This window comes from Lissotriton helveticus, chromosome 7, assembly GCF_964261635.1.
Source record: "Lissotriton helveticus chromosome 7, aLisHel1.1, whole genome shotgun sequence".
NCBI classification, from domain to species: domain Eukaryota; kingdom Metazoa; phylum Chordata; class Amphibia; order Caudata; family Salamandridae; genus Lissotriton; species Lissotriton helveticus.
The window spans coordinates 983,215,761-983,504,118 of NC_136068.1; the positions used below are offsets into that span (position 1 = coordinate 983,215,761).

The following is a 288,358-nucleotide window of genomic DNA, read 5'->3' on the forward strand; positions in this document are numbered from 1 at the left end:
ATTACGAAAATCGAGACAAAGACGAGAAAGATAGAGCAGAAAAGAAAACTAAGGAGCTGAAAACTAAGGTTTTGTTACAGCAAGCATATCCGCCACGTGGTGGTGGTGGTCAGAATAATGGTGGTCAGAATAACTATCAGAGTAATTATCAGCAGCCTCAACAGTATCAGAGGAACTCGCAAAGAGTCGAGTATACTCAACCACGTGTCCCTGTAGGCCCCAATCAGTGTTCATATTGTAAGGAAGAGGGTCATTTCAAGTATAGTTGTCCTATTTTATTACAGCGTGCAAATGGTGTTTCTGGTGTAAGAGGTCGAGGTGTTCAGCAAGCGTCTAGAGGTAGAGGATGTGGAAATTTCCCCCAGAACACACAGTCTCTTCCACCTCAAAATTCTATGAATAGGTTCGATCAGCAGAATAACGCATCTGGTAGGACAGCTCAGTACTATAATGATGATTACTATACAGAAGATGAGCATTGGGAAGGTAATGATTGCTAGGACAGCCATAGACAAAGAGAGGGAGTTGTTTCAGTTCCAGTAGATCAGAGTGGACCTTACGTTGAGGTGATTACATCAGGTGTGTCAGAGCCTTTTCTGTTGGATACTGGTGCTACAAAGAGTTCTATTATGCACTCCAAACTCCCTGGCGCACCTTTGTCTGGTGAAACGAATGTATCAGTAGGTTTTTCTGGCGCCCCAGTTAGAAATCAGATTTCTGACCCTTTGTCCCTTTCTGTTGGACCTTGTGAATTCGAAGCACCCCTTATTCTGACAACAGGTTGTGGTGAAAACTTGCTAGGATTAGATTTGCTAAAAAGATTGTATGCGACTTTGTACTGTTCTCCTTCTGGAGTACAACTTACACTGGGTAAGAAAGTGGTTTCTCCAATGTATTTGTCGAGGGACACATTTCCAACAGTATTGTCATCTCTCCCTAATATTCTTTGGGCTACTGGTCCTAATGATGTGGGTCTTTTGGAAATACCACCATATGTTGTAACATTGAAAGCCAATGTTAAAATACCACGAATTCCCCAATATAGAATTTCTAGTGAAGGTGAAATAGCTTTGCTAGTGATCGTTTACGATCTAATTGAAAAAGATGTAATTGAAGAGACAAGAGGCAACGTTTGCAATAGCCCTGTTCTGCCTGTTTTAAAACAAACTGATCCTTCCCAGCCACCTGTTTACAGATTTGTGATTGATCTTAGAGAGGTCAATAAAATAGTTGTGCCACAATTTCCAGTTGTTCCTGACATTACTGCCCTATTGACTATGATTCCAGCTTCTGCAACATGGTTTTCGGTGATTGACTTGAAGAATGCTTTCTTCAGCATCCCGATTGCTGAGGAGAGTAGGGATATTTTTGGCTTCAGTTTAGTAGGTCGCAGCTTCCGCTTTAAACGAGCTCCACAGGGCTACTGTGAAAGTCCATCAATATATAGTCAAGCTTTAAAAACACAGCTTGATACAATTGTTTTACCTGAAGGTGCTACCCTTATTCAGTATGTGGATGATTTGCTTGTTGCTACAGATACTGAGGAAATCTGTAAAGAAGCCACATTGTCATTGTTGCGTCATTTGTGTGATTTGCACCACAAAGTGTCTCTCTCAAAATTGCAATATTGTCGACAAGAAGTGACCTACTTGGGTCATCTCTTATCGAAGGAGGGAAGGAAACTGACCCCAGAAAGAATTCAGGCAATAGCGAAATTGAGTGCGCCAAGAACACAGAGAGAAGTGCGTGCTTTCTTGGGTATTACATCATATTGCAGACAGTGGATACCAAATTTTTCGTTATTAGCCAAACCTTTGGTGGCATTAACGTGTAAAGATACACCCAATCCCATTTCTTGGTCTGAAGAGTGTCAGGAAAGTTTTTCTGAATTACGCACAGCATTATGTTCGGCTCCTGTGTTAGGTACCCCCAACTACAGTAAGCCCTTTACATTGTATGTCCATGAGAAACAAGGTTGTGCATTGTCAGTTTTGACTCCGTTGTTTGGAGACAAGCAGCGTCCATGTGCATATTTTTCGTCGACTTTGGATCCGGTAGCTAAAGCATTGCCGAGTTGTTTAAGAGCAACAGCAGCAGCAGCTGTTTCTATTCGTCAGTCTGCTGGTCTAGTGATGAATAATATGTTAGTCGTGATGGTTCCACATGCAGTGGACACGTTGTTGAACAGAACCAAGACACAGCACTTAACTAGTGCTCGATTGTCAGGTTACGAATTGACATTGTTAGCGAGTCATGTGCATATAAAAAGATGCAACACTCTAAACCCAGCTACGTTGTTGCCAATTGTAGAGGAACTAGATGTTTCTGAACAGCATGAATTATCTTAGAACAGAAGAAGAAACGAAAGGGAGAATAGATCTCCTAGACACTCCTCTTGCTGAATGTGATGGTACATTGTGGGTGGATGGTCCATGCTTCAAGCTTCCGAATGGAGACACGACTGCAGCATATGCTGTTACGACTTTGCATACAATTATTGAAGCTGCACGTATTCCACATAATTCAGCTCAAGCAGCAGAATTGATTGCACTTACAAGAGCATGTGTATTGTCAAAAGGAATGAAAGTGACTGTCTACACCGACAGCCAGTATGCATTTGGTGTGGCTCACAGTTTTGGATGATTGTGGAAAGAACGTGGTTCCTGACTTCGCATGGAGCTAAGATTCAGCATGGTCAGTTGGTGAATGAGCTTCTTCAATCACTGACCATGCCTCTGGCGATTGTGAAATGTAGTGCTCACAAGAAGGTGACTGATGATGTTGGTCGTGGAAATGCATTTGCTGACGAAATCGCGAAAGAAACTGCAAGGAATGTGATGAGCCGAATGTATGTTGCAGGCCCTGCAAGATGGGTTGTTGATGTTGGAATGTGTGAAGACACAATAGAGAGTGTGAAGTCTATTCAAGCTGAGGCTACAGAGAAAGAGTTGAACATGTGGAGAGAAAGTACGGGTAGAATGGATGCAAATGGTTGTTGGATTGAATTGTCAGAGCATCAGAGATGGTTGTTACCCGATGCATATGTGCTTGCAGTGGTTACAATGGCTCATGGAATGGCTCATATCAGCGTGAAAGGGATTTGCAAGTTGTTGGCTCCAGTATGGCAAAATTCAGGAATTCCCAAGTGTGCAGAGAATGTCGTCAAGAATTGCATGGTGTGTCTGAAACACAATCCTGGTAGGGGAACCCCAACTCCAGCTGGTCATTTTGCACCTCCTACGTATCCGTTCGAGGTTTTGCAGCTAGATTTCATCCACATGGAGAGGTGCAACAATTTAAAATACGTACTCGTTGTTGTTTGTGCCTTTTCAAGATGGGTGGAAGCCTATCCCCTAAAAGACAACACTGCCTTATCTACAGCTAAAGCCCTTGTGAAAGAGTACTTCCCCAGATTCGGAATGCCCAGAATGGTCTGGAGTGACAATGGGAGTGAATTCGTGGGTCGTGTGATGAAGAGAGTATGTGAAGGGCTAGGCATTCAGCAAAAGTTCCACGCTGCAAATCACCCCCAATCAGCTGGATTAGTAGAATGTTACAATGGCACGCTTAAGTTAAAACTGGCCAAAATTCAAGCGAGCACAGGTCTTAAATGGCCTGATGCTCTACCCTTAGCACTCCTATCCACCAGAATGACTGCATTCGCGAGTGAAACTTAGTCCCTATGAAATAATCTTTGGTCGCCCGGCCAACATATAGGGCGTGCCAAGACCCACCAAGTTCAGTGAAATTGAACACCCTGTTTTACTTGATTATCTGTACGAATTGACGGCTAAATTGCTGTTTTACACCAACAGGTGCATGATCACTGCCTCAAGTCTCTGAAGCTCCAGGACACCAGATTGACCCTGGATCCTGGGTGCTCGTCAAGAACTTCTAGAGAACCAAGAACGACCAGCCCAGGTGGACCGGACCGCACCTCGTTCTTCTTTCCACAAGATCAGCTGTTCGAGTGGAGGGGAAGAAATCCTGGATCTACGGGATCCATTGCAAACGGATCCCTCTGCCTCTGCCATATGACCAGTGGGTCCAGGAGGGTGTCGCCGACTCAGAGACTGAAGCTGTGCCACGTTTTCTGCCTTTCAGTGATGCACGTGTAAAAGGAACACTCACTGAACAGGAGAGCGACGATATTTTGCAACCAACTGTATCACCGTCAGTCCGATTGGACACTACAGAACCTGAACTCCTTTTCAAAGACCAAACAGTACCTGGGAAAAAGCGCTATAATTTGAGGCCGAGACCTATGGACAAATAAATAAAATTCTTTTATCCTGCTATTTTTTTGAAAGTGCAGCTCTCCCATCTGAGAAACTTGCTTATTTTTGTTTTTTGAGCCGCCATCCGGGTTCCGCTGCTAGGGCCGCGATTGCCCAAAGTCTTTTGGGGTGCAGCTGACGACGTTAGGTCGGCAGTTCTGGTTGGTCCAAGGGAGTTGCCCTAGACTGACAGAAGCATTCCTTAGCAGAAACAACCTCCCATCGCGGGCAGCACTTTAGAGAGGATGGAGTTTCTCGAGATGGAGAGACCTGCCAAGGAAATGAACTTTAAACACAAGATTTGAAATATAATGACAAAGAAAAGCTTTTTGATATTGTGCATTTTCATGTTATTCAGTGTGATGATATTTTTAATAAGTTATGTGTTATTCTCTTTTCGAGTAACATTTGCACCCACTAGATCGCCTATACCTCCTCCTTCTACTGTTTCCCCACACTCTTTTCAACCCCTTCCTGAACACGAATCAGCTAGGAGACTAGAGTTTATTAATAACTCCTTTGTTCAGTTCTTGCACCAACACCAACTTGTAATGAACACAACTAACTGTTGGGTGTGTGGTCTTATGCCTCACACAACGGATAAAGGTATCCCTTATCTAGTCCTGCCTTTCAGCCACAATGGTTCTGTGTGGGCATACAGAACAATGTTCATATATGCACATGAAGTCTACCCCCTACGTTCTGTAACAGAAAATCCTAAGAATAGTGCTCTAGTTAAGGGTATAGTAGACATGATTAAGGAAGGTATTTCTTATGAGACTATCCCGAGAGATGAGACACTAGTATACATAGGATGGAACGTAACCGGATATGGAGCTACTCTGAGTGAGAAACAGCAAGCTAAGAGATCTTCCCCGATTTGGATTGTACCTCATCAGGGTCATCTGTGTCTGCAAGGTAATGGCACGAATCCCAGAGCTCAGTTAGGGAAGAGTATCTGCACTAAAAACGTATGGTTTTTCAGCCCAGACTTCCCCTTCGTTTTTAGCAGCTAAGGGTACCAATTTCATCTGCCATGATAGAGCCTATACATGGTTGCCCCCTGACTTTTCGGGCTCATGTTTTGTTTCGTTCCTGTTGCCTCCCACCTACACAGCAGCGGCAGATTACCACAAGACAAGGTTAGTTAGAGGTGCCTTGAGTCAAGAAGACACTGCAGGACAGGAATTTGGGGACTTCGTAAAGGGTTTTCTGCCGTTCTGGGGACCGATGGCTAACAGCAGGAACATAAGGCAATTGACAAGGGTGGTTGAATCCACCGTGATTGAAACTGCTGGTGCCCTTAGTAACTTGACTGCTGAGCTCCAGTCGGATCGACTTATGACCCTTCAGAACAGGGTCGCATTAGATGTCATACTTGCAGACCGAGGTGGGGTATGTAGATTGATCCAATCGAGTTGCTGTGTTTTCATTCCAGATAACGCTCCAACAGTGTACCAGGCCATCTCTAAACTGCATAAGATTTCCGAATCTATTCATGTGGATAAAGGAGATTGGTCTTTAATGGGATGGTTCTGGGAACTGATATCCGCCTTGGGATGGAAAATTCTGATGGTCATTGGGATGGTCCTAGCCATTCTTTTCCTGTTCTGTGCGTGCGTGCAGTGTGCTCCTGCAATATGTGGCCTCTGTGCTGCATCATGTGTAAGGAAACCTGTATCAAGAGACGAGCTAAGTACTAGAATGATGTTACAGCAACATCTCGATGACTTTAGGAATATAGACCTGGACTCAGATTAGCATGAGATTAGGTTAACTTGCCTATGTAAGGGCAAAAGGAGGGTTTGTGGTTCTGAAAATTCTGGACTTGAGAATAAAACCTCGTCGTAACATGACGAATTTAGTATCAAAAGACCGAAAATGACGAGTACACTATGTACAAGCATTTTCGTCATATTCCAGTGACGATTTCACCTCGAAATCGCCATTCTCGTTCTGAACCCTTGGCTTCCATTTTGTATACGGCAGCCATTTTGTGAGTTGCCCTTTACATAGGCTTATAATACAGCTAAATTCGATTCCAAAGGACACGTACACCTTAATTGACTTTTCTCTGACCTGGGCAGGTTGAAACCATTGCCCCAGGCCGAGCCTGTTTGGTCAGTTCCTCTCCCAGTGGCCGAATGAGATAGCATCAAGACACAACAGGCCATAAACCCATTTCATCGCACACACCCTGCCGAATATTGCTCACACCTGTCCCTGCTCTTTTCTCTCTCACTTGCTTTATGATGGGGAGGCGCCCATTTTTATTGGGGGTCCACCGATATCTGATGAAATGTTGGGCCTTGCCGGGTGATTTGTTGTGGGCTGGACGAAGTGAAATATGGACATGTCATCATGACTCTGCTTTTCCTTTGTAACGAAAACATGTGAATAGTATACTGTAAATTCGAAGAATGTTTGCCTAAAGCACAATATTTTGTATAAAAAGAGAAGCCTGACTTTGTAGGATTGAGCAGTCTCCTGAGAATATACATCCCGTGTGTTGTATTTCTAGGACGCTTGTTTCTTGGTTGCAGCCAATAAAATCGATCCTTGACTTCACCTAGAAGACTCTGAGTTTCTGTGGTCTGAATCAGGAAAGTACCCGAGGTCTTTGGGTGTACCCTGGCACCGCTGGGTTACCGGTTCAGTACCGGTTCTGAAAAACCCAGTACCTCAAATCGGGGGGGGGGGATCGACTGACATGCTGAGTAGCTCGGGATACCAGTATCTTCGTGCCCAGTCCGGAGCCACAAGGATAACCTGGGCCCGGTTGCGCCTGGTCTTCAGCACTCTGGGCAGAAGTGGTATAGGCGGAAAGGCGTACAATAGACCGCAACTCCACTCGCGACGAAAAGCGTCTCCGAGCGAGTGCCGCCTTGGAAATTCCAACGCGCAGAACTGATGACATTGCGCGTTCTCTTCTGTGGCGAATAAATCTAACCAAGGCTCTCCCCACTGCTGAAAGAGACCTTGCGCCACGTCCGAGTTCAGACGCCATTCGTGATCCATCATGCACCGACGGCTGAGTTCGTCCGCCCTGGCGTTCAGAGAACCTGCCAGGTGTTGCACCACCAGGGTCACGCCCTGATGTTCCAGCCACTGCCAGAGGCGCAGAGCCTCCTGGCATAGGGTCCATGACCCCACCCGCCCTGTTTGTTGCAGTACCACATGGCGGTGGTGTTGTCCGTGAACACCTGAACTACAATCCCCCGGACAGAGGGGAGGAATGCCTTCAGTGCAATTCGGATCGCCCGCAGCTCCAGAAGGTTGATGTGGAGCTGGGACTCCGCCGGAGACCAGAGGCCTCTGATCTCCGCCTCTACCATGTGGCCCCCCCAGCCCAGGAGGGACGCGTCCGTCACAACCACGTGCTCCGGGTGGGGTAGGGAGAGGGATCTGCCACTGACCCAATCGCGGTCCGTGAGCCACCACTGCAACTGACTTGCAGTGCCCTCCGAGATCAAGACATGGTCAGACAAGTTGCCCTGATGCTGGGCCCACTGAAACTTCAGGTCCCACTGCAGAGCCCGCATCCGCCACCGGGCGTGATGCACCAGAAGGATGCAGGAGGCCCACAGCCCCAGAAGCCGCAGCGTCAACCTGATCGAGACTTGGGATAAAGGCTGAAAGATCGGAATCAGAGCCTGAATATCCCGAACCCGCTGTTCGGGAGGATAAACCCGAAACTGCGCAGAGTCCAGAACCGCTCCGATGAAGAGGAGCTTCTGAGAGGGACACAGGTGTGACTTTGGCACGTTGATGGAGAACCCCAGCAGGAGATCGGCAGTAGTCTGGAGGTGGCTGACGACAGTCTGGGGCGAGCCCGCCTTCAACAACCAGTCGTCGAGGTAGGGGAAGACTGACACCACTAACCTGCGCAGATGAGCTGCGACCACCGCCATCACTTTCGTTAACACCCGTGGGGTGCTGGTAAGGCCGAAGGGGAGCACGGTAAACTGAAGGTGCTCGTGGCCTACTGTGAACCGCAGGTAACGCCGGTGGGCCGGCAGGACGGGGATGTGAAAATAAGCGTCCTGCAAGTCCAACGCTACCATCCAGTCTCCAGGGTCCAGGGCAGCTAAGACCTGGAGCCAGAGTCCGCATCTTGAACTTCTCCTTTCGGAGGAAGCCGTTGACGTTCCGTAGGTCCAAGATAGGGCGTAGGCCCCCTTTGCCCTTCTTGGGTACCAGAAAGTAGCGCGAGTAACAACCACACCCTACTTCCGGCCCAGGAACGCAACCGATGGCCCCCTTGGCCAAGAGGGTCATGACTTCCTCTTGCAGAAGTTGCAAGGGATCCCCCGACACGCGGTGGAATTGTGGTGGCATGGCTGGAGGGGTTGCCTCGAAGGGGAGTAGCCCCTTCGGGCGATTTGCAGCACCCACCTGTCCGACGTGACAGTGCGCCAGTGGAAGAGGTGATGGCGAACCCTGCCCCCCAATGGCGTCACATGGGCCTGAAAGCACGGACTAGGAGGGTTTTTAGGCAGGTGCTGCGGGGGAAGGTGTGGACTGGCCTCGCCGTTGTCCCCGACCGCCGCTACGGCGGTTTCCACAGCCGCCACCGCGCTATTGAACATTCTGCGGCGCGTGGCTGGCAGCACGTGTGGGGGTGCCCCTTCCGTAGCCACGAAAGGAGCGAAAGGCACCCGTTTGCTGGCGTGGAGCCAAGAGGCCCAAGGACTTGGCCGTAGCCCTGGAGTCCTTAAAAAGCTAAAGCGCATGGTCTGCCTTGTCGCCAAAGAGGCGACGGCCATCGAACGGCATGTCCAGAAGAGTGGCCTGGACATCGGCTGAAAAGTTGGCGAACCTCAACCAGGCGTGGCGTCGAACCGCCACCGTCGTTGCCATCGCCCTGCCCAGTGAGTCCGTGGTATCCAGCCTACACCGGATGGAATATAGCGCTGCATCTCGACCCTCCGCAAAGGCTTGGGCGAGTTTTGCCCGGGCCTCCTCCGGACATTGTGGCAGCACGTCCGCGACCGTGTCCCACAGGGTTTGGGTGTTGCGGCCCAAGAGGCATGCGGTATTGACTGACCGCAGTCCCAAACTCAGGGACGAGAACACCTTCTTCCCGAATTGTTCATACCTCTTGGATTCCCGATCGGGCGGAGCCACCGGGAATGCGGTCTGGGAAGTAGAGGCCTGGATGACCAGGCTCTCGGGGGTGGGATGGGTGGACAAAAAGCAAGGTTTGCCCGGGGCCGGGCGGTAGCGTCTGGCCACGTTCCTATCCACGGGCGGACCTGTGGTGGGCTTGGACCAAGTGCCCACAAGAACGTCACACAAGGACTCATTAAACGGCAGCAGAGGCTCAGTGGAGCTTGCCTGCGGTTTAAGGACCTCCGTGAGGAGGTTAGTCCTCACGCCGCGACGGGGAGCTCAAGGTGTAAGGCCTTGGCCGCCCGCGTCAACACTACACTGTAAGCAGCCCCCTCCTCCGTAGCCACGGTGGGAGGGGAGACAAATCCAGTGTCCGGCGAGGGGAGACAAATCCAGTGTCTGGCGAAGTGTCAAGTCCACTGGCCTCCCCAAGCTCATATGTCCAGTCCTGTTGAGACTGGGACTCCTGTGCCAGAGGGTCCACAGACCCCTCCCAATCACCCTCGTCACCCATCTCCTGTAGTTCAGGGTTAACAGATGGGGCCGGTTCATGGAAATGGAAATCTCCAAACGACGTCGAGAGCGGCGCCCAGCGGCGCCGCTCCGGCACCGGAACTGGACCGAGGGTAGGTCGGGGACAGCGCCCATAGTAGGCGCCGGGGGCGACACCCGCAGGGCCGGCGCCGGTGAGGTTGTGAGGTCGACCAGCGACGACCCGGATCCGGAAGCGGATCCAGGGAGGGCCTGCGGCGCCGGGACCGAAGCCCCGGCGGTGTCGGAGCCGAAGCACCGACTCGCTAGGCCCTCCAGCCGGGGCCGTTGGGCCCGGAGGCGCCACGGAACCCGGCTGCGGAGGGAGGGACCTCATGGCCATGAGGTACCGCTCGAGCTCCTCAGGCGTCACGTCATGCTCAGGGACTTGAAGGTGTGGGGCAGGCGGCGACGTCCACTACTCCGTCGGAGCCGCGTGGGTGGTGTCACACGAACCCCCGGCCACATCGCGTGAGCGTCGGGGTGGGTCGGAGGAACGATGATGTCTCTCTTACCGGAGGACTTGGATTCCGACGACCGATGTCCACTCCCAGCTGCCGGAGCTCAAGTCGCTTGCGGGACCGCTCACGCCTAGCTTTAGACGTCAGGGCCCGGCAGTCGGAGCAGGTGCAGTCGTCGTGGTCGAGGCCTAAACACTTGAGACACCGGCGATGGGGGTCGGTAACAGACATCAGTCGGTCGCACTTGGAACAGGGTTTAAACCCGGGCATCCCTACCGGCACTGTCGGAGTCGAAGACTCGAGTAGAGAAATGATCAAAAAGATCAAAAAGTTTAGTAAAAAAAGACTAAGGGGTAGAGCTTCTCCGGATCTGCGCTAGCTGGCGTGGAAAAAAGAAGAACTGAAATCAGCACGCGAGGGCGGCGTCTAAGTGTTCCGACGACGTCATTCCGGCGCCGACGACGGACACGGAGCCGCGGACGACGCCTGGCGGCGCACAGGGGTATTGCTACGCAAAATTTTCTGGATCCAGTCTGACGCCTGGGGATAATCTAAGGTAAGGAATCTATCACCAACGTGTCTCTTTCAGATCCTACTCTTAGTCCCACAACTAGTCCAGCAACCAATCACACCAGAAGCCCTAATTGCTACTTCCAATTAAAGGTCTAACCCTAGCCCTTGTCCCACCCTACTCCCAACAACCAATAACATAGGAAGCCCTAGTCCATACTTCCAATAGAAATCCTAACCCTAGCCCTATTCCCAATCCTACATTGATTGAATCACTGACCCAGAAACCAATCAGAAACCTCAAATACCCAAACAATGAGGACATGAACGCTAATCCAATAGAAACACCAGATACAACCACCAATCGGTATACACATCTACCAACCACTAGCAGACCATGTAAGGTCCCAGCGACCTCAGACAAGGTTTGCTGGCCAGGGAGTTGGAAGCTGCTTCTCCTGTTCAGAATCTCCTAGGAGACAGACAGGCTCAATCCACACTTTGGACTTCTGCAGGTAAAGGCCTCACTAACTTGAAATCTAACAATACTGTTTGAATAAAACTTTACTACCTCTCCTGGCCAAAAAACGAAGCGCACAGGCCCTAGTAAACACAGTTTAAACAGCTCACAAAAGCACCCTCTGATGGATAATATCCCTGTTGCTGGGGGGGGCAGGAGGGCTGGTTTCACTGGCTTGTGAACACAAAATGGTGGCTGGGGGTGCACTGTTTTAACATACAGGTCTTATGCACAGAGCAAAGGAGTAATTTTGAGGGAAAACTGAATTGTCACCAGGAATGAGAGGGATAAACTACAGAGGCTGGACTGCAAATCCCACAATTCAACACGTTAAATGGAAGCAATCATGGGCAGGGAAAACCACAAGTTTAAAACACAAAACAGGTGATAAAATATGCAATCACAGGCAGGTTAAAACTACAATTTTAAACGGTAACAACCACAGTCAAAGACACTAAAGACAGAAAGGGAAAATCTTTTTTTGGGGGGGAAGAGACTGCACTAGTCTGTCTCCATACCACTTCCTGGACTCTACTCACTGCAGTCTGGGGCACAGGTAGGCTGCAACTCACAAGATGGAGGGGAATGGTTTGGGGTGCACCCAGCAAAGCCTTAAGGAGCCTGGGCAGGTGTGAGAGGAGGGCTCAGAGTTGCCTGGTAGCTGAATAGCCAATGGTCTGCTGGCCTGGGGGTGGGGGATGGGGATCTGCTTCTCCACTTCAGAATCTTCTAGGAGACAGACAGGCTCAATCTACACTTTGGACTTCTCACTAACTTGAAATCTAACAATACTGTTTGAATAAAACTTTACTCCCTCTCCTGGCCAAAAAATGAAGTGCACAGGCCCTAGTAAACACAGTTTAAACAGCTCATAGAAGCACCCTATGATGTAGAATATCCCTGTTGCGGGGGGGGGGGGGGCAAGGGGGCTGATTTCACTGGCTTGTGAACACAAAATAGTGGCTGGGGGTGCACTGTTTTAACATACAGGTCTTAGCACAGAGCAAAGGAGAAATGTGGAGGGAAAACTGAATTGACACCAGGAATGAGAGGGATAAACTATAGAGGTTGGACTGCAAATCCCACAATTCAACACTTTAAATGGAAGCAATCCTGGGCAGGGAAAACCACAAGCTTAGAACACAAAACACAGGTGATAAAATATGCAGTCACAGGCAGGTTAAAACCACAATTTTAAACTGTAACAACCGCAGTCAAAGACCGTAATCACAGAAAGGGGGAAGAGACAGCACTAGTCTGTCTCCTTACCACTTCCTGGACTCTGCTCATTGCAATCCGGGGCACAGGTAGGCTGCATAGTTCCTAAGTTTGCCATCACCAAGATGGCTAACTCTGAACAGACACCTCCACTTCAGGTAGGCCACCTTAGGGGTAGTACGGTTGTGAAGGTGGACACACCAATCTGACTAATGTTCCCGACTATACAGGTGCCAAAGGGCTCTGGACAAAGGGGGTCGGCTTCCTCTTCTGTCAGAGAAGGCTATTTGAAGCTTACCGGCCTTGGAATGCTAATCTGCAGGTCATTCTGCGGGAAAGAGTGTAAACACACTGCCCTAGCAGGCAGTGTTTCTGGCCTCCAGAGAGCAAAGGCCCTCACCCTTGGGGTCAGAAAATTGTCTCTTGTGGCAGGCTGCTGAAAACCAGTCAGTCACCACACCAGACTACCACTGCAGGCTGCGTGTCTTGGTGCTGACAAAAGTGAAAACACAACATGGCACACCAGTAGCTGATAGGGGCCAGTTGCAGGTGACAGGGGGCACCTCTAAGGGGACCTCTGTGTGTATGTATTAATAAATCCAATACTGGCATCAGTGTGGATTTGTTAATACGAGATGTTTGATACAAACATCCCTATTTTCAGTGAAGTCATCATGTAGCTGGGAGCTGATTTTCACCAGGGTCAAGCACATGTACTCAAAATGACTTTCATGTTCACTTGTACTGGCAGCAATAGAGCTGACCAGCACGTGGGCATATCTGCTCAAGCAGCTATGTCCTCGCATGTAGTATAGTGCACCCTGCCTTAGGGCTGTAAGGCCTGCTGTAGGGGTGACTTACCTATACGGCATGCTGTCTGTGGGCAAGGCAAGGCACTCTGGTATGTGTGCCATGTTGTGTTTTCACTTTTGTCAGCACCAAGGCATGCAGCCTGCAGTGGCTGTCTGTATGTGTTTAAGGACCCTCTATAGACTCCTGGCCCTAGGTACCAGGTATATCACTTATTAGGGACTTAAAGCGAGTGCTAAAGGTTTTGCCAATTGGGGTACAATTGCAGTTTTTGGGCAAGAGATCTGGCCCTGGTTAGCAGGAATTCAGTGCACTTCGAGCTAAAATCACTTTAAAAAAAACAGGCAAAAAGTGGTGTGACCATGTCAAAAAGGGGCACTTTCCTACAATCCCCAAGTGAATTGCAGGTGTGAACTGTGAAAGAAGCAATCTTTTGAAATTGGTTGATTCTTATCCAGATCTTCAACATGTGCTCTTTAGATAGGAAAGCTTTCATCTAAGAAGTATCCACACTGCTTCCAAGAACTGCAGACAATGGGTTAGGCGCAACATTGATTTTCCTCTGTTGAAAGGTAACCCTAGATTGCCAAAGAGATGCATGCCACCTTCAGCCCCCAGCAGGATCAGCCAGTTGTTAGCGGAAGAAAATAATAGTTACTTACCTGTAATCTGTGGTTCTCCAGTATTGGTGTCTTTCATAGATTCACATGCCTGAATCATTCCCCGTCGTCGGAGTGGGAGTCCCACGGTACATAAAAAAGCAATAATATGCCATAATAACATAGGAAAAAACCAGTAATTCTCAACCAGGAAGTAAAGTAGCCCAAGCTACAGGAGAAAAAACTTCCACACTCATGAGTATCCTAGTCATTTTGTACAGCCCAAACTGCAGCCAATCAGGCGACAGCACCCACCAGAAGGTTCTCCCCAGAGGCTCAGGCTCTCAGATTTTCTCGCAAGGAGTGATGGTAACCAATGTAGCCTAAGAGCCTCTGAGGGGAGGTGGGCGGGTTGCATGTGAATCTATGAAAGACACCAATACTGGAGAACCACAGATTACAGGTAAGTAACTATTGTTCTTCTCCAGTATTAGGGGTGTCTTTCATAGATTCACATGCCTGAATCAGAGTAGATAGCAGTACATATCCTTGCTAGGAAGACGCTATTTGTAGCATAAGCTTGTAAATATGAAATGCAAATAATCATGAAATATCTATCTATATATATATTATATATATATATATATATCTATCTATCTATATATATATATAATCACATCACTAAAAGCGTGAAAAAATTGCAGTTATTTGAGCATGTGCAAAATAATAATAAGCATAACAAGCGTCTGACAGCAGTAAGAGGAGGAGGGAAACAGAGGCTCACCTTATTTGAAAAGATTACGCAGAACTGCTTGACCCACTGAAGCATCGGTCTCGCTGGCTGCATCCAAACAGTAGTGTTTGGTAAAAGTATGCCGACTGGCTCAGGTTGCCGCTCTGCAGATGTGCTGGAGAGGGACTCCAGCGAAAAGAGCCGTTGAGGAAGACACTGCTCTCGTAGAGTGTGCTCTTGGAGCTGCTTGCAAAGGTCGTCCTGCTTGTGTATGGCAAAAGTCGAGAGCTGCAGAGATCCATCTTGCAATTGTTTGCTTAGACACTGCTTGGCCTGTACGAATCCTACCATAGGTGATAAACGGTTGATCAGATTTGCGTAACGTAGATGTTCTTTGTAAATAGAATTTTAAACATCTCCTAATGTCCAGTGTATGCAATGCCCTTTCCGCAGGGGATTGTGGATTAGGAAAAAAAGTTTTCAAAATGACAGGCTCATTCAGGTGGAATTCCGAAGGCACCTTAGGTATGAATTTCAGATTTGTGCGGAGCACAACTGAGTCCTTTGTGAACTGCAAGAAAGGAGGATGGACTGTGAAAGCCTGAATATCCCTGACTTTTCTAGAAGTCAAAGCCAATAAAAGTGACACCTTCCACGTAAGGAACTTCAAATCAGCTCTGTGGATAGGTTCAAACGGATCGCGCATGAGTTGCGCTAACACTACATTGAGATGCCACGATGGTGGTGGACGACGTACCGGAGGGAACATTCTGAAAAGCCCTCTGAAGAATTGTCGTATAATTCTTGAAGAGTAAAGGGAAATGGACCCATCTTGTCGGTACCTTGAAATCGCTGCCAGGAAAACCTTTAAGGTTGCATGAGACAATCCCCATCTTGCTAGATGCAAGAAAAAATGTAAGCTTTGCTCTGGCTTAGCCAAAAAAGGATGAATTCCAGCTGAACACCACCAGATACAGAAGCTTTTCCACTTGAGTCTGTATGTCTTTATTGTAGCAGGTGCTCTTGCGTTGGCTAGTACCTCTTTGCAATCTGCAGGGATGTTTAGATGGGCAAATTCAAGGTACTCAGGCGCCAGGCCGCTAACAGATGTCGGGTCCGGATGGTAAATCTGACCGTCCTGGATGGAGAGTAGGTCCGGAGTTGGAGGCAACTGAATTGGTTCGCACTCCGATAGAAGGAGCTCGGTGAACCAGTATTGGCGAGGCCATCTGGGGGCAATAAGAATCAGTCGACACGGTTCTTCCTTCATCTTCCGCAGAACTCTAGGGATCAACGGTATCGGAGGAAAAGCGTAAGCATATATTTGAGACCAGTTGATCGAAAACGCATTCCCCTGAGAGTCTTTGTGGGGATGCCAACTTGCAAAGAACATGTACATGGAGCTGACCTATTCCTTTGAATCTATACCGATTTCTCTTCAAAGACAAGACATCTCCAAGAGTACAGGTACTGCTTGTGTATGTTTCTGTCTGAATGTTAAGTTGAGGATTGCACACCCTTCTCTATCCAAAAATACTTATAGTAAGGTCTGCTCATCTCTTCCTGTCTTTCAGATTAATTCTACTTATGGTCCTGATGAGGATCCCTTCATCGTTTGGGATTCAAAACGCGTCGACCCCCCTTCTTGTTTTTTCTTTGCTAGGCCAATCATTGATAAATTATTGTGATTAATAAGACTATTTGATGGCCATTTAGTTTGAAAAGATTGGCAAATATTGCAGTTGCGATAGGGACCCTTGTAATAGAAAGAGATCAAATAGCTTAGGGTAACTTATACGCATTCCAAACAACGATTTTCACTTACCCAGTTTCTTCCTGTGCGCCTGGTGTATAAGTTAGTATGTATAAGCAAGTTGATTATGAATGGATCACAGTATGATAGTTGAGATTTATAATTGAAGTATGCTTGATTTCTCTTTTTCTATTTCACCACACTCTTGTACATATTTACACATTTTTATATTGAAGTTAGAAGCCCTCCTCCCCTAATGAGAATTTGATTGATTATGTTTGTATGTAAATAATTGTCAAATACAGAAGTTCTTTGAAAAATTCTTGAAAAAAACAAAAAGTACAATAATACAATTTTGAATTATTAAAACTTTATTTGAAAGAGACTCAGGACTGAAAGAGTAGTCCATATAAATGAGCTGTTTGTTCTCTCGTTTAAAAAGTTAATTTAAATAACCGAGCAGTACTGGCATCTTGTTCTGTTGTTCAACTTGCAGAGAACTGGCATTTGCTGTTCTTCCTGGTCTCAAAGAGGTCTAGATCTGGATTACCCCACCGCCGAAAAATCCAATATACCGTCTGTTGATGAAGCTGTCGTCCTGCTGAGAGTGTCTGCAAGAACATTCTCCATTCCCGGTATATGAACCGCCCAAAGATCTGTTCTGTGACGTATTGCCCATACCCATAGCTCCTGGGCTTCCAGAGACAAAAGAGCCGATCTTGTCCCTCCCGGTTTGTTGATATAATGCATGCTTGTTGTGTTGTCTGTGCAAACCAATAGTGGCTCCTTGAATGAGTGCTCGAAATGATTTGAGGGCAAGGAAGATGGCTCTCAGCTCCAACAGATTGATGTGCCAACTTTTCTGTTGTGGGCTCCATTTGCCGCTGATTGTCAGCCCCTGAAGATGAGCTCCCCAACCTTCGAGGGATGCGTCTGCGGTGATTGTAAAGTTTGGTGCATCCTGAAGGAACGCACAATGCTGTTGCAGATTCCATTTCTGTATCCACCAAAGAAGGGAACCCCGAATGCGAGGGTTGATGTGGATGAGGTCCTCGAAAGAACAGGAGACCTGCAGTCATTGAAGACTGAGCTCTTCTTGAAGAGGCCTCATTCTGAGTCGGCAATTCGGTATCAATGGAATGCAATACGATATAATCCCCAGAAAGGATTTGAACTGTCGGACTGAAACTGACTTTTTTGAAAGAAGATTCCGTGCCATGTCCTGGATTCTGTCCTGCCGCTTGTCCGACACGAAGTCTTGGAGCAGCTGGGTGTCTAAGGTTGCTCCCAAGAAAGCTAGTCTTCGGGATGGTACCAACTGGGACTTGCTGACGTTAATGGAAAGACCCAGAGATTGAAAGAGAGCTAGACACTGCTGTAAATGGCTGTCTGTGTCTGCATAAGAACTGGCCTTGATAAGGTAGTCGTCCAAATATGGAAATATTTGTATTCCCTCCAGCCGGAGGTGTGCTGCTACCGGAGCCAGGACCTTTGTAAATACCCTGGGTGCCGAGCGCAGCCCAAAGGGAAGGACCTTGAACTGATAATCCCTGCCAGCCACTCTGAATCACAGGAACTTTCTGTGACGAGGTGAGATGGGGATGTGGAAATACGCATCTTGGAGATCCAAGGTGGCCATGTAGTCTCCAGCCGATAGGAGATGCAATATTTCTTGTAGCGACAACATTCTGAACGTTAGCTTCTTCAAATATTTGTTTAGGGCACGGAGATCCAGAATTGGACGCCACTCTACGGATTTCTTCTTTACCAGAAAGAATCTGGAATAGAATCCTGTTCCTCTCAGAGTCTGAGGAACCTTCTCGATTGCTCCTTTCTTCAACATCAAATTGATTTCGGAAAACAGTACTTTTAGATGAGCTGGAGGTGGGAGCTTTGGGGGAACGTTTGGAGGAAACTGTTCAAATTCGAGGGCATGGCCCTTGGCCACGATGTCCAGGACCCACCTGCCCGATGTTATCGATTACCATTTTGAGTAGAATTTGGATATTTGTCCTCCAATTTGTATTTGAGATTAGGGCATAAGTGGTGGCAGGTGATAAAGCTCATTGTCGTTTGTCCTTTCCGCGGTAGGCCGGCCTCCTCTTGTTCTGGGAATAATTAGTGTTGCGTTGAACGTAAGACTGGTAACGCTGGTTTTGGTAGTGTTGATTCCCCGGCCTGTAGGAGGACTGCTGAGTATATCCGCCTCTGGTACAGGACGATCCACGTCCTCTCGCCCCTCGAAAGGGCGGCTTACGAAATTGTAGGGTGCCCAGGGATTTAGCTGTTTGTGTCCTTTTTGATTGTCTGCAGGGCTTCTTCCACATGTGGACCAAACAGAAACTCTCCGTCATAAGGCATGTCCAATACCTTTGCTTGCACTTCCTGGCGGAACGAAGTGGATCGTAGCCAACTTTGCCTGCGTAAGACAGCCGCTCCTGCCAATTGCCTGAACCCAGTTGAAGCCACATCAACAGCAGAGTCAATCATCTCAGCCGAGATCTTTTCGCCTTCCTGCAGGATTTTCAGAGCTTCAGACTTGGAGGGTTCTGGAAGCAAGTTGATATGTGGAGAGATGTCCAACCACATTTGCCGGTCATATCTGCCCAGGAAGGCCAATGAGTTTGCAGCTCGGACCGTGGTGGCCGCCATTGTTGACACACGCTTTCCAATGGCATCCAAGCGCCTGCCGTCTCTATCCGGTGGGGCTGCAATTGGAGAAGAAGGGTTTCTAGATCTCTTTTGTGCAGCCTGAACGATGACCAAATCCAGCTTCGGTTGTCCTATAAGGCAAGCAGGGGACTTTTCAGGAGCCTTATATTTATTTTTTATCAATCCTTGGTAGAACCGGAGGTATGGAAGCCGGAATTTTCATAACCTTAATTCCCTCCTTCCAGATGAAATCTATGATAGGTATAGACTTGGCTTGCTTCCTTGGCTGGTCTTTAAAATCATATAGAAAGCATTCCTGCTCTGTATGCTCCATGTCAATGTGAAAGCGCTGTCACAGGCAAATGCACTTGCTCAGGTGAATGTTGATCTTCTTGATCGTCCTGATATTTGTCGCCGTTCCAAATGTTTTCTCAATAACAGAATCCTCCTCACTGTCCTCAGAATCCAGTAACTTGTCTGGAAGCTGTAGGGATACTCCTTGTGGTGAGATGTGCAGAGGGGATAAAGGTTTTAAACTAGAACCACGCCTTTGAAGTAAAGATGGCTTTGGTGTCGATAAAAAAGCCGTAGACGGTGACCAAACTTGCAGAGTGGTACAAGAAGATAGTTGTGGCGTCGACGGGGGCCCCACCAAAGGGCTTGTCGATCTGGGCTTGGTGACAGACGTTGACGAGGTCTTCGTCGACGGTAGAGTTATCATCCGCGACGGTCGTGTCTCCGTCGACAATGACGGAGATCTTCGTCGACGACGGCATCGTTGATGACAGGGTCTGTTTCTGAGGTAAAGTCTTCTCAGAAGATGTTTGAGGCAATTTCTTGGTAGACCTTCTCGAGGGCGTAGAGGAACCACTTTTCTCCTTAACAGGGGGAGTAGCCTTAGATGTGGAAGGCCTCTCAGACCCCTTAGAAGGTTGTTCCTTCCTTACAACCTTTGCCCCATATGAAGATACCTCCTCAGCAGCTCTCTTCCTAGAGGCTGAAGTAGACCCAGAGGCAATACTGCCTACCTCAGAAGCAGGATAATCAGTATCCTTGAGCTTTTGTAGCAACAAAAGCAGGCGACCCTCTCTGTCCCTGAGGGTCTTCGGAGGGAAGGTCCTACAGATCTTGCAGTCCTTCCTTCAATTGATGTCCAGGGTACAGGCAGTAGATGCACTTCTTGTGGGGATCTTCTTTAAACAGCCGGAGCTTACAAGAGTCACAAGGCCTGAATAAAGATTTCTTGGAAGAAGACATCTTCAAAACTAGATTCCAGAAGAAAAATAGAGAAGTACTGAGCACAGCTCAGGGAGACTCCCTTCACACAACGTGCGGTAGAAAATCAGAGAGCCTGAGCCTCTGGGGAGAACCTTCTGGTGGGTGCTGTCGCCTGATTGGCTGCACTTTGTGCTATACAAAATGACTAGGATAGTCATGAGTGTGGAAGTTTTTTCTCCTGTAGCTTGGGCTACTTTACTTCCTGGTTGGGAATTACTGTTTTTTTCCTATGTTATTATGGCATATTATTGCTTTTTTATGTACCGTGGGACTCCCACTCCGACGACGGGGAATGATTCAGGCATGTGAATCTATGAAAGACACCCCTAATATTGGAGAATTACTGTGCCTCTCAAGATAAGCACCCACTGTTGCCAGGCACTTGATGATCTTTGGAGAAGACTATAGGTCAAAGGTTAAAAATCTGACTGGTAATGGTTATCTGAAACCACAAAATCTTGAAGTGATGTATGTGGACAGGAAAGTATGCTTTTGTCCAAGTCTAAGATCAAACTCTCCTTGGAGCAACTCAAATACTTCTTGCGAGTCACCATGCATAGCGAGAACTTGGTTAACTGGAAGGAGTACCAAATAGGGCACCTACCTGTTTTTATTGCTTCATAAGGAGAAACCTTGAATAAAATCTATTGCTTCACTGTGATTTGGGCAAAAGATCCAAGGCCCCTTTTCAACAGGTAAAAGGATTATAGCTGGGGAAAAAACAGATTTATTTAAGGCTGTCCCTTCGTGTGGAACCTGAGCAGGTCTCATGGCAAATTTCTGAATATGGCCAAACTGGACAAGGTCTAGCATCCACCTGTCTAAAGTGACGGACAGTTATTTCTTGAGCTGGGGCTAAATTCTACCTCTCAACTGTCATGGCTGTTAGGAGTTCGGAGAAACTGTGGCAGGTGCATAGGAATAAGGTTATCTTGTCTTGTGACACAGGGAGCCTCCTCTAGGTCTAGAAGGCTGCCTAGAGTATAAGGATAATAGTGCTGGAGGGAATAGGGTAGATATATGAATTATTGGGAGGGTTGGAAATCTCTGATGTGGTAGCAGAATGTGTTGCTCTATTGCAAAATAGCTTTGGTTTGTTCCCTTCTTCTGGAATGACTGCCACATAGGGGGAACCATCTTCTAGCCCAGTGAATGAATGTAGAATGATGATTTTTCTGCCAAGAATTGCCAACAAGATCAAAATAATGGGGGTGATGATTATGCAGGGGTTCTCATCACCCCAATTTCACAGAAAAAGGCAATTCAAGACAAAGGGATGGTGAAATCTACAAATGGAAATACAAGGGCAGCACCCGATGTTAGAGATCCCAGTGGACCTCAGAGACCTAAAAGCCATGATGCAGGATTTCTACACCAAGGGCTCAAGATCTGCATCACGTACCACAGCCTTCTCCTTGGTAGTGGACTTCTCAAAGTAGTGCAGGAGATGCCTTTTTCTGTCCTTCAAAGTCTTTGGAGAGAATGTAGGTAAATCTTGCAATCTTTTGTTCGATGGTTGGGATGAAGGCAGAATATCATTAAATGTGGGGATCTTCTTTTGCCCACAAGATAAGCAACAAGACATTATACAGGATTTATTTTCCATACAGGATTCAAACATCATCCAAAAAAGGGATTTCTCCGAGGTCAAAACTCCCCAAATGGAGAGGCAGCAAGAATGTATGGTGAAGCCCATCAGAAGAGAAAAGGGGCAAACAATGTAGGGTATTTAAATATGTATCTGTGGACTAGAACACACATTTTAAGGGCCTCCATTCACACAATTTAAAGATGTTAGAGCTATGTAGGTGGTAAAAATATATTCACATCTCTGGCTGTTGTACTTCCAGTGAGGTTGATGCACTGCTAGTAAATAAACAAGTTTCTATTACATTTCAGGGATGTTAATAGGTTAACAAGTTTTGTAAAGTACAGTGTCACAAGTGACTAAGGAAATGGTTCCATATGAATTATGTAGATTCAACATCAGTCCACAGGTAACCTCAAATTTAGTATGAATGACCCTGAACCACCAGACATTTCAGACCAAAAGAAAATCTGGCAGGAAATATTGTAACGGTTTTAACCTCTAGCCAAAGGAAATGCTCACATGATGTGCATTGCAAGTTCCAAGTGTAAATTTTGATATGTTATTCGAGAGAAAAAATAAAATTCAACACATGATTACATTTAAAATGATCATTTAAGTGTTTACAAAAGAAAAACAGCAACAAGATCTACGATCTCTATCTACATCAGCCTCAAACTTCAAGATGCCACTCCAATAACTCAAGCCAACATAGAGTTTACTTTGCTTTATTCACATTTATTTCACTACATTAAGTTAAAGTGATATTACAGTATCCCCGCTATTGATGGGATCTTGTTAGTAGGCCCAAAAGATTAGCCCCATTCAAAGGCTCAGCCTGTGCAATGAGTCAACGGTCTTTTTGTAGAAGAGAAATGGTATAGCTGAAGTTACCTCACAATAAAATTGAAGTGACAAATAAAACAGGCACAAAATAATGAGATTTTCTTTTTTGCATGGTCGACAATTCAATACTCTTTTAAACATGGATATTTTATCCATGGTCTACAGTGCAGTAACAGGTAAAAGAATCACAAAAACTTACAAATTAAAATTACAAAAAAAAACAAGTTAACATTTCTTTAGGTTTTCCCTCTTGCACTGCTCCTAGGCACTCCCACTGCAATCAGGTACACTTATTCGTCACACTACGACCCATCAGTATACAGTTCTCAAGAAATAATTTACACCTATACCAATCGGTTTGAAGAACCCTGTTGCAGACAAGTTTCACCTCTAAGAAATGTCCTTTCTCAGATTACTTTTTAAACTGAGAGAAGAGGATGACAATTGGAGCGCACCAAAGTTCACTCCTTAGACTTTAGTTTAGGAAACTTTAGAGCCAACATTGAGCTATCCTATTATTATTTTTTACCAAATTAAAGTTGTTATATTTTGCAGGTAACAGTTACAAGAACACTTACTTTAAACTTCAAAGAATGATGCATTCGAAAGGTGATATTTTATTATTTTCGTTCATGTGTACAATCTGGATGCGCAGTGTGAGTGACACATTTTAGGCAAGTATGTGTAGGGGTATGGAGCAGACATGACGTGAATATACGCTAGTATATATTTGTTACTGGTCACTCTACCAAGAATGAACTCACTGGTACACCATCTGACTGCAGGATTAATCAAAGAACAGCTGACACAATGTAATGTGAAAAGATATAAATGTGGACCAACTTGAAATAAAGCGGAAGCACCCTTTAGTACTTCATGGCAGTGACTGAATCCTAAGTGTGTAAAGCATCAATTGAGGTTATGTAATGGAATACATTCAAGCCACGTTGGAATAAATACTGTTAATGCCTCAATAATAGGAATAAGCTGAGAGGCTGTAAACATACAACAGTGACGTGCTAAGACACACAGAAAAGAAAATGACATGGTTAATATCCTCCCCATCACAAGTTAAGAAAGATGGGGGAGTTGTAAGCTGGAAATACACAAACTAATTTGCTGACAATCGATAGGGCAGGAGGCAATTGAAGAGGACAGGGAAGAGGTGAGAATGGGCCTTAAAGACAGAAGCAGGAAATTTGCATTGGTGGATGGTCTGATCTTCTAACTCAAAACATTCAAATCCCCTTTATCAGTGAATAAACCAGTTTTCCATACGTCAGCACAGAAAAACAAACCTCCTCACCCAATGGCGAGCACTATCTTTACCACTACAAACAGTCTGATACAGCACTACTTGTACAGCATTTACAAGTGACTCCTGAAGCCTTAGCATGTCCTCAAAGACCAAGTACAGCGTCACTCCCAATAATGGTCATTAATGTTTTAATTACAAGACAAAAGTTTTCACAGGCACTCTTAACAGTAGTGCTGGGATTAGCCTGTGGCTAATCCCAGCTGTGTGCTGTTGCTGCTCTTGTAACTAGCTAAGCAGTCAGGTATGGATTAAGAGCAACCAATTCCAATGTACCCAAATTAATCAATTTATGTGCTGTATTGCATGGGGAATAGTGTTTAATTGTAAGACTATGCTAACCCAGCTAAGAAACAGATGGCGGCGAGGCAGATCAACTTGTACAAAACATTAGCATTGCTCTCAATTTAGCGCCAGAGGCTGGGCATTGTGGTTTGTAAAATTGACCCCGGAGTCAAATTACAACTGTCATAACTCAAAGTCCTGGGAAATCCTAATCTTGGTAACAAAACGAAAATACAGAAATAGGGCAGTCACCTTTATTTGGGTTGCTAAAAATAAAGCATGTCAACCGTTAAGAAAATACTCAGACCAGAAGCACAGCCATGACATATCTGGCAGTTGAGCAAGATCAATATATACAACAGCAAACCCAGCACAATATCTAAAACCAATTACTAAATGAAAAACAAGCCATCTGTGCAAACTTATTTTCCTGCCTGGATGAAACCCACCTCTGGCATAAATGTACGAACTCAAAGGAAAAAAAACACGCCAGAACAGAGCTTGTCTCATCTTACTAAACTAGCAGGAGTCATGTTTTCGCAAGAATCTACAACCTTGCTCTCTATAGATGTTCTGGGAAATACATTAAAATCAGTGTCCACAAATGTTAAATTGCTGCATAATTTGTCATCACTAGAAGTTGAAAAGCAAGCGAGCAGAAAGAAGCACATTTCTGTTTGACAATGTTCTTTGCTTACTAATAAAGATGTAACAGGATCTTTCCCGATTTCAAAATGCTGCTTAAATAGAAGTTTATGCAATGGGTGAAGCAAGATTTATCATGAAAGACCTACCAGTAAAGGCAGATACGAATCTGTGTGTGTGTGAATTACATTCTCCACATACTGGGGATGAACTTTAAACCCCAGTGACTGCAAACATGCACTTTTAGTAATCAGCAAAAATGGATTACCTGTATGGGTGAGTTACATACGAAAGCATTTAGAGGGCTGACGCTACTGGGCCCTGAATAGCACAGAAAGCAGTATTTTCAGTAGGATTGTTGTAAAAGACAAGGAGGAATCCGCAGGAAGGTCATTTGTTCAAATACAAAATACAAGTTACTTGGCCAGATTTCCTTTCCCTATCCCCACAGAGCCCTCCTGCCTAGCTACATCCTCTGATGTTCTTAATATCATACATAACGTTTTACAAGCAGTGTTGTCAGAATTGCACTGCTTTCGTTCCACGCAGAAGAGAGCAGATCTAATGTAGCCATAACATGAAGTCCATACAGTGTCGCTGCTCAAGGAACAACTGGACCAAGGCTGAGCTCCACATGGTGGGAAAGCCAAACCGCTTCTGATGAAGTGTCCCCTTCCTCAGTGGGGCGAATAGGAGTGGCCAGGTTCCTGAACTCGTGTTTTAGTTTGAAGGTCACCATCACTAGCCCCTCCTCTTGCTGTGGTGTGACCTTAATGAACACTCCTACTTTGTTAGCTTTTCTGAAGGCGACGACACTGAAAGAGATAAATGAAGCGGCATTTAATAAAACACATACATCTAAAAATGGTCTGTAACGATAGACAAAAGCTCCAGCTTACAGGTGGAGCGAATAAATAATGAAAATTTCAATAAAGATCCCATGATGGGGAATCCAGATTCCTTATGTAGGTGACATGGTAGTGTTAATTTCTAATTCAGAGAAAACAAGGGTAGTTTTAAAGCACGAGTTACTTACCTTCGGTAACAATATATCTGTAAGAAACAGTAGTTAGTATTCCTTACCTTAGAATAACCCCAGGCGTCAGACTGGATGTGGAAAATTTTGCGTAGCAGTACCCCTGCGAGTCGGTAGGCGTCGTTAGCGGCTCCGCGTCCGTCGTCGGCGCCGGGATGACGTCTGAGTACTTAGACGCCGCCCTCGCGCGCTGACGTCAGTTCTTATACACAGCTTTTCCGCGCCAGAAAACGCAGAGCCATGATAAAAAACAACACTGGTGCCATATAACTAGGGCCCTGAAAGGGGATGACCTTAACCCTAGATATCGGTTCGCAGAACGGGGAGGATGTGTGGGGCGGTAAGGAATCTAATACTAACTACTGTTTCTTACAGATATATCGTTACCGAAGGTAAGTAACTTGTGCATCTGAAAGAAACAGGTTAGTATTAGATTCCTTACCTTAGAATAGATACCCCAGCAATACCAACCCCGGTGGTGGGTCTGCGTACTAATGATCACACCAGAAAGTCCTGGAGAACGGAACGGCCGAAATGAATATGCTACTTACCAGTATGCATCTGTTCTTGGCATGTAGGGCTGCTGACATTCATATCTATAGCATAGATCGCCGCCTAGTGTTGGGTCCGGATGATTGCACATTGTTGTCCTGGAAGAGTCTTCGAAGTATCATGAGATAGGTGGCTCCTCCCCTGGACTACAGTGCGCATGGGCATCGACTCCATCCCCAGATTGTTTTTAGCCATCGTGGCGAAGATGGAGTGTAACAGTGTGAGCGATGACCATGCTAAGAGTAAGTGTAAATTCTGCAGCCGCTACAGGCGCCGGGGAGGAGGGCGGGCGATATGAATGTCAGCAGCCCTACATGCCAAGAACAGATGCATACTGGTAAGTAGCATATTCAGTTCGAGGCATGTGGGCTGCTGAATTCATATCTATAGCATAGAATAAATAGCAGTCCCTCCATTAACGGCGGCCACCTGTGCCAGCTGCAGACGTTTGAAAAAGTGTCTTAAGAACAGCCTGCCCTACAGCTGCTTGCTGCTTGGAGTGCACATCTACACAGTAGTGTTTAGTAAATGTGTGTGGTGTAGACCATGTGGCTGCTCTACAAATATCTTCCAAAGGGATATTACCAAGGAAAGCCAAGGAAAGCCATGGAGGCCCCCAACTTGCGGGTGGAGTGGGCTCTGGGGGGGACCGTTAAAGTGCGCTTAGCCTTGTGTTAGCAAATCTGAATACACTTAACGATCCACCTGGCTATACCTGCTTTGGAAATGGGGTTGCCTTGGTGCTGGGCTGAAAAGGCAACAAAGAGTTGTTGTGTCTTCCTAAATTCTTTGGTTCTATCGATGTAGTACATCAAAGCTCGTTTGACATCAAGAGTGTGGAGCATTCTTTCGGCTACTGTCTCTGGGTTTTGAAAGAACGTGGGCAGTTCAATGGTCTGATTGACATGGAACTGCGAAACCACTTTAGGAAGAAATTTAGGGTTAGTGCGCAGCACCACCCTGTTGGAGTGAATTTGAATGAATGGCTCTTGAACAGTGAGCGCCTGTAGCTCACTAACACGTCGTAGAGACGTAATGGCAATGAGAAAAGCCACTTTCCACGTTAAGAACTGAATCTCACATGAATGTAGAGGTTCAAAAGGTGGGCCCATCAACCTGGTGAGGACCACATTGAGGTTCTATACAGGAGCTGGCGGGGTCCTGGGAGGGATGACCCGCTTTAGGCCTTCTAGGAAGGCTTTAATGGCAGGCACTCTGAAAACGGAGAGAGGCTGCCTGTTATGGAGATAAGCTGCTATGGCGGATAAGTGTATCCTGATGGAAGCATATGCTAGATTGCATTTGTAAAGATGTAACAAATAACAGATGATGTTGGGAGTGGATGCATCTAGCGGGTCGATGTTGTGTTCAGTACAGTAAATGACAAACCGCTTCAATTTTGCTGCATAGCAAGCTCTGGTGGTGGGCTTTCTTGCCTCCCGTATGATATCCATGCATTCAGGAGGCAAGTCAAGGTAGCCAAACTAAGACTTCAGGAGCCAGATCGCCAGGTTGAGCTGTTGCGGATCTGGATGCTGAATGTCGCCACGGTTCTGCGTCAAAAGCCTGGGTGTGAGGTGCAGCCTTTGATGCGGTACCACGGATAGTTCTCGAAACGTGGTGTACCATGGTTGGCGTGCCCACGTTGGAGCAACTAGGATGAGTGTCATCGAGTGTTGCTTTAGCTTTCGTGCCACCAGCGGTATGAGAGGTGCTGGGGGAAAAGCGTACGCAAATCTACCTGACCAGTTCATCCATATCGCATTGCCCTGCGACTGTGGGTGAGGGAACCTGGCGGCAAAGCTTTGGCATTTTGCGTTTTCCCTTGTGGCAAACAGGTCTATCTCCGGATGACCCCACTGCTGGAAGTACGGGCGGAGTACTGATGGGTGTATCTCCCACTCGTGCATTTGGTGGCTGTATCTGCTGAGCAGATCCGCCATCTGATTGTCCTTGCCCGGGAGGTGTTCCGCCAGGAGGAAGATGTTCCTCTGAATGGCCCACTTCCACATGCTCTGAGCCAGATGCGACGACTGTGGAGAGTGTGTTCCTCCCTGCTTTTGAATGTAGTACATGGCCGTCATGTTGTCCGTCCGGATCAACACGATTTTGTTGCACAGATGTACTTTGAATGCCTTCAATGCCATGAAGATTGCCATCAGTTCTAGGTAGTTGATGTGCATCTTCCTTTGCTGCGTTGTCCATAGTCCCTGCACCGTGTAGTGGAGTACATGAGCTCCCCATCCCTGGAGAGATGCGTCCGTCGTCAGGGTAATCTGTGGCACAGGCTCCTGGAACGGTCGGCCCTTGCAAAGGTTGTGTGCATTCCACCAATGCAGAGAGTTGTATGCCCGACCGGTCACCAACACTAGGTCGTTCAACTGTCCTTGAGCCTGAGTCCACTGATGAGCCAAGCATTCTTGGAGCGGACGCATATGTAGCCTCGCGTGCGGGACTATGAAGATGCAGGAGGCTATCATGCCTATCAACTGCATGAACACTCTTGCTGGGAGCGAGTGTTGCGGTCTGAACCTTTGGATCAGTGACTGAATGCTGTCGATTCTCACAGGATTTGGCTGAGCCGTGGCTGCCAGAGTATTTATAGTCGCGCCCAGGTACTGCCGCACATGGTCTGGCTGAAGGTGCGACTTTGGGTAATTTAGTGAGAATCCCAGATTGTGAAGAAGGTGAATGGTGTGGGACATGTTGGCGGCGCACTGCTGGGCCGACTTTGCTTGGATAAGCCAGTCGTCCAGATAAGGGTAAACGTGAACGTTTTGCCTCCTGAGGTGCGCCGCCACCGTCGCCAGGCATTTCGTGAACACCCTGGGCGCTGTGGTCACCCCGAAAGGGAGGACCTTGAACTGATAATGCCGACCCTGAATGGTGAACCTGAGGTATTTTCTGTGTGATGGATGCAGTGGAATGTGGAAATAGGCATCTTTGAGATCCAGGGTTGCGAGGAAGTTTCCCTGATTGAGCAAGGGGAGAACCTGCTGCAGTGTGAGCATATGAAAGTGTTCTGATAGAATGTACTGATTCAGGGGTCTGAGGTCCAGTATGGGTCTGAGGGACCCGTCCTTCTTTGGGATTAAGAAGTACAGGGAGTACACTCCCGTGCCTTCTTCCTCCACCGGCACGAGCTCGATTGCCCCTTTTTGCAGCATGACTAGTACCTCCTGCTGAAATAAGTGCAAATGCTCTGTGGACATAGGACGGTGTTTTGGTGGCATGTTGGGTGGAGTGGATGTTAACTCCAGACAATAACCGAACCGGATAAGTTTCCTGACCCACCTGTCTGTGGTGATGGATTTCCAGACTGGCAGGAACTGCTGGAGTCTCCCCCCGACAGGTGTAGTATGGTCGGGGGGCAGTGACAGGGCGTCACTGTTTGTTGGTGGCGGAGGAGCGGGAGTTGTTGTTTCCGCGACCTCTGCCCTTGGTGCTGTTGCCCCGATAGCCGCCTCTACTCTGCTTGGTGTAAGAGGACTGCGCCCCACCTTTATTGTATGGCGTTTGCTGGGACATCTGCCTCTGGAAACACCTCTATTGCCTGAGCGACGAAAAGTGCTGCCCCGAAACTGCTGGGACTGTAGAGCCCCCATGGACTTCGCAGTCTCGGTATCCTTCTTGATTTTCTCTAAGGTGGTATCCACCTCTGGACCAAATAACCTATCTGGGTTTACTGGCTGATTGAGGATGGTGGTTTGTATCTCCGGCTTGAAACCGGAGATTCTGAGCCAGGCCTGACGTCTCAACATGACACTGGTGTTAATGGCTCTGGCCGCGGTGTCTGCCACGTCCAGGGCACATTTAATAGAAGCGTTGGAGATAAGCTTCCCTTCCTGAATAAGCATCTCAGCTGCCTCCTTATACTGGTCTGGAAGATGTTGTAACAGGGTCTCTAGCTTGTCATAGTGCGCCCTGTCATATCTGGCTAGGAGTGCTTGAGTGTTAGAAATACGCCAGATATAGCTGCTTGTGCCGCCACCCTCTTCCCTGATGCCTCCAGCACTTTAGATTCCTTGTCGGGGGGAGGAGCATCACCAGTGGTCTGGGAGTTCGCCCTCTTCCGGGCATTAGAATCTACCAGAGAGTCCAATGGCAACTGGCCCTTGATGTAGGTAGGGTCGCCAGGTGCCGGCTTATATTTTTTTTCAATCCTAGGGTTGATCACCCTGGCCCGTGTGGGTTCCTTAAAAATGTCTGCAGCATGTTTCAGAACCCCTTTCAGCATGGGGAGAGTTTTGACAGTCTTCTCTGCTGTTGAAAAGGTATCAAATAGGAAGTCCACTTCGATAGGGTCAGCGTGGAGCTCCACGTCGTGGTTCTTAGCCGCCCTCTCAATTAGAGCATTAAATGCAGCTGAATCCTCAGTAGGAGAGGGTTGACATTGTAGACCTGAGGGTCCTGTGCAGTATGCTGATCCACTGGGTCACCTGCATCTGCCCAGGAGTCTTGCTGATCCTCAGGATCAGTGTGGCAGGAAAGTTATACTCCTCGTCCTCACCATCTCCACCCTCTACATCTGAATAGGTGGGTGAGGGTGTAGCCACTCGTGGAGCAAGAGGCTCCACCAGAACAGGGGAGTCCACAACAGGCTTTTTGCGCTTCAAAGGAATCGTGTAGGACGCCAAAGGCTGAGTTGCCGTGATCTTCCTCTTGTAGAGGGTTAGCTTCCCGGTGTCGGCGTCGATAAAATGTTCTGACTGCTCCTCTACCGAGGGTTGTCGAGGTTTTGAGCTTCCAAGCGGCTGAGAAGGCTTCGACGCTCTAGACCCATGGACGGGCGCTTCGGTGACCGACCGTGGTGCGAAGGCCTTTGGTGCTACCTTTGGCGGCAACATAAACAGGAGTGGCGTCGAAGACTTTGGCGTTGCAGCAGCCGGCTTTGGTGAGGAAGCATCCTTCGGTGCGGCCGTGGAAGCCTTGCTCCTGATGCGCTGTAGAGAGTCCGACACCTGCTTCGTAAAGGAAGCGGACGGTTTCGTCGACCCGACAGACGTCTTCGGTCCACCAGCGAGTGAAGACTCGAGCGTCGATGCCTTATTCTTATCCGGCCGAGGCACAGGATCAGCCCTCTTCGGCACACTGCGCCCTCCTTCCGCACCGACGGCCTGCGGCGCCGACGTTGACTTGTCGGTGGACTTGAGAACGAGTGCGGGGCCCCAGCCCTCGGATCGACGCCTTTGGCCGATTTTGGCTCGACGCTCTTGACCGACTGACTCGGCGCCTTTGCCCGACTTTGGCTCGGCACCCTTGGTCGACTTCCCCGGGTCGACGGCCTTCTTCGGTTTCGGCTGCCCTGACGTGTCTGAAGACGAGGAGGCGGCCGGAGGGACAGACTTCTTTTGTTTCGACGGCGTCTCTATTGGTTTCGTTTTTGTCGACACCGAAGGTTTTGGTTTCGGTTTAGTTTTCACCAAGGTAGGCTCTGTAGAAGTATCCGTAGCCGGGCCCGTAGGCGAGGCCGTGGATTGGGGTGGAAGGTCTTGGGTAAGGCCGTGTGGCGATCCCTCGACCTGAGCCTCAGTAATTGTTCGTTCGGGGCTTAGCTCTTCACATGAGCTATCTTCTGTGGCCCCGTAGGCCTCATTGTCGTCTCCTACCTCGTCGACGACTTCTTCCTCGACCACTTCGACGTCCGCATCGTATTCGTAGTGGATCTCCTCCGCCGGAGGGGAAATTTGCATATGAACTTCCTGTTCGTCTGCTTCTTCTCTGTCGAAGATGTCCACTGGTGCCGGGGCCGACTGCCAGGCCTCCTGGCGCGCCACGCGCCGAAGTCGAATCGTCTTCTTCGATCGAAACCTGGAACAAGCCATACAGTTGGCTTCATCGTGGTCCGGCGACAGGCACTTGTTCCACACGGGGTGGACGTCGATGTGCGGGTACTTAGATCCGCACACGGGACATTTCTTGAACGGACTCCGTCCCATGATGTGTCGTCGAAAGTCTTGCTGCGTCGACTGGGCCTCGAGCACCGAAGAGCCACGCGACTCCTCTGGACGTCCCACTCGGGAACTGAGCCGGAACAGAGCTGGGCACCGAACGCAAAACAATACCGACGCTATAGGAAAGGCCTTCGGGCCTTAGGAAAAGTCTATTTCGATTCCAAACTGGAGATGTCGAATATACATCCGAACCCAATGGCGGAAAAAAACAACCTGGGGATGGAGTCGATGCCCATGCGCACTGTAGTCCAGGGGAGGAGCCACCTATCTCGTGATACTTCGAAGACTCTTTCAGGACAACAATGTGCAATCATCCGGACCCAACACTAGGCGGCGATCTATGCTATATATATGAATTCAGCAGCCACATGCCTCGAACAGCCATCTCTCCGGACTTGGCTGTCCAGGCAGTAGTGTCTTGCGAATGTGTGCAGCGAGGCCCACGTAGCTGCCTGACAGATGTCCTGCAAGGGGACTCCACGACCCAGGGCAGTGGTAGCCGCCGTGGCCCGAGTGGAATGGGCCCTCAGCCCAACAGGAGGCTCCTTCCTCGCCAAAGAGTAGCAAATCTTGATGCACAAGACGACCCACCGAGAGATGGTTCGTTTGTGCACCGCCCAACCCTTCTTAGCGCCCACTTAACCAACAAAGAGTTGGTCATCCACCCGGAACTGGCGTGTGCGATCCAGATAGAATGAGAGCGCACGTTTTGGGTCCAGACGGTGGAGCCTCTCTTCCTCTTTCGAGGGATGCAGAGGCGGAAAAAAGGTGTGCAAGGTGATGGACTGCCCGATGTGGAAGGCTGCGACTACCTTGTGAAGGAAAGAGGGTCGCGTCCGCAACACAACTTTGTCCGGATGGACAGAAAGGAAAGGAGGTTTAGAAGAAAGAGCCTGGAGCTCACTCACTCTCCTGGCAGAGGTGATGGCAACCAGGAATGCAGTCTTAAGGGTAAGAAGACAAAGAGGACAGTTATGAAGTGGCTCGAAGTGAGCGCACATCAGATAAGTCAGAACAAGGTTCAAGTCCCACTGAGGCATCACGAAAGGAACAGGAGGGACCATATGAGTGATGCCCTTTAAGAACCTATTCACAACTGGGGACTTGAACAAAGAGGGCGGATCAGGTAGCCTTAAGAAGGTGGAAATGGCAGAGAGGTAGCCCTTGATAGTGCCCAGAGCAGAGCCCTGCTAGGCAAGAGAAAGAAGAAAGAGGAAAACCTCAGAAAGAGGGGCAGAGAGTGGAACCTCAGCCTTTGCTGTGCACCATGCCACAAATTTGTTCCACCTGCAGGTGTATACAGATTTTGTGGAGGGACGCCTGGATGCCAGAATAACATCACAGACTTCAGGAGGCAAGTCAAATGGCCTCAACTGTCGCGCTCAATCTCCACGCATGGAGGTGGAGGCTGGACAGAATCGGGTGGAGGACAGTCCCCTGCTGCTGCGACAGAAGGTCCTCCTGAAGAGGCAGACAAATCGGGGGATCGACTGACATGCTGAGTAGCTCGGGATACCAGTATCTTCGTGCCCAGTCCGGAGCCACAAGGATGACTTGGGCCCGGTCGCGCCTGATCTTCTTCAGCACTCTGGGCAGAAGTGGTATAGGCGCAAAGGCATACAACAGACCGCAACTCCACTCGCGACGAAAAGCGTCGCCGAGCGAGCGCGGCCTTGGAAATTCCAACGCGCAGAACTGATGACATTGCGCGTTCTCTTATGTGGCGAATAGATCTAACCAAGGCTCTCCCCACTGCCGAAAGAGGCCTTGCGCCACGTTCGAGTCTTGCGCCACGTTCGAGTTCAGACGCCATTCCTGATCCATCATGCACCGACGGCTGAGTTTGTCCGATCTGGCGTTCTGGGAACCTGCCAGGTGTTGAACCACCAGGGTCACGCCCTGATGTTCCAGCCACTGCCAGAGGCGCAGAGCCTCCTGGCATAGGGTTCCACGACCCCACCCCGACCTGTTTGTTGGAGTACCACATGGTGGTGGGGTTGTCCGTGAACACCTGCACTACACTCAGACAGCGGGGAGATATGCCTTCAGTGCAAGCCGGATCGCCCGCAGCTCCAGAAGGTTGATGTGGAGCCGGGTCTCCGCCGGAGACCAGAGTCCTGTGATCTCCGCCTCTCCCATGTGGCCCCCCCAGCCCTGAAGGGACACGTCCGTCACAACTACGTGCTCCGGTTGGGGTAGGGAGAGGGATCTGCCGTTGACCCAATCGCGGCCCGGAGTGCGCTCATGGTTATGGCGAAAATGGCGGCGTAAGCTCTGATACGGAGAGAGCTCTTGCAGACGCCCCCTTGGATGGCTTGCTGCGGGCGCCCGAATGAGCGGGGCAGAGGCGGAATCGAAGTGAGCGGCGACGCGGGGTTGATTGTGGCTGCTGCGAGGCTTTAATATTGAACTGTGCCTCGTTAGCCCCGCACGCCTGACCTTAAGATGGCGGCCCGATAGCCCAAGGGGAATACCGCATGGATGGCTCGGGTGTCTTCTGAACCTCTGGGGTGCAGGATCTTTCAACTACTTGGGTGCTAGAGTCATAACACACCTCCCCTACTTCCCAGGCTTTACTGACAATGTGATCCTGTACTCCCAAGGCCCTTCGGTGAGCATCAACATCTGGGGATCACATATTGTCCTCTCCTTGCACGCACTGCATAATCCACCTCTGCCCTCTGGAGAGACCGCCACAGTACCTTTGCCTTCGGATACGCAGGTGTTGACAACGTTCACTACCGAGCATCAGCCGTCTGACCCTACATATCCCTGACGCGAGGCCCTCCATATTCACTTGCCGCGACGGTCTGCAGCCTTGAATTTAGTGCTAATCTACCTTCGCAGTCCCAAACACTCTGGGGGCTGATCCATTTGTCGCCTAAGTAGGCGATGGGCTAGTCTTTAAACAAGGTCTCAGACTTCTTACCGAATTCTGAAAAACGATCTACACTTTGATGAAACACAGGCGCAGCAACAATAACCCTAAAAAATCGGATCGCCTGAACATGCTCAAGGACTACAAAGCCGAATTACGCAGGAACATCAGTTGCGACATCAAATCCTCAATGGCTCATCTACGTTCGGCCTGGTCGGAGCGGTGTCGTCCCTGCAGCAAGATGTGGATTCGGTGGGCACCAGGGTCCTTGACCCCGTGACGCAACACCAGGACCACGATCTATAGCCCACCAGATCCATGGGAACTTCCTGCCGAACTACCTTTCTGCCTTCATCCTGTCCTGGCCCTAATCCCCACCCTATTTATCGCCTCGCTCTTCTCCTCTCCACTTTCCTGTTGCTGACCTCTGCCTTCACCTGTCCTGGCCCTTAGTCCCCACCCTGTCTATCTGTAAATTTTTCCCTCGTCATTTGAGATCTAGCTACTATGTCTGATGCCCAATGGAGCTACCTAGTTTAGCTATAGGGGAGACAGGTCGGGAATTCCCTCCTCGGACGTCACCTACCCAGTCGGTCTTCAGCCAAACTTCCTTTCGGCTCTCCTGTCGTCTCTTCCCGCATCCTCCCTCTATTTTTGTCTCTCCTGCTCTCCTCTCCCAATGTATTGAGACTCAACTATTTTGTCGAATGCCCGATGGAGCTACCTGGTTTAGCTATAGGGGAGATGGACCGTTGACTCCCTCCTTTGTCGTCACCTACCCAGTCGGCCGTTAGACAGACCTCATTTCGTCTCTCCCTGTTGTCTCTTCCCCTATCCCCCCTTTCTCTCCTTCCATGCCCCCTCCCCTCTACGCTCCATTTATTTTGCCCTCCATGTTCCTTTAATTGCTTTTCCCATTGAGACCGAGCTATTTGGTCAATGCCCGGTGGAGCTACCGGATAGCTATAGAGGAGATGGGGTTTGGGACTTCCCCTCGACCGTCACCTACCCAGCCGGACTTTGGACAGACTTTCCTTTCCTTTCTCCCTCCTATGCCTTTACCCTTCCCCTCTACACTTCAATTATCTCGTCTTCTATGTTTCTTGCAATTGTTTGTCTAGCAACTGATGTAAATTGGAACTGATGTAATCTTGTAATTGTAATTTTTGTGGAACCTCATGTAAAGCGCTCTGATACCTCCGGATCTGTCCAGCGCTATATAAAACTCTTGAATAAATAAATAAACTGCAACGGTCTTGCAGCGCCCTCCGAGATCAAGACGTGGTTTGACAAGTTGCCCTGATGCTGGGCCCACTGAAACTTCAGGTCCCACTGCAGAGCCCGCATCCGCCACCGGGCGTGATGCACCAGAAGGATGCAGGAGGCCATCTGCCCCAGAAGCCGCAGCGTCAACCTGACCGAGACTCGGGATAACGGCTGAAAGATCGGAATCGGAGCCTGAATATCCCGAACCCGCTGTTCGGGAGGAAAAACCCGAAACTGGGCCGAGTCTAGAACCGCTCCGATGAAGAGGAGCTTCTGGGAGGGACACAGGTGCGACTTCGGCACATTGATGGAGAACTCCAGCAGGTGCAGGAGGTCGGCCGTAGTCTGGAGGTGGCTGTCGACTGTCTGGGGCAAGCCCGCCTTCAACAACCAGTCATCGAGGTAGGGGGAAGACTGAAACTCCAAACCTGCGCAGATGAGCTGCGACCACCGCCATCACTTTCGTGAACACCCGTGGGGCGCTGGTAAGACCGAAGGGGAGCACGGTAAACTGAAAGTGCTCGTGGCCTACCATGAACCGCAGGTAACGCCAGTGGGCCGGAAGGACGGGGGATATGAAAATTAGCGTCCTGCAAGTCCAACGCTACCATCCAGTCTCCCGGGTCCAGGGCAGCTAAGACCTGAGCGAGAGTCAGCATCTTGAACTTCTCCTTCCGGAGGAAGCCGTTGACGTTCCGCAGGTCCAAGATAGGGCGTAGGCCCCCTTTGCCCTTCTTGGGAACCAGAAAGTAGTGGGAGTAACAACCACACCCTACTTCTGGCCCAGGAATGCGCTCGATGGCCCCCTTGGCCAAGAGGGCCGTAACTTCCTCTTGCAGAAGTTGCAGTGATCCCCCGACACGCCAGTGGAGGAGGTGATGGCAAACCCTGCCCCCCAATGGCGTCAAATGGGCCTTAAAGCTCGGACTAGGAAGGCTTTGAGGCAGATGCTACGGGGGTGGATGTGGACTGGCCGCGCCGTTGTCCCCTGTTACCGCCGCCACGCTGCATGGTAGTCTGTGGCCCGTGGCTGGCAGGACGTGAGGGGGCACCCCTTTAGGAGCGCTGTGCAGAAGATTGCTGGCGTGGGGCTGACAGGCCCAAGGACTTGGCCGTAGCCCTAGAGTCCTTAAAGCGTTCCAGCGCACTATCTGCCTTGCCACCGAAGAGGTGGCTGCCATCGAACGGCATTTCCAGAAGGGTGTTCTGGACATCGGCCGAAAAGTTGGCGGACCTCAGCCAGGTGTGGCGGCGAACCGCCACAGACGTGGAAATCGCTCTTCCTAGCGAGTCCGTGGTATCCAGTCCACATCGTATTGAATACCGCGCTGCATCTCTTGCCTCCGCGAGGGCTTGAGCGAGTTTCCTCCGGGCACTCAGGCAGCACTTCCGCGACCGTATCCCACAGAGCGTGGGTGTAACAGCCCAAGAGGCACGCGGTGTTAACCAACCGCAATCCCAAACTAAGGGAGGAGAACATCTTCTTGCCGAATTGTTCATACCTCTTGGATTCCCGATCTGGTGGCGCAGTTGGGAATGGGGATTAGGAAGTAGAGGCCTGGATAACCAGGCTCTCGGTGGTGGGTGGACAAGAAACTAGGGTCGCCCGGAGCAGGGCGGTGGTGCCTAGCGATGTTCCTATCTACAGGGGGACCTGTAGTAGGTCTGGACCAGGTGCCCAACAGGACGTCTGTGAGAGCCTCATTAAACGGCAGTAGAGGCTCCGGGGAGCTTACCTGCGGTTTAAGGACCTCCGTGAGGATGTTAAACCTCACCGTTGTGACGGGGAGCTCAAGAGCCAAGGCCTTGGCTGCCCTCATCAGCACCACACTTTAAGCAGCCCCCTCCTCCATAGCCACGGTAGGAGGGGAGACAAAACCAGTGTATGGGGAGATATCCAGGCCACTGGTTTCCCCTAGTTCCTGTGTCCAGTCCTGAAATGACTGGCACTCACATGCCAGGGGGTCCTCAGACCCCCCCAGTCACCCTCGTCGTCCGTGTCCTGAAATTCAGGGATAAAGGATGGACCCAGATCCTCGAAGAATTCCTCTTCGGCCGGCGCCAAATGTGGCGTCAAGCGACGCCGCTCCGGCGCCGGATCCGGACCGAGGGTTGGACTAGGGACGGCATCGTGCGGGGACGGCGCCGGGGGTGACATCCTAGGGGACGACGCCGGCGGGGTCGTAAGGTCGACCAGCGGTGACCCGGATCCAGAATCGAATCCAGTGGGGCCTTGCGGCGACTGGACCGAAGTCGCCAACAGCGCCAGGGCCGAAGCACCCGGCTCGCTTGGGCTCCCAGTCGGGGCCGCTTGGCCCGAAGGCGCCGCGGAACCAGACTGAGGAGTGAGCGACCTCATGGCCATGAGGAAGGCCTCGATCTCCTCCAGCGTCGCGTTCTGCCCAGGGACCAGCGGGTATGAAGCAGGCCGCGATGCCTGCGGCTCCGGCGGAGCCGCGTTGGGAGTCAGACAAGCGATGTGGTCTCTTCGACTTCTTGTGCCTCTTACCTGAGGACTTGGAGCCCGATGAGTGGTGTCGACTCGCCGAGCTGTGATGACTCCGGCCCCGTAACCGGTCCTTCAACCTCCTTTCAGACCGGGACCTCGAGCCCGACTGCCGGAGCTCAAGGCGCTTACGGGACCGCTCCTGCCTAGCCTTCGACGTCAAGGCCCGGCAGTCGGGGCACGACTTGTCATCGTGGTCGGGCCCCAGGCAATGTAGGCACCTGCGATGGGGGTCCGTAACCGACATCAGTTGGCACAGGGCTTGAATCCGGGCATCCCTACCGGCACCGATGGAGTCGTAGACTCGAAACAGATCCAAAAAGGATCGAAAAAACTTAGTCAAAAAATGACTAAAGGGTACCACAAGTACTCCAACGACGTCATTCCGGCGCCAACGACGCAGCCACAGACAACGCCTACCGACGCGCAGGGGCACTGCTACGCAAAATTTTACGGATCCAGTCTGACGCCTGGGGTTATTCTAAGATAAGAAATCTAATACTAACCTGTTTCTTTCAGATTTCCTGCACAGGGAATGGGGCAATAGGAGGTAGCATCTGTAATCCAGCAGATCAAAAGAAGGAAAATCAGTGACACTGAGGCAAAGGTATGGTGGCAGACACTAGTAGGACATGCAAACAAATCAATCAATAGAGAAAAGAAGTGAGTGCACAACAAATCCTTACAAAATAAAGGTGATTCATTACGGATTTCTATGCATCTGACTGGGAGTCAGTCATTTCAGTGGCTCGCTAAGTTATCAAAGTTCTACCAAGAACACTTGTGCGGTTAGATAGGGAGACATTAATAAGAGAAACTCACTCTGGATCATCCTGAAAATCCTGGGGTTCGGCAAGTTCATCATACTCTGCAGCAGCATCTTTTCCAGCAAGGACCAGCTCCTTCAAAGGAACGATAACCTGTAACACCAGGCAGGGAAATAAAAGGCATCATTATCCAATTATTTTAGGGGTCTACATGATTTTTATTTGGGGAAAATTCTAAAGGCAGGCACTAAACACCGGCTAATAACAGGCTCTGAAAGACTTGCCAGTTACTGTTGTGTTCTATAAGGTCAGCCAGAGGTAGTTTATTTATTTGAAAAGTTTTATATAGCGCTGGCTAGACCCTGAGGTATCGGAGCGCTTTACATGAGAAAAAGTGACACAAAGTTACATTCGTTACCATAGCATAAAATAAAAACATGTACGAGTTATCTGGAGCATGAGGGAGGGTGGGGGGTGAGGGTTCGCAACAGGGGTTTAGGAGAAAAACAAAGAAGGTTTTGTAAGGCTTGAAAGGGGAGTCATCCGCAGGATCACGGAGGGAGAGGGCGAAGGAGGGAGAGGGCGAGGGAGGGAAAGGAGACACAGCGGCGAGACGAGGAAAAACAATGTCCAATATCCAACAGAAGATCCGGAGGAGATAGAAAAAACACAGCAACAAGTACTATGCCTTTACACAGGAATACATCAGGTTGTGGACTGAACAGCGCAGAAACATACAATGCATCACTTTACTGGGAGGTAGTAGAAAGACTAATGTCTGTGAACCTTGACTCGAAATTAGGGTGCAGAGGTTGCATGCAAAACCCACGTTGAAGTGGAACAAGAAGGAAATTAAGGCTGCTACTACGTTGGGATGAAATATCTGTTGAGACAACACTTGATGGTCAGGTACTATCCTACCCTGTGAAAAGAATAGGTCCCCGCATTCATAGGTTGCCTAGTTATCCTTTGTGAGGAGTAATCATGCGATCATAAAGTAAATATTGAGCAGGAAACTGCACCTTAGCCTTGCTATCATCTTCCGGATCCTCTTCACAAGGAGCAAGCATCACATGGGTGATGTTCTCTACTGGGTTGGTCAATGTCAGGAGGACCTGACTTTCCTAGAGAGAATAAAAGCAAGGACATATTTCAGACGAGCTATCTTCATAAAGGAGAAAGATATCCACACTTATCTAATTAAATGACCATAAACTCTTTATCTAGTGCTTTCTTCCAATCTTGCAGCACTGCAAATATGTTCTCTTTTCGCAAAATAAAAGTACAAGTTTTAGTAGCTTTGGAAAATGAAAGGCAGGCAAGGCCCAGGTAATATTTTAATCTGCTCCAGGCATTTGAAGAGATGGATAATGTACTGACACGTAATCCTCGTTCTCCTCCAGGGGAATTGTCTTCGAAGTCATAATCATAAGCACTGAATTAGCCCATGCGTGGGCGGTACAATTCGGTGCTTATGACATGATGATCCCCAGTGAACAAAAGATCCCACTCAAAAGACCAACTGTTCTATCAAAGTCATGATTGGTAGAGTAACGAGGGCTGGTGCTTTCCTCAAAGATAGTCTGTATATTTCTGCCCATTTCTTTATGGAGTTTTAACATCCCACCTGCCCTTTTTGTCCTTGCTTCTCCCAAAGGAAATTACTAACCTTCATATAGCGCAGGTTGGGGATGGACATGATCCTTACTTCCGGGATGTAGTTCCTACACATTTGAAAGTAATACAAATACAGCTTAAGTAAACAGTTACAATTCTTGGTCGAACAGCAACAGTTAAGCAACAACTACATCCCTTTCTATATATGTTAGTATGTTTCAGAATAATGAAAACTGCACTACCTCTTTCCCAGCAATGCACAACAACGCAAACAAGCACTGGCGTTGCCAATAGGTCTCGCAGTAGGAAAGTTTGAGCTATTGGTTTTCTAAATGACATTTTATTTTTTTGTTTTGTGATTTACAATGCCCATACTTTTAACTTTTCGCATTAGGAAAGTTTGAGCGATTGGTATTGTAAATGACACTTTTTTTATTTATGTGTTGGTTTTGAAAATAGCAAAATTAATAGCTTTGTCAGTTACAATGTCAAAAGTTTTAACTTTCGCAAATGTGACACCTGTAGCATTTGTAATGCAATGTGTGTTGTATTTACGTGACTTAGATGTATTGATATTACAAATAACAATGGCTTTTAATTTTGTAAATAATTAATACTTAAATAAAAGTTATTGTAATTTATAATGGCAATAGCTTAAACGTTTGTAAATAAATTTTGTGAAGATTATGTTCAGTGTATTTTATTGTGACGAAAATCCAAGAACATTGCATTTGCTATGATCTGGAGTATATAGGATGACAAGGGCGGTGACTGATCAAAGTAGGAAATGTGAGGATGCATGTGTGTGGGACAGAAACGGGAGATTAGGTGAAGATCAATGCACGGAGGGGAGGGGAGGGAAGGGGAATGCACGGAGGGGAGGGGAGGGAAGGGGAATGCACGGAGAGAAGGGGAGGGAAGGGGAATGCACGGAGAGGAGGGGGGGAGGGGAATGCACGGAGAGAGGGGGGAGGGTAATGAACGGAGAGGAGGGGGGGGAATGCACGGAGAGAGGAGGGGAGGGGAATGCACGGAGAGAAGGGGGTGAGGGGAATGCACGGAGAGAAGGGGAATGCACGGAGAGAAGGGGAGGGCGGGAGGGGGAATGCACGGAGAGAAGGGGAGGGCGGGCGGGGGAATGCACGGAGAGAAGGGGAGGGCGGGCGGGGGAATGCACGGAGAGAAGGGGAGGGCGGGCGGGGGAATGCATGGAGAGAATGGGAGGGCGGGCGGGGGAATGCACGGAGAGTAGGGGAGGGTGGGCTTTGTATGCACGGCAAGAAGGGGAGGACGGGTGTTGTATGCACAGCAAGAAGGGGAGGACAAATGTTGTATGCACAGCGAGAAGGGGAGGACGGGCAGTGTATGCCCGGCGAGAAGGGGAGGACGGGCGGTGTATGCATGGCGAAAAGTATGCAATACAAGAAGGGGAAGGCAGGCAGGTATGCACGGCGGGAAGGGGAGGGCAGGGGGGTGTGTACGGGTATGCAACGTGAGAAAGGTAGGGCTGTTACCGGAATTTGGCAAAAGAGTAGGGACTTGGGTTGACACGCGGGAAAAAAAGATTAAACATTTTTAACAACCATATAGTTAGTAAAATAAAAAATTTATAGGCGCATGCGTGAAAAGTAACGCACTGATTATCCCGCAAGTTGCCGCCTTTAAGCATGAACGTCGTTCACCTGTTGGGCTACGAGCTTGAAGTAACATCGCCTCTTCACCTGGCAAAACACTGAAACCCACGAAAATAAACATGACTGCTTAGCACTGCATTTGCGTACCTTCCTCTCCCTTCAATCTACTGCACAGGGGCCACGCGCTGTCGATGAGGATCGCGCGTGGCTCCTCTGCTATCGCCTGCCATGCTCACTCGGAGAGGAGGGGGGGAGGGGAATGCACGGAGAGAGGGGGGAGGGTAATGCACGGAGAGGAGGGGGGGAATGCACGGAGAGAAGGGGGTGAGGGGAATGCACGGAGAGAAGGGGAATGCACGGAGAGAAGGGGAGGGCGGGAGGGGGAATGCACGGAGAGAAGGGGAGGGCGGGAGGGGGAATGCACGGAGAGAAGGGGAGGGCGGGCGGGGGAATGCACGGAGAGAAGGGGAGGGCGGGCGGGGGAATGCACGGAGAGAAGGGGAGGGCGGGGGAATGCACGGAGAGAAGGGGAGGGCGGGCGGGGGAATGCACGGAGAGTAGGGGAGGGTGGGCTTTGTATGCACGGCAAGAAGGGGAGGACGGGTGTTGTATGCACAGCAAGAAGGGGAGGACAAATGTTGTATGCACAGCGAGAAGGGGAGGACGGGCAGTGTATGCCCGGCGAGAAGGGGAGGACGGGCGGTGTATGCATGGCGAAAAGTATGCAATACAAGAAGGGGAAGGCAGGCAGGTATGCACGGCGGGAAGGGGAGGGCAGGGGGGTGTGTACGGGTATGCAACGTGAGAAAGGTAGGGCTGTTACCGGAATTTGGCAAAAGAGTAGGGACTTGGGTTGACACGCGGGAAAAAAAGATTAAACATTTTTAACAACCATATAGTTAGTAAAATAAAAAATGTATAGGCGCATGCGTGAAAAGTAACCCACTGATTATCCCGCAAGTTGCCGCCTTTAAGCATGAACGTCGTTCACCTGTTGGGCTACGAGCTTGAAGTAACATCGCCTCTTCACCTGGCAAAACACTGAAACCCACGAAAATAAACATGACTGCTTAGCACTGCATTTGCGTACCTTCCTCTCCCTTCAATCTACTGCACAGGGGCCACGCGCTGTCGATGAGGATCGCGCGTGGCTCCTCTGCTATCGCCTGCCATGCTCACTCGGAGAGGAGGGGGGGAGGGGAATGCACGGAGAGGAGGAGGGGGGAATGCACGGAGAGAGGAGGGTGAGGGGAATGCACGGAGAGAAGGGGGTGAGGGGAATGCACGGAGAGAAGGGGGTGAGGGGAATGCACGGAGAGAAGGGGAGGGCGGGAGGGGGAATGCACGGAGAGAAGGGGAGGGCGGGCGGGGGAATGCACGGAGAGAAGGGGAGGGCGGGCGGGGGAATGCACGGAGAGAAGGGGAGGGCGGGCGGGGGAATGCACGGAGAGAAGGGGAGGGCGGGCGGGGGAATGCACGGAGAGAAGGGGAGGGCGGGCGGGGGAATGCATGGAGAGAAGGGGAGGGCGGGCGGGGGAATGCACAGAGAGTAGGGGAGGGTGGGCTTTGTATGCACGGCAAGAAGGGGAGGACGGGTGTTGTATGCACAGCAAGAAGGGGAGGACAAATGTTGTATGCACAGCCAGAAGGGGAGGACGGGCAGTGTATGCCCAGCGAGAAGGGGAGGACGGGCGGTGTATGCGGTGGCAACAGTGAGCATGGCCTCTCGAGCAGTGGTGTCGTAATCCATGGAATGACGTAATGTACGATCAGAGTACACACACAAACGTATATCTGAAGTTTTATAGAAAGAGTGATAAGTGACCGCAAGAGAGTAATTTGTGACAGGGAGCGAGTAGTCGCCCATACGGAAAGGCTGGCGAGAGACAGGGAAAACACGGTCACTGACGGAGAGTAGCTAGTTCCTGCGAGAGAAAGGGTGCTTCCAGAGAAACGACGGGCTGTCAATAGGAGGGAGGGGTCAGATGCCGAAAGGCAGCGGGGACTTGATGAAAGAAACCTGTGTGCCTGCGGCCGTCAAAGTGAAGTGGACACGGCGGGCAGGGGAGGGGGCGGAGCGGGGAGAGCGGCATGTGGGTGTGAAGAAGCCGGGGCCTTTGAAGTGAAGCTAAGCTTCACTTCAAAAGGTGTCGGAGGAATGCGGCTGAGGGAACAGACGGCGATTGCGGCTGAGGGAACTGATGTGCACGCGCTTTTAAGCTCAATGCACATGCGCATTGAGCTTAAAAGTCACGGGCACTGCAAGGAATCGCCACGATTCCTTGCTTGTTAGTTAAAGAGTGGTTAAGCCGCAATAGTCTCGCAAGCTCGATGCGCATGCGCATCGACAGGCGAGACCTAAAAAGCCCTATTATCAAGTGAAGCTTTAAGATTTCTTACTCATTCTCTCGCTAGAAGTTTGTGGGAGACGGATGTTGAAGGAGTGCCAGTGATCTCATTGTGTAGTACAACACTATACCAAGAAGGCTATAAAGGTGACATGTTTGTTGCTATAGTGTGCATCAAAGAAGGGAAATAAAGAGCCTTTCATCAAGTATATAGCACCATAATCTAGACTTCTGAGAAGACACACGAAGATGCAAGTATTAGTTATACTGCAAGAAAAATCACCAAGTAATAGTAACTTACCTGTAATCCTAGTTCTACTACAGATAATTTTCTCTATAGACGCAAGTGTGGGATGATTCCCACCAAAATGTTACTGCCCACTCACCAAAAGGTTACTGCCCCTTGGAACGAGTATCTTGGACTTGCCTTACCGACACTTGGGACGAGTCCCCCCACAAATAACCTGCAACCATTTGTGTGCCCGATGAGCAAAAGAACAAGAAGGAAAGGCAACACATACAGATATTCACAGCAGTAGCTACACACAAGTATTCACATCAATAAGAAGAGACCCCGTCCAAGTAGAAGCAGGGAGAGATAAAGACCCCCCTACCACAGCTGGAACAAATGCACACAAAACGGCAGGGAAGCATGATATATGTGGCCATACACATGGACTACTTAGGGTAAAGGGATAGAAATAGTGGTCCAATATGCCAGAATACTCACACAGCCACCAGCTGGATTTTAAATTTGATAGATGTTGGGTTAAACTCTGGTTTACTCAAGTTATGCTCACATTTCTGTTGGGGAAGGGAAGAAACACAAAATAAATTCAGAGTTTAACCTGTGCTGCAATAATAAAGTAATGACAAATTGTGTGCTTCACGAACGCTGTTTAATACTAACAATGTCAAACCATGCCATTATATTTGCTCAGCTAGGGCAACATAGAGGCATGAAAATCAACATGCGAGCCTATCATTGGTCAACTAGTGTGTGTTAAAAAGATGTATCATGGACAAAGAAAAAATACACACTTGTAATCATTGTTCCCCATTGGTATTCCAGCCGATTTCTTAAAAGTTGGACATCTCTGTGAATTTGCAAGATCTTGGAACACATTTTAAAATATTTTCAATCTATAAACACACAGCTAGAAAACTTGCCAAATCAGGTATCCCTTTCTTTCTCTTACTTTGTTTTTAAGCTAATTAAAACATAATTGTGCATTTGGCTGAAAACACCACTATTGTTCATTGTAAAACCGAAGTACAAAATGGTGTGCATACACCAGCATAATTGGTAATGAAAAGCTATCCCTGTCCATTATCGTCATCAGGTGGTCCGTTGCTTTGAGATCACTAGAAAGATAAGTATTACTTCCCAACTGTGTCCCTGAAACACAGTGAGGTGGGTGGTGCGTTTATAAATTCAAAAAAGAATACCCACGGTGTAGAACTCGGTTTAGTAGTAAGAAAAATTGCTACTTGTAATACTGGCTCTTCGTCACAGCACTCTGTTGAATTCAGGAAAAAGTAACAGCTCGGTCTCCCTTTGAGAGCCCGGAAACATTTGCAAGAGAAAACTCTTCAAAACAGTAAAATTGCTTGATGCCATTAAAAAGGCATTTTCTTTAACATAAGACTATGATTAAAACAATTTAAAATAGCCCATATAATCATACCAAACATGTAAAAATGAAAGAGACCATGGATGCACTGCCCTGTTAAGGCCAAGGGTTGGCTGAGGTATCCCATAAGGCAAAGCTCTAGGTAGCTGGTCTCCAGACAAGCCACAACATTCACCGACAGAGAATGTGAGAGCTCACTCCTCCCTGCTTGTTGAGGTACCACATCTCTGTTGTATTGTACGTCAAGATCTGGATAGACTGACTGGAAAGGGAGAGGACAGAGGCCTTGCACACCAGCCAAGTCACTCAGTTTGAGCATGTTGATGTGGAATACCTGCTCCTTTGGAGACTAGAGTCCTCTGATCTCCTGCTCCTTTAGTTAAGTCCCCCTCTGGAGAGTAAAGACATTCATCACCATTGTGGCCACGACTGGTGGAGGGTAGAAGGAAATAGCTTGGAACAAGTTCTTCTCCACCAAAGACCAATCCAGTTCACTCCAGTTTCCCTAGTGATCAAGTAGTTTGGGAAACTTCTCCCATGCTAAGACCACTGCCTTGGGAAGCACCACTGGAAAGCACTTGTGTGCCAGCATGCATATGTGAACAAGCGGATGCAGGAAGCAAACAGGCCTTGCAGGCGTAGCCCTATTGGAACTCTAATTCAACCCCTATCACCAACCATTGTAATCAGAACCTGAATATCTTGGAACCTATGACGAGGAGGAAAAGTTTGAAGTGATTAATTGCCTAATACTGCCAATATGAACAGGAGGTGCTGAAAGGCCTCTAGATGACACTTGGGAATGTTGATATAAAAGTCCTGGTTGAATAACAATGGCACTATTACCGGGAGGTGCTGCAACACCAGCTGCGATGAACAGGCTTTGAGCAGCCAGTTGTCTAGGTATGGAAACACTGGGACTTCTGACCTTCAGAGGTGTCCGTAACCACCAGTCAACCAGTTGTGCCGATGCAGGGATACTAAAGACCCCTTATACCCTGCAACAGAGTGGACTGTCTTCAGACCCGCCTTTATGATGTGCCTGGTTGCAACTTATCCGACTCAAAGAATCGTAAAAATGCTCCTTGAGGTGATCTGGAAGGTTGCGAAAAAAATCATGTGGTCCATATCCCACAAGGCATGGGTGCATCTCCTCAGCAGGCATGCAGCATGTAACAATTTTAGGGCCAGACTACGAACTGAAAAATCCTTGTCAACGGCTTCTTCCTTCTTAGATTCTCCATCTAGTGTGTCTGTTGGGAAGACACCACAAGTCAGCTTCCGTCAGCGTGAAACCTACACCACTAAGTACTCTTGGATGGGTGGAGAGAAAGGAACAGAGGATGTCCTGGAGCAGGCCTGTACTTCCTTGCCACCAACCTATTCACTGCCGGGGCAGAAGTGGGTTTCTCCCACACTGCGATCTCAGCGTTGATCCAAAAGAGTTGCTTGAAAGAAAACAAACAGTAGTTCTGATACTTACAGACAACCACAGCACCTCTGCTAGTAGGTTCGATTTGTTCTTCTCTGTAGGTAACAGGAAATGCAGCACCTCTGCCGCCTTGAGAATCACGTAGTGGGCAGAAGCCACCTCAGCAGGCAGTGGCCCGGATGGGAACTCCATCGCCATCTTCAGTGAGGTTTCCAAACTACTTGTGTTCCTCAACAATATATAGTCAGCTGAGGAGTAGGATAGCTACCTCACTCCTGTCATCTGTGTCATGGTGCACAATCTCAGGCATGTCCAAGTGATTAGACCTAAAGATAGTTTTAAAACACTGCTCTCATTCTCCCTTCGCCCGCTATTTCCTAGACTGTTGCTCCTATTTTGGGCACAGGCCTCTGCACTGGACCTAGGAAGAAGCTTCTAGGAATTTAGTTGGGGCTCATCCCCTGAAGAGCCTAGTGGAGCTGGTATTTAAGGCTGGTGGAGATGGAGCCAGCAGCACTCAAATGAGGGCAGCGTTGGCAGAGTCATCAGACCGTAATCTGCCAGTGAAAAGTCAGTTATGACTTGACCCCAGGTGGAGCTGGAAGAGTAAACGGGTTGAACGGTGCCAGGGAAGTACTCCTGGACATGAAATTGTACGGGCCCCATGGAGCTCAAAGGCACCACTGCCTGCCTAAACACATCAAACATTGTGTTGAGAAAGAGGAGGACGGACCCTGGTAGGGGTCAGGGTAGGTCTGAGGCAGTCCAGAGTACTACAATGGTGCAGGGAAGAAACCCAAACCTGCCAACGCCACATCCTAAGGAGGAATCACTAAAAGCTCTGGCAACAATTCCGCAGGAGGTGGACAGCAACTCAAGGACTTGCCTTTGGAAGAGGAATTATACTGTTTCTTCTTCTGGTGTTTTCTCCCTATAAGGCCTGGGAGAATAGGAGGGAGGGGACTCTGACCTTGGCCGGGACAGATGACTAGCTAGATGGCCATCCCGGGACATAAAAATATGAGCCTCCATTTTCTTGATCACATTCAGATGATTGATAAAGCAAGAGTCAGACGACCTTGAGCCAAGCCCAGACCCCACAAACGTCATGGGGTTTCATAATTGAGTACCCTAAATGCTTGGCAGGTGGGGTGGGTGAGGGTGTTGGGAAAGAACTGTCTAGCAGGCTTGTATGAACTCTTTTCATGAAGTAAAGTCTCAGACAAGCTATGGACCCAGTTTGAATGGTGCAGAAATAAGGAAATGGATGTCAGGGAATTAAGGCCAGTGCGCTCTGGTCATGTCACTGTGGTTTCTTTCCCCTGCACCAAAATAGTTCAGCATCCTCTACAAGTTTGGAAGAGCTATTGAATGTTTCCAGCTCTAGTTTGACACCTGGTATATTCAAAAGTAGGAATCTGCAAGTAGAAGTATTGATCATAACAACTGTGTTCTGGAATCTTGCATATAAGAGATAGTTTTTTCATAGTAAAGAGCATCTAGTTGCCAATGGTGAGGCGTTGCCACTCTGCCAAGCATTGAGATATGCTTCCTCCTACTGCAGTGGATATAATGAGGGTAGCATAGGGAAGTTATTGTCTTGGGTCTGACACAGCTCTCCCCCTGCTGCTTCAGATAGCGCTTGATCTCCATGTTCTCCTTAGTTGGCAGATAGAAGTCCTTCATTTTCTCAGTAGGGAATGATGGTGAAATGCCATTTACTTGCACTAGGGCTAGGGGGAGGGCAGAGAACACAAGTGGTTGAAATCAACTAAGATTATCACCCTGGGGCTGGAGAATTCATACATGCGGATTAGTGCAAACTGAAGACGCAAAAAGCAAATTTCTGCACCCTGGTATAAAAGCCATTTTGAACCTGATCCATCTAGGAAGTTATGGTTATTGACTTTCTTACTGATAAAGGCCTTGTTTTAGTAAAAAAAATCTCTCCTTTATTGAAAATTGATTATGATTATAAGTACACCATTAAAACGCAAATACATAAAATTCAGTTTAAAGAGAGGACGAAATGTACGATGTATCTGGTAGAGACGATTCTAGCCGTAGATTCCTTCACGTAGAATTATCCCCAGGCGGGCGGCATCACGCGACTCGCCCAGGCGTCGTCCGCGTACATGTCGTCCGCAAGGTCACATAAGCCCTACCCTGGCGCGCCTGCGTCAGTTTTCTTCGGAGAACTTTTCCGCACCACAACGCGGAGCCAACAGACAAAAAAACTGTGAGAGCATGGGAACAGTGTGCGAAAGAGTAAAAAAAAGAGTGGAGGCAACTACACCATAAGGAACAGCGTAATACTGCAGTGTCCAAAGGCAGGGGCAGAAGAAAGAACAGAGCAGTGCCCCGACCAGCTACCCTGCCAGTATGTAGCCAGCCTCCCCCCACCCCCCCGTTCCCAGGGGACAAGGAACATGCGTAAAAAGTCAGGACACATGTAGCAGGCCTACCACCCCCATCCAGAAACAAGGAAGGAGAGCCAGTCCCAAGACAAACAGGAACAACAAACTTCCAAGCCACCCCAGCATAGAGGGCAACCACCCTCCCAAGGAACAAGGGCAAGGCATGGCCAGGGGACCCCTATTCAGAGGTTAGCAGAGGGGCCAGGACCCCTAACAGCAAGAGGAAGGAAAGGAAGGGGAGGGACGGACAGAGATTGAAGGCAAACCCCCCAAACCTGGAGTAGCCAGAGCAGTGGGGCACCAGTGCACCGTAACTACATCCTCCAAGAACCAAGAGGAGGAATGAATTGCAACCAGACGGAGCCACCCGTCAAGAGCAAAAGAAGGCACTCACAGGAGGCACAGCCCCCCACCGGGAGGCGGGCACAGAAGAAAGAGTCCTTACAGAACGGGGAGGAAGGGCAGGCCGTGAAGGAATCTGTGGCTAGAATCGTCTCTACCAGATACATCGTTACCGAAGGTAAGTAACTCGTACATCTGATAGACTACTAGCCGCAGATTCCTTCATGTAGAATAGATACCCTAGCAATACCCCCGGGGAAGGAGGGTCCACGAAACGACCCCACCAGCCTGGACAGAACAGAGTATCTCACAGGGGACCAGATCTGCGGACCAGGTAGGTTACCTCGGCCCTGACAGGCAAGAGGAACTCCCACAAGCAGAACACCACCGACCCCAAGAGGATGTAGGAGGAAGAGAGAAGTCTGAAGAGGCCCGTACACTCACAGCAGAGGAACCAAGGGCAAGGCCAGGGAGGCTGAGCACCCCACTCCCCTACAAGGCAACAGAGCTTCCGTCCAATGCCAAGACAGGACGAGGAGGAAAAAGAAGCCGAGAGGGCCCGGGGAAAACTAGGAAAAGGAGCCAAGCATGGCGACGGAAGGCGACTGAGTAAGCCACAGTCCGGCCCAGCACCTCCGAGATGTCCAGAGCAGAGCGGAGAATAAACGCCGCTAGCTCCGGGCCATCCAGCGCATGATACCGTAAATCCACCTGAACCAGCTCTTGGGAAGCAGCGGATTCCAAAGACTCAGCTGAGTCCCACAAACAAGAGGAGGCCCTAGCCAACACACAAGGTGTTAAGGGCCCGTAGGGCAGCGCTGGTCGAGATGAACATGTTGCACGCCCAAGAGTCCAACCAGCGGGCCTCCCGGGACAGTGGCGGCAGGGAGGGAAAAGCAATCCGCAAAAGTGGACTGAGGCAGAGGGGTGGAGGGAAAGACACCCCAGGTCATGTGGCGCCGGGAGGTGCCGGTGCTAAAGTTGGTGAGGCAACGGCTCCCTGAAGCGGGGTGCCCCCAAGCCCCAGTCAGGGAAGAAAGGAGCGAACCCTCAAAGGGAAGCAAAATCTCCCTCCCACCAGAGCTTTGGTGGAGAACCTTTAAAAGATGGTCCACCGGAAAGTGAGCAACCGGGTCACCCATGCGCAGAATGCCCACCGCCCTGGACACCGCGTGAGCGAAGCCCGCACCTGCCTCCGAAGGGCCCGCAGTGGAGAAATCAGCTCCTCCTTGGGCGACGGCTGCAGACTAAGGCAGCCGCCCCCGAAGCTAAGAGGGGTGGGCAAAGGCCAGACCTGGAAGTCGGGAGGAACCGAAGAATGGGTGACCTGCCACTCCTCCGACGAACACCTCTGCCTCAAAAATGGTGGGAAGCCGCCCTTGGACGATGCCGGTGAAAAGGACACCACGTGGCGGCCTGTCTCTGGGGAGAATGACACCAAAATGCAGCCAACCTCCGGAGAAGAGGGTGCATCCGAAGACGAATCCGCGGCCCGACCCCTGTGCGGAGCCGTAGAGTCCGCCGCCCAAGGCAGAACGTCGCGACCATCCGGCACCAACGGTGACGCCGGAGAAGGATCCTCGAAGCCACACCGTGCCGGGGACCGGAGCGGGGCCAGATCCGAGGTGGCCAAGGGGCGGCACCTGAACGGCACCGGCTCGACCTCCACCGACGAGAGCCGCCTGCGTGGAGGAACGAGAGGGACCAGGGGAATGACACGTAACCCTCTGCCAGCCTCGGCCGAGTGTGCGTTGGAGGTGGCCCGGTGATCCATGCGGCGCCGCCAGAGCACTCAACCTCCGAGACAGCCGCCTTTGTGGAGGGGCAAGAAAGGCTCGGAGCAGGACAAGGGGTCCCCATCCATCCTCGACCCAGGGCGGGATGAGGAGGGTCCACCAAACCCTGTGGAGCCGCCTGGACCGGCAGGTGCCGGCGCCGTGGGCAAGGCCTTCGCCTGCCCAGAGGGCCGAGCGGGGCTCTGAGATGTGACCCGAGCCCCCGCGACCTCTTGCGACACCACAGGGACTCCAGCGGGAGTTTGCGGCGAGGCAGAGGCGCCGTGGTCTGAAGGAGGGACCCCCGAAGAGCCGCACCCAGACAGTACCACATCCTCCAAGCCTGGATCCGAACCAGCGGGCGCCGGATCTGCCGGCGGTGCCGCGGAGGGCCTCGCTCAAGGCAAGGGATCCGCTGACACCCCAGGAGGGGAAGGAGGAGGAGGAGACGCCAGCAAGGCCTGCAAAGCCGCCGCATAAGTCTCCACCTGGACTCTCGACGCTCAGTGACCAGGAAAGAGTGGATAGGAGGTCGACACTCTGGGCCGCATCACCCGAGAAGAGCCCACGCCCCCGGCAGGCCGAACACCAGCCCCCGGGGACAAACTGTGACACTTACCCACCGGGGAGTGATGCTCTCGCAACATCGGAGAAGGGCGAGGATGACGGCAACTGCTGTATCTGAAGCCGCCTGCCAAGGCTGATCGAGGAGAGTAAGCAGACATTGGGAGGCGCGCTGAGAGTAGTTTCATGCAGAGCTCCCGCTTCAACTGTTGGCACGCCTCACAGTCAGTGGTGCCGTGATCCTCCCCCAAACACCACATACAAATGGGGTGAGGGTCCGTCGCCGACATAAGACGCCCACACAACGTGCAAGTCTTGAATCCCGAAGGCATTCGCACACTGTTCCACCAAAAATTAGACAATGGGAAGAAAAAAAGGGGGCCCCAAACAGGCCCGTAACAGAGACCGGATCCGCGTTGCACGGGAAAAAGGAAAAAACTGATGTAGGCACGCCGAGGTGGGGCTGATGTGACCTCGCTGACATCACGTACGCGGATGACGCCTTGGCAGAGTCGCGTGATGCCGCTGCAGGGATGCTGTGGCAAAGTTTCCGGATCCAGTCTCACGCCTGGGGATAATTCTACGTGAAGGAATCTGCGGCTAGTAGTCTATCAGATTCTGGTCTTAATGGTTCACTCTCATGTATGACATAATTTTATTTATATAGCACACATATGAATGGGCATGTGTATGAAAAAAGGCAGTAAATGATAACATGGGGACCAATTCTTTGTTACTAACTGTTTGAACCCAGTTCCCTTTGTGCTTGAAGGGTTTCTCTTTTTTTGGGGGGAGTTCTTACTGATAAAATCTCAGAAACCCCTGCCTGTTTTATCAGAAAGGACAGCTGCGACCCTTAGATCCTCTGGGAAGCAGGCAGTTTCTACAGCCTCACTGAATAATTTCAGTCTGTGGAGCATCAAATGAGAAACAAATTCCTAAAAAACATTCAATGGGAAATCTGTACAGTCCCAGAGTTTTACTGGTGTCCATTGCAGCTATAATCTCAGACACTTCCTATAAGGATAGGGTAAGATAGAAATCTTCAAGCTAAGATCACGCTGGGAGCTCCTTGAGAATGTGGCAGGTAGACTGAAGAAAGTAGTCCTAACATCCGATGAGGGCCACACCCAATATGTAACTTTTACCCAAAAGTCCTCATCATGGCCTTTACTCTGCAGTTGTTACCACACAGGTGAGTGACTAATGGGTTTTTACCTTGCCCCGCATCCTGTAAGACAAGGTACTTTACTCTGCAGATATTTTATTTTAATAACATTATCGTAATGTTAAAAAAAAAATGGAGGGTTAAGGTGCGGGTAATCGGGGTAAGGGTGACTAGGATTAGGCAGAGGTGAAAGGGTTTATTAGGGTTCAGTGGCAAACAAAGGTAAAAAAAAAAAAACTTACGTGGATATAAAAAAAAGGGGGGCTTGACCGGTTCCTCTCAAAACAGATCAAAAGAGGGTTGCTGGGGGTTACTACCCCCAATAAAAAGGAAAATATACATCTCTTTGGCGTTCTTCTTCTTTAATACCCAATCCGGCGGCACCAGCCCAACAAACTGACTCCACTGTTTCAAGGTAAGTTTTTTAAGAGTTCAGGTGTATTTGGCTTTCACATGGCAAATATATATACATACATACATACATACACATACATACACACATACATACATACATACATACATACATACAACCAATTTGCTCTTCAGGACGAAGACACACTCCATGCAGATTAACTTTAAAGGTTCTTTATTTTTCCAAGCTGGACACCGGCATTTACATCAAGATGACAACCCTGCACTTCTTGTCTGCATGGTAATTAGTTTCATTGCCCTCTTCAGTGCAGAGTGCCTAGCTTTCGGTATACACACCCCTGGGAAAAGGGCGGGGGGGGGGGGTTGGGTGTGTATTGAATCTCTCCAGATACACTGTCTACTGGTGTCTTATTTTACTGTTTCTCCCTGCAGTACTTTAGGTCTTGGAATAGCAAATATATTTGGAGGGGGGTGGAATGGTGTTTGTTCAAACTCAAAAGATATGACCGATGGCCAACTTCAGCTGCCACCCGGCAAATGCTCAGTTTCAAGATTGTCACTGTTCAATCTGGAGTGGACTGTGTGTGTGTGTGTGTGTGTGTGTGTGTGTGTGTGGGGGGGGGGAATTATGGGGGTAGCGTGGAACTGGTAAGGGCTGGGGAAATAGGTAGGGAGCTCCAGGGAAGCAGGTCTCCTGGCCCACAGTAGGGAATCTTGCAGATGGTCAGATGGAAGGTGGGACACTGCTGCTCTGCAGCCCCAATGGTAAAAGTGGAGGGAACAGGGTAGCTTGGCTGGGGGGCAAGAGGAAAACAAGGGATTCCCTTCACCCCAGTTATGCCATTTTCGTCCCCCGTGCTCCTCACCCAAACAGAATCGCAGAGGCCGCATTCACTATGAAAAGACTCACATGGGCACGAATAGCAGGGGGAGCAGTTAGTCAGACTGCCTCTCGTTTAGGTGCTAAGAGAGGCTGCAGGTATGGTTATAATTCTTTAGGGGCCCATCTGGTATCAAATAGTGCATGATTACAGCCCACCAGCCTGAAGCAGTCAATCAACCTTTCTGCCAGATTGAAGAAGAGATAACGTTTCCAGAAGGTTTATTGTAATAGAATCGTCTAAGGTTTCTAGGTGCAAATGCCCTGACCCTCAGTCATCCTTATTGCCAATGTTCTAGCTACCAGAAAAGCAACTTTCTAGGAACGATGTTCCAGATCAATCTTATGCATAAGTTCAAATTGGGGGAGGAGGGGCACGGAAGACTAAGAAATGCCAAATTCAACAGATGAGGATTTTTATAAAGGAGGACATATTTTTCTCAATTACTGTAGAAATCTTTCATCACTGGAATGGGACTTATAATAAGTAATGGTAGCCAAATTTACTATAGTAGAGAAGAAATATATATACAGCTGACTTGCATATCGCCATTGTCTAACCCAGGGTGGTGTGGAGTGGAAAAACGATGGATTTGGGCCCCGATCTTTGGACTGGGGTGAATGTGTGACATTGATCCACATTCTGTCCATCATTGTTGTGTTTGCAGTTACCGCTCTAAGTGTACTGGGGATGCTCAGACGTGAGTCCCAGGCACTCCACACCACTGGAATCAAGCTAGCCGGGCTGAAGAGAGGTGTTACCTCGAAACCGGGCCGGTCCTCGGATGCTTGTTTCCGTTCTGGGAAGGACATGGCTTTTGTAGTTCGGACTGGACTGTTCCCATGGGGCACAGGGTCAGCGCTGATTTGCATATCGCCATTGTCTAACCCAGGGTGGTGTGGAGTGGAAAAACAATGGATTTGGGCCCAGATCTTTGGACTGGGGTGAATGTGTGACATTGATCCACATTCTGTCCATCATTGTTGTGTTTGCAGTTACCGCTCTAAGTGTACTGGGGATGCTCAGACGTGAGTCCCAGGCACTCCACACCACTGGAATCAAGCTAGCCGGGCTGAAGAGAGGTGTTACCTCGAAACCGGGCCGGTCCTCGGATGCTTGTTTCCGTTCTGGGAAGGACATGGCTTTTGTAGTTCGGACTGGACTGTTCCCATGGGGCACAGGGTCAGCGCTGATTTGCATATCGCCATTGTCTAACCCAGGGTGGTGTGGAGTGGAAAAACGATGGATTTGGGCCCAGATCTTTGGACTGGGGTGAATGTGTGACATTGATCCACATTCTGTCCATCATTGTTGTGTTTGCAGTTACCGCTCTAAGTGTACTGGGGATGCTCAGACGTGAGTCCCAGGCACTCCACACCACTGGAATCAAGCTAGCCGGGCTGAAGAGAGGTGTTACCTTGAAACCGGGCCGGTCCTCGGATGCTTGTTTCCGTTCTGGGAAGGACATGGCTTTTGTAGTTCGGACTGGACTGTTCCCATGGGGCACAGGGTCAGCGCTGATTTGCATATCGCCATTGTCTAACCCAGGGTGGTGTGGAGTGGAAAAACGATGGATTTGGGCCCAGATCTTTGGACTGGGGTGAATGTGTGACATTGATCCACATTCTGTCCATCATTGTTGTGTTTGCAGTTACCCCTGGTTCACTGAGACACCAGATACAGTATAATTTCCACCTAAATGACAAGGATCTTCTAGAAGGGCACTTTCCTCTTTTAGCATAGCGTTTCAAAGGTATGCAAGTTTCAGGTGTCCATAGTATATTAATTCAGGCGCCAAGTAGTACAACTTCAGAGATTAAAGGTTGGAATGGAGGGTCTATCCTAGCAGTCTAACTCTGACCTGGAGTAAGTCACTTGTTAGGGTTGAATTGGCAGCAGGTGGTGGTCTGGATGCCACTAATGAAGTAGCCAATATGGGAATATCAATCAGTTTTATGTGATAGGCTTCAATTTGTTGATCATCATGCAAACAAGTGGATTTGGAGGAAAAGCGGGGAGAAATCTTCTTGCAAAAGTTATCCAAAGAACTTTCCCCTGACACCATGGCTCCTGGAACTTGGAGAAATAAGTGAAAAGATCATGTCTTGCCACCTCCAACATGAGAAGACTTCTGAGAGCACTTTAAAGGTTAAGACCCATTTATGTCCCTCTAGGGGTTGATGAATCAATTAGTTGGTGACTTCCAAAGATCAAGAGGGTAAACAGCTAGAAGCTGAATGCTCAACTATCTCCAATGCCAGATTCTTTGAGTTACTTGCGAGAAGCTCCTGAATCTCCTATATCCCATTACTTTCGCACCAGAGTATAGAACATGTTGAGGAGAAACCAGTCCATAGTCTTAAAATGATTTGCAAACCCGCATCATGAAGATCTATTAGGAGTTGTAAATCTTTGAGGAATCTTCAATTAAAGGTTTTCATGAGCCCATCCTTTAGGAAAGGAAAAAAAAACAAAGAAAAACCCAAAGTTTCCCCTTTGTTTCCTGCAACGAACCATAAACAAACTTGAAGCCGAACAATCTGAGCACAAATGGTAGCCCAGTTATTCCTCAGTACTTAAGTCACTGTATATTTAAAAAATAAAAAAAAAGCTATTCAGAAAATACTTAAGTTTAATCGTATAGACACTGTTGAAAATAAAACAAAGAAACATACATTTTTAAGAATGAATTAACTGCTACCTCTAATCTGGTTTCTCCTTTCTATTCCCAAGAGTTCTACAATGACTTGATACAATACTCTGTTGATAAACTCAATCTGATATGTATAGCTGTCCATGACTGTGCCACAGTTTACATTAGAAAGTATGGCTCCAGGAGGGGTCTCGCTGCCTCCAGAACCTGTGGAACGCTTTCACAGACTATCTGTGAATAATCTGCTTCAATTCACTATGATATGTAAATCTGGCTCTGACAGGCCCAATTCCCTTCAAAATTCTACACACAAACTCCTAAACTACACAGGCCATCCTTCAGATTAATATGGCTTTAAGCTCAGGCATAGATCCAGTGGAACGGTTATAGGGAACTGTAAAACCTATCATTTAGAGGCTAAACTTAAATTCAGACCTTCTGCCGAACTATCATCCCATTACACTCCTACCAGCCTTAGCAAAAATCCTACCAAGAGCAGAGAGCAAACAGCCATCCTTTTTTGAGAACCAAAGTTTACTCAATGATGCAAAAGCGAGTTCCAAGACAAGCACTAAATCTGCCCTTCTTTAAATTGTTGACGACCTCCACCTGGGTTCTAACTGCAACAATATGCATGCTTTATTATCAGAAGTCTTGGTGGCTGTTGAAACCAGACCATGATATATTGATCCAGACCTAACAACTGTTCAGACATTGTTCTCCTTTCTGGAATTCATGTATCCAAACGATTTTCTCAATTGCATGCTTAATTAGAAACTTTGGCAGCTTATTTTATGCAGACAATACACAGGTTTCTGTCTGAAAGGGACCAATGGCAGTCTTGACACTAGAAAATTGCCAAGTCAATATGAAGAATTGAATAGACCTAAACTGGATGAGAACTAGCATGAAAACACAATTTCTGAAATGCAAGGAAACAGCCTAAATGAACTGCTACAGTTTAGCTTGCTTCCCTAGATACCATCTCACTACCTAGGTGTGAATATCACACTTCTTGGTGTTAAACTAAATGCCAAACTGATAATGGATACCCAGTTCTCTGCTGTTTCTTCCTGTACCAGCTTAAGCACATAACTGTTCAGCTCCCTCTCTCACTGGACGACAGAATATTGGCAGTAGGTGGAAAGATAAGATCCAGATTCGATCATTGCAATTCTTTTAACTTGGTACATCTAAATTGAGGTTCTGTAATTCTCGAGTCTGACTCCATTTTGTTCTGTGCCACCATTTTGTGTTGCCTTCACGTAGGCCTGTAAAGGTAGCCTGGCGAACAAAGCGGCCTGGCCTTCTTAGTTCATGTATACATTAACTAGGTTTCTTTTTGACTCTGAAATGAACTGTAAGAAACTGACCTCTTCATCTGAAACTGACCTCGCAAAGCCAATTTCCCTAATCGATCTTTGTCTGAGATTGCCAATCAATGTTCAGGATATCGTTTTTAGTTTCCTTGCACATGCCTTATCTTGTTCAGCATCTGTTACGGTTTCTTTTTTATGTTTCTTCATTACATGGGTTGTGCTTTCAATTATAGGTTTGTCCGACTTGTGGAGATTGAATTTGGGACATTCCTAATAATTAACTTTTGGGTTGGGATATTGTAAATTGAGTTTTTGCTATGTGATACTTTGTTTGAAAATGTATCTTATTGGCTAGAATTTTGTGCAGTGGGTGTACATTGTGAATATTGGGTATAAAAGGAGACGTCTCGCCTTAGTAAAATGAGCAGTCTCCTGAGAATTTACACCGTGATGTATTTCTAGGATCACTGTTACTAGCTGCAGCTAATAAACTTGGTCTCTGACGCCATCCAGAAGTATTTCTAGGATCACTGTTACTAGCTGCAGCTAATAAACTTGGTCTCTGACGCCATCCAGAAGTATTCTGTGTCTTTGAATACCAAGACAGGTGAACTCGAAGATCTTAGGCGTGTCCCTGACGCCGCTGGGTTAAACCCCGGTTCTTCAAAATCCCCTCTAAAATGACTTCAAACAATTCAAAATCAAGCAGCAGGGCTGATTGCCACAGTACTGTGTTTTGCTAAAGCCAAATCAATTCGCGATAAACCACATTAGCTATCAATCCACCACGGAATACACTTTAAAACAATTTGTCTAATACTTTGGGTCCGTCTTGAAATGTTTCAAAAGTTTTAAAGGCCAAGACCATCAGATATTTTTACACTCTTTGGTTTTAGCAAACCTTTCATTTCAATACATTTTACTATGGAGGAAAATCTTTTGCCATTCTGGCTGCTCACCTTTGGAATAATTTACCCTCAAATTGAAAAATGTACTTCGCTCACCAAGTTTTAATAAAAACCTGAATACCTTCTCTTTTATCGTAACCAACACAGTAAATGCAGTTTGTTTTCTTTAGCTACTTTAGTGCCAGAAGCCACAAAGGTGAATGCTGCACTTTATAAATATCCAAAATAAACCACGCAATGCATTCTGAAACCTCCACAGGCTCCAATCTTATACCAAAAGAAAGAGCTATTAAGTTATAGTGCTTCTCACACTAACTGAACCAAAGAAAGTTCCTTTCATAAACTGAGACATGAAACTAGGCTTCCTAGTGAAACCACCCAATCCCCATCGTGCAGATGTGGAAAATCTGGTGTAGAACCTGATTTTGTTCTCTTGAACGCCTCGCTCAACTTCTGTATATTTACAAATCAAAACAAATTATTGCGTTGGGATGTCTTTCCTGATAAAGAAATACAAATACATAGTATGGCTCCTTTGATGTATTGGAACTGCAATGACCATTATTTTCTTCAGCAAACATTTACTCATTTGAATCTGTTGGTCCAACAGAACAACCTATAATCGCCCTAAAATCTTGAATTTCTTGCTCACCCAGAGGCCTTGTGAGTGATAACCTAGCATGGAATGCCTCAGAGAGGAAATAATGGAAATCTGTGTCAAAATCCTTATTTGGCAGGGCAAAATCTGTGGTAGCCTTGGAACACTACAATTGGGGACCTCAAAAGGTATTAACAATGTTTTGGGAAGGGGGTAATATTTCTGAAAAGGTGATCCTATTAGCAGCTTAGGAGATGTGTCCTTGCCCGCATCTTGGAAGCCAAGAAAATGTAAAGCACATCCACTATTCTATTCTAATAGGTCAATAGTCACCGTCTAGATCTAGAACTCCCATTTCTTTTATCATAAATGAAGGCTACAGCAACAATGTCTAAAAAGATAAAGGTCAATTGCGTGGCAATTTTTATTTTGATGAGGTAGGCAGCACAGTCAATGTAGGCAGGAAGTGATCACTTCATATATCTAGGCTCGATGATGTAATAGGCTTTCTCAAAATTCAATTATGTATTGTGACTAAACTGAGTTTCTGTAATACTGTCCTAGTTAAGGGAGCTTTTTTTGTGTGTGTGTGTGTGGGGCTACGCCCTCTTGTGACCAATCTTTAAGTCTGACCCTCTGGGCCTGGCTACTTCGACAGCTCACTGCAGCAAAGAGATAATGCTGAAGATTAGACTCCTCATATTATCAACAGAGGTTCTCTAGAGGGATTCATCTGTACTAATTATCAGCTCAACAATAGAGATTTCGCTATTGGAGAATGCAATTGCTTTACTAAATCTTGCAAATTTAATTTGCTTTGTTCATAATAGGATTATCACATCATTATATATACACGACATTGGACAAGAACATAAAAGTAAAAGCTAACAAGACCCAACAGAAAATATTTGAAATCTTGCCAAATTTTAGAGACAAACACTTCGTGTGTTCATTCGATGTGGGTGTCTCAAAGAAAATGTCTTAAAATAAATGCACCTTCATGGTCATCTCCCAAGCCATCCAGGACAGCCCTAATTATCGTTCACTGGGCTTCTAGATGTCCTTCAGAAGTTCAGTCTTGTCCACAGTCAAAGCTTTGCATGTTGGGAGATTCCATATAAATTTCTTTAATTCAATGCATTTCCGCCCTTCTATTTTGGGTCTCCTCAGGACCATACACAAGGAGTTCAGTTTAAGCAGTGCACCTTTGGACAAACCAACAAACATGTACATAGTTTGAACAATCATTAAATGCTATTTCCATGAAATGCTTGTATCAAGCCACCAAATGCCAAAGGTGTTTAGAAATGGAGGGATAGATTCTCTCCCCTTCTCTGAACTTTTATTATTCAATATCAGAAGAGTTTAAGGAGCAAACACGTAGAGAACATTTACGGAGCTATTAAAAGAGCTTGGTCTTGTTCAAGAAACTGTGCTGCAAATAAAAGGTCACAATGTGATAGTCTAAATTAACCGGACCCACTAAAGTCATTATCATTGCATCAGATTGTTCCTACCTTAGGGAACGCATTCTCACAACTCTGTGTTTCATGTCATTTCGTGGGAGATCAGTCTTAAGTATTTCCATTAAATTAACCGTGTCTGTTGTCATCTTTAAAAACGCCAGAGCTTTGTGCCGGCTCCACAAGGAGAGACTCTTGATTGGACACGCTCATCTGTAACAAGCATTGCTTACAACCAAAGATTAGATCCCGGACAAAAATTGTGCACAGCAAGGTAGCAGTATCCATTACAACTAGGACGAGTCGAAGGAAGATGGGCAGATCAGACTCTTTCACCCTGTTGCCCCCACTTGGAAAGTTTTTCCATCTTGGTATGATGCATTTCCTTTTAATAGGCTGAGCTATTGTTAAGAGAAAGTCTGAAAGAAATTTGGAGTAGCAGGTTCAGGGGTAGGAGTGCGAGGAACTTTGCAGTGACAATTCCAGTACATGGGCATATGACACCTCTCATACAAAGAACGGAGCTGAATTTCAGTACCCAAATTATAACCTCTGGCCCCTAGAGCAGTCACTTTCAACTGATAAGGGCAAAACATTCAATGAAAAGTGCACAATAACATTCTTGATAAGTATCACAGAGAAAGCTGCTTGCATATTTCACATTGCTTAAACAGTCCTGATTAGGCAGATCACAAAATTAAAAGGAGCAAGACCAACTGAACTCAGACAGCCTATCCAAGAGAAATAACTAACCAGCCAGCCAAGGCTCAGTTTAAAAAACAAAAATGTTAAAAATGATTAAAACCAGCAGCTCTTCAGAAGACCTGGGCAACCATTGTGCAGGAAAAGTGTATGACACTGGAGTAGGAGAATGAGATCCAAATCCACCCACTCAATGGCAGAAGATAACCCTAGATGCATCGACTAGTAAGATTGTATAATCTGTGTACCTAGGATTTCCAGGTTTTCATTCTCATTAAGCATACGACTATGGATGATCAAACACTAGTACCACCAGACTATGCAATTTCATAAATCATATTGTCACTGAGTGGGCGAGGGCAATTCACAATAGCTTATTTGAGGCAGATGTAATGCAGATGCCACTATACCTTGGCTGGTACAAAATTGTCCAAACCACAGCCAAGGAAAAAACGTACAACAGACATTGCCAACACTTGCTGCTATACACAGGATAGATTTACCAAACAAACGAACAGAGCATGTAAAGTCTAATTAATAGGATGCAAAAATTGGCAGTAACCAGATTTTATATCCATCTTGGACAATTAAACTGCAGCCAGGAGCTCCTTAAACTTAAAGGTCATATCATCATGAATACCCAACTACAGAAGCACATCAACATATACCACATGGGCGTGGAGGAATTGGAGAGGCAGAAGGGTAGTGAATCCGAGATATGACTGCACCTACAACACGGAACACTACGAGAGGGTGACCTCACGTCTACCATGTACATGGCCACAACCTTACTAGGCAGCTCTCATAAGTTGGGTACTTGCATATAACTTACCCGGCAGCGCAGTGAGCGTTTGATCAGAAGGTGCTTGTGCCGTGGATGCAACTGGGATGCACAGATTGGCTGGAAGTCTGGCTGCAGCAAACGCTGATGAAGGGTGGTCACTGCACACAAATAAATACACATCAGACTCCTGTACCGTTCAACAGAAAGGGTGCAGGCATGAAACTAGAATAGGACCTCAAAACACATGCAGCCAAATGAAGAATTGCAGGACATAAATTACTGATAGTTCACAAAGTGAGTGTCTCGAAGGAAAGGAAAATGCTTCTTACCACAATATGCATCTGTTTTTGACATGTAGAGTTGTACAGTCACATGCTGTGCATAGCTCGCCATCTAGTGTTGGGTCCGGATATTTGAACTTTGATTTTCTTCGAAGAGGTCTTTCTAGTCATGAGGTAGGTGACTCCTCCTTTCGGTAATAATGCGCATGGGCATCAACTCCATCTTTAGATTGTTTCGCCACAGAGGGTGATGAAGCAGTTAGTAAGAGTTGTAAATAGAGATGCTCATGTATATTGTATCCAAGTAAGATAGTACTGCAATAGGTATAGGTGTAGGTATAGGCGGACGGGCGCATGTGACTACAGTCCTACATGCCAAGAACAGATGCATACTGTGGCAAGTAGCTTTTTCTGTTCGAGGCATGTGAGCTGTAGATCACACGCTGTGCATAGACTATATAGCAGTTATCTCCCAAAGCGGAGGCTAACCTGTAGCTGTTGCAGCGGTTTGAAATAGTGTACGTAAAACTGCTTAGCCCACCCCAGCTTGCTGTTTAGCCAAGACATCTACACAGTAGTGTTTTGTAAATGTCATCTATGGGTATATTTCCTAAAAATGTCATGGAGGCCCCTAGTTTGAGAGTAGAGCGTGCTCTAGGGCGGGGATTGTTAATGTGCGTTTTGCTTTTGCATAGCATGTTTGAATGCACTTGACTATCCACCGTGCAATATCGGATTTTAATATAGGATTGCCTTTATGTGGTGGAGAAAAAGCAACAAATAGTTGCTTGGTTTTATGGAAATGTTTTATCCTTTTCACGTCTAAGGTGTGTAGAGCATGTTCTGCCACAACGTAACTCAATAGATTGCAACCCAACAGACTGGTTAATATGAAAGGCAGAAATTACTTTAGGTAGGAACTTTGGATTGGCCCGAAGGACGACTTTATTTTGGTGTATTTGTAAAAAAGGTTCTTCTATGTTTAGTGCCAGAAGCTCACCCACTCTCCTCAGTGATGTGATAGCTATGAGGAAAGCTACCTTCCAATTGAGAAATTGCGGTTCACATCTATGCAATGGCTCAAAAGTTGGACTCATTAGTCTGGTAAGGAAAATGTTCAGATTACACACTGGTGCAGGTAGAAGTCTTGGAGGAATGATTCTTTTAAGTCCTTCCATAAATGCTTTAATAGCAGGAACTCGAAAAAGAGACAGATGTTGTCTGTTCTGTAGATATGCAGCTATTGCACCAAGATGTAAGCATATGGATGTGTACCCTAAAATGCTACGCTGTAGATGTAATTGATAGCAAATGATGTTTTGTATTGAAGCATCAAGGGGGTGGATATGATTGTTATTACAGTATATCACAAACCTCTTCCACTTTGCTGTATAGCATGCTCTTGTGGTAGGGCGCCTGGCTTCCTTGATGATATTCATGCAGTCTGGCGGAATATTGAGGTAGCCATACGCTAAGATTTCAGGTGCCAGATCGCAAGGTTGAGATGAATGGGATCTGGATGTCTTATGTCTCCATGGCTCTGAGTGAGGAGGTTGGAAGTAAGATGTAGTTTTTGGTGAGGAACTACTGATAACTCTGTAGGAAGGTAGTTCCCAGACTATGGTTGCCCCCAACTTTTTGCCTGGTGTTTTGCTGGTTTTCTGACTTAGTTGACCTGGGGCCCTGCTATTCAGGACCCCAGGCCTACTGCTCTCTCTGTAAAATGGATTCCATGTACCTTAGGTACATATCTAATTGGATACTGAGTCACCTTATCAGTCCCTGTACAGTGTACCTTAGGTACCCAGGGCATGTGTGTACCCAGGGCATGTGTGTACCCAGGGCTACCAGGGGCTGCAGCATGTATTATGCCACCCCTGGCTGGCCATCCAAATCTGACACAACTGGCTGCTTGACAGCTGGGGCAAAGTGGTGTAATCACCCTTTGCTTTAGATATAGTATTCCTATATCTAACCCTAAAATGGACACATATATTCCTATCAGTCACTCCTATGGCAGGCCTTAACAATCCTGAAGGCAGAGTGCTTGGAATCATGTGAAATGGTGCTCTGGCATGAGCTGAGCCCGTTTGCAGCTTGCGGAACCAAGTCCTAATAGCTGTTCCATGATAACGCTATACCATATACTCTTAAGTGCATTATGTACCTCGCGGTCAAATGCTAACTTTGGTATAACATTATCAAAACATGTCGAGTAAGGTGTCATACGAATTGGAATACTAACCCCTCGCCAATTCTGGCGACGGGGTTAGCATTCCACCCTTCTAGAGGGACACGACATGTTGGTAACCTGTAACCCCAGTTAAAGCCAGACAGAGCCTTAGCATCCACAAAATGGATGCTGCCACAGAGACACAAGTCTGCCCTCCTGCTGCTGGGAGTCCTCCCAGAGCAGGAGGCAAGGACAAAGGGTTTCCTGCCAGGGGCGGTGCCAGCACCGTCCCAGACAGGGTTTTGTGTATTCTAGGTAGGCAGGGCTTTAGAGGAAGGTGACTGCAAGTGGCACCCCGGTGCTCACTGTGCATAGGCCGGCTTGAACCAGTTCCAGGGGCACACCAGACCCTGAGCTGGGGAAAGCCCGCCAAAGGAGAGGGGTGTAACCACCCCCCTCCTGGTCCCACCCATAGGGCAGGACTTAGTCGCGTGCCAGCCCCCTTTTTCAGGATAAAGGTAGGAGCAGGCCCCCTTCCAAATTAGATCATCTTTGAATCCTGAAACTACTTTCCACGAAAGGAACTCAAGACTCCTTCCCAAGATTCTCCCTTGTGACTAAGGAGTAGTCACCCTGCAGCAGCAGGTACCAACCAAGCATCGCGGTTTGTTGCCAGTCTCTCCTTCGGATCAAGACTGCTCCAGCACGACGAGAACCGGCTTCCCTGGCACCTCTGACCTCAACCTACATCATCAGCCCAGATGTGATCCGTGGGTGCGACGAGACCTCGAGGGACCGGCCATCCTCAGAACTGCACGACGCTTGTCCAGCACGACCACCGAGTGACCCTCGACCGAGTGCTTTGGGGTGAGAGAAGCCCCGACCCTGAGCAGCTCCAGCACCGAAGTTCAGCCCCCCTGCATCCACGAGATCTGCGTGGGGCCCTTCTGCTTTTTTCTGCTCACCGCGTTGTCCCGGTCACTTGCCCGTTGGCTAGTGGCCCTTTTACGACGCTCCACGACGACAAAGACTGCTGGTCTGGTTGCTCCAGACTGGCCCTTGCTTCCCTTCTTCAGAGAAGCTCCCTGGACCCTCCTGGTCCACTCAAGACGCCATTTTAGGTCCACCGCGTGGGCCTTGCATTTGCCAAGACGTGTTGCCCCAATCCTGGGTCCAGCGACGTCGACAGCAAGTACCTTCGTGGGACAGCTCGCACCTCCATCCTGGTCGCCGACAACGCCTCCTGGTCCGAGAGACTGCAGAGCCCAGCAGCGCCCACTCACCTGGCTGAGGTGACTTCGTCCGGTGCCATCCTGGTGCCCACCTAAATCACTGGCTAGTGATTCAGAACTTGGTCCCCTCTGCTTACAGGTTTCTTCTTCCCTGATCCAGGCTTGGATCTCCACGAACTTTCTTCACTGGCCGCCTGCCAGCAACTTCTTTCTTCAGGCTCCTGGTTCTTCAACGTGGGTTTCCGACGCAACTTCAACCCTATGCAGCCGCAGCCCCTGGGCTAGGTAAACCGAGTACTCCGGTGCTCCAGCGTAGTCCAACACCCTAAGTGTTCGGATCCACTCCCGTTTTCGACCCACCTAGTCGGGTTCGCCCGAGAACAGTAACTTTGCAACTGCTAGCCTCCATAGACTTTTTCCCGCCTTACGCGTGAGAGTTCCCACTCTGCACACGACGTCCACAGGCCTCCTGCATCTATTCCCAGTGTTTAGAATTGTAGGTCTAGCGATTCCTGAGTCTAGAAAAGTATTACTTACCTGCTAGCAAGTTCGCATTCCACTTACTGAGTATATGGTTTTTCGTGCCCCTAGGGCATTTGTGTAAATTGTGCGACTTAAAGTATTTTCGTAAGAGTTTTGTTGTGTGCTTAGCTCCCTGACTCAAAGAGTTCAGGGTAGTCTTGTTATAAATAAATATCTGTTTATTTTCATAACAACTTGTGTGGTGTCCTTTCACTTGGTGTTCAAGGGGTAATGTGATGGTAAAACAGCTGGCTTAACACGCCCTCTAGAGTCTTAGCCTTAGACTGCTCGTATCCATGCTACTAGGATAGCTGGTCTATAAGGTTGACTTACAACCAATCATCAATAAGGGTTGTTTGGACTGATACATAGTGATCACTAGAATAGTGAGCACTGCATATCAGGCCAACTTCTCCCATTGGTGAGCAGCGGTTGGGATTTGAGCTTGCTGTTGTTTTACCACACATATCCTAAGAATATCATTTGAAAGATCACATAAGTACTGAGGTACATATAACTTAGCTTAGAATACTCTGAGTTCTACTGAACCAGCTGTTGTAGCTCCTAGGGCCTAGCACACCCTAAACTACAACTCTAGCAAGGGATCAGTAGGCAAACATATAGTGTAGGTAAGTGCACCACTTACACCTCACTAGAAAAGCATGTCTACCCATGGAGAGTCTTCAGAGACTCCCCTTGTGGTTATTGACCCTCCACAGGTCATCTCAAGATATGCAGCTCTCAGTTTCCAGGAGATGAGACAAGTGTGTACCTCCAGGAAACTGAAACAGGGGTCTAACCCCACCATTCCCTTTCTGATAGGTCTCTTAGAGACTTATGATGCTAGGAAAGCATCCCAGGCAGATGGGAATATGCCAGCCTTAGAGGGTACTTGTGGTGATCCAGACCTCCTTGACACTTACCATGCAGTAGGGGAGGAGGATCAAGAGGAACTCTCTGGGGATGAGGCAGAAAAGGGTCCTGAGGTAGTCAGCAGACTCACTAGGGCAAACTTAGACCTACTTGGGCGAGGATCTGGGGGACCCCCAGTACTGACCCTGATTAGGCCTAACATTGAGAAGAGATAGATCTCTTTCTAGGGACTCCATTAGATCTCTGCACTCTAATGCCTCTTCTCAGGGGAGAAGGAACTCTCCCCAGAGGAGATTGACTTCCCCTCAGAGAAGAGAGCATGAAGCAAGGATGAGACAAGCTAAGCTGAGGATTGAAAGGGAAGAACTTGCCCTGGCCAAAGAGAAGCTTGCCTTTGCTAGAGAGCAGCAGATGAGTGGGATAGTTCCCACTGGTGGCAGCAATCTCCCAAGAGATAAAGAGAAGGGTTTAGATACTAAACACCTGACAAAGATAGTGCCCCCCTTTAAACAAGGGGATGACATCCAGAAATGGATGGCTATATGGAGAGGGCCTGCACTGTCCAGTGCATCCCCCAGAGTCAGTGGGCAGCTATACTGTGGCTCTCCTTTGATGGCAAAGGTAGAGATAAGCTCCTCACTACTAGAGTTGAGGATGCTAACAATTACCAGGTCCTGAAAAATGCACTGGTTGATGGGTTTGGCTTAACCACTGAGCAGTACAGGTTGCTGTTCAGAGACACCCAGAAAACTCAGTCTCAGGACTGGTCTGACTTTGTTGATTGTGCCACTAAGGCTTTGGAAGGCTGGCTACTGGGTAGCAAGGTTACTGACTTCACAGGATTGTATAATCTTATTATGAGAGAGCAAGTCTTAAATAATTGTCAGAACCAGTTATTACACCAGCACCTGGTAGACTCTGATCTGACCTCTCCACAAGAATTGGGTAAGAGTGCAGACAAATGGGTCAGAACCAGGATTAGGCCCAAGAACCAAGGTGGTGACCAGAAAAAGGAATCAACCAAGCCTCAAGAGAAGGGTGGGAATAAATCTACAGATCAAACCACATCAGGGCCCCAAAAATCCTCTGAGGGGGGTGGGTCCCAGAATCCTTCTAATAACCAGAAGAAACCTTATTGTTATCCCTGTAAACAGGTGGGTCATTTGAAAACTGACAGCAGTTGCCCAAAGAACAACAATAAGGAGAACATACTCCCAAGTAACATTCCCAAACCTCCTGTTACTACTAGTAGTAATCCCACAGGTGGTGGGAGTGCCCCCAAGAATTTGGGTGCATTTACTTTGTGAGTTCCTGGGGACTCTGGCCTAACCAGGTCCCCAAACTTAGATACTCTTGTCTGTGAGACTGGCATGGGGTTTGCCAACTTCACAACTTGTCCCAACACTTTGGGCAAGTACAGACAGGAGCCCCTCATCAATGGTATAAAAGGTGAGGCCTATAGAGATACAGGGGCTAGCATCACCATGGTGACTGAGAGTCTAGTCCCCTCAAGGCAACTTTTACCTGGTGCCACATACCAGGTGACCAATATTGATGGAGTACAGAGAGATCATCCCATGGCAGTGGAGTACAGAGAGATCATCCCATGGCAGTGGTCAATCTCAGCTGGGGAGGTGTCACTGGCCACAAGAGAGTGGCAGTGTCACCAAACTTGCCTGTAGATTGCCTACTAGGGAATGATTTAGAGCTCTCAGCCTGGGCTGAAGTAGAGCAAGAAACCCATTCTAAAATGGTAAACCTCCATGGTAAGGTTAGTGGGGCAGTGATAGCCACAGCCCCAGTCCAAGATATCCTCCCTGAACAGGTCAGGAGGGCTGTGCCAGTCACAGCCCAATCTCAGACAGCTTCCTTCCCAGAAAAGGTTAGCAGGGCTGTGATGGTCACAGCCCATACCCAAACTGAGTCCCCTCCTGAAAAGGTTGGTGGAGTTGTGATGGCCACAGCTCAAACTCAGACAGACAATAGTGTTGTGAAGCCTGAAACTATGGATCACTCCACTCAGACAGAGAGCATTGAGGAGGAAGAGAAATCTCCCTCCCACCAGACTTTAGGAAAGGATCAGCCTCCTCAGGGAACTGATCTGACCCCTTGTGAAGAAACTGCCACAGAGGTAGTCAGGCCTAGCCTGGCAGAACCCCTGATGTCAGTGGACCCTTCCAAGGTGGGACCCAGTCTGGAGCAGGTAACCTGCCCCTCTCTACCCTGCCTCAGTCAGCCCAGGGCTGTAGAGGTCAGGGAGGCCAGTGTTGGACCCCAAAGGGCCCCCTGTCCAAAAGAATTCCCCAATCAGCAGATTAAGGGCACTGAAGCTAGTAGTCCTAGCCAAGTGAAAATAAAACAAACTCCTGAGGGATCCCCCTTAAAATTAGTTAGGGACCTCCCACAGATGGACACTGTTGGGCACAGCCAAACTTGGGACCTGAGAGCCCCAGACCTGACCTGTCCCTCCAGTAAGCCAAACAGAGGGACCCAGCCTCCAGCTTTAGGTAGCCAGAGGTTGACCCTGAGAGCTCATAGCAACTCAGTCCTGGAAAGAAAGGCACACATGGTAGATGGTGATTGGAGGAAGTTGAGCCCAACATTAGTGGAGTCTCACTTCAGTACTCCATCCCAGCACCAGTCTTTTACTTTGCCAAAACACACCACAGGTAGAGATTCCCTATGGTGGAGACCCTCAGATACCCTTAGGGTGAGGGATTGCTTAGTGGACCATGAGATAGGGGGTAACCATGCCAGTGCTGGTACTTCCTTATATGGCCACTTAGGCAATATAGGCTTACCTGGTCAAGGATAGCCTTATCTCCTTTCGTTGGGGGGGGGGGGGGAGGGTTATGTAGGAAGGTAGATCCCTGACTATGGTTGCCCCCAACTTTTTGCCTGGTGTTTTGCTGGTTTTCTGACTTAGTTGACCTGGGGCCCTGCTATTCAGGACCCCAGGCCTACTGCTCTCGCTGTAAAATGGATTCCATGTACCTTAGGTACATATCTAATTGGATACTGAGTCACCTTATCAGTCCCTGTACAGTGTACCTTAGGTACCCAGGGCATGTGTGTACCCAGGGCTACCAGGGGCTGCAGCATGTATTATGCCACCCCTGGCTGGCCATCCAAATCTGACAACTGGCTGCTTGACAGCTGGGGCAAAGTGGTGTAATCACCCTTTGCTTTAGATATAGTATTCCTATATCTAACCCTAAAATGGACACATATATTCCTATCAGTCACTCCTATGGCAGGCCTTAACAATCCTGAAGGCAGAGTGCTTGGAATCATGTGAAATGGTGCTCTGGCATGAGCTGAGCCCGTTTGCAGCTTGCGGAACCAAGTCCTAATAGCTGTTCCATGATAACGCTATACCATATACTCTTAAGTGCATTATGTACCTCGCGGTCAAATGCTAACTTTGGTATAACATTATCAAAACATGTCGAGTAAGGTGTCATACGAATTGGAATACTAACCCCTCGCCAATTCTGGCGACGGGGTTAGCATTCCACCCTTCTAGAGGGACACGACATGTTGGTAACCTGTAACCCCGGTTAAAGCCAGACAGAGCCTTAGCATCCACAAAATGGATGCTGCCACCGAGACACAAGTCTGCCCTCCTGCTGCTGGGAGTCCTCCCAGAGCAGGAGGCAAGGACAAAGGGTTTCCTGCCAGGGGCGGTGCCAGCACCGTCCCAGACTGGGTTTTGTGTATTCTAGGTAGGCAGGGCTTTATAGGAAGGTGACTGCAAGTGGCACCCCGGTGCTCACTGTGCATAGGCCGGCTTGAACCAGTTCCAGGGGCACACCAAACCCTGAGCTGGGGAAAGCCCGCCAAAGGAGAGGGGTGTAACCACCCCCCTCCTGGTCCCACCCATAGGGCAGGACTTAGTCGCGTGCCAGCCCCCTTTTTCAGGATAAAGGTAGGAGCAGGCCCCCTTCCAAATTAGATCATCTTTGAATCCTAAAAATACTTTCCACGAAAGGAACTCAAGACTTCTTCCCAAGATTCTCCCTTGTGACTAAGGAGTAGTCACCCTGCAGCAGCAGGCACCAACCAAGCATCGCGGTTTGTTGCCAGTCTCTCCTTCGGATCAAGACTGCTCCAGCACGACGAGAACCGGCTTCCCTGGCACCTCTGACCTCAACCTACATCATCAGCCCAGCTGTGATCCGTGGGTGCGACGAGACCTCGAGGGACCAGCCATCCTCAGAACTGCACGACGCTTGTCCAGCACGACCACCGAGTGACCCTCGACCGAGTGCTTTGGGGTGAGAGAAGCCCCGACCCTGAGCAGCTCCAGCACCGAAGTTCAGCCCCCCTGCATCCACGAGATCTGCGTGGGGCCCTTCTGCTTTTTGCTGCTCACCGCGTTGTCCCGGTCACTTGCCCGTTGGCTAGTGGCCCTTTTACGACGCTCCACGACGACAAAGACTGCTGGTCTGGCTGCTCCAGACTGGCCCTTGCTTCCCTTCTTCAGAGAAGCCCCCTGGACCCTCCTGGTCCACTCAAGACGCCATTTTAGGTCCACAGCGTGGGCCTTGCATTTGCCAAGACTTGTTGCCCCAATCCTGGGTCCAGCGACGTCGACAGCAAGTACTTTCGTGGGACAGCTCGCACCTCCATCCTGGTCGCCGACAACGCCTCCTGGTCCGAGAGACTGCAGAGCCCAGCAGCGCCCACTCACCTGGCTGAGGTGACTTCGTCCGGTGCCATCCTGGTGCCCACCTAAATCACTGGCTAGTGATTCAGAACTTGGTCCCCTCTGCTTACAGGTTTCTTCTTCCCTGATCCAGGCTTGGATCTCCACGAACTTTCTTCACTGGCCGCCTGCCAGCAACTTCTTTCTTCAGGCTCCTGGTTCTTCAACGTGGGTTTCCGACGCAACTTCAACCCTATGCAGCCGCAGCCCCTGGGCTAGGTAAACTGAGTACTCCGGTGCTCCAGCGTAGTCCAACACCCTAAGTGTTCGGATCCACTCCCGTTTTCGACCCACCTAGTCGGGTTCGCCCGAGAACAGTAACTTTGCAACTGCTAGCCTCCATAGACTTTTTCCCGCCTTACGCGTGAGAGTTCCCACTCTGCACACGACGTCCACAGGCCTCCTGCATCTATTCCCAGTGTTTAGAATTGTAGGTCTAGCGATTCCTGAGTCTAGAAAAGTATTACTTACCTGCTAGCAAGTTCGCATTCCACTTACTGAGTATATGGTTTTTCGTGCCCCTAGGGCATTTGTGTAAATTGTGCGACTTAAAGTATTTTCGTAAGAGTTTTGTTGTGTGCTTAGCTCCCTGACTCAAAGAGTTCAGGGTAGTCTTGTTATAAATAAATATCTGTTTATTTTCATAACAACTTGTGTGGTGTCCTTTCACTTGGTGTTCAAGGGGTAATGTGATGGTAAAACAGCTGGCTTAACACGCCCTCTAGAGTCTTAGCCTTAGACTGCTCGTATCCATGCTACTAGGATAGCTGGTCTATAAGGTTGACTTACAACCAATCATCAATAAGGGTTGTTTGGACCGATACATAGTGATCACTAGAATAGTGAGCACTGCATATCAGGCCAACTTCTCACAAACTCAAACAGGGTTGTGAACCAGGGTTGACGGGCCCATGGGGGAGCAACTAGGATTAGGGTCAGGGACTGCTGTCTGAGCTTCCGAACCACTCATGGAATGAGTGGGAGAGGCGGAAAAGTGTAGGCAAACATCTTTGACCAATTCATCCATTGTGCATTGCCTTTGGACAATGGGTGTGGATATCTGGATGCATTTAGGTGTGTGGCGAACGGATCAATCTCTGGGAAGCCCCACATTTGAAAAAATGGGTGGAAAACTTGAGGGTGGATTTTCCATTCGTGGATCTGGTGTCGTTGACGACTGAGCAGATCAGTAATCTGGTTGGTTACCCCTGGAAGGTGTTCAGTAAGGAGATACATTTTGTGACTTATAGTCCATCTCCAGATGGTCTGAGCTAGTTGTGACAGCTGGAGGGTGCCCCCCCCCCCCCTGTTTTTGTATGTAGTACATTGCTATCATGTTGACTGTACGAATTATGACAGCTTTGCCTACTAGATGAAGTTGAAACGCTTTGAGCGCTAGAAAAATCACTAGCAGCTCAAGATGGTTTATGTGGAGCTGCTTTTGTTGCCGAGCCCACATACGGTGAACGGTATGTTTTTGGAGAGGAGTTCCCCAGCCAGTGAGCAATGCATCTGTCGTTAGTACTATATGTGGCACCGGGTCGATTAAGGGCCGCCCTTTTGAAAGGTTTTGTGTATTCCATCACTGCAGAGAGCGATGGGTGCGACCGTCCGCCAACGCTAGATCTGATCACTGACAGAGCCTGGTTCCATTCTTGGAGGGGACGCATTTGAAATTTTGCGTAAGGTATGATTAGGATGTAAGACGCCATCATTCCTAGTAACTGCATGAACACTTGAGCTGGTAACGAGTGTTGGGGCCGAAACTGAGAGATTACATTCTACGTGTTGCGAATCCTGGCTGGGTTGGAACACGCTAGAGCTTTTTGAGTGTTTACTGTGGCTCCTAGATACACCTATATAATGGATGGGTGTATATGAGACTTGGCCAGGTTTATAGTGAACCCAAGTTCGTGGAGTAGTTGACCTGTTTTTTGAGTGTGGAGTAGGCAGCTTTGTTGCAAGCTGGCTTTTATGAGCCAGTCGTCTAGGTATGGGAAAACGTGATTTTCTTTGCCTTCGTAGATGAGCTGCAACTACTGCCAAGCATTTTGTGAAACCCCTGGGTGCGGTAGTTACTCCGAATGGGAGGACCTTGAATTGATAAAGCAGGCCCTCTACCACAAACCTGAGGTATTTGCGGGGAGCAGGGTGTATGGGAATATGGAAACAGGCGTCCTTCAAGACGCGAGTGGATGGAAAGTCGCCATGTTGAAGTAGTGGGAGCACTTGCTGGTTGTGACCATGTGAAAGTGGTCCGACTGAATGTATAGATTTAGTTATCTAAATCGAAAGGAACCCCTATTTGTAGAGGACTGTGAAGCCCCCATGGACTTTGAGGCCTCTGTATTTTTTATTTATTTCTCTAGCAAGGTATCAACTGCTGTGCCAAAGAGATGTTTGTTATCAAATGGTTGATTGAGAATGGAGGTTCACTTCAGGCTTGAATCCTGAGATTCTCAAACAAGCATGCCTGCGTAGTAGTACAATAGTGTTTACTGCACAAGCTGCCATGTCTGCTGCGTCTAGTGCACATCTGATGGAAGTATTGGTAATAAGTTTGCCTTCCTGAATAAGATCATTAGCTTTAGCCTTATGTTCGTCAGGGAGTAATTGCATGAGCTTTTCTACACCGTAAGGAGCCCTATCGTATTGGGCCAACAAAGCTTGAGTATTAGCAATGCACCAATGATTGGCCGCTTGGGAAGCTACTCTTTTGCCGGAGGCATCAATTAGCTTGGACTCCTTGAGTCTGTGAGTTAGCTCTCTTGCAAGCGTTGGAAACCACAAGGGTCTCTAAGGGCAATTGACCTTTGATGTAAGTGGGGTCAATAGGTGCAGGTTTATACTTTTTCTATACTTCAACATCCCTTTAAGCATTGGCAGTGTAGGAGTGGCTTTCTGAGTGGAACTTAGGGTCTCAAATAGAAAATCCTCTTCTAACGGCTCCTTATGCAGCTGCACCTTGTGATATTGAGCAGTCCTGTTAAGTAGCTCAATATAACCAATGTTATCATCAGGTAGAGAGGGTCTGGACGGATATAGATCAGGGTCATTATCTGTGATTGGGTCAGTGTGATAATCCTCCCAGGGGTCAATGTCCTATGGTCTATCCTGATCCTCATTTCCATCCCCTTCATCCTGTGGGTCAGGTGATGGTGGTGAATTTGTGGGTGTGATGAGTAAGTTGATATCAGTGGGGGAAGGAGGTGGGGGAAGGAGGTGGAATGTAAGGTGGAGAAGAGTTAGTACCCACACTTTTCCTTTTGAGAGGAATGTGGTAACCCTCTAGCTGGTCTATTTTCAGTTTTTTGGAAGGGTGGCATGGATGTCCCGTATCTGGGTTTAACACCATCTTTTTCTGTTTTGGGTCTGACCGTGGGGTATCGGGGCGAGGTTCTTTAGAAGGAGTGTCCTTGTCCTTACTCTCCGGTTTTGACATTGAAGCTTTCGGTTCTGAACCTTTCAGTGCCGAAGGTGGATTCTTCGGTAACGATGTTTCGGTGTGGGTTTTGGTGCCAAAGGGGTTGGCTGGGCACCGATATGGGGCAAACTCGAGCCAGAGTGCTTTTCTTTGTGTTTCGTGCCGGGCCCGAGGGCAGGGCGTGTGAAAATTTGTAGGTGCCGACCTTGGCCCGAAGGCAGAGGAGGGACCAGAAACTTTTTTTGTTTGTTGTGGGGGCAATGTGGTATCTTTACTCACGATATGTTTACCCATATGTAGTTCTTTTCCCTTGGCTACTTGAGCATGCGGTTCTGTGTCGGAATCTTCACAGAGCCGCTTTGATGTTGCATCTGGAGCCCAGACGGTCACAAAGCGTCTTCTTTGAAGGAAACGATTGGCACGTGTCGCAGTCTTTCTCGTCGTGTTCTTGGGACAGACAGAGGTTGCACTCTTCGTGCAAGTCGGTGCAGTGAAATTTTGCGCGACACCCCAGCAGAGTTTGAAATTAGTCCGTTCCATCGACTGTGTAGCCCTGTCGGAGCGGGTAGGCCCGCCACAAGTTTTCCAATTGAAGTTGTTTTGAGTTGAGACTAAACGCTGAGAATGGGAAACCGCGTTCGATAACAATACCGTAGAGGGCAGTGGATTGCGTGTCGAAGAGGTCCGAGAAATGGTGCAGATCCGGAGCGCAGCAGTACACATCCGAACCTAATGGCGGAAAGAAATTATCTAAAGATGGAGTTGATGCCCATGCGCACTATTACCGAAAGGAGGAGTCACCTACCTCGTGACTGGAAATACTTCTTAGAAGAAAAACAAAGTGCAAACATCCAGAGCCAACACTAGATGGCGAGCTATGCACAGCATGTGATCTTCAGCTCAAATCCCTCGAACATTCACATTTATATATACATACAATACAGCACGAGACTGGGCGGAGTAAAGCCAAAGTCTTTTGAGGTCCTATTGCTCTGCAATGATCGATACAATCAAGTCACAGATACTACTGACCTCACAAAAGCAGCTACCGTAGCAGCCGTTTTTAGGTCTCGCCTGGTGTTGGAGCGCACATGCGCTCCTCGCCTGCAAGAGCTATAGTCATCAAGGCAGTTTCAAGAAGGGGTCTCAAAGCCCCGCCTCTCATTTTCATTGGGTAGCATCAGCGCTCATGTTAAACGCTGGCTTCCCATTGAAGAGGAGAGTTTTCGGTTGCCGCCCTTTCGCCTTATTGGGCGGCCCCCAAGAACTCGGTCACCTGCATTACGGCTGTCGTAACAACGTTTCTTAGCAGAGCGTCCTGTCTTAACACACCCAGGCAGTCAGAAGAATTGTCACATGATTGCTATAGAAATATCTTTCTGGCTCCAACTTGGGCTTGAAACGAACGACGGTCACATTCACACGATCTTGTATCTACTTTGCTAATTTACAACATTATCAAAATAATACAAATATTCCATTGTGTGATACTGGTTATAATAATAGGTTTGTAATTAAGTGAAATACTGAAATATTAAAATTTAAATATTGCAACAATCCTCACCTTTCTTACGATGCTAAAATATATTCGTTTTTAAGGTATCCGATAATTATAACATCTTATAGGGAATGTTTTAAAATGATATCTTTATTAATCCGCTTGTCATTCACTACAAATGACACCGTTTAAAGATGGCCGCCAGATCTTCCAGTGTCCAAAGGTGGAACGTCCCGTTTCAATGATAACGCCTGGGCCTGTTTTCCGGGAGACACGCCAGACGCCACGCCTCTGCCTTCCCTGGCCCGCCTCTCGGATCAACTGCTGAATGTTGCTGAGACAGGAAGTGTTGCGGTACGGCAAGGGTAAGTAGAGTTGCACCGGGGGCTGTAGGAGGAGATATAGATACGGAGTCGCTGGGCGGCTCCTGTGGCCCTAGGGTTCTAACATAGGTGTCCTGAGTTCCCGTTGAGGGTGTTCCATTGCTGTGACATGCCCCAGCCATGGGCCCATAGCTAGGGTACTTCACCCTGATGTCCCTGGGGTGGGAGAAGTTCCTCGAGCTCTGGGGTCCTGCTTGCTTCAGATCTGGGCCCCCACTGGAGGATGCAGCAGCAGCACTCAAGACCAAGCTGCTGATCTTGGCCTTGGTTGGTGATGCTCTTGCCCCGGGTCTTTGCTGCGAGATGTCCAGGCCATGTCAACCTGCCAGGGGTGGTCCAGCCTGGTTCTGATGAGACATTATCCTGCTCTGACTCGCAGTTCCCAGCCCGGTCGTCTTACTGGAGGGTTATTCTACTGAAGTCCTTTCTTCTTACTGGAGGGTTATCCTACCCCTACCTTCTTGTAGGTGAATTACCATGGCCTGCCGCCTCCTTGTTTGGAGGGGTGATATTTTTGCCACTCCTTGCGGACAATGGCTCCTTGTTGGGGGACGAGGGGTGTCGGTGGTAGCAACTATTCTGCCCCTGCTTCTTGCACATGAATTATCTTTCTCTAGCTCCTCGAATTGCCATTCTCTCAACCTGGCTTCTTTTAGCAGTGTTATAGCGTTATACTTCCCGGGGCCCCTGCTTAAGGCACAATACAGTCCAGATCCGGAAGGATATCCTGTATTTATTGGTGCCAGCGTTTTGATGATTTGCCACATACCACAGGGTGTGGATGCCACAGCTGTAAGTCGCTGCTTGAGGGTGCTTTAGACCTAGGCCACTGATTGGTGATGCCCAGGGTCACTCCTGAAAGTTCCATTAGGCCATTACTTTGAAATAATCAGCTGGGGGCCCCTCTACCAGCTAGCACCCCACCCTCCACTCGAGGAGCGCCAGCTCTGCCCTCTACTGGGAATGTTTAAGTCCTTGGCTCTGTCTAGAGGGGGGATTGGGCTTTGAAGGGGAGGATTCGGGAATGGTGGGGTGTACTGGACCAATGTCCCTGCTGGCAGTGTGTGTTCGACGGATTGGTCTCCCTTCTTAGAGGTGCATTATCACATTTTAATTAATGTCTCTGAATGTGCTTGGAGGAAGGGGGGAGTCTGAGCTGAGCTCTGTCTGACAGCAACTTTAGGCGCTTCTTGCAGAGAATTTGGCTTATGAAGGGCAGCTTTAAACAGCCCTGTACCGAAAGCTTTCAAACAGCCCCGTACCTAAAGCCAGTATTCTTCAAGATTTGTGCAGCCCCACAGATTTGCACCATATTACTGTTGTGTTCCGCGCCTCTCCAACGTCGGATCGGAAAAAATCACAAAGTTTGGCTCCGCGACCAGTGCCAGCGGTGGAAAATCTCCAAAAAGCTATATTTCAGGCAATCTTGACTAAGCCCTTTGATGTAATTAATCGGCTAGTCTGGTTTCCCACCCTCCTTCACGCCATGTGCACAGTGTGTAGGATGGGCCGGGAAAGACACAGTGATTAATCAGTATGGCAGATAACCTTCCGTATATAGACACAATCAGTCACCTCGCCCTTGGATTGTGTTAAACACGAAAGAAACGAGTATTAAAAATGCAATAGGTCTCGCCTTCAATTAAGTTAAAGCCATTTGCTTTGCTATACAATACCATTAGCAAAGCAAATGGCTTTAACTTAATCAAAGGCGAGACCTATTGCATTTTCAATGCTGGTTTAATTTCACGTTCGGAATGGCACACACCTCACCTTGCACATTTACGATAAAAGAAAATATATTTTTTGCCCATTTCAGGGGTTTTACACTCTTTAGATGTAAAGCAACTATTTTGCGAATAAACATCTCTGCATAGTTTAGTTTCACTGATGGAGTAAGTAAACTTCGATGTTGTAAATCACTGTGAATCGGTAAGGGACGATGAAACAGGTACACTTTTTCCAAAGTAGAATGGCAGACTGGGCAAAGGGTTCAGGGGTGATGGCCAGGGGTGGGGGTGGGTGGGGGGGGGGGGGGGCGTCAGGGAAATCAGGGGTGAAATTGCTGGACTTGGGAGTGTTCACAAACCCAGTCAGTGAAGGAGATCACCGACTGGGTTGTTGACAGGGTGTGGGTACTGTAGGAGGTGGCTGTTGCAACAAGGTAATCAATGACAGACGTTATCGGTTAGATGGATGTGGCACAGCAGATGGAGACACAGTCACAGTTTCTTCCTTTACGTGGGATTGACACTATGTAGAACACAAGACAGGTTAGACACAAGACCGGTAAGGTGGTACATCTGCCTAACTCAGGTTACACCGGAGAAGGAAGTAGTTCAAGTAGGTCCCAACAGTGCAGACAAAGGGAAAATAATGTCAACAAGGGGTTGAACATCTAAATAGATGCTTCAAAAAACACTCCAATCATGCAGGACAGATATGCAAAAAAACTTGTACCCTCAGTCAGATTAATGGGCCGTGTGTAATAGTCTTCAGGCAATGGCTCCACTTCATCCACGGCCTGCGCAGGTTCCACCTTGATTTCTTTCTGGTCCTCTCCTTCTTTTAGCCTATTACAATGTGAAGTTTGGTAACAAAAAATGTTAAACTGGTCAGCAAGTCTTTTTTGATATTCCTACAGTTACCATGCTGGGGAGAGCATGCAGGTCCTGGAGTATGAAGCTGGAGTAAATCTCCTATTTAAAGAGATGTATACTTTGGGCCCCCTTGTTGGCTGGCTATAGTGAGAGGGGTGGAGCAGGCCATTCTAACCACAAGTAGGCAATCAAATACACTACACTAGAGTTCTATGAAGCAATAACTGAACAGGCCTTAATAAAGGAATGACCTCACATTCCACACTTAAAAGTAGCTCAGGGAATGGTAGAAATTATGCCCAGTGCGTTTTATTGTAGGCCTGAACATTCAACACCACAGGAAAAAAGGTAACCTCGTAGGAGATTATGGATGGGTGTGAGACATGTGGGGCGGCAAAGTTATTTTGACTTCAGCGTTCTTACTTTTCCTGTCATGGTAAGAATAAAAGGGGGTAGCGGGTGTTCAGCAGACTTTAATGGCATGATGGGAGTCTAGAAATGACGACAACAGTTAAGATTCCCTTTCCTAAGCGAACTTTCTGGACTACCATGCATATAAGAATATAGATTGTTTTAAACTCACGAGAGTCCAACAAGCGAAGTGATGGGAGCCCCAGACCGCTGGCGCTGGAGCCTGGTTCCTCGCCCATACTTGTCCTAAGGAAGAGATGCATCCACAAGACATGGCATGTCAGGTCAAAAGCAGCATACAAATACTAGTATCTTACAAACTGAAGGAAGCATTCATCTCTTTGCAACAATAGTACATAACACGCATTGACAAGGCCAATAGATCTCTCTTTGTAGAGCCATTGGCTTGGCCAATGAGTTTGTCGCTGATGCTGTGCGGCATCTGGAAAAAAACAAAATGCTTTTTGCCGATGATGTGCAGCATCGTCACTGAAATTTTATTTTGAAAATGGTGGGATGCACCTGCATCATTCTGCTGTTGGGCATGTGTGAGTAAGTACCCATGTGCATGAATTATTATGCATGCAACAGCCATTTTCTTTGTTTTGTTTTTTAGATATGGATCCACGAAGGCAGATGCCACTTGGATAGGTAATTTTTTTAAAAATGTGAGAGAGCTTTCTGTACTGAAGAAAGGTCCAGCAGCAAATAGCAGCTGCCTTGCCTCGGACCTCCTAAATAAATACATAAATAAATAAATAGAAATGGTATGGTTTGCAGAGAGTGGGTGGGAGGAGTGGGGAGGGAGGTGGTGGAGGGTGTGGCAACAATGAGGGTGGTTGAGGCTGGGCATGAGGGGAGAACTAAAAAAAAAAAAAAGTCAATGAGGGGTGGGGGAATCAATAGATGAGCTCCAAAGTGGCACCCATCAAGCGTAAGACAATTGGGTACATCTTCTATTACCCCAAGATTTGTGATTCATCTCACAAATCAGCAGAACTCAAAGCTGATCATATGTACTCTCAAAGTCAACACTTGTAGTGTAGCCAAGTAGTTCCACTCACTCACACAGCTTGCACCAATCATGGAGAAGCCCATGAACTAAGACTTAATGGAACAAAGAGTTTGTGCTGCACTCCTACAATACTATTCTTGCCGCAACCACCACCTTCCTCTGTTTGCGGGCATTGGATTAATCAAATCAGCTACCTACTGACAAGACACTAACACTGGTCTGTGTGATGTGAAGTCGGTTAGTGTGACTGCGTCTGGAGCATCCCCTTAAGAACCACTAGATGTCTAAAGGATCAGGAGAGCCAGTATGATCAGTCAAGGGAAGTCAGAAACGTTGTGATCAACAATTTAGTAGCAGGATGGGGGCCAGTTTGTGCCACACAGTAGGTGTCAAGTTACTTCCATTTTCTGCTCAAGTGGTAAGTGGGTAGGCTTTCGAGCTTGGCTGCTTGTGACAAGGACAAGAATGACTTAAGCAGGGTTTGGAATTGAAACAACCTCTTGGAAGAAATCGGAGAGGATGTAAGACACCAGAAAGCTTGGTGATGCAACAACGGCGGGGGAAGGCAACAATAACTTAGCAGGCAACATTTAGTATCTATCTCTTGGGTTACGGGAATTAAAACCGTATTCGGCTGTGGACCACTTGATCCAAGTCTGGTAGGAGGGTTGTGGAAAAGAGAATCCTGAAGTGTCAAAAGTTGCAATCATTTGTGGTGCTGGAGAGACTAACATTTAAATAAAGTGATTTCACCTTGCATGGGGAATGACAATTGACAGCTGTGAGCCTTGTTATGGTTCAAATGAAGCCCTTTCTTACTTTTTGTCATGTGCTTTTTTTCTTTTACTGCTATTTTTAGACATGCATGTTAACAAATCTGAACTTATGAAGTCATTACATGTTAGTGTGAAGCTTGCCTGCTCTGCCATTAGACGATGGGATGACATCTGACGAATTGCCTTATATAATTTGGGAAATATTTAACCATACCTTTGAATTCTGGAACACGTAGACTCATTTATTCGCAAAGTGAAAGCTGAAATAACAAGTCCTCTCAAGATTGTTCACTTAGATAAAAAGGCATGGCTAGCTGAAAGTGTAACAAAATCACATGGGACCACTTGCAAATTATATACTGTGGGACTCGAGCCTGCATATAACCTGTGTTTCAACAGTTAAGCTTGTGTGGTTATGGTTTGTCTGGTGATCAGACACCTTCCTGAGTATATTCAAAGAATAATGCTAAAGATGGATCGCTTACATGTACTAATTTGAGGATCTGGGGCATATAGTAGCAGAGGTGCGTTAGGGGTTGGAAGATTGTTTGCACTGTGATTGAGGCGCTGAGTAAGTGTGGTCACTGGTGTTCTAGACATAGAAACCTACCTTAATGATAGTGTTTTTGAAGGGCTAGCGTAGTGTAACCTAGTGTTCTGGGAATCAAAAGCCTCTCTGTACTGGTTTTGAAAAGCTAGAGTAGTGTAGACACAGGTGTTCTGGGCATAAGGAGCATCTCAGCAACAGATGCTCTGGGTATCAGGAGCCTTTCTCTACTGTTTCTGAAGAGCAAGAGTAGGGTTGCCACAGGTGTTCTGGCATCAGATGCAGGTCTGTAGTGCTTTTGGTAGAGCTAACATAGAATTAATCTCTGTAATATTTTGAAGACCTGCTGTAGCGTAGCCGCAAGTGTGCTCTAAGAAAAGAGAGCCCCACTGTAGTGCTTTTGAGGCACTAGGGTAGAGTACCCATACGTGTTCTGGGCATCAGGAGCCTCTCTGTAGTCATGTTGAAGCGATGAGAGCAGTGTAGATACAAGTGTTCTAGACATAAGACGCTCTCTGTATTGTGTCTGAACAGATGAGTTCAAGAATGATCATATCACTGGAGTGGTCTGAAGCCTGCCTCTAGTGAGGTTAAGGAGTGCTGCATTTCAAATAGGGCTCTGCAGTTTAGTCCGTTTCGCTGATGACACTATGTCATGTAAGGTAATGTGTAGTATGATACTCGTGCGTGTATCAAGGACATCCATGGAAGTATAACCAGGAAACATTAAGCTTTAAACAAAAAATGTCATAATAGACAATACCACAGGGGTGTAAATGTCACACAAACTGAAAACTTGGCAGCATTGTGAGGAAGCAACATAGTTTCTACATGGGGTGGGAAGTTTGGAGGGCGTTTGGCAGCGGGAAAACAAAGGAAGGCTAAAAGCCAATCAAAAAGATGGTAAAGAGGCTATGCTCCAGAGGAGGGGCAAACAAGAAGAGGAAGGTAAGCATAGGAATTAAACAAATGAGTGAATAAAGTAAATAGTAAGCAATGGGCTGGTTCAAGGGCCACTGTAAGTTTCTGGTATGATCCACAAGAGGCTTTCACCTTTATACACCTCAAATCTAAATTGTAGGTGGGACCTACAAATCACAATTGTGAAAGGCTCAAAGATAAAGATTTGTAAAATACATTTACAGTAGCAAAGGTAAAGCCAGTGACGTAGTGAGGACAAGCCTTTCTGTGTGCTTTTCAACTGAAGGTTCAAAATACGAAAAGCATTTGTCTTCTTTGATCAGACTCCCTACTTCCACTCACCCTGTCCAAACTGGCTTTAAAATTTCCATGGTGGCTATAGAACCAAAACACCCAAGTATTTCAAAGTAAATTTCTACACGTTTTGAGAAGTTGCCATATACCATTCTTACCAAGGCAGAATAAAATTTAAAAAAACACCCAAGAGTTAACTCTTCGACACCATGCTTGTTTGTGTGATTAAGTATAGCAAGCAACTTACCGCCACATGAATAGTATGTTGCTGTGCAGTACCCCAAATTATACAGCAGGTAGCAAGAAAGACAAAAACAACACGCAGCAGTAAGAAAAAAAAGCAAGCAGGCATCTGGCCCATAGCAGTTAATCACAAAAAGTGCAAAGCTGCCATTGTTCTAGGTCATGGGCGCTTAGTGTCGAACCAGAAGGGCTTATAAATAGTTTAGAGCAATTTAATGCAACTTTATGCAGATATTAACAAAAATATTGACAACCTACGGCGCGCAGTCTAACTGACAATTTTGTACAGAAAGAACAAGAGCTTAGAGCAGTTTAAATACAAAGAAGAAACAAACAAAGGCTTATAGGCTACTTTATATATGGTGGTCCTACTGTGAGTTTCTCCTCTGCAGAATGCCTGGATGGATCCTATAGACCATTTATCCTCACTGCCTGCAACCACTGCACTCACTCCCTTTCACTCATCGGTAGACCCCAAAGACTGTTACTATAGCTTTGTTTCCTCCGTTTACGCCAGGAGGTTACCCTTCTTTGATTCTGGGTGGCCTCTTTCATTTACTATAGCTGGGTATACAGCGCATGCAGGGCCACTCGCCTATTGTTCCAAAGGACTATATGGTGGATCTGTCATGACTGCCCGTATCAAGTGCATGCCGTGGGCCAACTCTTTGTCTCCCCGGGGGCATTCCATAGAGACCGTCTAAATGAGGAATAACACCGAATTTGATGTAAATTGCATGTTTCATTTCAATCTTTTTTTAGGACTGGCTTGACTCTCCCCACACGAAAATAATCAACCTAAAAAAGAACTATTAGGAGTACTAGAGAGAGGCGTTTTGGATCTGCCCACAAATTGTGGCACCCAGGAATACATGTGATTGGGCAGAAGTTGTATGCTTCCAAAGAAAAACGTGCATCCCTTCCACGCACAGTTGTATTATTTGCTCATGCAAAGTAATACCTGCAATAAATACAAAGCCCAACATCAGACAAACCCAATTTCTTTAACTTGGTTTTCACACAAAATAATGTGTGGTGAAGGTTTTTGGGTCACGGATGCCTCACCGAAAATGCTAACGGCATATAGGCCCGGCGTCGCACCAGCTTCTTGCGGTCCCGCTCCAACTTCTCCTTCTGTGCCAGCTGCTGATAATACTCCACTAGTTTATTGATCTGTAGGGAACAAGGGCTCATTAGGGCAGACAGACAAGCCCCAGGTAGGGCAAGGTACAACAGCAATCAGAGGAGCGACACAGCACAATGCATCAGAACAGACACTGCTCGGCGAGCGAATTTATGTGCTAGTACAGTTTAACTTTCAGTTAACCACGAGAAAGTAAAGTGAAGTCATTATAAAAGAATCATGGGGACTATAAGGGATTTGATCAAATTACTCTACCTTTACAATGCCAGTATACCGTACCGTTTAAGCCGCAGGCCCTTGAATTAAAGATAGTGCGTGTTTTGTTCACAGGTACCAAAGATGTAGTGCGGAATAGTACTCTTATGGTTAGTGGTACTAAAGGTACCAATGACAGACATACATACATACATACATACACACACATACACACATACATACATACACACACACACACACACACACACACACTCTGTATACACATGTGTGTTTGTGTAGAGCGTGAGGAGAGGACACAGTAGGAAAGAATGGAGATAGAGTACTGAGGAGATCAGGTGAAGACGAGTCTTGTGAGGTCAGGTGTGTTCGGAGGGTGGGGTTTCTTGTGAACTTTGTGACCCAAATACGATGTTCTGCTTCAATAGTTGCATGTTATCTAGCATTATCTTGGTGCTAAAGGCTGGAATCAATTTCTGCTGGCACTTCGGGCCACCCCGGAACTCCCAATTTTCAGGAAGAAACTAAAAACTTGGCTGTTTGGCAAATGAGGTAACCCCTCCAGTCTTGATGTGCAGGTAACCTTTCACTAGCACCGGGACACTCCTCTGAGTATCCATTCGGTCTATAAGTGCCATATTATTCATTCATTCAGAATAGTGGCCGAATCTTTCATGAGAACGCTTGCTTCTGGTAGATGTACTGAAGCAGCATAAAAGGGTTTTCATACACTCACATTTAGTTTCCTACTGGTTGTCGATGAGGACAAGGCCATGCATTACAGTAGATTCATCACTCCTAGAAGAACATGGCTGGAGGGAAGGTAATGGTGGGGGCTGGGGTGAAGAGATGCGCACTAGCAAACGGTCTTGAAGGTCCACAGCTTGAGAAACAGTGGCTCAATCATGTGACAAGCACATTCAACTCAATCAGTTTCTTTGAAATACGTAGTCGGTCAGGGTCTAGTGACATTTTTTGGCCCTATATCAAATGTGCATTTTGTTGCCTGATTTGCAGAAGTTTGCACACAAGATAAAGATCATCTAAAACTCCCAATGTCTGTATTGTGTTCATCTTTGTATACAATTATGGGAGCTTGCCCGAAAAGATTTTAACTCCCTTTAGAAAACTGTATAATTTTTTAAAGACTACAGGAGTGGCAATATTAGGATTTCCTTTTAACTTTAACGTATTTTTTGTAATACATACAACACTGTTAAGTCCTAGGCGGCACTTGATAAAAAGAAGAAGCATGGAAAACAATGAGTACTTGACTTGGTGACACGGTTTCTTGAAGTGGAGTGCAATGAATAGGTCTGATGGTACGTCAGCCAGAGGAACTTTGAACGTAGATATTTACCATCCTCTGAAAGCATGCACCACAACATGGTACACGCACACAGCTTCTGAGCATGTTGTCAAGAAAGTACCTCCAGGAAAGTTTATCACAGGAACATCTACTTTCGCTGGTGGGTTGGCACCTTCCGAAGAAGGGTGCATGGTAATGAAGACAACCAATCTGTTAGGAGCACTAATAAGCGTTGCCCTGACATGTCCCATTTAAGCTGCTCACATGCACACAATGTAGCAAAATGTTGTTTCCTCACTTACCCTTTGTGTGTGCGGATTATCCGGCTCCTGCCAACCTCCGCTGGCTGAAAACCAAAAGCAAACATATACATTTTCATATCACGTTCACTGTAATCAATGTATTTATTATACAACAAACAGGAAGGGTTTATATTTCCAATTCAGTTGGTGTGCAAACCCGATAAAGTCTTAGCTGTGGGCACGATGCACTCATTACCATCAGCAAATTAGAAATGATTGGTTCCTAAAGCTCAGTGTAGCTCTAAGCAGAGGCCATCTGCCCGAACCCATGTGTGTGTGCGTATGGTTTTCAGAACATTAGAAAGGTAGATCTTCTGACAAACAATCTAACAAACTGTGCCAGGGCTGGACAGGCTATTCTGCCACAATGGCATTTCGCCGGTGGCCTGGAGGCGGCCACAACCCACCCATGCCACCAAGGACTAAGCATGGGCGTAAAATCCGTTCTGCTCGCGGATTTTCGGTAAATTCGCAATCCACGAACTCTCGCGAACTTACCGAAAATTCGTAAATCCGTGCGAAGCGGATTTTTTTCCTTGGTCGCACTTGCCAACTAGAATACTATACAATTTCGCGGGAGTAAACACTCGCGAAAACGTAGATGCGGCGGGCAGCGACAATCTCGCAATTGCAAGATTGCAAAATTTGCAATTTCGCACAAGAAATCCACCAGCAGGCAGCATAAACCTTGAAAATTATGATTTTTATTAGAATAACTCCTCAGGTTGACATTTGCCTGCACTTTTATTTTGCAAGGAGTCCATTTTTGGGGGGGGGGGGGGGGGGGGGGTGGGAGGAAGGAAGTGCCCCACAGTCTCCAACTTCCTGTTCCTGTCCAGCAGGCTCCTCTCAGTGCTTTCTTCATGTGCTGGTTACTTTGATTTGGATCTTGACCTGGAAGCACTCAGCAGGTGCAAAAGTTCAAACTCATCATTAGTAACCATTCCCTGTAGTGCTTCCTGAGGGGCCCCTCCAGAGTTCAGTTGCCTACTTGCAACTATTCTATGACCCTGCTCTGACCCTCACAGCAGGCTCAGAGAATAGCTACAAGTATACAACAAAGGTCCTGTTAAAAAAATTACACTGCAACAGAAAGCAATTACAGATAAGGAAGCAGGTGCCAGGGATCTTGACCTGGAAGGATTACTTTTTGTGGATGCTGCTGGATATTTGGATTTTTGCAAAACTGAAAGCACTCAGCAGGTGCAAAAGTTCAATCTTATCATTAGTAACCATTCCCTGTAGTGCTTCCTGAGGGGCCCCTCCAGAGTTCAGTTGCCTACTTGCAACTATTCTATGACCCTGCTCTGACCCTCACAGCAGGCTCAGAGAAAGCAATTACAGATAAGGAAGCAGGTTCCAGCCAGGAAGTTCAATTTCAGTAACACATTAATCAGCCCTTAATTCATTTATGTCAGTTGAGGCAGGGCAGGTGTGCTTTTCCACCCATAATCTACAGTGATGAACTAGAGGGTGGCATGGATGAGCCAGAGGGTGGCATGGGTGAGCCAGAGGGTGGCCTGGGTGAGCCAGAGGGTGGCATGGGTGAGCCAGAGGGTGGCATGGGTGAGCCAGAGGGTGGCATGGGTGAGCCAGAGGGTGGCAGTGGTGAAAACAGAGGGTGGCAGTGGTGAAAACAGAGGGTGGCAGTGGTGAAAACAGAGGGTGCTGTGATGAACCAGATGTAGAAACAACATGTTCGCGACCGTTGCTACCCGAAAAGTAAGTTCGCGTTTGCGAACTGGTACAAAATCCTCGCGAACTGGCAGAAATCCTTGCGAACACACAAAAAAAAAATCCGCAAATTCGCGAGAGTTCGCGGATTGCGAATCCGTAAATACGCAATTTCGCGGATTGCCAATTCGCAAAATCCGCCCATGCTTACCAAGGACCTCATTCTATTCATGGGCTCCAGCAGTGTAGGACCGCTTTGACCATTTTTGCCAGTGCTTAGTTTGTCACCCTCTCAGACCGGGCATGTTACAATCGGTCACCCTGCAAAGGAAAGTTCTGCTCTTTCCCCACCCTCCTAAAAAGAAAATAAAGTTAAAACATATGTGCTGTGAAGTTAGGAACACCTGGCTTCCACAGAGCACACACGATGCTGCTCACCAACCCACTTTACAATGAATGAAATATCGCATATAAACTAAGCAGCCGCCAAAAAGAATACTGGAATTGCTACAATCAATCTCAGGGAGAAAGGGTGCACACAAAACAATCCTAAAAAAAAAAATAAACACAGATGCGCCGGATCCTACAACTGGCTACTACTTGTGTACAGAACACCACTGACTTGCATAGCAGGCAATACATTTTCAATGCTGCTGAGGAATATATTTGTACCAAAGAGAGCAGGCTGACATGACCTGAAGGCTTGAAAGTACTGAACGGGGCACTGGCACGCAAAGCTTGTGTTCCTAGGAAAAGGCAGACAGTCCGGGATTTAAAGATGGCAAAGGATTTAATAGGCTTGTGTAGGAGGACCATTCCAAAATCACTCTACATATTCAGTTGATAGCTGTTACTTTCAAGTGTAGCAGGAACCAGTCGGCGGGAGGCGTTTAAAAGAGTTCGTAAAAGGAGTTAACGGAGTTTGAATGTTTAGATCAGAAACAAAAAGAGACGGGGCATTTGGAAAGGGACTATGAAAATCTTTTGAAGATACAAAAGGAATAATGGCTTTAATCTTAAAAAAAAAAAACAACACAAAAAAACAAGGCATTGGCATAGCCAATAGGTCTCGCTTTTGGGACCTTATAAGTATATAGTTATGCAGCACAATATCCTTGGTGCAACAACATCAACTGTTGAATGGCTAAACACTTATAAAAGGTCCAAAAAAGCGAGACCTATTGGCTATGCTAATGCTTGAATGCTTTGAACCTGATGATAAGTGTGAGGAGAGAGCGGGGGGCAGGGGGATATGCACGGCGAGCTATGAACCCGATGATCAGTGTTAGGACAGAAAGGGGGGTAGAGGGTAAACACGGCGAGCTTTGAACCCGATGATCAGTGTTAGGACAGAAAGGGGGGCAGAGGGGTAAGCACGGCGAGCTTTGAACCGAATGATAAGTGTTAGGACAGAGCGGGGGCAAGCACGGTGAGCTTTGAACCGGATGATAAGTGTTAGGACAAAGCGGGGGCAGGGGGGTAAGCACGACGAGCTGTGAACCTGAAAAGTGTTAGGACAAAGTGGGGACGGGGTGAGCACGGCGAGCTTTGAACCTAATGATAAGTGTCAGGACAGAGCGGGGGCAAGCACGGCAAGCTTTGAACCTGATGATAAGTGTTAGCATAGAGCGGGGGGCGGGGGTAAGCACGGCGAGGTTTGAACCTGATGTTAAGTATTAGGACAGAGGGGTAAGCATGGCGAGCTTTGAACCTGATGATCAGTTTTAGGACAGAGTGGGGGCTGGAGGGTAAGCACGGCGAGCTTTGAACCCGATGATCAGTGTACAGCCTTAATTCCTTCTAGAGAAACACAACAGAAGCAGCAAAAAAAATAAGGCAGGAGTATGAATCTCTCCCAGGCAGTGACACAGTTAACTACATTTTATTAACTATGCTTGTAGCACACCCTCCGTGAATCCTGTGCTTCAGAGATGTAAAAGTAAAAGCGCTTCGCCCGAGCTGAGCCACGAAAAACACTGCACTGTAAAAGGAGGTAGGGGGTGGATGATAAATTACCTTTGGCTATATGTTGTCAGCTGAGGCAGGCAAGGCTTAATAAGCCTTGACAGAAACCCTCATGGCGGATGCGCGCGTGCACACGCACGTGCACGCAAGCCTGAGGTCAGCAAAAGCCTCTGGTAGCACTTTGAAAACCCCCTTACTAAAAGTCAAGCAGCTCGACCTAAAAAGCAAGCAAATAAGAGTGACAAAGCAACCAATGGTAATCATGGGGCGGGCTATAAGCCATCAGTGAGTTTTTAGTATGTCCACAACACCTTTTGCCGACAAACATCTGACTGGTAGGATAGACCAAAAATGTATATTCTTTCAGTCAAGAAAGTCCCCATCTGTGATACATCCTCATAGCTATTGTCTATAAAAACGTTAGTCTTAATTTTTTATAACCATAAACCAACCATATTTAAGTCAAAGACGGATGAACGCAGGAGGAGGCCAACTTTGATTTAAATAAAGCAACAGTATTCAAAGCAATGAAGCAACCATCATAAAGAAAACTCAATAGCCAACTTTACGTCATCCATGTGATCAACTTTGAGTCAACTGACCATGTTTTAGCCAGTGAAACGGCTATTTTTCATAAAAAAATACCTCCACCTTTAAGCCATTGAGGACCAACATGGAGTAGATGAAGAGATAATACTGATCCACGAAACAAACGCGCTAGGTCACAATCAATCAATCATATTGTGGCGGTCGCAGAATGACGTGAAACCAAAACCCAGCCTTAAAGTGTCCCAACACTGATGATTATGGTTAGTTTATTTAAAAATCTGGACCACGAGTACCAGTGTACTCTGGGGCAGAGGCTGTACTGTTGCAAGGCTATGTGGCGTAAACATACCTTCAGCACATTGAGCTGGCTGCCGTAGTCTCCCTCGCTTTTAAAAGACATAGCCTCTTCTTTCTATTCTCATGGCTTATGCCGACCGGTCTCCTCACCCCCATCTGCCACTTAGAGCTCAGTTTATCGGGAAGAGCCATAGACTACAATTCCCATCAGCACATAACACAGATGACTACACCTTCCAGCATGCCAATTGTGACACAAGTCGGTGGTTTAAGAAGCAAGAGGGACTAAAACAAATGGCACGATTAGCCCACTCCGCCACTATTTGGAATGGGAAGATTCAATTGAAAGCACAGCTCATAAAACGTTTATTTCCAATAAAAAAAATATTAATTTTGCATGGTCTCTCAACAGTTAGCAAATTTCTAAAATGTTCGTCATACTTTTTATATGTTCTCTATGTGTGATAAATACAATGTCAGCCTCTGCAGTAGCACATCTTACTTTTGAAACTATCTTTAACGTTTCTAAAGTTAACTCCTTTAAAGATTTTCTCTGGTTTTGGCAGCAGTAGTACTTATAAACTGAAATTAACTCTTTTCTAAGATGGTAGCGAGACCTTAGCTCGGGTCTCTGTTTACACTATACGTTTCTATGCATATCCGTTAGTCTTTATTTAGTTCCAAGCACCCAATAAAAGTACTAACACGCAGACATTTAAGACTACCTCTTCTGTAGGTCCCCGCCACCTTCGCTTGTCTCTCTGGGAGATGAAGTTCTTTATGAAAACTGCGCCACGCCTCGTTTCTCTGTCGAAGGTTTATTGATGGAACGTGTTGCAGGCAGTGTGGCTATTGGTGACGATCACCCCAGCTCGGCCAACAAATGGTAGGAGGCCAAAGCTCTGATTGGTGGAAGGATGTGCCAGGTTGAGTGAAGTGATTGGGAGAAGGTTCTCACAACCCGGGAGGCCGCTGAAAAAGCAAGTGAAAGGGTACCAGAGTAGGCATCATTTACGGCAGCAGGAAGGGGCAGGGCAGTGGTGATAACGGCTGCACTGTGGCACAAGGGGTTGTTATAGTGCCAGGACCAACAAGCATTAAAAGTAACGCTGAGCGGCCGTAAAAAAGCTAAAGTCATCGCGATGAAAGCAAAAGCGATGGCGATGACGACCTTTGTGTAAAGCACGTGAGGGATGCGCACGCAGCAGTTATTGAAAAGGCAGAGCGTGGCGCGCGATTGTGCGCCTGACCGCAAGCTGGTGGCCGCTTTGGTAGCACTTCGAAAATCTGCTTACTAAATGTCTCGCCACAGCTGGAGGGACCTAAAAAACTAATTCAGCGGGGCAATTCTGTGCACTTCACTAGTTGAGTTCTAGATAAAGCCGCCACCAAGCTGAACATGGCAAAGAGCTGATCTGTAATACTAATGCTAATCGTATTTTTGTAGCGCCTGCACCCAGTTTTCTGCTTCGTAGCACTAAAGGATACCATTAAATGGACCTAATTATCAAATCGGCCATTCGAGGATGCGAATGGCCGAGTCGGATATGCCGCTAATCAAATATGGGCCTGCACAATACAAACAGATTCAGCCACATAAAGGCGCATCTTTGTCCCTTGGCTTCAGGCAGTTGCCACTATAATCAGGGAGCAATGTTTGTTTCTAGAACAGCGGCTCGGTGCAAAGGCATCTTCACGCCCAGACATTCACCAGCTGCCAAGAAGCAGCGCTCTCAATGACCCTACACCACCTAGTTGATAAAGGAATAATAACTAGAGCTCAGCTTCGGGAGGGACCAGGCGAAGTTAAAGAGGATTTAAAGAAAACAAGTACAACACAAAATAACAATGTTGAGCACAAGTGTAACCAATGAAACTTAAAATGTGAAACTAAAAGCGGACTTAATTTAAATCCTGGAATATTATCACAAGCTCTCTTTGGTAGCTACTGCTTTGACTACCCCACTTCCACAGTCGGATGTTCTCTACTCGTTTTAGGGTTTCGTAACCTAATACAAACAAGAACTAATAATGCCAAAAGGCCTGGCTTACGAATGAAAGTGCCTTTTCCATCACTGATGGGTTCAGGCATTCACTAAGACAACAGATTTACTCTGTCACGCCACGCACAAACCCACTTACGCAAATAGAAAAAAAAGAAAATATGCTGCCACCTAAACATGGAAGTAATAAGTGTGCAATAACATTGAATATAGTAGTGGGTAGCAGTCTTGCATGCTATTGCCCATTAAGTTTCATCATTTTAAAGTTCCAAAATGGCTGCCACATTTAAAACCAACTGTTGGCCATCCTGGAATGGTGAAACAATGATACACAATGGTCAATACCATTCCATGATGGTCTTCTGATTTAGAGCAGTGACTGGGTGATATGCAGTGCACAGCAAATGAAATGAGAGGCAAGTAACCCATAGGCACTATCTCGGGAACTGTAGCATGATCTAAAAAAGAAATTAAAAGGAGGAGAAGGAAATTAATGAAAGAGGAGATATAAAATGAGAACACTGAAAACTAAAGAGCACTGAAGTACATATTTTCAGGCAGATGCGCACGTGATCAGACAAACAATGTCACTCACATACCAATAGAGTGTATTGCTGAGTGGACCGATTCTTCGTCCCATGCTCAGAGGCGTAGCTACCATAAGTGCAACAGGTGCAGTGCGCAGGGTACAGAGCCCTGATAATTGCTGCATTTTACTGCCCCAACACACCTCGGCTGAGGTGGATAAAATGTATACAAGTTGTTCTGGATGTGAGCTGCCGCCGAGGATAATTTTTTTTTTTAATTAACTATCCCAACAATAGTAAAATGGGTTATTTTTCTTGCTTGCACCAGGACCCAAGGCATCATTGCTACTGTATTGCCTATGCTGAGTGCGGTCATGGCTATAGTGCTGCCAATAAAAAAGAAACCGAATGTAAGCCAGGACATACTAGAGAACCTAAGACCAATTTCCCTCCTACCTTTTCTTGCTAAAGTAACCGAAAAATTAGCCAATACACAGCTCATGGATCACTTAGAGGCTAATAATGCATTGCACAGCTCCCAATCGGGCTTTCGGAAGAATTATTCGACCGAGACGGCCCTCTTGCGAGCGACCGAAACTCTGCGGATTGGTGCGGATGAAGGTCATACAATGGCTCTCATTATGCTGGACCTCAGCGCTGCTTTCGACACTGTGGCTCATTCCATCTTGCTACAGTGTCTGAGCAGTGCTGGGGTCACCAAGGCGGCATTGGGTTGGCTCAAAGCCTTCCTCTCTGACCGCAGCTTTCAGGTTCAGAGAGGCACGTTTCTCTCAGACAGCATAGCCTTAGGACAGGGGGTGCCTCAGGGCTCTGCCCTGAGCCCCACCCTGTTCAACCTCTATATGGCTCCATTGGCAGAGGTGGTCCAATCATACGGCATAGAATTAGTATCTTATGCCGATGATACTCAACTGCTCATCTCCCTATCACAGGCACCCACTTTAGCAGCGGCCAATTTTAAAACCTGCATGCAGGAGCTTGCAGGCTGGATGAACCAACACTGCCTGAAGCTCAATGGCTCAAAAACTGAGGTTCTAGTGATTGGGGGAAAGGATGCCAGTTGGACTCAGGAATGGTGGCCTCCTTGCCTTGGCCCTACACCTATCCCTGGCAGGGAGGCAAAAAATCTGGGAGTCTGGGTGGATCCCAAACTCTCTTTTGAGAGCCATGTTAACAAAGTAGCAGGGAAATGCTTCGGGATAATGAAGACCTTAAACCGTACGCTGGACCTTCTGCCCCTTGAGGCCAGACGCACCATGACCCAAGCATTAGTCACCTCCCGCATAGATTATGCTAATGTATTGCTACTAGGGACAACTGAGAAAAACATAAGACGGCTCCAGGTGCTACAAAACACGGCAGCACGGCTAGTTCTTAGACTCCCCAAAAGAACGGCATCTAAACCCACTCTGTCTGCCCTTCACTGGCTTCCTATAAAAAAAAGGATCCTATTTAAGGCACTTTTAATCTGCTATAGGATAACCGTTTCAAAAGCCCCTGAATATCTGAAGGATCTAGCTATCCCCTATCAGCCCAACAGAGCACTTCGCTCCGCGGGCATGGGCCTTCTGAAAGTACCTCGTATAAAAAAGGCCAGAATGGGTGGACGCTCCTTCCGAGTGTTGGCAGCCAACCAGTGGAACATTCTTCCCATCGAAATTAGGCTGGCCAAGACTGAAACCATATTTAGGAAGCTCTTAAAAACACATCTGTTCACCCAGTAGACCTGACACTGCCTTTCTGCCACTCTCTCCACAGCGCGGGGACACGCCGGGATGGCGTCACCAAGCGCTTTAAAAGCCCCTTTATTATTATTATTATTATTATTATGGAAGGGAACGATAACATGCCTACAGACCAATGGCAGAAAACAGCTGACCCAAAGCCCCTGCATGTATGTGTATATACATTTTGAATGTTTTTAATTTTTTTATTACAAGATCCCGACAAACCACTAAGTTTAACTTTAAATGGGCATCCACAATTTCAAGACCGATGCAATGCATCCTCAGTTCATATCAGCTTGCCCTGCTGGATATGCATCAATTAACACTATTCAAAAGATAGGAGAGGTGTACAATAAAGCGCCTTTGCCTTTTTTCAGCATACCAGAGGTTTTGCGCTGGTTATTTTTCAAGGCAAAAATGGAGGCACTTTCTAATTTAAGATTACTTGAACTACGTTAATGGAAGTAAGCAACTTAGATGTAATGCATCACGTGACTGAATCATGAGTTTATGACCCTAAAGAAGTGATTGGCTACTGTTGGAACACATGCTGGCCACAGCGTATATCAAAGAACATCGGATTAACATTAAATTTGTGCCACCCTGCCTTCTTAGAAAAGAGACAACTAAGGCTGCTAGGCCATCTGAAAAGATTCTAGCAATAATTACAGTGCATCATTTTCACCCATAGGGTTTCTCAAATGGGATAATACACACCGAAATTCTTGCCTACAAAGGTAACATAAGATGTCAAGTAACAGGGTTTAACCCAGTGCAAAAACAATTTAACCTTAAAGGCCTATGGCGTTAACATATATTTTTCATAATAAATAAATGAGCCTTGGTGCCTTAGTCATAACTTTTGCAAATATGCAGATCAGAAGTACGAGATCTGCTTTAACTTTTCCCAATGAACCAATGAGGTCTATAGCATTTATTCTCACCCTAACAACCTCAGGCCTACTACATTGAGAGTAAGCTTTCCCACAAGACAACCATCAGTCATGTAGGCATAAAATGACAGTAATCAAAGTAAAATACTATCTTCCTCAAGAACACCTACAGAGGATTATCACAGTGCTGATCTATCCTTGTTGTTTGTTTGGTGGAGATTGTGGGAGGAAAATGGGGTATTTAACCAACACCATAACTTTTGTCTACTACGGTTAAATGTGCGTTTCTATTTTACTGCGTATTACAGTGCCCTTTTTGTATGGTCACACCCCCACTTTATGCTCCATTATGAGTCTGATAGTGCACTGGAGTCTGCTGCCCAGCCTCCAGTGCCTGTGGTCTCTCCTAAAACTGTTGGTAATCCCAAATTGGCAAAAGCGTTACCCCCTTATAAGTCCCTATTATATGGCTCCGGGTAACCAGGTCAGGAAATTCGCTATTCAAGAGGTGTACACCCCCAGGTAGGCTGGCCACACCTCTAGAGTGGGAAACCTAGTCTATACACCTAAAATTGTATTCTGCCATCTTTAGGAGGGCAGAAATAGTGGGTTCTGGGTAGAAAAGGATATGGATATGGTCACCTCAGGGGTGGACTAGCAGCCCATTGGCGACTAGCTCCCACACCCCTACCTCCACTAAATCTAGGATTTAGGGGATCCCCGGACACCAGAACCTCAGATCTGAACAACTTACTTCAAGGAAGGACCAAGAGGAGACCCATGTCATCGAAAGTAGGACTTTGCCCACCAGCATAAACCAAAAGAGGGATACTTTGTCCCTGAGGCAACTGTCTTGGTACAGAATGTGCTTACCGCTGCCAAGGATTGTTGGTCACCAGTCTGGTAACTGCCAGACTTGAAGTAGCAGCTATAGAGAACATTGTGCAACCATCATCCAACGTCAGCAGCTGTGTACCTGTTGTGTTTTTGCATTTCGTTTCTTGCAGCACTTTGTAAGCAGTAAAAACAGCACCACCAGTGGCTCCCATTCAGCACCAAAGAAATCCAGAACAACTCTGTACCCAGACTCGACGGGCTGGGTAAAGTGATCTGCCTGTTGTGCCTGGTACTGGGAAAAACAATGGTTCATGCAGTATAATATTTGTACATTTGCAAAGTCAATACAAAGCATAATAGCAATTTTCAAAGAACATTAGAGGGTTTGACAGGGTATGCCAAAGGGAGAAGCAAGGCTCATAATACACGTAGTTTGTATCAAGGTTTTTGTATTTCAAAACATTGATTTCATCATTAATATACAATTTATAGACATAGTAAAGTGAAGTAAGTGCAGTGTGTCCCAAGTGTTTTTAGTGAGAACCAAATTGTAAATCAGTGACAATAAGTGAGTATCTACAGGTTTCTACTGGGGATATGTACAAAAAAGGGAATTTGACCAAGAGCAGTAATACATTGAATGATTAGTACAGTGGCTATCTATGTTTATAGGCACTGTCTTGCGTAGTTCATTCCCAATTGCGTGGACGGCGTTTCGACCCGGAAGAATAAGGGTCTCGTCAGGACTGGTCGTTGGGGGACATCTCTCAGTGTGTGAATACACATCTAACAGCCCATGCGTGATAAGGAAAGATAAAAACAACTTACAGTGTGCCCAGCCGGGTACACTGTGGTGGAAATCGAATTGTGGAAGTCTGTGTTTAACAACTTCAACACTAGTCGTGACTAAATTTCAATACTGGCGTGCGGTGCCGGCAGACTGTGGTTAACAGCTTTTTGGATCGTCACGGACGGCAAGAGGTCGATTTCGCCAGGATAATTGCCCTTCAGCCGGAACAATGCCGGAACAATGCCTGAGCTGGAATGCAGTAGCGCGATCGCTTCTCTCAGTACATCACACGAGCGTCTGGAGATCTGACAGTGAGATCTCCAGACGCTCGTGTGATGTACTGAGAGTTCCGGCTGAAGGGCAATTATCCCGGCGGCATCGACCGCTTGCCGTCCGTGACGATCCAAAAAGCTGTTAACCACAGTCTGCCGGCACCGCCCGCCAGTATTGAAATTTAGTCACGACTAGTGTTGAAGTTGTTAAACACAGACTTCCACAATTCGATTTCCACCACAGTGTACCCGGCTGGGCACACTAAGTTGTTTTTATCTTTCCTTATCACGCATGGGCTGCTAGATGTGTATTCACACACTGAGAGATGTCCCCCAATGACCAGTCCTGACGAGACCCTTATTCTTCCGGGTCGAAACGCCGTCGACGCAATTAGGAATGAACTACGCAAGACAGTGCCTATAAACATAGATAGCCACTGTACTAATCATTCATTGTATTACTGCTCTTGGTCAAATTCCCTTTTTTTGTACATAGCCCCAGTAGAAACCTGTAGATACTCACTTATTGTCACTGATTTACAATTTGGTTCTCACTAAAAACACTTGGGACACACTGCACTTACTTCACTTTACTATGTCTATAAATTGTATATTAATGATGAAATCAATGTTTTGAAATACAAAAACCTTGATACAAACTACGTGTATTATGAGCATTGCTTCTCCCTTTGGCATCCCCTGTCAAACCCTCTAATGTTCTTTGAAAATTGCTATTATGCTTTGTATTGACTTTGCAAATGTACAAATATTATACCGCATGAACCATTGTTTTTCCTTGATAAACTAAGCGCCCTGGTTCCGTTGCGAGTAGGGTTCCCTTGTTCTTCCCCTGTGCCTGGTACTGGGGCACGCATGACCTTAACCCTGTGAGGGCTCTAAGTAACTTGATCTGCAAGTGACCGACTCTCACGAGCGGATTTTGCCATTGAGCGCAAAGTTATTTTGTCAGTTGTATTTTACTCCATTGATTTAATAACGCATCAAAAAACAATAACTCCGGTTCAATTTGGTATCTAAATTAAGATAAAAATGCACTCTGATTTTATAAATTGGTGTTGGATTTCTCTAAAGTTGTGTTATATCAGTTGGTACTCTGAAATGCACAACACATGTTCCTATTAATGCCCAACTGCTCTTTGCCACTCTACCTGGACAATGCAAAAACAACAGATGATGGACAGAATGCCGGCAAATAAAACAATCACTCCCAGTCCCAGATCTGGATTAAATCCATCGTTTTTTGCTCAACATGCCATTCCAGTTTGGACCCAGCCATAAGCAAATCAGTCCTTTACCCTATTCCTCAAGGGAACAGTCCTACCCAAACTGCCAGGCCAGGTGCTTCCTGGACCAGTAACAAGCATCCTGGGCTGGTTTCGGGGTATCACTCCTCATCAGCCAGGCTAGCCTGAATCCAGTTGCTTAGTGAGCACAGGATCCATGGCTGGGCATACCCAGAACACTTAGGACGAGAAAGCAAAAGACACGCAGATGATGGGGCCATGGACCCGGAAATAGTTGAATCGAGTTGATTCAGCCCATTTTAACTTTTGTTTGACCATCCTGTAAGTGGTCCATGGAGTCTTGTAAGGGAAGGATGGGCGCGACCTCTCAAAGAGCCCAAGCAGGACATATAGGACTATGTGCTACGCCTACGTTCGCATAAGGCAGAGTACATGAAGAGGGCAAACAAGAACCTAGAGGCCAGCCAGGAGCTCATCAAGCACTGGTGTGACCAGAAGTCAGCACTAGTGGAGAACCAACCAGGTCAGCCGGTGTGGATGTTGGAGCCTGTGACTCCCAGGACCCTCCAGGTCAAGTGGACTGGGCCCTATCCAATCTTGGAGAAGGGGAGGGGGGTGAGGGGGGGGGGAGGAGGGGATTGGGAGATGATGTTACCTACTTGGCCGACTTAGGCACTGCATGGAGTCCTCACAAAGTTCTCCATGTAAATCGCCTAAAACCCCACCAGGACAAAGCTGACAGGACAAAGCTCATGGTCAGTGATGGAGGCCAGGAGGAGGAAGGTCGACCCTCCCTGACCTGCTGTCAAATAACCCCTACAATAGATCAGTTGAAGGTGTTGTCTTGTCGGACACCCTCACAGAAAAACAGGAATCCGACTGCAAGCAAGTCCTAGGACAGTTTGCCGCACTCTTTTCCTTAACCCCTGGACAGACAACTTGATGTACCCACGATGTGGACACTGGAAACAGCCTTTTTGTCAAAAATAAAATTTACAGGTTGTAAGACCAAGTTATAGCTTGCATTAACATGGAGGTCAGCAAGATGTTAGAGCTTGGGCTTATTGAACCTCTTGACACTCCCTGGGCTAGCCCAGCAATAATGGTCCCCAAATCTCACTCCAAAAGGTGGGAATCCGGAGATGAGGCTGTGTGTGGATTACAGAGGCTCCAAGTAGTTACCAAAACTGATTTTCACCCCATACCAAGAGCAGATACATTGATTGGCAAGCTGGGAGCAGCCAAATTCTTGAGTAGTTTTACCATCAGGGTATTGGCAGATTGGACTCACAGAGGGAGCAAAAGAGAAGTTCACATTTTCAACCCTAGAAACCACTACTAGTTCAAAGTGATGCCTTTTGGATTGAAAAATGAACCTGCCACCTTCTAGAGGTTAGTAAATAGTTTTTTAGGATTGGATGACTTCAGTGCAGCATATCTAGAAGTTATGGCGGTCTTTAGCTCCATCTGAGAGGATGACCTGGCTCACCTCAAGGATACATTACAGGCCCTGCATCAGGCAGGCCTAACTATCAAGGCCAGCAAGTGCCGGAAAATGGCAGAGTTCTGTAGTGTATTTGGGCCACCTTGTAGGTAGAGTCCAAGTACAGCCTTGATTTAGACTATTCTGGACCCGGAAGCTCACAAAACTCAGACTCAAGTCAGTGCATTCCTTTGCTTGACTGGTTACTACAGGAGGTTTGTGAAGGGGTATGGAACCATAGTCGACTCACTCGCTGAAAGTACCTCCAAAAAGCAGGCTAAAAAGGTTAAATGGACCATAGGATATCAGGACACCCTGAAAGAGGCTATGTACTGTACTGAAAGCACCCGACTATGGAAAGGAGCTCATTGTCCAAACCGACACTTCTGAACACAGGATAGGGACAGTGAGAGCAAATCAATGATGGGAGCCAGGATCAAGCAGTTGCCTATATCAGCAGGCGACTGCTTCCTAGAGAGCAGTGTTGGAGTGCCATTGAGAGGGAAGCCTTTGCTGTGGTTTGGTCCCTGAAGAAGCGAAGACCCTACTTGTTTGGGACTCACTTCTAAGTTCAAACAGCCCACCGGCCTCTCAGATGGCTGATGCAGACGGGAGTGGAAAACCCTAAACTGTTTAGGTTGTCCATTTCCCTACAGTGAAACACAGACCAGGGACTAACCATGCCATTGGAGAAGGTCTTTCCTCGTTGTTCCACTTAGACAATGAGAACTACCAGGGGATAGAATAGTTGATCACCACCTTTCGGTGGTGGGCCCGGGGCATATGGAAGACTCATTACGAAAGAGCCCTTTATGTATGGTCACCCTCAACTTTTTGCTCGAAATGCTGAGTTTTTAGGACTGATCGTACACTGGAGTCTGCTGCCCAGAACCCAGTGCTTGTGCTCTCTTCTAAAACTGCTATATTCGACTTGGTAATCCTAAATTGGCAAAAACGGTACCCCTTTGTAAGTCCTTACTATTTAGTACCAGGGGTATCCAAGGCATTGGTGGTAAATGGGTCCCCAGAGCTGCAGCACGAGTTTGTGTCACTCTGGGTGACTCATGCCACCTATTGCCAGCAGGCCTGACATTGCAGACTGCAGGAGCAGTGCAAACTGCTCCAACTCGACTGTGTTCTCACCATGTGCGGCACAGTCACATACCAGGGCTCGGAAAAAAAAAACTCGCCCGCTCACATTTGCGAGCCAGATTTAATTAGGACAAGCTATTTTTAGGTCCTACAGTAAGAAGACAAAATGACTTAAAACTCCTGTCTCTGAAAGCAGAGCAAATATGACAAGATAGCAAGATTTAAAGGTATCTTTATTGCTCACAAAGTGAATGAGCAATACAAATGCCTTGTTAACTTGTCACATTTGCCCACTGGAACTTCAGGTCCCACTGCAGAGCCCGCATAGGCCACATGATTGACCAGCAGGATGCAGGAGGCCATGAGGCCCAGCAGCCTCGGGGACAGCCCGACCGAAACCCGGGATAGAGGCTGAAAGATCGGAATCATAGCCCGACTATCCCGGACTCGCTGTTCAGGAGGATAAACCCGAAACCGCGTCATGTCCAGATTCCATCCGATGAAGAGGAGCTTCTGAGAGGGAATCAGTGTGACTTCGGCACAATGATGGAGAACCCCAGCGAATGCAGGAGGTTAGCCGTAGTTTGGAGGTGGCAGACAACTGCGTGGGGTAAGCCCGCCTTCAAAATCCAGACATCGAGATAGGGGAAGATCTGCGCAGATGAGCTGCGACCACCGCCATCACTTTTGTGAGCACCTGAGGGATGCTGGTAAGGCCAAAAGGTGAGCACGGTAAACTGAAAGTGCTTGTGGCCTTCCATGAACCGCAGGTACGCCAGTGGGCCGGCAGGACGGGGATGTGAAAATAAGTGTCCTGCAAATCCAACGCTCCCATCCAGTCTCCAGGGTCGAGGGCAACAAAGACCTGGAGAGGCCCAAGAAGTTGGCCGTAGCCTGTGAGTCCTTAAAACGCTCTAGAGCGTTGGCTGCTTGGTCACCAAAAAGGAGACGGCCAAAGGTCATGTCCATAAGGGTATACTGGTTATCCCCCGAAAAGCCAGTCGATTTCATCCAGATGTAGCGACGAAGGGCTAATGATGTGGAAATCGTCCTGCCGAGAGAGTCGGCGCTATTCAGCCCACAACGGATGGCAAACTTCGCCGCATCCCTCCTGGTGGCAACAGCCTGGGAGAGCACTGTCGGGTCATCCCCCGGACACGGAAGCAGCCCCTGCGCAGCCGTGTACCACACAGAGTGGGAATGACGGCCCAATAGACATGCAGTGTTTACTGACCGCAATCCAAAGCTGGTGGAAGAGAAAATCTTCTTCCCAAGATGATCCAGCTTCTTGGATTCCCTTTCGGGTGGAGCGGTAGGGAATGCGCTCTTGGGAGTGGAGGCTTGGACCACCAAGCTCTCTGGGGTGAGGTGTTGGGAGAGGAAAGTGGGGCGCCCGGAACCGGGCAGTGGCGTTGGGCAATCATCCTATCCACGGGAACCCCATGTTGGGCCTGGACCAGGTGCCCAAAAGGACATCGGTAAGGACCTCATTGAACGGCAGAAGGGGCTCCGAAGAGCTCGCAGCAGTCTAAAGCACCTCTGTCAGGAGGTTAGGCCTGACTGTCACTGTAGGAAGCTCAAGGTTGAGAGCCCAGGCCGCCCTAAGCAACACCACTGTGTATGACGCTCCCTCCTCCATAGCCACGGTAGGAGGAGACAACATGCCAAGGCCATGGGGAGGGTCTAGACCACTGGCATCCCCCACGTCCCCTCTCCATTCCTTTTCAGATTCTAGAAGTCCTCCTCCTCTTGGAGCCAATCTGGCCGAAAAGGTACCCAAGAGTGAACAGGGGCACAAAACCCCAACTCGGCACCGGACCCGGCAACCACATCCCTCGTTGCGTCAGCCGACCTACGGTGAGAAGTCAAAGAGCGACGATGCTTCTTCGACTTCTTCTAGTGCTTCGACTTACCCGACCCCGAGAACTTCAAAGACTTGGAAGAGGGAAGATGATGGCTCCGCGACAAGTCCCTCATGACCAGGACCTTGAACGGCGCAGAGCCGAGTGCTGGCGCTCAAGAAGCTTTCGAGACCGCTCCCACAAAGCCTTTGGAGCCATGGACAGCAGGCTGAGCACAACTTGGGTCCTGGTCGTGCTCCAGGCAAAAGAGGCAAACGCGGTGTGGATCTGTAACCTACATCAGTCGACTACAGGAACCTTATGCCTTGAAGCTGGGCATCCCTATGTGCATCAGGGGTGGAGACTCAAAAAAGACGTCAACAAAAGTAACTCAAAAAGTTCAGCCACAAAGTGACTGGAGGTACCGCTCTCTCCAGTTCTGCTGGTGCGGAAAAAAGAAATGACATCAGCACACAAGGGCGGCGACTAAGTAGCTGCCGCGACATCATCCCGGCGACCACAACACCAATGACTGATTCGGAGCCAACCGATGCCACCTTTCGACGCGCACTGCTGACGAAAAACTTTGCATATCCAGTATAACGCCTGGGGGTAATTCTAAGGTAAGGAATCTATAACTAACATGTTTCTTTCAGATGTGCTCGTTTCTTGCAGCACTGTGTTAGCAGTAAAAACAGCACCACTAGTGGCTCCCTTTTAGGCAGAACAAGGAGTCTGCACCCAGCCGCCACAGGCTAGGTAAAACGGATCTGACTGCTGTGGCTTGGCGTAAAATTAGGAATGACATGACAAATTACACCACTAAACACCTCACATAATGCATAAACAAAGATCACACCTTTCACTCATAGGCTGCAGTTAGCGGTCTCTCCCATGAGGAGAGGGTGTCTGCATACAGGTTTGGCCATGGCAGTGTACATGGTGCAGACATAGGTCATGTTCTGTGCTCAAGGCATATTCTGTGCAGCCTTGGGTTTGGGCCATGTCCGCTGTGCATATGGACAAAAGATGTACTCTGCAGGACATCCTTTAGGGGAATGGCATAAGGGTACACAGAGAGATATTTGGCCAGAGCCACAAGCTGCTTGTTCTTGGCGAAAGTGTGTGCATAGTGGGTTCAGGGGTACAGGATTTGGAACATTCATGCAGGAAGAGTTGGTGATCACTGGGCTTTGACCTGAGGTTGTGTATGCGAAGCAGGAGCAAACAAGGATTTTGGGGTGTGTTTTTTTTTTTTTTTAGCAGCTTCAGTAATGTCATATAGGATATCATGGGTGTACTGTTACATGAATTCACAAGCTAACGTGATTTCAGTAATGACAGTAGTGCTGTAGCTTCCAAGGATGATGTGCAATGCATGGTTGGGTGGAAGATATGGTGGCTGATCAATTTCAGTGCTTTAAATGTTGGTTAAGCCCACATTTCAATAGGAAAGGCATTTTGTTTTCACTTACAATAACTTTGATCCCCATCAACAGATCTATACAAAATTTGAAACTCGTTTAGCATAGCCGACTAAGGACAGGAATACCAAATGTCATGCAGTTCTGTGTAGAGGATACAAAGTTAACAGAAGGTTAAAAAAGTATTTCCCATTTTAGCTCCCATAGGAATTTCTGCTCACAGCTACAACGAAAACCACTGAATTGATTTACATCAAACTTGGCATGAATGTAGAACTTTATGCACAAAGTGTGCTTTTGTTGGTTTGATGCAAATCAGTTCCGTATTTTTTAAGATATTATTAGCCTTTGTAAAGGATGCTGTGTAGGCTTGAAATGGTTCACACTTTTGTACTTTTTTCCCAGTTTGAGGAATATGCATGACATTTGTAGACATTTAATATGTTGAGATTACTCTTGGTATTTTCAAACCAAACATACAGTATTCAAAACTAAGGGGCAAAAAGTGTTTATTGGCTAATAACATTGCCACTATGTGACAAAGCTGCACACAATTTACAGAAGCTTGAAACTATTAGTATGTCAAAGTTTTGTGCCAATCCATCAAGGTGGTGGGAAAAGTTAATAATGGCAATAACATTTTAATGTGTTTTTAACTTTAGTGCTGTGGTATGAATCTGCTTCAAATGTGTCAGGCAGTTAGAAAATTACACCCAATGCAGGAATATTTGATTTTGTGCAGAGATTTGTTTTAAGGGGGCAAGGTGAGTTTAGCCGTGAAAGAGTGGTAAAATTGTTATGATTTAGTAATAGCTTTGGCACAGTTTGATGTACTTTCACGATATTTTGCAGAGACTTGGAATGTTTTTCATGATTTTGGTTTACTTAATTCCATAAAAGACATGGGTCAAAGTAGTGTTTGTTCATTTGCTAATATGGCACAGTTTAATGCATCAACACACAATTTGGCAGACATGTATAAGACTTAGAATTCTGCTGGTAATGTCAAACTGAGTAGATCGGTCAAAAGTCAAGACAAATAGGAAAAGGGAACAAGGTTTCATTCACTAATAGTTGAACCTTGCTAAAATTCATGCCGATTCATTTAACGGTGACAGCTAGCAAATTTAGCTCAGTGCCAGGTCAGGCAGTCCCTGCAACCACCTTCCTGCATACAGACAAAGCTGGTTGGCATGCATGGTACAAGGACACCATCAAGTAACCCTACCAAAAGATGGCAGAGAAATGCAACCACTTTGTAGTCTCTGTGGATTGCAACAATACTTTTGCAGCGTGATGGCTCTTCTATATTCACATGTGATGCATAATTCCTCCATTTTGTGATTAGGTCAGGAATTGTTAAGCTACAAAAACATTTTCTACCTTTAGCGGGTTGTCAACATAGGTGGAACCAGAGTAGAACATTGACAGGAAGTCCAAAATACCACAATATGTGACCACTATTTTAGATTTTTTTCTACGTTTAGGTTCAGAGGGCTAAAGAGAACTCCAGAGAATAAAGCGGATAGAGAGTCATCAGAAAGCAGGACAATACCAAAAACCTCAAAAAACATAACAGGATCTTGATGCTGATTGGCTCCATATGCTGGGGCTCCATATGCTGGGGCAATGTGGGCTTATGGTTGACTTTAATGTCACTAAAAGAAAAATCACAGAAATCAGAGCTAGGAATGTACATTACATGGAGGATTTAACCAAAGTCCCTACTTCAGAGACTTGCTAAGCCACGTGAACTACATATACAAGCATTATTCACATTTCTCATAAAGAATGGCAAAGCTTACCAACAGACTTGTCCGCCATACCAACATCTCTGGAGGTCCAGCGGCAAAACCCACAGGCAAGGTAATAAGCCTTTTTCATGGTGGTCTTAGCTGGGTCATCAGGAAGCGGAGTTTGCATGCTTGTGGCACGTGTGGAGAGTGTGTGCATACAGCAAGGGCAATCAAAACAGTTGGCACACCTGTCAAATATAATCAAGAGGGAGAGACTTTAGGCATTGAGGAACAGTGTAGTATTGTACTATAATATTACTTTACAAATATTAGTCCACTCAAAAACACCAAATTGCTAAAAATATGAGAGAACCTGAACAGAATTACAGTGCACTAGAAGACGTATACTAGAAGTGTTCAGATCTGAATTGAGGAGAAGCAACAACTGGGATTTTCGAAGCGAGGAAGAAAGAGTGCTGCATATTTGTAGTTTAAGGTGCCAAGTCATTGTCCTCTATGAAGATGAGATCAAGTGCCATTAAGCTACCAATGGGAGGGATGGTTATATTACCTGGATAAAAGACAGAATTAAGGCCTATAAGAACAAGGGTCGCAACAAGAAGTAACTCTACTTACAGCTATGGTCATTCACCCTCCTCCACACACAAGACTCATACAAATGATCCCCAACTAAACACGCATGACAAGAAGCACCACATTACAAAGATGACTCTGGTACGCAAAGATACGTCAAAAAAGGTAGCACTAGAGTTAGCTGAATCCTCTTAGCAAAACCAAACAGGCTGAAGAATACCACTTTTATTTCCACAATAATGTTGTAGAGCAAAAAGAAAGGGAAGCAGGCATGTGAGCAAATCCAAAGAGAAGGACATCTAAATCTTACAGCAACATCCTACAGAACTAGGATCCTACAAACAGGCAAAAAATAGAACATGACCCTTGAAAAGCAAATAAGGGAAATGAAATGATCACCTCACAGATACGCATCCTTAATATTAAACGTAGCTAAAACATAACTTAACTATACCATCTTTTTATAAGCAGAGTAAACCACCATCTTCGTAATCAATGTATTTATTTATTGTTCCCAAAGGAAAAGATATTGATTTTAATATGGGCAGTCGAAGTGGCATAGTGGGCAAAACAAAAATTGGACTGGAATGTGGCACTGAAAAATGACCAGTTGCTGAGACCAATCAAGTTTATTTTTCACGTTTATTTTTTTTCATTGTCACAGTCTTCTGTATATTTTGAAAAACTCGCTGTAAATATTTCATGTTTTTGTAGATTTTTAAAGGGTCTTTAAAAAAAAAAAATATATATATATATATATATATATATATATATTTATTTACACAGTTCATTGTTTAGTGTGGAAACTTTGGGCCATGAACCACAAATTCTAATTTAAGAAGACTATGATTGGCTGAGACACATGCATGACCCACCATTCACATGGACTAGTAACTCTGCATGCACAACCTTATATGATGCTTAGCCACTTCCTCCATTTTCCTCGCATTTCTTCTTTTTTGTCTTCCACCTCCCCCCCTTATATACCTCCGTTCTTGCCATATCTACTAGGAGTCTGTATGCTGGACCTACCAAGTCCCTGTCCCTCCTTTTTAGGTTTTGCCTCGCCAAAAAGATGCGCTCTGCGCATCTTTTTCGCGCAGGCGAAAACCTGATGAGAATTGTAGTGTGCTTTGGGTCGGCCCTCCTCATTCATTGGCTGGCTCCGTAAATGGAGCCTTGCCATTGGACGAGGGGCCTGTCCGTCAATGCCGGACCAGACACGGGGGCGTTCCCGACATTCTTTGGCTTTTGCCGACGTCACGCGACGCCGGGAACGCCCCCGATTCTGTTCCGGCATTGCCGGCACCTCCCTTGCTCCCCCTCCCGCTTGTTTCCTGGTGCCCGCCTTCGTGCTCCGGCGCGTCTCTCCTCCCCCTTTCCCGCCCCCTCCCGCTTGTTTTGGTGCCCGTCTTCTGCTCCGGCCGGCCGTCGTCAGCTCTCTCCTCCCCCTTTCCCGCTTCTCTCTGATGCCCGCCTTCCGGTGAGACACTGTGATGAATGCCACTGAAAGCCCTGGATGGACTGGGCTGGGTCCGGGTCAGTCTGCTCGGTAGTGGGCTGACTAGTGACTGTCAATGACTTGCTTCAGAGTGGAGCTTCAGAGTGCAGAGTGGGGCTTCAGAGTGGAGCTTCAGAGTGGAGCTTCAGAGTGGAGCTTCAGAGTGCAGAGTGGAGCTTCAGAGTGGAGCTTCAGAGTGCAGAGTGGAGCTTCAGAGTGCAGAGTGGAGCTTCAGAGTGCAGAGTGGAGCTTCAGAGTGGAGCTTCAGAGTGGAGCTTCAGAGTGGAGCTTCAGAGTGGAGCTTCAGAGTGCAGAGTGGAGCTTCAGAGTGGAGCTTCAGAGTGCAGAGTGGAGCTTCAGAGTGCAGAGTGGAGCTTCAGAGTGCAGAGTGGAGCTTCAGAGTGCAGAGTGGAGCTTCAGAGTGCAGAGTGGAGCTTCAGAGTGCAGAGTGGAGCTTCAGAGTGGAGCTTCAGAGTGCAGAGTGGAGCTTCAGAGTGGAGCTTCAGAGTGCAGAGTGGAGCTTCAGAGTGGAGCTTCATAGTGCAGAGTGGAGCTTCATAGTGCAGAGTGGAGCTTCAGAGTGCAGAGTGGAGCTTCAGAGTGCAGAGTGGAGCTTCAGAGTGCAGAGTGGAGCTTCAGAGTGCAGAGTGGAGCTTCAGAGTGCAGAGTGGAGCTTCAGAGTGGAGCTTCAGAGTGCAGAGTGGAGCTTCAGAGTGGAGCTTCAGAGTGGAGCTTCAGAGTGGAGCTTCAGAGTGGAGCTTCAGAGTGCAGAGTGGAGCTTCAGAGTGGAGCTTCAGAGTGCAGAGTGGAGCTTCAGAGTGCAGAGTGGAGCTTCAGAGTGCAGAGTGGAGCTTCAGAGTGCAGAGTGGAGCTTCAGAGTGCAGAGTGGAGCTTCAGAGTGCAGAGTGGAGCTTCAGAGTGCAGAGTGGAGCTTCAGAGTGGAGCTTCAGAGTGCAGAGTGGAGCTTCAGAGTGGAGCTTCATAGTGCAGAGTGGAGCTTCAGAGTGCAGAGTGGAGCTTCAGAGTGGAGCTTCAGAGTGCAGAGTGGAGCTTCAGAGTGGAGCTTCAGAGTGGAGCTTCAGAGTGGAGCTTCAGAGTGGAGCTTCAGAGTGGAGCTTCAGAGTGGAGCTTCAGAGTGGAGCTTCAGAGTGGAGCTTCAGAGTGGAGCTTCAGAGTGCAGAGTGGAGCTTCAGAGTGGAGCTTCAGAGTGGAGCTTCAGAGTGCAGAGTGGAGCTTCAGAGTGGAGCTTCAGAGTGGAGCTTCAGAGTGGAGCTTCAGAGTGCAGAGTGGAGCTTCAGAGTGCAGAGTGGAGCTTCAGAGTGCAGAGTGGAGCTTCAGAGTGGAGCTTCAGAGTGCAGAGTGGAGCTTCAGAGTGGAGCTGCAGATTCAGAGTGGAGCTGCAGATTCAGAGTGGAGCTGCAGATTCAGAGTGGAGCTGCAGATTCAGAGTGGAGCTGCAGATTCAGAGTGGAGCTGCAGATTCAGAGTGCAGCTGCAGATTCAGAGTGCAGCTTCAGAGTGCAGATTCAGAGTGGAGCTTCAGAGTGCAGAGTGGAGCTTCAGAGTGGAGCTTCAGAGTGCAGAGTGGAGCTTCAGAGTGCAGAGTGGAGCTTCAGAGTGGAGCTTCAGAGTGCAGAGTGGAGCTTCAGAGTGCAGAGTGGAGCTTCAGAGTGGAGCTTCAGAGTGCAGAGTGGAGCTTCAGAGTGCAGAGTGGAGCTTCAGAGTGGAGCTTCAGAGTGCAGAGTGGAGCTTCAGAGTGGAGCTTCAGAGTGCAGAGTGGAGCTTCAGAGTGCAGAGTGGAGCTTCAGAGTGGAGCTTCAGAGTGCAGAGTGGAGCTTCAGAGTGGAGCTTCAGAGTGCAGAGTGGAGCTTCAGAGTGGAGCTTCAGAGTGCAGAGTGGAGCTTCAGAGTGGAGCTTCAGAGTGGAGCTTCAGAGTGGAGCTTCAGAGTGGAGCTTCAGAGTGGAGCTTCAGAGTGGAGCTTCAGAGTGGAGCTTCAGAGTGGAGCTTCAGAGTGGAGAGTGGAGCTTCAGAGTGGAGCTTCAGAGTGGAGAGTGGAGCTTCAGAGTGGAGCTTCAGAGTGCAGAGTGGAGCTTCAGAGTGGAGCTTCAGAGTGCAGAGTGGAGCTTCAGAGTGGAGCTTCAGAGTGCAGAGTGGAGCTTCAGAGTGGAGCTTCAGAGTGCAGATTCAGAGTGGAGCTTCAGAGTGGAGCTTCAGAGTGGAGCTTCAGAGTGGAGCTTCAGAGTGGAGCTTCAGAGTGGAGCTTCAGAGTGGAGCTTCAGAGTGGAGCTTCAGAGTGGAGCTTCAGAGTGCAGATTCAGAGTGCAGATTCAGAGTGCAGATTCAGAGTGCAGATTCAGAGTGCAGATTCAGAGTGCAGATTCAGAGTGCAGATTCAGAGTGCAGATTCAGAGTGGAGCTTCAGAGTGGAGCTTCAGAGTGGAGCTTCAGAGTGGAGCTTCAGAGTGGAGCTTCAGAGTGGAGCTTCAGAGTGGAGCTTCAGAGTGGAGCTTCAGAGTGGAGCTTCAGAGTGGAGCTTCAGAGTGGAGCTTCAGAGTGGAGCTTCAGAGTGGAGCTTCAGAGTGGAGCTTCAGAGTGCAGAGTGGAGCTTCAGAGTGGAGCTTCAGAGTGCAGAGTGGAGCTTCAGAGTGGAGCTTCAGAGTGCAGAGTGGAGCTTCAGAGTGGAGCTTCAGAGTGCAGAGTGGAGCTTCAGAGTGGAGCTTCAGAGTGCAGAGTGGAGCTTCAGAGTGGAGCTTCAGAGTGCAGAGTGGAGCTTCAGAGTGCAGAGTGGAGCTTCAGAGTGCAGAGTGGAGCTTCAGAGTGCAGAGTGGAGCTTCAGAGTGGAGCTTCAGAGTGGAGCTTCAGAGTGGAGCTGCAGATTCAGAGTGGAGCTGCAGATTCAGAGTGGAGCTGCAGATTCAGAGTGGAGCTGCAGATTCAGAGTGGAGCTGCAGAGTGGAGCTGCAGAGTGGAGCTGCAGAGTGGAGCTGCAGAGTGGAGCTGCAGAGTGGAGCTGCAGAGTGGAGCTGCAGAGTGGAGCTGCAGAGTGGAGCTTCAGAGTGGAGCTTCAGAGTGGAGCTTCAGAGTGGAGCTTCAGAGTGGAGCTTCAGAGTGGAGCTTCAGAGTGGAGCTTCAGAGTGGAGCTTCAGAGTGGAGCTTCAGAGTGGAGCTTCAGAGTGGCGCTTCAGAGTGGCGCTTCAGAGTGGCGCTTCAGAGTGGCGCTTCAGAGTGGAGCTGCAGAGTGGAGCTTCAGAGTGGAGCTTCAGAGTGGAGCTTCAGAGTGGAGCTTCAGAGTGGAGCTTCAGAGTGGAGCTTCAGAGTGGAGCTTCAGAGTGGAGCTTCAGAGTGCAGAGTGGAGCTTCAGAGTGCAGAGTGGAGCTTCAGAGTGCAGAGTGGAGCTTCAGAGTGCAGAGTGGAGCTTCAGAGTGCAGAGTGGAGCTTCAGAGTGCAGAGTGGAGCTTCAGAGTGCAGAGTGGAGCTTCAGAGTGCAGAGTGGAGCTTCAGAGTGCAGAGTGGAGCTTCAGAGTGGAGCTTCAGAGTGGAGCTTCAGAGTGGAGCTTCAGAGTGGAGCTTCAGAGTGGAGCTTCAGAGTGGAGCTTCAGAGTGGAGCTTCAGAGTGGAGCTTCAGAGTGGAGCTTCAGAGTGGAGCTTCAGAGTGGAGCTTCAGAGTGGAGCTTCAGAGTGGAGCTTCAGAGTGGAGCTTCAGAGTGGAGCTTCAGAGTGCAGATTCAGAGTGCAGATTCAGAGTGCAGATTCAGAGTGGAGCTTCAGAGTGCAGATTCAGAGTGCAGATTCAGAGTGGAGCTTCAGAGTGCAGAGTGGAGCTTCAGAGTGCAGAGTGGAGCTTCAGAGTGGAGCTTCAGAGTGGAGCTTCAGAGTGGAGCTTCAGAGTGGAGCTTCAGAGTGCAGATTCAGAGTGCAGATTCAGAGTGCAGATTCAGAGTGCAGATTCAGAGTGCAGATTCAGAGTGCAGATTCAGAGTGCAGATTCAGAGTGGAGCTTCAGAGTGGAGCTTCAGAGTGCAGAGTGGAGCTTCAGAGTGCAGAGTGGAGCTTCAGAGTGCAGATTCAGAGTGGAGCTTCAGAGTGGAGCTTCAGAGTGGAGCTTCAGAGTGGAGCTTCAGAGTGGAGCTTCAGAGTGGAGCTTCAGAGTGGAGCTTCAGAGTGGAGCTTCAGAGTGGAGCTTCAGAGTGGAGCTTCAGAGTGGAGCTTCAGAGTGGAGCTTCAGAGTGGAGCTTCAGAGTGGAGCTTCAGAGTGGAGCTTCAGAGTGGAGCTTCAGAGTGGAGCTTCAGAGTGGAGCTTCAGAGTGGAGCTTCAGAGTGGAGCTTCAGAGTGGAGCTTCAGAGTGCAGAGTGGAGCTTCAGAGTGGAGCTTCAGAGTGCAGAGTGGAGCTTCAGAGTGCAGAGTGGAGCTTCAGAGTGGAGCTTCAGAGTGGAGCTTCAGAGTGGAGCTTCAGAGTGGAGCTTCAGAGTGGAGCTTCAGAGTGGAGCTTCAGAGTGGAGCTTCAGAGTGGAGCTTCAGAGTGGAGCTTCAGAGTGGAGCTTCAGAGTGGAGCTTCAGAGTGGAGCTTCAGAGTGGAGCTTCAGAGTGGAGCTTCAGAGTGGAGCTTCAGAGTGGAGGTGCAGAGTGGAGCTTCAGAGTGGAGCTTCAGAGTGCAGAGTGGAGCTTCAGAGTGGAGCTTCAGAGTGCAGAGTGGAGCTTCAGAGTGGAGCTTCAGAGTGCAGAGTGGAGCTTCAGAGTGCAGAGTGGAGCTTCAGAGTGGAGCTTCAGAGTGGAGCTTCAGAGTGGAGCTTCAGAGTGGAGCTTCAGAGTGGAGCTTCAGAGTGGAGCTTCAGAGTGGAGCTTCAGAGTGGAGCTTCAGAGTGGAGCTTCAGAGTGGAGCTTCAGAGTGGAGCTTCAGAGTGGAGCTTCAGAGTGGAGCTTCAGAGTGGAGCTTCAGAGTGCAGCTTCAGAGTGCAGCTTCAGAGTGCAGAGTGGAGCTTCAGAGTGCAGCTTCAGAGTGCAGCTTCAGAGTGCAGAGTGGAGCTTCAGAGTGGAGCTTCAGAGTGGAGCTTCAGAGTGGAGCTTCAGAGTGGAGCTTCAGAGTGGAGCTTCAGAGTGGAGCTTCAGAGTGGAGCTTCAGAGTGGAGCTTCAGAGTGGAGCTTCAGAGTGGAGCTTCAGAGTGGAGCTTCAGAGTGTCAAGAGCAATGCCAATAGCTCTAACTTTAACAAAGGCAAAACCATTGCATTGTAAATGCTTGTTGTGATTACGAATAAGAATCTAGACCTCATGATCTCCGACTAGCCTCTCAGTTTAATCTTAGCATTGGCAGGAGTGGTTTCTCAGTTCATGTTTATACACTCACATTTAAGAAATATATTACGAAGGCATGATATTTTAGCGCACTGTCCTTTACCGACAGTACATTTCCAAGAAATGGCCTAAAACCTTCCCACTACCTTGCAGCTTTACTGATAAAACCATATAGTGTGTTAACAATAACCTGTGAAAATTGGGTTTCAGAAAACATTTATCATTTGCACAGTGTTCCGATTTGCTTTTCATCCTATTAAAAAAACTTTAATCGCACGAGTACAAAAAACAGGCTTTCACAACTAGTAAAATGTATTTTGAACTTTTTGTGCAGTTGACTTATTAGCTATTTAAATGCGTGTTCGGAAAAATCTAATACCCCAGTCTTTCATTTCACACAGCAGGTCAGACAGTTCACTTTTCAAAATCCTGGAACTCTGCAGTCCGAGAAGGAAAAATAAGTATAAACGGACATCTGTCTCTGAGCATAGAGCAAATGTGACAAGAAAAAAAAAACAAGATTTAAAAGCATCTTTATTGCTCCTTCACTTTCCGACTGTACAAAACACCCGTTTTGTCAACTCGCCAGAAAGGGGGAGTAGATCTTAAGTATAGCTCGACCTGATAGAATCGGAGGTGCCATAGTGAGAAGATTTTTCTAGGTCTGCAGTGCAATATTCTTTAGCTTTGCCTTTATGTATTAGAGTTATTTGGGCTTCACTCAGTTTCCTTTACACACCCTAGATCTCACATAAGGTACTAAACACATTGGCTAGCTGGGGAACCAAAAGTGAGGCAAAGAGTTTACAGAACACATTAATCAGGCCATCAGGGCTTAGTGTGTATGTGAAGTAGGTTTTTAACAACCCTCTCTTCGACTTTTCATACGATTTCCCATTCCAATTCCGAATTTGTGTTCTGTGGTAGGGTGGGCAGGTGTATGGGCATTAGAAAGTCAGTTATTGCCTGGTATGGTGGGTATTGGCTTTTGAAGCTTACTTACTGACCGTTATGCTTACTGGCGTGTAGGACACCATTGAAAGACCTTCACTTTTTTCGGCCTTGGGCAAATTTCTGTACGGTGCCTCAGCTGTAGTTCAGGGTCTTCATTTAATTTTTCACAGTTCGCCTCCCAGTGTTCTTTGGCCTGCCTCTCTTTAGTTTGCCTTCTGTGGTTCAGTGGAGAGCTGTTCTTGTGATGAAGTCATGTTCTCTTCCGACGGTGTGTCCTATCCATCCTCTCCTCATAATGATGGTGTCAATGAACTTTTACTTGCATCTTGTGAGCAGCTCCAGGTTGGAGATGGCTTATGGCCAAAATAATAAACATTCTTCTTAGATTACTGGTGTGGAAGGTTGACAGTTTGGTTTTGTTGCTTTTTATGATCAGTCAGCATACTGATCCATACAAGAATGTGGACAGAATGCACCTCTGGATAAAGCCTCAGCTTGATGTTGGTGCTGTACTGAGACAACCTCCACACATTGTTCAGCATCCTAAAGCATTTTTCACTTTGTTCAGACTGCTCTTGAGGTCTCTGCCTGCCCCTCCATCATGTCGGATAGTAATGACTAGATAGATGAGCTTTCCAGTAAATGCTACGTCATCTCCATCCACCTTCATTGGTGAAGCGTTTGAGATGTTGAGCAACATGACTTAGGATTTCTTCTTATGATTTCTTCATGTTGATCCTCAGGCCCACTTGCCTGTTTACAAACCTGGCTTTTGTAAAGCTTCTGATGAAATTCTAGTAAGTTTTTCCTTCTTCATTTTCCCCTCAGTCAAAACCCCATCCTATTGCCCGACACTGTGGATTCCGGGGTTATCTTTAATGCATCTCACACTCGTCGCTAAAAGCTCATCACTCTTATTGGTTTTTTTGAGCTGTAGAAGAGCTTTCTCTGATCATTCCATCAGATGTAAATCTAGTTGGCTTCTCAGTTTTGTATTTCTCTTAAAGAAGAGTGAGGATTTTACTTTCCTTTATCTGTCTTGTACACATCCAGAGATACTGATTGATGTTCATCGAATTTACAACAGTAATCCGGTTCCGGTGAGCGAGTTTCCAGAGAATTACCAGGTGTGAGGAGGCTGCTCCACGCTGCTTGTCTGCCGTGAGCCGCTTGGGCCCACAATCCAAAAAGCCAACTTGATCCGGTCTCGATCTATATCTAACAACAAGGAGCTCAGAGGGGAGAAAGGGGTCATAGGTCGCCATCCACTCAAACTTTTCAAAAAAAGAACCTATACCCCAGGCACTGAATTACTTTTACAACTTAATGGTGTATCAAATATCGCAACAACATTACAAAAACACCTCCCCTCTTTCAATTAGTGGGTCTCGATCTAGCCTGGGGGTATGAATGAATGATTGAATGAATGAATATTGGTTTCAAGCCCGGTTGGAAGGGGGGGTGGGGGGGTTGGAGGCGCGTAGACCCAGCAGTCTTCAGTGGAGGCTTTGCTAAATCCTACTAAACCCCGTAAACTTCGGTAACGTGGCGGCGAGGGCGGGTGGAAGTGGCTTGGAGCAAGAAAGCAGCAAGAAGGCAGGTGAAGGTGCGCAACGGGGACCAGCGAGCGTGGCCCCCCTTAGCGGCGGCCGCCGAGTTAAGTGTCAGCGGAGTCGGCCCAACTAGGTTGGGTGCGGCTTGCGGCGCCCCAGTAAGCCCTGCTCACAGTGCACTTGCGACCTGATGCCACATTGCTTCTGCCCCACTTTGGCATCTTGTCATCTAGGCACCTGAGCTCCCCCCACCAGCTCTCTTGAAGTTGTATGATAACGCTCATCTGGGGGGTCAAACAGTTTATAAATTGATGCTCAGACTCCTAGTGCACCACTCCAGTCGTCGCATCGCTCCAGCCGCGGCTTTGCTTATATATAAATAAAAAAAAATGTAAAAATTCAATTGATTGGTCTAGCCGCTCGTTGCCTGCCACCATTGGGCATTCCGTATTCCACGGTATCTGTCAAGCTCCATAGTTTGTTCAAAGCGAGGGCCAATCAATACCCCACCCTCTTTCTTTTGTGTTCCGCGAGCCCTCACTGGGCATCTTCCAGCAGATGAACCTCCCCATGTCGGACTGCAAAAAACTGGGAATGCGTTCAGGGAGAACAAGAGGAGGGGAGAAAAATGACAAGCATACCCAGGTCACATCCAAAAAAGAAAAGGACAAGGAGGGACCCCAGGCTGACACCACAGTCCATATGTAGAACTTTCCCGGTATGCCCTCAGCAGAGCTTCGTCCGTTAAATATAGAAGACATAGAAGTATGGCACGAGTGGGGAGCTCCAACAGATGCGTCTGTAGCCATGCAAGTACCATGTCAATTACAACAGAAAAAAAGCCACAGTCTGCCTCGCAAGCCAAGCGTGTAGGAAGTAAGAAAGCAACTTGTATGGCTCCAACTAGGCACTATTCTTGCCATAACAGCAGTAAAAGGGCATGGATTACCGATTTTCTAAAAGCTGCTATTAAAACCACTGAGGAAAATCGGCGTCATCACGATTTTAAGCCCTCTAAAGTCACTAATCTAACTAATAACGCCACTGATCTTCAAAGTGAGGCCGATATGAACCCTCCAGGTGACAGAAGTATCAATAGTAGTGAGGGCGAAAGGAATGAACCTCAGGATATGGGATTGGAAATTATGTGCGACAAACATGAAGTTCAAAGACTCCAATTTTTAACATCTAAACCTTTCCGTCCTCTGAAAACCTGTAGAAGGAATAACTCATGTAATCAAGGCACTAATTCATTATTTCCAGTCCCCTTCAGACACCTTATGTCAGTACCAACAACAATTCTCACTTGGATACAGCAGACACAATGGATATAATGAAAGTGACTTAGCACAACAGAGGAACATAAACATCTTGAGTCCTTTGGGCAAGCCAACAGTATCGTTGGGAGTCCATCACCCGATTTACAGGGGCTTGTTAATTCAAACACCAATAATCAAGATAAGACCGAGCCATTTCTCCACTCATTGGAGGCAGAAGAGCAATTCGGCCAGGATCTTTGCCAAGTAAAACCATATGATGTGACGCCATGTCAACCTAATACCTTGGGACCATTACTTTGATGCCACCCACCCAAAAGAGGGAATTACACAGTAGGCTTCTGGGATCTTTGAGTGAGCCATTCTCAGACTGCCCGCCTTACCGGGAACATTGCGCTCACCCATCATCAGTAGAACAAAGCTGTTCATCAACACCTTCAGTCTGGCCACACCTGTTAAACAACATGGATACAATCGGCAAATCAATGAACTACCATGCAGATAAGTTGGACACCCAAGTAGACCTTCTAAATATCCTAGCAATTCACATTCAGGGGTTTGAACAAAAGTTGCACAACTTTAATGAGATGATCCTGAAGGTGCAGAGAGACCAGGAAACAACTTGGGTCACTGCAACTGCACTCAAATAATGGATACATTAGCGACAGTTCAAACCCTACTGACAGAATTACTGGGTACAACCAGGGAAGTTTTAACTAAGTCTGCAACATAAGGCGAGAAAGAAAAAGAAGTATTAAGGGAAACGGACTTAGAACGTTCCAGTCCTATTATGGGGCAAAAAACCAGCGAAATGGGACCAAACCCAGCGCCAACCAAGGCAAACACACTTACACCTAAACCATCAAGAGTACTTGACAACTCAGGTGTCTTGGATCTTTCATTCAAAGACAAAGGCAAGCAGTTATCAGCAAGTCAAGAAAAAGCAAACAAACTAGCCAGGCATCCAATTTAATCTTTGCATCGTCCGCCCAACACAGGAACCAACGCGAAGATAAAGTAATTCAAAACACCCTGGAAGCTGGAAGCAGCAAGCATCAAGGAGCAACTGATTTCATCACCTAATTCGTTTGTTATCCCTAGAAGTCCAAATCATAACACAAGGGAGCAATCCACCCCAGAAAAAATATACAATTTATTTAAACCTCCGGTAAGGAAGAAGAAATGTAAATGTAAATGTACATGTATTTATATAGCGCAAATCACCGACCCGGTATCTAAGCGCTTGCTTAGGGAACCCGTCCTGGTATTCCCCTGTGAGATACCCCGGCAGGTTATCCACAAGGTGAAAGCCAGGCAACCCGCCGCGAGGGGCCGTAGTGGAGATTAAGGCAGCTATTGCCCAGAGTCGCAGAGTGTGACCCCGTGAGTCGAGTAGGCACCGGAGCGAGAATTGTCGAGTCCGTGGAATATTTGAGCCCGAGACCCGCCGAGGCGGGGAATCAAACCCTGGTCCACGGCCGATCTCAGCTTCCGGGTCTGCCGCCTCTAACCACTGAGCCACGCTTCTCCACTGAAACACAATTTACGAAATCTACATTAATAGCAGGGAGCACCACGACTAATCAGGACAACTTGCCCGGGTGAGGTCAACTTGGCAGAGAAAAATGATAGAGAAGAAAGACGCAACCCGGAAACACCTCACAGCCAAAGCCAGGGAGGCGACGAAGGTACCTATGTAAGGGATAGCGAAAATCATTCACAACTAAACACACAATCCTTTCGGAATTCATCCCAATCCTGTCGGAGGTCATGGTGGTTAAGAAAGTAACGGAAAGGAGTTCAGCTTACGGGCCCCAGCGCGTACTTTCAAATAACAACAAATTGGATTTCAATCCCCAATATGTCTCAAGGGAAACCCATGATATCCTAAATAGAGGCGTATTGCTTAAACTATTCAAAGCCCTCCCTCCCCTGAGTCACATTAACACTAGCGACATTGAAAGCATGGAGTTCAAGCAAAACTCGAATCACATTGGTCAAGAAATTACAACAGCCACGTTTGTTTATAACATCCTTACCGAGCAGATTTGGCAGCAGAGGGATTCTATCACCAAATGGGGCATCGAGTTAAAAAAGGTAGTCCGTCCCAGTTATCCCAGCCCGCTACAACCACCAAATCATACAGAGAGCCTGCTAAAGGGAGCAAAAGGCCCGGACCATCATAGCCCATTAAAGGGTACAGATCACACAGCCAGGAGCATTAAGCCTTCGTGTTCCCGGCACCTGAATACGGTAGGCACATCCTTTGGAATGGCATGAACAAACTCCTCAATACCTCCAAATTCATATCAGGGTTGCAACATCTGTTCTAGGAACGTGTACGGCCTGAGCACAAAAATAGAAGATTCCGACTTCATGGAATTTATTACATAGTAGAACATCCTCCTTTTCCAAGAAACTTGGCAGAAAATCCCCCACCAATAGTTGGCTATAAGGAATTCCTGAACCCGGCAATGAGAGCCACAAAACATGGAAGAGCAAAAGGGAGTCTTTCTACCTTTATTTCAACAGATATCCCATGGCATGCTTCTATTATCAACTTAGATTGTTCCTGGTTGATGTGTGTCAAACTTGACGCTTCGCGATTCAACAGTCGGATAATACTCAACATCTACATTTAACCTGCGTCCAAACAAAAGAGGCTAAGAATTGAACAACTATTGACATCATTAGTAACATTAAAATGTGCCTATCCCGATGCTAACATCATATTGCCGGGTGACTTCAACATGAACTTACAGTATGACAGGGAAAAAGGGCACTATAGGGCCTATATCAGTCTCTAATCGAAGCGATACACTCGGTAATAGATGTGCAGCCCGTCTGGACAATCTCTCAATGTGTGTACTCAACGGTCGAAGCCCGACAGATTGCCTCGCAGCATACACAAGGGTTACCTAAAATACACGCTCAACCATCGACTACACCTTTACGATCACGATCTTATCCAGTACATTGTGAATTTTCAAGTAATAGATAGGGCAGAAAGTGATTATCAACCGCAATCTTTCACGCGATTAGGAACCTTCGCAATTCTAGCGAAAGCTAAGGAAATGTCTCTTCAAACACAATGCTAAAATATCTCTGCTGGAAAAAGGATAGCATTGAGGGTATCAAGGGTACATACACCAGTTTTTTGGTCAGATTCAACGTGGAGCGATTGAGAATAAAGGCCTGGGAGTCTTTCATTCAGGAAGTAAACAAAAAATTCTCAAAACATGCCTATGGCCATAAAGCAGAAGTTCAAAAGGGGCAGCTTGGTTCATCAAAAGACTAAAGAAACAAAAACAAAAATTAAGCAAATACTTAAGACAATTACGAACTCAAGGCCCAGAACCCCTGGAACTCCTGCTCTTAATATTAAAAACAAGAAAGGAGTTACAAAGGGATACAAAGGCAGCCAAGAAAGAATTCCACAAACACATTTGGGTGAAACTTTTCCATGCCTGTAAACTAAGGGACTCCAAGCTCTTCTGGGAACATATCAACCAGTTACTAAACAGCAGGAACCAACATCACAACTCGGACATAATGGAGGTCACTTGGAGAGCTCATATTGAACTCTTATACAACTAAATCCCATCTTCAAACACCCTAAATAATGGAACACCAAAAGGGAAGGAGGTTGTTGGTGCAGGACTAGTCAATAACATCCTGACTCATAAATTACCTGAAGTCTCTGTGCTGATTCCACAAGAACAGGTATTAAAAATTATTTAAAATTTAAAATCAGAGGGTGCTCCAGGGACCAACGGTTTACAAAATGCCCTGTTTCCGCATGATGCTTCATTTTGGTCTGGTCTCCTTACTCCCCTTTTTAAGTCTCGCCTAGCGACGCAGCGAATGCGCTGCTCGCTTGGCGAGATCTATGGTCGTAGATTTTTCATCAGAAGGGGGACAGGAGATGTGCACGCGTACAGACAGGAGATGTGCATGCATACGGGTCGCGGCAGTGCATGGCGCGCTTCCACTTTGTTTTGTATGGTATTCTGTCATCCCGATGGCGTTTCAGCATAGCACGCGCATGGTGCGCTTTCACTTTCTTCTATATCCTGCCCCACACAGAACTTGGGGCACCGGCTTCAACAATGGTGGCTGTTTCTGGTTTTAAATGTATTTTCTTTTGAGGTTTTGAAGTCATTCACTCGGGAGGTGGGTGCACCCTTTCTATTAGTTATTCTGCTGCTGTTTTGGCGTAGGTTTCGGTGCGCAGTCATTGTATTTACACAGTTGCTGTTACACTTTTCCGGGTCCTCCGAAGATATTTGTAGAAGACTACGCTTGAAATGTAACTCATGTAAGCGACCTTCTGTGGGAGGAGCGGTCTCAAAGTTAAACAGTGTGAACATATGCGCGCGAGCTAAGGAAAACTTGTCAGGGCAGGCTTTAAGACTTCCGTTACGGGACCCTCCTCCTCCCCGCACACCCACCCCAGTGAAGTAGACTACAGTACAGCGGAAGTGCCTCTAGCCCATGTAGTAGTGTCCAGGCTTTGAAGCGCCTCCATGGGAACAGTTTCTACAGAGTGCGCTGCCATGGGAGCCGAACACTGGCGGGACTTAAGCAGACCCTCCAGGATTTCACGATATTGCGGTATGCCACGAAATCAGCACTTTTGTAAAAATTCCACAATTTTTACAAAAGTGCCCGCGAAATTGAAGGAATGCAGGGAAAAGGTTGTTAAATGACAATGACAAAACCAAACACCCCTTTAGTTCTGATGCATCCTTTCTCTTCATAGTCCTGATGCATCCTTTCTCTTCATGTATGATCATCCATTTTAAATGGAGTCACTGTTGTAACTTGAAATTTTTTTAAAAATATAAAAATAGCATCCTGAATCTAATCCACGCAGGCATGAAACAATACAAATATACCATCAACAAAAAAAACACAGAAAAAATAAAGCAATGAATAAGTTTACCATTTCCGGTGATAGGGTCTCTGAGATGCATTCCATTTCCCAAACTTGTTCACTACAGGCCGCTGTTTGAAAGCAGCATGGCCCAAGCAAGGTCTGCCTTCTGCTGGGCGCTGTGTGCACAGCTGGAGTGCTGTTTGACGGGTTAGAATGGGATCATGCCTTCTGCCCTGCCACTACTGTTGTAGGCATTTGCAGATATCAGGGCAGTGTCATCTGAAGATACACCTTCAGAATTCCATGTTTCACTGTGTCCTTGATGCCCTGGGAAGAAGGGGGCAGTCAGTGCACATTCCCACTGCCCTGACACTACTTGTTGTAGGCATAGGGCATATACCAGGGAAGGCTCTCCTATGGAGATACACCATCTGAATGCTGTGTTTCACCGTGTACGTGATACCCTGGGAAGAAAGGTGCAGTGAGCACAAATGCTTACTGCCCTGATACTACTGTTGTAGGCATAGGATAAACACCAGGGCATTTCTTAGCAGAGGGCTGCCCTGAGGATGCTTTTTCATATGGAATTGGGGCACGCGCAACTGTTCACTGCTCCCAGCGTTTTGTAAATTCTACGAGGGCCGCATTGGCTGCCCCCAGCCGGTCACAGGCCCTCACAACTGCCCCTAAGAGCAGACACAACGCATCATGGGAACAGAGTTAAAGGGTCCAACAAAGGCCCTGGCCTGGCCTGCCTGACATTGGCTTTCCGAGCTGGCTGTAACATGGCACCCCAATTGTGGGGGGAGGCTGGGTGCGCGATCCGCAGCATCCCTCCCTTCCCAGGCTACCCCACTGTTTTGAGTGCCTGTTCCGAGCCAGTAAGGTGATGCAATTAATCTGGTGGTTTTTATTCATTCCTCTTCATCAAACCCTCCCATGTGACATTCTCACATGTTCAGAACTTTTAAAACAGTTGTACAAGCAGCTCATACCCTGCCTACAAAAACGACCTTGTTGCGCCATGAAGGGCAGAGGTAGCAAAACGGGCACAAGCCTGTGGGGGTGCAATGATCTTCGAAGACAAACAGTAACAGATCAGCAAACCCTGCAAGCCGGAATCAAATAAAACAGGGTTATCCCAGGTTCTCCGCAGTCTAGAGCAGGAAGACGGAGTGATTGTGATAGTAACATCGACTTGTTTGTATGTAGTGCTTCATACCACACTCCTCCCGTTTCTAAGCACTGCAAATAACAGCGATTGCTAGTTTCTCGCCCTGGGATGGATGGATGGATTATAGGAGGGGTCTACCTTGCCTCGTGTGAACTCGTGACCTTCAGAAACTTCCGCTGCCATCAACGAGAGTTAAACTAACTAACACATCTTATGGTTCAAATAGGAGGGGGGTGGGCGCACACTGCCTCACACTCCAGTACTCAGTTTGCCCCTATGCATCATAATAAATGCAGTGCATGATCACACTTTCTTCGGTGTCAGGCTTTAGTTTTTCACCCTTGTTGGTGCACCCAGTGCTGTGTAGCTCTAGACAAGTGTTTGAGGATAATTGTCCTTCTTGAGTAGGGAGTAACACCTTTTTGGGTGTGCTGGAGATGCTGCCCAAAGTCTTCTCAGGTCTCAGTATAGTACCACTCGCTGGGCGCAGGTGCATCAACCAGAGCTCATCAGCTCGTTAGCTCAAGGGAGCCTTTTCAAATAGGAGGGGGGTGGGCACATCTTATGGTTCCATCACATAGGTCGCACTGCAAGGGCAGTCAGGGGGCCTCTCACCGCATACCAGGGCCCCTGGTCCCACCCCAAAGAAGGCACTGACTGTCATTGGCCGGGGTCCTCTCACCACACAACAGGGCCCTTGGACCTACCACAAAGGGGGCACTGACTCACTGCCCGGGGCCTCTCACCGTACTTCAGTGAAACCAGAAAATCTGGATAAAATCGTGGCTTCCATGCTGAAATTGTGTGATCTTAGGTAAATATTTAATTTCACTAAGGTAGGTTCTGGAATGCCATTTCCGATGCGATGCTACCAAGCCATCTTTGATGGGCTTCTCAGAACCTATACTAAAGCAAATGGAGGATTGCATTTCCAAGGGATAACAGCTTTCACCTGTGGGCTGCTTCCTCTGTTCCATATCCCAGGTTGCCTAATTCAAAGCGGAATACTCTTCTAAAACAGTTTCTATTGATTTAAGGCTGAGAATGAATGATTATGAGTAAAATTAAGTGTCGCAAAAATGCCGCTAAATTTGCATATTTGTGCAGCTAAATTTCAATATTTGTGCCGCTAAATTTGCTAATCCATGCCGCTATATCCTGGTGGGTCTGGGCTGAATGAAAAAGGGGTCATGTGTCTGAAAGTCCCCGGAGAAGCAGGTAACTTGTATTTTTTTCTTCCTAGTCTGAGAAAACAGAAAATACGATATCCCACTCTTTCCTTGTTGTCACGTTAGAAGCTTCACGTACAACCAAGTGCGGGAAAACCGGTTCTGATTTTGCAGCCCCGTACAAAACCTGTTGACGCTTTCTTTGCTCTGAACTGGGACGGAGATATGTACCTCTAAAAGTCTGCTGCTGATGTAATGTACAAAGCACTTTCCATACTGCCACCTTTTATTGTGCGATATTGTACATGATGCCATTCTTTCCTGTAACGTGGGTTTCTCTGCTTTAGGAGAGCTGTGCTAAATCCAGCACCTCACAACTTTTGGGACCATTGCAGACCAGTAGTTCTTAACCTGTGGTCCGAGGTCCACTCAAGGGGTCAGCGATTGTATTACAGAATTAAATAATATTAACAGTTCCACTTAGAATAATTTTCACAACCAATCTCCAACTTGCAAGGCAGGCCAAGCCTCATTCCTTACTATATGCCCAGGCTTTCGTGTCAAAAGTAACTCCTTAAGCACCAACAAAAGCAGACATCGCACAGAAGAAACTGGAAGAACACAACGGCGAGAGTTCAGTTGATGGACACAAGCCATGCTTGTAAAAACAGCACAGGGAAACACACCAGTGATGGATGTGCACGTAAAACAGCCCCCTGTCCAGCTGTTGTGAAAAAAACTATATTTTTCCCAGAATCATACAATATGTAGACCTATCTTGAATTGCAGCTAACTCAAAGTAAAGGGCTTCTTTGTGGAAAGCTACAAATTGGTCTCTGGAGGCAGCAGGCGCAACAGACTCAAAAATCATTCCTGGATTTACCATGGAAAAAATATTAGCTGAATTGTATGTGCAGAGATTGGGAAATGGGGTGAAAAGTCGCTCCACACTGTTGGTTTATACCAATGAAGGCCCCAGGTGGATGTGATGGTAAGCATGTAATCCCAACGTCGTTCCTTGTAAATGTACGAACGATTCAAGAGCCATACTTTTTATTTTTATTTATTTATTTATAAAGCGCAACACTCATCCCAGGGGATATCACGACGCTATGAACCAAAGAACTACTAAAGGCCTGTGCAGAAGGGTTATGTTTTAGGGAAAAGGTGTGTTTTCAGTTTTTTTCGAAACTGGAGGTAGTTTGTGGTGTGTCTTAGATCATTGGGTAGGTCGTTCCACCTCTTGGCTGCCAGGTAGGAAAAAGCGCGGCCCCCTGTTCTGACTTTATAGATTCGTTTAGGTTTGGCTACAGCGGATTGACTCAACCGTAGATTCCTGTTGGGGATATAGAAATCGATCTTCCCTTGAAGGATTGTAGGGCCAGTTTTGTGTAGAGCTCTGTGCGCATGGCTAAGAAGTTTGAAGGCAGCCCTCTGACGCATCGGGAGCCAGTGGAGTTTCTTTTGGCATTCCGATGCGGAGTCTCGTTTGCCTTTACTGCAGAACAGTTTGGCCGCCTGATTTTGCAGGACCTGTAGGCGGGAGAAAAGTTGTTCATTCATCCCATCAAATAGCGCGTTGCCATAGTCCAGGCGGCTGACCAATAGGGCCTGTGTGACTGATCTTCTGCAGTCCAGAGGTATCCAAGGGAATATCTTTGCGAGGAGTTTTAATATGGCAAAACCCTTGCCCCAGAGGGAGCGGACGTGATCCTTCCTGGACAAGGCGTCGTCCATGATGATTCCCAGGTTTTGTGCATGTTGTTTTGGGGTAGGGGCCAATCCCAATGAGGGTGGCCACCATGTGGCATCCCATACCCGTTTGGCTCCCCCAAACAGGAGAATCTCTGATTTGCCAGCGTTTAACTTTAAACAGTGGTTGTGCATCCATAGGGCCATCTCGGAGAGCCAATCCTGTAGCTTTTTTTTTTGTTATCTCAGGTCCTTCGTCCATGGCCACCATCAGCTGTGTGTCATCGGCATACGAGCAGATGCCAATGCCCCACTTCCTTCCAATGTCGGCAAGAGATGAAATATAGACATTGAAAAGAGTGGGGCTCAGTGAAGCCCCCTGAGGGACTCCACAGCCGATGGGATACAAACTACAGAGATGCTGCTCTAGAATGCACTTGCACCTACGAACTGCATAAGCAAATCTACTTTAAATTTAGAGAAAAATAAATAAAAATTACCCCATTACAGATGAATGTCCACCATAATCCCACTCAGAGCAGAAAGGGATGAACGAATAAATGAATGATATGGAATTTGAAAAAGCACACCAGTGACCTCACCGGAGTATCCCAGCACTAAGGGGCACTATGGAAGATGTGATGGAACATCTTAAAACAGCCCATTACAATATACAGGCGTTGAGACAGAGGATATATTGTACAATGCATGCCAAAGTCCAATTGGCAAGCTGTTGACCCAAGGCAAAGGCCGTTGTTCAAAACATATACCCCAAGAAAACTTAGGGCTGTAAGTTTGACTATGAGCAGCAGACTACAGGAAGCATTGTCTGGACCTTGGCTGCACTCTATGCTCGGCACCTCTCTTCCAGGGAGCTCAACTTTCAACTATAACCAATAGCTCTGTGCATAGGGATTGACCTTCAGTCAGGCCCTTCAGTCAGTGCTACTACCCCCATAGCATTCTGAGCAAAGACTTTAGTCTTGTGCTGTAAACTCTTGCTACAGAGTGCCTTACCCCCCACCTCCCCACCAGAGAGCCCTTTATAATATTTTTGTGTGAAATGCGGTTCACGGACCAGTACACAACTGATCTGCATCAAGTATTTTAGGCACAAAAAAATCTTTTAACATGCATCAGCCAATTATCATAGGCCTTCACAAACAGTCTGATGTTTTCGAACATTATAAAAGGCAGACATAAAAAAAACTCTCATTGTTTAAATAGGTTTACAAACAGCTTTAGCGGTTATCAATTTCTTTAAAAAGTACAATGAACAGAATTACAGAGGGTCCACTTTGGGTCAGCCTCCTTCAGCCATTCGATTTTATTTGTTTTTCATAGTTGGTCTCTGCTTCTATGAGCTGCTTATCTAGGCCCTGGCGTTGTGAGGATGGATACATTGTCCCAATCATCTGCTCATTAGGATTTGGTGATGGGTCGATCAAGCAGTCCTTTAGTTAGACTGTAGATGCTGCATGCAGCTTGTGACCCAGTGTGTGTTCTTTGACCCATTTACTTTCCTGACACACGATTTTAATTGCTTATTTATTGCTGTTTTCTTTTAGGAAGTGCTTGCTTTTTCGAAGCCTTAGCCTTTTGCTAAGCTAAAGTGTTACTTGCTAATTGGCATTACTCGTTATTTTCACTTTGCTGCCTTGATACTGTGCTGAATTTACAACTTGTTTTGTGCAAAAACTAAAGATTTAGGTACCTAAATGCTTTCTTAGGGACGCAAATAAACTGTCCCTTTACCAAAAGTATCTATACACAATATTTTGCTGCAAATGCCTTTTAAATTAAAACCCCATAAGCTCTAAATTAAGCAAATGCGAGACCTATTGCATTTCCAATGCTTGTTACCGATGCTATTGCCTCCAGTCTGATCCCCGAGTCTTGGACAGGAAGCATTCTAAATCCTATTCACAGGTCGGGCTCTTGCTCTGATCCATCCAACTATAGGTAGATTGGTATATTTTTGCCTCCACATCAATGAATGCAATCGAACCTCTTGGTTGACCTAGAGGACTGGGTTAGTCGACCCAACCGGATACCTTACACGCAAACCGGATTCCGGGCATGGATGGGCACCCTTATTAATATCTCTGCGGTTTCTCTCCTAGCCAACCAAGCCTTTGCAAAATATAGGCCTGTGTATGCATGCTTTATCGATCTTAAGCGTCTTTCGATAAAGGTTTCAAGAGCCAAGTTATGGGCAAAAATGCAAGGCTGGGGGGGGGGTACCAACTAAACTCCTGAAGGCCATAATTAACCTCTACTCACATACGTGGGTCCAAATTAAGAAAGGAGATGGGCGCAGTTTAACCAACAAAATTCCAACACTCAATGGGTTTAAAACAGGGTTGTGTGTTATCTCCCTGCCTACTTAACATCTACATCTCAGATCTTGATAAGCACCTACGGTTAATCCAAGCCAATCCCCCAAAAGTGGGAAAAATACTGACACGGTGTCCCCAATATGCGGACAAAATTGTTTTGCTAGCACAAACTCCTATAGGCCTGCAGAGACTGAATTAGGAGCTTAAACCACCCTGGCTCAACTGACGATCAACCATCAAAAAACAAAGGTGATGTGTTTCTCTAAACGCATTAAAACAATGAAAAAGCGTACATTTTCCTGGAAATTGGATGAGCAACCACTGACCTGGGTAGTTTCGTACAAATACCTAGGTTTTCAATTAGATTGCAATCTCAACTTTGAGCTACACTTGGACCAAGGACTCATGAAAGCAAAACAATTGCTGTTTGCATTTAAGATTAAAAAAAAAAAAAAAAAAAAAAAAAAAAAACTTACAGGCTATTCTACTGGTCACATGCTAAAAGTAATTGCAGCAACATTCCTACCCTCCATTTCTTATGGCTCAGAAATTCAGAATTAAAGACGCCACAGTTTAAATACAGCACAATCCACATTTTTCAAGAGATTGTTTCTAATACCGCTACATACCTCACTGGCACAGATCCGCCTTGAATATGGATTACAAAAAATCAAATCCCGGCCAGACAAGGTGCACTAGTAAAGTATTAATGGAGGATGAGGGAAGCAAAAGACAACACCTTAGCCCACTACTGTTGGGTGGAGATTGAAAATCAAGCAAGGCTGGTCAACTCAACCACGACAGTTTTAAAGGAATCCCTCTCGGCATTACAGCTAGAGAAGGCCTGGTTTACCCCTACAACGTACTCCGGATTTAAATCGGTTGTGAATAATGCCATGAAGTGGATTTCTTTATTAGCGGATAAAACTACCTTTTCAAAAAAAATACCACGCTTGGGCAGTGATACATGCCTATCAGATGCTGAAACCACAACTGTACCTGTGCAAACACTTCTCTCATCAGAAAAAGCACTATTTGAAGCTACTGCGAATGGGGTAGTTTCCCTCGAAGGATCTGATCCCGAAATGGAAATACACATGGCCATCCAAGGAATTCCGCCTTTGCGGACAAGGGGACGAGTCATTATGACATCTATTATGCATATGCCCTTTACTATTAGAAACTTGAAAAACTGTCCTTCGGGAGGCCTTTAGGAAGGAACAAATAATAACATGCAGAGCAGCAGTCATCAAGAGTCTAGGAGGGGCATTGATTCCTTTGTCTTGCAGAGCCATAAAATTCTGGAAAATTGCAGCAAAAGAACTAGACAAAAAAGTAATTTAATTTAAGTAGCCTCAAAATAATTTGTAAATACCCATTTTCCTATCGCACTGATACACCTGTCAAAACTTTTATTTAATCAGTTGCTTTTTGTTTGTGGTCATGATCTTGTGGTCTTTTTAATAATATGTTTTTAAAATGCATACTTAAAGTATCAGGTATTAGGGTGGTTCTTCCACCCATTTATGATTTTTAACGAAATCAAATAAAAGTATATTTGACTTGCCTACTTTCGTTATACTGCTGTTCTCTAGTTCTAATATCAGATTCTAGTTTTTACTTTGTGAGGGACCAAATTAGTTTTTGATAAGTTTTAATATGAATGCCAATGAGTACCGCCTTGAAGGTGTCCTAAATTATACTTTGCTGCAGGTCAGAGTGTGTATAATTAGAGAATTTTTCCGTTATTTATCTTTCTCATGGGGCCAACCTTTTAAGTATGGAGGAGTTACATATGCAAAGCCTCCTCTTTCTGTGGGATTCCTGTCATATGAAATCCCATATGGGTGCGTGGTCCTGATAAAGTTATCAAGCCACTCTCAATTTTAGCTGTTTGAGTTAACATGGAGCCTGCCCTACATATCTGGTCAATTTTAGAGAAAGATCTGTGGCTGTGAGAAAAAAAAGTGAACTCCTCATCTATGGAGCATTTCTTCCTCCTTTAAGTCCTAAAGCCCTGTAGTCTAGACTGGAGACTCCCATCACATGCCTTCCACCATGAGGCGATCTAGTCTGTGTTTAACCCTGTTTGGGTGGAGAGCCATGTTAAAATATTCTGCTCACAGAATTTCTCCCCTTGTCTTTCTCTGCACCAAATCTAAGATCATATAAATATGCAGCTCCTGATTAGTGACGGAGGCACAGGAGGCTCCCCGTGTTACCAATCACCCACAAAGATTGTCTAGTAGAATTAAGTTATCTTCCCTCATGTATCTATAATCTTGATGATACTTTTATTTGGTGAAAATGACTTGACCGATGCTCACTTTACCTCCCATACCTTCCTGAGCAGGGATGTGGAATTCCTATAGTCCGACGCCCAGGACATACTGTTTGGGGTCAAGGGCAACACGTTTTCATGTGTATTTTGTCCTTAGGACAAGTAGGCCCAAACCCCTGCAGCACAAACCCGTTTGCTGATAGTTTGCAGTACCTCATTATGGATCAGGGAAGAGCACGGTTTGCAGTTAAGGTAATATTTTTGTCCATATGTTAATGCTGTTCAAACTTGTAGTTATGGTTCTTTAATTGAAAGCCTTTATTATTAGGGTGAGAGCTCTAAGTAAATGCTGTAAGCTCGGTCTACAGTGGTTACAGTATAAAAATGTGTACACACATTTTCAAAGTTTAGCAGTATGAGGCTATGTATAATGCTCCCAGAATGCTCTCTGATTTTATGCAAATATTTGCAGAAACTTGAAAATATTGACGATTATTTGCTTTCAAAATAAAATGTTGATTTAAAAAAAAATGAAAAACTACTGTCAAATTGCAGGTACCATTTCTTTGCAGCATCATTTAGTAATGTGTTGATGCATGCTAGTATTTATTTACCAAAAATATTTATAATGGAAAATCAGTGTAACCTGACATGGACACTGCCATGGTGGAACCCCAAGGAAGGGAACAATACCAGTAACTCAGCGCTTAGCACTTAGATGTACACATACACAGAGCTGGCTTCCCTCACATAACATACAATCCTACACTACGGAGCTGTGACCATTAGGCTCCAACAGGGCTGTCCCTTTCTAGCACATGCGGCAACGGGTCTCAGGCGACTACCCTATCCCTCCTTTGGTTCATTTGTCCTCATTTTGTTGTACCCTACACCCACAGTTTGATTAACGCACCATGTCTAATATGGTTAATAAGTGACATACCACAATGCCTCATTTAACTCTACCACAGTCATTGTAATGACAATCTTCCAGGAACTATTACCAGTGATTTGTTCGCTAGCTAACCTGTTAATAAGATGGATTGTATTTTGAAATGCATCACTTAGACGTTGCCAAACATGGTGTCAATACATTGTTCATGTTGTATGGTAATATGATAAATGCCAATAAAAAGATTTAAACAAAAAATAAAAACAGTGTAACTAGTTTCAATACAATTATGGGAAACAAAAATAAACAAAGCCAGTAGATCTGAAATTGGTTGTCAGCTTTGTCAATGTGTGACTTGTTTTGGCATGGTTCTCGCCATTAAAACAAACATTGGCAAAAGCTACAATTGTTTTTGGTCTCAAAAAGCACACAATGCCATAGAAGTCACTGCCACTGAACAAAACTACTTTGTTTGCAGATATGGTCCTCGTGAAAGAGCAGAATGCTGTCCTTCACATTGAAGGGAGAGGGAGGGAGAGAGAATGTTAATAAAGGCAAAAGGTCATGCATGGTCAATGCCAGACCAAGGCCCAATTATTAAAGAAAGTCTCAAAAGTGCACTCAGTTATATGGCTTTCTAGAATTCCCAAGAATTCACAAAAAAAGGGACAAGAAATAGTAGTCCAACAAAAATATTTTTGAACTCCATTTTACCATGCGCAAATATGCATGTGTAGATTTGCTCAAGCGAAACGTTTGCAAGTTCACTTTCCCTCCAACCACTTTTTTCCCCAACACGGGAAGAAAGTTTACGTCTGCCATTGTGAGCAGTAAATTTCCAACATTTCTCAGTACGTGAAAAGATTAGAGAAGAGTTGTTGAAACTGTTAAAACATGCAAGCTAGTATTTGCACAGACTCAAAAGGGCATTCTAACCCTGGAACTATTGCTAACAACTACCATCAGCACCGGTTTATAGATCTGCGGAAATGTGGCAACATAAGTGGATTGCAAGTTTTCAAACACTGCTATGGTATGAGGCCTGGCATAATCAGAGAGGCTATATCAGAGTTCTTATATAATGAGATTGCTGCCAAAATTTGTCGCCACACTACATGGCACCAAAGGGACAAGTGGATTTTGTTACAGGACAAGTAGATTTATTAATCAACCTACCCAATGGACAAGTAGATATTTTATTAAATTTCACACCCCTGAACTTCCTTGTGGGTTTGGAAAGGACTTATTGAGAGGCAGTGGAGGCTGATGCTCCCCTTGGGTTTTCAGATGGTGAGAACCATCTGCTGAAGATCCTGATGAGGTTGTTGAACATGTCCTTGTTCTGGAGTGATTAACTCCAAGCTCCTTCAAAGTCTAAGACATTCTCTGACATGTATGACACAGACTACTGTGACAATCAATTTTCCTCACGAGGGAACACTACACATGACAAGGTATGATGAAGTATGCTCAAACCGTCATGAAAATAAAGTTCACTTTCACATATTGAAAAAAATCCTTGTAAGTGAAGAATCTCACCCTAAAATGTCAAATTATGTTGGTCAGTTCCACATAAAAACAGAGCTCATTGCTGAAGAATCCTAGCTGGGTAGAGCACCAACATTAGCCTCGCAGGTCTGAGTTATGAGACACCAGTAGGAGAGCCTCAGGCTTAAAAACAGTTCAGTTTCCGTCTTTCTCCTTGGTTATACTAATAATCTCTGAACATTTTCAGTTTTGAAAAGAAAATAAAAAAAAGGATTTGAAGAGTATAAATACTATTGCCGCCAAATTGTCAGTGTTACTATACAATTGGCCAACTTGAAAAAAGGAAGAAATGGTGGGCAAGCTAAGGGAAACCAAATATCCTCCACTCGCTCTCAGCACCCTTACCCTCTGGCATTGTACAAGGCAGGTAGCAATTTTCTTTTTTTAAATATCGCCTGGTGCTTGTGAATACTAGGAGATTATAAAATGTGTCCAGATTGGCAGTATAATATGCTATTTATTGTAGTTGACAAGTGTGCAAGGCACAAACACAAAGGAATGGGTTGAATACTTGCAAAGTCACAGACACTGCCAATTGCTCTGGGCCATGATCTCGTACATCGTTTCTTACCACCATACTATTTCAGACAGAGACCAGCTATGTGCAAATCAGCAAGCATATAGTGTTGCAGTGACTCACTAGAGGAGAAGCTTTCAGTGGGTCATGCCGCCTCTCTCTAAAATGGTAATAAATAGGATATTGCATTCTGTGCCTCTGCATATATTGTGTCTTGCCATTTTTTCTGTGAACATTTTTTTTTTCAAAAAACAGGTATTTAACCAAAACCGGGATTTAAGGGGTTGAGTTACTGCTGTAAGTAGTGAAGTAGGCATCGCGGCTATTTGTAGGTTTATTTTGCTTTTTGAAAAAAGTCATTGTACCATGTACTCATTTAGGCAGAAAACTATTTTTCTAATGTTAATTTCGCTATAATGTCGTCATAAACTGGAAATTGATTGTTTCACTATAGTAATAAAATGTCAGTTTATTCGTACATTTGAGCGGCTTAATTTTTTGTTCAACCATATTTACTTTCACTGGCATGGCTTCTATATCTTTCATGAGCGCTTCTAAATATAGATCCTGAAAAACAGTTCAAAAGTAGTTGGGAGGGAAAAATAAACATAAAACCCTTGAGAATTACCTGTTGTTGTCGTTAGGTACATAAACCTTAACTCTCCCCACACAAATGGGCTGTTCATGGCTCCCCAAACATCATTCACGTAAACATGTTTCCAAATAAAGAAACAGTACTGTATCTACAGTGCATGCCACCTTTCTGTTATCATTATTATAGACATCAATGTCACCAGTCACGTCATTACATCCTTTGTGATGAAATAGGTTACAACATGTGCAAAATAATGAACAATCAATTGAGGAGTAGTTAAAAACGGGTTTCTCTGAGGAAGTGGGACTTCTATTGGTGTAGCTAACCATAACTGGCTTCAGGAGGGGGGAAAGGGGGGCGGGGGGGGAAGAGTGGGTAGAGGAGGCTGTGATTTTATTTCAAACCCATGTCTTCTTGTTTTACAACTCGGGGGGGGGGGGGTTCTTTTGCTAAGAAAATGCAATGCAAGTCTAAGTTTGTTAGATTTTTGTCATTAGCGCAAAATCTTATTCCGAAACATACTGTGTGCCTTGAGAAAGTCACTTAGTCATGGGTTGCAGAAGAGTTTTGACTGTTTTCAGACTTTGAAGTGAAATTAGACTGTAAACATTAAGAGGAAACAAAATAAACTGTACTGCAGAAGAATTGATGCGGTCTGATTGATAAGTGGTTAAGCATAATTGGGCTTTTTATGATAACCTATTTAATTCAATTGACGGTAAATGAATGTACTAGTACAGGGTGCTACAGCTCAAAGAAAATTATAGATGGGACCATCAGTACTCTGGCTTGAATGGCAAAAGGTTTTTCAGATCAGGAACAATGGCCTTTTGGAAGTCCCTAGACCTGAAAGCCTAAGGAGCTCCAAATAACAGGAATGGGGTACAGTGGTTGTTGTGTTATGTAATTGTTATTCACGTGCTTCAATGGAATGTATTCACGAGATATGTAGGAGTTGTTTTTATTCAATGGAGCATTCTGCATTTCCGTTGTTCCTACCGACAAAAGGCATTCTATTCGACTTAAATAGTCGACAAGCCTTTTTTTCTCAGCTACTGGAAATCTTTCTTAAGGTACAGTTTTATTTTCTTTGAGAAATTTTATGTGATTATTAAAAAAATACTGTGAACCTGTGTATTTACTGAATTTTAACGCTGACATGGAATCTCAACAGAACTTTACAATTCAGCCTCCACAACCATTTTGGACTTATGGTCCTGAACCTTCCATAAAATGGTTGGAATGGAAGAATTATTTCTTAAACTTTATTAAAGCTATAGATTTAGACAAAAAAATGCCTGCTGTAAGAAAGAACTTTATTCTTGTATTCTCTTGGCCCTGGTGATTTAAAGACTGATGAGAAAATGCAAAAGTGCACTGTAAGTGGAGATACTGATTAATTTCTAGCTGCTTTAAAAGACTTTGATAACCATTTTGCTCCCAAAGTATGTATTGGGATTACTCGTTATAAATTTTTTCATAGAAAGCAGGAGTCAAATGAAACTATTGATGAATATGTTCCAGCTTTGAGACTTATTGCTGAAGATTGCAATTTTGATCACTTAGAAGATCAGTTAATAAGATATCAAGTTGTCATGCATGCCAATGATTCATCTATTCAAGACCGTTTATGGATTAATGGGGACTCTGATCTGAAAGACATTTTAGCACTAGTAAGAAAAGCTGAACTTTCCAGTCGTAGTGCCAAAGCATTAAAAAGGAAGTTAAAATTGATGAGAAGAATGAAAATACTGTGAGCAAAATAAAAGAAAAATCTGTGGAGAAAAACAAAAGAACCAACGTTAAATCTTCAAAATATGACTCGTCAAAGAAGAATGAGAATCTTAAATGTTATCGTTGTGGGAGTAGTTCTCATCTAGCAAATAACAAACTTTGTTCTGCCTTAAAACAAAAATTTACAAATTGTAATGTGGTTGGAAATTTTGCTAAAGTTTGCCACAGGAAGAAGTCTGTAAGAGTGAAGTGTTTTGATGAGGAGATTGAAACTAGCTCAGATGGAGATGATAATTCGGATTCAGGGTCTCCGTATACTATTGTCAACGAAGAAGTTTGGAATAATAACTTTGTAAAAAAAGCTTGGTAATGAGTTCTTGCCCCCTGATATCCGACCAGAAGGTTTTTCAGGAGAGAAAATTGACGTGGTTGATTATAGGTCTCTTCTCTTCAGATTTAAAGGAAGAGAAGCATTTGGAAAATTATATGTTTCTAAAAAAGGCCCCTCAGTATTGGGATGGATGGATCAGGGTAATCTCGGAATAATCCTCAATCCCAATAGTGAGGATCCTGTGATGCTGATCGACAAGAACACATTTTTGCAAAGAGATGTTGAATTTATATCCTAAAGTTTTTAGCAAGGAAATTGGTAAATTAAATGATTTCAAACACCATATTGTGTTAAAACCTGATGCTTGTCAAAAAATTCATAAGGTAAGGAATATTCCGATTGTGTTGAGAAAAGAGGTGGATTTTGAGCTTGAGAAACTTGTCATGGCTGATATTATCGAGCCATCGAATCTTCTCATTGGATTTCTCCAATTGTTGTATCACGCCGCAGCAATGGCAAATTTGAGATTATGCATTGATTTGAGACACCTGAACAATAATATTATAGTTGATAAATTTCCCCTACCAAAAATGTCAGAAATGTGGAGTTTAATCAAGGATGCCAATTGGTTTTCAACTATAGATTTGTCAGCAGCGTATCATCAGATTCCTTTAACTGACGAGAGCAAACCTTTAACGGCTTTTATTACACCCTCGGGTTGTTTCCAATACAAACGTTTACCGTTTGGCCTTGCATCTGCAGCTGCAATCTTTCAAATGTTGATGCACCAACTCTTCAAGAAATTTGATAATGTAAGATGCTTTCAGGATGATATCCTCATTTTCGGAAAAGACAAACAAACACATGATTCAATTCTAAAAGAGGTGTTAAACATCTTGGAACAAAAAGGGTTAACGATTGAACACACTAAATGCAAATTCGTTGTGAGATCTATCACTTATCTTGGGCATGTTATAAGTGGTGAGGGAATTTCCACCAAGCCTTCTCTTGTTGATTCAGTGTTAAATGCACCACACCCACAAAATAAAGATGAAGTTAGATCATTTGTTGGATTAGTTGAATTTTACTCGAAATTTGTAAGAAACTTTTCGAGCAAGATTTTTAACATTCAACAGTTGTTCAAGAACAAATCAAGGTTTTTGTGGTCGGTAGAGTGCAATGAAGAATTTGAAAATATTACGTGTGAAATTGCCAGAGCACCTGCTTTGAGCGCAATCGATCCAGACCTTGACAATTTTATAACTGTCGATGCCAGCAATAAAGGGTTAGGTGGTGTACTTTCTCAAATCGATCTAAATGGAAGTGAATCCATTATAGCTTATGCTTCACGCTCCTTATCACCAACTGAGGAACGGTTTTCAGTGATTGAGAAGGAGTCCTTAGCTTGCATTTGGTCTCTCGAACATTTTAGAGCTTATGTTTGGGGTAAACCATGTATCCTTAGAACTGACCATAAACCCTTGGTGAAGTTGTGGACTACGGAGGGTTTATTTAATGCCTCCCCAAGGATTGCAAGAATGTCCTTGAGATTACAGGATTGCATTTCCAAGGTGGTTTATGTATCAGGGAAGGAAAATGTTGTGGCTGATTTTCTTTCACGCATGCCAATCAAATTATCTGACAGTTCTGATCATGAATGGGAAAACATTCAGGTAGCCTTGGAACATGATCAAGGGTTATCCAGTATTGACAAAAGAGTGGAAATGTCTTATGAGAAAGATGCTGTTCTGAGGGACCTATTTTCTTTCTTCTCAAAAGGATGGCCTTCTAAATGTGATCGGTCTGATAAATTCAAACATTTATGGGAAGTTCGTAATGAACTTTCCACATTGAATGGTAATATCATGCGTAATGATAACATCATACCTCCTACCAATCTTCGAGAAGTCATTGTTAAATTGTGCCACGAAGGTCATAATGGAATAGTTAAAACTAAGCAAAGGGTGAAACAATGGTATTGGTGGCCAGGAATGGACTTATTCATTGAAAGAATGATTAGGAATTGTGTGTGGTGCGTACATTCAGACAAAACACTTGTGACTTTAAGAGCACCTATGGCAGAACCAATTATTCCAAAGTCTCCTTGGCACACGGTTGCAATTGATATCATGGGGCCCATTGGTTCTTAAAACAAATATGTTTTAGCCATAATTGATCTTTTTTCTAGGTGGCCAGTTTTAAAAATTGTGGAAAAAGTGACTTCTGAAGTAGTACTCAAATTCTTAGATTGGGTGTTTCTAGGTGAAGGATTACCTGCATTACTAATTAGCGACAATGGTGTGCAATTCACATCTAAAGTTGCTAAGGATTATTTTGACAAGGTTGGGTTAAGACACTGTACTACATCTCTTTATAACCCAAGTGGTAATGGCATGATTGAACGTTTTAATAGAGTTTTGAAGAATGCTATTCAATCTGCTGTTAGTAACAATTGTGATTGGGAACTACAATTTTTCAAGACCATCTGGATGTAATTATTATTATTATTATTATTATTATATTATATATTATTATTATTATATTATATGTGTATTTATTACGCGCACAACTACTCCTGAGTATCCTGGCGCGGAGCAATACCACAAAGAAATCAAGAGAAAAACAGCATAACATAGCATTTTTTAGTAAGCTTTATTAAAAAGGTGCGTTTTGAGGAGCTTTTTAAAGCTGCTAAGATCTCTGGTATCCCCGAGGGTAAATGGGAGGGAGTTCCAGAGGGTAGCCGCATTGACCGAAAAAGATTGGCCGCCCAATCTGGTTCGCCGGAAGCGAGGGATTACCAACCGGCGTTGAGAAGCCGACCTGAGGTGTCGACTAGGGACATGGAAAGTCACTCTTTTCCTGAGATATGCGGGGCCAGTATCATGTAAGGCTCGGTGCGTGAGAACCAGAGCCTTAAATTGAACTCTTGGGCCACCGCCACCGGCAACCAGTGGAGTGTGGCCATTTGTTGTCTTATGCTACTGCGTCTGGAGATGCCTAGCAGAAGTCTTGCGGCCGCATTTTGGATGAGCTGCAACTTGTTAACCAAAAAAGAGGGTGAGCCCAGATAAAGAGCGTTGGCATAATCCAGGCGGGACAGTATGAGGGCTCTAGCGACCGTTTCTTTGGCCGACTGGGGCAGTAGAGGGAAGAATCTGCCCAAAGATTTAAGGGTCCCAAAGCAAGCACCCGTCAGTCTTTATCTGCTCTGAGAACCTCAAATCTTCATTGAACCAAATGCCTAGATTCTTGGCTGGGCCACCCTCAGAGAGGGGACGGGGGAAATCAGGAGGCCAAACTAGTTCAATGATTTGGTTTGGAAATTGGCCATATAGTAGGATCTCCGATTTTCCCTCGTTGCATTTAAGTTTGGCACAGGCCAACCAGGTAAATACGGCCGCCAGGCACTTTTGTGCTGCAGCCGTTTCTAGTGTCGAGTTACCCCAGGTGAACAGGAGCTGGGTGTCATCGGCGTAAGCCATAATTTTGCACCCAGCTCCTTGGCCAGGTAGATCAGCGGGGTCATATAAATGTTGAAAAGAAGTGGGCTCAATGTTGAGCCCTGTGGGACCCCGGTCTGAACAAGCCTGGCCGAAGAGGAGTACGGGGGCATCCAGACTTGCTGGTAACGGGAGTCCAGAAAAGACTCCAGCCAAGACCACACAGCCCCGGTGAGGCAGATATCAGTAAGGCGGGCCAAGAGGAGTTGGTGAGGAACCGTATCAGAGGCGGCAGAGAGGTCCAATAAAATTAGCGCCGCTCTGCCAGCCTGGTCTGTGAACTCCCTAATGGCTTCCACCACCCCCACCAAGGCTGTCTCCGTATTGAAAGAGGACCTAAAGCCCGACTGGGCTGGGTGAAGTGCCCCAGACTCTTCCACAAAGGCGTTCAACTGCCAATAACAACCTTTTCGCAGACTTTCGCCAATGCCGGGAGCAGGGAAATGGGGCGGTAATTGCCTGCGATGAGGGGGTCTGCTGATGGCTTCTTCAGGAGAGGCAAAAGTTTAGCTTGCTTCCACTGCTTAGGTACCACTGCCAATTGCATTGACCAGTTTACCATAGCAGTGACCTCTGACCCTACGCAATCTGCTACTCCTGCCAAAACTCTTGCCGGGCAAGGGTCCGAAGGGGAGCCTGATTTGAGAGATTTCAGCGGGCAAGGATGTCTACTTGGTCAACTATAGTAAATTTGGCAAGGCAACTGCTAGAGGGGGTACCGGGTGTCTCCGCCAAAGGGTGTGAGGCAGCGTTGCTCAAAGCTAATCCCTCTTGAATACGCTTGATCTTATTAATAAAAAAGGAGGAGAGCTCCTCACACCATTCAGCAGAAATCGGGATTTTTTTTGCTCCACTAGAGGTGACAGAAAGCTTTGGACTATAGCGAAAATTTCCTTATCATTATTATCCGCTTTTAGGATCCTAGTCGCAAAGTAAGCACCTTTTGCAGTATAAAACTTCACCTCATGATTCTTTAGGTGCATCCCCTTTTGAAGTCATGAGAGGGAGGGCTGCACGAACAAAATGCAATCCAGATTGGATGGCTAACAATTTAAAGTCCACAATTTCATTGAATGAGCTGAGAGCTAGAGTAGAGAACAAACATTTGAAAAGCAAAGAAGCATAGGATTTGAAACAAAATGTCAAATTTTGTGATATTTGTGTAGGATCTTGGGTTAAGGTTAACAAACCTTGGATGTTTAGTAAGGGAGAAAGTCAATTTTCTGAACCTTTGAAGGTTGAGAACATTTTTAGGAACGCAGTGTTATTGAGTGATGGAAAGGTATGGAATTTAAAACACATTGCTGTTCTCAAAAGTGATATACATCTGTATAAAAAAATGAAAATTCAGGATCATAAAGGAAGACGTCTCAACATTTCATCATTGATGATGACCTTATTAAAAATGATAATGCACGAGTACTTTCACCAAGATGTTCTAATGATTTAAGTTCTTTTGCGGATTTGTCTTCAAAACAGAGCAACATGGGTGATGTGAATGTTGGTGCTGGAACATCTGAAAGTATAGGAATAAGGTCTTCTGACAATATCACCAGACGAAGAAATGGTTGTAACATCGGATACTGTTCGTCCTGTATGTACACGCACCAAACCTATATGGTTAAAGGATTATGTTAGTGATGAAGTATCTAATTAATGTTTTTTTATTCAGTTTTAGGAGGAAGATGTGTTGTGTTATGTAATTGTTATTCACGTGCTTCAATGGAATGTATTCACGCGCATTTACACGAGATATGTAGGAGTTGTTTTTATTCAATGGAGCATTCTGAATTTCCGTTGTTCCTACCGACAATCTGCATTCTTTTTGAAGCAGCTGTTCGGTGAGAGGGACGGAAGGAAGGCTGCTCCGTTGGTGCACCGGAATCTTAATAAATATCTTTATTTTGCAACCTTGGATTATTTGGATTCTTGAACTCAACAGTGGTGGACGAGTCTTTGCATCAAGGTGCTATAGGTCACAACTGAAGGTGACAGACATCAATTGGAATTAAGACCATGTGTCAAAACACACATATTGGGAGAGCAGGAAATGGCTCCAGGTAATGAAGAAGCTTAGTTGGAGCTGGTCTAAAATGCCCAACACTGAAGAGCTGTATGTGTGAAAGTAAGAATCCTAACTGTCACAACAGGTTAGTGTAAGGTGCAAAGCAACAAAGTTTTGTGGATACCCTGTACACAAAAGAACAAAAGACAGCAGGCTAAATTCCTCTGGAGTATTTAAAAAATATTGAGATGCTCCTATACCAACCTGTTCTTCTTAAGCTTGGCTTCAGCTGATGGCATATTTTCCAGGCAACTTGGACAATAATGGGAATCCACCTTCGGAGAAAATAGACCCTATTAACTGCAAGTCTGCAAAACAGGCCATAGCATCACACAATTCATGACCAAACCTTTCCAACTCCTTGAAAGTATGGTTTCAAAATTCTGCATGCAGTGCTTTTAAAATCCTCAGTATAGACCGGAATGGTGGGACCAACACAGGGGACAGTCAGCTTTAATTGTATTGCCTTCATGCAATAGTCCATACCTAATCAACAGGCATCCATTACCTTGTACAACCCTGAGTGATAACTGTTGCAATTCTCGACTCACAGCAAATATAAAAAGGTAATAATGACCAGAGAGAAGGACATTTTAAAAAACAAAAAATGGGAAACAAATTTTAAGTGCTTTCCAAAATCTTGGAGTGGAAGTAATGTTCTGCAGAGAACCGATGCCCTAAGTCCTTTGCTTCTCCTCTGGGTGAGAGAGTTGGGTGTCATAAGACAATGGAAACATTTCCAAATGCTGTATTATTACAATACCTAAATATAATGTCACTTTAATCTTTGTTTTTCTTCGGTGAATTTCTATTGTTTTTTTTAATGTAAAGTTAGATGACCATTGCCTTGCGCGGCATGGTGTTAGGCGCATTACCCGACCTATGGCCAGGCCTGCACCCAAGCCCCTGCTAGTGCCCAACCATCCACTGCGCAGTGTTTGGCCTGGCATGGAATAGGCTTTGGTGAGCAGGGCGTGCCGACCAACCCAACGCAGGTGCCCTTGTGCGGCGTGGGGATGGGTGCAGTGCACCTAAACCCCACAGGTGCTGACGACTGTCTATGTGATGTTACAATATATAAAGTGTGGCATTTTAAGCAAGGCAGACTTAATGACTTTATCAAGATATTAGCACACCAAAATGTAAAATGTGGGCCTAGTGGGTTTATGAAGCGATCAACATATCAACATAAACAAACCCTCCACAACCAACCCACCCACCCACAAATAAGTTCTCCCCTTAGGCCCTGGCTCACCCCGCGATCTTTTAATGAAAGGTTGGAAAACGCACCAGACCTAAGGGGGGCAATTAATTGGCCATGTGCTACCTCAGCTTTAAGGTATTTCTCTTCATCACTATTGTAACTGGATGCCTAATTATAACCAAGATGGCTAGATCAAGCGCCCCCACTAATCAATCACTGGTAGTATGCAGGTTTTTCCGGTATGGAAACTACATAGAAAACCATTGTGTCCCATTTCCACCAGGCTTAATAAGAATGTCATTGCAAAGATGCTGCTTTTTTCACATTTTTATATTAGTTATAGAAGGGTTGAGGAATGGGTGTAATTTAATTGTGATTTTTTTGTACTGCTCTTTTCCGACACCAGCAGGCTGGTGTCAGCTAAGACAAGCATTGAGCAAAGCCAATAGGTTGCAAATTTCTGACCCACTGGCCTTACCAGTGGGGTTTACCATGCGAGTGTTCGTGCTGCCCTTCTTCTCCACAGAGAAGAAGGGCAGCATGGACAATCGCTACTCAGTGGAGCTTATTATTGACTCCCTTCTGGCCTAATCAGACATGACCTTTCACAACGTTTGACTGAATAATCAGTGTTATCCCAATTCTTTGGAAGCCGTGTGACCAAGACGGACTTTACCTTATTGCTTGTGGTACATGTGACACATTGTAATTTACTTGATTTTACTACACAAACGGATTCCCATACTTGGGAATCAAACGCAGCTCTGTGCCCTCCGCAAGGACTTCCCAATAAGAATTACCATTTTAGCGTGCTGTGGACGACTGATTGGATCAGGAGATATCTATTCTCTTTCTACAACCTTGAAGATGTCACGAAGTGGCAAAACACGTGTTGGCTGTGTGTTTTCTGAAGAATACAAGTTATGTTAAATTATTTGTAAAGCGCAATGTATACCCGAGGGTGTCTTGGTGCTGAAATAGTAAGCAACGAAAGTGGTGGGAACGACCTACTGATTGAAAAGCCAGGTTTTTAGAAGCTTCCTGAATTGAGACAGGGAAGGAGCTGATCGAAGATTGAGTGGAAGAAGATTCCAGGCTGTTGCAGCTCTAACCACAAAGCTATTGTCACCCTATTTCGATTTTTTTAATCTAATGGCATTTACTTTGAAAGAACCTGCTGATCTTAGATTTCTTGAGGGAGTGTACCATGATAAGGCTTTCTTCAGAAAAGAGGGTCCCAAGTCATGGAGGGCCTTGTACGTCAGACAGAGGGCCTTAAATGTGATTCTGTTTTTGTCTCTCAGCTTGTGGAGATCCTTGAGAGCAGAGGAAACAGAGTGGTGCCTAGGCAGGTCCAGTAGGAGTCTGGCCGCCGTATCCAGAAGAATCTCCAACTTATTCAAATACTGAGCTTGCGGGCTGATGTAAAGGCCGTTAAATAATCGATCTTGGATAATACAAGTGTGGAAATAACTGACTTCCTGAATGAGATGGGCAGAAATACCCTAATTTTTTTAAAGTATTCTCAAGGTGTTATATAAGGAGGAGACTACTGCGTTAATTTTATTGCCCAAGAGTAAGTGGTCATCAATCATGACACCAAGACTCTTGGCTTTCCTGGCGAGTACTGTCCCAGGCGAGCACGGGGCAGTCCAAAAGTTAGAGTTATTACCGAGTAAGATCACCTCAGTCTTTCCACCATTAGGCTTAAGATGGTGTCTCTTCATCCAACCTTTGAAACGTTTCATAGAGTCGTGTATGCGAGCACCAGTGTGGCAGGCATCATTTGAGGCTGAATGCACGATTCGCGTGTCGTTCTCATAAGAAGTGAAGGCAAAACCCAAAATATTGAACCGGGGGGGCAAGGTCTGCGACGTATATATTGAAAAGTGTTGTGCTAAGAGAGAATCCCTGTGGAACCCTGCAGGGGAAACGGAACAAGCTTGCTCACTTTGCCACTGGATTCAAGCAAGCCCACCTGAAGACGGCTGAAATGCCAGAAACCGGTCCTAGGAAGCTTGTTTCCGGTCCAGGGAAGGCATGGCTTGGCAGTTCGGGCTGGACTGTTCCCATGAGGCACAGGGTCAGACTGATTTGCATATGGCCATGTCTGAACTGGGGTGGCAGAGTGGGCTAAAGAACAGTGATGGATTAAACCCAGATCTTTTGACTGGGTGTGAGTGTTTGATTGGTTCAGATGCTCCGTTCATCACCACCCCCTTTTGTACCACATCATTGGAGGCTGATCACACGATTCGCGTGTCATTCTCATAAGAAGTGAAGGCAAAACCCAAAATATTGAACCGGGAGGCAAGGTCTGCGACGTATATATTGAAAAGTGTTGCGCTAAGAGAGAATCCCTGTGGAACCCTGCAGGGGAAACGGAACAAGCTTGATGAGAAGGCGTCAAAGTTTACTAGGTTTTCCCTGTTTGACAGGAAGGATGAAAGTATTATCAAGGCAAGGTTTTTTATACCTTTTGCTTCCAGACTGTGGAACAGGGTGGAATGATCCACCGCGTCAAACGCCGCTGATAAGTCCAACAGGATAAGAGCGGCTGATCACCCTCTTATCTAGGATGAATTTGAGCTCATCAGTGGCCTTGATCAGAGCAGTCTCTGTACTATGTTCGGATCTGAATCGAGTCGGGTGCAGGCAGTTGGAGTCCTTGATTCACTGATTTAATTGAGCGTTCAATACTTTCTCTACTATTTTCGTTGCGAAAGGAAGCCTGGAGATAGGTCGATAGTTGGCCAGGTCGTCGGGATACAAATTGGCTTTTTTCAATAAAGGCAGGATGAAGGCTCATTTCCATTGGGATGGAAAGATGGATGTTCTGAACATATTATTAAATAAGTCTCAAAAGGTAGATTGCAATAATGTTAAGGACTAGCTCTAACTGAGGGCGGACAAGGGTTGTCTGGAGAGCCTGACTTGGTGGTTAAGATAAGGTCTTTTATTGATGCCGTGGAAACAGGGGGAAAATAACTTGAAGCTTTTAGGAGACAAATCCTTATTGGAAGCGGAGTTCTCATTAACTTGACCAGTGATTGGCGAAGAATTACCACAGTGACCAAAGGAGTAACTGTCGATTTTACCAGAGGTGTGAAGCAATATCATCGCAAAAGGACTGGCAAACCCAATCTCTTTTATGTACTGGATGTTTAATTAATTTAATTATTAACTTGATAGAGTTCTCGGACTGAGTGTCTGGAGGATTCGATTTGCGAGGAGAAATAGGCTGCCTTTTCTGTAACCAATAGAGCTTTGTATTTAGTTAATGAGCATTTATAAATTTCTCTCCCGTATCTGTCATATTGGGCTCTCCATTTCCTCTCTTGGCGTCTGCAACCTTGTTTTTCAATTCGGAGAGCCTCTGAAAACCAAGGAGCGGATGGACAGGTTCTACTTGGGCCGCCTGTTTTTATCGGTGCAAGTTGAGAGAAGGCAGAGTTAAGCCAGGTAGAGTAAGTCCCGATTGCAAGTTTGGGATTGTCCTCCACCGTGAGAGGTAAGATAGTAAGAAGTTGCTCAAGTTGATTTTGGTCAACTTTTTCCCAGGATCTGTGCTGGGAAGATTTAGACCTCTTGTTTGGGGCTATATGGGTAGTGGGACAGTGATCTTAAAGAGGACAGCTGAGTGATCGACCCAAATCAGAGGAAGTACTTCACGACTAGAGAGATCTTTGTTATTTGAAAACAATGCATCCCACGTATGACCCCCACGATGAGTGGCATCAGAACTGATGAGTTTAAGATCAAAAGCATTGTGATTTCAATTAATGAAACTGTGTCCTTATCTCCGGTTTGCTCTAAAAGAAAATTAAAGTCCCAGAGGACCGTAAAATTAGAATTGCAGATATCTGCCTCAAGCAGGGAAATAATGGAGTTTAGGAAGCTGGCTTTAGAACCTGGAGGACGATAAATTAGAGAGCCTCAAAAAGTGTAATTATTTGTAAGCCCACGTTTGAAGGACAGTACTTCACAATCATCAGACTGTAATTTGTAAAATTTGCTCTGAATTGATACGAGTATATGACCGCCAAAGCCCCTCCTCTTTTCAATGGATGGTCTTGCCTATGTAGCATACCCAGAAGGTGTGGCTGCAAGCAGTTCGGGCATTGAGGTATTGGTGACCCATGTTTCCGTGATGAATAAAATTTCAGGTTTATGCGAATCGATAAAATCTGCTGCTTCAAAAGCATGTTTTACTAGAGAGTAAGCATTAATTAAAGTGCACAATATACCCATACTGTCCTGTATATCAGAAGATATCTTGCTGGAGCCGAGTGATCTGGTAGAAACAAATCTGCCATATAGCCGGAAGCCCCAGGAGGTACAGCAGCCCTCCGACCCCTGACCAAGAGTTAAACTATTCGAACAGTGACACTTAACCCTCTGCTTGGTTAATGGATGAAGTTCCTTGCTTGTAAAGGACATTTTTGTTCTAGGATCTAAGACACAACTGACAGGGGGGCTGGCGCTGGGCGCGGTCCAGGTGCAGACGGGCACAGACTGGCTTGCCTTTGGCGACTGACAATCATATCACTATCACAGCACTATTTTCTTAAAGGGCCCGCAGGCCCATATAGGAGACAACTATCATTCGACACATTCTGAAGCAACTTTGAGAGTAAACAAACTTTGGTAGGCCATTGCTTGCAGCGTGGAACTCAATATCCTAAGATGACCTTTTTTGCCCTGTGAGCAGCCGAAGAATGTGGTACGAGGAGGTATAGGTTACGGCATAGCAGTAGAATCCACTTCCTTCGGTACCCATGGTAAATCAGACAGAAAACTAAAACGTGTTGTATGGATTAGAGCACCTGGGGGCAAGAGGGGCAAAACTCATCACTCTTTAGGTGTACACAACCATTTCGTCATAACTGAACTGAGTGGCAATGTCCCTACCCGAAATTTCATTTATGTTTTGGCTACAGGAGGCTCAATCTTGTCCAAATATCCTTCTATGCTGTAATCATCTTTGAACTTAAGGAAGGAAGCGGTGAGGGAAGCCACCCTAGCGTGCCCTAAAATAAATTAATCCATATAGCGCCAGTATATATGCATTAGTTTTTGGGTTTCGCCTGCCGAAGGCTGCGCTCTGCGCAGCTCTTCAGCGCAGGTGAAATCCTATGTCGTCAATAAGGACTCCTGGAACGTCCCCCGGCTCTCATTGGTTAGCTCCATAAATGGAGGCTAGCCATTGAGTGCCGGATCTGTCCATCAAGGCTGGACCAGATTCGGGGGCGTTCCGGAGATTTTTTCCCAGGGCGGAGTTACGTTTTTTCCCGTTCCCTCCCCTTTCACTGAAAGTGAATTCAGATGCGCTGTCCATTCCCGCCCCCTCCGTGTGCCTTTCCGCCGCCCTTGCTGTCCTGTGCACGTTTCCCGCCGTCCGTGTCCTCTCCCGCCCCCTCCCGCCGTCCGTGTCCTCTCCCGCCCCCCTCCCGCCGTTCGTGTCCTCTCCCGCCCCCCTCCCGCCGTTCGTGTCCTCTCCCGCCCCCTCCCGCCGTCCGTGTCCTCTCACGCCACCAGCGAGTGCCCACCTCGCGATTTCTGCCCGCCTGCCTGCCTAGCGAGGGCCGCCGCGCTGCCCGCGGCGACCCGGAAGTACCTGGCCGGCCGGCCAATCCCTTCGCGGCCGGCCGGAAGTCCCGCACCCGCAGCCCGGGGGAGGGAAAGGGAAGCCTTGCTGTTTGCCGCTTCCCCCTGCCTGGGGGAAGCCTTTGTCGGTGTTGCCGGTCTCCCATGCCTGGAGGGAGACCGGAGAGGAGCCTGACGAGGGTGGAGCGGAGGGGGCGCGGGGCACATTGTGGTGCCCGCCCCCACCGCAAATCCGTACCGGCAGCAAGGAGGAGGGCAGCAGCGATCAGGTAAGGATCAGCCTGGGCCTGCCTTTAGTCACGGCGCTTCCTCGAGCACTCCGCTGCCACTGGCCACGAGCACAGCGTGGAGTTGCTGTGGCGTGGCGCGCCGCTGACTGACTGCCTGCCTGCCAGAGCGGGGCGTGTGAGTCCGGGAGGGATTTGAACCCTGCGGTGCAGAGCGGAGACAGCATGCTGGAGTCTGAGGTGCCTTGTGTGGAAGAGGGTCCCCTACCCCAGCATCAGATAACGTCAGGAGGGCTTCTCGCCGCTGCAGGGCTGTCGTAGGGAGCATAACCTGGTTGGGGAATCCGGAGAGCAAGGGATAGTTCCGGCCGACAGGCGGCGTCCTGTCCAGCGCGGGAGGGTGCGCCACCATGGCACCCTGGCGCCCACCGCCGCAGCGTGCCCTGCTCTGGCTCACCTTTGGGATCCTGTGCTGCGCGCCCAGACCGGTAAGGGGGCAGCTGATGGCGGGTGGCGGCCCGGGGCACTACTGTCAGGAGGTGCTTGTTTGGCGACTCTGAACTGCCTCTCCAGTGGCATCCGGGATGTACAATGTGTTGTGGGTGACTTTGAGCAAGATGTAAGGGGGGCAGAGTGGCATGTCGTGATCGTGCCCTCAGAGGTTGTCATTAAGACAGGCTCGCATCATGTGCAGAATGTAACCCTGGGTTTGGCATCATGGCCACCTGGCAGAGTTCAGAGGTGTTTAAAGGAGAGGATGGAATGTACCAAGTGCTTTCATGAGTTGTCATTAAGTTAAGATGGCATGCCCAAAGTAGGCATGGGTGTGAATGAGGGCACCATGGCATGTCCTGGGTATTCCTCTGAGGTAGGCATTACGTGCTGAATGTGTCTTTCCAGTTGCCATAAGGTAGGAAGCCACATGCTGAGTGTTACTCTGAGGTTGGCATTAACGAGGAATGGCATACGAAGAGTGTTTTCTGGGTTTGACATGAGAGTAGGCTGGCATGGGCTGAATGTCTGCGTGGCTGGCATAAGGGGCATGTGCTGATGGTGTCTTTGCGGTTGGTGTTAAGATTGTGTCACTTGGAATAGCCACAGGACCGGCTGGTATGTGATGAAGGTGACTCTGGGGCTGGCATCATGACACCGTGGCATTTGTTTAGCGTGACTTGGCATCAAAACAGGATGAAGTGAACTTTTGGAGTTGGCATAAGGGAAACCAGGCCTCTGCTGAGGATCCTTAAGGAGTTGGAATGGGCTGAGCATGTCATTGTGGTTGGCAGCTCCATGGAACAGTGTGCATTAAAATGCGTACATGGTACCTAGCATGGCATTAGAACAAAATGTCACCAAATGTTATGGTTCTGATGCTCACATCGCTGTGTTTGGCATGGAACAGACTTGGGTGTGCAACATGTTGCCCTGAGTTTCACGTCATGACATCATGTGGCGCATTATGGACTTTTAGGGAGCATTTTAACTAGGCAAGGAGGAAATGTGCCAGGTGTGTCACAGGTGTGAGCTACGTATTAAAGGTAATGTCGAGTCCTTCTCTGACGCTGGTACAAAGGTGGGATGACGAACTGAGTCAATCAGTCAAATAACTTTATTCGCATTTAGTAAATGCATAAAAGTACAAGTAGTTATCACAGTACGAATTGATCAAGGAATAATTCAAAACAGTTAAAAATTAATTGTATACATTTTTCCTTTTAAAAGATATCAACATTTATATGCATCCACATTACTGGAGCTAGCAGCTATACATTTATGAGAGGAATATTTGCAGTAATCAATTTATGATGGTAACACCCTCACGTGTGGTTTGTTCAGAATAGCCATGCACTGGAAACATGGCTGTGCTTGCTTCCCTGCCCCCTGGCTGTGCTTTCTTCCCTGCCCCCTGGCTGTGCTTTCTTCCCTGCCCCCTGGCTGTGCTTTCTTCCCTGCCCCCTGGCTGTGCTTTCTTCCCTGCCCCCTGGCTGTGCTTTCTTCCCTGCCCCCTGGCTGTGCTTTCTCCCCTGCCCCCTGGCTGTGCTTGCTGCCCTGCCCCCTGGCTGTGCTTGCTGCCCCGCCCCCTGGCTGTGCTTGCTGCCCCGCCCCCTGGCTGTGCTTGCTTCCCCGCCCCCTGGCTCTGCTTGCTCTCCTGAGTGTGTGTGTGTGTGACTCTGGGTGGGTGTGTGTGGCTCTCGGTGGGTGTGTGTGGCTCTCGGTGGGTTGCTCCCCCGCCCCCTGGTTCCCCTTACCCTGGTTCCCATTCCCCTGGTTCCCCTTCCCCTGGTTCCCCTTCCCCTGGTTCCCCTTCCCCTGGTTCCCCTTCCCCTGGTTGTGCTTGCTTCCCTGCCACCTGGTTGTGCTTGCTTCCCTGCCACCTGGTTGTGCTTGCTTCCCTGCCACCTGGCTGTGCTTGCTTCCCTGCCCCCTCGCTGTGCTTGCTTCCCTGCCCCCTCGCTGTGCTTGCTTCCCTGCCCCCTCGCTGTGCTTGCTTCCCTGCCCCCTCGCTGTGCTTGCTCTCCTGAGTGTGGGTGAGTGTGGCTCTGGGTGGGTGTGTGTGTGTGTGGCTCTGGGTGGGTGTGTGTGTGTGTGTGTGGCTCTGGGTGTGTGTGTGTGTGTGTGTGTGGCTGGCTCTGGGTGTGTGTGTGTGTGGCTGGCTCTGGGTGTGTGTGTGTGGCTCTGGGTGTGTGTGTCTGGCTGTCTCTGGGTGTGTGTGGCTCTGGGTGTGTGTGTGTGGTAGTAATTGCTGTCTGCTGAGCTCGTCCGTAGGGTACAATAGGTCTCACATTTGCGAGAGATTAAGCTAATGGCAATGTAAATGACAATGCCATTTATTTATTTGTTTTCAAAACCAACACATAAATACAAATTTTGTCATTTACAATGCCAAAAGCTCTAACTTTTCCAAAGGCGAAACCATTGCATTGTAAATGCTTGTTCTTTCAAGACCTCAGCGGCATCCAAGGAGGTGGACCAGAGGTTCCCACACCACATCTCGATCTATCAAGTTTTGCAACCATGAGCCAGCAATCTTAGAGGCCCCAGAACATCCTCCAGACCCTGTTGGTATGGCAGTAGTTCAGGAGTCTGTCAAATCGTAAGGGCCACTTTACCGAAAAGAGATCTGAGGCCCAAGTCAAGCATAGGGGAATAAGTGGGGTACTGACAAGGAGGTTAATAAGAAGTCGCAAATAATTATTTTCGATTATCTCCAGGATGGTTACATTCTTATGACCCCAGAGTTCCCCACAGACTTGGAGATTTTTAAATTTGGAGGTCTAGGGATACAGGACGAAATAAAGAACCTTGTGACCTCATAATACCTCCTGTATATTACTCCAGCTTTGGATGTGGGGGGAACCAGCCAAACTAATTCATGAGCATGACCCATAGATAATCAAATATATGGACTTTCTCTAGGGGAACACCATTTAAAGTCGGATGGGAACAAGCTGATGGACAAGGGATTAAAAACCAAGTACTTTGTTTTATTGTGATTAATTTCCAGGCCTCCCCTGCTTTCTGAACATCTCAAACTGGTCCAGGAGCTTCAGTGTTCCCAACGGAGATCTTGAAATCAAAAGAGTCTTCTGCAAACAAAGGCTGGGACCTTCCCATTAGCTAGGCTCGGGCATCATTCTCACACAACCCAAGCTGGAGCACTAAATCATTAATATATCAAAGAAATAAGTTGGGGCTAGCACACACCCTTGCCTCGGAGCCTGAATGAGTGGGATGGGGGGCTGTCAGTTCACCCCGAGGTCCTCGTCTGACCTAAGCAAAATTAGTGTAGAGCCTAATAATAACATGAAGGTGGTACATCAGGACACCTAAATCCACCATAACCTTTCACAAGGACTCCCTAGGTTTGAAATCAAAAGCAGACCGGAGGCCCACAAAGATCACATATAGGGGTCCTCCCCCAAGAACAACATTTCAAATAAATCAGTTGAAGATGAAACACCTGATCAGTGGTGTTAATAAACATCCCTAAAGCCAGCTTTCAATGAAGACAACATTCCCATATCTGCCAGCCAGTCACGCAATGTCTCCATTATAATCCAGCTGAAATGTTTCTGGAAACAATCGATAAGGCTAAAGGGCCTATAGTTAGATGGAGGTGACCTAGAGCCCTTTTTAAAAATCGGGATTATCTCTGCCTCGGCCCGTGATGGTGGAGGGGCGCTCAGTATTGCATTAAAAACAGTGCGAAGAAGGGGCACCAGATATCCTTTTCAGCCATAAAGAGGTCACCAGGGATCTTATCTAGACAAGGTGCCTTACTAGGGGTGATCCAATCTAGTGCTTTATTAATTTCGCCCACAGAGATAGGGTAAGCTTCTAGGGCGTCCTGCCCGGGGTTGGAAGTGCCTGAAAAAGCATTAGCTACAATACTACTCCTGTCAGAGACCCAAATATATCACACTCAGAGGGGGCCGCATCTGCAAAGCAAGAGTACAGTTTACAGAAGTGGTCAGCCCAGGCAGCTGCAGAGAAGTTGCAGTCAATTGGTGAACTGACGTCAGGGCCACCATTTGCAAGGATGCGCCAAAAAGAACAATGGTCTTTTCCTTTGACAGTGGTTAACATGGCATCTCATTTTGTAAACTCCTAATCTCTTTTCGCACTTTAAAATAGCAGCTTTGTAGGAGATGAGTTTTGCTTGCCAAACTTAGCAGTGGGCAGCAGTTTTATGTTTGATCGGTTTTATAGCTACCGCAATGGAATTACCTCTTCTTTTAATTGCCTCTTTTTGTGAGTTGAAAGTCCCTTTATTATCCAACATCACGCCTAAGTACTTTTATTGGTCAACTACTTCAATTGATGAGTCTGCCATATGCCAGCGGTATTTGGAGGTTCCCTTCTTTGGATTTCTCCTCATAACCTCTGTTTTATCTTTGTTGATGGTTAACCCGTTGGATGCTGAATATCGACTATTTGTATCTAATAAGTGTTGGAGGCCGATAGGGGTCCGACTGACAAATACGAGGTTGTCTACATACAGGAGGTTGGAGAGTGGGAACCCTCCCATCTTTGGCGCATGAGAATTGCAAATGACCAATTTTGACAAAAGGTCCGACAAACAGGTTGAAGAGTGTCGGCGCCAAGACGCACCCGTTTGAGCCCCATGGTTGTTGGGATTTTCCTGGACAGGTACTTTCCATCTCCTAGCTTGACTTGGACCCGTGTGTTTGTATGTAGCAATATTAACTGGTTTAGGAGAGCCAATGGTATTTTCTTTTCCTTCAGTTTGTGCCAGAGCTTGCTAGTGTCGATTTTATCAAAGGTTGACGAGTAGTCAATAAAACACATGAATAGGGGTGTTATGCTAGTTTGGCCCAGTCTATCAGTAGGGACAGTGCAAGTATATTCGTAGTTGTCCCTATGCCCTTACAGAAGCCCGTTTAATTGATCGGTATTATTGATTGTTCTTCGGCCCAGGCAGTAAGGTCTTCCAGAAGGAGGCCAGCATAATAATATTTCGCCTCGATGTCAATTAAGGCCACAAGCCTATAACTTTTTGCTGAGTTCTTATCCCCTTTCTTGTATATTGGGGATATGATTGACCCCCTCCAGGACACCTCCTGTGATTTGGCCATACAGTGGTTATAGTCCATTTTGAAAAGAATTGGTGGGATCCCGTTGGGGCCTGGGCCCCCTCCTTCTTGCCTTTGGCGATCCTGTTCTTAATCTGAATAGTTGTAAATAAAAGATGGTTGTTTCCTGATGGGACATTAAATGGTTCAGTGTGGGAACTTGAAACATTAGAGCCCAGTGATCTTAACGCAAGATTCAGAACGCTATGGTCGCTGTCAAATGGGAGTATCACCTGCATTTCAATCATTATGGGCCATATTCAAATATCCAGCAGGATATAGTCAATAAAGCTAGTCCAATACAAGCAGTTCAACATATGCCTCCCCTCTCTGACATCAATCTCCTGTTACAAGCTTGAAGGAAATGGTTCAAGGTGAAAGAGTTTAGCTGAAAAGCAGTAGCTGTCCACTTCTTAATAGGTGGAAGTTTGAGCGCAGAAACTGATCAAGTTAGATCCTCTTCGCCAAACAGGATTTCAGAATTAGTACGGAGAGGCTCAAACTTACAATTCAAATCACCTACCATAATTTTAAAATAGACAACCGGGAGAGTAACCAAATCAGCATTAATCAGATCAATGACTGACATTTTAACTCTGCTACCACCATGCCTACAATAAACAATATATATATATATATATATATATATATATATATATACACACACACAATAGATCGGAGACTAGCGTCTGCTATAGGTAAGCTAGGAAAATACATACTGTGCTTTGGTCACCACACCAACTGCTCACACTTTGCTAATAACTGTTTATACACAGTATTTATTAGTCAGTGGAGTCTCTACACTGGGCCACAGCTACAAATATTGGGGCCACATGTAACGGGCAATTGTAACGAGTATGTGCGCACGAGGGTATGTGGGATGATTGTTTAAAATATTTAAATCGGACTTTTTATGACACTTTACATACCTACCTATACACACATCTAAAATGAGATTTAAACATTTTAGGCAAACGTAGACTCGTGTACTTCCTTAAAGTGTTCTTTGCAGTGAAAAGAACATTAACAAAAAAATGAGCAGTGTCTATTTTTTTGTTTTGCCTTTGCACATTCAACAGTCGTGCTGATGTGTCCCAAGAAGGGGGCATGAAAATAATAGAACAGTGGCACTGGCTTCATCTGGCTGACATCTAGTGGCGCTACTGTTCTTAGTTTTAATGTTATATGACTTTCTTTGTATATGTGTGGAGCACATCTGTCTTTTAAAAGTGGCACAGGGATGTATTCGGAGGGCCCATTCATTGACATGAAAGGGGCCATCTTTATCATCCGTCGATCCTGTTTTACCCACGCTGTTCATTTAGCTCTCATGTCTTCGGGCACCTACAATCTGCGTTTGGAAGTTATGCATGAGCTGCCAACTCACTCAAGATAACTATTAGATCGATCAGCTGCGAGGTTGTTGCTCTTTCCTGGACCCTTTGTAACAGTAAATCTCAAGCAGTATCACTGGAACGGTCAACTCATGCCTGGATATGCGCTTCATGAACGGGTGACCGTTCTTGCAGGCAACATAAATAATTCTCCTCCCCCACCCCTGTCAACAAGGAGACCAAATATGCCCTGCAACAACACTCGGACCTATCGATGGAGACAAAAAAAGTGACAGGTCTTTAGGCCCACACTCATCGCCCAACACTTCAGCCCGCCCCCATTCTCGGTGTGCAACAGCAAACGCTACCAGTCAGTAGACGACCTCTCATGGCCACTAACTCGTGACCAAATCAGAAGAACAGTTTCCCATCAATTCCGCTCATTTCCGGCACCAAAACGTGATAGTGTCCAATCGGAGCGTTTTCCAACTCCCAACCTGTCATTGAGACAGCCAATAGAACCGTAGGTTAGTTTGTTAGTATAGGCGCAGCAATGAATTACTCGGACCGCACACCAGGGACAGGACAGACATAGACTCACCTCATGAGAAACGCACTCCAGGGAGCGAAGCTCTCCACAGTACCGGCAGAAGTAGAGCTGCGAAAGGGGCGAAAGCAGCTGCTTTTCGCCATCAACTCTATAGAGTACCCGATCCGACTGCAGCAGCGACGCCATCTTGAACAAGCTCCGCCTCTTCTTCGTCACAGGCGCAAGGCCGTTACCGGGTGCGTCAAGACGTACATGGCCTACGCGCATATCATCACGATTAATTCGGTCTGACGCGCAAAACTTTTATTCTTGAGAAATATTAGAAGAGTATCCCACAGGACAGTTCTTATAACAGTTTTCTAGTTTCCCCCCTATTAGTATTAGCCAGTACTGGAACTGAAAAAAATGTATTCAAGGAACCCCTAAATTCAGGACACAAGTCCTATAAAAAGAAGGGGGGGGACTCAATATGCAAATTACCTCATGACGCCACGTGCTGAACGTGTCCCGGTGTCTGAAAAGTACACCGCGACACGTTCAGTGACGGTGTCCATCCTGTGAAAAGAGTGGGGGGACGCCGTGTACCTGCGTGTACCCCCGACTCGAGCCCTGCCCAAATTGGAGGGTAAAAGTGTGGCAGAGGAGATGGGATGGAGTCACAAGGGTGGAGTTTGGAAATCAGAGTCTGGCAGTGGATTTACGCCTTTATTTAAACAAGCATTTGCAATGCGATAGGTCTAGCATTTGTGAAAGTTAGAGCTATTGGGGTTGTAAATGACAGGACATGTCCCTAGCTGTAAACCCTGGAAAATGGCAATTAGATTAGGTTGGGCCAGCCGAGCAGAAGAAGGGTGCGGCTGCTATTGTTGAAGGGAGCCGTGCTGCTGAAATTCAAACATGAGATTATGCGCAGCTGAAAAAAAAAAGCACAGCATGCAGTGCAGCTTTTTTAAAAAGTGCTGCGTGTCACACTGTTTAAAAAAAATACATTATGTTGTGTACAGTTTTAACATCAAGATTAGGCTTCAGACACACAAAAGCAGCAAGTGATAAGCTGTCTGAGGCGCTGCTATAAATTGCTCCCATAAATCTATATCCCATGAAAACAATGTACGTGATGAGACTTCAGAATTTACTTCAAGTGGAAACATTTATCTCCATAATTGTTTTAAAATATGGATTTAAGGTAGCGAACATTCACATAAATATTTGTATTTCTGTTGTAGCAGAGGCTTTTCTCACATTTTATGGATCATTAGTGTATAGTAATAGTTCCCACTTTCTGTGTGATGTTGCCCAAAAAGAATTCATCTAATAATATACTTTCCTCACCACTGAGTAAAATGTCAAACACAGAGCTAGGAGAATGATCTAACACCTTGAAACGACGTTTGGAGCATAGCATACAGAAATTATTTAATACAAAGGGTGACTAGTAGCACTTACTACTTCAAAAAGTGTGACAGGCGACAGACGTAGACGAAGTTCTACAAAATTTCAGTGAAAGCATACGGCTACTCTAATAATACTCGTCGACGATGGCTGTGGAAACGTAGTTACAGAGACTTTGCTGCAGTGCATAGATTGCACTTTTAAACGTAACAATATTTTCAGCTCATAAATTTTTGATGTTTATGTTGTAATACCACGGTAAAAAGTAGAGCTTAACTTTGTGGTTCACTTTGAATATCTATATATATAATCAACAGGAGAGAAAGGGCTCAAAGGCCACTCTTATACCCCTTAAGGAATTTACATATAAATCAACAAAAGAGTGACTAAAAGAAAAAAAGGGTTAGTCAGTTATTAGCATTACAAGAAAAAATTCAGTAGGCTTTGACCATTCATACAGAATCGTGTGGCATGCACAGAGTAAAGAAAAAGAGCCCTCAGGCACCAACAAGACAGTTGGTTGCCATTTGTCTTCATTGGGTTCTTTTCTTTAAGAAAAAGTGAGTCAGTGATTTAAAAGAAGTGTGGGCTACTCCCAGACAAAATTACTTTATTAAGGGGGTAGCTCTAACTTCATTAAAATAGGTGAAAAGTCACTTTGAATATCACCTTGTGTTTGCATTGTTCGCCCTAAGTTGGCAGGGTATGCCCAAACGTGGGTCACTTGCTCACTTTGCCACTAGATTCAAGCTAGCCTGGCTGATGAAGGGTGTTACCCAGAAACAGGTCCCAGGATGATTGTTTCCGGTTCAGGAAAGACCTGACTTGGCAGTTCGGGCTGGACTGTTCCTATGAAGGACAGGGAGGGTCAAGACTGATTTGCATTTAGCTGGGTCTGAATTGAGGTGGCGAAGTGAGCTAAAGAGTGATGATGGATTCAACCCAGATCTGTGACTGGGGGTGAGTGTGTGAAAAGTTTCAGCACTCTGTCCATCATCTCCTTGTGTTTAATTTGTTCGCCCTAAGTTGGCAGGGTATGCCCAGACGTGGGTCCCTTGCTCACTTTGCTACTGGATTCAAGCTAGCCTGGCTGATGAAGGGTGTTACCCAGAAACCGGTCGCAGGATGCTTGTTTCCGGTTCAGGAAAGACCTGGCTTGGCAATTCGGGCTGGACTCTTCCCATGAGGCACAGGGTCACGACTGATTTGCGTATAGCTGGGTCTTAACTGAGGTGGCGAAGTGAGGTAAAGAATGATGATGGATTCAACCCAGATCTGTGACTGGGGATGAGTGTCTGAAAAGTTGCAGCACTCCGTCCATCATCTCCTTGTGTTTTCTCACTTTAAATCTGCACAGTTTGGCCAAGACCTGAATCAATGATTTGCAGAATGAAGAAAAAATGTTTAGTATCAGGATCCAGGGCAATGAGGCAATGCTGAGCCGATGAAACTATCTGCTGTGTGCACAGCATTTGTTTCCATAAATGTTGCACTTGCTTTGCATGCAACAAGATACATCTAAGTAAACAGGTCACAGAAGTTTGATAAACTAAAACAAGCCGTAGCCCATGCCAAGTGGGGATGCTACCACTTCTCTGGTGCAGGAGGTGAGAAAATGCAGCAGCGTTGCAGGTAGAGAGGAGGTCTTTTATTCGTATCATGCTGCATGCAAGAGGGTCCGATAGAGATGAAAGCACGTACAACATATTATTTGTGGTCTTCATGCAAACCCTAACTATATCACTCAAAACTGGGATTTGTATTTACTTTTGATTAAAGTATCGGACGTTCGGACAGAAGTAAAAAAAAAAAAATGGAGACTGTTTATGTAAATCCAGGACATCTGGTTCACTGCGTTGTCTAGGAGCCCTCCACATCCGACTGACAGACACAAAACAAGCCCAAGCACCGACTTCACCAATAAACTAGAACGGATGTATGTCATGACAACGCGGGCTTTTAGACCGCGCTGCCATTACGAGGCATCCATTACAACGCAAGTCGTTACAACGACTTGCACTGTAACCGCTGGATTTTGGAATAACATGATTTATTATTCCAACTCCAGCCTACGCAACAGTAGGGAAGGTGTTGGAATAGTAAATCTACTATTCCTTAGTCTCTAGCGCCATCCAGCGCAAGTCGTTGTAACGACTTGCATTGTAATGGCAGCGTCGTAATGGCAGGTCGGTGTAAAGCCCGCGTTGTCATGGCTGTCTCCCAACTAGAACTGCATTTCCACGAAGAAAAACAAGCAGTGTTTGAAGGGTGCAGTACCATACGTTTTTATTAGGTGTCCCTGGGGACCTCTTTTGGCCAAATATGGTACTGCACCCTTCAACATGGCTAGGGAAAGGATATGGCTCAGCGGTGAGAGCTGCCGACTGGGAAACAAGGATCGTCTTCGAGTCCGGTGTCGGCAAGCCACTTATTTAAAATACAATAAGAATTAAAAGCACACTATATAAATAAAAGCAACTCATTTAAAATAACATTAGAATGCTAGTAAATGTGACAAATAAAATAAAAATAAGAATACAAAGCAGCAATCTGGGGGGTCGGCAAGCAGTGTGTGCAAGGGGGAGGGAGTAGACTGCTTAAATTAACCAAATGAGCAAAACAGCAGTTGCCTCAGAGGGGTGGCGGGGGGTGCGAGCAGTGTTGTGGGAGGGGTGAGAGGGAGACTTGGGAGATAAGAGACCGATGCAGTGTTGTGGGAGGGGCACATGGCAAGCAAATGAAACAACCAAAGTTTAATTGGACAAGTAAACAGATCAGTTAACGAGCAAAGAGGCAGGTCAACTAAAAAAAGAGTTCTTTAAGTATGAAAAACCTGAACAGTAAGAACACATGTAATAGGGCCATTCCTCATGGGAGGATAAAAAATTCCAAAAGAGGGACTACTAAGTGTATTTACCAATGAAAAGCCAGCATTTCTAAAGGACAGCAAGAGAAACCAATGAAAAAATAGGCATTTTATCAAGCCCATATCCTAGATACAGCATGTATTGAAGAGACGGCGTGTGCGCTGCCTTGGCGTGACAAAAAAAATGTGCTGCAAATAAATTGACATCAAGGACAAAAGATATGTTCCAGCGTACTCAATTGCATACATGCCAATGTACCCGAATGAGGCTGAAGACTCCCGATTTTTGAAGCTAAAAATTGCTTTATTCTGGGTGTCTCCCGAATGAAAGCGCCTCTGCTTCAACAGAAGTCAATGGGGCAAATACATTCTACCGGCTATTTTGTTTAAATCTCCCACTTTCCTCTTCTAAAATGTTAGCATGCATGCAGTTGGCCACAAAGAGGCTGCATTTTAAAATATCTTACAGGGTTAAGGCAACTGCTGCAGAGATCTTTGAGTGCCCAGCAATTTTGAGGGGATTATGATAGCAGTCGGAGCACACTGGATGATAATGCGGCTCTGGGAGAGCTCCCTGTTTTGTCCAAACACAGTTTTGCCTTAAAGTAGCATACATTGTTAATGTGCCTTCTGCAAAGCAAGTTTTGTAAAATGCAGGTCACAGATTTGTATTTTAGGTAGACAAGTAAGTGGGCTACTGCTTTTGACACAGACCATTTTATTACTTCCTGTTCATAAATTGCAATCCTTCTAGTCTAGCACATATCAATCTATTTATTGCCATCAAGGAGCAGCATGCAAACTCTAAGTCATGGGTTTAGATCCTTATTGTTTATTCTCTCAGTCTTTATATATTCTTAGAGTGCAAAGCAGGGTTCCTTTGGGAAGAAGCAAAGTCTTGTTAGTAGAGACAACTCCAATCACTATGTTTTATATCCAGACTTTGTGTCTCTCCGACCATTTACTTTTAACATAAAATGTCCACAAGCATGGGCAATATGTGATTCCTACACCTTCTAAACCTCATTGTCTTAGGTAAAAATTTCTGTACATTGAATTTCACACTTGTATTATTTATTGTGTCTGTGTGTGATGTAAAGCGCTCTGACACCCTATACTGGGATGAGTAGTACTATAAAAAAATTAATTAAAAAAATACTTGGTGCCATTTAAATCATTATTTGTGTAAATACCCACTGATACATCTGGCATTGTTACAGTAAAAGCACATAACTTACATTGTGAAGATAAACAAAGTTAAAAACCTGCCTCCAATAGTTTCTTTTAAGTTTCTGTGAAGTGATAACAAGCCGTATGCCCTTTTTTTCCCATCCATTGTATAGGGGGGCAGGTGTTAGGCTTGCAATGGCTCCCAGACAGGATGATATTTCAACAAAAGAAGGGCTGATGGCCCTTCAAATCAGCCCTTTTTATTGGGCCTAGCTGCAAATTAAAATAAGAAAGCCCCTAGCCACCTGCAGGTTGATGCTTTAAACTAACGGAATGCAGACCGCATGTGGAAGCTGCTGAGTTGTGTCCTGGTATCGGTGTTTTACACCAGAACAGATTCAGTATATTTGCCTGGATTGGAAGGATCGTAGGTGTGGTCAAGAATCGCTTCCGGAACCCAAGGACCCCGGGTTCCTACTACATTGCAGTATTGATGAGAGCTTTATCTTTCACTTTTTTCTTTTACTCAATACTTTTTGTGCAAAGAAACTGCATAAACAATTTGTTATTTTTCCCTCCCCCTTGGAGTGCTTTCCCCCCAATATTTAATAGGGTACTAGGTCCACTGAACTGTAATACATTGTGTGTCCCCAATCCCTATGTGTCTGAGCTGGTGGCTGTAGTATTGCGAGTGAATCATGCCAATATTGGTGTGTGGTGTGTAGTGGAAGCTAGGAGATAGGGACTGGTGAAGCCCTGCCAAGTACCATACATTAGGAGTTAGACTACCTCATTTTAGTGCTGGTGTCCACATCACTACACTAAAATGCATTAGTTATGCATTACACCTCTTCTGATCTCATGTGTAAATGTGATACGAAAATATAATTAAACATCAGTCAGCACAATTCGGCTAATGCTGCTCTGCACTGCTCGCAGACCCAGGCCATTTACCCACTGCTGACCAGGCCTGGACGTGTTGCTGTGGTGTCGGAATCAGAAGAGTGGCTTCACTTAAAACATGAACAACAGCAAACCCCGGCCCAGCTCATGTGGATGCAGTGCCTTCTGTTGCTGTCCATTGACGCCACAGTTGATTGGTCCCAGGAGATGTAAGGTCTCTGATTCTTTTTTCTTGTGCTGCACAGTGGACTGTGTGGTGGTCCGGGCAGTGGATGCCTTCGGCCCTGTCCTTCTTGGTTTATGCCACTGATGCTTATTCTGGAACAAGGGGGGTGAGGCCCATAGGACAGGAACCAGGTAGGGCCATCTATAACTGCAAAAAGAGGGGAAGGGGCCTGGTATCCTAGTTACTTTAAGCAATTTATTTATTGTAACAACCACACAATATTCTTTTGTGTGATTGGGTTATTTATTTAACCGTTCTTTTAGCAACTTTTTCTTTTTAGTTGTATAAGGACTTCACATCCTTTTAATCGAACACATATCAAATAACATTATTAAGCCCTGATGAGAGCCCTTGTGGCTTGAAATGCGTCGGCAATTACAACTACATGGCAATTACAACTACATGGCAATTATATGGCGATTATAATTATATTGCAATTATATGCAAGAAGGCCAATATGGAATTCAGTGAATAATTGATTTGAATTCTTTAGTTCCAAAGGAAACTTAGTGGTGTTGCTTTGATTGTACATGATACATTGGTCTAGTGTTATATTCATGTTTGTGGAAAAATGGTGTTATATTTATGTTTGTGAAAACGTTTGTAATTTATAATGTGGTAAATGTGGTAAAAATTGTAAATGTTTGTAAATATGTAAATGCAAATCAGTCTTGACCTTGTGCCTCATGGGAACAGTCCAGCCCAAACTGCCAAGTCATGTCTTCCCTGGACCATAAACAAGCATCCTGGGACCAGTTTCGGCTAACAGCCCTCATCAGCCAGGTTAGCTTGAATCCAGTGGCAAAGTGGGCAAGGGACCCACGTCTGGGCATACCCTGCCAATTTAGGGTGAACAAAGCAAATACAAGGAGATGATGGACGGAGTGCTGAAACTTTTCAGACACTCACTCCAAGTCACAGATCTGGGTTGAATCCATCATCGTTCATTAGCTCACTTCTCCACCCCAGTTCAGACACAGCTATATGCCAATCAGGTTTGACGCTGTGCCTCATGGGAACAGTCCAGCCTGAACTGCCAAGCCACACCCTGCAAGAGACTGCGTGTCACATGAGATTTTCGCCATTGACTGCAATGGTAAAGTTTGACCGTCCCTCAAAGTAATGATTTATTGAACACTTTAAATCCCCTACCTCTGGGTATCCGCCTTGTATTGATTTCATTTTGCTGTCTACATTTATATAACAAGCATTTGCAATGAAATAGGTCTTGCATTTGCGAACGTTTGAGCTATTGGCAATGTAAATGACATTTCTTTTTATAATGATGTGTTTGGAAAATGTGCAAGCGCTTCGTAACACATACTTTGTAATTATAGAGGTTACTGAGACGCAAGGGTGGCAGTAACTGCATCTCTTTTACTGCCTACCTTGCTTCTTGGAAGCACCGACTAGAAGTACAAAGTGGGTGTTTAGACAACTCTTGCTGGTTTTGTAAACATATAGATTAAATGCATTGTTATTTACAATGCCAATAGTTCAAACTCTTGCAAATGCAAGACCTATTGCATTGCAAATGCGTGTTTCTGTAATATGTTCTTTAAAGGCTGCTGATTTAATAAAGTGAAGAAAGTAATGCATATTCCACGCCTACTAGTCTTTAATAGGACTGAAATTTTCCTTATTGTTAGCAAGGAAATTTCTCATTCTTCTCAAATGTTTAAAAAACCATGATAAAAAAATCCCACCACTGATTTCTTATTGTATGCAAATAATAGAACAATATAATAAATCATTAATCCACTAGCATATGGATATTTAGCATAAGCCTCCAATGACCAAGTCACATAGAAAGTATTGATTCTTAGCAACATTTCTCTACACAATATATGAAGCCATGATTCAATGCAATCGTAAATAAAGTGCATAATACTGCAAAAGAAAAGTGATGCAGTGCAAAGTGATCTTGTGCCAAAAAATGTACAGCGGCATGTATGTAAGTAATATCTAATTATCAAATATGTAACTTATCAAATATGAAACACAAGTGGTTACCATTCATGGCGTATTCTGGTAGAAGCGAATCCTACCCTCAAAAATCTAAATATTATCTTGTCTTGATGACTGTCAACATCGCCCTAGTGGACGTAGCGCAAAATTACGAGCTGCAAGCAACTCTGGTAACAAATTCATAAAGTTATACGTGTATATATTGTGGTTATTCTCAAGTTAATTGTGGACGATTATAGGGTGAAATCCTCAACGACTGTCCCTAGCTAGTTTGCATCAAAGTGCACTACTTACTCCCAGAAAGGGCCCTCTGCCTATCACTGTCTCCCCTGCGGGCAGGGAGATATGGCCACAGCCGTCTGCTGCCTCCAGCTCCAGACCAGGCATTTGTGTACCGGAGGTCTCAGCTTTGTGGATCAACAGGATAGCAGTACAAAAGCCAAGAAGCCCAATGGTGAAACTGTGCGCTATCATTTAATAAGAACTCTCACATTCATTCATGCATGCATTAATTCTCATTATTCGATCTAGCAGGGAGATACAGGACACCATCTGCCCGGGGACACAGCAGAAGCACAGGTTAGGGAGACCCCCTCCTCCTAAGCATCTACCTGCCCTCTGACCACACCTCCCTTGCACGTGCATCGCATCCCTCCCCTCCACATACCCTCCCCGGGCCCTGCTGATTGGTCGCAGAGAGGTAGGCGTCTCCCTCGCAGCGCCCTCCTCTCCCGTTCACAGTCACACACTCAGCGCCATGCTGACAGCAGCCCGGGGCTGGCTGCACCCCCTGACACCCCCATGGCCGTGTGGCCAGGCTACACCATTCTCATCCTCCCGCTGGGGAGCGGTCTGTACAGCTGGGAAGCACCTCAACGTCTTCCTCTGGGTGAGCCTGGGCTGCGGAGGCAGATCCGGGGGTAATGCCCCGGTTACTTACCGGTAATCTTCATTACTCCGAGTCCATGTCTTCCTCGCCACAGTAATTACCCATGAGCCTCCGGCTCCACACAGAACTCCAAGCATAAAAGAAAAGCGCTCTAGTCTCCCTCTCCCTCCTCCAAGATGGCCCCAGTGGCTCCAGCCAATCCCATAAAGGGATACAGAAACACCAACTCGACCTGAAATATCAAGCCGCAGACATGAAGCCACCACCAGGGCCGGGAGGGAAGGGAAACTATACTGTGGCGAGGAAGACATGGACTCGGAGTAATGAAGATTACCGGTAAGTAACCGGGGCATTACCTCCTCGTCCTGTCTTCCTCGCCACAGTAATTACCCATGAGCCGATACCAAAGCAATCAGCTTCATGCAAGGAAAACACTCTACATAATCACGCAGAGAAACATAGTTTAATCACAAGAGGTACAAAAATTCCACAAAAAAATACACCTCAAGGAATCCCAGCAGACAGTACAGAAGAGGCAAAGGAAACAGAATCCCCATCCCCAATCTGAAGGCGATAATGGGACATGAAAGTATGCGGACGGCCAAATGGCAGCCCGGCAAACATCCTCCATGGACACCCCCTCAAAAGCGGCCCACGACACAGAAACAGAACTGGTGGAGCGGCCCTGAACAGGAAGAGGGGGAAGATCAGAAACGGAACCATAAGCCAACAGTATGGCCTCCTTAATCCAACGACTGACAGTGGACAGGGAGGACTCCAGGCCCTGACAAGACAAACCAAAATTGACAAATAAATTGTCAACCTTACAAAAGGAAGAAGTGCGTGACAAATAAACCAACAATGCACGACGAACATCCAACAGGTGGAGAAGGCAATCCTCGGGCGAGGAATGATCAGGACAAAGAACCGGAAGAACCACTTCCGCAGAACGGAGAAAATAAGAATCCACCTTAGGAACAAACGTAGGATGAGGGCGCAAAACCACACGATCAGACAAAATGTCCAAAAAAGGAGCAGACCGCAGGAAGGCACCCAGCTCACCAATACGCCTGGCAGACGCAATAGCCACAAGAAACACCACTTCGAGCGTCAAGAACTTCAGGCCCACCGACTCCAAAGGCTCGAAAGGAGCCGACTGCAAGGAACGCAATACCAGAGGAAGGTCCCAAGGAGTAGAACAGAAGATAGGACGGGGACGTTGCAAAGAAAGCGACTTAAAAAGCCGAGCCACCAAAGGAGAAATTAGAACCAAAGGCAGGACATGAAATGCCCGAATGGCGTCCCATTGAGCCCTGAGAGTGGAAATGGCCAAGCCCAAAAGGAAACCATCATTGAAAAAATCCAGAATCCGAGCAGGGTCCAAAGAAGCCAACGACAGCCCGTGACACACACACCAAGAGGCAAAGTTATCCCAATGCTTAGCGTAGGACTTAAGAGTAGAAGGCCTCTGAGATCGCTGAATGACGCCAGCAACCGCAAAAGAACAACCTGCACGCATCAGCGATCCCCCCTCAAGAGCCAGGCCCACAGACCCAGCGACCGGAACACAGGCAGAGGTAGAAGAGGACCCAACAGAGGATAAGTCACGAACGGTAACGTCCAGCCCGGAGAAACAGCCAAGTCCAGCAATAGGGGATACCAAGGACGACGGCACCACCCCGGAGCAACCAGAAGGACAAACGACCCCTCCCTCTTGATCTTCCGCAATACCTCCGGAATCAGGGGAACAGGAGGAAAGGCATACAACAGGCCCCTCGGTCACAGGAACGACAGAGCGACCACACTCCAAGCATCCAGACAAGGCATAAATGTGTAAAAACAGCGGAAAGTGGCAGAGGTCCGGGAAGCAAATAGGTCTACAATCGGATACCCAAACATCCACCGCAACCATCAGACTATCAAGGGTGGCAGGGACAAAGACCCCATGGATGGAACACACAGCTCAGACAATCCGTCACAAAGCTCTCCTGACCAGTCAGGAAAAGCTCAGACAGGGACGCCAGGCTCATCTCCGCCCAACAACAAACCGACGGCCGAGCCAACCGAGGGAACGTGACAGACCGTCCGGACCCACACACGGTGACCCCGCGGAGATCTGAAAAGGTCAACAGACCCAACAGGAAGGACCCAGCCTCTCGTAGTCGGAAGAGCAACACCGACCAAGGCCAAACCCCTGGAGACGTCGAATCCCCCAGAGTAGCACCTCACCCCAGCAGACAGGCACCGGAAGGGGGGACCCGCGAGGGAACAAACAGAAATGGGCGGCCCCTGGACAGACGACCCATGTCCAACCACCACTCCAGGACCACCCGAACCTCCGGGGACACAGGGACAAAAACACCCATAACCAGGGAACAGTGGACCCAAGCAACAAAACGTGGGACACCAAGGGAGACATGTAAAGGCGAGTCCAAGGAACGGTCAACAAGGACGCAGACATCAGCCCCCGAACTCGCAACCACAGGGCCACAGGATGAGAAGGCCCTGACAACAGGGACCGCACAGCCAACAGCAGTGACAGAATCCGAGCCGGGGGCAGGCACACCATCCCCAACTCAGTCTTGAACAGAGCCCCAACGAAAACCAATTCCCGCGCAGGAACCAGGGAGGACATCGGCACATTCATCAGGAATCCGTGCTGCACCAGGACATGGCACACTCTCTGGACATGCAACCCCGCCATAGAAAGAGAAGAAGCAGAAACCAAAATAACGACCAGACAAGGAAAAACACCAATGCTCTCCCCATGCCAATGTCAAATAAGAGGAGTCAGAACCTCAGTAAAAATCCCGGGAGAAGAGCAGAGCCCAAAAGGTAAAACCAGGAACCTGTAGTGACGACCCAGGACGCCAAACCGGAGAAACCTCAGAGAGTCGGAGTGAACCGGCACATGCAGACAAGCATCCCCCAAGGTAATCGAGGCTAGGAATCTCCCTGAGACACCAGAGGAAGGATCAACAGTAGCGAAACCATATGGAACACCTGGTGAGGAATGAAAGTATAGACCCATTGTAGGTCCATCACAGGTCGAAGAACCCTCGTGTGCTCGGACACCAGAAACAGGACGGAATACACGCCCAACCCCAATCGTTTCCGGGCACAGGGATCACTGCATTCCCGACCACCAGGGAATTAATGCAGTCAAAAAGCGCCAACCATCATAGAGTGATCACAGGGACAAAGTGTGGATCTGAAACAGTCTGGGGGAGGCTGGGCAAACCCAAGACGTACACCATCCGAAACCACACGAAGAACCCACTGGACGGACACAGTCACTCTCCAAGAGTCCAAGAAGCAAGTGAGGCGACCCCCAACCGGACCCACACCAGGAGAGATCCAGTCAGGACTTGGAAGCGGGAGATGAGAAGGCAGAAGCACCAGAGAACCGGGACTTATCAAAGGAAGGGGCACCCCGGCCACGCCCCCGTCCACGAAAGGGCTGACCAGCACGTCCTCTACGAGAAGGACCAAAAGCTCTCAGAGAACCAAAGGAACGGAAGCGACCAGCCCGTACAGGAGCAAGGTGATTACGGCCCACCGCCGACTCCCTCACCATGTCTTCCAAAGGGGAACCCAAAAGCTTAACCCCAGAAAAGGGGATCTCCATCAAGAGACCTTTCTGCGCAGCATCAGCCTTCCAGGAGCGAAGCCACAGCTGACGTCTCGCAGTCACAGAAGACCCAGCCGCATAAGCCGCCGCATCCTAAGTAACAAAAGAGACTTCCGAAAGGAGACGAACCTTCAGCTCCAACAATGCCAGGGTAGAAGAGACATCCTCCCCCTGGTCCAACAACACAGACAGTCTGAGAATCCTTAAAGAAGGACTGGAACGTGTAAGAGGAATAGGCCGCTGCCCAAATGGAAAAGTCAGCAGCCGCAAAAGTGCGCTCGACAGCACCATCCACTTTCCAATCTACAGGGTCAGCAGGAGAGGAATCCACAGAGACCACAGTACCATGAGACGACACACTGGCCATCAAGGAATCCACCTAGACCTAGGAAGGAAACGTTACAGAAAAATCTCGCAGAGGTGAGTATCCAGTAAACGAGGAAAAGAGCTCATGTCCACAACCTTCCATTCAGTTTCCAACACCACCAACACCGAAGTATGAAGGGGCAAAGAAACAGGCACAGGACGCTGATACTGAAAAAACAAGTCATCCTCCAGAGGCATAACAGAGTCAGGGAAAACCAAGTTTTTGCGAATGTGACACAGCACCTCCTGAAGGTCTGCACCCTGTACAAAACGACCCCTGAAATCAGCCTCCTCCACAGCGTCAGGGGCAACAGTCTGAACGCCATCAACACGTGCCTACTTGTCCGGAGGAACAGGAACCCCGTCCCGTAAGGCTGCAGCCACCGCAGAACTGAACATCTGTTGCATCAAACCCATAGAAGGAACAGACATTCCAGAGCCAGAAGCCTCCACTGCATCAGGAGCAGACAAACACGAACCACTCTCCATGACATCAAAAAAAGACCATGTGAAAAAAACACCAGCAAGGAATTGAAAACACCTGATCGGTAAAAGAAGCATCAGGGTGGTAAGCAACCCAAGCATACTCCCATCGTCCGCCCACAAATTACCATAAAAAACGAGGAAGCCCAGCGCGCGCCTCCCAAAGAGACCCCTAACTCCTCACGGCAAGGAATGAAACACGCGGCCAACCGGCGCGCTCCTCAAAGCCGACAACAATCACGGCAATAGGCATGAAACGCAGGCATGGCAATGGGAGAAATAACCCGACCACTCGACGTCCATGGAACAGGATGCGCGGTTGGCAGGGGGCCACACAAACAAGAAACCTCCCGCTCAGCAGGAAGAGTAGGCGCGGCCCCCATACGAAGCGAGAACACCGACGCACTCGCAAACACACAAATCACCCTAAAGTCCGCTAGAGCAGGACAAGGTACCCGGCAAAGAAGGGGGGAACCAATGCAAATTAAACACAACATAAGCAGATAAACATCAAAATTAGAGACTAACTTCCCCCCTTTCAATACCCACGGACATAAGGGGCTGCTGAAGCAAGACCGCAGCCGGGAACACAGCACTCGGAGTAGTGCAGAAAAAAAGAACAGGTCGAGTTGGTGTTTCTGTATCCCTTTATGGGATTGGCTGGAGCCACTGGGGCCATCTTGGAGGAGGGAGAGGGAGACTAGAGCGCTTTTCTTTTATGCTTGGAGTTCTGTGTGGAGCCGGAGGCTCATGGGTAATTACTGTGGCGAGGAAGACAGGACGAGGAGGTAATGCACCTGCTGCCGTGATATGCTTGTCACCTACTTGTCTAGCCCCGCCCCTTTTATAAGAGACCTTTGGGGCTAATGCACTTGCTGCACGAACGGAACCTGTAGATCGCCCGCTCCTCTCCCAGTAAAATAGCTCAGTGGATTGCTGCACCCACTACCGTAGACAACGTCTTTCTTTTCATCATTGAGATATTCTAGTTCAGTCGGTTTGTAATATTGCCTGCCCAGGAACCACTCTATAGATACTGTGGTTTGAAAAAAGGCCCCCATCAACAATTACGGATAAAAGTTACAAGTTGTCACAAGAGCTTGCAGTGAATGTAAAAGCCGGCATCACTCGTTGCTTTCAGCGAACAGTCCTAATATGACGGGACGAGTAGTGAAGGGGGGTTTTACATTGTGAAATTGATCGGGAGATTTTGACATGGGAACTAGTTATGCTTTTGTTTAGCACTTCTAATGCAGATTTTGTTTTATAAAGTTCGATCTCAACTCAGTGATCCCTTGATCTCGGCAGAAGGCAGGGCCCTTTCCTCCTGCTCCTCCTGTGCGAAGAAGGCCTCGAGCCCAAGGACAGGGATTTCCCATGAATTTCTGTGTGCTCATCAGGACAAGTGTGAACACAGACAGCCTGAGGGACCCTGACATAAAAGGAAGAGTGAACGTGTAGCGTTCGAGACGCCTCTGTGAAGGAGACACGACTTTACAGCCCAGATTCTAGAACCTGGCAGTTACACATCACCTCTGCCACGGCAGGCACATTAACCCACTGAGTTATCCTTAACTCGCCCTCTTCCAGCCCTAACATCCATTAGAGGATAGGCTGTTGGGTCAGCACTGCAGCTCCTTTGAATGAGGAAGTCTGTGCAGACCGACGGACAATGCGGGCACGCGCCTATCCACTCAGCAGTCCCATGGGGTGAGGTCACCCGTGGAGGGGGGGGTGCGGAATATGAGTAGGGGATGTGAGGAGGTCTTGACACACCGCTGGGAGGGGCAGCTCCGCCAGTGCTCCTTGGTACTGCCTGCAGCGCACCGCGGGGTGTGGGGCTAAACCCCAAGCAGCAGCACTCCCCCTAATGAAAGAAACACTGAAACTCACACACCGCTCCACCAGTGCACCTCACTCCTGGCAAGTAGATTTGAGAGTGACGCGGCATGTGTCTGCCTTACGCCATGCGTGTGCACATCTTTTGTCAGGCATGTGTCTGTCTGCCTTGTGTGAAGTCGCAGTGAAAGTGAAAGTGAGAGCGCGGTGAGAGCGTGTGATTAAAGTGAGAGCGCGGTGGGAGCGTGTGAAAGCTAAGATCGCAAGTGCGTGTGCACATCGCCTGTCCGGGCGCGCACATGATTTGTCTGCCTTCACGCACCAAACCGACAACAATAGTCCCGCCAAGGTGATGCACCGCATGCTCTGCGTTCGCTAGGCGTGACCTAATAATAAGCTTGATTTGTATGAATAGGTATTGGATTTCTTTTGAATCTTGTGAATTACTTCTCGTCCATGTTGGTATTGTAACATGCTCTACACTTGTTCATCTAAGTAAGCCTGTCTATTCTTTGCCACTGTGACAGGACTAAGAGAAGGATTACTAGTGAGACTCTGAGGTCCACTTTTGGGTACTGTGTTAATATTACATGGTAAGGCCACCCAGCCATACCACATAATATTGCCACTTTGCTTCCTATATTAATAGTCACATACTAAAATTGTCACAAAGAATACAAGCACATGCTTAGCTGAGCTCATGAGACCTGGAGAATGACATTAATTAGATATAATTCGTTTTTGGCGGAGCAGGCTACTTCATTATTTTCATGCCTTGAGAGCCAAAATGCTAAGTGCCTGAACATAAGAGACTGGCACTTCCTGCGAGCAGTGCTAGCCTGAGCATGAAAACATAGACAAAGCAGGTTACCGTTACAGTAATAAGGGCACATGCATTTAAAGTATTTTGGAGTGGAAGAAAGATGCATAAGAGAACTGGCCCCTATGAGATGTCTGCTGAAGAAGTGCAAACCTGTCTCTTCAGGAAAGGCCCACTAGACCTGCTTGCATAATGGGAGAGTTTCTGACAGGTTGTATGAAGCAAAACAAGCCACAAATGTTAGTATTGTACAACACATTTAAATACAACAGTATTAGCACCAGCACAAAGCTGTGCCACTCTTTTTAACCTACCTCACCCTCCTGGTCCATTCACCAGTTCTAGCATGCATATTAGGAAATTGTTCTAACCAAACAGCTCCCACCTTTGAAGCCACTCGTGCTGTACAGTTCAAGGTGCGGACTGTTGTTTCTGCCCCTTCTAGGGATGCCAGCTGACCAGAGGGGGTATGTAATGAGGTCCTCTGGGTAATTTCAGGAACTCATGGTGAGGATAAGGGTTTGTTTTGGTTAAAGTGGTAGATTACATAAAGCGAAAGGAGTTTAGGGTTAAGGTAAGAGTTAGGTTAAGGGATAGGATTTATGTAACGCTAGAATAGGGTGGTGGCTGGGATTCATACTGTATTTTCAAATGTATGCCACTCATGATTATAGGTTCTTTGTTATGGTTAACCTTTCCAGGATTGAGAGTTTGCATATACAGGGGCTTTAATGCTAATCCCCCACTTTTCTGCAGATATAGCTGAGGAAAGTAAGTAAAACCCAATTTTGAAGGATATAATTGAAGGGGAAGAGAGGGGACAGGATGGAGAACTTAAGATCGGGGCTGGACTCAGCTGCTGTCAGAATATGCACCTCACAGGTACTGAGGTACGATGGATAGTCAGGGAAAAATCTCACAGATCCAAACGCAAGCCACATACCGTAAACCACACCATGCCATACAATGATTTATAAACTGAACCACCTCCCAACATCAACATGTATGGAGCCACGTGTTTCAGTTCTTAGCTACAGAAGGAGAAGACGAGCCCCAGGATGACTGTCATTGAGGATGCAGGAAGGAGCACTGAGTTACAAAAGAGGGAAAGGGAAATTCCAGCAGCTAACATGAAAGAACCAAAGGGAAAGCAAAACAAACGTCAGGAGCAAAGTCGAATGCAAACTAGTGCGACAAGCAAGAACCATGTTACATACGAACTTTGCTAGTCGCGTTGGTCTTATCTGATGTGCCTCTAAACCCCCAGAAACGTTCCCGCGCCAACTCCTTTACCCTGTGTCTCTTGGGATTCACCCCAAACCTGAGCCCCAGCCTCCACAGGTGCCTCACCCGGTGCTTCCACTGTCTGATGCTGTGCTAGCTGTCCAACTATAGCGCCTTGCCAGTTGTCTGCTTCCCAGACCTGTAATCGTAAGTCTCAGATTCAGGGTGACCAACCATCTGTAAATTTGGGCCTCTTGTCCGTAAAGGTTTCTTTTACAAACGCCTTTTGTTCGTAATTTCGGACTTTAGAGCGAGCCGCCCCCTGAAAGCAGACTGAGAGTCCTGTGCTCTCACTGCAGGGGCCAGCTCGCGTTCCTGCTGTGGTCAGTGGCCTGCAGCAGCCCCTCCTCCACCTTGCACAGGATGCTATTGGCCCATTATCATTCTGTATGTCGGCCTAATTATCACATACAGAATGATAATGGACCAATGGTAGCGTTGCTGGGCCTACTCCTGTCAGAGCCCAGGGCATGGCAACCTGCTTTTGTTTAGGGGCTCCTGTCACCTCACCAGGGGCCAAGCTCTGGGGTTGGTGGAGTTTTAATTTTGGCGCATGTTATCCAGGTGCATCCAATATGCAAACACAGGTATTTAAGTTTCACTCAGGCACACAACAGATGCAGTGCAAGGTTCTCTCAACCTAATATAAACTGATTTCGACTTGTGCTTGTGTTGGTTGTCTATTTACTTATGTAATATTGTGCGACCTCCTCTAATGTGTCTGTAAAATGTACCCTTTGTCCCGAGTTTTTCCCCTGAATTCGCATCTTCTGTCCTGAATTTGTGTCCTGAATTTTGACCCTTAGTCCTGAATTTTTACACTCACTGTCCTGAATTTGCACCCGTGGCAGTTGCTCACCCTACTCAGATTCTGTCATGACTGAGCTCGAACCCTTACAAACCTAATGCAAAATTATCATTATAGTTACTTGATCCGTAAAACTGTTATGGTGTTCTTCATTTCCACATTAGTTTCATTTTCCAGGTCACTGTTAAATTGGCCTCATTTGGCTTCAGAAAGGCTGAAAGACTTTCCCCTCATGAGAACCTGTAGCCTTGAGTTCATTTAGGTCTCAAGTTGAGAGTGTGATTCCGCAGCAGGACCCGCTCTTCTAAACCTTCCCTCTGACTCTTTTGAGTTGTAACAACTGGGGGCAAGGGGAGGAAATGAGAAGAGAAATAAAAGCAGAGCAGACAGCAATCTACTTGGCCAATGAGGGTTTAAATGTTACCTACTGATATCGAACTCATACCCTAAAAGACAGGAGACAAGATTTAGAATCACTCCTATTTGTTTTGGAATAGTTCTAGGTAACATATGATCCGAATTGCACCTTTACTGAGCACTGTCTCTCTTGATCGAGCATTTTCTGTGTTGTAATGTGCATATTACTAATCTGAAAAAAACGAAAAAAATACGTGAGCTCTAAATACTCGTACATGGTACCAGACTTTTGGCATTCAGAATGTAGGACCTCTATTCAAAAAATGTTTCATAAGGATCCGTTGCAGCACAGTTCCCAATTCAAATTCAAGTAATTTGAAGAATCTCTGTCATTTCCAATGATAATTTTCCGTAGTGTGCAGACAACAAACTATGCATATTTTCAAAATCCTTGAGTTTAAAAGTTCTGTGATACAGACATACAAAATACCAATAAAGTAATCAATCTGAGACTCCTGTGGGAATAGCAAACTTATCAGGGGTAGCAAGCGGTATATAAATTCAAACCCTTCCCTCTTCTATACCTCCACTATCCTTTTCTATCCAAATAACAGCCTAAGATGTCCACCGCTCAATTTAATTTCATATTTCCCTATACTAATTCACCACTAATCCTTTTTTGGGTTCAGAGTAGCGTGCTCCTCGCCGAAAAACCGATTTGACGCCTCATCAGAGGTAGTAAACGCTATATAAATGCAATCACAATTACAATACGAAAGCTTCAAATGGACACAAAGCAAGATGAAACAAATGGGAAGCACACCTCTGAATATACCCAAAATGAATACCATTCTTCAATATTTGTTAAGTCCCGGGAGATAACATGAGAAAATATCCACCATGTTGGATAAGGTTAACTTCCCCCTTTTATGTCTCAGTACGGCATTCATTTTGAGTAGTTTTAGGGTCATGTAGCGTCCTCCCCAGCCCATGTACTCGCCAATGACTATGCCACACATCGAGTTTAATATAACACCTCTTTATTCTTCTTTGTGTAACCGCGAACTCAACATTCAAAACTTGCATTCATTTTACTATGCTCTAATGCTTACGTCACAGATCTACAGAGTCCAAAAGGGGCCACAAGAGTTCCGTCATTACATACTCAAACAACACTACATCTTCCCCTCTGTTAAATAAAAATTCAAAATATTTTACAAATACATATACAATTGCAGTTCTTCAATGAGTCTTTGTGGTGCTTTGATCACACATCCGGAGCGTGTCTTCGGAAACGTGGGACAGGCAGTAGAAGTGTCAATGAACAGCATTGGTGATGTAGAAACAGCAGCAGTCAGGAGTTCTTCACTTGTCCTTTCACACCCAGCCTCTACATGGACATCAGTGTCTGACGTCAATGAGCTACATGTTGTAAATGCAATGAATCTCGCGTAAAGGACTTCCCAGGACAAAAGGCAGTCACCATATGTCCTTTGCTGGTCACAACATGAAATGGTTCAGCGTCGAAAGAGCATCAAACTTTTATTTTCTATGCTGCTGAACAAGAACTCAATCTCATCTAGTGAATGTAATGTCTTTTGCATGTCGACGCTTATCTGCATAGACCTACATTTTCCTCTTATGATCCAAGTATTTCATGCGCCTTTCTCCCTCAGTATATGATCTTCTGTTGGTCCATTGAGGTAACATGGTTGTCATTGCTCTCCCGAACATCAAGGTTGCAGGGCTAACACCTGTAGTCGACTGAGGAGCCGAACGGTAAGCTCGAAGAGTCAAATTTAACAGTCTCATGGTCGAGTTTTTTTAGTACAGCATGCTGGACAGCTTTCTTAACAGTACTCATAAAACTTTCAACAAGGTCATTGGCCTGTGGCCAAATGGGTGTGCTCTTCTGATGCTTCACATTAAAATGACTGAGAAAGTCTTTTAATTCTCGTCTGTTGAAAGGTGGGCCATTATCAGACTTTAAGATTGCAGGAATACCCCATGTCGCAAAGACAATGTCTAATCTCTTAATTACTAGTTCTTGAGATGTAGATGGGAGATCCTCTATCAACGGAAAACAGGGGTATTCATCAACGATCACCATCCGATGATGTCCATTGTCGGGAGGACCGAAGAAGCCATCAGCAATTTTTTCCCATGTAGGCAACTCTGACATGTTTAAGGAATGTTGAGTGGTTTTTGATGACAGGCAGTTGCAGAGATGACAGCTCGTTTGGTGGCAACAATTTCACAATGTCCTTCATGGGCCACTTCAGTTCTCTGTTGTCATAGAGTGTCGGAAATACCGCTTTAATCCTGTCCTGCTCTTCCATGTTTCCGCATCGGCCGATATGCTGCGGGAGACTTCATATCCCATGAGTCTCAGCGGCGACATGTCAACATCAGCGGGAGAGCGCAATCTCATTTAAGCACTTCCCATTCCCGTAACGTTGCTGATTATTTTGAGTCCCTGGCCGGGGCCTGTTGAAGAAGCCTTGCTGTCCTGCCTGAGGGGTCTGGTAAGGGTGCGGTTGTACCACTATTTGTATCATAGTTTTGTTACTTCAAATTGCTCGGTCCTGTTGTACAGGCAACGTGAGACTTTTGCTCCCCGAACGTAGGGAGGGGAGAGCACGGAGTTCCTTTTCACATAGAATTCCGAGGTTTTGTTTAACTCTTATGTGCATTACTGATATTGCGCGAGGTGTTCCTCCCTGTTGGCGAGACACACGTTTGTTGTCTCTTGCGGGTAAAAGGGATATCTGCGTATATCAGTGGGGGATAATTATTCCTTGGCCATAACTCATTTCCGTGGGACAGCATTATTCCCCAGCTTCTGCGGGATGAGTGCAGTACATGTTCAAATCCATCAACTTCTCTCCGTTGGTGAGCTTGCTGCTTGTATTGAGATCATGTGTAAGAGAGTCCAAAGCAAAAGACATATATCCTTGAAACAACATTTCTCTGGGAGAATTGACTTTGCCTAAAGAATGCTGCAACGCTATAATTGTATGTGAGCCAAGTTGATGTTCCACACCTGTGTGTCTCTTTTTGTTTGTACTGGTCCTACTGGCACTTGCATCGAGTGACATAGAAACTTTGTGTGAGAATAATCCAAAAACCATGGGATAAAGGCCCTATTGGTAAAACTTTGTATGCCTATCTGTCCATCTTCCCTTGAGGTGAAAGAGGAGGATCTTAAACTTAAGTAGCGTATTTGTTCATAGGCTATGGTTAACATTGACGTTTATGTTTTCTTACCCTACTCTAACAGGGGAATGTAGCAGAGCAGAAACAATCGCCAGTCTCTTACATGCTCTGTGAGGTTATGTGTGAGCATATGTTCCTTCCTTTTAGGTAAATGATTTATTCAGCCAGGGTAAATCCTTATTGTTTAAGTGCTGTTATTCCATATACTTATTTCGTGATTAATCCATTACACTCTTGTTTTTGATTGTAAAATGATTTATTGAGCAGAACAAGGACAAGAACAGCCAACACGTGTTTCACTTTATGTGGCGAGTAGCGCCAGGGCTTTCTCAAGGCTAAAATAATTTTTTCACCAATCTTAAGCTCCGGTTGCCACAATACGCATTTCAAATACAGAGGATAAGCATTCAATTCTTATAATAACTGTGTTAAGATGGAAAGTGGTTGATAATTCTGGTGCATATCTGCCATTTCCGGTGGATCTGCTTCCAGGTGAGGCTGAACACAGGTGCCAGGGGTCCCCAGTTAACCTTGACACTCCAGTTCCTCAGTTCCACACTGAGTGTCTCACCTGTTAATGTTTTTCTTTGCCAAAGAAAAACATTACCAGGTGAGACACTCAGCGTGGATGCTTATCCTCTGTCCCGAGGCTGCCACGTCGATTGGCGTGGCCGCAGGACCCCACGAAGTGCAGCGGTTCTCCTCTCGCGGCTCAGGCTGTGCCGCTACAATGGCATGTCTGTAGGAGCATATGAATTAGAAACATTTGTGATTGTTGGTTTGCCTCAATGCATCGCGATACAATCATGTGGTTTTAATTTTTGTGTTTTAGTTTAAATTTTGTGTTTTAGGTATTAATTTGTCAGTCACATGATCAGTTACTGCACATAGTTATAAAACACTGCATTTGATACAGCATAGCCAGTAAATCCAAAAGAAATAGTTGTCCATTTAGAGGTAATGGCTAAAATATAGGATGAATTATTCTAACATTATTTGAGATTTGGCCACCGGAGGCCACACAATGAATTTATTGAATGAAGTCAAATTGTTTGAATTTGTTAACTTGCCATATGCTGGATTATATGGAGAAAGGTTATAATAATTTTCTTTTATGTATTCATGAAGTAATGAAAAAGCAGTACGTTTTTTAATTTATTTAATTTCAGCACACACAGTACTACATGTACCATGATGCCCTGTTCTAAGGATATAGGAAATGACATCACCAAACATGTGTCCTTTAAATGAAGTTGTACACAGGAGGGCGGTACCGTGAACAAGATCTCGGTGGGAGATCGAAACGCGTTGGTAGTTTGGATGTTTGGGAAACTTATTAAATAAATTACTTTGAACTTTTGCAAAATCATTAACGGAGTGCGACCCAATTCTTTCTGCTGAGAAAAGGATTTTGGATATATGCATATATGTATATGTATATCTATACATACATATATATATATACACACACACACACACACACACATGTGGAAGTAGAGCTCTTACAACATTTACCTGTAGATTCTTACATAAGCTATGTCTTTGCTTTATTTTGTTTACTTTCTTTAGCACTACTACATGTTGTATACTGCCAAATTATTAACAAAAATTCTAAACACAAACCAGATGCTTATTGTCTCTTCAGTTTTTCTCGTTGTCTCTATCGGTTTCCTTCCCTGCTGTCCCCACCCTTTCCTTCCCTCACTTGATTGCTTCACTGATCTGTGCTGTAAAAGTAAACAGACTTGAGGCTATCGAGAGGTGGACCATATTTGAGCAGCGTGCCGATCCTGAGGAGTTGGTGAACCTGACATAGGGCCAGATGTAGGTAGCCCTTTACCGGTCGGTAACGGACGAAAATCTGTATTTTCGGCCGATACCGACCGGTATTGAGCATTTGGGATGTAGGAGACCAAAAATCGTCCGAATCGGTAAATTTACCAAATCGGTAAAGTTACCGAATCGGTAAAATACCGAATCGGTAAATAAGAAGTGGTAACATTGAATATTAAGATGTAGGTAAGCTCTTAAATAACGAATTTGCTTGAAATTCGGTATTTAAGAGTCGGTATTTACCATGGATTGAAATCAGGTGGTAACCAGGTGCAGCCTATAAAAAAGGACCCAAAATGCAATTCTTTTTGTACAATGGCGGCATTTTATGTCATTGCAAGACGGCTACGGCTACAGGAGGAAGGAGAGAGGGAATGGCAGAGAGAGGAGCAGGTCTACAGACAGAGGGTCACCTTGTTCATGCTCACAGAGGCAGAGATACTCCAGAGGTACAGGTTGGCCCCAGACACCATCTTGGACCTCATCAGGGACCTCCAATCACTGTTGTAGCACACTACCCCAAGGGCACACGCTATTCCACCCCACGTGCAGGTGCTGTGCAGCCTACACCTGCTTGCGTCTGGGAGCTACCAGAGCGTGGTTACTGCGGTAGGTGGGGTGACCCAGAGCAGCCTGTCACGCTTTTTCCACAAATTCCTTGACGCCATGTTACAGAGGATGGAGCATTATATAACTTTTCCTGCAACCCATGCTGAACTGGTCCCAACAAAATCTGACTTTTACCGGATGGCGCAATTCCCTAATATCATTGGCTGCATTGTTGGCACGCACATTCCCATTTGTCCCCCTGCTGCCACTGAATATATATACAGGAATAGGAAGTCCACCCACACCATCAATGTGCAGGTGATCTGCAATGCCAAGTTCACCATCACTGACCTTGTGGCAAAATTTCCAGGGAGTACCCACGACTCCTTTATATTCCAGAACAGAGGCATCTATGCACGGCTGACAGCAGGGGAATTTGGTGAAGGATACCTCCTAGGTAAGACACAGTGTTCGACACCTTTAACACCTATTGCAGTCAGAAGTACATGTATGCATGTGAGTCATGTTTTCCCATTTCCTTTTAGGGGACAGTGCATATGCCCTCAGCTTTTTCATACTCACCCCCTACCTCAACCCCTCAACACCCAGCCAAAGGAGATATAACCGGGCCCACAAGAGCACAAGAAATGTCATAGAGCGTACCTTTGGTATCTGGAAAAGCAGGTTCAGGTGCTTGCAAGAGTGGAGGTGCACGGCAGTATACCCCCATCACCTGCTGTAAGATCATTGCTGCCTGTGCTATGTTGCACAACCTTACTGTGAAGAAGGGTACTGAGGTGGAGTTGTCAGACTATGAGGATCATGACGACGACATTGCTGTGCCTGAAACACAACCTGCTGGAGTGTCAACACCAAGTGGTGGCAGATACAGACGTGAGGAGATTACACCCAACTATTTCTGAGTAAGTAATGAGACTGAGACCTATGTTGAAAGCACGAAATTTTGTTTAATTTAGTATATATCTAGGTATGTTAAAGAACAAAAGTGCACCAGTAAGCATTTCACTGCAATGCTCACAGTGTGTAAACACACACAGACAGGTGTTGAATGCACCCACCGTAGTTGTATATTGTCACTACGCAGGGTTCAAAGGCACAAATGTGCAACACAAACTTTCTAAATTGTATGTCCAATGGCAGTAGCCCATACTATTAACTGTTCATTTGCGGCCATGCTTTGCACTGCCAGATGTATGTGGCTCACTCTGTTCACTGGGCGTTTGGCCTGTAGCCTCACCTTGTCGCCTGCTGCTCCTCCTTGTCTCTACAACAAGGGGGCTTGCCATGCTGCTCCTACTGGTGCTACCTTCACTCTCCGGCACATCAATAGCAGCAGTTTGTGCAGTTTGAGCATTAATTAGAGCCTCTAGCGCACCGGTCATATCACCTTGTCAGGTGATTGTTGTTTTGAGTCAAGACCTCCTGACTGTTCATGCTACGCCTGCATAGCAGGGATGTGGCGGTATACAGCCTTTACAACGAAACTTTTACAACGAACTACCATTACAATGCAACTTTTACAACGCAAACCATTACAACGCATAGCGCTGGGGGGCGCTCTAGGATAGGGAATAGGTTTAATGTACTATCCAACACCTTCCCCACTATCCACGGGGACTGGAGTTGGAATAGTAAATTAAACTATTCACTATCCAGCGCCCAAAAGCATTATGCGTTGTAATGGTATGCGTTGTAAAACGTGCGATGTAAAGGTAGGCGTTGTAAAAGTATGCGTTGTAACGTCATACATCCGGGATGTGGCTGTTGCCAGGCAGTGAATAGCTTTGTCAGTTCTCTGTGCACGCTGCTTCTCCCTGCGCCTTGATGTTATTTCAGAGTCCAGCTTTGTGCACAGTTGCTGCATGGATTGGGTCATGTCATGTATCCCTGTAGCCATGTTCTTGTTTACTTCCACCAGTTCCCTGATGCCCTTACCAATTTCCTGCATGTTGATATTGAGGTTGCGCATTTGTCGTTGACAGGACATGATGCCCTTACCCTGCATCCTCTGAATCTTGACCATGGATCCCTCCAGGCCTTGGAAGACACTGGACCCCTCCCCACGTGCACCTACACTCCTTCCTTGTACTGTGCGGCGTCTAGTGGTACTAGGTACAGGCTCTGCGCTGGGCTGCAGTGTGACAGAGATGTCAGCTCCAGGCAAGTTGTGTGAGTCTTCACCCACCATTTCACCAGCAGCTGTCTCCATTTCCATCAGTGGGGAAACGACATGCCTCATGCTAGTTGTGCTGCAGGTGTTTCAATATCCAGTGATGCTGGCATTTCTGGTGACGATAACAATAGTGGGGACAGTGAAGGTCTTGGGGATGCCTGCATTTCTTCAGTGATGTCAGGTTCTTTGGAAGGTGGCTGCCCGCTCGGTACACCTGTGTCCTGTGATGCACTGGGACCTGGCTCATGACTTTCATCCCTCTCGGGTGCCGTGCCTTCTGCCTCCTGTGACGGCCTTCTGGATGTGTGACCTGTGGACATATGAGCGCATATCAGCTAGGTGCAAATGTCTCACAGCCACTACAATTAAACATAGGACATTGCACTTATTACATGCTGCCTGCCCTTCATTATGTCTGCAATCATTTGCCTAACTTGGTGGTTACTGTGCTGTATGACATGGTCTTTCATTAACTGACTACATGTACCATGATGCATTGCTACTGTTTTGCACAGACACACTGGGACTGGGGTAACTTAGCTTCAAGGGGTGAGGGATGGATGAGGGTGTGAGGGGGATTGCTGTGCATGCATCTTACCTTTTCTACTTGCAGCTTTCGCCGAGCTGTCCACTTCTCCCAGTCTGTAGACGCTTTCTGGCTCCAAGGTTGTGGCCACCAGCTCCTCCAGGTCAGTGAGGGGGGGTGCTGTGTTCTTTCCTACGCCTGTTTGCGAGGCCTGTTTGTGGTGGTCTGCAAATTCTTTTTTTGTGAGGCTCCTCAGGTCATAAAACCTCTTTTTTAAATCTTCTGTGACTCTGGTGGTCACTCCCACTGCACAGCCGCGGGCCGTGGAGGGAGTTACTGTGGGGCAGGGAGCCGGGGAGGGGGAGGGGCGGGGTGGAGGGTGCTAAAAACCGGCATATGGATAATTGCAGGTAAGTAAACAATTTAATTAATAAAATGAATTTGGTAGTGCGCCTTGCATCGCAAAATGCGATGCAGTGCGCTACGAAATTCGTTTTATTAATTAAATTGTTTACTTACCTGCAATTATCCATATGCCGGTTTTTAGCACCCTACACCCCGCCCTCCCCCTCCCCACCTCCCTGCCCCACCGTAACTCCCTCCACGGCCCGCGGCTGCCACTGCATTGACTTTCTCAAGGATATCATGCCAAATCTTCCTTTTTGCAGATTCAGGCACAGAGAGGGACTGCCTTCCAAAAAGTTTGTGGTGCACCTTTACCACCTCCTCCACAAGGACCTGGAGCTCCATGCTGCTGAATTTGAGCTTTCTTTTTCTTTCTGTCTGCTCTGTGTCCTTGCTGCTTGCCATGTTTAAGGTTTAAAACTGCACAAACTCTGTCTGCTGCTGCTCGCAGTCTCTCTGCTCCAACTGCCTCTCCAGAACCTTCTAATTAGTTGCAGCTGCCTGTGTAGCCACTTCCTGGTAGGGAGGGGGAGGGTGGTTGCACCTGATTGGCTGTTGTCTTAAGTTTCACTTTTGCTTGCTTTCCGATTCGGTATTTACCGATTCGGTATTTCCCATGCATTCCTATGGGCCTTTTGGCCCATAGGGATGAATGGGAAATACCGATTCGGTAAATAGCGATTCGGTAAATACCGATTCGGTAATTTCTGAAAGTCCGATACCGAATTTTACCGATTCGGTAAAAAATACCGATTTTTTCCCTACATCTCATTTACCGATATTTGAATACCGAATCGGTAAAATTCGGTATTTAAGAATCGGTAAATGACATTTACCTACATCTGGCCCATAGAGTCTCTGGAATTACATTTCTTGAACCTCTTAGAATAATGCTTTCCTAAGTAATGGACAGTTCATCTTTGATGTTGTAAAACTTTTGATATTCACTGTCACTGGTAAGAGGTCGAGGGCGCTGGATACGAGACTAATTTGCAATAATGTCTTTTAATTTCAGCCTGTCACTATCGTGACTCACGGCAGTGACAATTTGTTCCAACAAAATGTCAGCTGGGGTGCTGGATTTCACTGTAAAATTCATGTAACCTTAAGCTGTCCTAGAATGGATGCCAAGGCACTGTTGAGGCACTTATGAGAAGTACTCATCAGGGTTCTGATCATTCCCTGATTGATTCATAATGGTGTAGTTTTATTCTTGCAATCGCAGACCCCAACGTTCAATGCGAGGAGGTATTTTTGCCTTTGGATTGCCAAAAATAGTCAACAATGCCGGATGATCTGTCACAAACGTGATGGGCTTCCCCTACAAGAATAGAATACATGGAAATGTTCACAATCGCAGCTTTCTTTCTCAGGTTGTGTATAAGCACGTTCGGTTTGGGACAAACTTCGACTTGCATATGCCCCAGTACGTCCACGAGCATTTGGGTGTCTGCTGTGCAGTGCAAGGATGGTGCCTAACCAGACAGGGCTAAAGTGAACAACAACCTCAGTATGAAGCTTTGGATCAAAGCATGCTATTTCATTAGCATTAATAACAATAATAATAATAATAATACAGACACTTGTAGAGCATGACAGCTACCTCAAACAGAGGTGTCCCGGCATTAAGCGATTGACAGTATGCAAATTGAGAACCAAGAAGCGAGGCCTTGGACCCGTTAATCTGACTTAAAGAGCCAGGTCTTGACTTTCTTCCTGAAAACAAGCTTTACCTCTATGTTGCGAAGATCACCAGGCAAGGAGATCCTCAACTTAGCTGCCCCAACCGTGAAGGACCTACCTCCTACACGGGCCTTGTTGAAGCGGGGTGTGCCGAGTAGCCTTTGTGAGTTCGACCTTAGGGATCTCGTCTGCTTATAGCTATATAATTTTCGTTTCAAATAGCTTGGTCATTTGCTATGGTTGGCTCGGAATGCCAGCGTCAGCGCCTTAAACTTGATCCTTTTAGCCACGGGTAACCAGTGGAGTTCTTTTAAATGTGGAGAGACATGATGTCAGAAGGGAACCCGCCTAATCAGTCTCGCTGCCGTATTTTGGACCATCTGAAGGCGTCTAATAAGTACTTTGGAAGGTCTAAATATAGGCTGTTGGCATAGGCCAGCCTGGATGTCATGGTCTTTGATTTTCCGGCACGCTTCTGGTAGTAGCAGAAATGTACCCAGATTTCTGAGTTTGCTGAAGCAGGTGGCAGTCACCTGCCGTATCTGAGCCAAGAACAAGAATGACATATCAGACTCCCACTTCGAACCAAGATTTTTTATACTGTCTGCAGGGGCCGGGAGGACGGGGGGGCATTTTCCCAGGCCACCAGAGATCCGGTGCTAGAGGTGACTCCTTCCTGAAAAACAAGAAAAACAAAAAAGGGGGGATATGCCCAAATGACCCTCCTATACATGGGCGTGGAACATCTAAAGGATGAGGAACACAAGAGTATGGAGGGATGAATCTCATATTTATTTATGGACAAGGCACTATTAATTACCCTGGCGTTATCAATAGCTTTTCAACAGATAATTATCAATGATTCAGTTTCACATACATGCCATTGGGCCGGTCTCTGGCCCACCTGTTGATTTGACAAAAAATAATCCAAAACACAAAAAATTATGTATACGTAGACTTACACAAAGACATACAAATATGCATATATATACACTACATACAGTTTCTCCAATACCCTAACAGTTCAAAGTACTAGTGTTCCTTCCTGAAAAACATCACCTCTGTCTTTCCTGCGTTGAGTTTCAGTTTGTTGTTATTCATCCACAAGGCAATATCTCTTAGGCAGCTGTTGAAGCTCCGGAATGAGTCCTTGGATTGCTCTTTAAAAGAGATGACCAGTTGGGTGTCATCCCCATATGAAATTGCCTTAACCCCCCCAGCTGGCAATCAAAGAAAAGAGCGGAGCCAGTATAGATTAAACAGGAGAGGGCTTAATGCTGATCCCTGAGGGACTCCACACCAAAGTGGTTTCGGCTTAGACACAAATGGCTGTAGTGAGACCTTCTGAGAGCGGTTGCTTAGGAAGGACCTGGCCAGTACCGTACCTCCTATGCCTGTCTCCTGCAATCTCTGAGACAGCAACGTTTGGTCTACGGTGTCGAATGCCGCAGATAGATCCAGGAGCAAAAACATAGCGGATGCCCCTGAGCCTCACCGACTCAGCTACCTCCAAGAGTGCCGTTTTGGTGCTGAAACCGATCTAAACCCAGATTGGGTATCATGTAGGCTGCCTTTGCTCTCTATGAAGTTATTCAATTGCAGCTGCACCTGTTTTCCAGCATCTTGCCTGGGGCAGGCAGCAGAGAGATAGGCCTGTAATTATTTAGATCTCCAGGATCCCGTTTGTTTTTTTCCTCAAGGGGAGAAGTGTGGCATGTTTCCAGATATCGATAAAAGTGCCAGATGTTAGGGATGAGTTCCAAATGTGTGATAGCACATACTTCAGAGAGTGTGCCATTGCTTTCCAGGGTTTCAGGGGCAGGGGTCATCTGGTATCCCTGACTTACACCCCTGGATTGCCGCCACCACTTCTTGTATTGAAATTGGGCTAAAATTTGTGAGTGAGGGCTCTTGTGTGCCACCAGCCTTACTGTCAAATTTTCTGTTTCACGAATCTCAGAGAAGGACTGCTAGACCTTCTGGATTTTGTTGGCGAAGAAGTCGGAAATGTCTTCGCACAGAGAGAGGAATGGTTGTACACCGGTCTCTAAAACTTTTGGCTTGAGAAAAGAATTGACCACCTTGAATACCTCTTTAGTAGAGTTTTCAGCTTTAAATATGCAGCTAGCTATGTGATCCCTCCTGACAGCTAGGATTAATTTATGCAAATCTTTCAGTGCGTTCTTATAGGTAGTTTTGGCTGCCTCACAATAGTTTACCCTCCACTGCCGTTCCAGGCGTTTGCACCTGCTCTTGGCCACTCTAAGACAGTCTGAGAACCTAGGGGCAGAGGGGGAGGGCCTCACTGACCTAGCGGCTCTAGCCAGCGCTATTGATTCAACAGCTGTCGAAATCCAATGATCCAGAGCCCGGGAATCTGCATTAGGATCGGACGAGAGTATAGGCTGACTGGCCTTTAAAATAGGGGCATAGGACTGACTGGTTTTTCCAAATCCTTTTGTTAAAGAATTGGCTGCCCCTATTATGACACGGTATCTCCCTGCAGAAGGAGAATGGGATCAAATGATGATCCGACCAAACCAATTCAATGGGGGACTCTGTGCGTAAAGACTCCAAGTTAGAAAACACAAGATCAAGTGTATGTTCTGCTTTAAGAGTAGGGGAGGTGACATGTTGTGTTAAATTGGCCCCCGCGAGGGAGAGCACTAACTGAGTTGCATGCGGGCAGGAAGGGTCATTCACATGTTGGTTGAAGTCACCTAGTGCTGTGAAATTTGAATACAGTAGTGATTTCTGGGCAATGTAATTGCAAAGCTCATGATTAGAGTTAAGAGCACAGTTTGGTGGCCTATAAAAAGGATACTTGAAAAAGAGGTTGAAGGGTCCAGTTGAAAACAAAAATTAAGACCCTTAATCCCCTCGAAATTAAGAGGAGTGGATGACCCATGACTCCTCGAAAATGATGGCTACCCTGACGCCCCTTTAGCCACTCTCTCTATTAGCGCAGCACATTTTAAAGCCAGGGGGGACGGCTAGGGTCACTGTATTAACAGAGTCTGCGCCAACCAAGTCTCCGTCAAGAACATGACGTCCCACGCGTTTCCAGATAGAGCCAGTCATAGCTCCTCGGCGTAGCTGGGCAGGGATCTGCAGTTTTACTAGGCAGGCCTTGATCTTGTCAGTGTGCCCATCCTGCCTCCTGCTAGCATAATCTTTGTCGGTGCACCCCCCTGGACCCTGTGAGCTTCTTCAGCTCCCAGGAGCAATCAATGCATCTGTATGGGAGTGTAGTGGAGGCTAGATTGATGGCATGGGCCTTCGGGCATATCTTACTTCTATAGGACAGCAAAACCTCCCTAGGTCAACCGCACATGATACCACTAGACTGCCGGGCAGCATGGCTGGCGCTGGCAGCGATCCAGCCACGGACGGGTGCAGATGGGCTTGCCTTTGGCACGCCTCTGGGTCACCTCCGGCGCACTTTCTGCGCGCGTCAGCCATGCATCCGGGAACCCATGTGTGCTAAATAGAGATGCCCGCCCTGGAAGTGAGGGAGGTTGAGGGCGGAGTCACGTCCCTCCGTGCAATCGGCACACTTAAGCCGTGACGGACCAGCATTCTCAATAGCTTGTTTGATTTTCTGGAACCTTTGCTTGTATTCATGTGACCAAAAAAAGAAACATTGCTTTTTGTCAAGTATCTTAATGGCGCACTGACAGTGGCAAAGTATTGTATGTATCTAGAGCAAAATCTGGGAATTACAAGGAATGAACGTAACATGGAAACATTTTGTGAGGGACTGGCAGTTGACAGCACTTGCACTTTAGCTGGATCAGGTGTCATGCCCCCATCAAAAAAGATATGGCCATAGAATTATAACTTTGTCTTATAGAACTATTTTCTCAGCTTTCAAAGTAAAACCAGCATCAGCGAGCAACTGACACACTTATGTGAGAGCATTGCTGTGCTCCTTCTGTGTAGCTCTAAAAACAAGTATGCCATCACTATAATTGAAAGCATTCATGAAAACCTTTATGATATGTCGAATGACATCTTGGAATAGCTCTGCAGCTAATAACACACAAAAACATAGACTTTTGTAACTGAACAGTCAAACACTTGTAGAAAAGGTTGTAAGGTACCTGCAATTCCCTTCAAAGTCCCAACTGATGATATCCTTTATTCTGATCAAGGCAAGAGAATTCCTTTACACATTTAATTGTGTTAGCAACCCAACTGACCTGAAAAACTACCTGCCCATCTCTCTCCTCCCCTTTGCAGCCAAAGTCACAGAGAGACTCGTGAACACCCAGCTGACCGCCTTCATAAAAGAAAACTCCATCCTGGATGCCTTCCAGTCTGGTTTCCGCAGCAACCACTGCACCAAAACCGCCCTCCTTGCCGCAGCTGATGACATCCACATGCTACTCCACCAGGGACACACCGCTGCCCTCATCCTTCTAGACCTCTCCGTAGCCTTCGACACCGTCTCCCATCGCACTCTCGCAGCCCGACTAAACCACGCAGGAATACAAGGAGCCGCCCACTACTTGATCCAATCCTACCTCTCTGGCAGAGCCCAGAGGGTCCAACTCCCTCCTTTCCTCTCCAAACCCACGGAAATCAACTGTGGAGTACCTCAGGGATCATCAATCAGCCCCACGCTTTTCAACATCTACATGGCCCCCCTCGCCACCATCGTCAGACAGCATGGGCTCAGCATCGTATCCTACGCCGATGACACCTACCTCATCCTCTCGCTCACAAAGAACCCCGAAGATACCTGACTATGTTTCCAGGGAGGTATGAAGAATGTCAATACTACGACAAGGGTATAGGGCAATAGAATGACTGCACTACATCCACTATCTTCTGGTCTGGTTATGTTTATGGGTGCCAGAAACCTGAAGCCATATACCCCTAGGCTTCCAAAATTAATGCCCAAAGGCACTTTTCACAATACACCACAATGGTTCAGCACACCATGCAAAATACAGTAACAATATCAATCAAATTAATGATATCAGTAGGCCATAGAGTTTTCTTTTCTTGCTTTTATTCCAAAAGATCTTCACATACAAGTAGCCAACGCGTTTCGTCCGAAGGACTTCTTCAGGGCGAAAGTTATCAAAAAGTAGATCATGGATTAATCATTCCAAGGTTTTTTCTCGAGGCATTTCTTCAAATATTAAGTGGCATGGATAGCCTGGTTTTAAAATACATTAGTCAGTTCTTCTCAAATGGATTTTGATTGGACGAAAACGTAATGGAATGGCATCATTATTTATATCCAATCCTGGTGATATATGTGGTCACCATAAGTAGTTGCGGCGTCTACGTCTTCCCTCGGTCACAACCTCGTAGAGTGGAGGTCTCTCAAACATTGTCTGTTGTCCGCTAGGGCCTTCTTCATTCACACCATCTTGAAGGTCTTGAGCCATTCTGGCCTCTGAGTCACCTTGACCAGTCGGGGGAACTGTGATCTCCCTGTTGGTCACCATGGGAGTCCTTCACTGTTCTAGAGACCTCTGGAGGTGTTCTGAGCAGTAACCCAGCAGCTTTGATGGCGTGCTGTTTCGGGTATGGACAGCTCCGCAAGTCCGTTCTTAATTTGTGCTGGTGTTTTCCAGTGCTCAGTACCAGGATCGATTTGTAAACACCATTGCATGTTTATGAGAAACCACCACATGGTGTGTATTTTTAAGCAGGGTTTATAAAGTGCAGCATTAAACTATGTAATACAGCTTTAAAACATGACAAATCTTGAATTTGAACCTTCAGTGAAAAAGTGAGGTGGGTTGTGCCTGCTGCAATGGACAAATGAGTAATACCTTCGGCCCTAGCACTTCATTTTTTTTTCAAACTAAGCACTGCTGTAAACACGGACATGGGTGCTTCCTCTGGGGTTACTTCCCCCAGTGCTGTGGCACAATGTCTGTCTTCGCTTAGTTCTGGTAAGTAGATGACCTTTCTTTTATCACTTTGCCTTTAAGCGTCTCTTTGTGCTATCTGACACCTAGTTGATCTCTGCTTCACAGCAATTCTGTTTGTAGTGTTATCTTGCACTTTATTGCCCTTTTAAAACCTGGTTTCACCTGCCTATAGCGTTATAACTCCGTATGAATGTACCGCTTTGAGTTGGGTAGTAGCACAAAACCTCTCTTTGTTGCCTTCCCAGCAGGTTCTCAGCCACCGATGTGTATACTTCTCAGTGAAGCTTTCATTAACTTCAAAAGCTTTACTTGGACCGGGGCTAGGCTTTTTCTCCACATATGCCAAACGTCGATCCCGCACTTTGACTGAAGCACACATGGCACGCATGAGCAGTTTGGTGGACCATGACAAACTCCCTGTGAATGCACTGTCATTCTTTGTAATTGTAGTGTCCTCCCCAGCCCACATACTCGCCAATAACTATGCCACACAAGTAGCGTCAAATATCACGTTTTTATTCATCGCGTGTAACCCCAAACTCAATATTCTAAATTTGCATTCACTTCACTACACTCTAATTCTTACATCACAGTTCTACGGAGTTCATCAGGAGCCACAATGATTCCATTATTACAAACTTATAAGACACTGCAGGTCGTATCATATATGTCAAGTAAAGTATGGGTAAATAATTTATGCAAAAGCAGATACCTAAAAAGGTATGAAATAATGGGAAGTGTCAGCATGTTTTAAAAACGAATTACTGTGAATACATGGTCTCCTATTCCATCTGTTTCAATTAGCACCACAGGAATAGTGATTCCTATGGTGATGACCATCAAATGTCTGACTACCCCCATACTGCAAACCCCCTTCAGGACCTATTTTATCAGGATGAACACTAAGAACATTTGTCACCAGAGGAGCACTTAGATTGTCTGCAGGTGATCGCTTCATGGAACCATACCTTTTTTAGTCAATATAGTAATGTAAAGAGTCCCTAAACAAATGGGAATATGATATGACTTATACTATGTATTTAGGATTGGAACCTGAGAATGCTGGAGAAGGAGGCTGCACCAGCTGTGTATTGATTGACACCAGTTTGACTACGGTAACACAAAATACTGGATGCATCTTCATGGTGGATGGTAAAGCCAATTTCAATGCTGAAGCACGAATCAGCTTCTTTATTGAGGAGGGCCTGTTAATTGATGTTTCAACTTTCTCGTGCAACCTTATATTTTTGGTAGAGAGTGATACTGCATCTCCTTCAGTGGTGTTTAGTTGTCTGTTTCTTGTGCAACTCTTCAGCATGACAGAGTGACCTTTATGTTATGGTGTAGATTCATCAAAATTTCAGATGTTCTTCTACTGAAGATACTGGAATGATAACCTTTACCAATGGTAACAAGAAATTAGGGTAACCTAGCAGAATGAAGAATGGAGAGTAAACAGAACTGTGTGCTGAGTTATTATGGCAAAACTCCCCAGCCTAAAATATCAAACCCGATCAGATTAATCGTGCAAAAATTATTTTAGATAGATTTCCAAGTCTTGGTTTATACTTTCTGTCTGGCTATAATGTTGTAGATGATACACTGGGGAAACAGACTTCTGAGCCCACTGACTTACAAAATGCTGTCAAAAAATGAAAAACAGATTGAGCACTTCTGAAATGATGGCTACCTGAGTTTTTAATTATAATTTTATGACTTGAACACGCATGCCACAGTAGCTATTTAATATTTAGCACACTCTCTTACATGTTCCTATAACAATGGCTCCACAATATGCCTTTAGTTTTCTTATCACGAAAATGACTGGTTAAGCAGAATCATGGGAGCCCTGAAAAACCTGTTGTCTTATTACCTTAGTTACTAGATACATGCAATCATTGTGTCTGAGCATTCCACCCTTCCACTTTCAATTTCAATGCTACTTATTGTACAGCCCGGGGGCCACTTGTGGCCACCCTGACCACAACAAGTGAATAGCAGCATGTAGTATCTCCGTAGAAATAAGTGTTGTCCAGAACAGTGCTTCAGATGCAAAGAAATAATTCTTTATTTACATAAGTTGAGAAGGTAATACAGAAACATGCAGCTCAGTAGGAGCTCAACTGAAGAATGAATAATAACATTCTTTAACTGTATACAGAGTTACCCTAATTACATGCACAGGATTCTACTTAAATAGATATCATTCCATACTACATTCCTTAAAGGAATATGCCATCACTACACATCCCCTTTCTTAAAAATAAAAGAAATAAACACATGAAAGAAATTCACAAATAAAACTTGTAAATAAAAAAAACAATAAAATTAGAAACTGACAAAATCCTCAAATTTCTTTGGAGTGACAACTGGTCTTCCACCCCTAGTGGACTTGTTTGGAACACCACCTTCTTGAACAACCATACTTTCTTTCATACTAGATTGTTCTTTAGGGCACGCTCCCTCCTTCAAACGAATCTGATGTGTGAAACCTTTTAATTTCCCCATGCATTTCTCAAATACTTCTGGAAATTCTTGTAACACCCACTTCTTAGTGTCTACACTTACACAAAAAACATATGAGATGCGTTTATTAATGAAGAACAAAGTTCCTTTTGTGTGGAGGGATGCGTGTCAGAATTAGTTTGAATGTATTAAGAAAGACATTTCTCATGCGCCTGCTTTGCAAGGGTTTGATCCACTGGCAGACACTATTGTTACAACTGACGCCAGTGGTACAGGTTTAGGAGGTGTGTTGTCTCAGATCACAGAAAAAGGTAATGAAGTGGTCATTGCTTTTGCATCCCGCTCGCTTTCTCCTGCTGAAGCAAAGTATTCAGTTATAGAGCGAGAGACCGTAGCGTGTGTATGGGCTATGGAACACTTTAGAAAATGTATATGGGGAAAGACATTTTTAGTAAGGTCTGACCATAAACCATTAACAAAATTGCTCACGACAAAGGGTCTGTCCAGAGCTTCTGCAAGAATTGCAAGAATGTCAATGAGAATTCAAGATTTTGTCTATGAGGTGCAATATGTTCCAGGGGCTAAGAATGTCATCGCAGATTTCCTCAGTAGGCTTCCTTTGCCCCTTAAAGAGATTGAACCTGATCCTTAGAATGGTGTTTGTGTTGCTGCAGTGTTTACTGACACCCTAGGTCTGTCTAAGGATATTTGGGTTGAGGAGAACAAAAAGGATGATGTGTTGCAGAGTGTGAGAGACAGGATCATTCAGGGTTGGAATAAAGATAGTAAACTGGATCCAAAATTGAGGCCTTTTTGGGAGGTTTGTGATGAGTTAAGTGTTGATGGTGAGTTTGTGTGTAGAGTTGGGAAGATTATACCTCCACTTGGCATGAGAGATAATATTGTGACTTTAGGTCATGAAGGACACCCGGGTGTTTCTCGCACCAAGAGAAATATTAAAGTTTTATATTGGTGGCCTAGGGTGGACCTCGTTGTGAAGAAACTTCTACTCCACCTTCAAAAAAAATGTTGTGGCCATCCTCGCCGCCAAAAAAATGTAGTATCTCCGTAGAAATAAGTGTTGTCCAGAACAGTGCTTTAGATCCAAAGAAAGAATTATTTATTTACATAAGTTGAGCAGGTAATACAGAAACATGCAGCTCAGTAGGAGCTCAACTGAAGAATGAATAATAACATTCTTTAACTGTATACAGAGTTACCCTGATTACATGCACAGGATTCTACTTACATAGATATAATTCCATACTACATTCCTTAAAGGAATATGCCATCATTACACAGCACTGGTTTGCCGTTTCCTTGACTGAGCACTAATACGCAGAAAGATGGCAAATAAACAGACTAGCATTTGTTTACTTGGTAAATAAAGTAAAGAGAAAGAAGGATGGAAGATGTCTTGAACCACTTATCTTCATAAACCACTTCATGTTTAAAAAACTTTGTAAAATAAACGCACAAATACAATAACATCTTTCCAAAATCCCAAAAATGTGTATTTCTCTAACATGTGGAAGTGATCCATCTTAGAACATCAGATTATACCACTATATTGAGTGGCATTTATTAGAACAGATAGTTTTTAAACATGTATTTAGAAATATTCATGTTCTCCTTCCCTCTATAAGCCATTAGTGAACCAAGAAGCATGTTAGTTGTCATGTGCAAGGGCATGCTTTCTGTGGCCTAGCATATTTGTTGTGCCTGGAACAACGTTATAGTGTATTGAATCAAACACAAGAGTTGTTTATGTACAGCACACATCCTGGACTCATTTATTTAAGCTGCTCTCACACATGATACTGAAGAAGAAAAGGTGAAATACAACACTTGACTAGGACTATACAGTTTGATCAAGTAGGGGGAAGCTGGGGAATTTTCTGGGTTAGTCTGTCCAATTGTTCCTCTATATGGGTTCCTATTTCTCTCACTTGTTTTACATCGAAAGAATTCTTGGTGCAGAGTATTACAGTGTGGGTGGTAGACAGAAGCCTTGGCCTCAAGGATTCGAAAGAACCTCAAGCTGAGCCACAGCCAGGCATCCATCAGGCTGGAGTTTGGCTTTAGTCTTCAAGGGTTCGCCCACCTCTATCACAGAATGGTAATTACAGGGAGACGGGCATGCGAGGGGCATGATTTGACCATGATCAAACAGTTTCATGAAGCAGGAGTACTAACATCCCAGCGCAGGGCTCACTGTTTTACCGGCTATAACCTTTTACTACACCACATGTTAGTGAGTTGACTGTAAGACTGTGTGTTTCTCCCCTTATATGTAAAACCAAATCATTGTTGGGCTTCTGTTCTCTTATCACATACTTCCAGTGTTACATTTGATTTAAAGGAGCAGAGAAATATGTTTAAAAAGTGATTGTCAAAGAGTACACAATTTGTTACAAGGATAGGTTGGTATAATTAAAACCATGTCTTCTGATTCCATAGTTTCCATTATGCTTACTACACAACAAATGAGGTGTCTGATGGTGAGACTCGTACTACTCTCAACAAAGAAAGTCTTCTGTGCTTATCACATATGGCTAAAACCTTACCATCGTACCAAGTCTAGTGGTGGATATTGTGTGTTTATTTATTTTATTTATTTATTTGTTGAGTTTATATAGCGCGACAGCTACCCGAAAGGGTTTCCCGCCGCTAGGATAATGCCGCTAACAACATATGGGAGGCTGCTCAACTATTGATTAAAGAGCCAGGTCTTGACGGCCCTTCGAAAGCGAAAGTGACAGACCTCTGCACGAATATCAAAAGGGAGGGAGTTCCAAAGCCTTGGTCCCAGGACAGGGAAGGATCTGCCACCCATTCTAGAAAGCCTGAACCTGGGGACAGTGAAAAGAATTTGGGAGGAGGAACGGAGAGAGCGAGGAGGGGAATAACAGTCCACCAAGGTTTGCAGTAACTGGGGGCCAACTTTCTCCTGATCTTGTGCATATAGCTGAGTGCCTTAAACTTCACTCGGCTGTCCACCCTCAGCCAGTGCAACTCGCGTAGGTGACCAGATATGCGATCAGTTCTGTGGCAGCCGCTGAGCAAGCGTGCTGCAACATTTTGCACGAGTTGGAATCGTCGAGTGACCGCCTTGGTCACTCCCAGGTAGAGTATGTTACCGTAATCCAACCGGGAGGTGACCAAGGCGTTCACCACAGACTTCTGAGTGTCACTGGGCAGCATCCATAGGATCTTCTTCAGTCAACGTATGATGGTAAAACAGGTAGAAGAGACCCTATTAGCTTGACAGTGCATCGACAGGTCCCGGTCGATGATCACTCCCAGGTTTCGTACATGCTCCACCGGAGGGGGGAGCTGGCCTAGCTCTGGGTGCCAATGTCTAGGAGCCCAAAGGTCAGGTTTGTGACCAAGGACAAGGACCTCCGTCTTCCCACCATTCAGCCTGAGAAGATTTTGGTTCATCCACTTGGCAATTTCCCCAAGTCCCGACTGAAGGAGGGAAGTAGAGGTCTCGCCTGGATTAGAAAGAGAGAAGACAACCTGCGAGTCATCGGCGTACGTGTACAAGGTCAGTCCGGCACTATCTGCAATATGGGCCAGGGGGGTGACATAAAGATTAAAGAGTAGGGGACTAAGGATAGAACCCTGAGGGACACCGTGGGGTTGGGAATAGATGTTAGAGGTAGCGGTGCAAGAGAAAATTTGAAAAGTGCGATCAGAAAGAAAGGAGGCCAGCCAGTCTAGGGCTAGACCTTCGTAACCAAGGATTCCAGAAGAATTTTGTGCGAGATAGTATCGAATGCTGCGCTGAGGTCGAGTAATATCAGCGCGACTGTCTCCCCTTTATCAAGTAGGGAGCGAAGATTTTCCGTAACACCGAGGAGTGTCGTTTCGGTCGAAAAGCCAGGACGAAATCCTGACTGTGAGGGATGCAGTAATTCATTAGTGATGACAAACTGGGTTAGATAGTGGTGGATGTGTCGCTCTAGAATTTTCGAGAATGCTGGCAGTAAGGAAATAGGGCGATAGTTGGAAAGGTCCTCAGGGTCCGCTGTGGGCTTCTTCAGTAATGGCGTGACCATGGCATGCTTCCAACTAGCCGGAACAGTGGCGGTCTTAAGGGAAAGATTTAAAGTAGTGCAAATGGCAGAGAGCTGGGAGGACTCCAGGGAAAGGAGCACTGAAATGGGCAGCGGGTCAACGGGGGAGCCAGATTTTACTTTGCCTAGTAGTTCTTGAAAGGCTCCAGGCTGCAGATCGGGCCAGGCCTGTAAGGGAGCAGTGGTAAGGACCGGACGACGATTTGCGCCGCAAGCAATGGTGGACGATGCTAATTGACCATTACCACTGTTTAAAGTAGAAATATCCTGGTGGATCCTGTCGACTTTGTTAATAAAGAATTGGGCGATGTCGTCACATTTCCTACTGGTTAAAGGGGGAGGCTTTGCTGTCGAGAGGGAGCCAGCAAGGCTTTTGACCAGGCCAAACAAGACTTTAGATTTGTCAATAGCGTCCATTATTGTTTTGGTGACGAAATTGGTCCCGGTCAATGCACACGGTTTGTGGTAATTTTTTTGCGCTGTTTTATAAATGAGTGCTGCTGGAGCAGAGTAATCTTTGCGCCAGATGCGCTCAAGCTTTTTGCAGTAAGACTTGTCCAATTTCAGTGCCTCTGTGTACCAGGGGGCAGGAGTCTTATGAGCTGCGACTTTTTTAAGGGAGGCAGGAAGGCAAATGTCAAAATTGCCCATCTCAGTGAATTGCCCACCTTGTTGGAGGGTTTGTGTCAAGGATTTTCTTATAGCACTCACTATCTTACCTGAGCCTGTTTCTAAGCACTCCTAAAGTTTACAGACATGAGCATAAAGGCACAAGGAGATTATTTGACATGAGATTTTATTTCATTCCAATTTAATAACCAACATACTCTCTTTGTATACTTAACTTGCCAAATGTAGTGATAGCACAGTATTGTCACATCTATGTCTATTTACAAGCCTTGGATTGAAACTCTCAAAATAACTCCCAAATTTACAGTCTGCGCCATATGAATGCTTTGCTCCCCCTATGCCCAACTTACAACCCCCTGCCCTGACCCCACACTGCTGACATAAATGCAGCCCTTAGACACACCACAGACCATAACTTTGGCCCCTGGGAAATGTTTGTGAGGACCGATGTTCTATTTGGACCTTCTGTAATCGATCTTTGTGTTGATTCCTTTCTTTATCCTCTCCTTCATCTGAAACTGCTTCTCCTTAGTATTGCCGCAAGGGATTTGGTTTTCTGGATTGATGCATTGATCTGTACAGTGATATCAATAGATGACTGAGCTTCATTTCTGGATAGCATCTTCATTCAATTATGCTGTTCTGGTAGCCATGTGATGACAAAATTCTATTATGAAAAGACAGCATCTCAGTTCATGCCTGGATAGGGTTGTTGCTGATTTCAAGAAAATTAGATTTCGATGATCTGTACATATTGTCACTGGGTGTTTAGTACCTTTAAGATAATATTAGGTCACAAGGTGAGAACTGTTCTAATGGCAAAATCAGGAACATAATCTTATTATGTTAATTTATTTGTAAAGCGCAACGAGTCCCCAGAGATGCTACCGCTTCCACCAAATAGGACTGTAATGGATCAGAATGGTGTGATATGGCAGTTGTAATATTTTGTTTCAGACTAAGAAAAGCATTCAACAACTTCTTAGACTATTGAAAAGCAACAACGTTTTCTTAACAAATGTGTTAATGGAGATATTATCTTTGAAAATGTGGGTACAAAACATTCATTCTCATGCACTGATTGGAGGTATAAACCATTGCAAAACTGCTGCAACTTTTTTTGCATCTATTTGCAAGCATTGAGAAATAATACAGACATCTAAAAATTCAATAGTAGAGTAACTGAAGCAACATTTTCCTGATTTGGCTAACAGTTGATTCTTTCGCAATCAGTGTAGTACCTCCATGCACTACTTTTTTGTTGAAAGAGTGAATGTCCCCAAGTGATTGCAGCCTTAAAAAAATACATTTTAAAAGTAATAGGTTAAGGTTAGATAAAAGTCCTATAACGGCTGCAGCAAAATGAAGGAGGTATGACTAAAGGTTTTAGTCTGATGCCGCCCAATGCCATCCTTGGACTGCATAGTGAACCTTGTACTGCTACACCTGCCCCTTACACTTGGTATCATGGAAGAGACAATATAGAACATGATGAGCAATAATGAGAAATTAAAGAGCAAGTGGTCCAGCCTGATGCTTTTTAATGTAATCTTTGCACTTTATAGCAAATTTTGCTCTGTCACATCTGCAGATTGCGTCTGACATTATGAAAGAATTAATTTAAGGCATGGTTAGAAATTATTACCCACGATAGGATAAAGGGTATTTGTTGCAATACTGCTGCCCATGTAAGGAAAAAGGGTTAGGAATACCATCCACAACAGAAAAAGATCTTCTCTCTGCACTGAACAGAGCACTTTTGTACAAACAGCGACATTTGGGTGATACAAACATAACACCGTTTATGGTTAACAACGCCAAAACTTCAAGATTGCTTATTCTATACGAGCCCTTTATTTGGGCAATTTTCTATACGGCTGTAGGAGAAACCAGAAGCATTGGGGTGGATGGTTAACAGTACAATTTATTAGGATCACCAGAAAACTGCTTTGGAGAAGACAATGGTATAGATGAAATTAACACAGATGTGCAGCATGTGGTTGTGGGTAGGGGTATTTGAAACCAACTTACATCCTGTGTGTGAGTTTGGTGTCAAACCTGTGATACAAATGGATTGTACGAACTATGTTCTGCCTCAGTCTTTTTGTTTTTTTCTAACCATTTGTTTTCCACTCTATAAATAACCAGCAGCACGGTGAAAAAGAGGCAAAAGCATTGAGAATGCACACACAAACAGGAAAAAAAGTCAGGTGAAAGCAGTGAAAAAGAAAGAAAAGCAAGGAGAAAGCAGTGACAATGTGGGAAAAGCAAGGGGGAAGTAAACAGAAATGGGGAAAATGCAAGGGGACAGGAGCAAGGGCAAAGCAGCAGCACAAGGAGAGCTGTGCCTGGGACCTAGGTAAACTGATTTAGAGAGAAAAAAAGTGGAGGATAAGATGAATTTGCAGACAGTCATGTCATTGATTGGAAAATGCAATTTCTGTAAGTACTGTTATTCTTCACATTTTATCTACTTTTAAACTGAAGGAAAGCAAAGGCTGAGGAATGGGAGGGGGTCGAGGGTTCTCATACTGTTAATGGCTTTAACTCATGACTCGCAAATGTGCGCGAGGCTGCCAACTGCAATACACAGAATTATGTGGACAGTCTGACAGATGGAGCCTGGCCTGCCCTGGGAAGATGAGCCCCATCTATATTCCAAGGTAAGAAGCATTGGCAAAGCAAACGGTCTTGCCTATTCGAGATTTATTGGCTTTGTCAATGTTTTTAGCCATGTTGTACAGCAGCAAATCTGCTGTGCAGCATGGCTGAAAGTAAAACTGCATCATAATGCTTTGTTTCTTTTTTACTTTTAACCATGCTGCACAGCTGCTGCGGTAATGTACAGAATGGCTAAAAAATATTGGGAAAGCCAAATAGCTCTTGTATATGCAAGAGCTATTTGACAGGAGAGACAAGTAACAAAGGGCAGCTACCACAGTACCAACCCATTGTGTTAATGAATGTGGTACCATAGCTGCCAAACAGCTCTGCGTAAAGTGAGATTGACTCACACGTCCTGGCTTTGTAGTTCACAAAATTTTGCATGCTGTGAATTACATGCCAATACTCGTACTTGGAAATTCAAAATATAAGTCTCAGAATGCAAAGACTTAACCTCATTATGATCAATCATTTGTTCAGCCCCCAGAAGTGGTATCCTAGATAAGAAATCAGCTTTAGAGTTCTTACCACCAGGAATGCAGCTGATTTTAAAAAGATATTCCTGCAAGTGAGAAATAAGTCTAACAAGCTTCGCCGAAGCTTTTCCCCAGAGCGTTGCCATTGAGTAAATGTATCAGGGGTTTGTGACTCTTTCCCTTCAGGAATGTTTTGCATGTTTCAATGGCACATGAGCAGGCCAACATCACTCTCAATTGTGCTGTAGTGTGACTCTGGAGTCTTCTCGAGTACGTGGCGAAGACCACAGTGTGTTCTCTATTGTGACAAAATTGAGAGAGAACGGCTCCTATAACCACCTGGTTTACATCCACCATAAGCAAATATTTGTTTTTAGGTCTAAAAGTAAACAAGGCTGGTGCATTAATGATCAGTAACTTGATTTTAGAAAAAGCTTGGTTAGCTGCACCATCCCTCTCTTACTGTACACCTTCCAGGAAAAGCTTACCAAGAGGTTGCACAAACAAAGCATACCCCTGAATGATCTTGGAGTAGTACTCACTCATTCCAAGGAAAGATCTTAGAGTATCCTTATCTTTGTGAGGAGATACATCCTGTATGACTTATACTAGTGAATATTTGGGTGTTATGCCAGAGCTAGAAATATGGTGACCCAAATAGTCTAACTCCTGTCTCAAAAAACATTTCTGTGGTTTTAGGGTGAAACCCACTACCTTAAACCCTTCCGTGCTCATGACGGTCCCCCGGCCATCATGAGTCACGGTGGGCGTGTGCGCACGATGGCCAGGGGCTGTCCGAAGCAAGCCCAAGAATGGAATGTCTAGCAAGGCAGCGGAATTCGCTCCGCAGCCAAGGTGTTAAACACCTTCCACACTTTGTTATTATGTTCTGCAACAGTATTGAAGAATATTAAAGCATCATCCTGGTAGGCTTGGCTAACTTGTATATTTGACAAAACAGAATCTATTAGCTTCTGAAAAACATTCACAGCAGACACAAGACCAAACAGCAACCTCAAACATTTGTAAGCCCCAAAGGGGGTCACAAAGGTGGTGAGGTCTTGCGAATCTGATGCGAGTGGAATCAGGTGATGTGCGGAACGTAAATCCAATAGTGTGAATAATTTAGGCCCACTAATGTTTCTCAACAACTCATCTATCTTGGGTAAGGGTTGACAGTCTACAACCAAGTTCTTATTAAGGGTGTGCAAGACCATGCACAGCCTAATGTCCCCATCTTTCTTGCATACCACGATAATGGTACTTAACTACTCCGAATAGTCTGTGTGTGCAATGACACCTTCCTTAACCAGTTTGTCAAACATATTTTTAAGCTCTGACCTCACCGACAACGATATAGGCCTGACCTTATGAAACTCTGATATGGCGTACCTCTTTAGTTTAATTTTGTGTTCAATCTTGTGGATTTCCCAATTTTATTAGTAAAAATGTCTCGAAATTTCTGTACTAACTCTGACCACAAAAAGTCAGTTTCACTAACTGATGCCACCAGCATATCATTAACCATGACAGGATTGGGAGCATCAGTAACAAGCATTATTACCAATTTTGCCAGATCCTGCCATCCAATAATGTGTTTCCCTTTTTCAGCCACATTATCTTGGTGTGTGTCTGTCTGCCTAAACACTCTAACTCTTTAATAAAGAAATCAGCCATATTAATGTCCTGATCATCATATGCTTTAGAAGACACACCAGGAGCACTTAAAGATTTGGCATTATCCCAAGATTGATAAAAGGTATCGGAAACAATAGTAATGCGTGCTCCTGATTTTGACATCATATTAAGCTTGGCTGACCCCAAAATCACATAACAAAGTGGTAATTTCACTGGTTTTACTTCCATTGAAATCACCTCCAGCATAAGGACAACTCTCGATGAATCTGTCTACACTCATCCATAACTGATGCTATATCCACAGAATTCACCCGAGAACCACCCCACCACCGAGAATACTGCTGCAGACTCCTGGAAATGTCCCACTTTATGCATTTGCTACATTTCTTCCCTAAAGCCAAGCACAAGGCATAATTGCTAAGATGTGTCTTAGAGCCACATATAAAACTATGTGTCCCTCTTGTTTTAGATGCAGGTTTACTATTGTTATCTTTACCGGACAAGGAATTTACAGTTTTACAAATTTGCACATAATTTAACACATGCAACACAGATTCAGGTGCAATATATTTGCTAGAAATTACTGACAGTTCTATGGCTTTGGCCATATCCAATACTTCAATTAAAGTTGGATCTTGAAAACGAAGTAGTCATTTTTGGAGTTTCTAAGAGTTGCAACCAAAAACAAACTCACCCCTGATGAATGTGTTTAATGTGTCTCCAAAATTAAATTTCCCTGCGAGAATCCTGAGAGCAGAAACAAACTTCTCAATAGACTTCTCCTGAGTCTTCTTCCTGTTATCGAAATTAAATCTTTCAAGCAGTACATTTGGTTGTTCTGTAAATTTATTTCTACGCCTTGTGGTTGCCTCAAAATATTCATTCCATCCATCACCATTCCCCGAGGTTTTAAAGTGGGTACATTGTCATAGATTTTCTGACCTTCAGAGCTTATATTGTTGTAAATTATGGCTTTGTTCCATTTTGGAGTAAACTTTTCAGCATCAATAGCTAGTAAAAAAAAATTCAAAGCAGTTGAACCATTTTTCCCATTGAAGTGGAGGTTTTCCAGGAACAGGAAGAAATGGCTGAATTTGCACAAACGTCTGAATATTGGCCATTATAACTGCAGCAAATAATGAACAAATACACTTTAAATAGGTATTAATGTCATAAAAATACATTTGAACGAAACCATTTTCATCAATCCAATGCTCCACAAACCAGAATATAGTGGTAGCGTTGCTGCTAAGTGACCACGTGTGAAAAACAAGCCAACAAGCAGTTCTGTCAGAAATATTTAAGTGTTAGCTGTGAAAAAATGCCCAAAACAAGTTTGAAAAGCAGCACCGCCAACCAAAGATATAAATGCAAACCCTTTCCACTGCACTGAATACATCTGCCCAAATCATGCGCCGGTACATAACGAAACGCAGAAAAAGGCAGGCAAAATGCGAGACCTGCTAGACCACACAATATCATAGGACGCTTCGGTGTCCAAACAACGACAGAGGGCCAGCCGGCAATTGATGAAAAGGATGAAATAACACAGGTGACTCTGGGTTCCTGATGAAGTTGTAGCTCATAGTAAATACGTTGAGGTGACGCTCACAAGACCAGGAGACTCCAAGTGCCAAAAAAAATAAGTTTATTGTTCAAAATACAGGAGCCAAGGAATCCAATCTGCAACTGCTTTTACTGTAGTTGAGTGCCATGGAGAAGGAATGCAGGATTTGAGCCAGAACAAAAAGTAAACACATACAAATGTAAATACAGTGCGAGACAGAAGATGTGCCAGAGCCATCATAACTGAAATAAGACACAAAAGAGGGATTAACTAAAGTGATAACAGATAAAGTACTAAATGCATCATTGCATGTATTACTACAAGCAGTAAAGACAGAAATATTTTTATCGAAGAGAGTAGGCTGTGTTGTATTGTGCTGTCAACTTCCAGGGCCTCACTGAAAGGGAGATGTGGCCTCATTTATGAGAGTGTTGCCCCCCTTTTGCACCACGCAACGTGGTACATGCATGACACAAACAGCTAAATCAGATTTTTGATGACACTTTGCGTGGCTCTGAGTGGCTTCAAATATCTGGAGTATTGCAACACAGCGCAAAGTGCCCCTTCCTACACAAAACAATCCTTAAAACAACACAGACACAGGGTGTCTGCATTGGTGCTAGGCTGTAAAAAGGGCGCCAGCGCAAGGGAAAGGACTGGAATGCACCCTGTTGCCTTAAAGACAGGGAGAGGATGTGGCACAGCTGCCGGAGCTGCTGACTAGGGAGCTGGGGATGCATGAATCTACAAACTCAAAACGGCACAGTCCTGCGCTTTCCCAGTCACGCACTAGGCGTGCACTCACTGATTTGCCCATAAATGAGGCCTATATTGTTTTAAAGTGCTGCCTTAGGACACAGACAGCTGTATACTCTGAAAGCAGCTACTCAGAGGCCTGTAAGCTAATGGCAGCTCATGATCGCACTGTTGAAGCTCCCTGGTGCGGAGGAACAATGTGAGGGCAGATAAGGTAGGAGAAGTGTGGAAGTGCTTAGTAAAGCTGGGGAATGAATTCAAGTAAGTCTTTGTTCATCCCGAGAGAGCCCATGAGTTAAGTGGCAAACTACGTCATAGCTCAAGGGCCATTGGTAACAATGCAGGTCGTGCATATTATGTTGTATCCTTGGGAGGATGCCAGATGTATTAATTTCTTTGATTCATCCCTATAAAACTGTCATCGTTCACTTCAATTAAATGCTAGATAGTATCATTATGGCCTTCATTACCATCCATAAATGAGTGTGCATCTGTTCGGCCTTAATGAATGAAGTACGATTACAGAGGTAAGATAAACGTCTGTGGCACCACCTGAGAGAACAAATATAACACCCACAGGTGGCTCCTTTTTACTTTTTTCAATATATCCAGGGTACAATCCAATAATCAGAGAGCACTTTGTAAGCGTCATATCTGATGTAAATCCCTAATATTTATGTCATTTTATTAATAGTACTTATTATTAAGCCCCGGCGGAATTTCAATTACGCAAGAGTAATTGGAGTAATTTTGCAAATTCCACATTACACTTTGATGCAGTATTAGCAATAATATTGTGATTACTCTTGCTTGCGTAATTATGAGTTATTTGGGGGGGAAAGTCCTACCACTAGTGCACATTTAGCGGGCACAAGTGGCTGCTTGCACCCACTATTCGTATTCTACAGCTTTTAGTAATATTTCTTAGCGCAAAACTCATACATTTTGGACACAAAGTTGCATTTTGCGCTAAGCAAATAGCACTAAATGCAGGGATTAATTTAGAGGGAAATCCTACCCCAAAAGCACATTTAGCACTTTTTCTTAGCGCAAAATACATTCTCGCTCACGTTTTGGATGCAAGGAGGCATTTTACGCTAAGAAATTAATGTTAACTGCTGGGAGTAAATTGGGGGAAAATCGGTATCCATGAGCACATTTAGCGAGTGCCAGTGGCTGCTTGCACTCACTATTCATGTATTGTTGCATTTAGCGCTATTTCTTAGTACAAAATGCATTCTTGCACCCATTTTGAACACAAGAGGGCATAAGAAACATGTGCTAAGAAATAGCACTAAACGCAGAATTATTTTTCTTGCATAATTATGCATAATCTTGCGGAATTCTCAGATTATTTTGCTTGATTATGCTACACTGAATTACGTGAGTTATGCCCACCCCTTATTATTGATATTATAATATCCTCAGTATGATCATATTGAAGTTTGGAACACTGTTGATATATATATATATATATATATATATATATATATATATATATATATATATATATTGACAATAATGTATACATTTTAAACAACTATTACTTAAATATAGTGGTGTTATTTGTTTATTAAGGGCCTGATTATTAGTATGGCAGTCTTGGGACTGCTGTATTTTCGTTGTTCGACGGACCGCCGCATCCTCAGTGGTACCACTGCCTGATTATTAGCCTTAGAAGACTTCCGCAAGACCGCCACTGCCAGCATCCCCAGTCCCACACCAGTAGGGAAAGTGGTGGTCTATGGAGGCGGGGATTACTACCTGCCTTTCTACCGACCTTTTCATGGCGGGGTCCCGTCATGAAAAGGTGGGCAGAAAGACACAGAATGGGCCACAAAAAGAGCTCCAGGGCGATTCAGCCCATTGGGAATTGTGGCTGGGGTCATATGATGTGCCTCCCTATGTGTGCAGTGTTGTGCGCACACTGTGTGCCATGCACTACATGGTGAATGGCAACCGTGCGCCTGACGTGCAAGTGCCGCTGCAATGTGGCGGCATGTGCTTCAGGCTCTCTTTACGAGATGAAGCATGCTGCCAACGTGACACCACCGCTGCACGGCCAGCCCCGTGGCAACATTGTAATGCAGTCGGGATGCCGCCGGCTTGGGGGCATTCTACCGACCAACACTTCTGCGAGCTGGCGGTCAACCTGCACAAGTCATAATCAAGCCTTATGTTTTCTAAAAAAAAATCTATTTAATAAATCTTTTTATTAGCGATTAACAATGAAAGATATCAGGTGACATTGACTAGTTACACAATTATCCAGTATACAAATCCATGGTTCAAACAATACATACAGGATAACGATCAAGGGATCACAGGGACTCCTGCGCCTCTTCTCCCAGACAGATCGGGGGCGTACAAATGTCTCCACGATGGCAGTTCCAATCTGTCCAGATCTTACCCCACTTTTGGGGACAACCTCTAGCAATGTAGACCGACCTCTCCCTGAACATGCACCAATCCATGTCTTCCACCCATTTCCCCACCTGGGGTGGCTGTCTCGCTCCCCACAACTGTGCGATGTTGTGCATGGCAATCATGTACGCTAACGTTACCCACTGTCGATTATATACACACAGATCTGTGGGTTCCCAAACATTTAAGATACATCTACGGGCCTCTGGCTGTATCACCACCCCATGACATCACGTAGTTTATGATGGATCTTTACCCAGTAGACCTGTATCTCCCCACAATGCCACAAAATATTCAGGAAAGTGCCAATTTCTCCACCCCCTTTGCCACATTCCCCACTCTCCGATTTACCCATTGAGAGCAGACGAGGCCCTGTGACATATGATCTGTGTAGAATCTTTAACTGCACTAATCTGAATCCCATTGGTATTGCCACTACTCGTGGTGAAATCACCCCCGGGCACCTGCCAGCGGTCCATTGCATAACCGGGGTCCACTGGGGCCCGTATATAGAGCGGTTCACTGCCGCCAACTGGGAGGCCCAGTAGTATTTTCGCAGGTCAGGCAACCATATTCCCCCATCATACCAGGGGAGGGTGAGCTTGGAAAAGGCAGTGCGAGGCCTACCATCCCAGAGAAGTTGCCTCTGGAGTGCTTCTATTACCCTGAAATAGGATACTGGCACTGGGTCCATAACATTCTGGAGCGCATATAAGAATCGGGGAAGGGCCATCATCTTGAAGAGCACTGCCCTTCCCAAAAGGGAGATCGGAAGTGCCCGCCAACGCACAACATCTCCTTTAAATCGAGTGATAGGGGGGCCCAAATTGTTAGCGTATCATAATTTCGGGTCAAGTGTGATATACATACGAGATAACGAAACCCCATCGGCTCAATTTGTATCGGGCAGTGTTTTGGGATCACTGGCGGGTCACCTCTGAGGACAAAAAAACACTGACTTTGACCAGTTGATTGCAAACCCAGAGTACCTCCCGAATATGGCAAGCACATCTGGGAAACATATCAGAGAACCCCTTGGGTTGGTGAGATAGAGCAGTATATCATCGGCATACAATGAAATTTTATCCTCCCACTACATCATCCATCATATTCCACGTATTGATCGGTCCCATCGGACCCACGCTGCAAGTGGTTCTAGCGCTAGGGCGAACAGGAGCGGGGACAAGGGGCATCCCTGCCTTGTGCCTCTACCAAGGGGAAAGTCAGCAAACTTATGATTACTTACCACTACTCTGGCAAGGGGACCAGCATACAATAGATGCACCCAATCTATGAACTCTGGTCCAATGCCCATCTTTCCCACGACTGCAAACAAGTAGGGCCACTTGACCCTATCAAATGCCATTGTGGCATGAAGCGACACCAGCACTGTTGGCTCCAAGATTGTAGGGGACCTTCCCAATACTCCGTGTAACCTGCGCAGGTTAAGAGCCGTATTTCGATGTGGCATAAAGCCGGACTGGTACGGGTGCACCAGGGTAGTGATGACCTTGACAAGTCGTGTCGCCAGCAACCTCGCCAGAACTTTACATTCGGCATTTAGTAGCGAGATCGGCCTATAGGATGAGCAGATTGTCTTGGGCTTGCCCGCTTTGTGGATGACCACTATATTGGCAACTCGCTGGTCGTAAGGTAGCCGACCCTTCTCCTTACTCTCTATAAACATGGACCGAACATAGGGGGCCAATTTGTCAGCACTCAATTTATAAAGTTCTATAGGGATTCCGTTCGGGCATGTAGCTTTCCCGGAGTGGACACCTCTAATGGCCTGTGCCACCTCGTCGTTGGTGAGCGGTGGGGTCTAAATATTCCCGATTGTCATCTGTTAGGGTAGGCATCTGGATGTCCTTGATCATTTTGGCATTGCCGGCCTCCGAATACTTCCCGGCGGTGGTGTACACACCCTATAATATTTCGAGAATTCATCAACCACTGCCTGAGGGTCCCTTTCCCCCTGCAATTCCGGCACGAGCCACGACGCTATCTCTCCCTTCTCGAGCCACGCAATTAATTTGCCAGCCTTGTCCCCATGTTCGTAGATCCTGCTCTGCGTCTCATCATTTTGCGCTCTGGCCTAGTCTCTAGCGAGGACCCTATATTCCTCCTGGCACATCTTTAAGCGGTGCATGGAGTCTGGGGCCGCTGCCCGAGACACCTCACCCTCCAGCCTCATCACTTACGCCTCTATCATGTCCATTTCGGCCTGTCGCTTCTTCTTTTTCCCGGCGACCAGAGACACTACCTCCCCACGAATAACAGTTTTAAAAGCTTCCCACGGAGTCTGTGCCGAGTCCACTGTACCACTATTTTCTTGGAAATATCTTTCCGTGATTTTAGTAATTTCTTTCTTGGTGGCTGGGTCTTTCAGGAGCCACGCATGAATTGAAGCTACCCTTCCTACATCTGCTAGGCCTGTCTTACCCGGAACCAAATTGGAGAGTGATCGGAGATTCCTCTTCCCAGATGTCGGACCTCACGCACCGCGGCAGCCTGAACCGCTGGTAATAGTATGTAATCTATTCTGGATTGGCTTCGGTGCGCGGCGGACACATGGGTGTACCTCACTTGGATTCCTCATCCTCCACTCGACTACTAGCCCTGTCATATCTAAGAAGTCAGGGAGCCATCTCTGCGCCGGCCTTAATGTACGAGCCGGGTGTCGGTCAAGGTCCCCATCCACTACTGCATTGAAGTCCCCCCATTTATATATATATATATATATATATATATATATATATATATATATATATATATATATATATATATATTCCGAGATGGCTCCTGATTGGCAAGACCCCTGGCGCTCCAAGATTCGGTGCAGAACTCCTCAGCTGAGCCCAGCCTTAATTATGTCGCACCCCCCTCACAGCGAGGGATTAAGTTCGCACTCACAAAGGTTTTCCAAGTTTTCCAATTTTTTGTTTATTTTCTTATTATCAGCTCATCAGTCACAAAAACCGACGCGTTTCGCTGCTCCCACACGCAGCTTGCTCACCGTGAGCAAGCTGCGTGTGGGATGAGCTGATAATAAGAAAATAAACTAAAAATTGGAAAACTTGGAAAACCTTTGTGAGTGCGAACTTAATCCCTCGCTGTGAGGGGGTGTGCGATATATATATATATATATATATATATATATATATATATATATATATATATATATATATATATATATATATATATATATATATATATATATATATATATATATATATATATATATATATATATATATTCACTGAAAAAACCATAGGTTATAGACCATATATAGTTAGGAATTAGCATTTAAAAAACCTTATTTTACTCACACAAAACCATTGAAATTCCATATATAGTTAGTTGCACTAACTATATATCGCGCACCCGCAATCCACTGCTGATGATGTCACATATTACATCATTCATGACATGGTCAGTGACATCACTGATGACATCACTGATGACATCTCAAATGACATCACTGATGACATCACTGATGACATCATCCAGTGACTGTGTGTTTCTGTAAAGTTTAAATATGTTTTACATATTGAAGAATGAGTAGATGTATAAGTGTCTGGACGAAGGATTTAGTAGGTGCATGACTGAATGTATGAGTGAGTGATTAAATGTGTCTCACTGAGTGCATGGGTTAGTGACTAAACTGTCTTAATTTGTGCATCATTATGTCTGTTGTTCTGTAAACTGCTGCATGTGTTGATCAGTAGCTATATGATTAACTATATGGGTTATTGATTGATTGTCCAAGTATTTGTATGGGAGACTGAGTGTGTGTGTGGCTGGCTGGGAGGTGTGTGACTCCGTGCAGATCAATGTGTACTTGTATCAATGATTGTATAAGAAAGTAAGTATGTGTTAGTATATGTTTGAAAATGTAAGGTGCTCTATGTTTAACTGTATAGACAAGAAAATGGAAGTGTGATTGATTCTTTACAGGACTGACTAGGTGTGTGAGTAACTCCATGGATGAGTGGCAGAGTGTGAGTGTCTGTATAGGTGTATGAGTGCATATGATAGTGTTGTAAAGATGAGTGATTGTATGTATGAATGATTGTATGGGTGAATGAGTGAATGTGTGTGTAGACGTAGGAATCAGTGAGTACGTATGTAGTAACTAGTATTGGTGTGTCAATGGTTTCAAAAATTATACTCTGTATTTAACACTGGGTGAAACAGAGGTTATATTAAAATGTGAGGAGATGCATTGTATTGTCACATGAATGATATCATCAGTGATGTGGTCATTGATGTCAAATGAGATGTCATCAGTGATGTCATCAGTGATGTCATTTGAGATGTCATCAGTGATGTCATCAGTGATGTCACTGACCATGTCATGAATGATGTAATATGTGACATCATCAGCAGTGGATTGCGGGTGCGCGATATATAGTTAGTGCAACCAACTATATATGGAATTTCAATGGTTTTGTGTGAGTAAAATAAGGTTTTTTAAATGCTAATTCCTAACTATATATGGTCTATAACCTATGGTTTTTTCAGTGAATTTTCAAGGTTTTGTAAATGCTAATTCCTAACTATATATGGTCTATAACCTATGGTTTTTTCAGTGAATTTCAATGGTTTTTTAATAGCAAATATCATAAGCTGTCGAATGTCAAGTACGTGGTAAGTGAAAACATTTTCGTGTTTATGCACACTGATCTGCTTTGAATGGTGCCCCCGCCCCTCATTTCTATTAGGAGTACTCTCTCTTTGCAGATAGTGAAAGGTAGTTAACGCAGGCCTTTGCCCCCGTTGTAATACGTCGTGCCTGCTTCTCTCTCCATTTGATTGATTGTTATCCAAGTATTTACTGTTTTAGAATTGGTTCTCTTTGGTTCATTCTCTATTTACAAACAAACACAGAGTCGCAATACTCTGTTTAGTCTTTGCAGATAACGAAAAATCGTGTAAAAAAAAAAGAAAAGGAATCGAGCAAAATCAGTAGGCCACTAATGGGATCTCTTTTTGACCTCGCTAAAATAGAAACATTAGGAACAACCCCTCATGACAAATACAAAAATAGTGAGATGAACTGAACTCCACACAATGATGGCTGCAAAACAGCTCGGCTCCGCCACCCACCCCGCCCAAAATAACGATAAAGAGCGGCTGCCATGATTGGTTGCGGAATGGCCACGACGGAGCTACGAAATGGTGCTGCTCTCATGCTAACCCCAGCTTCAGTCTGAAACATCCAGAAACACTGTAGACTACCAATTCGATCAGTTCCGGTAGCGCCCCAATGTAACCCGGTAGAGAAGAACTAGCCCTCCCCTCTTTGACTGATGGTTCTTGTTGCCTGTCCCTTCTGTTGTCATTTAACAGAACTATTTAGCCTGCTGAAAGGGGTTGTGTTCCGACCGCTGGTTGGTGGAGACATTTTGACTATATTCTGGACCTGCGTTGTCGCGTAATGCGTCATATGACGCGCCGCGTTAGCGCATCCGGAAGTCATCCGGGGCGCGCAGCGCGTAACGTAAGCATAACAAGTCATGTGACTTGTTAATAAAACTTTTCATTGGTTCATTTTACTTTTCTTATTCTAATGATGAAAGGCTTGGTCATATGACCTAAAAATTACGCTTTTTATTACTTCCGAACATTATTTTTTCTTAAATATATGTTATAATGTTCCAGGCTAATGTACTTTCCCGGAAAATTTACAACTGTCCTGCAAGTAAAATATATTCTTTTTTCGAGAAAAAGAGCGTTTCTTCGTCCCATGACGGAGCCGTTGAGCAAAAGAGGGTCGACCTGCTGTCTTAGTCGCCGATACGCCTGAATATGAGATTCTTATCGATCACTTTATGTTGCAGGAGTAGAAAACACAACAGCCCTTGACCATTTATCTTTACTGCGTTCCTTCGTATTATACCTTTTACCCTTCATGTAATTGGTCTGCTTTATTTCACTTGCCTTTTAATGATTCTAAAACAGTGACTATTATTAAAAACTTTACCAATGTATATACTACTACCATGTTTTCTTTTAAAAACCTTTATTGTGAAAATTTCATTATACAAATACGAGCCTATAACCACGTGGGCCGGCCACGGAGCAAACTGTAATCGTATATGATGAGTAGACATTTACACTGTAGAGGAACGTAACGGGCGGGCCATTAGGTTGCAAGAACTAAGGTGTCTAACAGTTACGGAATCGGTGGACGTACATTTTATAATTAAAATACGACAGGGCCAGTTACAATAAAATTATCTAGATATACATTTGCGGGCAAGTACCATGGGTGACGTTAATTCGAACTTTCAATAGTACAGTAATCAATAACACATCAGAACTTAATATCAATAGGGATGTCAAAATATTCAATCAATTCTCGTCCCCGCCCGCCATGTGCTTCAAAACTGCATACGTATCTCGTGATTTCAAGGTTCTGCAACCAGTACACAACAAGGAGTTACGAGTCCCATTTATTCCGGCGCCATTTTGGGCGAGGACGGGCAGGTCCAGGATATAGTCAAAATGTCTCTACCAACCATCGACTATGATGATGTTCATATGCTGTATTTATTAGAGTAACACTCATCTGTCCACATGAAATTAATTTGCCACAATCTAAACATGTCATTTTAATCTTTCCAAAGTTCTTCTAAATATTTGGGACCGTTTCCCTTGCCTCTGATGCTGTCAGTGCCACTTCTTTGATGAATGTACTAGCAGGTCAGGGGTTCTCCTCCAAATCTCTCTTTTATGCAGCACTATAATTAATTGGTGCCACCTCTCCATATGACGATGCATGGTATAGTTACCATAACTATATATTTTTTCGGTTCCTCTGGAGAGTTCATCGTGGCAGATGAAGCGTGTAACGTACCGGGCATTTACCTTTTTTTGCATGTACAGGAAAGGAAAAAAAAATCGAGCGTCCGAGTTCTAAGGTGTCCCAGGGCCATTTTAGTGGACCAGGCCCAAATCCAAAGAACAGGCCGCCATTTTGAGAGTCCTGTTGCAGCCGCCTGTCGCTGTAGCATCAAGAGCAGCCGAAACTCAGCTGAATGGCAACTGAAACGGTAAAGGGGCGCCCCACTGCAGCAGACGAGCCTCCACCTAGGAAGACCCGTTCACGCCGCCTCCCCCCCCCCCCTTCGGGCACCCCACGCCGTTATTCGGAGCAGTATTGTAGGATGGCCACACCAGTGCGGCAACTTGCTAGACATCACCTCGGTGGTAACCGAATCTCAGCGCCTTGTGGTGTCTCCTCTTCAGAAAATATTCTTGCTCTACCTTTGCCCCATTCACACATCGGTCCGCTACTGACGCCATCTCACAGGCTAATGGGGTGCCCCACGCCGAGTTTCAGCATTGTAGGATGACCACACCAGTACAGCAACTTGCTAGACATCACCTCGGTGCCATCCGGATCTCGGCACCCCACTGCAGATGAAGTGCCTCTCAACTATGAAACCACCACGGTGACATCCGGATCTTGGCGCCTTGTGCTGGTTCCGGCCTATTCACACATCGGTCCGCTACTGACGCCATCTCACAGGCTAATGGGGCGCCCCACGCCGAGTTTCAGCATTGTAGGATGACCACACCAGTACAGCAACTTGCTAGACATCACCTCGGTGCCATCCGGATCTTGGCATCTCAACGCCTAGTGGTATCTTCCATACAGAAAATATTGTTGCGCTGCCTTTGGCCCCATTCGCACATCAGTCCGCAACTGACACCATCTCACAGGCCAACAGGGCGCCCCACGCCGACTTTTACCATTGTAGGATGGCCACACCAGTGCCACAACTTGCTAGACACCACCTCGGTGCCATCCGAATCTTGGCATCTCAGCGCCTTGTGGTGTCTTCTAGTCAGAAAATATTGTTGCGCTGCCTTTGGCCCCATTCGCACATCGGTCCGCTACTGACGCCATCTCACAGGCCAACGGGGCGCCCCACGCCGACTTTCAACATTGTAGGATGGCCACACCAGTGCGGCAACTTACTAGACACCACCTCGGTGCCATCCGGATCTTGGCGCGTTGTGCTGCCTTCGGCCTATTCGCACATCGGTCCGCTACTGACGCAAACTCACAGGCCAACGGGGCGCCCCACGCCGACTTTCAGCATTGTAGGATGGCCACACCAGTGCTGCAACTTGCTGGACACCACCTCGGTGCCATCCGGATCTTGGCGCGTTGTGTTGCCTTCGGCCTATTCGCACATCGGTCCGCTACTGACGCCGCCTCACGTGCCAACGTATTTTCTCCGCATTTTATACCCTATGCCGCATAACAGGTCATGTGACTTGTTTATAAAACTTTTCATTGGTTCATTTTACTTTTGGTTTCCTAATGATGGAAGGCTTGATCATATGACCTAAAAACAACACTTTTCATTGGATGAAAACTTTTTTTTTTTCCCCAAACGATGAAAGCCCCACCTTGTTTCTGGATGTTTCAGACTGAAGCTGGCGTCAGCATGAGAGCACCACCATCTCGTAGCTCCGTCGTGGTCATTCCGCGAGCAATCATGGCAGCCGCTCCCCACCAGAAGCCTACAGGAGTCGGGGGCCCCCAAAACTTTTGATGAATCCTCAAGGCGGAGGGGACGCTTTCGAGAATGGGGTCCAAGACCTAGCAGACAAGCGTCCGATTTCCAAGGTGTCCCAGGGCCATTTCAGTGGACCAGGCCCAAAAAGGAAACAGCCTGCCGCCATTTTGAGAGTCCTGTGACAGCCGCCTATCGCTGCACCGCAAGAGTGGGCGCAACTCAGCTGAATTGCGGCTTTTGACACAGTGGACCAAAAGCGGACGGAATGGCAACTGAAACGGTAAAGGGGCGCCCCACTACAACAGACGAGACTCCACCTGGAGAGGCCCGTTCACGCCGCCTCCCCCGGGGCGCCCCACGCCGTTATTCGGAGCAGCATTGTAGGATACCAAAACCAGTGCGGCAACTTACTGGACATCACCTTGGTGCCATCGTTCTGCTGCCTTGGAACTATTCGCACAACAGTGTGCTACTGATGACCCACCCTCCGCGACGCCCCACGCCCCACGCCGGATGCCGAAATCAGTGAAATCTGGACGTTGTGCTGCGTTGGGACTATTCGCACAGCCGACCGCTACTTCGTTGTTTTTCCCTAAAAATGTTTATATGTTATTACTGTTTTTGTTTTCTTGTATATTTTTATAAGTTATTAAAGTTTTATAATCTTACTACTTTGTTGGAGTGCTATATATTTTTAATGTGACACATAATTGTAAAAACTTTGATGTACAAAGAGTCATCCCTGGAATCTTCCGCTTCAGGCTCGGTCCCCTCCCCAATCACAATACAGGATGGTTTTCAGATAATAGGAACGCGTCTGCTGTGACGGATCTCATCGAGTGTGGGCCTTGATCTACTATAACTCCTTTGAAGAGGGGTGATTCTTTACAGCTGGGGCCATAAACTACATCTGCAGGGCTAGCTGATACCCTAGGACCGGCCTGGACAATCGGACACAGAGGAAAAGGAGTGTCAGAGGGTGCGGTAGTGAATAGGGCGAAAGGGAGGTGTCGGGTGGGCACAGGGTGTGATTCTCAGTGAAGAGCAGCGCAGATGGGGGGTGGTTTATTACCAATGCATAAGACAGAGAGCGGGGGTGACCACTGCCGGGGGGAGATGCTTACGAGGGTGGGGAGCCATGCTAAGGATCGACAGCGTGCAGAGAGTGGGTCTGGTCAAGGCATCTAAAATGACTGCCGTGCACGACAAAAGTGTGGCATTTGAAAAAAGGCAAGATGGCGCAGACAATGTTTTTCAACACTTCCTGATTTCCGAATCGAACGTTAACAGACGTTGGGGCATATTACCAAAGTTAAGCGATATTTATCCCTAACGATGCTTAGCAACGAATTTTTTACCGCTAAGCATCTTCAGAAATTATCGCAGATAAACCTTGCTATTATCAAGGTTTATCGCAAATACGATAAAAAACGACCGCAATGCATTAATATCGCTGAAAACTCAGCGATATTCATGCATTACCGAGCTAATGCTCTTAGCCATGTTATCCACCTCCCATTGGATAACATGGCTAAGAACTGCTCAGGGCAGGTGGTAGCTTTTGGAGATATTCGCGCTTATCGCGAATATTTCCAAAAGTTGGTAATAGGAGATAACGATGTTAGCGACTGTTTCCAGTCGCTAACATCTTGGCATGCCCACTTTGCATGTCATTAGTGATAAATATCACTCACATGCAAAGTGGGGCCCAAGATGGTCGCTATCTCCTACTAGCCGTCGCTAACTGGTGTTAGCAACAGCTAGGTAAATCAGAGATAATTTTATCTCCGCGAAGCGGAGCGCTGTTACAGATATATATCTTGTTTTTGAACGTTAATTTCTCAAAATCCACTGAAGCACATATATTGAGACCTAGCAAAGGCACATCGAGCTACCAGTCCCTACAATTTTGCCAAGTTTCGTGCAAATCCATTCAGCCGTTCGATTATTATTATTATTTTTTTTTTTGCCCCGCGGGGCCCTTTTAAAACCTAAGAGGTCAAGGAGGATCTACTATGCCCCCTTATGGTCATTTGCCCCTTCGCTTTGGCCTCCTCTTGTCTCTCGATCCTACCGAGAGACAAGATGGCGGCCGCTACGGACTGTTTGGAATGTTCACAGACGCCAGAGAACCAATCAGCTTCGCTTCACAAAGCTCCGTACCGCGAAAAGTCCGCGAACCGGAGCGCTGCCCGGTCCGCTGTTACAGATATATATCTTTTTTTGAACGTTAATTTCTCAAAATCCACTGAAGCACATATATTGAGACCTAGCAAAGGCACATCGGGCTACCAGTCCCTACAATTTTGCCAAGTTTCGTGCAAATCCATTCAGCCGTTCGGGCTAAAAGTGAGGCCAACCGCCCTATGGAAAACTCAATGTTAAAAACACGTTTTGGGACCCCCCTTTTTTCTCGGCCCCCCCTTGACGAACCCCCCCCAAATTTTCAAGGGCTGCTCAGAAACAAAATGTGCCATTTTCCTGAAAATTTCAGCCAATTCCGTCCACAAACGCCAAAGTTATTAGACATAGAATTTTCAAAAATCCCATAGAGAAAAAATCCTAACTATATATACCTACTGGCGACCGCCAGTAGGTAATGTATATATATATATATATATATATATATATATATATATATATATATATATATATATATATATATATTCATCGCAAAACGCCCTGAAGTATTGGAGGTGAACACGACCGTGCTTCAAACCATCGGGTTTATCTATGCCTCACTGCAGCTTGCCTTGCATTGCCATTATTTATGTCATGAATGCCGACGTGTTTCGAGGCACACCACGCCCCTTCATCTAAGGCAGGAAAGACAAACATCGAAGGCTCACCTCTTTTGTTTCCATGATTTCTTTATTTAACACACCCAAAGGGGTTTGGCTTATTATATTGTCCATTAAAGCATTGTGGGAATCGTAGTTCCTGGAGGTGAGTATTGTTTATTCTTTTAGTAAGTTCGTTGTTTGAAGTCCATAATTAATGCATATTTGTTTCCTTAAGTGGGATTGGCAACGCAGGGCAGGCAAAGTTTCTGCAATTGAAACACGGTGCTGACAGGAATTGGTACGTCCTTCTCCTCAGCCTTTACTTTCTTCAGGAATGGTTCTCCCTCCCACGGCCGGGCTGCCGTGTAGAATATTCATCGCAAAACGCCCTGAAGCATTGGAGGTGAACACGACCGTGCTTCAAACCATCCGGTTTATCTATGCCTCACTGCAGCTTGCCACCTCCAATCCCCACGGACCGGCGAAGCAGGAGACGGACCACAGGATCTGACCAGGAAATTCTTTTACTCGTACAGGTACAGGTAATATGTATAGTGTGTGTATATATATATATATATATATATATATATATATATATATATATATATATATATAAGTCGCTACTTTACCGGCTTCCCCGTCTCTGAGGCCAAAGGTACTGTAAGGTTAGGAACGCGGGACAGGACACCGGCGAGAAAAGCCCAGAACAGGTACACCAGCCCCTACCTGAATCCACGGCATATCGGCTTCCCAACTGGGATTGTGAAGAACAGCCGATAAATGGAGCCATCAACAGCAAGTTAGAAACTCTGCATGCTGGGAGATGTGGTCCAATTTAGGAAACATGATGACTCCATGCCACATTTTCGGGGAATCCCACACTACTTTAGTGATGGCCAACACTTAAAAGACACTAAAAAGGGACTGAGTGTAACAGTGGCAATTCAAACATCGAGGGCGTCTGATGAAGGAAACCCTCCGAAACGCGTCATGCCCTGATGTTTTAAATAAAGAATGACGGTGTAATGAGCCCCGCTGTGCCTCCTGAATCTGATTCTTGCGAAGAGGATTAACGGTGGAAAAATTTGGCGTTAGCAACTTGCTGTGGCACGCTGGGATGGCACTCCTGGAAGCATCATGGGGGTCGTGAACTTGTGGAGACTCCCTGATCACCTCGCACTACGGAGGCAACAGAGTCACGCTGACACATAGACAGTCCATACCCTTAATGGAGGAAAGTCGCTACTTTACCGGCTTCCCCGTCTCTGAGGCCAAAGGAACTGTGAGGCTAGGAACGCGGGACAGGACACCGGCGAGAAAAGCCCAGAACAGGTACACCAGCCCCTACCTGAATCCACGGCATATCGGCTTCCCAACTGGGATTGTGAAGAACAGCCGATAAATGGAACCATCAACAGCAAGTTAGAAACTCTGCATGCTGGGAGATGTGGTCCAATTTAGGAAACATGATGACTCCATGCCACATTTTCGGGGAATCCCACACTACTTTAGTGATGGCCAACACTTAAAAGACACTAAAAAGGGACTGAGTGTAACAGTGGCAATTCAAACATCGAGGGCGTCTGATGAAGGAAACCCTCCGAAACGTGTCATGCCCTGATGTTTTAAATAAAGAATGACGGTGTAATGAGCCCCGCTGTGCCTCCTGAATCTGATTCTTGCGAAGAGGATTAACGGTGGAAAAATGTGGCGTTAGCAACTTGCTGTGGCTTGCTGTGACACGCTGGGATGGCACTCCTGGAAGCATCATGGGGGTTGTGAACTTGTGGAGACTCCCTGATCACCTCGCACTACGGAGGCAACAGAGTCACGCTGACACATAGACAGTCCATACCCTTAATGGAGGAAAGTCGCTACTTTACCGGCTTCCCCGTCTCTGAGGCCAAAGGAACTGTGAGGTTAGGAACGCGAGACAGGACACCGGTGAGAAAAGCCCAGAACAGGTACACCAGCCCCTACCTGAATCCACGGCATATCGGCTTCCCAACTGGGATTGTGAAGAACAGCCGATAAATGGAGCCATCAACAGCAAGTTAGAAACTCTGCATGCTGGGAGATGTGGTCCAATTTAGGAAACATGATGACTCCATGCCACATTTTCGGGGAATCCCACACTACTTTAGTGATGGCCAACACTTAAAAGACACTAAAAAGGGACTGAGTGTAACAGTGGCAATTCAAACATCGAGGGCGTCTGATGAAGGAAACCCTCCGAAACGCGTCATGCTCTGATGTTTTAAATAAAGAATGACGGTGTAATGAGCCCCGCTGTGCCTCCTGAATCTGATTCTTGCGAAGAGGATTAACGGTGGAAAAAAAAAATATATATATATATATATATATATATATATATATATATATATATGTATATATATATATATATATATATATCTTACACACACAATACCCTAGCACATATAAAGTGCTGCATAAATTATGCAAAAAAGAAGCGGAGAACTCTGGGTATTTCCCAGGGTTAGGTGGAGCAGCTCCTTTATAGAGCACCCTACACCACCAGCAACACTCAGAATTTGCTCACCTCAACGTCTGCTTTTCTATCAAAGTTTTTAAGTTTAGGATTAGCACAGTACCATCCTCGCTGAGATAGAAAGGGGCCAAGCCTTTTGCCATTTCTACAACTAGGTCTTCAAGCATAGGGTAAGCTCAATGCCATCCATGCCGAGCTAATAAAACCCAAAGGTTACAGAGACTTTATAATTAGGCTCACATTTCACTGGTACAAAACCAGTGAAATTCAGCAGTTCTAGTTACCTGAGCTAACTATAACTTACGCCCCCCAATGCACTCCTTATGACCTCATGTATTACATGCATCACTTATGACATCACTAATAACATCACAAAATGACATCACTGATGACATCATCCAGTTAGTGTGCGTGTTTTCTAAAAATGTATTGGCCAGATGTACAACCAATAAGTTTAGCGAGGTGCAAATTGTGCAAAATTGCGACTCGCTAAACTTAATGTAAAACAGTGTCTCAGACACTGTTTGCGATTCCCAATGGGGTCGTAAATTGTATGACTCATAAATATTAATGAGGCTGTCGCAATTTGCGACCCCATTGGGAATGGCGGGTGACTCCCAGAGATGGTGGCCTGCTGAGGTCAGCAGACCACCATGTCAGGGACTGCTTTTAAATAAAGCAGTTTTTTTTTATATGCAGCATGTTTTCCTTAATGGAAAACGGGATGCATTTAAAAAAGAAAAATGAAACTTAGCAGGTTATTTTTTTAAGGGCAGGCATTGGTCCCTGTGACCACTCCCCGCTCTTAAAAAATATTTATGCACCCATTCACAAAGTAGGTGGTAAACTGAGTGTTTTGCGGCCGCAAATGCGGTTGCAAAACAACAGTATATGGCATGTTGACTCGCTATTAGGAAGAACCACCCCTTCCTAATATCGAGAGTCGCAAATGGTATTTTGCAAGTCAGTGACTTTCAAAATAGCATTTGTACATGCCTGGAACCATTTTTTGCGGTCGCAAACGGGCCAATCTCCTGTTTGCGGCCGCAAAAAAGGGTTGTACATCTGACCCCTATGAGTGTTAAACATATATACCAAGGTACTACATAAGTTAAAATAGTATACTTTCTATACTACTAATGAGTGATACTATTTCTAACATATAATCTATGTCAGTGGCTGTGTGACTGTAGTATCCATGTGTGAGTGGGGTTCTGAGTGCCGGTATGGGTGTGAAAGTGAGTGTGTCAGTGGCTGAATGGGTGTATTAGTAGGTATGTGAGTAGCTGTGTGGGTGAGTGAGTGACTATGTTGGTGAGTGAGTAGATGTGTCAGTGTCTGTATGGGTGAGTGAGTGGGTGTGCGAGTGGCTGTATGGGTGGGTGAGGGGGTGAGTAAGTGGCTTTATGGGTGAGTGAGTGGCTGTTTGGTTAAGTGAGTTGGTGTGTGAGTGACTCTATTGTAAAGTAAGTGTCTGTGTGAATGGATGTATCAGTGACTGAGTGTATGTGTGAGAGCTTGTATGGATCTGTGAATGGGTATGTAAGTGGCTCTGTGGGTATGTGAGTACTTGTATGAGAGAGTGAGTGGCTGTGTTGAGAGGTTGTATGGGTGAGTGAGTTGGTAAGTGGATGTATAGGTGAATAAGTGGCTGGGTGATTAGCTGTTTGAGTGAGTGTGTGACTCTGGATGCATGGGTAAGTGACTGGTTGTATGAGTAGCTTTATGGATGAGTGAGTGGTTAAGTGTGTGCCTGTATGAGTGGTTGTCTGAGTCGCTTTATGGACAAGTGAGTGGTTGTGTGGGTACTTGTATGAGTCTGTGAATGAGTATGTGAGTGGTTGTGTGTGGGTGTGTGTGGCTGCATGAGAGATTGTATAAGGGTGTGAGTGGGTATGTGAGTGCTTCTGTGGATGATGTCATCAGTGATGTCATTTGAGATGTTATCAGTGATGTCACTGCCCATGTCATGAGTGATGTAATATGTGCGGTCATAAGCAGTGCATTGGGGGCCCGAATGTTATAGTTATCGCAGGTAACTATGACTGCTGAATCTCATTGGTTTTGTATGAGTGAAATGTGAGCCTAACTATGACATCTCTGTAACCTTTTTTTCAGTGAATTTCTAAGGCTTTTTTATTCTGTTTCCTAACTGTAATGTCCCTGTAACTTTTTTTGTTTCAATGAATATCTATGATTTTTTTAAATTCGATTTCCTATCTATAATGTCCCTGTAACATTTGTTTTTTCAGTGAAATGCTAAGGTTTTTTTACATTTTAATTCCTAACTGTAACCTGTAATCTTTGAAAATGAGTGTGTGAGTAAGTGCAAGAGTATCTAAGTGGGTGTGTGAATGAGTAAAGGAGTGTTTCAAAGGGTGTGTGACTGGGCGTGTGTGTGTCTGAGTGGGTCTGGGCGTACCTGCAGAAGTGTCTCACTGGATGCATAAGTGGGTACGTCAGTTTCTGACTGGGTCTGTGAGTGAGTGCATGAGTGGGCATATGAGTGTCTAAGTGAGGGTCTGAGTGTGTCTGTGAGTATGAGTGGGAGTCTCTGAGTGGGTCTGTGTGTGGGTGTGTTAGTCTCTGAGTGGGCCTGTGATTGGATGCATGCATGTGTGTCTCAGTGGGTTAATGAGTGAGTGCATGAGTGTCTCAGTGGGTCTGTGGGTAGGTGTGTGAGTCTCTGAGTGAGTCTGTGAGTGGGTACCTGAACCTCTACCTGGGTCTCAGAGTGGGTACATAAGTGCCTGAGTCAGTGGGTAAGTGGGTGTGTGAGTGGCCAGACCACATCTGAATGGCGGGGGGAAGCTGTGTGGCCTCCCTTCAAAGGGACCAATTTCGGGCACAGGGAACCCATCCCTGAGGCCCGGCCATCATTAATTGGAGGAAAGGGGACATATGTCCCCCTCTCTGGGCTGATTTCAGCTATGGGGACACTATACCCTGTGCCTGGTCACAATAGAATGGGGACAGGTGCCATACGCCCCCCAATCCGGCGCAATTCTGGCCCCCGGGACCCCATTCCACAGGGCCCGGCTATTTAAATAATTAATTTAAAATAGGGAAGGGGTGCGTGCGACACCCTCCCCAGGCTGATTTATTCCTCAGGGGCCACTTGGACCTCACCATTATCCTATGGGGAGAGGGGCCACTTGACCACCCTCCCTGGGCTGATTTCCGCCCCTGGGATCCCATCCACCAGGGCCTGGCCATGTCACCTGGGTGCCACCAGGGTACCCAGTGTGCAATGGGACCACAGGGGGAGCTAGTCTGTCAGGGCAATGTTTTTATCTTTTCCTTGCACGTGTATTTGAGTGCAGGGAAACAGCTCACACTTAATTGTAATATATCCAATGCTTGTAACCTTTCCTGTGTTGACCCCAGGTTGGGATTATTTTGTTGGCCCAAGTTCGTCTCATCACTCAGTTCTTCCATGATTAGAAGGGTATAGGTATCATTAATATTGTGTTGTGCCAGCCTTTGTTGGTTTATGCCTTCTTTTATAGTGAAGAAAAAAAAAAAAAAGGGGGAGTCAGGTCCTGGGACGTGTAGTCGGTTGGACCATAGAGTATAATTATATAAAGCAATTCCCCAACTACATATATATTTAAATCCTCTATTTTGAGGAAAAAAACAAGTGATACTCCTAGGTTAATTGGGTATATTTCACTCGTACCCTTTTGATTTATTGTTTTGGCCGCCACGGAAGACAGCGTTCTGTTAACGTGCCTTCAAGGTTTAAAAATTCCTCCGAAAATGGCCGCTGCATCCACAGACTGACTAAGGAAGTTGCCGGATTGCCGCGATTGAAAGTAAGTGCAAACCAGAATGTTGGAACACATATTCTGTGCCCAAACCCTATGCCCAAACTTAAAACCGCTTTTTGTACTTAGGAGTACATCGGTTGGCCGAGAATGAGAACAGCTGGTTGACAATAAGCGCAGAGCACACGCAGAGTGTTTGCAGCCGAGGCGAAAATCTGCTACACGCCAGGTATGCCCAGTAAAGTTAGGAACGCTGCCTTGCTTTAAACACTGGCTAGAGAGAATTTCATGTAAGTTTTATTATTATTCTTAGGCTGTGAACAAACCAGCAAGAATAACGCTTTATCCCTGAAAGGAGAAAATAAACAGAGGATAATTTAAAGATTAAATTCTACACTCTAAGGTATGTCCAATCACAGTATGTGCTACATTGCATTGCCAGGGGTAAACAGAGAGTGACACCTTATCCCGGCTTGCTTTCAGGTCCTAAGGGATCCAGCCGAATACAAATATAGTACCTGCGGACTGGCGATTGCTGGAACAAAGGTAATAATAGTGACATTAGAGACGTTTGTATGAAACAGACAGAACATATATATAAAATAAGTAAAATACTTTGTTTTATACACTTTTAGAAAAATCCAAAAGACAGAGCCCTGAAGAGAACTCAACAATTGAACACATCGAGTTTGAAACGCGTCGGCACATAAATAGATTAGACATCAGTTCCTTAATAGACCACAGAATTAATTTATGGTATATTTTGTTTTAGAAAATATTGGTTTCATTCACTTGTTGTTTACTTAATCTTTGAGTCGAAAGCTTGACTCTTGTCTTTCCGAGAATACAATAGTTTGTGTATATATCCAAAAATGCTCGTGTATATATAAATGGTGTATTTGTGTTGTAGAAATGTATTGTATGTTTGTATATATGAAGCAAACGGTAAATGAAACAAAACGTGAAGTGTCCTTTTCATACATGAGATGTTGATAATTTGAAAACAATAAATCAAAAGGGTACGAGTGAAATATACCCAATTAACCTAGGCGTATCACTTGGTTTTTTCCTCAAAATAGAGGATTTAAATATATATGTAGTTGGTGAATTGCTTTTTATATCATTCTTTTATAGTGAAGAACTTTTTTAATTTACGTTTTTTGATGAAGCTGAAAATGTCCACTCTGGTGCACCCGTAATTAAAATTACTTTCCGGGCAGAAAGACAGCCCGAGGGATAACAATTGGGTTTCTGCCTTTGTCAAAGTCGTAGTTAACAAGTTGACTATAGTGTTGTCGTCTTGCCTTGTCCCTTGCGCCATTGTGTTTTTTTTGGCTCTTGCACCTTCGGCTTTTGTGGCTCGTCTCCTTTTGTTCCTCTGTTGTCTGTTTGTCTCTTTTGGTTCTGTGACCTCAATGTCTGTCTGCGGTCCAAGGAGAAAAAATCATCCAGCTCTTCAGCCAGACTTAATGTGCCTCTTTCTCCTGACATGTTTGTTGTATTGGAACCACCATCCTCTGACTTGGTTTCACTAATCGCCAAGCTCAAATCAGAGGTAGACGACCTTATATTTGCTGCACCCAGTGACTCCAGTATTGTTGAGGTTGTCATAGTTTTCAACATATTATTGAGCCTCGTTCTCTTGACATTGTGGTATTTGTGCGTAAATGTAAAGATCTGTCCCAACTCATAGTCTGCCTTGTCCTGGCAAACTTATGAGCCTTTCTGACTTTGATCCTGTCCTCTTGCTTTTTTAATCTTTCCTCATTTTCCATATATCTGAAAAAACCATAGGTTTTACACATGTTATAGTTAGGAATTAGCATTTTAAAACCTTTGAAATTCACTGAAAAAACCATAGGTTTCACACCAGTTATAGTTAGCTAGTCATTTTACTCATACAAAACCTTTGAAATTCCCCTGTTATAGTTAGTTCAGCTAACTATAACTCGCGCGCCCGCAATGCACTGCTGATGATGTCACATATTACATCACTCATGACATGGTCAGTGACATCACTGATGACATCACTGATGACATCTCAAATGACATCACTGATGACTTCATCCTTGTGGCAGACCTCCTCTCCTTTGATACACACGATCAAAAATAGAAAGTAACATTTTCAAAAAAATGGAGATACCAATTCCAGTTAGAACAATCTATTCAGTATTTCAAAAATCTACATACATATCCAGTCATTCACTAACAGTTCTATATAGGCACTCATACATGTACTCACTCATCATATGTACTCATACACCTATACATCTTATTACACACTGACACTCATCTATAGAGTTACTCACACATGCAAATAAACTATCAAACATCAATTTACTTGCATATACAGCTATACACCTACCACTACACTAATTTCTACAGAATCGTACACATACTTACTCTCTAAAACAATCACTTATAGAAACACATACTTATTTAAACAGGAACTCTTGCAATCTTTCGCTCTCACATATACTCATTTATATACATCAATACTCAACTATACTAGTTTAAAACATATGTAGTTACTCATAAAGATACTTTTGAGACAGTCATTCACTCACTAACACACTCACTAACACACCCATACACACACTCATCCACCTATAAAGTCATGCACACAAAAAAAAAGCAAGGAGTGCATCACGTACGAGTAATTGCGAGGTGGAGTTGATTTGGCAGGGGGGTGTGAACTTTGAGCATTCAAAATACTATTACCAGATGTTTTTTTGCAGAATAAGCTTGTCCCTAGTGTACCATCTTGGACCTCTACTAGAACATCTAGGAATTCAATTGAATCCCCACTTATGCTCTCTGTAAATGCAAGATTGTAATTGTTCACATTCAGTTTCCTGACAAAGTACTGCCATCCCACACCATAAAAATATCATCGATGTACCGCAGCCACAGGACCACGTTGTTCTCAATCTTAAATATGTTTTCGAGATAGGAGGGCGCTGCATTGAAACAAAATGATTTTGTGAGATTTCAAAATGGCCACCATGGTTGCAATCGTTTACCACACTAATGGGGTGTTAGTCCCTTGTCTATGGTTAGGCGTGGGATTTAAATGAGCACGATGTGTTACAACTTTGAAACGTGAGCAAGGCGATAGCTGAAACACGTTGTTTCCTGCAATAAATTAACTTCACAAGCAGCGTGGTGCGTCCGAGTAGTCTGTTGAAGAAGCGGATTGCTGTATTTTATATTGGGCTGCCGGTAGCCCCATCTCGGACCACCTGTGAGTTGGCCGGGCACTTCCTTTAACCAGGACTGGTGTTTGGTTATTTCTGCACTGCTCTTGCTTCTTTCTGCACCTCTCTTGCATATTTCTGTATAGCTCTTGGATCTTTCTGTACCCCTGTTCCCTCTTTCTGCACCTTTCCTGCCTGTTTCTGCACCTCTCTTGCCTCTTTCTGCACCTCTGTTGCATCTTCCTACACATCTCTTGCCTCTTTCTGCACCCCTCTTGCCTCTTTCAGCACCTCTGTTGCCTCTTTCTGTACCCCTCATGCCTCTTTGTGCACCCGTCCTGCCTCTTTCTGCACCTCTCTTGCCTTTTTCTGCAGTTCAGTTGCCTCTTTATGCACCTCCTTTACTTCTTTCTGCACTTCTCTTGCCTCTTTCTGTACCCCTCTTGCCTCTTTTTGCACCTCTGTTGGTTCTTTCTGCACTGCTCCTGCTTCTTTCTGCACCTCTGTTGCCTCTTTTTGCACCTCTGTTGCTTCTGTCTGTGCTTCTCTTGCTTCTTTCTGTACCTCTTTTGCTTCTTTCTGCACCCCTGTTGCCTCTTTCTGCACTTGTCTTGCCTTTTCTGCACCCCATTTGGCTCTTTATGCACCTCTCTTGATTCTTTCTGCGCTTCTCTTGTTTCTTTCTGTACCTCTCTTGTTTCTTTCTGTACCCTTTTTCCCTTTTTAGCATCCCTCTTGCCTCTTTCTGCAGTTCTCTTGCCATTTTCTGCACCTTTTTTGCCTCTTTTGATACCTCACTTGCCTCTTTCTGCACTTCTCTTGCTTCTTTCTATACCTCTGTTGCTACTTTCAGCAATTCTCTTGCCTCTTTCTGCACTTCTCTTGCCTGTTTCTGCGCCTCTCTTGCTTCTTTCTGCACCTCTGTTGCCTCTTTCTGTACCTCACTTGCTTCTTGCTGTACCCCTCTTGCCTCTTTCTGCACCCCTCTTCCCTCTTTCTGTACCTCTCTTGCTTCTTTCTGCACCCCTCTTCCCTCTTTCTGTACCTTTCTTGCCAGTTTCTGCACCTCTTTCGCCTCTTTCAGCACCTCTGTTGCTTCTTTCTGCACTTCTCTTGCTTCTTTCTGCACCCCTCTTGCCTTTTTCTGTACCCCTCTTGCCTCTTTCTGCACCCCTGTTAATAATAATATTTATTTAGATATAAAACATATCTTTAAAATAATTTACAAATTCACAGCCTGACCAAATATTAGGTTAAAAGCTTCTAAGAAATAACAACACAAATATAGATATAAAAACACAATCCATTAACAATCATTATAAAAACAGGGATTTTGTCTCATAATATATTTTAGAATCACAAAAATTGAAACAAGGCACCAGCTTGCATTGGGTATCACCAGATTATGTTTAACCTTACTGAGATTAATGCCAGGTATTACTGATTTCGGTGAGAGAAAAAGATTGAGCACTTTAACATGGTCTCCTTAAGTTAAAGATGTAATATGTGCGCTGAACAAATTTTGTAAATTTTATGTTTAGCACTGTATTTTCCGGGTTTAAAGCTGCCATGATGGCTTGCCTGCAGGTCCGAACCCCCAGCCTGTTCCATTCTAATTTTAATCCGGACCTGCGTTCTGTATTAAGGGCTGGGCAGAGGCAACTTACATGCAACATGGTTTCCGCTGTTTTCCCACACCCTCTACAAGAGAGATCTTCGATGTACGTCGCCATGATGGTAAGTCCTGCAAGAAACGCCAGTCACCCATTCTGATGGCAATAAAGCCGTGTTTCAAGTATAATGGGTATGTGCTGGCCAGATAACAGACTGGGACTGGGTGTCTGTAGAAATTTATCATGGCCCAGGCATGGCTACGTTTCAGAAAAAGTGCTTTATCAGTGAGACAAGAAGTAATTCTCACACATTTTTTTATAGCTTTTTTAAAAGCTATCTGGCCTGGATTTAGGGCCCACAGATCAGTGGCGGTTCGTCCATTGGGGGCGTTGGGGCGTTGCCCCACTATCCATGGACGACCGTCACTGCATACATACAATTACCGAGTGAGTCGTCATAAAAATGCATTTCCTTGAGGTCGGTCAGAGTCACTAACTATAGTGACGTCGCTCATCGCGGAGGTGTGGGGGGCGGGCCTGCGCCGGCATTGAGTGGCAGGCGCGCGCTGGGCTGGCAGATAGCAGCAGCGTGGCAGGGGGCAGCAGCAGTGTGTGCGCATTTAGGACAAGTCATTTTTATGACTTGCCCACGCATGCGCACACACGCAGTAGCCCCTTCCCTCCTCCTCCTCTCCTTGCACTCACACATGCAGAGACCCGGGGGAGCCGGGTCTCATTATGGGCAGTATTAGCCCTGCTCCATGTAGTCAGTGATTGACCGGCGCTGTTGGGACGTCACCACGCCCTGGCGTGGACAGGAGGACTGCTTCGAGAAGAATACCAGAGCCACGAGGAGAGTGATGGCACGCGCTCACCCTTCCGCTCTGTTAGTGATTTTACTGATGGCGCTCGCCCTGAACTGAGCATTTTGCTGCCTGGGTCTTTCAAGCTCTCTGTCTGCCAGCCTCGGACTGAAGTGCCGGCCTGAGCTGCTCTGCCACCACTGGATCTACAAGTTCAACAGATTAGAGATTAACGGTCTGGGCCTTCCCAATTCTACAAGAGGAGCCAATTGCAGAGTTGTCACTTGGCAAAAAGCGAGCGCGTTCCAGGCTTCCTTCCCTCCCTGCCATGGTCACTCTGCCGGCTGCAGCACTACAAGTGAGGTAGGCGGTAATGCATTAGTAATAATACGATGTATGGGGCATCCGCCGTCTAAATAATTCCTTAACTCAACCTACTTTCACTGTTCCTTGTCTCGCATGTTACACGATTACTCTCATTTATCAGTGAAACGATTTGCTCATCCTGCGAACAGCAGGTTCTAAAAGAAAACACATTTGCACTTAGACCGACTGAACTCGATGGAGCAGCCTGACGTGTAATTCGCCAGCAGGGCGAATACAGTTTTTGTGTCATGACCAGTTGCTATCGCTGTCTTCACAGGTGCAATCAACACACGCCTTCATGCACTTCCTGGTTTCATCATTTTGGACTTTGCCGGTTTTTATACGCCGGTAATTGGAAGTAGTTCTGGCTTTACGTTTCTATGCATGGTTCTCCATTTAAAAAAAAAGCCAATCTAAGTTTGTTGATTCTTTTTTATCCGGTTAGTTAGACATAGACGCTAGACTGGCTTCACAATGCAATCAGCGTGCACCTCATGGGAATAGAAACTGTTTCTTGTTTTTTATGGAAGTCCGTGACACATTAATAAAGAGACATTTTAATACTATCCTTTCCTGTCAAGGCTGTAATAATACTCTTTCCGCCTAAAAAATGCGTACGAGGCGATGGATTAAATTTGAGCCAAAAAAGAGAATTATAAAATGTTGGGTTCCTCTTGAGGGAACCGTCATAACATTAATGTAGCGGCGCTGTCAACACTCGGAACAACAGTATTGATGTGGCATAACATTCACAGTTTCAATTATGTTTTTAACAGACATGGTATCTGCGCTTTTCTTTCTTGCGGCCTTGAGCCAAATAGGAAGAGGAGGTTAAGTTGAGCTCACTCGCTTTTTCACCGGAGTCACAGAAACAGAATGGCAGATTTTTACAATGGTGTGACGTAGTCAGACCCCGTGTAGCAAACAATCGAATAAGAGTCAACATGACCACATCCTTAGCTGTCAAACACAAGCCAGGTTTATAACTAACTGGTTTCCACACGCTTAGTGTGAAACTCAAAGTAATAAGGAAATATGAATTACAGTTACTCTGTAAAACTGCCTTTGTCTAAACGTTGTGGTTGCATGCCTGCATGGGGGAAATTACAGCCTGATCTCTTGACTGGGTGAGAGTACTCTGCTTAATTCAGAGACTCTGTCCATCACCACCCCTTGTTGTAAATGACATTTGCTTAATGACGTCTGTAAAAAGACGTCCGTTCAAACCCCCCGGGTTAATCTGGCTGATTTCTTGCCAGACTAGGGATTCTAAAGTGCCTGGCTCAGCTTGTCTTAACTTGTGACACAGGTTGAGATATGCCCCAGTGGCTGAAGCCTCATAGTTTATCAGCCCCATCTCCAACCTTATCTGTGCTGCGGAGGCGGTCTTTGGAAGCCGGAGCATCCTTTTATAAATTTTTGTTGTCTGTTGGTTCAGGGTTGTGTTCATTTTGCCACAAAAAATCTCAATGCTGTAGGATAAAGTAGGGCCAACCTTTGCTCTGATTACCTCCAAGAGGGGAGCCAAGGTTGGACCGGAAAGATCTTTCGCAAGTTTGCCTAGTGACACCATTAGGGTCACTGCTTTGGCTCCTATCTCTCCACGCTGTTTTTTGTAGCCACATTTTGAGTCCAGGTGGATGCCTAGGTATTTATAGGACTGCCAATTTCTAGACTGACATTATTGAATGACCAACCGCCCCCTGTATATCGTTTCTTGCCAAATGTAAATACTTGCGTTTTCTTTAGGTTAACCTCGAGTTGGTTATTGATCGTATAATCAAACAATTTGTCGAGGAGTCTTTGTAACCCTACCCTGCTTAAACTAAAGAGAGCCAAGTCATCGGCATATAAAAGATTGCTTAGAATCATGCCACCCACCTTCGGAGAGTGACTGTTAGTGTCGTCTAGGGCCGCCGACAGGTCTGCTACTACAAATAGATTAAAAAGGAGAGGGGCCAGCACACATCCCTGCTTCACTCCTCTAGTTGTCATTATTTTACGTGAGAGATGTGTGGCGGTCCCCAACTTCACCCGCACCCGCGTCCTAGTGTGGAGCTGAATTATTCCCTCTAGTAGTTTCTCTGGAATCCCCCACATCTTTAGTTTGGCCCATAGGGCCTCCCTGGGGACTCTGTCGAATGCTGCTTTGAAGTCGACAAAGCAGCAATGAACTAGTCTTGAGGTTACAACTGCCCTGTCGGCTACAGTTGATATTGCTAGCAAATTGGTACGGGTTCCTGAATTTGCCGCAAACCCTGTCTGGTTCATTGGCAAAAGCTTATTGACCTTTACCCATAACCTTAGGTCCTCTAATAGAAGACCTGCATAGTGCTGTGCTTCTATGTCCAGGAGGGCAATGAGTCTATAATTGCTCGGTTGTGCATGGGATCCGGATTTGTAAATCGGGTGTATTATGGCTCCCCGCCATGACTCTGGGATTGTGGCTGTTCTTAATGCGTAGTTGAAGAGATTGGCCAATGTTCCTGACCAGAGGGCGATATCTGAGTTAAACAAAGTCTGTGGCAGGCCATTTGGGCCTGGCGCCCCGTCCGATCTTGATTTTGACAATAATTTCGAGACCCTTTCCTGTGTTATACTCCACGTAGGACCATGCCCTTGGCTAGTCTCAGTTACGGTGATGTTTCCAATGGGGCTTGGATAATCAGGAGACTTAAAGTGATCGGATAGGAAATTTGCCCAGACTGATTCCAGGATATTAGCCGATCCCGTACACACTGTTCCTAAGCTGGTGTGGTTAATAAGCGCCCAGAATTTCCTTGAATTTTTTGCTTGCTTTCCCACATCAGTTTACTCCAGAATTGATTTTCATGTGCCCGTTTATCCTTTTTAGTCGCTCGCTTGAATGATTTTTGCGAGATTTGATAATTGGATATGCAGTCACTGTTTCCCGGGGGTTTGGCCAGTGCCCGTAAGGCCTTATTTCTCACTTTCTTTAGTGACTTCGTTGTCTGAGATAATGTAAATTGATGCGTCGGAGTTACCCTTTGAGCTTGATGCCTTGCAGGAAACAGATGAATCAGGTGGGAGCATAACATGGACCATAGTTCAATTGGACTGGCCTCTTGCTCCTGGCCCAGTCTTATTATGTCCGAGCTTGCCGAAGAATATTCAAGCTAATTTCTTCTGTCCACTTTAGGCGCTTTAAGTTTTCTGTGTAGGTTCCCCGAAATGTCGATGGTGCCATTTTGTGATACTCTGGGTTTATATTAAAGAATGTGACCTGGGGCCTATGATCACTTTCGGTTCTTGGGTGTATTCTGAAATCAATAATGCAATTTAGCAGAGGTGCGGTGCAGATCGTGTAATCCAGATGCGATTGCTTTGAGCCGTTTGTCCATGTCCACTTTGGTGGAGTGTCCCCGGCTGTTCTGCCATTAATAACAAGATAACCTGCACTATAAAATTGGCTCACACATAAGTCGCCTAGGTTACTTTGAGTTTGTATTAGCGGTTTGGTTTGCATTGTGACCTCGGTGATTTGGATTAAAGGGGGGCCATCGTTATGTGCTGCGTTCCCCTGAAATAGGTAGGTGTTAAAATCCCCAGTAACTATGCAGTCTGAATTGGGTTGGTCCGTGACTATATTGTTCATAATCTCGGTTAGACGAGTCAGATGGTCCTTTTTAGTGTGTGTACTGGGGTTAATGTACACATTTAGGAGAAAGAGGGGACGATGTTTCCGCCAGGGTTCGATCTTGACCCCTAAGATCCAGTCTTCCTTGAGGGGCCATTGTGTGATTCGGGCTTTTAAAGAGTTTGATACATAAGTTGCCAGTCCGCCTTTCGAGTGGCCAAAGCGGCTGTCCCTGGTTGCTGGATTCCATGTCTCAGTGAACCCGAGCACTGGGCACCCCTGTAAAGCCCAGGTTTCCTGTAGTGCTATTACTGAGTGATTTCACAAGAAGGATTGCGTATCTGGGTCCCCAATTTTTTGATGTAAACCACTTATGTTCCTGGAGCATAATACGGTAATTTGTTCCGATGGTAAATTGAATGCTGCTCCTGACAGTGGTGGCTGCGCTGGAATTTTTGTGCCGGTAGACATGATCATGGGATTAGATGGTCATTCGTGCCTTTTAGTTGATAAAATTGCTGGGAGCCAGTCCCATCTTTGACCAATGTCTTTAATGGCTACATCTCTGGGTTGAATGTTGCCGTCTTCTTCTGGCCCTGAGGCATTTTTTAGAATTGAGTAGGTTTTTTCTTGACCCTTCTGCCTTGTTATCCTGGTTTTTTGAGGTGGTATTAGCTGGTTAAAGAGTGTAATTGGATAGCCCGGCATAGAGTATGTGTAGACTCGAATACCCCATTCCCTTAGAGTTGCTTTGTTGTTCAAAAACGTGGATGCCCACTTTGCCTCCTTAAATGTCACCAGAGTTACCTCCGATAGTTGTGTTCCTCTTGGCGGGAGGAACTCAATAGCCTCGATTTCATCCGATACTAAACCCGTGAATCCAGGGATCCCCTCTGTCAGTTTGAGTATGTTTGCTCGGTTGAGGATGTCGTGACGGCCCTTTGATTTGTTGTTTCAGGGGCTAATATGATGTAAAAGTATGATGTGACTTTGGCAGTCTCAGTTTGATGGTGGCACATTATGTTTTTGTTGGATGTCGATCCTTCATTATGCTTGTTCTCCTGAGCTGTCAAGTTGGTCCTGATCTTTGGCGACAAGCGGTGGTTTATGAGGTGGTCTGGTCTCTGGTTGTGGATCGTTTTGGTCAAATTCTGACCCATCATTGTAACGTCACCCTGAGCTGGGGGTGTAGCGTACCCTGTTTTTGGGGACACTTGGGTTTCTTTGAGTCTAAATATCCCTTTTTCATCTTTTGTCGTGTCCTTATTTACTAAAGCCGGACCGGGCTCTTTTTTTGCTACTCGCATTGAAGGATCACTTATTTCCTGGGGGCTCCCCATTATAGATTGGTTGTTAATTACTGATGAGTCCTCTTTTGTCTTGGGCACGGCGGGTTTTCCTAGCAAAGGTGGTGCGTCTGTCGCACTCGGACCCCGTTTGCTTGATGCTGTTGAAAAAAGCGGGTAGTATCCTGGGTTGGCAGCAGTTGTTAGTGCCTTGGCCTTATTTCTGTGTTTGCGTTGGCGCTTACGTTCTCTTTTGCTTAACTGGGGTTCAAACCCTGGCTGTTTGTCCTGGGTGGTGAGAGCCAAACACTGGGGGCTAACCAGTAGACCCTTCGGGGAATTAACCGAACTGGTGGTACCTCTATATTGCGACCCCATCTTTCCCTGCTCGGCTTCTGCCTGGTCAGATTGTGTGTGACCTGGATTTGGTTGGTCCCTTGCCTGGTTTAAGCTGGAGTCTGTACCCTCAGTTGACTTGGTGCCTTCTTTGGCATCTGGCTGGGAAGTGGCATAATCCTGGGTCTGATATGATGACTTTTGAGTTAAAGCTCCCGGTGTGGTGCCTGGGTTGCTGCCCCTCGACATCCTTACCTCCTTTAAAACACTGGCCAAGAAGTCAGGGAGCGATGATAGAGAATCAATTATTGGGGAGCAGCAGCATACCGACTGAATTAGTTTTGTCGACGCTTGGGCACCCATAATTAGATTGTTCAGTTGGTCTAATTTATTATCTATCCCTGCCGTAAATATGGCTAGCGTATTTAGGAGATCAACCTGTTCATCCAGTTTGTCCGAATGGTAGTGTAGGGCGTTGACTGTTTGTTGAAATGTCTGCAAAAGTCGGGGCCAAACGCTGGTGGCTGTATGAACATCATGATTGGGGTTTGAGACGGTTGGAGAGTCATTTGCGGGGTTTTGGGTATCTTTAAAAAAATAGGACAGATCTGCTAAAAGCTGGTCACCTGGGTCGATTTTATTAGGAGTCTTTTGGGACGGGGGCATTGTTAGTTCATATGGTACAAATGAATGCAGAACCATGGGCAATGGACTTGGCTCTGTCGGTTGAGCAGTAGGTATACTAATTAAATGAGGAGTTTGTGCAGTACTGTTACTCATTGCGGTGTTTTGGGCGTGGATTTGAGCACAAATTAACTTCCGATGTGGGTCCGGCAAATCTTCTATTACGGTGACAGGTTCTTCTCCTTGGGAGGTTACCAAAGTGCATTGTTTCTGGGTTTTTGCTATGGAACCAGTCAGTATTTCCAATGGGCTCATTGATGGGGTTTGCGACAGGAAACCACCCTGGGTGTCTGCCGCCAGATGAGCCAGTTGCTGGCCCAATGCCTCACCCAGAGATGTATCCTGTTGGCTATTGACATTACATGATTCTGGATTGGCACCACCCCGACTTCCGAGACTTTCAAGACTGGTCAGTAGTTTAATTGGAGTGGCGCCAAAGGTAAATACCTCCCTGGCTTGAGCTGACTTATTATATTCGCCTTCCCAAGGCTGAGCGTCCGACTGTTGTTGAAGAGGGGAAGTTGATTTCCACTCCCAAAGCGGATTCCTGCTCCTGGTTGCCTCCTGGAGCTGAGGCTGTTGAGAGATTTTGGATGTAGTTAAAAAATAGTTTAACAGATCCTACTGCTTTCCTTCATGTGATTTAATCTTGGTCGTGGCCTTTTGGGAAGAACCGCGGCACCCTTCAGGTGGGATTCCGTCCGCTGATAGGGTTTCACTGGCTGGATGGAAGACCGTGGCCGATGTCGGTTGCCTGGTCCCTTTTCATTTTGGGACCGATACCGCCTTCCTTACTTTCCCAGACCTCATCTTTGTTGTGACTTTTTGTTGCAACTCTGCTCTTCACGCCGAAGTTTAGGTGGTCCTCGGCAAAGTTCACTAATGGTAGAGTTGTATAAGTCTGGTCGTCTGGCACTCGGCTTGTGTGGTTGATTTGGTTTTCCCCCTTCTGTCTTCTGTTTTTGCCAACTGTGTGGTTGCTTTATGGCACCCCCCTCCCTATTTGCCCTGCCCCGGCCAATCAACCCAAGCCAGCCGACCCAACACCTGCCCCAGCGTGGGCTAAGGGGTTATGGAGCCTCCCCGGCTCGACCCAACCTGGGTAAGTGCCAGGAGAAGGGTTCCTCTCAGGCCACACACCCCTTTATGCCCGGCTGATGGGGCCCGGCCGAGTGAGCTGACCCAGGCTGACCAGGACGGGGATGTAGGGTATGGGAGGAGGGAGCAGTCCCAGTCCTAGCGGTGCAGAATGTCACCCCCACCGGCCACCAGGAGAGCTGAGCAGCGGGTGGAAAATGCGAGGCGGACGGCGCCGACGGGGCTGCTAGCTGATGGAGGCAGGAATTACTGGGAGCACTAGGGCTCGTGGGATAATACGGAGCACAGCGCACGGCTGGGAGGGGGAGGCACGACACAGGCCCGGCGCAGGCAGAATAGGCACAAGCAGGCCTTAGCCCTTTAGTCAGAAGTGCCCTGACCCTCTCCTCACCCCCCGACTTACCGCCGTGCTTCCCGTCCCTTGTCCCGGCTTCCGACCTCGCTTGTCCCGCTACTCCAACAGCTCACCAAGCAACTCACCGCTCCAGTCGTCTACCACTTTCACTCTCCACCGCGCATGCGCAGCGTCTGACGACACGGCAACGGAAACACCGGCACAGCACAACTACGACGCGGCCAAAGCACCTCTGTTGGTTTCTTCTGCACTGCTCTTGCTTATTTCTACATCTCTGTTGCAAATTTCTGCATACCTCTTGCCTCTTTCTGCACCCCTCTTCCCTCTGTCGGCACCTCCCTCACTTCTTTCTGCAGTTCCCTTGCTTCTTTCTGCACTGCCCTTGCTTCTTTCTGCACCTCTCTTGCACATTTCTGTATCCCTATTTCCTCTTTCTGCACCCCTGTTCCCTCTTTCTGCACCTTCCCTGCCTGTTTCTGCACCTCTCTTGCCTCTTTCTGCGCCTCTGTTACTTCTTTCCTCAATTCTCTTGCCTCTTTCTGCACCCCTCTTGCCCCTTTCAGCACCTCTGTTTCTTCTTTCTGCACTTCTCTTGCTTCTTTCTGCACCCCTCTTGCCTCTTTGTACACCTCTCCTGCCTCTTTCAGCACCTCTCTTGCCTTTTTCTATAGTTCTCCTGCCTCTTTCTGCACTGCCCTTGCTTCTTTCTGCACCTCTCTTACACATTTCCGTATCCCTCTTTCTGCACCCCTATTCCCTCTTTCTGCACCTTTCTTGTCTGTTTCTGTACCTCTCCTGCCTCTTTCTGCACATCTCTTGCCTTTTTCTACAGTTCTTTTGCCTCTTTCTGCACCTCTTTTGCTGCTTTCTGCACTTCTCTTGCCTCTTTCTGTACCCCTCTTGCCTCTTTCTGCACCTCTGTTGGTTCTTTCTGCACCGCTCTTGCTTTTTTCTGCACCTCTGTTGTAAATTTCTGCATCCCTCTTGCCTATTTCTGCACCCCTCTTCCCTCTTTCTGCACCTTTCTTGCCTCTGTCTGCACACCTGTTCCCTCTTTCTGTAACCCTTTTGCCTGTTTCTGCAACTCTCTTGCCTCTTTCTGAAGTTCTCGGCGCCTCTTTCTGCACCTCACTTGCCTTTTTCTGTACTTCTCTTGCTTTTTTCTGCACATCTCTTGCTTATTTCTGCACTCTTCTTCCATTTTCTGCACATCTCTTCCCTTTTTCTGCACCTCTCTTGCCTTTTTATGTACCCCTCTTTCCTCTTTCTGCACCTCTCTTGCCTCTTTCTGCAGTTCTCCTGCCTCTTTCTGCACCTCACTTGCTTCTTTCTTTACCTCTCTTGCCTCTTTCTACACACCTCACCTCTTTTAGCACTTCTCTTGCTTTTTTTAGGCACCTCTGTTGTTTCTTTCTGCAACTCTCTTGTCTCTTCCATCACTTCTCTTGTTTCTTTCTACACCTCTGTTGCTTCTTTCAGCACTTCTCTTGCCTGTTTCTGCACTTCTCATGCCTGTTTCTGCAACAGTTTTGCCTCTTTCTGCACCTCTTTTTTGCGTTCATAATTAATCTTCCTCAAAAATGTATTTTTCATTTCAATTTTGGGAATATCAATTGCTCCATTGGGGTTTTCCATAAAGTTTATGTTAAATAGATCTTTAAATGTTGATACTATATATTTAAGCCAAGGGATCTTTAAACAGTTGTCTAGTTGAAGGTAATCGTTAATAATAATTTTATTAAAAATAGTTTTTTCCTTCAACCATATAGATCTCCATACAAGCAGTGGTCTCAGCCCAAATAAATCCATCAGCTAGTTGAGCCCCACTTCACTATGTATTATATCAGAGGAAGCAGACGTGGGTAGACAGAGTAGCTTTTTAAGAAACCTGTTTTCCTCTATTTGTAAATCTTCATGGTGGTAGTGGCCCCATACCCCCGCACCGTAAAGTGCTATTGAGGTACATCTGGCTTGGTAAATGTGCAACATATCACAAATTCGGCGGTCCCCTATCTTAACAGCAAACTTGAGAACCCCATGTGCACTTTAAGCCAATTTGGACCTAACATTCATCACTTCCTGTGACCATATACCATTACCAGTGAAAATTATCCCTAGGTAACAGAACTTATCAACTGTTAAAATTTGTTGTCGATCTACAAAAAAAGATTTCATTCTCCCAGGGCTTGAACCACAGATCAAAGTATACGTTTTGGTTTTATTAATCTGCAACTTTCTACCCTTGATGAAATTTGTAAACTTATCTATTGATCTCTGTAGGCCTATTGGTGTCCTTGATAAAAGTACCGCGTTATCTGTGTAAAGCAGAACCGGCACATCTTGACCCTCCACTTTGGGCGCATCCGACTTTACAGTTTTAAGTGCTGCGTCTACTTCATTTATAAAAAGGGTAAAAAGAAGTGGGGCAAGGACGCAGCCTTGCCGGATGCCTAATTTAACCTCAAATTTAGAGGTACACTCGCCCCTTTGGCCATAACGCATGGATGTTGATAATTTTTCGTAGAGCCTTGCCAAAAAGAATATAATAGATTCCAGAGCACCAAGACCCAATAAAATCAGCCATAACAGGGCATGGTCCACTAGATCAAATGCACGGCTTAGGTCAGCGAAACAAAGAAAAAGGGACCCTTGTTATGCACGGGTATATTTACCAAATATTAGATCCAAATTAATGCATTGTTCCAGGGTTCCCTGCCCTTTCCTGAATCCATATTGGGACTGCGTTAAGATCCCATTTTCCTCGACCCACTCCTCTAACCTAACAAGCAGGACCCTGCTGATAATTTTGATTGACTAATCTAAAAGGGAGATCGGTCAAAAATGTTTGGCTTCAGATCTTTTCCTTTCTTAAATATAGGGATTATTATAGATTCGCCCCATGTTGGAGGTACTCCTTCCATTATGGCAGCATTAAAAACTCTGTTTATTATGGGGCCCCAGAGTACTGGTGTGGCTTTATACACGTCTACTGGTACGCCATCCGGGCCGGAGGCTTTCCCACCCTTGCTACTGTTGATTCCTTGCTCAACCTCTACAACCGTAATATTAAGAGGTAGAATTGGTGAGGTGTCTGTATCCCTAGAATCTGTTCTAACTACACCTCCTGAATTAAAAATGTTGATAAAATGTGCAACCCATGCTTCACTACAAACATGGGATGTCAAGTCAGGGGCCTCATCATTTTTTAAAAAGGGTGAATTGATTGTTTCCCAGAACAACTGGCTATTAGATGTATCCACGGCCATTGTTAGTTTGTCCCAGGCCTCCTCTTGAAGCTCCCTCTTTCTTTTTTTTAATTGTACTTTATAAGCCAGTCTCAAATTTTTAACAAGCATCTTGTCCCTATTACTACTAGAAAGGGCTTGTTTTATTTATTTATTTTAAGAATTTATAAAGCACATCTGTCACCATTGCAGGCATCCTGGCGCTAACAGAACCCAGAGAGAAGCGAGGCAAGCAGAAATACCGGGGGAGAAGGCTAGCCAGGGAAAATCCAGGTTTTTACCTTTTTCCTAAACTGCAAGAGTTCATTAGTGGCCCTAATCTCGATGGGGAGAGTGTTCCAGAGTCTGGCGGCAGTCACCTGGAAGGATCTACCAACAGCTCTGACCTTCCTAAATCTGGGAACAACTACCAGTTTAGCATCAGATGAGCGAAGCTGTCTGGTAGGGGCATACCAAACAAACTTGGATCTTAGAGGGGCTGGACCGCACCCGTGGAGAGCCTTAAAAACTATACAGAGGGCCTTGAATTGGATCCGCTGTCGAAGAGGAAGCCAATGTAGTTTTGCCAGGGCAGATGGTCCATGAGATCTTCTCGGCAGCCCCAAGGCCAATTTAGCAGCCGCAGATTGGACCCTTTGGAGTCTGTCCAGTAGATACTCAGGGGACCCGAGCAGGAGGGCATTACAGTAGTCCAACCTGCATGTAAGGAAGAAGGGGTATCCCCGACTAGAGTTCCTAATACGGGATAGGTATAATGTTTGAAAAAAGTAATTAGGAACTAATGTTTAAACAAAGGACAAAGACGGACTAGTGACAGCATAAACTATGATTAAACAGAATACATGGTACAAAATTATTTTATTAAGTATTCATTATGGTAAAAAACACATTATCATTTAGATATACATGGTTATTGTGTGCATGCCTTCATTATACATTTGACTTTTTATCTGCATATATGGACATTTATGGTCGGGTCCTATACATATTTCATGATCAAAAAAAGTTTAAATTGAGATCTGTGCGAAGGCTTTTTTTTAAATAAACACATTATACATTAAAACATGGCTAGGTATATCATCTACGCGCGTTTCGGCTGGAGGCCTTCATCAGGGAGCCATGTAGGTATCCAAGTGGACCTTTGCAGTGTGTCGTTAATCTGTGTCTGAATTTCTTGTTTCACATGTTTTTTCGTTTAAGGGTAAGCTTCTGGTATTTAAGCTGTGGAACCGCTCCTGTTTGGTAAGAGGCTACGTGCTATAGGTACCCAGTAGTTGATATGTAGATAACCTGTTGACTCAATTTAGATAGTTCTCTAGATGATAGTCTGTTGACGATTCAGGTCGCACTGGCAATCTTGACATGCGCCAACGAGGTGTCGCACGTGGGGTCTGTAAGTTTCAGGACGTTAGCCGACGGTTGTCATCCTGTGGATGGCAGTACGTGGACGCATGGAGTGACTGGTGTTTTTATATTTATCGTCTTCCGATCGAGGGGTCTGGTCGGCGTCCGTCTGCATGGGAAATTCAGACACAGATTAACGACACACTGCAAAGGTCCACTTGGATACCTACATGGCTCGTATAGGACCCGACCATAAATGTCCATATATGCAGATAAAAAGTCAAATGTATAATGAAGGCATGCACACAATAACCATGTATATCTAAATGATAATGTGTTTTTTACCATAATGAATACTTAATAAAATAATTTTGTACCATGTATTCTGTTTAATCATAGTTTATGCTGTCACTAGTCCGTCTTTGTCCTTTGTTTAAACATTAGTTCCTAATTACTTTTTTCAAACAGTAGTCCAACCTGCTCAAGATGGTGCATCTAACCACTTGGGCGCGAGCATGCAGGGGTAAGAGGGGCAGAACCTTCCTAAGTGAGCGAAGGATGGCAAAGCAACAGGCCGATGTTTTCTGTACATGGGTGTCCATGCTGAGCCCATGGTTCAACATGACCCCTAGGTTGCGGACATAGTCCGCAGGCCGTACGTTGGAGCCAGATTCCGGGGGCCAGAAATTGTCAGGAAAAGGTCGAGGGATCCTCGTTCCAGCGCTGAAAAGCACTTCGGTTTTCCCAGCATTAAACTGAAGCGAGTTGGCCTTTAACTGGTTCAGGGAGTGAGTACATGCGTGGTCAAACCACCCTCTATTCTGCACAGATTTTTTATTAGTGGTCGTAGTCCTGATACTGTTGGTATTTCCATTTATTTTACACAAGTGTGTTAAAGTCAACGTTGGTTCGACATTATCATCCAGACTCTCAAAGATCTCAGTGTGACAAACCGTACCAATGTTTTTTAATACCTTGTCCGGGTTCACCCCATTCCACTTTATCCTAGTAACATTAGGTCTACATGGAGTTATGTTGCCTATAATGGTTTGGTTTTCTCAGCATCTGTTGCCCCAGATAGTTAGAGACATAATGATACAGTTATGATCGCTTACTAATAGATCTTTTATCACCGGGGTGGTACAGGAGGATGCAATATTTACAGATGCCAATACATGATCAATCGTAGTGTTGGCATTTCTGCCTGTAAATGTTGGTATAGTATTTCCCTCTCCATCTCTTGCACACTACAAAACATCCAGGTCGAAGTTAGCCATAAAAGAATTTAAAATCTCGCCATATGAATTATGCGGGAAGTGCACACAATCGTCGCCTATATCATTCCTGAACCCGCAAACCTTGGTTGCGGACAAGGGGCATAGTGACATATTAAAATCACCCACCCAAATAACATCAAAATTAACACCTTCATCATTACCCAAATTGTCAATTACATTCTCCAGTTCTGTAACCACTTTATAACGTGTAGAATCAAACAAGTGGTTATAAAAATTGATTAAGAAAACATCACGTCCATTTTTATGATGTAACCACAATACTTGTGAATGGCATCCGACATTTATAAATATTTTTACTTCTACAGGTAGTTTAATGGAAATGAGTATTAACAGCCCCCCTTTCGCTCTGCCAGCAGTAGAACGCAGAGCAGGTAGATTAAAAGAAACAAACCCATCGAGGTTAACATGTTCCTGACACCAGGTTTCTTGAAAACATAAATGTCATGACTATTAACAAAATCTTTTCATCCTAACATGTCTATATTCTTCGTCAATCCAGCTATATTCCATGTGATTATATTATACCCAGGGTTATTAGCTCCCTCTGCGGGACTGGCTACCTCGGTCAACATGGGCAAGGCGTCCCCGATCACTTTAGGCATGGGATTATCTTTTAAATTCTGAGTCTGTGCTTCACCAGACCAAGCTCTATTAAACTATACTGTCTACCAGTATGGATGACATGTGACTCCCCTTGTAGTCCTTAGTCTTATGTAACATTTCCTATACACTGATTTACACACATATGATTGATTGTCTCTGTGTAATGTGTGTGTGATGTAAAATGCTCTGACGCCCTAAACTGGTGTAGGTGGCACTATATAACCAATCAAATACATCTGAGAGAGAGTGGTTATGGAGACTTTCAGGGGGCACTGTTAAAGGGTGGTAGTAAGGGAGTCCGTAAGGGGCGCCAACAAACATTGTCGCACAGGGCGCCACCAGCGCCAAAGTCGGTCCTGGGTCAGTGAAATCACTGATGGCATCACTGATGACATCTCAAATGCCCACCCTCCCTCTCAGAGTCCAATGCTTTCCTTAATTGTTGCTTCATTTGGAGTGGGAATAATAAATCTCATCCACCAGAGTCTAACTCTTTCCATGTTGTTGCTTTGTTTGGAGTGGCAATAGTAAATCTGACCTCTTTAAAGTTTACCAATTTTTCATTGATGTTTAGATTGGTGTAAATAGTTAATGTTTTGGGGACTTTTAGGAGACATTAATGAATTCATTTATTTATTTTAAAATGTTGGAAAAAAAATTTGAGGATATTTATTTTTATTTCTAGTTCTACTTATGGAAATGTTTCATCTTTTTCTAAATGTATTTGTTTTATGGGTTTCTGTAAATTAATTTTTATAATGGAGAAAATGTAAAAGATTATTTAGTGCTTTTATTTAGAAATATGAATTTTCAATACATGATTAAAAGAAAGCCGTAACTAAAATATGTAATATTTTTAGAAACATTTGTAATTTTTCAAATTTTACATTTGTTTTAATATGTATATTATTTGTTAATTATATTATCGATATTTTGAAAACTGTTTTTTTTTATATTTTTGTTAATTCAAATGTTAATTTAAAATTTTACATTGTTATTATTTATGTTTTTGGTTTCACTTTAGATATTGTTGTATTGCAAAATTCGTCGATATTCAGTATTACATTCGTCATATCCATTATGAATGATTCAACTGAGAACTTGTATACAACTGTTTTAAATATACTTTTGAAAGAAAAAAAATCACACAAACATCGTCGCTGTAGAGAGTGCATGTCCGAATCTCAATAAAAGTCAGAAATGTACTTGTGTAGTCTTAGGTTTGTTGATTGTTTTGTGTATTCATAGTTAGTCATATGCACCAATATTCTCAGGTTTGTGGGTGTAGCTGTAGTTGTCAGATATGCATGCATAATTATAGGATTAATGTTCTATTGCACTTACTAACGTATTTTTTTTCCCATATTGAAAATATGTTCCCTCCTGGGGAAGCACCTTTCCTTACACCAGTGGTTCCAAAACTTTTTTGAAGAGTGGCTCCCTTGACATAATTGCCACTTGGCTGTGGCTCCCCATCATGTCACTTTTGTTTCACCGGTGGGAGAATGGGGGGAGGGGGGGTAGGGGGGTTGGGGGTGGATGTATGCCCGACCTCGGGAGTACTTTGTTTTATGTTTGAAGGGCAGCAGCAGCCAGAGGTGCCGGGGCACTAGAGGGGGTGCTAGATTGCGAGAGCTTAAGAAACTGCCATGCCAGAGAGGTGCCACCCTTGATGGTGGCCATGGCTTATGTAATACTAGAGATGAGAGATTCTGCTGTGCTGCATTAGGTGGGACCTCAGAGTGCTGAGGCTGTGTAGAGCAGTGCAGGCTTAGGTGAGGGTTTTGGGAGCTGCAGTGCCTGAGAAGTGCCAACCTGGGTGAGGGTTTGGGGTTCTGCAGTGCTGGAGAGGACCTGCATAAGGTGATGATTAGGGTTGCTAAAGTGATATAAGGAGGTGCTGGCTTGGGTGAAAGTTCAGGGTGCTGTGGTGCCAGGGAGGTGCCGCACAAGATGATTTCTAGGGGGCTGCAGCGCTAGAGAAGTGCTGGCCCTGTTGAGAGTTCAGGTCAGGATGTTGCAGTGCGAGAGTTGCCAGACTGGGTGGGTTTTTATCAGTTTAATACAACACTAGAGATGTTGTCTGGTTTTGTAGGTCTGGTTAGGTTGCTCCAGTGGTAGAGAGATGACGGCCGCGGTGAGAGCTAGGGGTGCCATACCGTCAGTCAGACCAGTGCTGCCCCGGGTCGAGGGCTCGGATTGCTGTAGCATCAGAGACCCTCACAGAAGCTGGGTGGGTGAGGCCATGAAGTGCTGCAAAGCCAGAGAGGTGTTGGGTGGGTGAGGGCTCGGAGTGCTGCAGAGCTCGGGCTGCTGTACCTGTCTTCATGTCAGTGGATGGAGGGGTAAAAGACCACCCTATTTTTCTCTGCTTTGGTAATCCGAATTCGCCATCACAAGTTACCAGCTGAATGGGGAGTACAATTTCAACAGAATAATGTCCTGTTGTTTTTTTCCAATCCCCCAGCATTTTTACGAGCTAAAAATTGTGAAATGTCTGGATGAAAAATCGGATGAAAATTGCCACACAAATGTGTGCGCCTTGGTAATGACAATTCCTGAAGTAAATCACCATTTTTCAAGGTCAATGTCAAAATAACAATATTTTCAAAAATTAGAGATAATTATTTGCAAGCATCATAATTTTATTTGGGAGCGGAAATATCACATCAGCATTCTTGCCCTCCTCGTTTTATATATAACTTGTATGTGAAGTATTCAAACAAAATAGGCATATGGCACACTTGATCTTATTGGCCCGTTCGGCTTTTAGCAAAATTTAACATACCATAAGACCGGCCGTGTTATGTTTACTTTTGCGGTAAACCAGACAAAACTCTGCGCAGCCTTTTTGCCCCAATATCGAGTACTTCTTAACAACAAATGTAGATAAATAGAAGTTTCTTATTATATGCTGAACAGCGCTTTTTTGTTGCAGTTAACCGATTAACCCAGTCACATTTTCAGTTTTAAAGCCTCTCTCCCCAGGAAAGCGGTAAAAGATAATTGCCTCTTTAAAAAAAAATCACAGGAGGGGGCGTGGCTTGCGCGTCCGCCAGGATGGTGGCGTGACTCCGAGGCTCCGGCGTTGACCTCCACATATTCAGCGTTTTCGGAGGTTTTTACCTGCTGCCAGTCTTTCTGCGGACCCATAAACATTGTCGGAATGTGAGCCCCAGCCGCCATTTTGTATTTTACTGTGATCCTCTCACTGGATTACTTGTGCCACACTCAATTGTATGCATGCGTTTCTGGACCCCTTGGCATGCTGTTTATGGTGACTTTGAATGAGATTTGATGCCAACGCTTGCTTCACCTTCACAAATTGGGCTTTTTTGAGACATTTTCTTGCTGCAGCTTGGTTCTCATATCCCCAGTGACTTACATCACACAGTCTCTTCTTCTCAGCCTCCTATGTGCTCTTATGAAGATGGTCTTTCCTCCTGGATGTGAAACTGAGATTTTTGATGCATGGGATGAAGTTGAGGTGTAACATATGTTGAGTGCTTCATTGAACTGATGTCACAATAGTGCTGTTACCTGTTTGAAGTGACTCCAGCATCTTTTTTAAGTAGTTCTTCGGTTGCTTTCACCTCCGTAGCATGATGCCATCTTTTACAGCGCGATGGTGTCGTCCTCTTTCGATGCTAATTCCTTGACTTTTTTCATTTCTTCCATGTCTATTCAACATCATTTCCCACACCTTCTCCAGTATATTCTACCTTGAATATATTCCTTAACAGTGGAAACCAGTCTCTCTACTTTCAACCATTCTTGCTTGGGTCCTTTTATGGGGAAACTTCGCAACTTAAAACTCTCCACAGCCTCTAAAATCTCTGCTTGTTCGGATTCAGATTCTCCCATTCAGGATATGGAGGAAGGCGCAGTGTCGAAGTCCGCTACAATGCATGGTGCTATTCCTAAGTCTCATAATGGTGGCAATGTTCCGTCAACTTTGGCTTCTTCCAAACGTCTCAAGAAGGACCCTCCGTCACCAGAGAGTGCTTCCTCTTCTTCTTCCATGGATCTTATATTGGAGGAGTTGCGTGCTCTTAAGCCTTTTATGGAAGTAACCACCAAGACTTTACAGACTATGCAAGACAAGTGGTCCTCCATGGAATCGCGTGTTCTCATCCTGGAAAAATCTACTGAATCTCTTCAGTCCTCTTGTTCTCACATACCCTCAATGGAAGCTGAGATACTACTGCTCAAAAAACAGTCGGAGGATTTAGAAAACAGGAATCGTAGAAACAACCTCCGCTTATACGGACTTCCTGAACTTGTAGAAGGGTCTAATCCTACCACTTTTTTCCAGACCTTCCTTTCAAAAATTCTAGATGCACCTGCATTAGCCTCTGTCAACATCCAGAGAGCCCACCGCCTTGGTCCCAAAGTTTCTAATAAACCTAGAGGAGTCATCATGTTGTTTCTTCAATACACTGACCTTCTGCAGGTTCTTTCAGCCGCCAAACTCAAGAAACAAATTATGTGGGAAGGTCACCGTCTCTATCTTTCACAGGATGTTTCCAAGGCCTCAGCGGATCGGCGAAAGAAATTTCTGGACTTGCGCCCCCAACTGAGGGCCCTCAACGCTAGATATGGTCTTCTTCATCCATGTCTCTTTAAGGTGACTTATAAGGATAAAACTACCACTTATGATGATCCGGCAGTCCTACAAACTTTTCTTCGGCAACATGGAACCGAGGCCATGGTAGTTACCAGACATGTTTAATTGGTCCTGGTGGTATCCTGGTTACGTTGATGCTGTTCTCTATTTGTGGATCTGGTTGTTGTTGTTGTTTCATCCGTTTATTTCCATCCTTTGTCTCAGTTTTTATTGTCCTCTGGTTTCTTTCTACTCCTGGTAATTCTCATCTTTTTCTCTCCTCCACACAGATGTTTCTTCCTCCCTTATCATCTCGAATATCCTTTTGTGTCTGTTTATTGCTTTTTTTGGAGTTGCAGAGATGGAGGTCGTTGTCTGTTCTTGATGTTGACGTCGTCGTCTTTCGACCCCATCGCCCTCGTTTCATTTTTGGTGTATTGTTTTTCGTAAGTATGTTTTTCAGTCGTTTGTTTCAAATATGTACTGTCTTTTTGTTCTTTATCTGTTTCTATTTATTGCTCTCTCCTTTTCTCTTCTCTTTCTCTCTATTTTCCTTCTTCTTTTCTTCTGTCTTCCTTTCACATTTATCATTCATTCTGCATTATTCTTTATTCTTCTCTCTTTTTGATCTCAGCAAGCATAATGATTCTAGTTGTTTTTCCTTGTCAATACATTCCGTGTTACAACTTGGAATGTTAAAGGATTGAATAATCGAATTAAAAGGCAACAGGTGTTATCACACCTCGCCAGACTCAAAACTGATGTGGCCCTGCTTCAGGAGTCCCATCTCTCGGAAGAAGAGTCACTAAAACTTAAACGTTGTTGGGTGGGTCATGTTTTCTGTTCTCCTACTGTTGATAAGAAAAATGGGGTACTGGTTTTGTTCCACAAAAATTTGAATGTTTCCTCATTTTCTCATGAATGTGATATTAATGGACGATGGGTTATTGTTAAATTGCTTATCGATAATATTCCTCTTGTGATCTTTAATGATTATGCTCCCACTGGAACCGATAAATCCTTTTGGCCCTCCATATCCGATAAGTTAGCCTCCCTCTCTGATGATTACATTATTTTCGGTTGCGACTGCAATCAAATTATAGACCCCTTCCTTGACCGTCACTCGAAAGTTAAGTTTGTGCCTTCCAAGATGCACCCCCAATTTACCAAAACAATTCAAAATAATGCACTAGTTGATATCTGGAGACTATGTAATCCTGATCTCAGAGAATATAGTTTTTTCTCCCCTTGCCACCATTCCCAATCGCGCATTGACCATATTTTTCTCAGTAAATCTTTGACCCAACACGCCATTCGCTCTGACATAGGCTCCATTTTAATTTCTGACCATGCCCCTGTTCTTGTTGACATTGATCTCCTTCCTTTTCCCCTCACTCTGGCAGATGGAGATTCAACAACACTTTACTTCTCAACCCCATGTTCTGCTCTGAATCACTACTTTTGCCACAGAATTTTTCTTATTTAATCATACCCCTGAATCACCTTTTGTTATGGTTTGGGACTCTTTCAAAGCAGCCACTAGGGGTTTTATCATAAATTTTGTGTCGCGGGGAAGAAAATTAGAGAGGTTAAATCAGTCCAAATACTCGCTGATATCAAACTCTTGGAACTCGCCTATCATTCTTCAAACTCACAATCCTCTCTTAAAGAACTTATTGATGCCAAAATTTCTTTCAATAAATTCACAACTGACGCTGCCTCTAACCTCCTATTAAAATGTAACTCTCGTTATTATGGGGGTAGGAACAAAATGGGGAAACTTCTTGCTAATTACTTAAAGGTCAGGAAAGAACGTACTAAGATTGATTTGATTAAGACTCCCTCAGGAGAATCTCGTTTTAAAGATGCGGATATTCTTAACGAATTCCTCAATTTTTACAAGACACTTTACACCCCGGAACAAGTTCCTTCATCGGCAGACATTCTTTCTTATTTTCATTCTCTCCCCTCTCCTCCTTCCTTCCATGTGCATTTTAATGCTCTAGAGTTGGATATCTCACTCACTGAAATCTCCCAAGCTGTCCCTAAACTACGTCACGGTAAAGCCCCTGGTCCAGACGGATTCACTATCGAATTTTACAAACACTTTGCATCTCTCCTCTTACCAAAACTCTTACTCTTATTCCAATCCTTCCTTCATGCTGGTTCGTCAAGCGGTTCTTTTCAACAGGCCTTAATATGCTTGATTCCTAAAGAAGACAAAGATCATTCTTTATGCAACAATTATCGACCTATCTCTTTAAATAACACAGATTATAAAATATTAGCCAAGATCTTAGCTTTACGAATGGACCCCCTTTTACCCAATTTAATTGGACCTGAGCAATCGGGTTTTGTTAAAGGCCGCCTCTCTTCCGATAACTCTCGCGTCTTTTTTTAATATTCTTACCAAGGCAAATTCTTTGGACCTACCGTTAGCCGCTATCTCCCTGGATGCGGAGAAAGCTTTTGACAGGATTAGCTGGGACTTTATGTTCCAGGCTCTCTGATGGGCTGGTTTCCCTTCCAAGTTCATTTCTATTATTTCCTTACTTTATTCCGGCCCTCAAGCTTCCATTTTTGTTAACGGTCAAACCTCGGATTATTATACCCTCCAAAGAGGTGTTCGACAAGGGTGTCCATTATCCCCTTTATTATTTGTTTTAGCTCTGGAACCCTTTCTTACTGAAATCCGCCAAGATGATAACATATCGGGCTTTCACTTTGGTTCTCGTCAAGTTAAACTCTCGGTATATGCGGACGACATTCTCTTCTACTGTTCCGACCCTCTCTCCTCTCTTCCCTCTTTCCTTCAACAAGTTTCCTCCTTTTCTGCGGTGTCAGGTTATCGTCTAAACGCTGATAAATGCGAAACCCTCCCTCTGAATCCTCTGTATCAAAAACATATTTTTTCCCAATCTGTTTTTTCTTGGCAACCTACTAAAATAAAATATCTAGGTGTTTGGTTTGCGCCTCTCTTGTCCGACACGCTTAAAATCAATTTTGATTACATTTCTAAGAAATTGGATGCGGCCATCACCCGTTGGAATCCACTCTTTTTATCCTGGTGGGGCTGACTATGGGCCAGATGTAGGTAAAAAATATTTACCGATTCTTAATTACCGAATTTTACCGATTCGGTAATTAAGAATCGGTAAATATGAAGGGTGGACATGTAGGTCCATCCAGATGTGTTTTTTACCGATTCGGTAAATATCTGTATTTACCGAATCGGTAAATACCGACCGGTAATGCTCTATTCATTCCTATGGGCTTTGAAGCCCATAGGAATGAATGGGGCATTACCGGTCGGTATTTACCGATTCGGTAAATACAGATTTTGACAAGGGTGCAGGGGGTGTCACTTTAACACCCTCTAGCACCCCCAAAAAAGGTTCGGGGGCCATGTGGCAGGCATACCTGCCCTAAGGGCAGGTCTGCCTGTCATATGGCACAGGTGTGCATGCACACATGTGCATGCACACCTGAATCGGTATTTTACCATCAAATTGAAGTTGATGGTAAAATACCGATTTTGTAGGCCTTGTGGGACTCAGAAGAGTCCCACCTACATATCAATTTTACCAAATCGGTAAATATACCGGTCGGTAAATTTACCGACCGGTATATTTACCGAATCGGTAAAATTACCGATTTGCTCTGTTTCCGTGCCCCTACATCTCAATAGCCAAATACCGGTCGGTAACGGCCGAATTCGGCCGTTACCGACCGGTATTTGGCTACCTACATCTGGCCCTAAGTTCTATAAAAATGATGCTCTCACCCATTCGTCTTTATACTATCTCTATGATCCCAATGCGCATTCCGGATTTTTATTTCAAACGCATTGACTCTTTATTATTAAAATTCTTATGGAACGGTAAACGTTCTCATATAGCCCTCGCCTCCTTACGGAAAGATAAGTCTCAAGCCGGTGTCCGCTTTCCTGATTTTCGAGTTTATCACCGTGCTTTTTCTCTAAAACAATCAGCTCGCTGGCTTTCATCCGATCTTCCTTTCTATCCTCCCATTTGGTTAATTATGGAATCCTCTTTTATTTCTCCCTTCAGTTTTCGCGAACTTTTATCTTTTACGTCTAAACTACTTCATCTTCGCAATCCTATCATTTCTCATTCTCATAAGCTTCTCCTTCCTTTCCTGCCTTCATCTTATCCTTCCCGTCTTTCATTACATGAGCAACCTATCTGGTATAACACAAAGCTTACAATTCGCAAACGTACCGTTTTCTGGAAGACTTGGCACTCTCGCGGTCTATGCTGGATCTCTCAACTTCTCTCTCTTGATTCTCCCCTTTCCTTTTCAGACCTTCAATCTCAATTCTCTTTACCCTCTAGTGCTCGGTCACAATATAATTCATTATACCCTGTTCTTACTCTTTATCTTCAATCGTTACCTCTTTCTACTGACATCCCCCTTGCCCATAGACCCATTTCCTCAATAATAGATTCATCTCCTTCTGCGTCTTCCCTTTATAATTCATTCACTGTCGATAGATCATAGACTAAACTTGAACTTGCCTGGGAATCCGATTTATCTCAAGATTGGCCGGTTCTTCTCTGGGATAGAATCTGGACTAAACTTCATAAGGCCTCTAGAGCTGCACATACTACACAAACTCTTTATTTTATATATAATAGAATTGTATTTACTCCACTTGTTTTGTCAACTTTTTCACCTACCTCTCCTCCTAGTTGCTGGTCCTGTCCCTACCCGTCTGCAGATTTGAAACACATGCTGTTTGAATGTCTTCCAGTTTTGGAACTCAGTTTGGACTCAAATTCAACACATTTTTCATGTTCAAACCTCCTTTTCCCCTTCACACATTTTCTTGGGTTCTCTCTCCCCTGCTCTTCCCCAATCTCCCCATCACTATACCCTTATTGATCTCCTGATAGCTGTTGCTTTTCACACCATTACCTCTAACTGGAAGCAAGCTGCCAATGTTTCATACTGCTCTTGGTGGAATGATGTTTGTTTTCATCACCGTTTAGACACTAATTACGTCTCCCCATCTCCCTTGCAATCAAACGTTACTTAATTTGGCTCCCTCTAGTAAATTAGCTTTCCTCATCTACTCCCTCCATTTCTTCCCCAGACCCTGATTCAGTTGAAGTACTTAAACCGCCTTGACTCCCTCCTTGCCTTTCTCCCTCATATGTAATCTTTATTACTATATTATTGTGGTTTTGCTAGTTTATATATTTATCCTGCTCTGAATTTATTATGCTTGCTGTATTTTTTCATTGATTTTTCCTCTAATACGATTTTACTTACATTGCATATTCTCTTTTTGTATATTTCATATTTGCAATTGTTTTTCCTTTATCATATATATTGTTATCATATCCATTTTCCTGTTTCTTCACTCCCCTTCCCTCTCTGATCTTTTATTTCTTCAATAATATCAAACTTAAAAAAAAAAAAACATTCACAGGTTTGGTGGTCTTGGTGGTTTGTTTTTGCAGTTATTCTAGCAACCTACTTTATGTAACTTTTAAAAATACACGGGCTTAATGGTCACAAGTTTGTCTCTGCAGTTATTTTAGCAACCTACTTGATGTAACTTGTGAACAGGGTCCCCAGAGGCGCTGCAAAACACGCGCTGCAATAATGCTCGACAGTCATACTGCGTATGCGGAGGCTATGTGAACACATACACACGGGCCGTGCGCTCTTGGGCCAAACCATTCCGGACATTACAGGTGGCACTTGTAACTCCCCAGTATGTTGCGCTGCAGCCGAGTGTATTTAAATGAGGCGCACTTATTGAAAGGCTGATGATGACAAAGCCAAGGTGGCCGGTATAAATAAAAAAAATGCAATTATCTTCGATTCATTGCGAGCTCAGCAGAAACTGCCAAAAAGGGGAGACCTATGCATGATAATAGAACACTGGGCCATACCTCGTTTCCTGACACCGGCTCACTACAGGATTTGCACATTCCAAGATGTGCACGGCGCCCCTGGCTGCTACTAACGGCGCACCGGGGTGCCGCGGCTCACAGTTTGGGAATCGCTGCCTTACACTACTACCAATTTTGGAAGTGTTTCTTCCCATTCCCCAGCCCATATACAAATGAACTCCTAGCATTGCCTGCACTAAATCACTGACTATACCCATGGTGCCAATCTCTCCTCCATAAGTTTGTGAACACTTACAAAGTCTTGTTTGTACTGCCATCTGAGTTATACAGCCATCCCACTCTGGAATGTACACAGCCCACCCATGGGTACAAATTTCCCCCAAGGGGAGGGTTGTAGAGTGTAATATTACTTATGAGCATATCTGTTTATTAGTGTAACCTAACTCATGTGTTCCTACACTTGTAAGTTAATTGTGCACATCTTGTGTGAATAAGTCCTTTTGAGATCACGGGCCTACTTTGCGATCTTGAGACAGTCTGGATTTAGTAACATTTGGAGACATCCTACCTAACCAGTGCCTCTAAAAGACCTGTGGTGCTGGGGCTGTGTGATTGCTAAGCCTATGCTTGATGTGAGACTGGTTGTCTGCCTTCAATAATATCCATTTAGAAGTTTCAAAATTCTCCTTTCATTCTCAATCGGCCAATTAGCATTCGGGACAGACTATCAGACTGTAGGCAAATTGCTTATTCAAGCGTTGCAGATTGAAAGCAGTATAACTGTGTGGGTATGGTGTCTTTAATGACCCTCTCCTCCACCAAAATGAGCACAACTATATCCTGAAAGGCATAGAGCAGGGATTCCACAATAAGCAATATTTATATGTTGTTGTGATCACTGTTACATTTCATGTTAATGTCACTTGTGTTTTATCCTATGCTTTCTTTTAGAGTCGTTTATCTTGTTTAGACAGGGTGAAGTTCTTGGACATCCGCAGAAATGTTGGCATCATGTCTGCCTACTATCTAGGTTGACATATGTGACTTGACTGTTATCAGTCATGGACGCTTAATGTAGTAGATGACATATTGTAATGTTTCTTAGTTATAGGATAATGTTTAATATCAATATATGCATCACGATGTCACACTTATCAGCATATTTGATAGTCTTGTTGATACTTTAGTGTCTGCAGTTTTGTTTTATTTTCTAAATATAAACATACGAGCAGCCCGTCCCGACGTTGTCCGGGTATGAAATAGAATGTGTGTAATGTGTATATTTGGCAAGGGCAATTTATTTTAAAATCTCGCGGTAGACAACAGTTTTTGTTTCATTAGAATAGAAACAGAGATGGGCCAGCTGCAGCCCTGGTTGATGTTAGCAGGCGCGTGTAATTGGTGTAGTGATCCGTCGCCTGAGCCCGGCTACAGCCCTGGTTGATGTTAGCAGGCGCGTGTAATTTCGGTGAATGAGAGAGTTCAGTAACAGTGCGCAGGAGAGGCTGCAGTAATGTTACTTACCAGGCCTCCAGCTGAATGCATTTGTCATGCCCCCAGCACACGGCCGCAGCAGACGATCTGATTAATGTACGACCCACATGGCATGAAGGGCGGAATGTAGCACACGCCCCCAGCGTTTCTCACGCCCCCAGCGTGCCCCTTGATGAGGCGCAAATGCGTTCACATGGCATGAAGGCCGGACACATGCCCCCAGCGTTTCTCAGGCCCGAGCGTGTCACGCCCCCAGCGTGTCACGCCCCCAACGCATCACGCCCCCAGCGTGCCCCTTGATGCTGCGCAACAACGTAATTGGCGCTTGTATGTACGACTCACATGGCATGAAGGGTGGACACACGCCCCCAGCGTTTGTCACACCCCCAGCACACGCCCACAGCCCACGATGTGTTGGCCGTACCACACGCCCCCAGCGTTAGTCGCGCCCCCCGTCCACGCCCACAGCACAACACAGACACGCCCACAAGGGACTACTTTGCTGGCACGTTTCTTTTACCTTTTAAATGTATATGGTGTCCTACGGTACAATTGTATGTCTTGCACTGTATGATTGTGATGAACACCACTGTTTCTTGAAAAGTTAATAAAAACAAAAAAAAATGTATATGGTGGCCGTCTGCATAGCCTATGTCCTTCTGCTGCAACTGCCCTTTCCAACGCTGTATTGGGTGTTGTGATTGGTGCTGTGGTTACTGAGATTACCCGCCTCAAAGGTTTGGGCTCTCTCTTTATAATATTAGTATGGAAGAACGGGGATCAGATATTGTAAAAACCCAGGTATCTTATCATAGGTGGGAGGGACTTTCAAAACAAAGGTCACTCTGGTTTATACTAGCACCAACCAGTATCAGTCAAGGCCACAGCCGGAGCAGTGCAGAGAAGTGGCCTTCAGTCTAGCACTGTCTGTCATTTCCAGACACCTCTATGATAGAGAATAGCCGGGTTGCTATATTTGTAGTGTAAACATGTCTGCTGTGCAATACAATACATCTTATGAAACACAAAACACAAACTTGCAATTAAATGCTTCTGCTAAAATTGATCATACTGCCTAGAAATGGCTTTAGGGTATTAGGATGAAAGGAGCTCGCTAACCATGTTAGAAATGGTCTTGCTATATTTGTTGACCATGACATGCATTACTACATTTCTTTTCCAATTATGTGTGGTTACCGGTCATATTTAATGCACTAGACTAGGATTTTAAAATAAAAGTTCCTCTCCTGATTCTTAATGCAATTTGGAATGTGTTATTCAATAACAAAATAGAGTTTGGTGTTCCACTGTGCCCCTGAACCAATCATGTGTGACTGATCACTGCCAGAAACATTTTTGTGCAGTACTGCGCAACAGGTTTTGTATAGATTTAAGTTGAATTGGATTTCTAATTTGAATTGTGGCATTGACTGTGTCCTTGCTTCAGGGGTTAGGAATGCTATCCCTGTGGCTCTGGGTGGGTGCAGGGAACATATCAGTGTCAGTTGAAATGAGCAACATCTGAACCACTACAGAACATGTGAGCATAGATAAGTTGGTAAAAAAACTGAAGCATGAACCAGCACTATAATGAGTATAATATACAAAATTAACTATTCAGGGTACATCTAGGGTATACAGCATTTACAACGATTATTTTTCTCCACGGGGAATCACAACGCGGTCGTTATCACGACCGCGTTGTGATTCCGCATACCATTACTCCGCAAGTTGGAACAACGACTTGCGGAGGGGGGGAGGTGTTGGATTTAAAATCCAACACCTTCCCTAGTGTCCGCACAGACAGGAGATGGAATGGTAAATTATACTATTCCAACTTCCAGCGCCCCCCCTCCGCAAGTCGTTGTTCCGACTTGCGGAGTAATGGTATGCGGAATCACAACCGCGTTGTGATTCCCTGTGGAGAAAAAGAATGCGGGATTTCAACATATATTCACATCTAGAGCCGGGGAGGCTCCTCTACTACTGTTCTGAGAGCATTGCCCCACTGCTCTCAGAACAGGAAAAATAAAATTATAATGTTTGTTATTATCATTTTACTTTTTTGGAGGTTCGGGGCTGGGTTAGGGCGGGGCGGGTGGCACAGGGTTGGAGTGGTTTGCACATTCCAAGTGCGCATCTCTTTTTGGGTGGCTGCCTAGGGCAGGCAAACAGTAATGTGCACTTTGCATGATCCCCACCAGGCTGTAATGCACAGCCTGGTGGGGAACATGCACAGGCTTCTTGTTCCCATCTGAGTGGCTAACCCCGGCGCTCAGAATTGCAGAGGTTGTGATTGGTTTAGGGGAGCCTGTGTGCTTTCTGCTTCCTGGATTCGCTGGAGATGGAGACATGACGGTGGAGGGACGGTCAAGGCAGCCTTAGGAGGTAAGTGGATTTTTTGTATTTGCTCCACCAACCCAATTCTCTGCCAGCCACTACTGATCTAAAGTAGAGACAAACTGTACTTCAGACTCCAATATAAGCCATTGGTTACAACCAAAATGTGAACACATTTAAAGCTCAAGGTGCAGTAGGTGTAAGCAGTTGTCAAGAAATCATTTTTAAAATGACAAATTGTGAATCATACAAGCAGGGCCGGACTAGCTACCGGGCAGTTGTGTGTGCTGCTGAGCTGGGGGCTAATTTCTCTGTGGTGTGGGCTTATTTAGTTGATGCGGACCTGCATGCGCTTTGAAATTAAAAAAGCAAAACAAATGTTGTTTTGCACACAGGTCCCCATCAACGAAATCATCCCCTGCTCGGCAGCACACACAACTGCCCGGTAGCCAGTCCGGCCCTGCATACAAGCAATGGGAAAGAAAGACTGACCAAAATTGGAAAGTTTTATAACTGTACCATGGCAATGATGTTGCCAAAGTTCAAGTTGCAAGTGTCACTGCATTGGAAAATAGTATTTTTAACCATCAATAGAACCCCACCAGTGATTTTTATTATTGATTGAAATCGGATTGAAATTGGTGGGATTGCAAGATGTGTTAATGTATTTTTTACCCATGTGACTTAACTAACGTTTTTTTCTGCATAAAGTCTTGAACAAAATGAGAAGGATTGAAAGAATATATCCCGCAAGTGAGTTCTAGGCTCTCCCCCGGAAACATTTGGGAAGTTAGTCACAGATGGTGCATTGTAACGAACTGTAGGTCACTCATGTAGGGGGAAAATCCTTTACAACCCAACTTTTACAACGCACTACCATTATGACACAACTTTGACAACGCATGTTATTACAACGCATTGCGCTGGGGGGGGCTCTAGGATAGGGAATAGTTTAATTACTATCCAACACCTTCCTTACTATCCACGGGGACTGGAGTTGGAATAGTAAATTAAACTATTCACTATCCAGCGCCCCCCAACGCAAGTCGTTGTAACAACTTGCGTTGTAAAACCTGCGTCGTGATGGCATGCGTTGAAATGTCATACATCCCTCGTGTTGATATAAGCTTGCTTAGACTTAAAAGCCATTTTGCAGGGGGAAACATCCTTTACAACGCAACTGTTACAACGCACTACCATTACGACGCAACCATTACAACGCAAGTCATTACAACGCATTGCACTGGGGGGCGCTCTCATTGCCCCCTCCCCGAGAATGTGACGATTCTTCGATGATGAGAGAGATGACGTTGGTTCCATGTGCGAGTGCGTGGCTGGCTGCCTGTGACTTATTAGACACTACACTCTTACTTTAGCTATCTGAAATCATGTGAACAGCACTGTAGTACTGTATTGCTCTAGCCTCTAACTCTTCTGTCCCTGGCTCAGACTGCCTGTTGCCTACGCACATCTAAAGTTCCCTTGAGGCCTTTTGCTTAAGTAAAACTCTAACCATTTCCAGGGTGAGAAGGAGGTCATAATAGAGTTTCAAGGTCAAAGTTTATACATTTTCATGTTCAGACCATATCGCAGTTTGCACAATCCTTGTGCGTTGTTTACTACTGCAGATTTTTCCACACTTGTGGATGAGAAATTTGAATTAGTATAAACATTTATACCCTTCAGAAATCGTGTGGGAATTTCAAGGGGTACAGCTTATTCCAGGTCATTAGAGGTATTGGCTCCGGTCCTAAACTTCTAACCTACAAATCTATGATTTCCGGTTTGTTACTTCAATTAGTTCAATGGAAGCAACTACAACACCCAGAATGAAGTAGGCTAGCACACAAAAGGACCATGCTGTAAAGGGTATCCGTAATGATCAGGGAGACGGGCAAACGGTGGACACCCTAAATTCAAGACAAGCGCAAGTGATGCTGTTTTTTGGCAGTAATCATACTCTTATGGCCGAAAATAGGTTTGTGATTCTGGTCCATATTATATAGTCTGAGCTCTCAACTCTCAAGTTGTCCTCTGTCGGGGGTAAGAACCTCTTCCCTTCCTTGAGCTTTACAGCCTTTACTTCTGTTCTTTTATTTGCGGTACAGCGTTTATAAAGAGACAAGGCAAACTGCAAGTAGCAGAGTGCAAAAACAGAGCAGAGCAGGGCTTCATGATTTAGACAAAGATAGATAGCTAGCAAGATAGACGGATAGTGCCAGCCAGTAGTGTCTTCTTTATACTCAACCAGATAAGATACTGAACACACCCAGCGAGCATCGTTGCTGGCTATCGTCGTCCATCTGCCTGTTTTATTACTGCCTCTGTTGCTTTACAAAAGGCACCACGCAAAAACACGTGTTTACAATAACAGTATTCATACAGCTAAAAATACAATTTGGCCTCAACGTTTATAATATGAAATCAATGTGTCCACTTTCTGTTTCTGACCAACCGACACCGTCCAATAAGTTGCCTACATTTTGAATCCTTCCTCCCCAGCCCCCCCCCTCCGAAACCCCTCTCCCCACCATCTTTACTGCTTCAGAGCTTGAAATTGGAGCGTAATAGCGTATGATTAGAAAGCTGCCCAGCATGCCCCCTTATCATTGAAATGAAACATATATTCGGAATCGGCACCGGTCCCCACCTCGCTCCCCCCCCTCCCCTTCCTTCGTCCACCAGAATAAAACAAAGTAAATGTGGGAGCAGCTCAGTCAGCTGACCGACCGGGTCTGCTTAACTTAAAACTTTAAGTGCTTCTGTGGTGCTTTGCTTAACTTAATTTGTAGCTTCTTCTAGACTTCTTACCTTTATTCGTTGTGGTGGGACCAGACGGCACAGCTTCACACTGCACTGCCTGTTGCTCAGTTGTTGTAACTTTGCTGCCTGCCGGCCTACTGCAGCTTGCTACCAGGGCCAGGCCGCAGTCTGCAGTGTGCACACATAGTACTTGCTGCACCAAGTCAGTGCCACGACGCGACGTCACACCACCACTCAGGCACCAGAGTTGCACAGCAGGCAGCAGCAGCAGTGCACACAGCCCAGGTCTGCCCTCGCCCCTTCGGCTTCGTGACCTTAGTGTGGTATCTTCCACCTGCAAACCCCCCCGGCGACTCCGCGTGTGATGGAGCTGCTCGCGGTGACATCACTTAGAATGTCACCGCGACCAGCGTTCCAAGGCGAGCGCCGGGGGCAGGACGAACAAGCTGTCTACGAGGAGGCTGTGGCTGAGGTCGCAGGGTTGCCACTTATCTTAATAAAGTCTGAGAGTTATATCTACATGGCGTATCGTACCTTTATTAGACCATTACCACACTGGCGACGAGGGTAACCAACGCCTGCGACCTCAACACGCTTACATGTACCGGAACTCCAGCTGAGGAGAAAAGAGGAAGAATTCCGCGACCCAGAGGCAGACGGCGCTGTGTAGGAATCACCTTGGAAAGCACTGACCGGAGTCGTGTGGACAAGGAAATAAAGCGTAACAGCCTTACAACCTGTCAAGTAAGTGCTGGTCGGACGGGAAAATTTCCCCGTCAGAAGTGATCTGTGAAGCCGGGTACCGAGACCGGGAGATGGAGAATGAAAGGGAGAGTTGCCTGTTGCCGCTTTTGGGAGAATTGTAACCTCCGTCAGCTGTTTCGTGGGGCGTGATGCTCATCCCCCAGTGACCGCGCTGCCTTGTCTGCCGTGGGAGGGAAGAAATACTGCAACTGCACACACTTTGACGGGCTGTGATCGGAAGCACTTTGAAGTGCGTGTGAGGAGCTTTTTGAAGGTGCGACAGCGGGACAGAGAAACCTAACTGCCCGTCCCTCTCCGACCAAGCAGGAAAGGCTGCCGTTTTCAGTTGCGCTGTGTAGATTGCGAGTTTCACTCCAAGCCTGGTGTGTAACCCGACGGACTAGGAGAACGAGTGAGGCCTACTGTTGCAGTGGCAGAATAACATCCCTGTTCTCTCCAGCCGGCCTGTGTCTGCATTTTGAACAAAGTAGAAGCCGGCGCATAGGGACTTCACCCACCTAGGAGACTGGTGCAGGTTCGTGACAGTCTGTCACGGAAGCGCGGTTAGCGCATCGTGGTTTTTCACACTTTGTCACTTCACCCTGAACGTGGCATAAAGGGAACACGCATAGGATAACCTGAAGGCCTGCAGTGTGGGTTTTAGTTGATTATGTGTTCGTGACAGTAAAGCGTTTGCCACCACCTCCAACCCTGCAACAGCTGGCGTTTTCATCTCATCATCATCATGCATAAGGGTGTATAAGGGAAAGTAACACTGCTTCTTTATTGTCAGGCGCCCCCCCCCGACTTCTAAAGGAATCTATTGTTTCCACCCTGCCTAGAATTGTGTCAAGGTAAAGGCTCCATAAATCCTCATACCCCGCACAATGTGAATCAAGCCGGTAGCTGTCTGAACTGAGGGGACTGGCCGTATTTACAAGACTAGGAGCCATATCTATCGTTTTTTGTTCCTTGGGTTCCCTACAGCCTGGTGGTGGACTTTGCAATTCATTTATGGGGAATGTTATCCTCTGGTACACAAACCTGAGATCGGCTGTGACAGATGTACCCACCACTGTCCCCACTAAGGTGTCTTATACTTTCAAAATGCAAAGGTAGAATTGTAGGCAAATGTGTTACATGCGTTTATAATTCATTCAGTGTCCGGAAATAGCACCCTGCTAAAAAATTTACACTGTTAGTGTCACATATACATGGTTTTTAGGTTCCCTGGTTGTACATCACACGGTGACTTTGCACTATGCAGAGTGTGACCCCTCCACCCTTTTTCCTGACTAACCCAGGTGATACCACCATACAATGGAAAAAGTGGAAAAAAGTGTTTTTGAATTACGCCACTGTGTGTGGGCCTAACCTTGGCCTGGAAAGGAAGGTAGCATTGCTAGCGTATTACTTGGGTGCGGAAGGAGAAGAGGTTCTAGACCACCTTCCTGAGTTAGGGACACAAGAAGCAAGGGGTCTGAATGAGTTAGAAGTAAGTTTAAAGAAGTTGGACTTACACTATCTCCCCAAGACTAGCACAATTATGGAGAGGTACCACTTTGGGAAGAGGACACAGAAGGAGGGGGAATCTATTGAAGATTTTGTCTCTGAATTGAGGAAACTAGCAGCTACGTGCAAGTTTGGTGGGGCAAGTGAGGAAAGGATCAGGGATCAGTTTGTATTGGCTTGCAGGATGGAGCGTGTGCGAGAAGAGTTGTGGCTGAAGGATGACCCACCTTTGAGGGAGGTTCTCATTATAGCCAAACAGGTTGAGCACATGCTACAGTGTGTCAAGGAAATAAAGCAAGACACCGGGGAGAAAAGAAGCGAAGATAAACCCAATGTCAGTGAAGTAGTGACCGAGTGTGAGGCCCTGTCAGTAATCAAAGGTCAGAAGGTGGCGGGTAGAGAGCAGAGGGCGGGCAAGTTGGGAGGGACATTCAAGGGCACCTGTTACAGGTGTGGCAAGCAGGGGCATCTTGCTAATGACAGAGAGTGTCCCGCCCTCAGGTTTACATGTAATAAGTGCGGCAAGAAGGGTCACTTCAAGCAGTATTGCAAGAGTGGGCTAGGAGCTGGAAGACAGAGTAGAGACAGGACGAACGAAGTATGTGACGAAATTGTAGTGCAGGTGAAAGAGTTACAGATCCAAAGTCTTGTTGACGCCACATGCGAAGAAATAGGAGCACAAAATGATGAGAGTCAGGTCAGCAGCCCTAAAGACACAGTAAAAGTGGGGAGCACTGAGTTAGATGCTTTGTTTGATTCCTGTTCTAGGATAACCATTATCAATGCTAAAGAATTCACTCGTGTGTCCAAGGGGATGATAGTACTGAAAAGTATGGACCTGAGACCTGGGGGGTATGCTGGTCGCCCTATCTCTATGAAAGGTTATTTCCTAGGAAAAATCGAATACAAAAACAGGACAACTGTGTCCAAAGTGTATGTGTCCACTGTCGGGGATAACATCTTGGGGTGGCAAGCACAGAAGGAGTTAGGGGTCTACCTCAATCCTAATAGTAATCCCCAGATCCTGATACAGGAGATACAGGAGCATAAGACAAACGTAGTGACTGAGTTCAAAGAAGTGTTCAGGGAGGAGCTGGGATGCTTGAAAAACTACTGTCACAAGATAAAACTTGGAGACAACGCGAAGCCAGTCGTGGCCAAAGTCAGGAAGCTTCCCATAGCCATCCAAGAAGAGGTCAAATCTGAACTAGAGAAATTGTGTAAGGCTGGGGTCATCGAACCAGTTGAGGCGACAGAATGGCTAGCACCCATCGTGGCCGCGAAGAAGAAGGATGGGTCGGTTCGGCTCTGCATCGACCTGAGGGCATTGAACAAGGAGGTCATGGTTGATAGATTCCCCCTGCCCAACATCACTCAAATGATGAGCATGCTTGAGGGAGCCAAGGTGTTTTCCACTCTCGACCTCGCCTCGGCCTACTTCCAGATAAAGCTGCACGAAGAGTCACAGGAACTCACAGCATTTGTGACACCTATGGGCGCGTACAAGTTCAAGAGGATGCCTTTCGGGTTAGTCTCGGCGGCTGCCGTATTTCAGAGACTCATGGGGAACATTTTGAAAGGCATCCCAGGTGTCATGTGCTACCAGGACGATGTACTCATCTTTGCAAAGAACCATGAGGAGCATGATGAGAGGCTGAGGCGAGTACTGGGAAGGTTCAGGTCACAAGGTCTAACGGTGAAAAAGGACAAGTGTGTGTTTGGCTGCGCTGAACTGGATTTCTTGGGACACAAGGTGACAGCTGAAGGAATATGTCCCAAAGTTGAACTACAAAACACCATCGTCAATCTAGCGCCTCCGACGAGCAAGGACGAAATCAAGTCGATGATGGGAATGTTGGAGTTCTATGGAAAATTTATAAGGAACCTGGCAGGAAGGACTTACGCCATCAGACTGCTGCTAAAAAAAGAGACAGAGTTCAACTGGAGTCAGGAGTGTCAGAGGGAATTTGAAGACGTAAAAAGGGCACTTGCAGAGGCACCCAGCCTGAAGTCGTACATACCCAACCGGGCGACTGTGGTCACCACCGACGCAAGCGCTAAGGGACTGGGAGCAGTCCTCACCCAAGTAGGCAAGGACGGAGAGGAAACGGTAGCCTTCGCCTCAAGGTCACTCCAGAAGTCCGAAAACAACTACTCGGTGATTGAAAAGGAGGCCCTGGCAGTATCATGGGCATTAGGGAAATTCAGAGACTTCCTGTGGGGCACACAGTTCACTCTTCGAACCGACCACAAGCCACTGGTGGAAGTGTTCAGCAAAAAAGGCCTGGATGCCATCTCCAGTAGGATCAGGCGGTGGGTGGTTGGACTCCAAGAGTACACCTTCGGTGTCGAGTACGTCCCGGGAGCTCGGAATTTCGCAGCAGATTGTCTGTCCAGACTGGTAAATGAGAAAGAAGTGAGGGAGAGTCAAGAGAAGGTGGATGATGAAGCGGATGAACTACAGATGGAGAATGTCTGCGCCATCCAGAAGGCACTAGGAGAGGAAACATGGAGGATTGCATTGAAGGAAGATGAGGTCTTGGAAGAGGTGTGCAAAAGAGTAAAAAACAGGTGGACACATGAAGATAAACGGGAGGGAAATCTGCGACCATACTGGGTTGTCAAGGATGAACTGTCCATAGTAGACGAGTGCCTGTTCAGGGGAACGAGACTAGTGCCGCCCACGTCGGTCAGAGACAACCTGGTCGAGATAGCCCACGAAGGACATATGGGCCTCACCAAGACTAAACAGAGACTCAGAGAGAGCTATTGGTGGCCAAGCATGGACCTTGCCACGGAAAGGAAGATTAGAGACTGCATTCCCTGCAGCAACAGCGACAAGGTTTTGAAGCAAATTACACCCCCGATGGTATGCAGGCCGCCACCGTCAGGACCCTGGGAGGAGTTGGCATTGGACATCGTGGGTCCTTTGTCTGGAGAGCTGCGCACGCCGTACATCCTAGTACTCATGGATATGCATTCCAGGTGGCCTGAAATAAAGTTAGTAAGTGAAGTCACTACTAAGACAGTCATTGGATTTTTGGAAGAGGTGTTCATCAGGGAAGGGCTACCCAGCAGCATTCTCACGGACAATGGGGTGCAGTTGTGTTCTAAGGAAATGGAAGACTTCCTTGGAGAGAGGAGCATCAGACACAAACGTTGCGCTTTGTATCACCCCGAAACAAATGGCATGGTCGAGCGTTTTAACAAGACGCTCAAGGAGAGCATACAGTTGGCCAAGGCCAGTGGCTTAAGCTGGAAAGAAGAAGCATGGAGGCGTGTAGAAGCGTACAGGTTCACACCGCACGGGTGTCACGCCATTCGAGTTGCTCCGCGCAAGGATACCCAACACCAAGCTATCCCCGGGATGGATGGGGTGGCACAAGGGATGGTCAAACCACTCAAAAGAAGTGAAAAGCCAAGAGAGACAAGAGGGAGCTATGGCTAAAAGGAAGGAAAGATACGACCAGTTGAAATCGACACGAGAGGCCGGATTCAAAGTAGGGGACAGCATCAAGATCAGAACCCCAACTGGGAGAGCTAGCTGGTCAGGGTACAGTAGTCCAACCAAGATCACAAAATTGTTCAAAAACGCTGTGAAGACTCAAGAGGGGAAGATCTGGAACCTAGGGAGAGTAGTGAGATTTCACCCACCCGGGCAGGACTCAAACAGTGAGGGGGAGAGTGATGCGGAGAGGGACAAAAGGCCCAACACGAAGATACTGTTGCCATCCCCCCACCCCAGTGTCAGGCCCAGCAGGAGAGTGACCAGACCCCCCAGACACTTTGATCAATATGTCAGTTGGTAACATTGTGAGGTATTTGTTGTATTGTTATATTTCTTGTGTTCTTTCCGCAGGGGAGGGGGATGTGTGGTATCTTCCACCTGCAAACCCCCCCGGCGACTCCACGTGTGATGGAGCTGCTCGCGGTGACATCACTTAGAATGTCACCGCGACCAGCGTTCCAAGGCGAGCGCCGGGGGCAGGACGAAAAAGCTGTCTACGAGGAGGCTGTGGCTGAGGTCGCAGGGTTGCCACTTATCTTAATAAAGTCTGAGAGTTATATCTACATGGCGTATCGTACCTTTATTAGACCATTACCACACTTAGTCGTTGCATTGGTCAGGCCGGGGCGGGCTAACTTAATGTGGACACGGTCATTGACTCGAGTGGACTCACTCGTCGTGGCGCAGGCGTGCGTGGGTAGCTGCCGCTGTAACTGCGCAGCGCGGATATGCTGGGGCGTGGCTGAGGGGAGGCAGAACCAGCCAAAGTGAAAAAAAAATCTGCGCGCGCTACCGCGTGCAGAGCCCCCGGCCAGCCCCTACCCCCATCAGAAACTCCAGGCTCCATCCCGGCCCGGGCCCCACCAACTGAACTTCCGCGGCCCACCCACCCAGTCACTGGCAAAGTCAAACAGAAACTATCAACAACTGCATGATGATGATGAAAAACGAAACTTCACACATTATTTAAATATATATATATTTTATTTACTATTCAGTTTTATTTATATTCTCTGCGCCTGTGGTATATTGTATCATTAATTTTGCACTTCGAGGTCATATTTCCAGCATTAACGATGATGTTGTGGAGTGAACTTAATTTCAGGGCAATAAATATTCTCTCATTGTAGGAGTACAATTTTTGTGGGACGGGCGAAATATGTTTCAGGCTCAGGCTCAGCGGTAATTAATTCTAAGTCACGTCAGTCGTTAAAGTTGCACTGCGTGCGCATTATGCGGCGGTGACTGACAGGACAGACTCTCTGAGCAGCAATGAGCAATTTCAGGCATTAAATGGCGTTGTTGCAGTACTGACTCCGTCAGGGACAGCCAGTCTGGGTATAATAATAATGTCACTCTGAAGTCAACTGCACGACCAGACACAGACGAGTAACTAGCGGGAGCACCGGAGCAGGCAGGAAGGCAGCGCACAGTGCAGTTAGTGTGAAGAAGACCGACGCCGCGGCCGAACCGGTGAGTGTTGACATCTTCTCTGACAGTATGACTGTGCACACGCATGCATGCTGCAGGGGCCGGGCGGGCCTGTGTGGCTGGCTGCCGCTGCACACAGTGCACAGAGAGTGTGTGAGACAGAGAGAGAGTACAACAACAGAGAGAGTACAACAATCAGTCAATAAAGAAGGTTATTTACATGATCATCAATGTGGGTGTGCGCAGATTCATAGACCCGGCCCTGACATTTAAGTGCCGGTGCTAAGCACCGGATAGCACCGGCACAAATTAAGCACTGGGCAATGCCCGAGGGGCCGTTGTCTGAGTACCCGCTGTGGGCTGCTTTTTTTTTAGCAATCGGGGGCCGATTTGGACGGTGTCTCTATTTTCGGAATACAGCCAGCGGCCCAGTGGGTGGCTGAGTGGCCTTTCTGCAGACAGATGGGCGCTCATTACCAACATTCCCCCCCCCCCCCCAACACCGCCGGTCCCCCCCCCCCCTAAGTCCCTCTCCCCCCCCCTCCTTCTTAAATTAAGCTGAAGCAGTGATTTGAGGAAAGGCATTATGCAAATGGGGGCCGATTTTTTTTTGGGTGCCCGGGCCGATTTTCAATCCCAATCAGACACTGACTCTCTCTCCTTACAAAACAAAAGATATGCTTGTCCAGTGCAACAATTGGAAAGAAGATAGCAGGTTAGGCCGTCTGGCGAGCAACAGTTTAGAGTCCTGTGAGCAATTTGTTGCTTGCAAACTACTTGTTGCGTACCACTGGATTAGAGGATCACTTCATTTTCACAGTGATAATGAACACCACTCTGGTTTCATTCACAAGCCTTTTGGCTAAGGAAGAGCATGTATAGCCTTTTTCTTATAATTTTGGGAGTGTTTATTCCCATTCCCCAGCCCATATACAAATGTACTCCTAGCATTCCCTGCACTAAATCACTGACTATACCCATGGTGCCAATGTCTCCTCCAAAAGTTTGTGAACACTTACAAAGTCTTGTTTGTAAGTGTCCACTGACGTATTCAGCCATCCCACTCTCAAATGAAGTGTATTCCCATTTTAATCTTATGCACTTTTTGGTAAAGCAGGAGCTCATTCTGCAATATCTAAGGCTAAGTCGACTTGTGCCATCAGTAGAACTCTACATACCAGGCTTCGGCATCATAAGTTTCTCGTATGTGAAATCTGTGTCCTATTTAATTCTTGAATAATGCCATAAAAGAATATGTAAGATGACTGAGAATTGCCTACCTTCTTGGGAGCATCCTTTACTTATAATTATATTCCCTTTCCACACTAAGCTTCATGGAAACTAATATGTGACTAAAACAAGGCACACTTTTGAGTGTCAGTCATGTCTTAGAGGAACAAGTAATTGTTCATACCCATCTAATGGCTAGTACTAATTACTTTCATAATCCTCAGCACACTTTGCTGTACTCCATTCATGTGTCTCCCTCTTTGAGTCCTACCTGTACATCTTCTGTAAACATCCAGGAAATCACCCCCATTCCTCAATCCTGAGACATCACTCTTTACCACGAGGGCCACCTCTGAACCTGCAGCTGTGTCCTGAGATGCGGAGCTGAGTTACGACTCATCCTCACAGAAGCATGTGACTTCCCCAAGGATAAGCATGATAGAAGTCACAGGAATGCGCTCAAATCAAGATCTAATCAAGGTGCAAAAAGTGTGAAGGACTCTGAAAGGGATATATATCCTGGCATGCACCCTCCTGCGCCGATACACAAACATCACATGCTCGCTTCTCTCTCACAACTCCAACTAACTTGTATTCTCCTTCACCTCAGCACCACCCCGCCATTCCAGGGACGACAACGGGATGAACGAACTCACAATAAGCCAACAACCCACTGTCACCTTGAATCCCTTTCGGGCTAAGTAAGACTAGAGACACTCAGTGTCCTGGCTTGACCCCTGCTGAAAACGTATCCTGCCCAGGCAAGCGGGCTATAACTCTCGTGAGGGGGGCTCACCATCTCCACTCCAAGTCCCTCACTGCTTTACCTCCTCCTCCCAACATTTAGAGCCGCTCTTAATCTAAATTTTAAAACAAGTAACCCGAAAAATCGCACCGTTTATCAATGAATGTGAACATTATACCAGGTTAGCGCTTAAGATAGAATACGTTTCCGTGTAAATCAAGGTCATCCACAAAGGTTAGCTGTGCTTTTCGAATGTGATGACATGATTGTTTTTATTGGCGCGTTTACTAAACATTTTGCAAAGGGCATGTCCTTACAAAAGAGGGCACTCATTATCTTTGAAATGATTCAGCCGAGAGGATGTTCTTGTAAGCTACCTTTTGATTACTTCTAATCCTTTGAAGCAGGGTTATTATGATGAATAGGTTGTTATGTTATCCACCACTGCGAAGGTTTCTATTCATGAGGAACTATATTCAGGACAAAAGCAAATCAGAGGATTTATTTTACATGAGAACCGCTGTCTATACAAAAATCCCAGGACCAAGAAAGATGCATGCTTAATCCTTATAAACACGTGAACAAGTAAAACTGCTGAGCCAGTTTCAGGATTCTCTGCCAAGACAACTCAAGGTATTTTGGCACACATGGGAAAAACAGTTTTTGTGGGCCACTTCATTTTTTGCCTCTCCTCTTCTTGCACCTCTGCTCAGTGGCGTAACGGCAAAGCACCTCGTCCCTTGTAGGTAAGAGCGGTGTGGTGTTGAAGCCGGGTGGTGGGGATTTCAATGGATGATGACGAGGGAAAATGTATTATTTATTTAATTTTCCCTCATCATTGTCCGTCAAAATACCCCTCACCCGGTCCCACCGCTCTGACCTGCACGGGCCGTGGCTGCTGCAAAGTATATAGATGGGCCTTCCTCTGGACTCACTCAGAAGCTCTCAGGTCAGGAACTGTGCTGAGGTCGCCCACTGGAGCTCGGAGGGACCCCGCACTGCATGGTCCTTTGTTACGCCTCTGCCCCTACTCACCCTCAGTTTGCCCTCAGACGTCAGGTTCCGCACACTGTACTTAGCAGGTGGTCATATAACTGCGAGATTGGTGTTGTAAAATATTGTATTCATGGATGCTGATGCATTAAAAAGCCAGGGATAGCAGAAGTGACATAACATGCCATGAAACCCCCCTACCTGATGTCACAGGAAGGGACATCACACAAACGTTGACCTGGTGGGATCACAGGAAATGACATCACCTGCCCTTTGGCCCACCCTGATGATATTACAGTAAGTGACATCGCAAGGCATTTGATCTGATGACATAACAGAAAGTGACAACACGTGACCTTTGGACACAATGAAATCAAAGAAAGTGACATTGCATGACCTTTGGCTTGGTGCTATCACATGAAGTGATGCATCTAACCTTTGGTTACTTTTGGGAGCTTACTTCACACACAGAGGCTGGAAAATCTCTACAGATACAAAAGAAGTACCCTTTGAACAGACATACTTCAAATCCTATTGAAAATGCAGCTCAATACTTTGTTTCAGGTAGTGTCTTCAGATATACAATTAAGATAATATAGCATTGATTAAGAACCTATCAAATAGAGTACAACAACGGAATATATGCTAGTCAAGTTGAAATCAGACATAACCAATATCAAATACCTTACAAAATGGGATGGTTGATGGGCATATAATTGTAAAAACATGTTTACTTTATCATTTGTTTTAGAAACTGAGAGTGCCATGTAATCAAATCTCAGTCTTAGAACGTAGATAAACAATGCTATTTAATGCAGCTCAAGTTCTCCCAGCAACCTTACTTTCCATGACATGGTATACACACTTCTAAGCCTGTGGAGCCATTGAAACGTTCCATATTTACTATCATTGATTGCACATGCACATCACTGGTACAGTACTTGCGTTGATCAATAATATGCTTGCTCTGCAGTAGCATACGTTACCAGCAACAAACATCGTATCTAACAGCTAGAATGCCCAAAGGCATGAATGCTTGCTTTACAAATGTAGATGTTACAGTCTGCGTTTAAAAATGACTCCATTAATCACTGCTCCTAAAGCAAAACTTTCCACATTTTGAAAATCCATCACACACACATACACAGACAATTAAAACAATTCATGTGTAAATCAGTGTATAGACAATGTTACAAAAGGCAAAGGAGACTACAAGGTGTAGGATTCACATGTCTTCCATACAGGTAGGCACATTTTAAGAGTGCTTGGTCTGGAGAAGCACAAACTCATGATACAAAACATAACAAAGTGGATGGGTTGACTTATTATTAATAAGAATCTATTTTTACCCAAAACACCCGTCATCAGGACAGAAAGCATGTGAAAAAACATAACTCTCTAACCTGTACCATGCAGCTTGCATGCAGCTCTTATATGGCAGTTCATAGCTCATTGTGCTGGATTATGAATGTAATTTATGAGCTGCACAGTAACAACATAATCTATGTGACAAAAGCAGTATCTACTGAGCTACCACATAAAATATTTTTTTTTCATATGCATAGTGCACGTTCTTTGCAACAGGCATATTAACCCTCTGCACTACCTTAGATAAGAGATGAAAACTCCCATCTCTCTCCAGCAGGTACGCTAATAAATCACCAGAGTTAACTTGGCACTTTTATTGTTGCCTTAACACTGCTGACTATACAAGGAACTTTGCAGAGCTGTTACAACTGCTGCACTGCTACAAAACCGGTTCACACTAACAAAACCTGACCCCCACTCTTCCAGCCTCTCAGGGAAACACCCGCCCATCGCCCGATATTCGGTACGGCCATTCGGTATTCAAAACAGAAATTGTCTTGTTGGCCAGCACTGACTCGCGTGAACATGATATGGCTACACGGATGCAGTGTTCAACACTAAACAATGGCAATTAATGTGTCATTCGCATTTCCTAAACGATGGCTAGATCGATAAAGGGGTTGAACCTGAAATATGCGTTCTTTAGCAATAATTTATGAAGTTTTGCAGCAGAGCATTTAAAAATCTTGTGTCAACTCCAAAAAGAGATATTCTTTTCTTACTTTACTTGTTGCTTATGTTACAGGTTTGCCCAAGGCCCGTGGCTCACAGGAGTCACAGCTACTGGCACAGCCACAAGGGGAATCGTAGAGTCGAGATTCTAGTCCAGACAATGTAATGACTTAGTCAGTCTAACTCACATACTACCTTCCCCACGAACTGCCTGAGTTCCGACTATCAGACTCGGTCAGAGAGTGACAATTAAGTGAAGCAAGTCACTCACATCCCGGTCCGGACTGGGAGTCTGTTCCCCAACTTGCGTTGAAGTCAGTCACTCACTCTAAAGACTAGTGATACTCATCACCTTCGCAGCAGGCTCGAGTCCGAAACCGAGGCCACAGTGCTTTTGTCACATAGATTCTGTTGTTACTGTGACGGCCTAATAAATCCAATTCTCTGATACTCTTCCAAATACTCCTTTAGGTATGCGTTCTCTGCCTCGTTTAATGCATATATATACGACTGCACGGCAAAATGGCGCCAGGCTCCAGCTCTATCCTCCAATCATATTCCCTATGTGGTGGTAGTCGTTCTGCATTTCGCTTATCAAAAACACTGGCCAAGTCTTGGTATTCCTTTGGAATCTCCTTCAATTCAACAACACATAGCTGATGATTGATTTGAGCTAGTTCAGTAGCTGATGACTTCACAAACTTCTTGCCGTCATGTCTGAAACAGTTTTCCTTGCAATACTCAGAAGTCATTTCAACTGTTTTCTTCTCCCAATCAATCTCAGGGTTGTGTTCTGTCAACCAAGGCAACCCCAAAATTAATTGAAATTGCAGAGCGCCTTTTAAATTGAATCTGATTAACTTGCGATGTCCTTGCCATCCAGTCAATTTTAAAGTTTCTGTTTCTTCAGTAATAGGGCCTGATGTGAGAATTGAGCTGTCAACAGCCTTAACAATTTCAAGGTGTTTTTTCTTAATAGGTGATATCCCAATTTCCTTGGAATATTGTAAGTCGCATAAATTGCCTGTGGCCCCCGAATCCATCATTACAGACACTTCTCTGACTTCTCGGAGCCCAAATTTTAATGTACATGACACGGTTAAATGTGGAGCAGCTGCTTGCATGGTGTTCGCTAATCGTTGCGATTCTTGAGTTGACTTCTCATCACATCCCACCAGGGCAACTCCCTCTACTGATGCTATCGATCTTTTAAACCCTGATTGTTTTTAGGCTTCTTGGGGCAATCTCTCACAAAGTGCCCAGAAGCACCACAATACAGGCACAACATTTTTAATCGTCTCAATTCTTTCTCATCCTTGGAAAGAGGATCTCGGACAGAGCCAATTTGCATTGGTTCTTCACCTGGAGTCGTGTCGACGTTATTACCTTCAGCTTGACTCGATCAAATTGAGGAACAAAAATACAAAATTCTTTTTTCTTTTCAGATTTCCTTTCGACTAAACGATGTTCAATCTGTAACACTAAATCAATTAGTTCAGATATCTCCTGTGGTATTTATGCTAAAGCGTCTTTTAATTCATCCTTAAGACCACGATAAAATATTGCTGAACGTTTGCTCTCGGGCCAATTGGTTTCGACAACTAATTTGTTAAACTGGGCAATATATGCCACCAGGTCCCGATTCCCTTGTTTTAAATCTAATATCTCATTATCAGTGGCTTGATTTGCAGTTCTCCTGTCGAATATTCTCAAAAACTCCTTCTTAAATAGTTCATAATCAAATAGCGCTGGATCATTTCGCGATATCATGGGCATAGACCAGGCAGCCGCATCACCACTCATGTAGGACAGCATGAAAGCGACTTTGGTTGGATCCTCAGTGAACACTGCTGGTCTACACAAAAAGTGTAATGAGCATTGTGTGAGAATAATTTGGGCCTTATGTGGGTCACCTGCAAATCTTTCTGGAGTGGCTAAAGGAACTATGGGCGCTACTGAATGGATAACCTGAGTCGCCACCTCAGAGGCTGACCTTCTATCTGATCCAAATCTAGGTAATGAGGTAGTTTCTGAAATTAATTCCTCCATCCTTTGTCTAACCTGTTGGGTTTCTTGTTGTGACCTTTTTATCTGGATCACTGACATAATATCGAGGGACATAATATCGACTAGCAAAAATATCGTTGACAAAATATCAACAGACAGAATATCGAGTTTGTATCTACAAACAGGTAAGTACAAAAATATCGAGTACAAAATATCGTTTACAAAAATATAGTTTATAAAAATATCGACTTTATCAAAAACAGTGTTAAATTAAATTAATATTAAAAATTAATTACTAAAATATACTTAAAAATACTTAAATTAACTTATAATAATTAATTAATTAATGAAAGTTATAAAAAAAATGTTTACAATCATATTTGTTAAAACATATATATATATAGTAACATAATATAATTAAATAATATCCAATATTATTACCGTACGATAGCGGAAGTGTAAAAATTACTATTCCCACTCCAGAGAGTGCAACAGTAGGGAAAGCGTTGGATAGCCTAGGGATCAAAATTACTATTCCCACTCCAGGGAGTACAACAGTAGGGAAAGCGTTGGATAGCGTAAGGGTAAAAATTACTATTCCCACTCCAGTGGGTGCAACAGTAGGGAAAGCGTTGGATAGCGTAGGGGTAAAAATTACTATTCCAACTCCAAAGAGTGCAACAGTAGGGAAAGCGTTGGATAGCGTAGGGGTAAAAATTACTATTCCCACTCCAAATAGTGCAACAGTAGGGAAAGCGTTGGATAGCGTAGGGGTTAAAATTACTATTCCCACTCCAAAGAGTGCAACAGTAGGGAAAGCGTTGGATAGCGTAGGGGTAAGAATTACTATTCCCACTCCAGTGGGTGCAACAGTAGGGAAAGCGTTGGATAGCGTAGGGGTAAAAATTACTATTCCCACTCCAGTGAGTGCAACAGTAGGGAAAGCGTTGGATAGCGTAGAGGTAAAAATTACTATTCCCACTCCAGTGGGTGCAACAGTGGGGAAAGCGTTGGATAGCGTAGGGGTAACAATTACTATTCTCACTCCAGTGAGTGCAACAGTAAGGAAAGCGTTGGATAGCGTAGAGGTAAAAATTACTATTCCAACTCCAAAGAGTGCAACAGTAGGGTAAGCGCTGGATAGCGTAGGGGTAAAAGTTACTATTCCCACTCCAAATAGTGCAACAGTAGGGAAAGCGTTGGATAGCGTAGGGGTTAAAATTACTATTCCCACTCCAGTGGGTGCAACAGTAGGGAAAGCGTTGGATAGCGTAGGGGTAAAAATTACTATTCCCACTCCAGTGGGTGCAACAGTAGGGAAAGCGTTGGATAGCGTAGGGGTAAAAATTACTATTCCAACTCCAAAGAGTGCAAATGTAGGGAAAGCGTTGGATAGCATAGGGGTAAAAAATACTATTCCCACTCCAAAGAGTGCAACAGTAGGGAAAGCGCTGGATAGCGTAGGGGTAAAAATTACTATTCCCACTCCAAAGAGTGCAACAGTAGGGAAAGCGTTGGATAGCGTAGGGGTAAAAATTACTATTCCCACTCCAGTGAGTGCAACAGTAGGGAAAGCGTTGGATAGCGTAGAGGTAAAAATTACTATTCCCACTCCAGTGGGTGCAACAGTGAGGATAGCGTTGGATAGCGTAGGGGTAAAAATTACTATTCCCACTCCAGTAAGTGCAACAGTAGGGAAAGTAAATACTTCATATATTATTTAAAAAAATATAAATTAATATCTATAAAAAATTAATTAAAAGTAATTACCAATTTAATATAATATAATAATTATTTAATAAAAATGACAAATTAAATTTATTACAATTAATTACCTATTAACACAAATTATTTACAAATTAACAATTAATAATTTAACATTTAAAAATTAATTAACAATTAATTCAAATTAAATACAATTAAATAAATTGATTTATTTCATTAATTATAAATAAATTACTTCCCACCCTATTCCCCTATAAACCCACAACCCGCTACAGAAAATAAATTAGTAAAATTAACATAATTAGCAATTAATCAATTAAATAACATTAATTGGTCATTCAAATTTAATTAATTACCCATAAAAAATTAATTAACAATTCATTCTAAATAAATACCAATAAATGATTCTACATATTTAATTAATTATAAATAAATTACTTCCCACCCAATTCCCCTATAAACCCACAACCCGCTACAGAAAATAAAGTAGTACAATTAACATAATTAGCAGTTAATCAATTAATTAAAATTAATTGCCAATTAATTAATGATCAAATATAAATTAATTAACAATTAATTAAAAATGAATACCAATAAATAAATTTACATATTTAATTAATTATAATTAAATTACTTCCCACCTATTACCCGCTACACCCACAACCCGCTACAGAAAATAAATTAGTAAAATTAACATAATTAGCAATTAATCAATTAAATAACATTAATTGGTCATTCAAATTTAATTAATTACCCATAACAAATTAATTAACAATTCATTCTAAATAAATACCAATAAATGATTCTACATATTTAATTAATTATAAATAAATTACTTCCCACCCAATTCCCCTATAAACCCACAACCCGCTACAGAAAATAAAGTAGTACAATTAACATAATTAGCAGTTAATCAATTAATTAAAATTAATTGCCAATTAATTAATGATCAAATATAAATTAATTAACAATTAATTAAAAATGAATACCAATAAATAAATTTACATATTTAATTAATTATAATTAAATTACTTCCCACCTATTACCCGCTACACCCACAACCCGCTACAGAAAATAAATTAGTAAAATTAACATAATTAGCAATTAATCAATTAATTAAAATTAATTGCCAATTAAAATGAAAATAATTACCAAATATAAATTAATTAACAATTAATTAAAAATGAATACCAATAAATAAATTTACATATTTAATTAATTATAATTAAATTACTTCCCACCCTATTCCCCTATAAACCCACAACCCGCTACAGAATTAAATTACGCAAACATTAAAAAAACAAAATTCATTAATTAAAATAAATTATTACATAAATACACACTTTTCACACATATAATAACATAAAAACACTATAAAAAATTCGATATTATTAAAAATTAGATAATTTTAATAACCTATATTACATACTTCGATATTTTAACTTTCTATATTTTTAACATTCGATATTACATTACTTACCTTAAGAATGATATTTTTGATGTCTATATTCTGTCCATTCGATATTTTGTCCATTCTATATTTTAAACTCGATATTATGTCAATTCGATATTTTGTAGTCGATATTTTGACTGTTTACCCTTTTAACTTCCTCTCTTCAGCTTCTATTCTCATCCGCTGTTTGTGTCAACTGAGTTTGTAACCCATCTAATATGTTTGCTAAAGTCTTGAGATCAAATCCTTCAACCATTTGAAAAGTCAATTGGCACTTCAATCTGTCACGAGCCAAGACCTGAACCACAGGAGCCGAAGATGGACCCAATGCCTCACCACCAACACACCGCCCGAAGGTAGCAAAACCCTTCCGGACAGCACACCAATGGGGGGGAAAGGGGAAGTGGATAACAAGAGGGACAGCCTCAACCGTGGACGTTGTACACACTGTTGGATCAGTCAAGCTGGTACATTCTTGCTCTGCACCTGTAGTGGATGAGAGTATCATAAACAACCATACAATACAGTTGAAGAATTTCCTAAATACTTCTGATACCGGAATTTATTTACCATGTGAACCAAGACCAATGCTTCTCTCTATATTGTTGAATAGCTTATTAATGATGCACCTGAAAAAGTATATATACAAATCTATAAGCTAGTTCTTCTATAACAATGCAACATCTTTGTATTGTATTCTAATTTAATTTATGTACCCTAGGAGCATCTGTAGGAGGTTTGAATCAATTCTCAACTAAAAATGCTGAGTAAACGGAGACTAATTGAATAGCATCAGTTTACACATACATAAATACTGCGAGACTTTATCGCTACTAGTTTTGAAGTTGCATTATCGGTGGATTATCAGAACGGTGTCCACATACACCTCTTACCACCGCAACCACAGGAAACTGAGTTTTCGGCAATTTCTGCTACTTCGGAGACGTTATTGTTATGTTACTATAATTTCTGCAGTCACGAAGATTTCTTTTCACACATTTGGCCGTTTTTCCCACGTCGCGCATGTGTGTTGTATCACTTCGTCGTCGCTGCTTTCAAAACACCTTAAGAACTATGAATAACGCCTTTGCGCTCCCTAACTTAAATATTTTTGCCAAAACTTGCAACTCTAAGACAACCAGAAACGGAGCACTTCAAGAAGCTTCTTGTCCCGATAATTTGACAGTTGAAGTGCGCAGCTTAATCGTTTGCTCGCGCATTAAGCAACTGGCTTAGTCGCGAGCCTGGAATGCTGACCTGACAACTTTGGGGTGCGTGTGTCAGCCATGTTGTAATTCTGCAGTATTAATAAACAATGTTTCAAAAAGAGTTTGGTGACTTTCAATTCATTTTTCCTAATGAAGCGTTGTAGTCCTGTATTCCTTTTATTTCTCAATTGCTTATTCTGGGTTCGACATATGTTGACACCTGTTGAGGTATGATAGTGTATCTTGATATTATATTCACACCAATTAACCATGGTAACCATGACCAATATAAGTCATAAGGAATTTTCCGTAAACTTGATGTTCTTGATACTTGTGTGGAGCTATTTTTTTCATGCACAAAGTAACATCACTGTAAAATCTCCTTATGGAGAATTGTAAAAAAGAAAATACTTGGCGAACCTCTCTTTTTACTGTTCATTTCTCATGGAAAACTAAATACTGATAATAAATTGTATTGCCCATTGTGTATGTTATTGTTTTCTCCCTATGTAAATATTAATACTTACACTTAGTACAGTAAACATTGATCTTGGTTAAACACCTCAGGATAGAATTATTAGGACAACACATGTTAAAATAATGGAATACATAGAGCAAAGTAATTAAAATGATACGCCATGTTACGTTTGATTTCATTTACAGTGTAAATAGATTTGATTTGTAATGTTTGTATACATTGTAAATAAGTTTATGTTTTGTATATATTTTGTAGCCCTGAAGAAGTCCCAGGTGGACGAAAGGCATTGGCTACCAATTTCACACTGTGATTTTAAAGAAAAACTAAAGAATAAAGTATAAAAGGATTATAAGAAGAAGGAACGACTCCTACATTTGTTGTCTGAAATGAAATTGTCTGACTTTTCATATTTGTACAATATGGACTAAAATAATGTGTTACACACATATTTGATTGGACAGTTGAGTGCTGAACCATTTTTGATAAGTCAGAAAGTACCTCAGGTAAGCACCACCTGTAGAGCCGCTGGTTGGTACTCACCAGTATGGTCACGTTGTCATCATTGGTAACTTTCTTGACCAGAGAAAAAAAGGGGATAGTGAAAATTTTGCCCAAATTTTGAAATCGTTTGCGGAAAGGTGAAGGAAAATCAGGACCCCGTAAAGTGCAACAGAAACCACTATTCTAAACTAAAATGAGTTGTATCTCACTTTTTGTTATACGTATTTTAATTTCCACAGTGTCCACACTCAGATTAAAAAGAACGGCATGTTTAGACCATCGTTAATTGGAACGGTCGACATGTTTCATTGCCATGTAAGTTTTTGGCAATTTCATCATGGCTCGAGAACGCCTCTCCACCTCACTGATGCTTTCAAAATGATCTGTGGTGGTTGACAAACAACATAAAAAAACAGATTGTGCCAGAGACATAAAACAGATATATGAATTACTGTTCTGTGTCAACATTACCACACTATTGTAGAAGTATAGTTTGTGCCATAATTACCAAGTGATTTCCCGGTGGACTCCTACCAGCAACTCACTCAGAAGGGGAATTAAAAATGAATTTTAGTAATTTTTTCCCATCAGGTAGAGCACAGCCACCCGTCTTAAGCCTGTAAATACGTATACGCATTATTTATCCATCATGAACTGGTGCCAATATTTTAGTCATATTTCTCCTGCTGGCCAGTCAATATCCTAGTGCCTTCATCAGTTCTCAATTAAGTAAATAGGAGCATTAGCAACACAGTCGAAGCATAGCCTATGCAGAGCGTGACACATGCCGCCCACACCCGCTTTGGTGTTCCAGAGCTCTGCACTATATTTAGTCATTAAAAATTGAGACGCGCGTCATGCCATGCCACCGGACTTGCCTCTTGTCACTCACCGCTCTACTGATGCTCTGTACTTCAAAAGCCTCCTGCACGCCGGGAGCACTTGTGCGCTGGATAAAATAAGCGTACCATGACCTGGAAACAGGGCGTTAGACCCTCCCTCTTGTCTGGGTCACAGATGTTTAATGCCCAGTACGCTTCCTCACATGGAGGCGGGGGCGTTTTGTCTTTAGGTCTCATTGAAGCAATGCGTAAGCATTGTTCGGCGAGATTATAGTAAGCCACTTTCAAAACTCTAAACACTGCGGATCCCATGCAGCTCATGTGAGAAAGGCGCGTGCACAGAAATCCGCTCCCACTCCCCTCCCACCAAGCAAGACAAGCCAAGAACATCAAAGCGACCGGCCGCTTTGAGTCCATTTGCCACCAGCCACTTCGCGCACTCCGCATTTCATATAAAGGACCATCTGCTCATGAAGGCTGACATGCTTGCCCAGCCCCCTCCCAGCGCTTGTGGTACTTGCATTCTTTTGTGTCAAATTTGCTGCTCAGCTTCAACCAGTACCTGACATCGTAAGCCAGTTCTACGCTCCTCACATGTATTGCCCTGTCCCACCGGAGCGCTCTTTACCACCACTACATGGCCCCAGCCCCTCTGAAACCCATTAATCCCATCTCCACCTTCTCACAACCCCTTCGAGCACTGTTATCTTAACATTTGTGTTTCTCTCTGTCTTATGATTCCTGCCCTGCCACCATTTACATCGGACCCTCACACACTCTCACACACCCTCTCACCCTCTCACCCTCACACACCCTCCCACACCCTCACACCCTCCAACTCACTCACCCTCACACCCTCTCACCCTCACACACCCTCAAACCCTCTCACCCTCACACCATCACACCCTATCATCCTCACATACCCTCACTCACCCGTACACCCTCACTCTCACTCACCCTCACACCTCCTCACCCTCACACACCCTCACACACCCACACTCACACTCACACCCTCTCACCCTCACACACCCTCACAAACCCTCACACCCTC

General features: G+C 45.5%; 1 protein-coding gene across 2 annotated transcripts; it reads right to left on the reverse strand.

Annotated features, from left to right (window-relative positions):
- Positions 1-22,754: 22,754 nt before the first annotated feature.
- Positions 22,755-161,243, reverse strand: DCTN4 (dynactin subunit 4). Of its 2 annotated transcripts, XM_078653606.1 has the most exons (14): positions 160,427-160,651; positions 146,064-146,134; positions 110,038-110,216; positions 89,573-89,616; positions 87,670-87,777; positions 86,609-86,629; positions 82,981-83,054; positions 82,258-82,370; positions 64,752-64,861; positions 46,422-46,495; positions 41,762-41,816; positions 41,115-41,216; positions 40,148-40,245; positions 22,755-25,948 (listed from the first exon to the last, which is right to left on the reverse strand). In XM_078653606.1, exons 1-14 carry the CDS (start codon positions 160,640-160,642, stop codon positions 25,735-25,737), a joined length of 1,479 nt encoding a protein of 492 aa, XP_078509732.1. In that variant the 5' UTR covers positions 160,643-160,651; the 3' UTR covers positions 22,755-25,734. The 2 variants fall into 2 exon arrangements, with proteins under 2 accessions (XP_078509732.1, XP_078509733.1); XM_078653607.1 differs by lacking the exon at positions 86,609-86,629 and having other exon boundaries at positions 160,427-161,243.
- Positions 161,244-288,358: the final 127,115 nt, after the last annotated feature.

Excerpts from the sequence above, each read along its gene's own strand:
- DCTN4 (XM_078653606.1), bottom strand. The coding sequence starts at position 160,642 with ATGCGCGTAGGCCATGTACGTCTTGACGCACCCGGTAACGGCCTTGCG. Across the intron at positions 86,630-87,669 it reads ATATGCCGTTAGCATTTTCG|CAACATACTATTCATGTGGC; the intron begins GTGAGGCATCCG and ends GGTACTGCACAG. Across the intron at positions 82,371-82,980 it reads ACTTCGCTTGTTGGACTCTC|GCTAAAAGAAGGAGAGGACC; the intron begins GTGAGTTTAAAA and ends ACATTGTAATAG.